The sequence below is a fragment of the Xyrauchen texanus genome, chromosome 19 (assembly GCF_025860055.1).
Source record: "Xyrauchen texanus isolate HMW12.3.18 chromosome 19, RBS_HiC_50CHRs, whole genome shotgun sequence".
NCBI classification, from domain to species: Eukaryota; Metazoa; Chordata; class Actinopteri; order Cypriniformes; family Catostomidae; genus Xyrauchen; species Xyrauchen texanus.
The window spans coordinates 21245210-21533567 of NC_068294.1; the positions used below are offsets into that span (position 1 = coordinate 21245210).

At 39.5% G+C, this 288358-nt stretch overlaps 3 protein-coding genes and 1 non-coding gene across 6 annotated transcripts; 1 reads left to right on the plus strand and 3 right to left on the minus strand.

Annotated features, from left to right (window-relative positions):
• Positions 1 to 7123: 7123 nt before the first annotated feature.
• Positions 7124 to 74588, minus strand: LOC127659894 (ETS-related transcription factor Elf-1-like). 3 transcript variants are annotated; one of them, XM_052149868.1, is made up of 9 exons: positions 74025 to 74588; positions 28091 to 28502; positions 18955 to 19123; positions 17341 to 17448; positions 17006 to 17167; positions 15439 to 15522; positions 14640 to 14832; positions 14224 to 14547; positions 7124 to 9969 (listed from the first exon to the last, which is right to left on the minus strand). In XM_052149868.1, exons 2-9 carry the CDS (start codon positions 28160 to 28162, stop codon positions 9168 to 9170), a joined length of 1914 nt encoding a protein of 637 aa, XP_052005828.1. In that variant the 5' UTR covers positions 28163 to 28502; positions 74025 to 74588; the 3' UTR covers positions 7124 to 9167. The 3 variants fall into 3 exon arrangements, with proteins under 3 accessions (XP_052005828.1, XP_052005829.1, XP_052005827.1); XM_052149869.1 differs by lacking the exon at positions 74025 to 74588 and adding an exon at positions 53475 to 53743 and having other exon boundaries at positions 17341 to 17445; XM_052149867.1 differs by lacking the exon at positions 74025 to 74588 and adding an exon at positions 53475 to 53743.
• A 1585-nt stretch (positions 74589 to 76173) lies between these two features.
• trnae-uuc (transfer RNA glutamic acid (anticodon UUC)) lies at positions 76174 to 76245 on the minus strand. The gene has a single exon. It is a non-coding gene; the product is annotated as a tRNA-Glu (tRNA).
• A 911-nt stretch (positions 76246 to 77156) lies between these two features.
• Positions 77157 to 98182, plus strand: LOC127659896 (transcription initiation factor TFIID subunit 7-like). Its single transcript, XM_052149874.1, has 13 exons — positions 77157 to 77390; positions 77594 to 77627; positions 77890 to 77966; positions 90531 to 90609; positions 90812 to 90945; positions 91159 to 91282; positions 91388 to 91446; positions 91890 to 91962; positions 92380 to 92490; positions 92611 to 92805; positions 96713 to 96825; positions 97282 to 97341; positions 97709 to 98182. The coding sequence occupies exons 2-13, from the start codon at positions 77609 to 77611 to the stop codon at positions 97751 to 97753; spliced, it is 1089 nt and encodes a 362-aa protein (XP_052005834.1). The 5' UTR covers positions 77157 to 77390; positions 77594 to 77608; the 3' UTR covers positions 97754 to 98182.
• Positions 98183 to 117726: 19544 nt separating this feature from the next.
• Positions 117727 to 231725, minus strand: LOC127660003 (dystrophin-related protein 2-like). Its single transcript, XM_052150037.1, has 22 exons — positions 231508 to 231725; positions 210161 to 210329; positions 175057 to 175213; positions 168218 to 168338; positions 167230 to 167498; positions 161340 to 161486; positions 158587 to 158665; positions 157286 to 157346; positions 155255 to 155316; positions 154348 to 154422; positions 151060 to 151261; positions 149820 to 149905; positions 144947 to 145104; positions 141672 to 141838; positions 140550 to 140661; positions 139963 to 140099; positions 138847 to 138912; positions 130893 to 130958; positions 127458 to 127598; positions 123078 to 123315; positions 117993 to 118104; positions 117727 to 117821 (listed from the first exon to the last, which is right to left on the minus strand). Exons 2-22 carry the CDS (start codon positions 210205 to 210207, stop codon positions 117727 to 117729), a joined length of 2598 nt encoding a protein of 865 aa, XP_052005997.1. The 5' UTR covers positions 210208 to 210329; positions 231508 to 231725.
• Between the last annotated feature and the right edge of the window lie 56633 nt (positions 231726 to 288358).

Below are 288358 nucleotides of genomic sequence, written 5' to 3' on the forward strand. Positions count from 1 at the left end.
ATACCAATACACATATAAATTATACAAATTTAAAACAACCCTAACAGTGCATATTTTCATTTGTAAAAACTCTCTATTAATTTGTAAATGCCTCTACTATTTCAGTCGCAAACGTTAAAAGATTGCAGCAGCAACCCTCTTAGACTGAGGGCTCAAATTCATTAAGTCTGAAACAGTGAAAGGAGATGGGATGACTATAGTTTGCACAGGTAGGCATTTGAATTAATTCCGTTTGTTAGCACATCAAAAGTGAATTGTAATTTACCTCCAAGCTGTTTGTTTTTGTTCCCAGGATTTAAGTCGCTCATTCGTATACCTGGAGCAGGTTGCCTGTGTTTAACAGGCAGAAGTTCTGCTCGAAAGCAACACACACGGTGTATAAGAGAGAGCAAATTGCTTGTCAACGGTGGATTACTGAGATGTGTCACTACTGCCATCCGGTGGTTCTGCGTGGACATGACAATAGCACTGTAACCCGCGAAATATACCGGCGTGCTTGCTTGATTTTGACCAATTCTGGCAGTGTAGGGTTAGAAGTTTAATACACGTGGCAGCGTATTGCTTTTAACGTCTATACATCACACAAAAAATATCGATTCTATTTTTTTTAACTAGAGATATTATTAGTATTATTATTATTATTATTATTATTATTTGGTTGCCATGAACATGAACAATAATAATAAGCTTAAAAGTGACATAAAAAGGATTAGGCTATATTAGCAAATATGTGCAGGATGCACTGACGTGCGGTCTGGGTAGGCAAACTAGGCACTGCCTACCCTGCCAAAATTCAAAAATAAAATGTTTATTAAATAATAAACTTGTACTTGTATTTTTACTTTTTATTCTTGTGATTTATATATGCAATATGTGTGTTATTCCAATAGTTTAGACGTTATGATGACAAATGTAGCAGTTACGCATAATCAACTAAAAACAAATGGTAGAATAAGCAGTGCTTTTACGGTCCATTCATTGCAGACGACACGCGGAAAACCCATGTTGCGCATGCGCACTTCGATCCTGTATTCTTTAACATGTAAGGCAAAAAGCACAAATCTGCTGTGCCTTTTGACGTAAATATGTTATGCCCGTAATCATCTCCGTTACGTATCAGACATGGACCAATTAAAATCGAGATATTCCTGGACATTTGCGTAGCTAACGTCATTACACCACAGCTAGCGTACATGCCTAATCCCCGCAAAATTCAAAATCAAAATGACAGCACCGGTCGTAATCACGGAATTAAAAATTTTTTCCAACTTCCAAGCTCGATTTTAATTCCAAATATGAGTTAATTGCAAGAGGGAGGTCTACGCCAGCCTTATATGGACTAGTACAGCAAAAGGGCCCAAAAATTATCCGATCATTTCAAACTGATTGGTATGTAAGAAAAGATTGGCTATGTGGTTGTGCTAACAATCAGCGGCTGTACTGCTATCCCTGCCTGCTTTTTTCAACCAGTCAGACTGTTTGGACTTCAGCGGGATATTGTGATTTGAACAACCTGCCCGCAGCTTTAACCAAGCATGAAAAGTCGTCAGCTCACATCCAGTGTCAAATTACACTGAAAACCTTTGGAAAATCTCGGATCGACCTTGCACTTGACCGAGCAAAGGAAGCTGTATATAACCTACCACAATGAAAAGGTAAAGGATTGTTGTATTGTATCTTCTGTTATAAAGATGAAGATTGCACATAAAAAATAAGCACATAATGTTGTAAAAAATAACTTATGTTCTGTTATATGTTCTGTGTTTTGACTACTGAATTTTGTATAATAATATCTAATGAAGATATATTAACAAAATCGTATATATTATATATAAAACATATATAAAATACATATACATTTCTTGATATGCCGCGCTTGTGTGTAACGTTCACTGTTTACGAGCTTGTGTGTGTGTGTGTGTGTCTGTGATGGAGAGAGAGAGAGAGAGAGAGTGTACACGATATACATCCTGATTTGTACATTTCTTGATATGCCGCGCTTGTGCATAACGTTCACTGTTATTACGTATTATTAGCTTAAACAATAAATCAGGTAATCTGGCTTTCATAACTCAGTGCCTAGCCTCTTTAAGACATCACCGCACGTCACTGGCAGGATGGGAGGTTTGGAACTATTTGTTCTTCCACTCATCTTAACTGAAAGACACAAGCAGACAAGCGTTTGCACAGTCACAAGACTCGTTCAAACAAAAGGGATCAGTGTAGATGTAATAAGAGAAAATCAGAGAAACAGTTCTGGAGTAAATTCACCCTAAAATAAAATTTCTTATAATAATTGTGTGTAATTGGTGTTAATAAGTATTTATTTATTTATTTTTATGGCTGAAACCATGGTTTTATAACAGTAATATTGTAGTAGTAACCATGGTTAATTGTGTGGTAGGCTAACTATGGTTTAACTAAATAATATGGTTTAACTATATTACTGTAGTGAAACCAGGTACATTTTTGTAAGGGTAAACAAAACAGAATTCTAACAATTTTCTGTTTAGGCTCACAAAGGTTAAATAAAAATAAACATAAAAACAATAAACACAAAAACCATAATGACTTGAATTATGACTAAAATTGATATTTTAATATTATTTAATTGATTTAATATAAAGTATCGATATTGGTATTGGTATCGTTATCAAGCAGACAAGGTGTGGTGGTGGCGGCATAGTGTGTTATAGCACAGAACTGGTAAGCATAAGGTTGTCGGTTCAATTCCACAGTCACCACCATTGTGTCCCTGAGCAAGGCACTTCACACCAGGTTGCTCCAGGGGGATTGTCCTGTAATAAGTTCACGTTAGGTTGGTTTGGATAAAAGTGTCTGCCAAATGCATAAATGTAATGTAAATCAACAATATTGGACACTATTGGACAATATTCAATATGGACAATATTGAATATTGAAATTATTGGTATCAAATCGAAAAGAATATAAGTGGTATCGCCCATCTCTAGTAAGCAGCAGTATCCTGGTGTGTGAGTAATCTTAACGCAGCCCATGACTAGAGGCAGATTTCTAATTATCACCATCCCTCAGCCATCCCGCCACTCCTCACTCGAAAGAGGCCATGATGCAATAAACACGTACGCTCTTCAAGCATGTCAAGGGCCTCCAGCTACTTGTCGTCTAGCTTTAAAAATAGAATGTTCCTTAAGCTGATTTTTCCAGCTGTGTTGATGTAAAGATTCTGGAGTGACACTGGTGAAATAAAATAAAATAAAAATGTAACTATGCCAGGGTTATTGATTAGTCATAGATCTTATGATATGCAGGAATGAAACACCGATCACTGCGAGCTCATAAAAATGATTAAAATATGCTACTTCACTCAGGGGTGCAACTACCCATTTTCGAGGATATATAAAATACCAACATGGGATCCCCCTTGAATGTTTTTGCCTTGCGTTTGGGGGTGCATTGCATACATGGGTTTTGCGCCTCTGACTTCATTATTAATAGGTTGTTGACAAGACATGCCAAGCCGTATTCTGCAGTATGACATGCTATACTTCATTTAAAACTATTTTCTAATGCTTCTACAATTATTATAGGCTTATCTGGAGTTTTATGACCTCATATTAACCCTCTTATTGCATTCAAAATCTGCATAAACCTTTTGCATTCATGGGTCAGTTTTGACCCGGTGGAGTTTTAAGCTTATAAAACATTCATAATCCAAAGTTTTAATCAAAACCCATATTGCAGCTCATTGTCTTAGCTGTACATACATGTGAAAAGATAATATTTTTGTCATGGTAACGGAAAAATATAAATGCTATGTATGGTGTCAGTTGTTTTTAATGAAAGAAATTAGAAATTCTTTAACATTTCTAAATATACATTAACCACAGCTAAACCATTGTGACACGTGATTATATATAGTTTTATATTACTTTTCATTTGAATATTTCATTAAATATTGATATCAATTTAATACAAAGTGATATAAATTAATTCTCCCATCAATTGTCTACATAGAATATCAATAAAAACTATATTAAAGCATTGTATCTATTAGTGAATGTCTTTCTGAGGCAATCTACTATATATGCTCGTGTACTCCTAAATGTTGACCAAATTAAGTTTTAACAGGTTTATAATTTCCATTTTTTTCATGTGGCAAATGGACCAAAAATATTGATGACTCATCTTGCGTTCACTTTGTCCAGTAAAGTGCTCTCTAGAATGAAAATATCCCTCCCTTTAATAGGAAGCAGCGAATCATGTTCATGGCTGTGATGTAAACGGGCTATAATAAAGGGCCGAGCCTTTGCCTTTACTGATTTGCCCCACTCAGTTTCTTTCAGTGGAATGCAACAGTCTGGTTCCGGAAGTACAAATCCCATACATTTTTTAAATAGACAGTTAATTGTAACAATAACTTATAAACCTTTCAAGAAAGACCTACCGTGAGCTCTGAGATTATTAATCGATATGCTTCTGTTGAACTATATTGTACCATAAAATAATACTGTAAGTTTCAGAACTCAAAACTTCCTCCTCACTGCAAAAAGAGCATTAGTTGAAACCAAGTTGCCAAAACAACTCTACCTCTTCTTCCTTCACATTGTAATGTCACACTCTGGTAGGCATTTGCATCTGACAGCCTCCACAGTAACAAATCAATGCCTAATTTAAATTGAGTAACTTCCATAGCCCAGTAGCGGTGAACAGTGAGATGGTGTAAAAGTGGGCGCTTACGGTCCACTTTACGGCAGCACCAAAACTGAGCGTTTCTGACAGAGGGTCAGAACGAGGATTGAAATGATCATGTTTTACAAATATATTACTGTTTTTATTTTTTTTTTATTACTAATATCATAAATATCATAAGTCTTAATTGAGATTGTAGTTCATCCCCTCATTAAAGACATTATGTAGACAATCTTGTCTTTGTCTTTTGATTGATTGAAACAAAAAAGTATTTGAAAATCAAAGTTTGTAATGTGATTCACCTAGTTAGTTTGGTTCATTGGTTCAATAAAGAATTGTATAAAATCCCTTTGGGAAAAAACTTCCAGAACCAAGATGGCTGAAAAAGTTTTTGGACACTGTTGTGCTAGAAAATACAACAATATAGGAATGAACACCAAGGTTCTCTATGGCCTCTATTAGTGATATATACAGTAACTTGGTGAACAGGTGTTTTTCCATCATAGCTGTTACTGTATTATTATAAAAATAAAATATATTTAGGGATATTTTTACATGGCTGTAATGTTGTATTGACCAATCAGCATCAAGGACCTAAACTATCCATTTTTACTGCATATAATATACTTTCACAGTTTCTTTTTTCACATGGTGAAACAGTGATTAAAATGGAGAAAATTTTTAAAGAAATAAGCTGTTACTTGACCTAAAATGTCCCTTGTATATATGCGTTAAAGGGACAGTTCACACAAAATTGAAAATTCTCTCATCACTTACTCACGCCCATGTATTCCAGATGTGTATGAATTTCTTTCTTCTGCTGAACACAAACAAAGATTTTTAGAAGAATATCTCAGCTCTGCAGGTCCATACAATGCAAGTGAATGCTGACCAAAATGCTGAAGTTCCAAAAGTACATAAAGGCAGCATAAAAGCAATCCATACATCTCCAGTGGTTAAATACATATGTTCTGAAGTGGATATAAGTGTGGGTGAGAAACAGATCAATATTTAAGTCCTGTTTTACTATCAGTCTCCACTTTCACTAACTTCTTCTTTTGTTTTTGGCTATTCACATTAATTTTGCATATCGACACCTACTGGGCAGGGAGGTGAATTTATAGGGGGGAAACAAGGACATAAATACCCAATCTGTTTCTCACCCACACCTATCATATTGCTTCAGAAGATATATATTTAACCACTAGATTTGTATGAATTAATTTTACTTTCAAAGATTTGGTCAACATTCACTTGCATTGTATGGACTTACAGAGCTGAATATTCTTCTAAAAATCTTTGTTTGTGTTCAGCAGAAGAAAGAAAGTCATACACAACTGGGATGTCATGAGGGTGTCTAAATGAGTACAAGTAGAATTTTCATTTTTGGGTGAACTACACCTTTAACAAGAAATCTTGACGTTGGATCAAAAAGGTTCATATCTATGTTACAACTACCCTTATACCATACATGATATTTATAGAAGTGGGATAAATTCTCTTCCAATTTTCACAGGCCAGCTGTTTTTAATAACCCTTCCTGTTGCCATTTGCTCAGTCCATACATGTGGCTACAGCTGCCTTTAACAGTTCTGGTATTGTGTTGTTGTGGATGTTTTGTTTTTCAGTGTTGCCTGTAGGGTTCAGAATGCTGTGTAATCTGCAGCTGTGTGTGAATAGTAGACTTGGTGGTAAGAGCTCCAGCATGTACCAGCTGCCAGATGGCTCCATCAGCAGACACACACACATCCCTGAATATAAGACCACAGCAAACCTTTCCAACCCCATACCACCGAGTAATCACAAACATAATTTCTATCCTTGCCACAAGTCAGGGCATACACAGACCTGCAGGTGTGAAAACCAGCAGGAAAGTGTTTTGTGTCCTCTCGCAGTCTGTGAGATGATAGCCCAAATCCAGCGTTTAGCTGTTTACAGATCCTTTGCCCACAAGAAAGCTGGAAAAATGGATTGTAAAATCATAAGGGTGGCGGGCACATTAAAAATGCTGATGCTCTTTTTTTCACTCGCTCAAATTAGGGCACTGTTTAGCTTCTCATCCCTGATTGTTCAATTAACTCCTTTTGGCACTTTACTTCCTGTTGTTAACAGATTGCACTCATTCTGCCTTAAACTGAAGTTGCCACAGAACTCTTGAATCTCCAGACGGAGCAGGCAAGCAGAATAGAAGCACATATGGCTGGAAACAGAGCTCCCCGCAGCAGACTTGATTCTCAGCAAGATGTTGTGTGATACCTGCGATTGCATCTGACCTCTGTTAATTCACGTTAACAGGAGAGACGCTTGAGGAGATGCACCAGGAGGTAAACCTGTTTTAAAACAATGGAACAATGATTGCATCAGCCTTGTGGGCTTTGTGATGTTTACACAGTCAGTCTGCGATTTTGAGTTTTAATTTCCATGGCAAAAGGGAACAGATCACAAGTTTCCATTAAGGCAAAATTTGTTTTATTATATTTCGTCTCCTTTGGCTGTCTTTTTTTTTTTTCCATTTTATTTTTTTAAGAAAACAAATCTAATCTACTATAAGAACATTATAAGAACAAAAACAAAGAAAAGCCCCAAAGAAAAGGCAAGATGAAATTAAAGCAAGAGCAATGGCATACCTTTACCCATAATCTAATGATCTATATTCCTGTGGTCAACAATTTCAGACAAAGCAAGTATAAAGACCACATGCTGGCCAGATTGCAGTGCATAGAGCATTTTTCTTACATTATGAACGAGGTCACAGATTGTCTTGACGTAATATTGCATAATACATGGTGTAGCCATGATTGTCAGATAGGCACCATAAAAATTTAGCAGATCTCCTGTATTAGTCAAAATGAATTATAGGCAGAGACCTGCTGCCTAGGATCTGGGATTCAGGGAGTCCACAATTTCAGCCACTTCTAATTTACAACAAATTTAGTTCAGGATCAACACGGCTGCAACATCCACACTGTCTTCTAGTGGAAATACATCTATTATGAAAGTGTGCTCTAGAGTCATTGGATATAAATGAGGTGAGGAAGGAACAGAGGCCGTAGACAGAAGACTACATCAACACTACAAATAAATACATTTAACAAGTCTACCTAGAAGCATCAGACTAAATGTCACAGACAGCACCAGCTGTGCTCGAGAGTCGATGATAAACATTGTCCTGAAAAACAGGTGTGTTAGGGAACGCATCGTTCGAGTGATACACAGTTGATATGGGGTAAAAGTATGTCAACTTAAAAGGCAGAAACCAAAGGACAGCATTTATAACAAGTTTGCTCTATAAAAATGGATTTAAACACATCAGTGTATAAGAACAGCATGATAAAGCTCAGTCTCATGAAACTACTTTTGTATCCCCTTATGAAAAATAGATAGAATATGAAAGATGTGCAGATTACATGGAATGCTTTACATTGAAAAATACAACTTGCAATAACCATACTGGACTTTCTTTGTTATGGGTAAAATTAGCCCTACATACTGCATATTTATTTCCCCGCATTTTTGCATTCGTTTAAAAAAAGCCTTTCTTTTTTTTTTTTTACATTTAGAAATTCAGAAAATAAATAAATTTGTGGCCATAAATTTAATCTCAATTGTGTGTGTGTGCATATATATATATATATATATATATATATATATATATACACACACACACTGTGTTCCATTTCATATTAACAAGAATATAATGGGGAAATACTTTAGCAGATGATTTGGGAATGTGTCACTATACTCTCTAGTCGTTTACTATATACAAACAAAGTCTACCTGAACTGTCTCTTTGGACAGGGAATGCCCAATGTCCATTTCCACAGTGCTTTACATTTGCGTGCGATGGCAAGCTACTAACCTGATCAGCATTATTATATGGGGTGGAGGAGATAATGTCATAATTCACTATCAAAAACAGAGTGAATCATACAATTTTCCCCTTAAAAACATCAGTTCCAAAACAAAGTATTAACCACCTGCAGGCTTTTCATGAGGCACTCTCAGTCTTATTCCAAAAGGCATACTTTTGGGGGTTTGAAGTCCATGGGAATGGAGCTACATCAGAGAGAAACAAATGTTTCTTTATCTTGCAAGTCCCAAGCAACTGTGGTCTTTATTCTAAAATCAATGGTGTGTTGTAGGTTTCATTTTGGCTATCCACCAACTCCTCGTTTGGTCCCTCTGTTGGATAAAGTCTTTGGAGATGAGTTAGCAGAGAAAGAACATCTCAACTGGCACATATGGTGGGAATATCCCTGGTTAGAGAACGGCTGCTCTTCTGCTGGGTTTGGAGTGGGTGACAGAGAGCAAGCCAAAATAACTTTTATAACATTGTGGTCACTATCCCTTAAATGTTCCGATTTAGGCACGATCGCCTTGAGTAAATAACAGTCTTCAGGTCAAAGCCGATTCTAACAATCGAGAGCAATAAAATGCATATCATCTGCTCCACTGAAAATAAATCACGTCTTTGTTTTTCTGCTTTTGCTCATAGTTTAGGTCTCAGCAGGCTCCGCTTTTACCTGTATGAAGTGGGAGGCAGGTATCTGTATGGAGACCGGCAGATCATGCAGGCCTTCAGAGGTCTCCAACAGATCTTTGGCCTCAGGCTCTTGATGCAGGGCCACTTCTCCCCTCACCTCCAGCTCCTCCACAGGGGTAAGACCCTCACTGGGGCTGCTGGCCAGCTGCGAGCACATGTCTGAGTATCCGTTGAGAGTCTGACTTAGCTCTTGACCTGCACTGCTGATGATCACAGTCCTGTAGTTTAACTCCGCCACTCCATCATCCATTTCCTCTTTGCAGTATGAGGCCATGGTGGGGTGGCTGTTGACCAGAGATTGAAAATAGTGGGGGTCAAGGATCTCCTCTTTTACCTGCAGGCTTTGAAGCTCGCTGGGCTTCAGAACAGTGGCGATGACTGTTCCAGGCTGCTGGGCCACTACGGGCTGCCCATTGGCATTGAGGGTCATAAGGCGGGTGATTCCATTAAGAGACCCTGCTTGCTGTGGCGTGGTGCTAATGACCCCTCCGCTGGGCGAGCCCAGAGACACAAGGAGCTGCTGGTGCTGGATGCTGTCAGTTGTCAGAGAGGCAGTCTGGATGGTGAGCACATCTTTACCCCCAGGGCTGGTGGAAGGCACAGTGTGGAGAATGACCCGAGGCGGGGAGGCGTGAGTGGAGGAATCTGCATTGGTCAGGACAGAGGACAGGGGCAGGGTCTGCAGGGTGACTGGACCTCCTCCTTGTACCCCAGATGTGAGGACCATAGGAACAGAGCCTGGCATATTAATAGTCCTGGAAGACAGAGAAACATGGGTTTACCAACCGAAAACACTTCCAATGAAACAAATGGGATGGGCTAGGATAGCTTGCTGAAAATGTAAATATTGTAAATTTTTTATTAAAGCATCCAGTAAACTTTAAAAGTGTAAAAAAACTTTCCTAAGCTCATAGCATATAATGAATATACTGAAGTATTAGCAACATTTTTAGAAATGACTGTTGCTTTATCCAAAATCGCACCTATCCACTATACACCAATCAGCCATAACATTAAAACCATCTGCCTAATATTGTGTAGGTCCACCCCCGTGCGGCCAAAACAGCACCAAGCCACATCTCAGAATAGCATTCTGAGATGCTATTCTTCTCACCATAATTATACAGTGTGGTTACCCAAGTTACCATAAACTTTGTCAGTTCAAACCAGTTTGGCCATTCTGTGTTGTCTTCTCTTCAACAAGGTGTTTTAGTCCACAGAACTGCTGGTCACTGGATGTTTTTTGTTTTTGGCACTATTCTGAATAAATTCTTAGTCAATTCAAAGCAATTACAGAAATTCTAAAACCAGCCCATCTGGCACCAACAATCACCCATGCAAATATCTAATCAACCAATCATGTGGCAGCAGTGCAGTGCATAAAATCATGCAGATATGGGTCAGGAGCTTCAGTTAATATTTATATCAACCATCAGAATGGGGAAAAAATGTGATCTCAGTTATTTGGACCGTGGCATGATTGTCGGTGTCAGACGGGCTGGTTTGAGTATTTCTGTAACTGCTGATCTCCTGGAATTTTCACACACAACAGTCTCTAGAATTTACTTTAAAATATAAATGTATTTAAAAATATAAAACATCCAGTGAGCAGCAGTTCTGCAGATGGAAATGTCTTGTTGGTGAGAGAGGTCAACAAAGAATGGCCAGTCTAGTTTCGAATTGACAAAGTCTACGGTAACTCAGATAACCACTCTGTACAATTGTGGTGAGAGAATAGGATCTCAGAAGGCTATTCGGAAGATGCGGGTTGGTGCTGTTTTGGTGGCACGGGAGGGGGGGTCCTACACAATATTAGGCAGGTGGTTTTAATGTTGTGGCTGATTGGTGTATAGTGTACTATTTCGGGTGTCGACCATTTTGCAGTAGTGTCCGAATTTTTAGTGAACAATTTGTTCACTAATTCTTACTCACAATAAACTCTAATTTGGCGTGTACATTGGATGTAAACTCGACAATGCTTTGTTGCCCATAATCCACCGTGGGGAGGACTAACAAGCCAGGAGAGAGCACGCAAGCGAGCGAGACAACATCTTACAGAATTCCTTCATTCCTGCAATGTTTATTTTATGCTGACTGTATTGAATACATTTGAAAAATATGATGATTAAAATAAAATTATAAAATATAGTGAGCCAAAACCAAATAGATACAGTGCATCTGGAAAGTATTCACAGCGCTTCACTTTTTCCACATTTTGTTATGTTACAGCCTTATTCCAAAATTGATTAAATTCATTATTTTCCTCAAAATTCTACAAACAATACCCCATAATGACAACGTGAAAGAAGTTTGTTCAAAAAAATCACATGTACATAAGTATTCACAGCCTTTGCTCAATACTTTGTTGACGCACCTTTGGCACCAATTACAGCCTCAAGTCTTTTTGTGTATGATGCTACAAGCTTGGCACACCTATTTTTGGATAGTTTCTCCCATTCTTCTTTGCAGGACCTCTCAAGCTCCATCAGGTTGAATGGGGAGCGTCGGTGCACAGCCATTTATAGATCTCTCCAGAGATGTTCAATCGGGTTTAGGTCTGGGCTCTGGCTGGGGCAGTCATGGACATTCACAGAGTTGTCCCGTAGCCACTCCTTTGTTATCTTAGCTGTGTGCTTAGGGTCGTTGTCCTGTTGGAAGATTAACCTTCGCCCCAGTATGAGCTCCAGAGTGCTCTGGAGCAGGTTTTCATCAAGGATGTCTCTGTACGTTGCTGCATTCATCTTTCTCTCGATCCTGACTAATCTCCCAGTTACTGCCGCTGAAAAACATCCGCACAGCATGATGCTGCCACCACCATACTTCACTGTAAGCATGGTATTGGTCAGGTTATGAGAGAATTTTGTTTCTCATAGTCTGAGAGTCCTTCAGGTGCCTTTTGGCAAACTCCAGGCGGGCTGTCATGTGCCTTTTACTGAGGAGTGGCTTCCGTCTGGCCACTCTACCATACAGGCCTATGGTAGAGTGCTGCAGAGATGGTGGTTCTTCTGGAAGGTTCTCCTCTCTCCACAGAGAAATGCTGGAGCGCTGTCAGAGTGACCATCGGGTTCTTGGTCACCTCCCTGACTAAGGCCCTTCTCCCCGATCCGCTCAGTTTGGCCAGGCGGCCAGCTCAAGGAAGAGTCCTGGTGGTTCCAAACTTCTTCCATTTATGGATGATAGAGGCCACTGTGCTCATTGGGACCTTCAATGCGGCAGACATTGTTCTGTACCCTTCCTCAGATCTGTGCCTCGATACAATCCTGTCTCGGAGGTCTACAGACAATTCCTTGGACTTCATGGCTCGGTTTGTGCTCTGACATGCACTTTTAACTGTGGGACCTTATATAGACAGGTGTCTGCCTTTCCAAATCATGTCCAATCAACTGAATTTACCACAGGTGGACTCCAATCAAGTTGTCGAAACATCTCAAGGATGATCAGTGAACACAGGATGCACCTGATCTCAATTTTGAGTGTCATGGCAAAGGCTGTGAATACTTATGTACATTTTTCTTTTTGTCTATGTTTTTTTCTTTTTGTCTATGATTTAAAAAAAAAACTTCTTTCACGTTGTTATTATGGGGTATTGTTTGTAGAATTTTGAGGAAAATAATGAATTTAATCCATTTTGGAATAAGTCTGTAACAACAAAATGTGGAAAAGCGCTGTGAATACTTTCCGGATACACTGTACATTTTAAAATATATATTTTGTTTTATAAAGATGATGTTATGATGAGGAGTTTTATTTTGTCATTAGATTAAATAATTCTTTCTTCACTAAATAATTCACTGGGGTGATATTATTGTAAATCAAGAGAATGCACACAGTGGAAATGATAATTTAGTGGATGATTCAACTATTTGGGTTTCACATATAGGTTATGATAACTTAAGTGCTGCTTTATGGTCGCATGAGGGTGCTATGTTCCCATAGTTTTTCATATTTTCACCCAAAAATGCTTCCCAGGTTGAATCAGAGTTAAAAGATACTAAAACGTAATAAATAAATTCAATAATGTATGCATGAACGTATATAAAACTTACAAACTGAATGAAGATTTATTGTATTAATATAATATCTTCTTTAAGAACATCAAATATTATTATTTGTATTATTATTTATATTATTATTCAATGTAATGTGCATGTAATATAAAAGTACAAATGTAATTAAGTTGTTTCTGGGACAGCTACAACTCTTTCTTCAACGCTCGGTGGATACATCAGCATTCAAATTCACTCACTCATTTCATTCACTCCTTGCTGATATAGAGCACTCATTGCCATTCACTATATAGGAAATATTGAATGAGTGAACGGGTGAATGATTTCAGAAACAGCCTGTGTTTGAGACCGCTTAGATATTGCGTTCCTTGTAGTGTATTATTTTTGTTACAGACAGTGTATTCACAATGCAAGCTATGCAATTTGACTAGTCACTTCATTGTCTGTGTGAATGTAAGTTGTAAAATGATGTTTATGTTGTGGACATAGCAGATTAATCTCATATATATGTATAGGATGTGTAAAATGTAGCTAATTATTTTAATGGTTTGATGGGTTTTAGCTCACCTTTACCTACGTGACCTTTTTTTTAGGTCATGTATACCCAACATACTATGAGTATTATTTAAATCAATTCTTTCTAGATTTTTCTTTGTTATTGTTGACATAATAAAAAAAACACATTCATCTATGTACATTTCCATCAGAAATTCAGTAGACAAGATTAACACTACATGTAAACCATGCTAGCATGAATATGTTTTTTTATTTCAAATAATTTGAAATGGCATGCTTCATTTTTCGCAGTAAAAAAAATAGTAGCAAACTAATCTAAATATCAATGGACTATAAGAATTCCTGACATCCCTGGGAACTACATTTATATGTAGACTGTCTCAACATAATCTTTTTATTTATTAAAACTCAAGTCTATACACCTCCTGTTGGTGTGTGCGGGTGTCATTGTTTGTGCTCCTGTTTGTGCATACACACGTCTCTCACCTTACTGAGTGTGTTGGCGCTGGGACAGCAGCTCCCTGATTTGGCTGAAGAACATGGACAGTCTGAAGCAGATCAGCTTGTTTTCCATTTCTGGTCAGCCCGGGGCTCATCTCTCTCTTTACCGACCTCACCTGCGTGCCTCCAGAGTTTCTCCCTTGTGCGCGTGATGTACTGCGCCCCACGTTCCGTCCGTACCCATGGCTGGGGTCATCCCCTTGACTATCATCCTCATCAATAATGACCAGATCTGAGGGCATTTCCTTAAATTGGTAAACAAGCCTCTGTCCTTCAACCTTGGCAAGTATACCCCTCTGGTAATAGTATCTAATAGAGAAAGAAGTAGGAGGTCAGGAAAAGCAATTCCTCTGGCATGATTGGTCCCTCTGGGTGATAAGCATTTGAAGCCATTAGCTCACCTGAGTGCTCTGCCCATGGTCTCATAGTTCATATCAGGCTTGTTTTTGTGATTGCCCCACAGCTTAGACACAGCCTTGGAGTCCACCAGCTTGAAAATGCCCTTCTCTCTCTGTGTCCACTTGATGTATTTGGGACAGGTGTTTTTGTCTTGCAGCAAGGCCAGGAGGAACTCCCACAGGTAGATAGTGTTACCTGCAACATCAAGTGTCTTTTATAGTCCTCTGTTGACTCATTAAAAGTTTAGACTTCTTAAACACCTTTCATCTTTCACACCCTATACCACAGGTCTTATTTAACAACCGGAATTGGCAGAGGTGCAATTATTGTATTCTTTCTCATAACCTTAATAAATCAATTCTTCTTTTGCAAAAGCCAACGCTGGGCTAGGAATTAATTAGAGGGGCTTGGCAGTAGATTATTCTTGTTTATCGTGTGCTTTGGCCAGAAGTGGTTAAAAACAGCTACCCTGCCAGAAGGGGCTGGAGAGAGAACAGACCGGCATGTCAGGGTGATGTATATGTATGCGACCGGCCTCCTTTCTGAGCTGGGAAGGGGCCGCATGCATAAGGGGCCTTTATCGGGACAGCATCGATGTGCCCTACAGCCCACTATCACTTTTAGTTCCCTCACAAACGCAGCACTTTGAGAGCACCTCATCAATTAAGCAGCCCCAGTCCTGCCTCTCTCCGGCAGCAAAGCCCCGGTAAGAGCAATGCATGGTGCATACGAGAGAGAGAACTGCTACTTTCCAACTTGTTCCCCATTTACTCTCATGCTGCGGTGTGAGCTCATGCTTACCTTTGCCTTCTTTGCTTTTTTTCTTCAACGGGAGAGAGGGATTGGAGATGGGAGAGCAAGGCCGCACTGGTCTAGGTTTACGCACTGCAAAAAGATTCAAAGAAGATTGAAAAATAGTAACAGTCTATTTATTAAATGAATTAACCATTCAATCCACATACACCCCCCCCCCCAAAAAATAGACATCCTAACCAGCTTTGTCTGACTGGGAGACCTTTAAGGGATCGTTCACCCAAAAATGGAAATTCTCTCATCATTTACTCAACATCATGCCATCCACGATGTGCATAACTTTATTTCTTCTAGTGAGCATAACATTTTTTTTTTTTTAGATATCTCAGCTCTGTAGGTGTGGGTGAGAAACAGATCAATATTTAAGTCCTTTTTGCTATAAATTCTCCTCCCTGCCCAGTAGGTGGCGATATGCACAAAGAATGCGAATGGTCAAAAACAAAAGATGAAGAGTGTGAAAGTGGAGACTGATAGTAAAAAAAAAAAAATACTTTTTATTATTATTATTTTATGATATGTATCTGTTTCTCACCCACACCTATCATTAGCACTTCTGAAGATATGGATTTGACCACTGGAGTCATAAAGATTACTTTTATGCTCCATTTATATGATTTTTGGACCTTCAAAGTTCGTTTGTGCTTAGAAAAAGAAAGTCATACACATTTGGGATGGCATTAGGGTGAGGAAATGATTAGTGATTTAAAAATGTAGTGTGAACTATTCCTTTAAGCCCCGTTCACACCACCAACAACACACAGCAACAAAGAGACAGGACCTCATTCATTTTCAATGAATGCAGTGCGATTTCAGACGACACGAGCGACAGTGATCTTTGGCAACAATATGTGGGTGTGGCAAGGGACAGAACAAAGTTGATGTAAGTTTAAATTTATGCAAATGACCACCGACATTCGAGAGCGACTACCAATGGGAGAAAAGGAGAGGAGCTCACGTCATCCATCTCCAGTGAGATACTGGTGTCCAGCACAAAGAAGACAGAGGAGAAGTTATAATGCTGTGAGGGATTTCACTGTTCTATCATTTGTCTATAACCGCATACATGGATGTAATAAAACAATGATGCATGGAAAACCGTGTCAGAAACTATTGGCATTCTGAGTGAGTTTGATTCAGGTACTGATAGATTGTTTGTCCCTTTAATTATATGTAGAAATAATGAAGGTTTATTAAATAGAATGCCGAAAGCACTTGCAGAATGTTCATTTTTAGAGGCAAGAGAACTTCTTCCTTGTCATATTAGAATGATAGCTTAGTTTTACTGGCAGTACATCACATCTGTGATTAGATTTTTTTAAAGCTATGGCCAGTCGTGCAGTTAACTAATAACGTTAGAACGACATATGCAGGAACACCTAATAGCCGCTTCACAGTACAGAGACCAGCGACATCCAGGAACAATGTCGCTGGCACTGTGAAAAGGGATTTAGGCTGTTTTTGTATTCTTTTGTCTCACCTAGTGTTTAGTTTAATTCAGGAAAGCAAGAGATAAAGACTGAGGTGTACACTGCCCTCTTTTGGAGATTTCAAGTACCTTTGGTTTTCCTGGCAGGCTTGGAGGGGTACTTTGAAGGGTTCTCATCCATGGAGGATGTTTCCTCATCCAGATGAACATCCATGCAGCCATTTAAGGGCTGCTCTGGACGCAGGGAAATGTAGGTCAGGTCGGAGTCCAGCATTGTCCCATATGCGTGAACTACAGAGAAGCAGAGGTCAAGAATGAGAGGCTGTTTATAATACTGCTTCCACAAACATTCAGAAAAAACATAAACATGCATGAAAAATAGGACCAGTGTGTGCTTAATGATTTAACATGATGGGAAGGTAAATAAACAGCACCATGTAAACAGACAGTGAATCGTCACATACTCATTCGCTTTTCGTCCAGGATGTTATTTGGAGATTCCATATTCAGCAGGGCTTCTGCCGCCTCAATGGTCTCCATATTGTCCTCTCCACCTGAAACTGAGGTCTCTACTGTGGACAAACACAACAAGCACTTACTAAACACGTTTCTCTGATACTTCAGATATACTTCGCTAATAAAACTTATTTATAGTGTATACGTGTGTTTCTTCAACTTCAGGCACTTTCAGCCTTGTGCATTTCTAGAAAGCAAAATCAGACTTTGACTAGATTTAATTTGTCTAGTCACACTAATGTCCAACAGTGTATGTATGTGCACAAAACGAGGTTTATGTCATTTTTGTCATTTTTCCTGAAAGTCATTAAAATTCCTACCACCGTTTTTGAAATAAAATATCCGACAAATCTTCTTGCAAAGTCTAATTTTATAATACTCACGCGCACACGCACACACACATAGATTTCTTAAATACACAGGATTAAATAATATTTTCACACCCCTTGCAGAATTTGAAAATTACAGCTGACGCCCAATAAAACATATTCTGCTCAAAGTAATATTTAATTGATTTTTCTTTGTTTTCTTCAAAAACATCTCAAAAACGTCTCATATTTCATCTAAAGTGTGCTCTTCATTGACACTTTTGTTAATTGGTTAACACTAACCTTTGCAAGAAATTATTAGAAACAAAATTGTTTGGTAAATCGGAAATGATGCAACAACTGTGGGACAAATGTCATTTATTTTTAAATAGATTGGGTTAAAAATAATTTCAAACACTAAATATTAAAATGTTTTGTTTTTTCACTCTTTGTTTAGACTATCATAGTTTTAAACATGTAATTTTTTTATTTTATTTTATAATGGTTTTAATTATAATAATCATAGTTTAATATTGAACATCTGGGTCTGGGTCTAAAACAACAAAATCTATACTTGGAAAAACTTCTGAAAAGTACCACAAATAAATGATGAAGGCCTGGTAAAAAGTTTCTAAGTTTGTTTTAAGGTAACCTTCATTTAACTAATCTCTTAGATTTAATAAAAATGAACCCGAGACATGTAATTGCCTGAAGTTGCATAAACACCCATATGTGTGTGTTTATTTAAAAAGTGGTGCAGACAGTGTGCAGGGGAAGGACTGGTTGTGACGCCACATAAATAATACTGTTAATGACAATTTTAATAGTGCATCAAGTGGCTTTTATTTACATTAAAAAAAAAAGTGCTCAAATGAACTTTTAATGTATATACTGTATTATTTAATAATATCATCATTAAAACACCAGTGATAATAGGATGATGGCTTGTTGGCCACAGATCCCACAGAAAATTAAGCTTGTTTTAATAAAACAATATTGCAACTCTATGGCAATGGATGTACATAAATAATGGACATGTATTTGTATTGCTTTTTTTGTAATATTAATAACACACATCAAAACATTAAAAACTGAAAGTTTTGCTTGACGATTCCTCTATATTAGATACATCCCAGCCATTAGCTATTTTTTCCCATTTTCAATATGAGTTCATTAAGTGGTGGGGACAAAATCAGCCACGCCGAAAAGTCCCACAGTAAATAGCGGCTATGATTGTGATCGTGTTGCACTTACCAGACAGGCCCACATCTCCCATGATGTTCTCTTCCACCACATCCTGAATGGAGTCCACCATGATGCCATTAGTCACCTCATCAGCCTCCAGTCCAGAGTATACCTGCATGAGGTCAGCGGCGGGCACTTGTTCCACGATCACCGCTGGGAACACTGAAGGGTCATCCAGCTGTTGGGAAACAAACAGAGATAAATGCATCATTGATCTAAATTCAAGCCAATACACTCACAATTGTGCAATGCTTTTAGTAGAAAGACAGTAAAGTGCACCATAATTGCTCTAAAATACATGAATATGCCTCTTCCCCATAGATGACTGACTCTAATCCACAATCGTCCTGGTTACTCATACTCACAACGGCCGCAGCTAATGGTCCATTCATAATGGCTTTAACATTAGCCAGTTTAGTGATTTGTTTGGACTCTACTACGTGTTAGCCTAACAACAAGCCAGAGACAGGCCTATGTGTTATCATGCGATTACATGGTGTAAACACACAGACGTATGATAGTTCCAGGAAGAAATGAATCCACATAACCCTGCTTGCTCTCGTGAGCTCCATGCCAGGAACACCAGTCCAGGCTTCCTCATTTCCACTGTAGCATTCCTAAGTGAGGGTGGAGATCACGGTCACACTGCACAAGGGGGAACAGAGGAAATAGCTGGTACTGGATTCCAAAGCCACAGGAGACTGCTCCTCATCCCCTGCCACAATCAGTTCAACCCTCCTGCCAAAATATACCACTCCTCTGTCTTTCTTCATTTCTCGCTCAGGATGAGTCAGGACTGCTCTTATTCGTTGTTTAAATCATCATTATTAGTCATTTTAGTGTTTGTTGACGTTACATCGTCATGGCAAAGTAGTTGTAAAATTGGTTATAACTTTACACGAAAAGGTTAGAAAGTGATCTTATCATACTAAAATCACATTAAAAAAACATATTGTTTATGTCTTGTAACTATACTTTTGAAACAGTGAGTATTTTAATATTTACAGATTGGCCCCCATTCACTTCCATTGTAAGTGCCAAACTGGAACCCAGATTTCTTTTTTTTTTTTTCTTTTTCTTTTTTCTTTTTTTTTTAAGAAAAGGAGGAGTCAAAATACTTTTTTGTAGTAATCAATATTATGCCACAAATGCTGTCCATTGAGCTTACCTTGTATTGAACCCGGAATATTCCTTTAAGGTTAAAACAAATTAAGATACATAATCAAAAAGCAAAGTATGTTTTGAACCAGAATCTAAAGCGATATTGAGATTTCAATACAATATTTCACTCCAACATTGGAAAAACACCACAAAAAAAGTGTTTTATCCTATTTTTGGACTCACACATTGCATATAATGCATCAATGGGTGCTGAAGTAAACAGATTTTAGTAATAGACCTATATACTGGATCTCTGCATAAAAATATAATAATGATGCTGCCACCTTTCTGAGGTTATTTTTGTTTACCTGTAGTTTTGCTCCAAAATCATAGGCAAAAATTGTCATTCTGAGTCCCCTCTACAAAATAATGGATTACTCAGTAATTACTGACCCATTTTTTTTTAAAGAAAAAAATTTAGCCCAGGACCTTCAATTTGACTCAGAATGTCCCTGTAATAGTTGCTGCCTAAAAACTTGAAATATTAAACCCTCTATAAAAAAAAATATCCCAATTTTATCCCAAAATAGTCACAATTTAAAAATGTCCTGGTATTTACAGGTTTTCTGCAGTAGCAACTGAGTGATTGTTTACAGTGCGTATGTGTGTGTGCGCGCGTGTGTGCGTGTGTGTGCGCGTGTGTGTACATTCAAAACAAGCACTGGTGACCTTTCAACTGACACTTTATGGCTGAGTGTGGACTGCTTAAATTATGCATCCATTCATTGTGATCATGACAAGTGACTGCCTTACATATCAGGATGTATTCTATCCCATTAGAAAATCAATGGGAATTGAAAATGCCTAAAAGTATATGTGTGTTGGTGTGTAATGTAACCACAGGATGGCAGCAGAGTACAGTTGATTATTTTCCAGTTGCGCAACTGTGTCTGAAGACGAGCAAAACTAAAACAACATGATGACGCACAGGTACTTCGATACTTTCATTGTTCCTGGCCAAGAAGAATAACTACAAAGGCGGCAACATTTACCAATATCTGATCAATGTAAAATAGTACTTCTAGATTGCAAGACACATTGAGTCAAAATGTTATTGCAGCCTTTGGCTCTCTAGAGCTCACTCAATTCAAGGCCAGTATAGTACATTCAGTACAGTCAGTGTGACACCAACTCCACACTACTATAAAATAATTCACTGGAAGAATACACAGCAACCATGCATTACAAATGCAACACATGTATTTAGCTATTTAATAGTACTACATCAAACACAATTATTTTGAAGTACTTTAGTAGTGCCTTTATAGTGTGTGGCCATTTTTAGGCATTTAGAGCCATCCTTAAATGTTTGAATGTCACTGCATTAGATAACAAAACCTCAAACCAAATGGCATCTGCACACAAATGATAACATAATTTTTTTCTCGAACTACACTTCAATATTAACTTTTTTCACTTTTCCATTTTTGCAATTACTTTTAATCAACTGGTCTTTAACCGAAGTTAGCACAGGTGTCCTAGCAGAGTAACCACAGGAATAATTCATCACATTAACTATGGATAATTATGACATTTGACAACAAGTATGTGTCTATATACTTTTATTTTTATTTTAGCATACTGTATTGTTGTATTATTTTTTAGACTTACATTTTTCTTGAAAAGTGCTGTCTTTAATTAAAATGAATATTTGGTTTGATATTTTGTTATATAATGCAAATACAGTGCGAGTATGACTACGTTTGATAAACAGATTTGCATCCAAGTGTTCTTGAATACCCATAGAGAGACTCTTTTCTGAAGAACTCTTGCACCAGTCATTGGTGTACTTGGAGAAGTGTATTAACTAGGTGAGACAGACACGGGTGAATCTCACACGCCTTGACTGTTGAGTAAGCAAGAGACAGTTCTGGTCTCTGCATCCATCCAATCCCTCCCTCTTAGTCTCCCACCCTGTGGTACTACAGACATCACATATCACCATTATGCAAAAACCTGTGATCAGTTTACATAGCCTTTCTCATACTGCTTGACAGATCAATGCAAAATAGAAGAACCTGTCTGATCTGAGTCTATAAACAATTGATGCCATTTGTAAGGACCATCAAATTAATGGAATCTGCCATTAGGTCCATTTATTAGGACATAAGCAAAGGGTAAAAAAACCTTAAAAAAAAAAAAAAACTTAATAGCTCTGCGTTAATATATGTTGCATATTTCAATGTCAACACAGCTTTGACAAATACGCATCTCCATGTATGTGAGTAGATGACAGTTGCACATTAGTAGATAGAAAATGTCTCATTCGAAAGAATTGACACTGTCATAAACATGCAACATCCTTTTTTTATTTATCAGCCACATTTCTAAAAGGGAAACATCAGATGAAGATCATGCATTTGCATAGTTGAGTTCCGTGTTCCTACTGTGTGAATAAAGCTGATAGCATACTGCATGTTCCGCTGTTTTGCACTCTCTTTTGCTTTACCTAATAGTTCTCGCAATGCACTATGCTAGACTATCCTACAGATGCAATACAAACAACCCACTTGAAGCGGTGGAGTCCAATTTCCGATTCTTGGGTCAATCTCGAACACTGTGTCCTAACCAGGTGTGAAATTTGTGCAATTTCTCCACAATGATGGCAAAAATGCTGCAAAATGCCACATAATCGCAGCCAATCCAAAAATATTTGATATTTAATATACAGTTCAATCGGAAGTGTGTAATTTTTGTGCAACTAGCGCCACCAAACGGATTCGAAAAATAAACCTAGTTTACAAACAGCTTTCCCGAATATTTGCTATGCAAGATATGACAAAGCCCAGCTCTGGTATCAGTAAGAGATATTGTTATCAGGTTCAATACTGTGCTCACATACTAGTATTTGCACTTATTACCAAATACTCAAGACACCAAAAGACAATACCATGTAGCGTTGATACAACATTTGTTGTATTCACATTGCCACACAAAAAAACCAGGAGCAGAATAAAATGTCAGCAGATTTGAGGCATTTCACATTTAATAACTTATATACAAATTTTCAGAGAAAGACATGACTTAAGTAACTACACTAATTAAGCCAACTGATATGATTCCAATCTTTACTACAGTATCTCATACCTGATACATTGTTATGCTTAAAAATAACTTAAAGGCATAGTTCACCCAAAATGAAAATTCTCTCATCATTTATTCACTCTCATGCCATCCTAGATGTGTTTGACTTTCTTTGTTCTGCTGAACACAAATTAAGATTTTTAGAAAAATATCTCAGCTCTGTAGGTCCATACAATGCAAGTGAATGGTGTCCAGAACTCCAGTGGTTAAATCCATATGTTCAGAATCGATATAATTGTGGGTGAGCAACAGATCAAATTCTTTTTTCAATATAAATCCTCTTCCCTGTCAAGTAGTTATCAATGTGCACAAAGAATATGAATCGCAAAAAACAAAAGAAGAATGTGAAAATGTAAGTGGAGAATTATAGTAAAAAGACCTTCTGGCAACATTCACTTGAAAGGACCAACAAAGCTGAAACATTCTTCTAAAAATCTTTGTTTGAGATCTGCTGAAGAAAGAAAGTCATACACATCTGGGATGGGTGAGTATCATTTTTGGGTGAACTTTCCCTTTAAGGTAGAGAAAATATTGTAATTATTTTGTAAGATGCTTTTGGTCATTAGAAGCTGTAGCGTCCAGTTTTGGATGTCAACAGTTAAACACGCAACACTCATATCATTAGTCTCTCTGTACTATACTTGAATATGGACAGCATTACTAAAAATACAATAATCGGTATGGGCAAGTACGCAAGCAAAAATATCTGTACTCATACTCTGTTTTTAAAAATGGTATTGTGCAACCCTATTTTTTACCAGCAAACATTATCTCAGTACAGTACACTACTGCTATTGAGCACAGTAGCTAAACACAGAAACAGAGGCTTAATACCATTTCACTCCCATTACAAGATGATTTGACTTATGGAGGCAATTATTGACTCTGTGAAATTCAGTGCAGTACGGCTAATCATTACAGTCCAGACAAGCAGCTGGACACATCTCACATCCACAGTGCCCACACACACACTGAGATTCAAACAAATAAATTGGCAGGATTTGTCTTTTTTTACATTCCCCAAAAAAGCAGCTCTATTGTTTGTAGTGGAATTCAAAAAGATATCTGAGACTGTTTGGTAGAGCATTTGTAACCTGCCAGTAGAGTGAGTGGGTTTAGGGAGTTACTGAGATGCAAGTGTTGTTTCAAAACAATAGTCGTTTTCTGGGTGGAATGGGACTCTTCCCCCATGCTGCCTTACAAGTTGGGCAGGTTAGGCCTGAATCTAGCCAGCCATTCTCTTTCAGTCTGTAAGAAAAGAGGCATGGGATACATAGAAGAGCTGACACACTGGATCCATTCACATGACTATACAAACATACACATAGGATGAAGATCAGGATATTGCTATGAACTGAGCTCAGACAGAATGGACGCATGGCAAACATATGAACATCCATGTACACACATGAAAATGAGCACACAATGGCATACGTACAAACATAATTGACGCCAAGTTTAAAAGTGCATTAAAATGCAACTGTTACTCCCAGCTTTGCTTCCAGACTCACTCTTGTAGGAATAAGACACACTGAGTTTAGGCTGACTGGCAATTCCTACATCTCAATCTTTCCATTTGAAACCTTCCAACAGCCCACAATGTCATCTCCCAAACCTCTCTGTGCACTCTTCATTTTCCTCTCCCTTCATGCTAGCAGGGCTGCCTGCCTCCACTCACCCTTCACAAAACCCCTGTCCCTTCTTTTAAACTTGGCCAGTGCAGCTGGAAGGACAAATACAGTAACTAAACAGAAAATCAACACGATTACATGCCTAATAAAATTTTTTGACTAACCAATATATTTAGGATCTGTCATGAAGGAACAATCCACCCTCTGTAGCAGATAAGGCCAAAATATTGCAATTTCAAGATCGTCGGTGGCTGTCAATAGCCCAACTGATCGCATACAATGCAGTCAGTTCATCAATTAACAACCTTGACAATGGATATTGCAAATTTTCTGGTTTCAAATATGCTTTGTATTTGTTTTTTTATTATTATTAATTCATTTAAACATTAATATTATTTTGTGTGTGTACTATATCAAAAGTATTTGGTCCCCTGCTCTTTTTTGTACGTTTGCCCAATGACAAAAAAATTATTAGTCTATAATTTTAATGGTAGGTTAATTTGAACAGTGAGAGACAGAATAACAACAAAAAAATCCAGAAAAACTCATGTCAAAATGTTATAAATTGAAATACATTTTAATGAGGGAAATAAGTATTCAAGCCCCTCTCAATCATAGATTTCTGGCTCCCAGGTATCTTTTTTTTTACAGGTAACGAGCTGAGATTAGGAGCACACTCTTAAAGGGAGTGCTCCTAATCTCAGCTTGTTACCTGTATAAAATACACCTGTTCACAGAAGCAATCAAGCAATCAGATTCCAAACTCTCCACCACTGCCAAGATCAAAGAGCTGTCCAAGGATGTCAGAGACAAGATTGTAGATCTACACAAGGCTGGAATGGGCTACAAGACCGTCGCCAAGCAGCTTGGTGAGAAGGTGGTAACAGTTGGTGTGATTATTCGCAAATGGAAGAAACACATAAGAACTGTCAATCTCCATCGGTCTGGGGCTCCATGCAAGATCTCACCACGTGGAGTTGCAATGATCATGAGAACGGTGAGGAATCAGCCCAGAACTACACGGGAGGATCTTGTCAATGATCTCAAGGCAGCTGGGACCATAGTCACCAAGAAAACAATTGGTAACACACTACGCCCGTGAAGGACTGAAATCCTGCAGCGGCCGCAAGGTCACCCTGCTCAAGAAAGCACATGTACAGGCCCGTCTGAAGTTTCCCAATGAACATCTGAATGATTCAGAGAAGAACTGGGTGAAAGTGTTGTGGTCAGATGAGACCAAAATCGAGCTCTTTGGCATCAACTCAACTCGACGTGTTTGGAGGAGGAGGAATGCTGCCTATGACCCCAAGAACACCATCCCCACCATAAAACATGGAGGTGGAAAAATTATGCTTTGGGGTGTTTTTCTGATAAGGGGACAGGACAACTTCACCGCATCAAAGGGACAATGGACGGGGCCATGTCAAATGAGGATGAGAACCTCCTTCCCTCAGCCAGGGCACTGAAAATGGGTCGTGGATGGGTATTCCAGCATGACAATGAACCAAAACACAAGAAGAAGCACATTAAGGTCCTGGAGTGGCCTAGCCAGTCTCCAGAACTTATTTCCAATAGAAAATCTGTGGAAGTTGCCAAACGACAGCCTCGAAACCTTAATGACTTGGAGAAGATCTGCAAAGAGGAGTGGGACAAAATCCCTCCAGAGATGTGTGCAAACCTGGTGGCCAACTACAAGAAACGTCTGACCTCTGTGATTGCCAACAAGGGTTTTGCCACCAAGTATTAAGTCATGTTTTGCAGAGGGGTCAAATACTTATTTCCCTCAATTCAATTTATAACATTTTTGACATGCGTTTTTCTGGATTTTTTTGTTGTTATTCTGTCTCACTGTTCAAATTAACCTACCAATTAAATTATGGACTGATCATTTGTTTGTCAGGGCAAACATACAAAATCAGCAGGGGATCAAATACTTTTTTCCCTCACTGTATATATACTGTGTATATACACTGGCGACCAAAAATTTGGAATAATGTACAGATTATGCTGTTTCGGAAGGAAATTGGTACTTTAATTCACCAAAGTGGCATTCAACTAATCACAAAGTATAGTCACGACATTACTGATGTAAAAAAGCACCATTACTATTTGAAAAGTAATTTTTGATCAAATCTAGACAGAACACAATTTCCTGCAGCCATCACTGCAACACTTTATCCTTGAGTAATCATGCTAAATTGCTAACTTGGTACAAGAAAATCACTTGCCATTATATCAAAAACAGTTGAAAGCTATTTTGTTAGTTAAATGAAGCATAACATTGTCTATGTTTTTGAGTTGCTACAGTATGCAACAGACTGGCATATCTTAAGGTCAATATTTGGTCAAAATGGCCAAAAAGAAACAGCTTTCTCTAGAAACTCGTCAGTCAATAATAGTTTTGAAGAATGACGGCTATACAATGTTTGAAAATGATTTCATACAATTGTGTACACACTAAGGTCTTCAAAGACAAAGGACAACTGGCTATTACAAGGACAGAAATAGATGTGGAAGGCCAGGTGTACAACTAAACCAGAGGATAAGTACATCATAGTCTCTAGTTTGAGAAATAGATGCTTCACATGTCCTCAGCTGACTTCATTGAATTCTACCCGCTCAACACCAGTTTCATGTACAACAGTAATGAGAAGACTCAGAGGTGCAGGGCTTATGGGAAGAATTGCAAAGAAAAAGCTACTTTTGAAACAGAAAAACAAAAATAAATGGTTAGAGTGGGCAAAGAAACACATTGGACAACAGATAATTGGAAAACAGTGTTATGGATCTTAACCCCATTCAGCTTTTGTGGGATCAGCTAGACTGTAAGGTGCGTGAGAAGTGCCTGACAAGACAGCCACATCTATGGCAAGTGCTACAGGAAGCGTGGGGTGAAATGTCACCTGAGTATCTGGACAAATTGACAGTTAGAATGCCAAGGATCTGCAAAGCTGTCATTGCTGCACATGTAGAATTTTTTGATGAGAACTCTTTGAAGTATTTTAAGATAAAAATAAAAAATCTGATTGTAATAGTAATTTTTCACGTTACTAATGGCCTGCCTATACAGTGTGATCACAGTTGAATGCCATTTTCTTTCCATAAGAGCAAAATCTGCACATTATTCCAAACTTTTGGCTGCCAGTGTACATATATTACATATATCCATTCAGCAACTCTGCTATCTATATCATGGTATTGACATTGGCCATAAATATAAGCATACTGGTTGATCATTAATGAACACAACAAGCTTGATAGTGATGTACCTGATTGATTTCATCCATCCCATTGCTGGCAAACTCAAAGACGAGCTCGCTGGACTGGACCGCAGTGGTCATGGTGCTGTAGGGAGAGGTTAGGACACTGGCTGATGGGCAGAGGGTTCCTACCCCTCTGCACACTACCCGGACTGCTTAACTCCGCACCACACCCCTCGGCACAGGAAGCACTCTGTGGCAGCAACACTGCTGAGGTAATCTACCGTTTCCACAAAATGAGAGGCACTGTTAGGTAAAAACAGTGTTCTCTTTTTGGTCTTGCACACCACTGAAGTTTTTTCCAGCTGAAGTGATGAACAGGGTGGTGGAGAATTCAGAGCAATGTAGACTGCGTGATGGAGGAGGGTTCTTCTAGCTCTGAGACACAGTGCTGCTCCAGGTGTGTCTGGGGCATCTACACCTTTAAGGGGAAAAATAGAGAAACAAAGGCAAAGGAACATTAAGGAACTGTGACTGAGCAAAATGGGCTGTCACATCATCAGAGAGAGAGGGGCTGCGATGGCCGGACAAGACTGAGGCGAGGGGCTAATTTTTTTTACTCTGTGAAGCATTTTCTAATTCAAGGGAAGATAATCGGTTTACCAATCTCATTCTTGGCTCAGTCCGCAAAAAGCTGCCTCACAGTCAGACTCTGAGGAAGTCTGGTTGGGCAAAAAATGCGAGTGGAAAAATGCACTCTGCTTTCCAGCAACTTATTAATCAATGGCACACTCCACCTTCTCTCAATCTAACATCTGTTTAACTTCTGAGATCACAACTATACAACTGTTGCACCAGTCTGCCATAACATGAAATTGTTTACATGCAATTTAAAAGTTCAATTTCAGTCAGACTAAAACAATAATTCATATTTTTAAAATGTCACGTTTACAGCTCCTAAACCCGTATCTGCATTATTGTATGCACTGCACTGTTGCCACATGATTGGCGTATTAGATAACCACATGAATAGGTAGATGTACTGGTGTTCCTAATAAAGTGAAAGTACACATTAATCGGAACACAATTGGCCATGGCATTTTGCATGTGATACGAAAGACAGAGGTGACGTGCAATGTGCATTTAACACTTTTAGAACTCAATTATAACTGCACTTGTAAACTTACTGACAGGTCGGGTTTGAGTTTTCTGTATTCAAAGACTATTCACACTATTCTGCAACTAAATTAAGGAAAATGGCTACAACTTTAAAACGGAGACCTGCATCTGTGCAGGTTTTGGGCTGGCCTACAAGGGCTTGCTTAACTCAGCAAGGCTCAGCCATGTTAAGTGAGTCTTTTCATTTGTGGTGGTGGTAGTGTGAAGGAAGGGGGAGGGGCATGGATCACCACAGGATAAGAGATCACCTAGTCCATCAAAGGGGTACTATAAACAGGGTTGGGTTATCAGTCACATGAGTCAAAGGGCCCAGAACACACCAGAGAGTACCCTCTGCCCAGGCCTGAGGCAGCGAGGAACAGGATGGGCTGGTGTCTGGTTAAAGATTAAATGAGAGAAGAGGAGGTTTGGCCGATTCATAGAAGGGGGGTGTACCATGGCAGTGGAGTGGCCCACGTCCCCTCTGTGGCAGGGTGTGGCTTGTTTGCTTTGAAAAGACAGTGTGTGTGTCAACAAGTGCATTCCATGTTGAATGGTGTTGGGGGGTATAATATGGGACAGCTAAAGAGAATGAGAAAGATAGTCTGACGGTCAAAGTGTGTGGCAAGGAGGTCAAACAAGTGTTCCATTTTGCACTTTATCTCTGGCTCTGCCTAAGGCTTCTGTAGCAGCTAGAGATTAGTCCTTATAATGTCGCCTTGCACACCGTCTTTCCAGGGAGAGAGGAACAGGATGGGGGTATGCCATGACAGAGAAGTCAAGCCTATTATTGTCACTCACCAGATTGGCTCCCCCAGAGCCCTGCCTCCCTCTCCCACAACATCTGGAGCACCCTGCCATGGGTTCCCTTTTTCTGCTTTGGTCATTAAACTCTTTGTACTGATGCAACTCAATTATTCAATGAAACTAAATTTAGTGGTGCTTGCCTATAAAAAGCACAGCCATAAAGCTATGGTGTTCTGGGTGTTATTAAAGGTTTGCTACATTTAAATTTAGGGGGGAATTCACCCGCCTGGTAATAGCACTGTCTATTTGCACAGAGTATCTGTAATGGTTTAGTAATTTGCACTGCCCAATTCTTGCGGGTCAGTTCTAAGTGTTATATAGCGGAGAATGCCTGGACTGTACAGCATCATTCCACTACTGTGATCCAGACACCTGATTCAACTCTTTAACATGCCAAGGGTAAACTGAACTGCATGTATGTCTGGATATATGCCCAGTTATAACATAATTTCTTTATTTTTTATCCAAAGTGAATTAAGGAAAATCACATGCAATTGCAGAAGCCAAATAATATTATTAATATGTGGTTGCTTGACCCCAGCCAAACAGCCCACCCCTAAGCCTCTCTAGATTTGGTTGGGGGGCCTGCCAAATCTTGGGCCCCATTTTTTAAATTGTAATTCTGACTGCTTCAAAAATTAATAGCACACCTCTCCTCAACTAGCCACACATTTTGATGAGCCATTACATAGAAAAGTTTTTTATTTTTATTTTTTTACCCCCCTAACCCTAAATATGAGCAATAATATTAGTGAGCTAAGGGTTTAATCTGCACTAGAGAAGAGTAACCATGATATAGTGATACCCTTGGCAAATGCAGACAACAAAGAGGGTGGGTTGTACCTACCTCAGCCCTGGTCTCTATGGAGTCTAGGAAAGCACTTGCCCATGAAGTCTACATAGCATGAGCAAAGGGTCATAAGTCAACACCATGGCTAAATTGGTGCTCATCCTTCACACTCTGGCTCAAACTGGCCCCACCTCATTTTCAGTTCTTCTTTCTTTTTCTAAAAGCTCTCTGTATGTCAAACTCAAAATAAGGCAACTGCAGCTGTGTATGTCAAAGCTAAAGCTCACAGCTTGATATTCTTTTTGACAATCACACAGAGAGCTCCACTGCCTTGCTCAGGAGTAATGAAGCCATTCACACCAATTGACGCTGATGTGATGAAAATGCAAGCATGATATTGGTTTGATAGGAACATTTACAGAGAAAGATGACCCTTGTGAGGTGAAAAATTGGGCAAATTTGTGATTGCGTGTATCTCACCATTCACCACAAGGATTATCATCATCCCTCATCTGGGATCCCAGCTGTAAATAACAAGTCATTTTATGGTGCACACAGTGAGTGATCTCCACCACCATAACAGCAACATATGAATAACACAAGAGGAAATGACAACAACTGCCTTGTCCCTACACATATACAAACAAATGGGCCAAAGCAGGGACTGAAACAGGCCTGCAACACGTCATCCATTGGGGCCGAGAGGGAGGTGCAGCAGGCATGCGGGAGAGTTACTCAGTACACAAGACTCCAGTAAGCAAACACTCTCCAGGGTGGGGCCCTCATGGAACCATTCCATGGCTGAGGTCTGCCAAACATACATGCTGAGCATGCAAGGTAAAAACTTTGAGGTGTTTCAAAGCACATGAAAATTTTTATGATATCATCATTCATCCAAATTTGTAATTGACTTAATGCAGCAGCTGGTATAGGCCTGGCAAATGGCCAAGTCCGTGTTGTCAAACAAGTAAATATAAAGTAAGAAGCTGCCTGCAATGTTAGATGGAATGATTATGAATAAACACATCTTACCCTATGACCTGGTCGACCCACACGCCCCTGTAATCTCCTCAGTTGAGCTCAGAGTTGACTATGAAAGGAGGATATTTAAGCCAACGGAATGACTAAGGCATGAGTCACTCTAACATTGGTATTTAATGGTGAAATTCAAACATGAATGATTAATTGATATTGTGGAGTAGTTAATTGTTAATGGGCAGATTCATATGGATTTAAGATGCTATATGTTAGCTTCCGTGTTGTGAGGACATCACCAGAACAGACAGAGATGGCTTTGGCGAGGGAGAGGTGTGCTCGCCTTACTCTGTGGGGAGTGACATCATGGCAATAGTGATGTCAATTCCTTGAGAAAAACTGGTACCAAGTGGCTCTAAAAATAGCTTGAGATTCAAGCACTTCTTTTTTTATAAGAGAGAAAGAAGATGGAATGTGTAGTTCTTTTCAGCTCAGTCAGGAAGGAGGACCAGCATTCCTGGCATTTCAGAATATGCTGGTCTCGAGCTTCTCATCAAGAAACACTACACATTCCTGCACCATCCAAAATGGCATTAAAAAAACAACACCTCCAAGTTAAAGATCATCCAGCCAGGGAACTTGTGAGTCATTGTAATGAAGCATTTAAAGCTTTGTTCCCACTTTCTAAGAGGAAGAGAAACATTGAGGGTGGAATCAAGCCAACAGCACCATTTCAATCAATATGGAGGACAAAGCCTCTTTCAACAGGGTCATCTGCTTGACTCAGCCGAACATTAGTGATTTAGCCCAGTTCCTGTGAGGATGTGACACTTCAGCTCATGCGAAGTTCTGTAATGTGCGATAATGAACTTGGGGCCATAAGAGGCTGGATACATTATTGAAACTCTGTGGACTATTATCTATTCTCCTGCAATTGTATAATATGGTCGTAGTGTTTAGAGAGCTCTGACAGAAGCTATTAGCCAGCTTTTTCAGTCAGTAAGTTTACATGCACAGTTATAATCAAGCTACAGCCAGTTTTTGCAATGTTGATCCAGTCTTCCTCTGTGTCCAAGTAAACAAAACACAATGCGCAATCGAATATTTGCAGAAAGGATGTAAAATACGCTGTGTTAAGTATACGTTGCACCACGTGTTACCTATCTTTTAGAGCATGCCTGCGCACAACGCTGAGGCCATTTGCAGTCCGATTAATGTGAACATGAACATGCTACAATCACATTATCAAGATCTGTTTGTCTGACATTGCAAAAAATCAAACTAAGCGCTTTACATGACATTTTACATGGACAAATTGTTTCAGTCCAATTGAAATTGAACTATGAATATAAAAATTTGCTTTGCATGTTAATGTCCTGAGTATAAAAGTGACTAGTAGATCAAAGCAAAAAAGGCAATCTTTTCTTTTCCTTCTTGTATTGAAAAATGTATGTGAAATTAACATCATCACACACCTCAGATGGCCTCAGAAGTAGAGAAGAGTGCAATATACATCAGGGAGAAAGGTCAAGGGCCTGCGAGATGAATGTTTGCTAATTCAACAGAACAAGAGAGATGGCAATTAATGAGGAGAGAATACAAGCAACTCCCACCAACACATCAATCTACAACTTGACAACCGAACAACTTTTGCCACATTAGTCTACATTGCATAGCCTAATGTGTTCTAAGAAATAAAGAAAAGGTGTTCAGAGAAATAAAACCTGTAAATCCAGGTAAGGAAAAAATAAAAACAGGTAGGGGCAACCTTTGTGAAGGAGGGGAGACGATGACAAAAGAGAGGGAGAGAGAGACAAACACGTTGCTTCGAGATCTAACAATGACGTCTACGACAAAACAAAGAACCATCTCTGTCGTACTAAAACGCAATCGAGAGTAAAAAGTCTTCACCTCCTGCTACCTTTGCAGTGGATGAAACAAATTTTATTTAATCTCTCTTGTACATGTCCATTTCACCTTGAGGCGCTAGAAAAGAGGTTCTAAGACAAGGGCCCCACACCCACCTGAGCGATAAGCTGTTATCTCTGTGCCAAACATTAAAGGCTGGGAAGGACAAATCAAGACCAGATGAAAGAGAAATCCCTGCCACTACAAAAATTAGGGTCTAAAGATGCTTGGTTTACACCTGTAAAGGTCTAAACAGTTATATTCTTTTCTAACAGAAGATAGCCTGTTAGAGGAGGTGATAGCAAGTATCCACCCTTATGGAAAAGATATTTATGGTTTGCCAAACAATTTAATGGAAATTCAAATCACATTTAAAAGTCTCTGATACTTTCAGAAAATGTTGGCAAAGTACATTTTGTTCTGTTTACCTGGTACTATTAGTAACAAATGGGTATTTTCCTGCTTTGAGGTAAACGGGCCAATCTACACTATCAAACGAGTTGCCAGTTTTAAGCTATGGAATGAAAAACCCTAAAACTGAACAGATAAATAATTTTTTTTAAAAAAAGAACATCCGCAAACTGACCTGTGAATCTTGCATTGACAGGAAATGCATCACTGTGCAGTGGGTTTCTGCTACTTCCTGACTGTTAAACCACAAACAAGTGAACACTTCTCTCTCACTTTGAGAGTGGAAACTTGTTCCCCTTCCTCTTCTACTCTAGATTTCTCACTTTCTTATGCTTTAAACACATATGACTGCCATATACACCAATTTAGTTGGCAACAACCATCAATGCAGAAAACCTTGTGCTTTTTTCAGTAAATATATATGAATACAAAGCCTTAACACATTTCCTGCTCATCGACACGATTCGAAAATGCCCCTAAATTTACACTGCACCACCCTTTTTCCATCACCCTCAGATCATGCCTCTCTTCAGCAGTTCACTTCTGAGAAGAACAAAAACAAATCTGGTTCTCAGAATACTCATAGCATCTTCAAACACCTTCAAAAAGCTTCACTTATCTCAGATATCATCCCACTATGATTTCAGCACAAGCACAAAGAAAGTATTATCAACTAAAACCATCAAGATCAAACCCTAACAAAATGTCATGCATTTTGAGAAATAATGATGCAAAATAACAATCTAGCCGCTTGTAACAAAAAAATATTTTTAATTATTTTACAGACTAAATTCCAAGCAGTATGATGTCACAGATCGGGGGTTTAGAAAATGACATAGAGGAACAAAACTGTGTTACCCTTACTCACTTCCTCTCTTGCAGATCAAGCTCTCTGACAGGGTACATCTCCTGATACAAAATAGTTAGCTACTTCCTCTATGCTGATTTGGCATCCTCAGGCATTGGAGAGAACTGCAGATCTTTGAAATATAAGCAGATTAGTCATTATGTCTTACCAGGAGAGAGTCAACTCCAACTGATGGACGTCTTAAAAGCCACATGGTTTGTGTGCTCTACAAAATGTTAAAAATGTTCTTCCCCATGATCTGTTTCTACACTGTGGCAACAGGCCGCACACCACTGATAGGAGGCATGTTAGAGTTTAGAAACAAGACAGGAAATTACCACAGGGGCTAAAAAGATAAGTGTCCTCCATCATTGAGAAATAAAGTGGCTAAAGAAGTTCTTGCAATACTTTTACGACAAAAACGTTAAACAATTTGAATTTCAAACCCTAAAACCTGTTTGTTACCACTGAATACAACTGACATAATTTGCTGTTAAACTAAATGACATAAGGATGATATATAACCAAAAATATATTTATAATTTTGATGGGGGACATGATGCCTTGTGGTTAAAAAGACAGGTGGATGGATTAACTGTTAACATCCAAAATGCTAGCTCAATTTTTGGGAGCTTCTGAACTATATCTGCACCTTCTCTCACTGAATATGCAATTTGAAAACCCTTTTAGAAATTTCGGTGTGAAGACAAAATGTTTTGGCTTCCGCACAGAAACAATTCAGAGCATGACAAGACTGGAGAGGCTCAGGGCTTTCATCCCGAGATAGACCTCAAACTCCTCAGCCAAGTGTTAGCCCCACCCCATCAATCATAATCATCTGACCATTTCCAGAACCTGCATAATCAGTGACATATTAAACATTATATGTTGCATAAAAATGTAAGCTTTATTGTTTTGTTCAGCTTATTATTAAGTTGAAGGGGCAAGGGAGCAAACATTCGTAGTTTTATAATTAAAATAAATTATTGCCGCCCTTGACATGGGGCGATATTCCAGCTTTCCTGAGGCTATATTTGACATGCTCTCTTCTATGGACTGTTTGACTCACCCATCCCTGATGTGTTTACACTAATACCAATTCCGACATGTCACAGCATATGTCTGCAGCAGAGGAAAAATGCACCCTGAATACTTCACCCGCACATAAAAAAAAAAAAAAGAAATTCTAGGAACCCTAAACCACAAGGCAGCTAAAAAATGGCCTGCATTCTAGCACTGATAAGAGGGATGTCACCTCAAGGTTCTCGCCTACTGGAAAGCAGTCAAATTCAAAGTCCAGTTTTCAGTTTACCGTAATTTGAAAGAGAAAGCAACTGTAGTGTGGAATACTTGTAGTTCCTCCCTGGTTACTCGAGGCCATGTGAAAAAGGCATACGTGAGAATTAAAACTCTTGTCTGAAGTCACAGATAAACATCTAGGCTAGAAGCAGAGGTTAGAAAGAAACTGACAGTGGCTGTTAAACAGGGAGCATTGCAAACAGATCTGTACACAAACTGCATAAGTTGTCAACATGGCAGATTACACTTTTAAGCACAGCAAGTCAATTAGCCCAAACAGTGTCATTGTTTCAAATGCTTCAAACTGCTCTGACGGTTAAATTTACACATTTGAACAAGCTTCTTCCAAACAGCAGAAGAGTGCAACAGTCGGGTTTCTAAAGAAAAGATTCCATTAATTTAATCCACAGAGATGATATTAACAGATAACTTTTAAACCTATAAAGACAGATCAATACCTTGAGTTCTGAGGTTGTTAATCGATGATGTACACTTACAGTGCATCTGGAAAGTATTCACAGCACTTCACTTTTTCCACATTTTGTTATGTTACAGCCTTATTCCAAAATGGATAAAATTGATTATTTTCCTCAAAATTCTACAAACAATACCCGATAATAACAATGTGAAAGAAGTGTTTGAAATCTTTGAAAATGTATTAAAAATAAAAACGACACCACATGTACACAAGTATTCACAGCCTTTGCCATGACACTCAAAATTTAGCTCAGGTGCATCTTGTTTCCACTGATTATCCTTGAGATGTTTCTACAACTTGATTGGAGTCCACCTGTGATAAATTCAGTTGATTGGACATGATTTGGAAAGGCACACACCTGTCTATATAAGGTCCCACAGTTAACAGTGCATGTCAGAGCACAAACCAAGCCATGAAGTCCAAGGAATTGTCTGTAGACCTCCGAGACAGGATTTTATCGAGGCACTGATCTGGGGAAGGGTACAGAAAAATTTCTGTAGCATTGAAGGTCCCAATGAGCACAGTGGCTTCCATCATCCATAAATGGAAGTTTGGAACCACCAGGACTCTTCCTAGAGCTGGCCACCCGGCCAAACTGAGCGATCGGGGGAGAAGGGCCTTAGAGAGGGAGGTGACCAAGAACTCGATGGTCACTCTGACAGAGCTCCAGCATTTCTCTGTGGTGAGAGGAGAAACTTCCAGAAGAACAACCATCTCTGCAGCACTCCACCAATCAGGCCTGTATGGTAGAGTGGCCAGACGGAAGCCACTCCTCAGTAAAAGGCACATGACAGCCCGTTTCGAGTTTGACAAAAAAGCCTGAAGGACTCTCAGACCACGAGAAACAAAATTCTCTGGTCTGATGAAACAAAGATTGAACTATTTGGCCTAAATGGCAAGCGTCATGTCTGGAGGAAACCTCATCACCTGACCAATACCTTCCCTACAGTGAAGCATGGTGGTGGCAGCATCATGGTGGTGGCAGCATCATGCTGTGGGGAGGTTTTTCAGTGGCAGGAACTAGGAGACTAGTCAGGATCGATGGAAAAAAGAATAAAGAAATGTACAGCGACATCCTTGATGAAAACCTGCTCCAGAGCGCTCTGGACCCTCAGACTGGGGCGAAGGTTCATCTTCCAACAGGACAACGACCCTAAGCCCACAGCCAAGATGACAAAGGAGTGGCTATGGGACAACTCGTGTGAATGTCCCTGAGTGGTCCAGCCAGAGCTCAGACTTGAACCCAATTTGAACATCTCTGGAGAGATCTGAAAATGGCTGTGCACCGACGCTCCCCATCCAACCTGATGGAGCTAGAGAGGTCCTGCAAAGAAGAATGAGAGAAACTGCCCAAAAATAGGTGTGCCAAGCTTGTAGCATCATACACAAAAAGACTTGAGGCTGTAATTGGTGCCAAAGGTGCTTCAACAAAGTATTGAGCAAAGGCTGTGAATACTTATGTACATGTGATTTTTTGAACAAACTTCTTTCACGTTGTCATTATGGGGTATTGTTTGTAGAATTTTTATGAAAATAATGAATTTAATCCATTTTGGAGTAAGGCTGTAACATAACAAAATTTGGAAAAAGTGAAGCACTGTGAATACTTTCCAGATGCAATATATTTGCAAGAGAAATCGTAAAGCGCAGCAAAAGAGCTCCACCATAGACCGGCCACTTCCATGAAGCATTGAGAAAAACATAACCAAATCGGTCTCCCCACAATCTCAAAGTACTTATATTTAGTATATATATATATATATATATATATATATATATGAATATTTTGCTAAAACCTTAAATATATATATATTTTTTTGTAATGTTATCAACAACTTTTAGCATCTTATAATTTAACATTATTTGTAATAGTTTTGATTTCGGATTCACGCCATTCAGTGATGGCTGGTTTGGTTTATGGCTTAGAACTCTTTCATTATGCTTCTCTCTCTCTCTCTCTCTCTCTCTCTCTCTCTCTCTCTCTCTCTCTCTCTCTCTCTCTCTCTCTCTCTCTCTCTCTCTCTCTCTCTCTCTCTCTCTCTCTCTCTCTCTCTCTCTCTCTCTCTCTCTCTCTCTCTCTCTCTCTCTCTCTCTCAAAAATGAATGGGAAAAATACTTGAACCAAGACAGCTGAACCAAGCTGTACTGATATTAATTTAGATAGTTTTGTATAAAGCATGTGTAAGTTGAAAAATTTAAAATTCAGACAATTAAAATTCACACTTAATAGTTGGTATCTAAAATGGTTAAATGTCACTTTTTTGAATGTACCTGAATTAGCAGGTTATTGGAGCAACCCTTGTCTGTCTCTGTATTTAACTTTTCCAATAGATCGCTAATTGATAAAGCGATTACCAGTAGACTCTAATGCTGTGTCCAAACACTCAAAAATGCTGCCTTTGGAGGCTGTATAGGTAGAGTGAAAATAAGGTACTGTTCTGAGACCAGTTTACTTAAAAGTTCCATTCATTCAAAAAATGCTTTCCGTTTTTGAATGGAGCCTCTAAGTAAGTCGCTGTAGGGCTGGCATCCTCATTTAGAATGCATCATAAAATATATTACAACTAACACAACTGGCCTAAAATAACCGACACTCATTACATTTATCATATCTTATGTAATCATTGCCTTTGGCCCTGTAGAACTCTAGGGTCCACGTGCAATATGTGGCTTTGTTCTCATTTTCTAGTCACGTGATGCGGTTTTGAGTATAATGTATTTTTATGGAATAGGGGCTGCAACAAAACTTGTGTCTCTGTAAACAGATTTCATATCACTTTAATGTCACAAAGTTTCTGACCAAGGAAAAAGTGCAAGATGATCTATATTCAGTAATAAGCGCCGTACATTCAAGGGATATTTCACCCAAAAATGAAAATTCTATTATCATTTACTCACCTACATGTTATTCTTTCATCCATGCAACACAAAAGGAGATGTTAGTCGAACTATAGCAACAGTCACAATTCATTTTAATTGTATGGAAAGAAGATGCAATAAAACCAAAGAATGGTGACTGTGACAAACAAACATTCTGCTTGTATCTAATTTTGTGTTCCACGGCGGAAAGTCAGTCATAAAGGTTTGGATAAAGACATAATTTTCATTTTTGGGTTAACTATTCCTTGAAGCACTTAGAATGCCACAAAGCAGAAACCTTTGGGACTTAACCGCAGTAACGAACCCGGAATCTTCATTATCAGAAATTTAAGCAGGATTTACACCTGAAGCTGAGATTTAAGTCCTAACCCAACCAGGTGATTCAAATATTTCTCTCCATATGGTTATGAGTTAGAACATACAAGCCATAGACAACAAGTTGTCAACAAGTTGAAAAGCTCACTATGGCCCTGTCTATTCATTGTGAAGGTGGCTATATATTAACTACCCTGTTGTTATTATAATGTAGGAGGTTGATGAGTCTACAGTACTGTAATTGATATGTTTAGACAGCTTTCAGTTCCAAGCCCCTTAGAGATTGTGTACAGGAGAACCTCTCTTTTCACCGACTATACTGACTGCAGCCAAATTGCATATAATTACTCAAGCCATGATCCATAGTGGCAAACAATGTTGCAAAAGTTACATTTTCAAGTGCTGAATCAGAAAAGCTATGTTATGAAATCTAGCAGGCATGTGTGTAATCAGTGCTGGATGAATCATCAATCATTTTCTTAATTACCTGGAAAGCATTTACTCTCGACACAATGCATATTTACCACTGTAAATCTTTGCTGATGTGAATGTGGTCCCAGGCTTCACCTGTGCAGCTTATAAGCTACTGAGAAAAATACTGCAAAGCAAACACCACCACAATAAAAACATGCCACAATAAAACCCCTCCCCCAATCCTTCCACTCATATCTAATTTTCAATATAAGAAAGAGGAAAGGACAACAGATAAAGAAACTACCTGTAATGACTTTAGAGACTATCAGAAATTAGACACATTTGTTGTCACTGTTGGTTGGTTGTGGAGAATTTATTCAGGTCAGTATCTGAGAGCTAATAGTGGTCTTTGTAGATCTAGCATTTGCTGATGAACAACAGCCAAATAAGTTGTAAAAGAGGGGAATAAAAAAATATTTAATTTTATTTTATATCTGAATTCTACTTAAGCACATTGTGACACTATTCTGAAGTGAAGCGAGAACTACAAACAAACTGCACTCCTCCATATGACTGCCACAACTTTAATCTCAATGAGCCTGTTTACATGCACAGCAATACCCTGATGACTTCCAAAATCAACTTATTGAAAAAAATCGGACAAAGCAAATGTGTTTTGAAATAATAGAGTTACACAGTACTCTGCTTTTGATATCAAGCTGCGAAGAGGCATGTGCACAACACTTATAATGGATAAGCTGTTTAGAACACCGGTAAAGGTATGTACATGCAACTCAAAATCGGGTTAATGAGCAAAAATGTAGATCGGTTTATTCTTAAGTGGTTTGTGACCTTGCACCTATAAAATAAAGCAATTTAATGTGTTTACATGACCACACAGGTTGTCGGTTTTTTAAGAATAAATGGTGTAAGAACGTGCATGTAAACGATCAAGTGCATAGTAAAAATGCGCATCCATCAAATCAGGAGTATCTGATACTATAGAATTTGGGCTTACTGCAAGGTACCATTAACAGAGAACAAGGTGCTAATTTGTGCAGATGCAATAGACTGAATATCTCTTGAGGACTGAGAACACTAATTGAGACTCACAATGAAAATGTAAACAAGGAGTGGATGTTGCTAAGAAACCGGTTGTGAGGTGACCTATAGAATGTTGCAGATATAATGGAAGATTGGTATTTAAGCATGAAAAGTTAGGACAGAAAACAAGATGTGAAGTTGTGTTACATCTATTCTTGGGTTCTCAAAAAAATAAATAAATAAATAAATAAATATATTTTATATATATATATATATATATATATATATATATATATATATATATATATATATATAGTTTTGTTATTATATAGTAATTATAGTTATTTTATCTTCTATATTAATGTCATACAACTTTTGAGACATTTTTCCTTGTCATCCTAGAAGCTGCCATATGATTTGACAGATCATATATTTTATGACATATGGAAGTGACACAAAAGAAAAGTATTGCATAATTTCCAAACATTAGCTTACTGAAATCACATGTCTAATTATGGCTATTAATTAGTGTTGTTAATAGCATGACACAACAAAACAATTCTTGTAATTTCTTTTGTGCCCTTACATTTATTTACACAACCTAAAATTAAGAAGGACCAAAACTTTTGACTGAGGGTATCATCTTACTTTACACCATATTTAATTTTTCTGTGAAAACATACTTTGGTTATTATTTTCAATGTCACACCAAATAATTCTACAGCACTACAAAAAATGATTTTAACAAGAAGACAAACAAAATACTGAGGCCTATCAGTAAAGATATTGGGTTCATCTCTGGCCTGAATTGAAATTTGGCCTAACTAGTTTATGAGTCTACTCATGACAAAACAAAACAAAATTGCAATTATTCACCAAATAATTAATATTTTGTGTCCTCTACAAATGCACAATGTAAACATGCATATACAATGTTAACAATTTAACAATAACAATTAACAAAAATAAGATATAACAAAAGCAAATATGGTTCCTGAGTTGCATAATAGCCCAACATTTTGTAGTGTCCACATTTATAGTCTTCGGTCTTAGTGGGGGACTAGGTTAATGGCTCTATGGCAGAATTATTCACAGAGATGGCTGCCTCTGTGCTCAGTGTAACAAGGTCAAGTAAAACAAGAAAACCCATTTTTATAATACTGAATATTTAAAGAGCAACTACTCTTTTGAGTAATACTGAAAGCACATCTTTCTAGAATTAAGGGCAGTAGACAACACCCTCAGCAGAAAACAAATGTCTGTAGAGTTTCCATGGGTGCTCAACGTTCTGAGAATAAAATTAATCACAGCTAAAAAAGGAGAATACATGAATCACCTTTAAAAACCCCAAACACACACTCAGTATTTGAAGGCTTATTTTAGTCAGCATGCAAATATTATTTGAACAAGTTTAAACTACCCCATAGTGATGTTGATGTAACTACAGAATGTAGTACATTTTCCTTTGGCTGATGTAATATGTTTCATAAAGACTAACTGAGGACGTAGTGTTCTAAAATTGGACACACTTGGACCCATTTAATGTCTACTGAAACTGCACCACCAACTTCCATCAACTTCAGCCATTGTGTTGATTTATGTATAATAATAACTTGCAAACAAAATCGTCACCTCAGGGGAAAGTTGTGCAAATTGGAAATGAGTGTGAAGAAATAAAGGTGTGCATCTACATTCCTATATAAATTATATAGGAATATATTTGGTAAATGTGTTTCCATCGACTTCAGAAAACACAGTTCCTAATTTTACAACAAAAAAAATATTGCATTAAGCCATAAGAAACTAACACATTTTCATTAGCTTGTCTTTTTCAAGCCTGTGACTTGTGGTTTAATGTTTTGTTAAACGCAGCCACCCACAACTTGTTCAAAGTCTGCCTGTGTTCTTCTAAAATTCGAAATACTTGCCTAACTGCTCACCACATGTGCTGCATTTGTTTTTGTTCAATACTCCCCTTTTTCTCATCTCATAAACTGCGAAAACCCATTTGCTTCTGAGTCTTGGTGACCCTTAAAGGGGACCTAATATGCACAATTCACTTTTACGTGGTGTTTGAACATAAATGTGTGTTGGCAGTGTGTGCACACAACCACCCTATAATGATAAAAATCCACCCAGTCCTTTTTTTTATTGAAATCTATTATACATTTAATTCATTTAATTAATCATAAGCACTGTCTCAGAACAAGCCATTTGCAGATTCTGTACAAAGTGACGTCAATTTGTACAGGCCCTGCCCACGACTGTTGGCGGACACTCCCGAGAGACATGTTTTTTTGTGTGTGTGTTGTTTCATTATAGCGCATAGCGAATGTTGTAACAGTATTTGTGTGTGTGTTGCTCATCCATTGTTGCAAAACTACAGAAAAAAACTCTACAAAAAATAAATGCATTTATCAAATAACCATGGTTCATTCTAAAAGCTGTTACTTCTGACGGAGTCTCTCCCTCATCACTGTCTGTCACTGGTTCAAACATATAGGGCTGAACACAACTATTTCATTGTCAGTCAAATTGGGAGCACCGTCCGGCTTATTTGCATTTAAAGACACACACACAAAAACACAAAAAACCCCACACAAAAATTGGCATTTTCAACATGGTATAATAAATTATCTGTAGGGTATTTTGAGCTGAAACTTCAAAGACACATTCTGGGGACACCAAAGTTTTAAATTACATCTTGTGAAAAGGGGCATAAGTGCCCTTTAAGTGCAAGTCTTTCAGAATAAGGCAGTGCTGAGCTGTTACTATGAAGAGCAATGAACTGTCATGGCAATAGGCAGTCACATGTCTGACCTGTATGTTTACAAGGCAAGCTAGAAAATTAGATACGGGAGTTGCCTCTGTGCTGTAGTTATGGGAGGTAATCACTGGTCCTCATGTGGTGTCTCTCTTAAGCCCTTGTTAGTAACATACACACCTGTTTGGCTAAAGCACAATACAGAAAGCAATTTGTTCCTTTGCGGAAAACTGCATTCAGCCAGCATGCTTTTTCAGTCCCAGCAGCACAGAATTGGAACTCTGTTCCTCAGAATATTAGAGAACTCACTACATACACTTTGTTTAAAAAGCACCTAAAAAACTGGTTCATATTACACCAGTCATGTCAACACTAATAAGTATATAGGCTATAATTTCCCTCTACCCGATCGTGCTGTCATCTGTGTCCCTGTTGGGTAACTGTGTTCAACATTATTATATTTAATTTTAATCTAATGTTGAAAATATAGTGAATTTGTACACTGTATTAATTTAAAGGATTTAACGAGTTATATTGTTTTATTGTTTTTATATTTTGTACTTTCCTTGTAATGTTTTAAAGCTGTTTTTCTTTTTAAGGTAGACATTATTAAGATCTGTCCAGGGACAACGGATGAAAAATAGCCTTTTGGCTAATTCTGGTGCATTTGCAGTAATGCTAATTAATGTACACTGTCCCTGTCAAATAAATTAATATATAAAAAAAATAAAAAATAAATAAATTATTAAACCTCCAAGTCTAGGTGTGGGTCAGCATCCAAGAATCTCGTACTCAAGCTCATGGCTTTGTTGAGGATTTTACAAAACTGTTATCAACAACTTCCTCCCTCATTTTGTTATTGCTGGGGATTTCAACATTCATATAGTTAATCTTGAACACAACACTGCCAAAGAAATCAAAACAGTTCTAAACACTTTTGATCTGACGTTTGTGTGTGGGATGGACGATTTCATCCACTATTATTAAGGACGTTGTGCTATCTGACCATTTCTGTATTTTCTTTGAAATATTGATATCTCTTGCCACTGAAATTAGATCTGTCTCTGTCAAGAATAGGTACATTAATGAGAACACTAGTGTGCAATTTATCAAGGTAATATATTTGAAACAGTGTATATCCACACACTGTGTTGAAGATGTCCTCGATAACTTTAACTCAAGTTAAAAATGCTATTGATGGAACTGCTCCTGTAAAGGTCTGGATGATCACTGGCAAGCATAAAGCACCTTGGAAAAACACAATAGCAGCATAAAACATTAAAAGAAAATGCAGGAAAACAGAACGAATGTGGAAGAATACACAACTTGAAGTCCATTATAATATCTATCTTCATGCTTTCAATTTGTAATTAGGCAGACCTTCTTCTCAAACATTATTAACAGCAATATAAACATCGCCCGTACTCTTTTTGCTACTGTAGAGACTAACCCCCCACACACACACACACACACACAGGTCGCCTGTGAAATGCTCTCTGACAGAAAATGCAACGAGTTTGCATCTTATTTCATGAAGAAGATAAATTATATTAGAATGGCAATAATCTCATCCTCACGTTGCACTGAGGTCAGACAACACCCACCACAAAAATTTCAGAAATCAGTCACCATGTCTGATTTTGACGAAATTGATGGCAAAACCCTGGAAGAAAATGTATAGCATCTTAAAACTTCAACCTGCTGTCTTGACACACTCCCCACAACATTTTTCAAAAATGTGTTTAACTGTCTGGAAAAAGATCTGTTAGAAATATAAAATGTGTCTCTCTATTCAGGTACATATCTGAAGTCCCTGAAAACTGCATTTTTTTAAGCCCTTCTTAAAAATAACTCAATGCTGAACAACTACAGACCAATTTCAAATCTTCCTTTCATAGGCAAAATCATTGAAAGGTTTGTATACAATCAGCTGAACAAATTCTTAATCTCGAATGGCTACTTGGACAATTTACAGTCTGGTTTCAGACCACATCATATCACAGAGACGTGCTCATAAAGATCCTTATTGATATTCGGCTAAATATTGATTCAGGCAAAATATCAGTGCTGGTTTTGACTATTGACCACAACATTCTCCTAGACATTGGAAAACTGGGTAGGACTCTCTGGGACGGCTGATTCAGGTCATATCTAGAAGGTAGGGGTTACTACGTGAACATAGGCAACTATGAATCTGAGTGGACATCCATGACGTGTGGAGTCCCACAAGTCTCAATTGTTGCACCGCTCCTGTTCAACCTGTATATGCTCCAACTAGGCCAAATGATGAAAAAGAACCAAATTGCATACCATAGCTATTAGGGTTGTAATAGTTCTCAGTAAAAATCTGAACCATACAATTTGCCACCCACGGTTCGGTAAGCACTGGTACAACAGTAGATAGAATAAGATGTTTTGTATCCAGTCAAGACTTCACCACTACTGACTACTGCAATGGACTCCTAACCGGCCTTCCCAAAAAGACCATTAGACACCAGCAGCTCTCTCAGAATGCTGCTACCAGGATTCTCACCCAAACCAAAAAATCTGAGCATATTACTCCAGTCCTCAGGTCTTTACACTGGCTTCCAGTTATATTCAGAATTGATTTTGAAGTACTATTACTCATTTATAAGTCATTCAATAGCCTAGAACTTAAATACATTTCAGATATGCTTGTTGAATATAAACCTAACAGACCTCTCAGATCATTAGGTTCATGTCAGTTACATACAGAGGGTTCACTCAAAACAAGGTGAGACAGCGTTTACCTATTATGCCACCTGCAGCTGGAGCCAGCTTCCAGAAGAGGTTAGATGTGCCCCACCAGCAGCCACATTTAAATGCAAATTGAAAACACATCTGTTTAGCAGTGCATTTTCTGACTGAGTATTGTGCAAAACGTATTGATTTCTCTGAATCATTCTGCTTTTGTCTTTCTTTCATTAAAATTATTCAATTTTATTATTTAGATTGTATTTTTATATAACCTTTTCTCAATGTGTTTACGATTTTTGGTTATCCTCTGATAATCAGGGAAGGTTAACAACAGTTATGGATGGTGTTAACAATTTAATATTCTTTTTCTTATTATTCATTTTAATAATAAAATAAAATCACATTTATTTTATTATATTTATTATTATTTCATGTTCTTAATTGGGTTTTTTATGTATCTTGTATTTTCTTTAAAATTGCACATGTAAAGCTCTTTGAATTGCCATTGTGTATGAAATGTGCAATATAAATAAACTTGCCTTGCCTTGCCTGGACACTAACACTAAACTGGTATCAACAGTAAATCTTTTGATTGCATGCTGCAAATGCATATGTCATCCATCTTGCTCCGAGTTCGGATTCAGAAAAAGCTGTCTGCACAAATGAGAATGCCAGAAGGCTGAATGATCGCCTCAACTGTATCTGTAGCCGCTTAATACACAAAGGCCATGGTATAGCAGGTTGAAAACAGCTAGAGCCCTTACAAGCAAAGAGGAACCTGCAACTGTATTGACAATTGTAAAGAGTTCTGAAAAGCAAATGGAGTTTGCAATGGACTGTTTCACATGATTGATTTTAATACTGCTTTTGTCATGAGACTCTTGGCTATGTGATGCTTTTGTGACTAATTCAGCAAATACACTCGAAGCAAAACATTAAGCAGTGTGGTTTACATGGGAAGTGGTCTGACATATCATTCATCTGCGAACATCATGTGACATGCAGTTCATGTCTAGTAAGATACAACACTGATAATGAAGTGATTTTAAATTTTGGAATTTGAATTGCTCCCAGAAAGACATTGTACAAAGTTCAATAACCAAAAATATTATAATTATTCAGTAAAACTGTAATATTTCAACCAAGTCTTCAACTTTCAAATAGGAAACCAAAAATTGAACCAAGTTTTTCCTGTCATCAGATCAGATCGGATGTGGATCAGAAATGTGACTGATCCACCATTTCAACTTAAGTACCTTCATATTTTATGAAGCCTTGATTCTTAAAACACAGCATCACCCCCTTATTTTAAGGCTGTAACTGTCAACAGTCTCATGACAACTCAATAATTCATAAAAGATGGAAAAATCATAATCTATAATGAATAGGCTCTTATGAAAAGGTATGACTTTTAGACAAACCAATATGCAAACAGAATTATCAGATTTTAGCTAGCCTCCTATCCAACACTTTATTGTAAAAAGGAAATGTCTGGGAAAAAATTTGGTTACTCATTCCATATAATTATGCAATGCAAATTACTAAATGTATGCAATTAATGCAATAACCTGCTATTCGCTTTCCTCATCTTGTTCCAAACATCAATGTTTATTTTCTTCAGTGGTACATAAAACTTGGGTTGATTTGGGTTAGGGGCAGAATTTTAGATTTTTTTTTATAAAGCTTCTTCAAAACCTCAATTTTTTTCTTCCATGATTCAGTAGTGATTTTCCTTTTAAAATCATGGTTAGGTTTAGGGTTTGGGTAAGTGGTTACAATTATTTAATTCTCTGGTTGGTTTATTTTTCTCTACTGGAGTAAATGTTGTACGGTTTCGAACAATTTTGTCATCTTGTAGCCTACTATTATTATGACTTGTCATGAGACACTGTTAGTAACTTCAAAAAATTAAAGTAAGATAACATAATATACAACCTCAATTCTGAAAAAGTTGGGACAGTATGAAAAATGCTAATAAAAACAAAAATTGGTGATTTGTAAATATTCACAGATTTACATATCTGTCTGCATTCATGGAGTTCTCACAGATGTGTGTGTTACCCATGCCATGGGTACTGACACACCCCTGGCCCATACAGACACTGGCTTTTGTACCTTACACTGATAACAGCTTGGAAGGTTCTTTTCCTATTTGGCCTGGAGAACATGATGGCTGTGTTTTTCAAAAACTATTTGAAATGTGGACACTTCGGACAAAAAAAAAAACACAGTTCCACTGTTCTACTTTCCATCTAAGATGAGACCAAGACCAAAGAAGTCAGCAGTGTTTCTGGACAGTGTTGATGTATGGCTTCTGCTTTACATAGTAAAGTCTTAACTTGCATCTGAGGATGTAGCGGCAAGTGGTGTTGACTGACTAAGGTTTACTAAAGTACTAAATCCCATGTTCATGATATCCATTATGAATGCCTTTTTTTAAGACAGTTATGTCTGTGCATTTTAGAGATCATGTGCATTCAGAAGTGGTTTTCGTTTTGCCATCTGCGCACCGAGATTTGACCAGATTCCTTGAAACTTTTAGCAATATTGTGCACTTTCCTTCCAATTTGTCTTTGGGGAACATTCTCAAATTGCTGGATTATTTGCTTTAGCATCTGTTGGCAAATTGACAAGTCTTGAACAATCCTTGCTCTTGAAGGACTTGGCTGTTTTTGGAGGCTCCATATACAGTATACAGTACTATGGCACAATTGCCTCACCTGATTAACATCTCCCGTTTCACATCGCCTTGTTATTTCAACTTCAAATTGTTAGTAATCTTAAATTGCCCCTGTCTCAACTTTTTTTGAAGCGTGTTGCAATCAACTGATTTGAAATTACTATACATTTTCCAAAAAAACAATGAAATTCACAAGGTAAAATATCATAGAATGTGTAGTTGTGTGCTTTCAATATAGCAAAGAGTGAATATAATTTGCAAATCACTGCTTTTTGTTTTTATTGGGATTTTTCATACTGTCCCAGATTTTTTGGAATTGGGGTTGTACAACATGATTAATTATACCCTTAAGAAACTGGTAAATGTCTTCCACGACTTCCAGGGCAACTAAAAGAACCATTCAGTGGGCAGTTTGAGATAAATAAACTGGAAGTCAAAAACAAAACGGGTGTAGAATGTGGTTAGGAGACATCTTTAGCTACTTCAACCAAATGGCATTTCCAAGTAGAGATTGCAGGCCAGGCTTCCTTATAATGCTGACTTCATACTCTTGGCTAAACTGGCTGACCATTTGTTCTGCTATCATGCTGTATGACAGAAGTTTTAGACAAAAGTACATTGTCTCTGGTTGCTTGTGAGGTCCAAAAACAAGAACCAAGTTGATTCAGAAGAATCTATGATGAAACTGTCTTGATCTGTGATAGGGTATCTTCTGGTATATCTAGTACCTGAGAAATGAGGTATGCCAGTCTGAGCTTGTTTTAGGAATCAGACAGTTTCAACACAGAGAATGTATGTTGCTCAATGGAAATGGGAAGAGCAATATGAAAACGTGATGCAAATCTATTTGAGCAGTCAACAGCATATAGACAAAGGCATGACTGCCTGGACTATTTCAGCAGAACACTGCTGCTTTCAGAAAAATTCAAAGATACCTGAGGGCTATGAGATTGTTCACGTATAAATAGTAATTTTTTGCATACTGTGGGGGCATGGCCACCCATTCTCACTTTTACTGTTGTAACTTATAGGGATAATTAACCGCAAATGTTTATTCTTTTAAAATATTTTTGGTGTTCCAAGGAATAAAGAATGTAATATGGGATTAGAACAGGATGAGGGTGAGGGTGAGTAAATGATGAAAGAATTTAATTTTTTGTGTGAACCATCACTTTAACATCAACTTTAACTTTACTAAATATTTCTTAGCATGTTACGTCATACTGCCAAACAAATTCAATGACAAACTGTACATACTTCTTCCAAAATTATCAGTTTTAGATTATGATCTCTCTCCGCCGGAAGCCATATGACCTAAATTGGTAAAAATAGAAGGGACAAAGCTAAAAATTCTCATCAACACATCCAATTAGCTACCAAACCAGCAGGTTCCTAAAGCTGCAATGTCAACATTCTCATTCTGAAAACTCAATCAAGGCTAGAAGCGTGACAAAGCATTGAAAGAGCTGAAAGACTAACAAACCATGGCCTGCAATATGAGCCTCAGCAACAGCTCTCAAACCATCCATGCCAGTAAGCCAGGTGCACAATACTATGACAAGAGCAGGACAAATATTATTTCCAAGACCCAGCCCTCTTCTGTTCTCCATGCTAGACCAGCTTGAGTAGTTTGGTCCACCCCTCTTGCTCGGCAGGACCTAATGATCCAATTACAGGCAAGGACTTGTTGATGCTGTTTTATGCGAGGAACCAACCTCAGACTTACCTGCCTACCTGCCAACTTTGACAGAAACTCAACCCTAAAGAGAAGCCCCTAACAAAGCAATTCCACAGCAAAAGGAACTGTGCTTGACTACTAGCCAATTCCAGGTGCCTTGGCTCATTTACAATACAAATCAGGGATGGCTGGGTGGGGGGTATAATGGCTTGAGTTGTGCATGTATCTACCTAATGGGGGGTCTGACAAGATAACAAGGCCTTTAAAATCAGATGTTGCCCTTGAACACCTGAGGTCATATGACATTGGGTGGGTCGGGTGAGGAAAAATTACATAGAATAACAAGATGCGTGACCTCTTCCGTATTGCCTTCACATCTGAATATGATCCAACAGTGACAAGAGGTGTTTTATTAACATGACATTATGTAAAGAGTTCAATGGATCTCAAAATGTTAATGTCAAAATCAACTGTTATCTGTTTTGAAAACTCTCAAAACATGCATTCAAGGTACAAACACTGTATTATTTTGTAGTTGTCTCTCCATGACACCTATAACTTCAACCAAGATAAGAATTTGCATAAAACTCTCTCAACATCCCTTTTGACCACAGACCTCATCATAATCATGTACATAAAATTACTGTTGTCTATAAGAACTAAACGACTGGTGTAGGGTTGCACAATATACCAGTAATAATGACATTTTGTGATATACTGGTACTAAAGAAATATCGCAATAACAAAAATGTAAACGGTACAATATCATCTTGTTAATTTCGGTACCATATTAAAGTATCCTGCCATTAGAAAAATGTAATGTAATGTGAGAGTTTAGAGATTAAATCAAAAGACCATTTGAAAATACCGCCACAGCGCCACAGTATGAATAAGAAGCACCTTTCTGTCCTGTCAACTTCTTCACACACAAACACACACACAATTAATGCTTGATTTTCATGCAGTGTGTCCAACTGTATCCATTTGCAGAGCCACAGATCAGTGTGTTTAGAGTATAAATGGCTGTGAACTCTATAATGAACTCTTTCTCCATTGTAGCTCAGAGATTTCAGCACGTGACTTGCGGTAAGCTTGATATAACATATATATATATATATATTTGATTAAACACAATAAATTAAAACATTTAACAAGGAATCCAGAAAAATATAAACAGAAAAGGCATTATTTGTATCTATAAGACTTTATGCAGTTCATTTAGAAAATTAATTTTCTGTGTAATCAAAACTCTGATTTATTTTTTTTGCCTAAGTATCAATACTGAGGTACCAGGGCTGGTATCGTACTAGCAACCCAAGACTGGTGGCACTGCTACTTACTAGTTCAACAAGACTATGGAGAAGACAAAGTATGGTATCAAGCTTAATAGTACGTTGTGAAATTCAAAGCAAATATAGGTATTCTGCTCCTATGTGGAGAATACCATGAAAACATTTGTCTCCTCTGGGTCTCACTGAAATTATGTGGGGTCATAGCACAACAGGATGAGCAACATTCACATCAGATTTAACTGCAGTGATGAGGCCTGATAAGCCAGCCTAAAATCAAATTGAAATCTGCAAGCCCACGCAATGGAATCAATTACATAGTATAACAGCACAAACGTACATGAACAAAGGTCAGAATGGAGCTAAGGTTAGCCTTTTGCATCGTAATTTGTAGGTATATAGACAAAACAGGCAAAGATTTGATTAAGAAAATATATATATTTTCGCACTACAACCTACTCTAACCGTCAAATGGGCTTGGTCAAAAGGCTCGCAAAACACGATTCCCTACCTCAAATCTCGGTACCCATATATGGGCAAAGATTCTTTACAAAACATGTGACTTTAAACATCTATATTCCACATGCTATATAACAAATATCCTACATTAAACTTGTATGACTGGGAAAAGGTCTTTAATTCTGAGAAAATTGCTTGAAATGGTTTCTAACACAGGTCTTGAACAATTTATTAGATCGATGTAGATTGTACAGAATTGATTATTATTTTTACTAAAATTAGACCAAATGCACAGAAATATTCTTTTTTACTTGTATAATCAAATAAAAATACTTTTGCTCTGATCCCAAAAATCTGAAACTATCATTTCAAAACAAATGATACATAAGCATGTATTTTGCATATACCCGTATTTTTTAAATAAACTTGATGAAACATGGTTACAATGTGAAGAATGTAGACGACAGTCATGTGGCGCAAACAGATCTGCAACTACATTCTATTACATAATAAAAATAAATAAATCAATCATCACTAACCTTACAAGTACTTAGGTTTCATGTCAAGCTCCATGCTTTGGCTGAAAAAATATGTCAGATCAGAGTATTAGCAAAAAAGATTTCGATAAAAAATAAATAATCTTAAAAAGAGAACGATTACGCTGACGGGAGTAAAAAAAAAAAAACAATCCAAGGGTGTGTCTACAGCAAACAGAATGGCATTTTCAAGGTGTTGAGCACTGGCCTGCCCTTTGCCTCTCCCACTCGCTTCAATAGTAGATAAAGCGAAAATGAGAACAGAGTGAGGGAGGGCAATGGCTACTGCTTGAAATCTTTAAAAAAGAGAAGTAGTGCAAAGCAAAGCTCTCTCTCACTGTGAGTCATCTCCCCAAGTAACCACTGACAGACAAGCTGTAAAACAGAACTTCAGCCAGGGCCAATCAGCTGCAAGGGCAGACCTTATATGCAAATTGCTTCAGGTGAGCTCAGGCTGTCATTTCAATAGGTTGGGGGAGCTCAGTGGGGGAGGGGAAACCTGAACAAAGTAACAATCGGACTACACCTTGAGCTATGCGAGAGGAGTAACACAAGACTGGGTGAGAGTGTAAAGGTTTTCATCCAAACTTAAAGTAGACATAAAAAGCAGATGTGGGGAGTTCTTTTCAGATGAAATGCTCTTTAAAAACTAAAAGAGATGAAGAGAAAAGGGAAGGAATAAATTCATATCAACTGACCAGATCTCGCTGTAGTTCTTGCTATGAGTGGTGCCAGACCACTTATTTGAGAAGGTGAAACGGGAGTGGCCCTTCAGGCCATAAGACGCCTAAAGCAGGCTTTATGTTTGATATGAGGGATGAATGAGGCCATGCATAATAAAACTGGAAGAGCTGCCCCACCTGGTTGCAAGGTTGAAAAGAACAGTGACAAGGAACATTTCTAATTCAACCCTTACCACAGATTTTTGCGTCACTGCAGTGATCTCAAAAAAAAAAAAAAAAGGGAAAGTACAGAATAGCGTTAAAGCTAATAAAATAATAATAATGTATCCCAGCTTAATATGCAGGGTCAAGTATAAATGAGCCATCCGTACGCTGATTTCACCTAAACAGATGTATCAGCAGATCATCGGTTTCGGATGATAAAAGCAATTATCTGTGCTATAATACATCAGCAAATTGTTTAAAAACTGTCAACCAAAAGGAGGTAGAAAAACACATCAGACAATTAGCCTACAACTTGTGCTGTGCGTAAAAGTAAATGTCTCTTGAGTGGAATTACTTTAAATTGGGTGACAATGATGGCAGAATTCAAATTAGCAAGCTTTGCACTGCAGTAATTTAAAGTGGTGGAAATGCCATATAAAATAATTTGATTACTCACCTTAAAGCTCGACACAGCAAGGAATATGGCAAGTTTGTTAAAGCTGAAGTGGAGGCTGCTTTAGCTAAGAAGGGACAAGCTTCATCATTCAGAAGTCAGTTAATGTGAGTTAAGAACAATCAAAAATTAAGAAATTCAAGCAGTTTAATGTGAGCCAAACAAGAGGCTACTGAAAATGTAGATAATGCTAGCTAATAGTGTGCTTTTTTGTTTCAGTGGCTTGTTCATAACATAACTGACAGAAGTTATTCTGAAACATGGAAAACATTTAGAGAAAGAGAGAATACATTTCCGAATAAATCAAGTTGTGTAAATAATTATCAGTGATTTGAAACGATGTAGCAGAACATCCAAACTATCGTATCAGCAGATGTTGTTCTAAATAATCAGATATTGGTACGCAAATGTTGTACATGCGTATCTAAAAGTGTAACAGAGCCCAAAAAAGCAACACTGGCTCAGTGGTGTAAGTTTGGGACAGGACAGGAAGACAGGGTGAGTTTTGGAATCTGTTCGAAAATGGTGTTTATTTTTGCAATTCGCATTAGGTGAAGCAAGTCGAGCACATAATACACACTTCAGATTTAAGACCCTACTGCTACTTACTCCCGGTGTTTTCCAATATTTCAATGCTAACTTGTCACAGGATTGATGTCTGTGCTCTGCTCTCACGTCACAGTCACATGTCCATGGTGATATGTACTTATCCACTCGGTCCTCCACACCAACTACTGACTTGTGACTTTGATGGACAATTAATGTCAATGTTCCACTAGGTTTCTTGCTTAGCAATAACCCTCACCCTATCTTTGCACATATGGACCATTGTCCTTGTCAAGCATTTTATCTAAGACAATCCAGCTGACTAACAGGAAACCAGGGTCTGTGACATGGCATTGCTAAGTTAAAAAAAGACAAAAACACAGCAGAACAGAGGGTTTTGTCAACACGCCATTTAGGGGAGTAAATACCAGCTGAATGAGACCCTGAATACACTCTAATAAGATGAATAGTGATTTAGTTGACACTTCGCAAACTATAGCCACAGTTATGTTAAGGCTTACTGGTTGCTGCCTACCCCTTTCTCAGAACAACTTAAGTGTACAAATTAACTGTTGTGGAGTGAAAAAGCTGTCAAGATTCTTGGGTAATCTTCAGTCTTGTGGGCATCTTCTCATCTTGCTTAAAAATATGAAGCCACCAGACTGAGTGCATTATGTGTTGCATATACGGTCCTTTAAAGACCAAAAAGGATTCAAGAGAAACAAAAATTAGAAAAAGAAAAAATGCTGTGGCTTGAAAAGCTGGCTATTCTGTTCGATTCATCATACAGACTGTGATGCAAAATGTGTAAACACACAGCGAGCACCTGCCCCACTGTGCCAACAACACATATGACATTAGACAATGATATATAAACCATCCGATGACATCAACACAAGCGGGAAACAGCAAACGAGTTCAGCATGCTCTGCATCAATGTAATAAAATACAAAAAGTGGTTTGTTTGCATATTAAATTTGTGTTCATCCTTCTCTGGAAATTGCAGTGCACCCTAGAAACAGAAGAGAGAGAGTGCAAAACCAACAAATGCAAATTGAACAGGTGAACATATCTTTTTCATAGCTGCTATTTATCTCATTCTCCATTTATGAAAATTGAAGTAGTTGTACTATAGCTATGTTTAAAAACCAGCCTCAAACAAGCCTAGATAGGCAGCTGCCTTCTATGGAAACAACATTCTTGTAATGGAGCCTCATAAGAGACAGATTTGAAATGCTCTACAAAAGAAGCAACTTGATGCATCACACAAATGTCAATACAGATGAAGTGAGAGGAATGTGGAATACATGTAAATGGCTCACACAATTCTTGTGCAAAATAGGCAGTGATTATTTATTTTAACAATATCTTAGGAGGCAGTGTGATTAAGTTACCAAACTTTTGGTAACATTCACCTCTGAAGTGCACTCAATTCTGCCCCTGTAGGCAGCTCACTAGATTTCAGAACAGAGCATACCACGTGAAAGTTTGAGAACTTTCCACTCCAGGCAGATAACCAAACTTTTAACCACTCTGGTGCGAAGAGGTCCACTGAAAATGTCAGACAAAAAAAAAAAAAAACATTTGCAGAATTTGACATTATCACTGTTTAATTCTGAATATATTTTTAAATTGTAAACTTTATACATAAAAATAGTAGCATTTATATTTTAGGATGGGGGGGTCCCTCGCAATGTGCATCTATTTGGGGGTCTTTGGCACCAAAAAGTTTGATCAGGTTATATTTGGGTCAACTGAAACAAAAGTGCACTGTAATGTGTAATCCCTAATGTTGTCATTACATGAAAAATCAAGTTGTCTTAATTAAACATTACTTGAAATGTCAAGTTTTGGACTCATAACTAAATTATCTATGTTCCTTGAACTTATATTTCTTTAAAATCCATATACTTTCAGAGTTAATAACTCAAGCTATTGAGTATGAAATTAAGGCTTGAGGGAATGCCCATAATGCCTTGTGCTAGAGCTGTTTAATTGTTTCCTTGGTCAAAGGGGCATTTGGGGGCTTTTAAATAGTTGTTATTAATAATTAATAGAGGTCTTAGCTCTTTTAGCTTTTAGTATTATTTATGTTGTATATTATTTGTTTTGAGTGTTGTCGATGTGAACATTAGGGTGATCGGTGTCCCCTTTGGTCAAGTTGGAACCTGTTAACACATCTTAGTTCTCCTTCTGCATGTGCAACTGAAGGACAGGAGTCTGAAGAGAAATATGTTTAGTTACTGTTTGACCTAAAGTCAGTTTTAATCTTCTTTATTAAGTCAATGTATGAGATAAAATGAAGTCCATTTAATTAAAATTATTAAGTAGAAACAAAACATTTAAATAGCAAATCTGAGTTAAGTCTACTTGCTTTAACTTAACTTAAATAGGCAAGCTCTACCTAAATGATCGACAAGTTAAGTAAACTTAATTACACAAGTTTTGGAGTGGTCATTTTTCAATTTAACTGAGGGAACGAGTTTACTCAATCAATTGAGTAAAGCCAACTTAATAGGGTTTTCAGTGTACACCAAAAGTCTCATTAAAGTACCAGTGTTTTTAGTAGTGTTTTTTCCGCTCTGCTAACGCTGTTGCCAAAACCCTACAACAAATTCATAATCTACAGAATCCTCATCTAGAGTATACAAAAGGCAAAGTGATGTAAACAAAATTAAATGATTTAAACGTCAACGTCATTCACCAGATGTTTAAGTTCACAACGCTGCCTTGACGTTTGTTTGTTGTCAAAGCGATCAGGAAGGTACTCTTGCAGTATTTCTGCAAGATGCATCAAACTTCCATTACCTGGCTGTCAGTATCAAACTAAATATTAATTGTCATATCATGCAGGGTCTGAATTTAACACCCGCCAAGTGCCAAATGTGGGTAAAGTTTCTATTTGGCGAAATAGGTGAATTATCTTGGCACAATATTTATGATAACATTTACATAAACTGTTAATGTGGATTTCAGAAAAAAACAGTGTAAAATACACTTGTAAAATGCAATGAATAAAAATAATAATAAACATATTGGCCGGTAAGCAATCTGACTGGCTGGTAAAAAAATGTATCTACCAGCCACCTTAGCTAATGGACTAAAAAGTTAGTGTGTTGGCCATAACAGATCAAGGTTTTAAACTGACATGATACATTCATATTCAAACTTATACATAGGTTAGTTGGTGTACAGAAACTTAATTATATTGGCTGTAATTATTTGCATTATGTGATGCAATATTCTTCAAATTATATTATAAATAAATAAACTTGTATGTAATGGCAACAAATAATATCCTTTTCTGTGTCGACTCTTTCTATAGAGTGAGTGTGGAGAGACTTCAATTGCCCTCATAGCAACCAGACCCAGATCACGTGACACTGCTGACAAAGTACAAAGACACACCTTTCCTATACGGCCTAAAAATAAAACCGGTCTACTCGCCTTTACTACAGCTGCATGACTGAGTCCAAGCTAAACACATGCAAACCACAAGTAGGCCCCATTTTCTGCTATGTGTCAGTTTTAAAACGTAGATGGCATACTTTGGCTTTGCCCATGTCAGAACTGGATCATTTTTTATTTCTCTTCAAAACTGACTTCAAATGAATTGCTGACATTCATATATAACTGTGGTCTGACTGTTGTACTCTACAAAAAACAACTGTTGGATATGCAGAAAAAGGGCCAAGTATAGGCAGAGCCTTGAGATAATCGACAAAGACAAAGCACTTCTCAGGGCTGGTCATGTTGTTTGTGAGAATCTGAGGTCAGATGCTGACTGCTTCAAGCAACTTTGAGCACAAAGGAAAGCCTCTGTACCATCCTGGTTAAGAACCATTCTCAAAGAACCTACTAAGAAGGGGCAAGAGAAAAGGGCAGTGGAGCATTCCAATTAAATCCAGACAGATAGCAATAGCAAGATTACTTTCTGAAACTGATATCTGGTGTCACGTAGGAATTATGGTGCTAAATGTGGAAATGAACATGCTTGTATATCCACAAAAACATGTATGCCAAAGGTTTTGGTGGTAAATTAGCCTCACCAACATTTTCACTACGAACATGCCCTTTAAAAGTCCTTGGTGACCAGAGTTCAGTTCATTACGTGCTTCAATTCACTGACAAAGTAAAGGTTAATTGAATGCCACGCCACAATCCTCAAGATTACGGGGTAACAGTAGCACTGAAATCTTTCTAAATAGGAATGTGATGATTAAAATTAGATCTGGTCAAGTTGAGAAATCCTGTCAACTAAGAATGACAAGACATGTTCATGAATAGATACAACATTACTGCCCTCAAACAGAAAATAGTGGATGTGCAGTGGGATTGAGGGAGTTTCAAAGGAAATTCCGTCACTGCACACGGTGCTGAGTCATTCCGTCCATGACCTACTCAATGTGATATCAATGGCTCAGGTAAATAAAGACACACCCACTGAGAAAGCCTCCAACAATTCAGATTAAAATCGCAATTTTAACATATTAATGGTCTACACTACAGCACTACAGATATACGATTTGATATCAAATGTAATTTTGGTCAATTTCTAGTTGTATAATATAGGAAAAATAATTAGGGTAAATAAGCAAGATTTCATATGGCCTACAGCTTAATTGTCACAAAAATAAATAAAAATATTATATTATATCTACACTACTGTTCAAAAGTTTGGGGTCACTTGCCTGAAATTTTTCTCATGATCTTAAAAATCTTTTAATCTGAAGGGTATGCTTAAATGTTTGAAATTAATTTTGTAGACAAAAATACAATTGTGCCAACATAAAAATATAATTACAAAACTTTTTTTGAAATGGATGACTTGGACCGAATAATTAAGAAAAGCAGCCAATGAGTGCCCAACATAGATGGAAACTCCTTCAAAACAGTTTTTTAACTGTCCCAGGGTGATACCTCAAGAAGTTGGTTGAAAAAATATCAAGAGTACATGTACAAAGTGTGACTACTTTGAAGATGCTCAAATATAACATGAATTTCAGAGTCATTTTGTAATTATTGATGGTGTTTTTGCCTGAAGCCACCATTAATGTATGACCCTGTTATTAGGGATGCACTGATCCAATACCTGGATCGGTATTGGCTATGATACTGAAGCTTTTAGATGGATCAGGTATCGGTCCGACAAGCCCAATCCAAATCCGATACTGTGTGTTAGTCATGTTCGTTACTGTCAAGCTCAAACAAATGGCATAAAAGAACCATAAAAACACCATTAAAGTAGTTAATATGACTCGTGCATTTTATTCAAAGCCACTTGAAGATGTGCGATAGCTCTGTGAATCACAAAAGGCTGTATTTATTAAGTAAAAATATACAACAGTTAGATCCGGTCCTCAAATCTGATAGGACGAGAGACGTTCCACGAGCACTGATGGTCTGACACCATTAGCACTCGGACGCTTCATTCTGTGTGTGTATCACTCCACTTGTGTTCGTCATCCTAAACTAAAGAGTAAGAGCAATGCAGATCTGTTAAGAGTTACTGTATAAGTGTCTCTTACATGTATATTTTATTAAAAAAATAAATATATATATAGATATATTACATATGTTAGCCAGCAGGTGGTGGAAAAAGATAATTTTTGTGTGTAATATGAGCCAGTTGGTGACGTGAAACGTTCAAACATACAACAATGAACAACTTCAGCATTACGGCTCATCACAGCTGAGACACAACAGACAGGTTAATTACACAACTATTTTTAATTTATCCAATAACTTGTTAGAAACAGCACAAGTCGTGATACTATTTCTGAAGTTACATTTTTGAATTACTAATGGAAGATTGGACGCATCATTTGCTTTGAACCAGCAACGGCAGATTCTGATCCGTAGCATAAAAAAGTAGTTCCATGCATAAATGCGATTTTATGACTGTACTCAGTTTTTCCTAATTTTTAAAAAATGTACTTGTTCATTGAACTTTGTATATAAGCAATATCACACTCGCAATCATGCTACATGGCCCTAAATCAACACTGCTGTAATTACCTGCTGTAACATTTACCTTGTCTCGTTTTGCCCTTACCTCTTCTTTGCCCATTTTGTCCCTTTTCGTCTTCCGTAAGTTTTACTTTTGTCCCTTGTTTAGCTCCACAGTCCCCTTGTTAGCGTTCATGTTCTCTGTTATTAGTTTCACCCGCACTCGTTCCAATCACTAGATTATTAGTCTCACCTGCACTGTTCGTTTTCCCCTATATATACGCTGCCCTTTCGCTTCACTCTTGTTGGTTATTGTTTATTTACCCCTTCGCTTTGCCAGCTCTAGTTTTTCGCTAGCCCCGCCATATTTCTTCTACTCGCTTGTTTCGTCATTGTGTATTCTGATTCCCCGGCTTCGACCTTACGCTTCCCTTTATTACGCTCCTTTGGATTTGCCCCTTTGTTATATTCTGATCTCCCGGCTTTGACCACACGCTCCCCTTGACTACTCTTCTTTGGATTTGCCCCTTTGTACTTTTGCCGTTCTGCCCAATAAAGCAGTTTTATCCAACATTGTGACTAACTCCTCTTGTGTGCGTCACAAAATAACCAACCTAACAGCGTTTAGTCACAATGGATTCCGCTGAACACCTTCACAGCTCACTAGAGCGGATTTGCACGGCACTTTCTGCCCAAGGATCTACGGTTGGGAGACATGACCAAGCGCTCACGGCCCAGGGGCAGCAGATACAGGAGATACTACATACGGTACGTGCTATTTCTGATTCATTTCACCATGTTCCACCTGTGTCTGTCCCTGAGCCCATTGATGCTCCCAACGCATCCCCGAGCGCCCGTAAGCTTTCAACCCCCCGAGAGGTTTGATGGCTCTTCGGACGCTTGCCAAGGGTTTTTTTATGCAGGGCAGCATTTATAGGATGATAGACCTTGCCCTTAACATTATGGACCCAGCGGCCCAACTTCTGGTTCTGCGTCAGGGGAGTCAACCCTTGGAGGCTTATGTGGTGGACTTTTGTGCCCTGGCCAACCAGGTGAACTTTGATGAGGTGGCTCTGAAAGACATTTTTCAATGTGGGCTGAATGAGCCAACCTCATCGTTCATGCCTGGTGGTCGCTGCTCCCTCGACCTGGCTCAATTTATTGACCTCGCCCTACTGTTCGCTGGTTCCTCATTTACTGTGGGGGAGGCAGACACTGAACCAGAGTTCCACGCCGCGGCCCCGGTCTCGAAGCCTGCCGCGGCCCCAGTCCCGAAGCATGCCACGGCTCTGCCGGGCTCTGCTCCGCCCTCACAGTCTTCCACAGCTCTTCCGGCCGCTGCTCCGCCCTCAGAGTCTTCCACGGCTCTGCCGGCCTCTGCTCCGCCGGCCTCTGCTCCGCCGGCCTCTGCTCCGCCCTCAGAGTCTTCCACGACTCTGCTGGCCTCTGCTCCGCCCTCAGAGTCTTCCACGGCTCTGCCAGCCTCTGCTCGGCCCTCAGAGTCTTCCACAGCTCTGCCAACCTCTGCTCCGCCTCTCGAGCCTCCAAGGGCTCCGCCTCTCAAGTCTCTCGAGTCTCCCAGGGCTCCGCCTCTCAAGCCTCTCGAGCCTCTCAGGGCTCCGTCTCTCGAGTCTTCCAGGGCTCCTCCTCCTCTCGAGCCTCTCAGGGCTCCGTCTCTTGAGTCTTCCAGGGCTCCTCCTCCTCTTGAGCCTCTCAGGGCTCTGTCTCTCGAGTCTTCCAGGGCTCCTCCTTCCTCAAGTCACTCGAGTCTTCCAGGGCTCCGCCTCCAGAGCCTCTCGAGTCTTCCACGGCCTTTCTCCCCAAGCCTCCTATGGCTCCGCCTCCCGAGCCTCCTACGGCTCCCCCTCCAGAGCCTCCTACGGCTCCACCTCCCGAGCCTCCTACGGCTCTGCTCCCAGAGACTCCAGAGCCTCCTAGGGCTCCGCCTCTCGAGCCTCCTACGGCTCCGCCTCTTGGGCCTCCTACGGCTCCGCCTCCTGGGCCTCCTACGGCTCTGCTCCCAGAGACTCCAGAGCCTTCTAGAGCTCCGCCTCCCGAGCCTCCTGCGGCTCCGCCTCCCGAGCCTCCTACGTCTATACCCCCAGAGACTACAGAGCCTGCCAGGACTTCGCCTCAGAAACCTCCCACGGCGCCACCTCCCTTGGCTCCGCCTCCAGAGCCTTCCAGGTCTTCACCCCTAAAGCCTCCTTCGGCTCCACCTCCAGAGCCTTCCAGGCCTCCGCCTCTAGAGCCTCCCACGGCGCCACCATCATTGGCTCCACCTCCTGAGCCTTCCAGGCCCCCGCCTCTAGAGCCTCCTACGGTGCCGCCTCCATCGGCTCCGCCGCCAGGGCCTTCCAGGTCTCCGCCTCTAGAGCCTCCTGCGGCACCACCTCCCTCTGCCCTGTCTCTTGGGCCCCCTATGGCACCACCTCCTGAGCCCCCCGAGCCTTCCTCGGCGCCGCCTCCTCAGTCTCTCAGTGCCCCGCCTGCCGAGTCTCCCACGGCTCCGCCTTCCAGGACTCCGTCTCCCAAGTCCTCCACGGCCCCGCCTTTCACGGCTCCGCCCCTGGAAACCCTTCCTCACTTGGTTCTGCCAGCTGCCCCAGTAACCGTTCCTCTTCCCGGACTTCCTGACCCTCTTCCTGACCTGTGGCCTTTTCCCTGGCCTTCAGACCCTCTTCCTGTCCTGTGGCCTCTTCCCTAGCATCCTGACCCTGTCCGGTGGCCTCCTGACCCTGTCCCGGCCCTGTTGCCTCATCCCTGGCCTCCTGACCCTATTCCTGTCCCGTGGCCACCTCCCAGGTCTCCTAGTCTAGTCCCTGTCCTGTGGTCACCTTCCAGGCCCCCGGACCCAGTCCCTGTCCTACAGTCGCCTTCCAGGCCCCCTGGCCCTGTCTCTGGCCTATGGCTGCCCCCCATATCTCCCGGCCACCCGCCTTTCTGCTATGTTCCCCATGACCTTGCCTTGTACTGCCTAATTGGCCCCGTGGACTGTTTAATTTCCCTTTGTGCCCTCGTGGACCTTCTTATTGCCCCTCGTTGCCCCCTTGGACTGCCTGTCTGCCCCTCGTTGCCCTCTTGGTCTTCCTGCCTACCCTCTGTGCCCCTTGGACTGCCCTCATTTTGTTTTTGGGTTTTTGTGGGTTTTCTGTCCTGGGTTTTTGTTCGTTGGGATCGTCTGGTATCCGATCCCTTGAGGGGGGGGCTCTGTAACATTTACCTTGTCTCGTTTTGCCCTTACCTCTTCTTTGCCCATTTTGTCCCTTTTCGTCTTCTGTAAGTTTTACTTTTGTCCCTTGTTTAGCTCCACAGTCCCCTTGTTAGCGTTCATGTTCTCTGTTATTAGTTTCACCCGCACTCGTTCCAATCACTAGATTATTAGTCTCACCTGCACTGTTCGTTTTCCCCTATATATATATACGCTGCCCTTTCGCTTCACTCTTGTTGGTTATTGTTTAGTTACCCCTTCGCTTTGCCAGCTCTAGTTTTTCGCTAGCCCCCACCTATTTCTTCTACTCGCTTGTTTCGTCATTGTGTATTCTGATTCCCTGGCTTCGACCTTACGCTTCCCTTTATTACGCTCCTTTGGATTTGCCCCTTTGTTATATTCTGATCTCCCGGCTTCGACCACACGCTCCCCTTGACTACTCTTCTCTGGATTTGCCCCTTTGTACTTTTGCCGTTCTGCCCAATAAAGCAGTTTTATCCAACATTGTGACTAACTCGTCTTGTGTGCGTCACACCTGCGGCCTCGTGTCTGTGGCCGAATCACAGCAGAGTTGATTTAGGGCCATATCGCACTCTTGCTTGTGTGATATTGCTTAAATATAAAATGCACACGCAGCTCCAGCGAGTCAGTGAATGGCAGTGCTCCGTTCACACACACTCGTGGCTATTTTTAGCCTGCACAGCAGTGTGCAATATTTGAGCGCAACTCATGAACAACATCTCAGATGTAGCTGCTCAATAGTTTGGTTCACTTATAATATGCAATAAGAATGGCACTGGAGGTGCTTTTTTTAATTATTTTTTTTTTTACCAGATTTTGAATAAGAAGCAAAGTAAACTTGCCTACAAACAGACACTTACAGGATTTCCTGGAGAGTTGAGAATATCATAATAAAAGCATGAGGGTTTAAAAGTTCAAGGTGCACGATTGAGATATATTACTATTTATTACTATTATAATATATTATTATTATTATTATCATTTGTATACAAATTAGAATAATATTTAAGTTGAATGGGTTCCAAAATGTAACTGTGTGAATGAAAAATTAGCTGATATCTTACAACTAATTTGAAAAAAAGAGAGATCTGAATCTATAAAGTCCAGATACATGTTGAAATGTTTTTGCAAAATTGCTTATTTTCTACAGATGACTTATACTAGAATTACTGTTAATTTTGCTGCTACATTCTCCAGTATACTAGTTAATAATAAAGTGTTTCTTAAAAAGGCTATATATTTATATTGAAATAATGTGTAGTTTGAGGTTTGTGTTTCTTTACATATTAAAGAGTATTCCCAATTAGTTCCACACAATAATGTAAAGATATTTTAAACTGATTTTGCAAAAAAACAACACTGGTATCAGATTGGGATCGGTATCAGCCGATACGGAGATTTCCGATATCAGAATCGGAAGAGAAAAAGGTGGTATCGGTGCATCCCTACCCTATCAATGTTTACAATGGGATACAAAGGGTACAAGTTATCACCTATTTCCAGACAGTATACAGGCCTCCTCACAAAACCACAACCAATTAAACATTACACAAAGAGCAAGGCCAACATTCCAGACAGTTCAACTCACACCTAGTATTTTTCTGACAATATTGACCAGAGCTGTGGACAAAAACACAATCAATACACACTTGACACAGTTTAAAATGAATAATTCACCCTAACTTATAATTTATATCAGCCTATGAAACCACTCTCAATGCCTTTCTCGTGGCTAGCTACATTACTGTAAAACAGAACTGAGCAGCTAATAACGGTTGTGGAAGCGGTTTCAGAGCTTAAATTGTGAAACAGCATGTTTTCTCTCCGAGGATGCAGGCACTGGAAAGCATCATGCTAGATGAATACCTAATGTCTCCAACCATTTAAATATTTGATATCCAAGCCTGAGGGAGGAACGGCCAATTGTTCTGAAATTGCCTTTAGATAAAAAACAAATAAATAAAAAGGTATAAAAAAATTTGCTTTTATTCTACTTTACTCTAATTGTGCCTAACGATCGAGCTTTTGAATGACCGTTTCAGTGAACTTTTCACTCAAAGGTTAATGTACAGTGCTAACAGACTCAGACTTTAATGTGCCATGATACTTTACACATTAGACAGCTTTTACTCAAGTGTAGCCTAAATCAGCTGCATGAATTAGTCACATCTGCTGCTTTAATGGACCATCTAAAGCTCAAACACTCAAGAACATTTCCTCAGTATCCCATAACACGTCTTTCCACACACAGAGTTTTAATAAAAACAGAACATTATAATGTACTTCAATGTCTACCGAAACATTGGCTTGGTTACTTTAGTAACTCAAGATAGTCCCGCCCAAATTCACGCCATTGGTTGAGACAATGCTGCGGTGTCGGACCGGTCAGAATGCTCAAACAAGCAGAGTTTGCAGTTTTGAGGGAAATCAACCTATAATTTGCTTACTTATAGTTTTCTTACTTCCATAGGAATACGAGAAAGTATTTTAACTAGGGCTGTCGATTTAACGCGTTAATAACGTGCGATTAATTTGACAAAAAATAACGCAATTATTCGCAATGCTTTCCTGAGAAATGTAAGCTTGTAGTACCACCTGTTTACTCCAGAGGGCACTAAGTGAAATTTCAGCTGTGTGAGCAACGCGCAGTTTATACAGTGAAGAAAACATTAACAACCCTTCAGGGGACACACAACATAAACATGCGTTACGTTCTTGCGTTCAAAACACTTGAAGGAGCGCAAATGCGAACTAAGGGATCTCAAGATGTGTTTAAAGATTGAGTATTAAACTATAATTAACTTGACACAGTGACCTAAACATTTTATTTTTATGACGCAACACACCCGAGATGCGACACAAGCATGTCTGACGCAGGTCGTATGGTCTTTAGCTCATAAATATTTATTTACCAACAAGGTTAAGGCGGTGTCCTTTAAACTGTTACACCATTTTTACCCAGTCAATCTTTACTTAAGAAACATGCTCCCTGAAATAGATGCACTTTGCTCCTTCTGTAATGCTGTAGATGAATCTGCCCCTCACCCTTTTTGTGAATGTGTCCACGCTGTATTTTGGAGAAAATTTTGTTTGTTTGTATGTACCTCTATTTTAACTAGTTTTTCTTTGCTTTATTAAGACGTTTTATTTGGTTTTCACAGTTTTGATAACTTAAGTTAATATTTTCTGATTAATCCGTTTATTTTTCTTGCCAAGTTTTTTATACATAAGTGTAAATTTATGTCTATAAAGCCCCTATTTGCACTTTTTTGTAAAGACTTGAAATATTATTTAAATACTCTTTGTACCTCCAACAACTCCAAAGCATTGAAAACCATTGCACAATGTAATTAATATAATGTCTTGGCATTATTGTAATAATATCTGATGCAGGTGTACATTGACAGGTCCTTAAACAAGCCCTCATAATAAATCTCCAATGGATTGACAGATTCACTTGTGAAATGGATTGCTGTGAACTGTGTGCCAATGATTGGTTTATGTTCAATAATATGGTAGTAACTAGGGTTGGGCGATGTCCCCTAAATTGGCAGCTGACGATGTTGACAGTAAAACATCGCGATGGACGATGATAACGTCGGTGGGGTGGCGCGGGGGGGAGGTTTTTGGGATTATATAATTTCATATAATTTAAAAAAATTATATGACAAATTATAATTTCGTTATTTTACTAACCCAACTAATGACTCGTCGGCGCTTTATCAGTAGGTTGCACGACACGTGAAGCATTTTTATTTTTTTTTTAGCTTTCACTTAAGAAGAGTTGTGCACTGTTTATTTTAATATATATCTTTACATAAATACTATTTTCCACTTAAAAACTATAATTTCGTTATTTTACTCACTGATGAGCAAAAGGTCGAGGCAGAAATGACCATGTACCTGCAGGAAATGGCCATTGATGGGGAAGAGGACCCGCTGACTTGGTGGAAAACGAACGACAAAAGGTTTCCGTTCATGGCAAGATTAGCACGGAAATATCTGTGCATGTGCCACCAGTACTCCATCAGAGCGGGTCTTCAGCACAGCGGGTAGTGTAGTTACTCCAATCCGCAGCTTATTAAAACCAGATAAAGTGAATATGTTGGTATTTCTGGCCAGAAACATCGAAATTTAAACATGGTCTATGGTGAAAGATATTAGACTTCTTTACGCATTTTTCGCCCTCCGTTGCGGAGCTATTCGATTTTGCATATTATTTTTTAAACGTTCATTTGTGTAGTTCATATGACCACTTTACAATATTTCAATAACATAATTTATTTTGTAGCCTGTGCTGAAGTTAATTGTGCTGCTAATTATAAGTGAAATGTTAATGCCGAGTTTCGGTCTGAGTGTTGTTCCGTTTTCTTGTTCTTTATTTGTTGTTCTTCTATGTTTTAATAAATGTGTGTTATTCATATTCACCTTGTTTCTTTCATTTGATTTGACATTATGGATTTATGGCCAAGGAAATTTTTCTTTAAAAGTATTAACCAGACAAAAGTTATTTGACGTTCGCTGGTCTGGGTTTATCTTAAACTGCCGCTTCAGTGTACAAGAGCTATGTGACAATGAGCAAGATTTTCTGAGACACTACAACTACTAATAATTAATTAATAAAGGCTATTTTCTTGTAGCCTACAACATAAAATATTTTAATCTAGATGTACAGTGTAAGACATGTCAAGATCAATATTTGTGCAGCCTGCCTGACACAGTATTTTCACAGACTAAAACGTCACGTCTCTGGCATATACCACAGTATTTAAAATAGCATATATGCATTAGTTATATTCTCAATTTAATTTACAGAGCAATCCCTGCAAAGTTTTTAGGTTAACTATAGAAGAGACTAGGATTAATGAGTCACACTAGCAAGACTCGCAAAAGGGGGCGTGGCATCACAATGGTGGCTCTACATCGTGATGTTGGTCAGCCATCACGATGGACGATGATATCGTCCATTGGCACAACCATAGTAGTAACCAATACATTGTATTCTAAAGCCGCTTTTTGTATTGTCTTATCAATGATTAACTCTTCTGCTTCAAGAATGTAATGCATTGTATAATCAGCAAATATTTGTATATGTGGCAGCAGGGGCGTGGTCAAGTGTCTGCCTGGAGAGAGAGAAAGAGCGGTAAGGGCGCTTACACCTAAGCTAACACCTGTTTCTGATTACAGTGAACATGGGGAGAGCGGCATAAAAGAGCGACATAGCCAGCAGATAGAAAGAGAGTCTGGATCAGAGAGAGTTCACGAGACATTATTTTGTGAAGCTGAAACCGTATGTGTTATAGTGAAGCTGTCATCTAGTGTGAAAGCGCAAATAAAAGTCCACTCACTTGAGTTAAAGGAACCTGTTGTCCGCTGTCATTCGATTTACAATGCAATTAATCACGATTAATTAATCGGGATACCATATAATTAATTTGATTACAAATTTTAATCGATTGACAGCCCTAATTTTAACACTTCAGCTTTAATGTAATACAGTGTCACTTAAATTGAGTACCAATCCACCTCCTTTCACCCACATTTTCACACTCCACAGTTGCCATTAACAACAAGATGTGCCACCTATTAAAAAAAATAAAATAAAACAGTCAAAACAAAGGCAGTCAAAGCTGATCAGTTTGGCCTTGTATTCCGTAGTGCTTTGCTTAGTGAGACTCCCACATATTTGGCTACTGCCATCTAACAAGCAAGGTTATAGAGCTAATTAATTAATCTAATGTCAAGGCAAACAGAATGAGTTTTGCTGCTTGTTCAGTTTACTTAATTCATATGACCAAAAGCAAAACAATTCTTGGACACTTTGACACAACTTGATTTTATTGCGTTCTGTCCATTTAAATTTGTAAAATTGAAGTTTACTTAATCCATTTGAGTTTGGACTGCATGAATACTTCTTGTAGCATTGATGAAACTGGGCAGGGGATTTCCATTTCCCAAGCTTTGCAATGGGACTGAATAGGGAGAACAAATGTTGAAATGAAGTGTTATGTTATGCATATTTTAGCACAATGAAAATATGAGGAGCTTTGTTAGTGCTTGTTGTTCTGTTTTTATGGCATTTTAAAAAGTGTCTATGCAGGAGTTTTGCAGGACCGTAACCACCATAGACATTGAGGAGGACATGGCTGATACTGAATTATTACAAGTGATGTTTGATTCGATTGCTGTTGAGCTCTATAAGCAGTTGCGATTAAACTGACAGTGCAACAGTTTCCCTGTCCTCACACTTGCTCACCTCACATATACTAATGATTAATAAAATAAAATAAAATAAAATTGGGCCAACATAACAAAATGACTAGGTTAAAACCTTAGTAATTTGAGTTTGACAAACCTAATGTAGAGTTAAAACGAATATAATACATTGAATTGACCTAATCCAACTAAATTATGTTTGCTGAATGAAACTGACTTAATGAAAGCCATTAAATTGTATGTTCTCAAATTCGATTAAGTAAGGGTAATGACGTTGTGGCATAATGGTTCGGAAATGCATCAGTATAAAATCAAAGAAACTTGTCTGATACTAGCCTATTATTAGGTGGGATGGTTAGAACTTCTCAACTATAATATATATTGAATCAGAAATTATTAACTGCATGGAGAGTCCCTCAATTCCAATTTGCAGAACTGAAGTAACATGCTTTCATAACAACACGCTATACCCTGAAAACCCTAATATGTTAATTGAACTCATTAGATTGAGTAAACGTGTTCCCTCAATTCCATTGAGTAATGGGGTCTCCCAAAACTTGAGTGAAGAAGTTGAAATTCACTTGGTTTTTAAGTAGAGTGAACTTAACTATTTAAGTTGTGTTAACTACATGCAAGTACACTTAACTCAGATTTGAATTTAAATATTGTTGTTTCTACTGTTGTACATTTTAATTGAATTGATTACATTTTAGATCAAACAGCAGCACAGCTCAAATAAAATGATAACTGATTCTAAGTCAGTTATTAAATAATTATTTACAGAAATGCATATACCGGTATGCACTTCAGCTGAACATGCAAAAAGAAAACTGAGATAGTGTGACCAGGGTCCAACTTGACCAAAGAGATACAGATCACACTAATGGTGGCATTACACCAAACAACTATTTGCGACAAAGCATAAATAATACATCAAAAGAGCTAAAACATCTAATAATTCTTAATATCAATTATTTAAATTCCCCAATCTGTTCCCTCTGACCAAGGAAACATATTTCAAGCAACAAGGGATTGTGAGTATTCCCCAAAGCCTAAATATTATTCTCAGTTTTTTGAGTTATTAACAATTCAAATCTTAAGTCTATGGATTTTTAAGAAAAAAGTTCAATGAACTTAAATACTTGAGTTATGAGTCCCAAACTTGACATTTCAAGTAATACATAAGGCAGCTTGATTTTTTTTCAGTAATGACAACTTTAGTGCTTACAGTGTACACGCCCATAAACAGAAGAACTAAGTGCACACAGTAGTAAAACTTAAATTATTATTAAATTAAATCACTATGAGAGTGAATGAAAGCGAATTAAAGAGAATTATCTTTGAGTGGAAACTAACTAACTAACCAACTAAATAACACCCTGTTTTATATCTATATCATATTATGCATTATGCTTGTAAATGAACACCACCACCTTGTGGAAACCTATAGACTTGACTCAGTTTGGCCCACCCAGTGTATGACACAGAGATATAACATATGGTTTATGAAAGTCATATTAACAGGATTAATGTAGAGGCTTTAAAGATTGATTCAATATACAATCACTCAATGCAATATTTTGCACATGTTGTATTCTGCGTGACAAAGTATGGTATTTGACACAAAAACCAAATGCCATCTTTCTCTAGCACACCCCAGATCTCTTTTCTGATGCCTGTAATCTGTCTGCAAGGAGACTGCTCATGTTGCAGCAAACTCTTGGCTGATGATGCCCTGGCGATGCAGTTCCTGGATACAGAGTTTATAAAGACTGATGTCTTCAAGTGTGGAGACAAATCAATAGTCAGCCCATTAAGTCATAGCTCATGTGATTTTCTACACCATCAGGCCAAGACACAGTGTTGGAGCTTACCAAGCGTAGCTCTTGGGAAACTTTTCTTTACTTTTTCACTTCCTCGTGGCTGCATATTCCAAAGTGGGCACATGGTATTCACCACCATGGCCAAATATTCCAGGGTGCGCACATGGGATGTTCCCTAGACAGGGAACATCCCATGTGCCTCATCTGAGCCATGTGTCTCATCTGAGAGCCCCTTTGTGCCAATCCCGTTCAAAGGTACAAATGGGTCATTTGGCACATATTCTGAGACACACAAGGAGAAAACGGGGGAGTACCAAGGACTTTATTTCTGAAAGAATAGACTTAGAAAGAACGCTACCAACTAAGGGGTATATTTACAGCCTCTCTTGGCAGATAATTAGTTTCAGAAAACTGGAATTTCCAGCTATCTAAAGGCCTCTGGGATGTGCGGAGGGGCATGGAGGGGGTATCAGAACCAGCAGATAACATTTCTGCATGAACTGAGCTGACTACGAACACAAAAATCCCAAAGCAGAACGCATGTACTCCCTGACCCAGCACCTCCCAATGGCCACAATCCTGAGAGCGCTACAGCCAAAAGAGATAGGCTACTTCAATTTGCATGTCCCAAAGGAGTGCTTTGTATTCCCCAAAAATGTAAACATCTGGCAAACATTTAGACAGTTAGACAATAAGGCATCAAGCTACAAAAAAAGGAAAGCAAATAAAAAATGAAAAACAAGTTTACATGGAACAGCAGTTGGATTTAATACTCTGTTGTGAAATTGTACACTATAAAATTGCAGCATATTGTCAAAAGAGGAAATAATGATGCAAATACAACCCAGTTAGGTATAAACATGCATTGCTAGACTAACGAGTGTTTGGACTGAGTGAAAACAACTTTGATACACTGATGTACCACAAGCTCCAACATGAGGACTGGATAATTGATTGTTCACACTCATGTGAAGCCCTTTTACTGTGTCTCTTGTCCAGCAATGACACCCTGAGACAAGGGATTCTCACATTGAACAAGTCATCCTGGTCACATGCCGTCAATCATGCTGGAACAACACAGTGCACAGTAATGGGAGCGGGGCACAACAGAGCAGTGGGTCAAGCTATCCTGGGGGCTATTTGGATTAGAAGCCCAGTCATATGGGCTCAGTAAAAGACAACAGTCATATGTTTTAATCAGGTTGGTTTAGTGGAATGTCAGCAAATCCAAATGACTCAGTGCAACTTATATTCTTATAAAAGATAGGATATGTCTAATACAAAGAGTGCATGCATACTTGTTAAAGTCATCCTGTACTGTGAATCTCACCAAACATTTAAGAAATAACTATTTTAAAGTACGTAAACATGTGCAACCACCAAAACAAGGTACAGCAAGAAATCACACTACACCACAAGTTAGTGTACATACAAACAAACACTTACCTTTTTATCTTATTGTGTCATAATTTACAGACAGAAAGTTCTGCAGTTTAATATTTAACGTGGGCTGAGTGGTGGATACACTAAGACCATTTCAATGAAACAATTCCTTGGCAATCTGGTATCCTTTGAGTCCTCTTGTCCACTTTAGTTTAAGGGATCTTCTTGAATCTACATGACTTCATTCTCTTTGGCGACAGAAAACAATGTGGTGAAAGTTCATTGTTCTGCTCTAAAAGCAACCTTCGTCACTTTCTGTAACATAAGGTTACACTGTTTTCACTGCGTGGGGAATTCCTTGCGCTCACATTTTCCCTCGAAAGTGATTGGCCAAGCGTTCGACTCCATCTAAACTGCGAACGAGCGACGCGACGAAGCAGAACGATCCCATAATAATGAACGACACGGTGTAATGCAAGCATGTGACGCGTCATTCAGGATTGTGGATGGAATCCTGACGTCAGCACCCAGTCGACGAAACAAAATATTTTTACACCACAGCTTACTAGCACACGCTATCGGATATAAAATATTGTATATATTTTTCCACCACGCTGTTTTTGCCCCCGCAGGTGTGTAAGTGAGTGTTCGTTTGTTACTTCAAAAAATGTAGACAACCCCTTAAGGACACTGAGCGTTATGCTGTAATGTAAAATAAATTCAGACCACCCCTTAATGAAATCGACTGACCCGCCCATTATCGGAAATTATGCCTATTTGGGGAATTCAAGGGTACAGAACTAATGTTGTTTGTGGTGAAGGGATTTACTTTTTTTATACAGAACTTGATCACGTATTCTCGGTTTCTTTTGATAAACAACAATGTTTGGATACACCTCCTTTATTTTTCAACATTTCCATGGATGATATAGGCTACACTTTTCCCAGACAAGCTTACTTCTGGCTTCATCATTTATATTATTAGGACTTAAGTGAAATATAAAACTAAATGGTCATAATTATAAAAGGCGAATCAAAGTAGTGAATACCAAGAACTAATTTCACAGTAATTCAATAAATTGATTTTTTTTTTACTGATGAAAATCATTTTAGCTGAGTAGCAGGCAGACTACATAATTGCTTCTCTCTTTCAACCACATTCTATTTTACAGAATGAGCATAACATGAAATGTAACACAACTGTACTTTTATAGTTTTTATTTATTTTTACAACTACTCAGCAGCTATTAGTACTGTCTGTGACACTTTTACTGACACTTTGCATTTATCATAGCCAGTGTTGTGTGTAATTGGATTACAAAGTAATTAGTTACTGTAATAGAATTACATTTAAGCACTAAAAATTAATTTAACACATTACATTTTAAATTCTTGTTATCAGATTACAGTTACTGACTTTCAATGAAAGTAATACATTTTAAGGTCATTACTTGGGTTACAATTATTTATTAAAAAAATATAATGTATTTGTAATGCAATTAAAATGTGAATATTACGTCTGTTTGCGTTGCTGTGACAGCTGAAGGGTGTCCGACAATGAACAAGGAGAAAATAGACATTATTTAGAATTTGTTGAGTAGAAAAATAATGTTTGTGACAAGTGTTTTAGAAAGGAACTGAAAAGTAAAGTAATTAGTAATGTGATTACTTTTCTAATGAAATAATCAGTAAAGTAATCGGATTACATGTTTTAGATAAGTAGTTAGTAATTTGTAGTGGATTACTTTTTTCTAGTAACTTGCCCAACACTGGTCATAGCTTACCTAGGGCAGGATTCACACTGCAATTTATGAAGCACATTCTTAAGAAGTCTTTTCAGCAATACAAAATATGTACTTCAATTAGAAAATTAGAAAGTAGTTGTTTCGTGAATCCAGCCCCTGCTCTTGCCATTTAAAGAGAAATTGAACTTGTTTTCTTTGCATAATTCGAGGTCTGACACCACCATATTTTCTGTTATTTTGACCAGTTTCCATTTTCTGCAAATATGACAATATTTTTATGTGGAATTTGGGGGAAATACTGTCAGTAGGCTACTTTATAGAATAAAACAAAAATATTAGTTTTACTCAAACACATGCCTATAAATAGTACATCCAGAGAAACTGATTATTTTGCAGTTGTCACATTTTCAGAGTTGCCTGAGATCTTTTGGATTTTACCATTATGATTTTATATTAAAAAATAATCTTTCCCATACCGGGAGTCGAACCCGGGCCGCCTGGGTGAAAACCAGGAATCCTAACCGCTAGACCATATGGGAGGCTGTATACACGAGCATTTATTTGGTATAGATTGGTGTATAAATACGCCTGCAACGTATTTCTTTTGTTGGTCCTCTTCCAGCCCATCTAAAATACAACACATAATTACATTTTATGACAAACCACAATGTTTAGACTGTAGTGTATATCGTCACCTTCCTAAAATAATTGCCTAAGTCATTTTTTCACTTTTCTCAGAAAACACAAAACAATGAACCAATAATTGAATATATGATATTTATTGATAATCGTTTCTAGATGTTTGATTACAATAAAGCCTATTCAAATCTTTCATAATTAGATCATGTAATGTGGAAAAAATTAGACAAAAACTAGATGAAATATTGTTTAAAAATACAGAAAAGAGTTAACAGAAAGCCTAATGCTAGCTTGACTTAGCTATTTTTCTTGACTAAAATGCTGACTAAAAAGACTAAATAAAAAGACAAAAACACAATATTTTTATGCATTTATAGTCTATAGTAAACCTCATCACTTACCAGTAGGGGGTGAGCCCTGAATCATGGAAATAACTTCAGAGGTTGAGTAGCTTTTCCATCTTCTTGATGCACCTGCCATCTTAAAAAACTTGTAAAATTGTCTCATTGCCTTTTGACTTAGGCAAAATAAAACGGCCTAAGTCACACACTTGACATAGGCCATTATACTATAGGGGTAGAATTGCATGATCTGTTCAACTGAGGATGTGGGCGATTTTACCAAAGGTAGCCAGCATCATGAGGAGATGACTTATGCAAAAAAATCATTTTTGTCAAAAAATGACTTAGGCAATTATTTTAGGAAGGTGACGATATGCAGAATGTAGACTTTAGCCTGCGTATTCTCAAATGTGTACTTGCTTCTTCTCAACAACAGGTGGCAGTGAAACGCATTCAGTTTCTGAGCCTCCGCACAACAGTTCGAGCAACAGCATTTATCATGTCCCATTTAGGCTATTTCCTCTTTTACAATATAATTGTAATTTACGTATGATAAACGTAATAATTTATGGGATATTTAAAATTCACGTCAGTTTATGTTGTAGATCATTTTTGGAGAAGGAAATGTATTAAACTAGTTAATCTAACGATTTTATATAGAAAAGCTGTCGATCGTTAGCCTATTAGCTGCTCTGTGGTGTTCGGTGAGTATTACATAAACACCTTTTATACGTTTATTGTACTCGTATTTAATCACTTTCGTATACTTATTTTATTTCTACAACATTTTACTTCCACAAGATAGTTGAAATAGCTTTTAGTCTGTCTTACAGTACATCTTCTCAGTGTGTCCTTTGTCGGTATACTGAAAATATCATAATATTTTCCTTTTTCTATTTCCATGCAGAATTAGGAGCCAAAGATGACCTCCAAAACGAAAGGTAATATCTTGTCGGCTACACGTATACCATGGTATTACTATGGTTTCGTGGACATTTACCATGGTACATTATATGCTTTGACATACCTCATAGTACACTGTAGACGGTAATTGTTCAGTACCTTGGTATCAAATGTGCTATGATATAACCATCACTGTACTGTGGTTTAATGACAGTTCGTATCTCCATTACACTCCTATGATCCTAGTGTGCAGAATTTCATGATGTGAAGAACAAAAAAATATTTTTTTCACTGTTTCAGTGGCAAAGTTGGGTTCCAAAAACAAAGAAGATGCTCCTCATGAGCTGGAGAGTCAGTTTATTCTGCGGCTTCCTCAGGTCAGTGCATGTGTCTTCACTCACCTATTTCAATTTCATTCACCTATTGTGGTAAAATTCAATATATATTGTTTTTTAACAATGTACATACTACCAGAACATTTCCACTTGAACCCATTTGAATAATTGATAGTTTAAGTGTGTCGTTTGATTCGAGAGTCCTGAATTCAGCATTTTATGAATGTTTATTGAGTGATACTGTAAAGGGTGTCGCACACCGAACGAGAAGCGCTGCGCCGCGTCGCGCAGCGCCATGTCTTTAAAATTCGAACACATTATTCTCTATGAGTGTACACACGCCGGCGGCGCCATTCGGCGTCTGTCCGCGGCGCCCAGCTACGACTCAGGACCTTGTTCAAAACCCTGCCGCGCCACAGAGCGCCATTTACATAGTTGTATATTAAATTTACATTTATTTGTCTCAAATCGTCGTTAATGTACATACTGACTTCACCCTGTGCTGCAATATACATTTAGTTTAATTCCTAATTTAACAGCTTGAATAAAGTCATATTGGAAAAAATATATAACAAACATAGCCCTTTTAAATCTTTCATTTTCCCCTGTTGTGCCATTTTTCAATATTCTACCATACTAACCATACTCAGTCAAAATTGTGTCTGTTTGGGAAGAATAGGAAAAACAGGGCATTTATACAAAAAAGCCTTCATAGGTTACATAGGTTAAATATACCCAAATGTAATTATGACTGTTGAAAAGTGCATAATTTAGAAGAAAATATTCACTAGTACTGTAAATTATTATAGAAAAACTAATATTAAACTAAAATATAGTACATTCATCATTCACTGAAAGAAAAACGTTGCTTTTGACAGAGAGGAGTAACCCCTAAATAAATAGCACCAGAGGGTGATACGTAACTTGTACGTAACTGCCATTATAACATTATGTTACAAAGAAATAACATATCGTCAGTTACGTATATAATAAAAAAGAATATATCAAATAACTTGTTTGGTTAACGTTTTCACTCGGGTTAGCTAAACGCTAGCTAAATAAATACTATTGTATTATGTAACATAGTTGCCAAGACAACGGATAACGTTACAACAAAATAACAGACTTAACAACGTGATAAGACACTTTTACTTGATTAAGGTTCAAACATCAGCTATTATTCAGTTAACATAAAAAATAAATAATACATCAAGTTAAAACTCACCCATCCTGCAGCTCTTCTAGACTTCTACCAGGAGTTGATTCAAAATTGAGCTTGCGCGAATAGAATGTGCGCGTCCGTTGTGCGATACCTGTGAGTTGTTCTAGACGTGGCGCTGCGCTGCGCTTCTCGTTCGGTGTGCGACCCCCTTAAGTGTTTACAAAAACAACCTAAGCCACGTTTTCATGCAACCAAATAATCAGTTTATAATCCGATTGATAGCTCAATCGGATTGAAAAGTTTTCATATAAACACAAAAATTATCCGATTGAACTGGATCCAAATGGAAATTCCATCCGATTGAAAGGGATGGTGTAGATCTATAATAATCAGTTTAAAAGGAAAATATTAGCCATGTAAACGTTTGAATATGCCTATGCCTACAATCGGATTCTAAAATAGCTTGTGTTCATGCACAGAGCAGTGGTGCATGTTTTCAAGATGATACTCATCGTTGGAACATAATTTATACAAAGTAATGACAAAACACATTATTAAGGGTATGCAGGCTCGCACTGAATACTCTCAGGGCACATATGTTCTTTCATGACATCACATAAAGCAAAAAACTATCATTCTTAATAGGGACATTAAGCAGCAGGTACGGTTATGGCGTTCTGTGTTCCATGGTGTGTATGTGACTTCACTCACTTCCTGATGTCGAAACCATAATTTCAAAAGCATTTCTTCTAAAGCAACTTCTTTGTGACAGTCGATTGTATGTAACAGATTAGGAAAGTAATGTAGAGGCCAGACCAAGATAGATGTGCTTGCGCTTAAACTAATTTCAGGGAACCTCTTACAAACGTTAATTTAAGACAGAAGTCACACTTGTTTTTGATTACATTTAGGTTCTTGAAAAGGCCTGCAGTTAATTATCATTTCTGGAGTTTTTTGCTTTAATAGAAGAGACTGAAACCTGTCATGGACTTGTCAGCCCCTGAAGAGCTGGACATTGAAGCTCAAAAAATGACAGAGAAAAGACTTATCAGCGAAACACACTCCTACGTTTTCAAAGCAAAAAGGGGTGTGAATGTGATTCGTCTCCAAATACACCATCCAAAGCACCCCCTACGAAGAAACACACACAAGGTTACGAAACGGATGACTTAACGTTATGTCAGGTTCAAAAAGCATCATCCAAATTATCAGAGAGTCATCTGATGAGATAAAAATTCAGCAAGCATCAACCTGTTGAAAGAAGCAATGGAAGTGGTGCATTCTGAAATATACAATTTTCAGAAGGAGAACGATGTTCTGAAAATAAAATGAAGCGACTTTGAAGTGGGTTTCTGAATTGGAGGATAGAATAAGCAATCAAGATCGGTACTGTCGCAGATGGACTCTTCATTTGGAGGGGCTGAACGAGATCACTGAGGACAACAATAAGACTCGGGTGATGGAGATCTGCAAAGCTGTTGCCGAGGAAGAACGTAACTTCGTAGCGAGCAATGTGGGTATTGCTCATCGACTTGGCAGACCAAGCTCAGACAACAGCAAGGGAAAGAAACCAACGGCAGTGATAAGATTCACATCCAGTACAGCGCGGAACCTCACATGGAAAGGAGCCCTGGGAAACGGCATTCTCAAGAAAAACAAGATGTACTTCAAAGAAGATCTCAGGACGAAAGATAGAGCTAAACGGTATCTCCTATGGCCTGCGATTGAAAAAGCAAGGAAAGAAGGAAAGAGAGCCTTCTTTGTTTGAATCAAGGCAATCATAGATGATAAAGAGTTTACAACTTAAACCACTGCTCTATTTGACAAGGGTTCTGTGTTTTGGCTCAAATTAAAACAGTATGGCGATGTTAAGTCTGTTTGTTGTAGGCTAATTACTATAAATTGCTATTTAGCTACAGAAACTGTTTACATTTGTTTTGTTTTTTTGTCACCACTGATAATAAGACATTATTATGTGAGGTCACATAATTGCTTTTATGAAGCACTTTGTTAATTCAATTCAGGATAACGGGGGGTCTCAAGATCAGTGACTTATTTGAGATTGATCTCTGAGCATGTTAAAGATTACCCTTTATACACTCAACACTTACATCTTTTTATTTCAGTGTTCACTTAATTGTTCTATTAAGTTTTCTTCAAGTTAATTTTTCTGTCAATGCCAGGGGTATACGAGATATGTTAAAAAAGAAAAGCTTTATTCATGTTTTGCAAAGGAAAAGAAGCAGATTTCTGTTTCATTCAAGAAACTCATGCCTGCAAAGAAGATGTGCTTCTATGGAAGAGTCAGTGGGGTTGCAAGATATTTTTATTTTATTTTTTATTTTTTGGAGCTTCTAATAGATCAGCAGGTGTCACTATTTTAAGGGATCCGTTTTCTGGACAGATATTAAATCATAAAACAGATGATCAAGGTCGGTGGATTATTCTTCTAATTGATATAAAGCAGATTAAATTAATGCTTATAAACATATATGCCACCAACAATAAAAGAACCAATGGGTACATTTTTCAGGACATTGAAGACATTCTAAATTTCCCTCTGTAGAAGTAATTTGGGGTGTGGACTTCAACACAGTGTTTGAAAAATGGCATAGATGGCCCCTTTATGTGGATTTTAGTGGAAATGAACTTATTAATTTATGTTTAAGGTTGAACATTTGGAAATATAAAAATCAGCAAATATTCTCTGAGTAATCGGGAAAAATCCTTGGAATCGCGTATTGATTTTTGGCTTATTTTTTTGAGCTATCAATCGGATTATAAACTGATTATTTGGTTGCATGAAAATGTGGCTTAGGTTGTTTTGTGCAGACTTACAGTATCACTCAATAAACATTCATAAAATGCAGAAATTCAGAACATATGAAAAATTAAGTTGACTTTGTTACTATTAAATCATCAATTTTAACTGATCACAAAGGCATATCTAGTAAGATTAATATGTCAAGTAGTCAATCAAGTTAAGAGTTAACAGAGGTTATTGGAAATTAAATAGTAGTTTTAGACATAATTAATTTTGCAATAAAATTAAGACCATAATTGACAAATAAATTGAAAAAAAAATTGACAGGGGAGTTTTATAAAACCTTTAATGATCTTGCACCCATTTTACTTGCTGTCTTCAAAGAATCGATTGATTTGGGAGAACTTCCTGCATCACTCAAGAGTAACATTAGATAAGTGATACTTAGAAAATTGGAGACCAATCAGTTTGTTAAACAATGATGACAAAATGTATTCTGTAATATTTGCAGAAAGAATAAAATAATTGATGAAGAAAAATCAGGCTTTATGAAATGACGTTATATTGGATAGAATATTAAATACATTTTAGATTTAATTGACTACAAACATTTTATTGCAGATGATGGCTTTATTGACTTTTATAAAGTGTTTGATACTATTGAACATTCTTTTATGTTTATTCTTTTATTTATAATTTTGGCTTTGTTTTGGGGGGGGCCTTAAAACGCTTTATAATGGATGCAATAATTCAGTCCAGTTGTCTCACAGTACCTGTCAGAGATTTGATAAGAGACATGGGATAAGGCAAGGATGCCCTATATCACCTTTTCTTTTTTTATTAGTTACATAAGTGATGGTAACTCATATAAAAAAAATCAAGTTTCAGGGAATCTCAGTGTTAGGCAAAGATATTAAACTTAGCATTTGCAGATGAAACCACAATGTAGAGAAATTAGATGTATAGATTAATTTTCTGAGGTATCTGGATTAAAGATGAATAAGAAGTAGTCCATCTTATTTTCTCTTAAAGACTGTGTTTTGAAAGAAATGAGTGGAATAACAATTAAAGACACTGTTACATATCTTGGTATAGTGGTTTGTAAAGATCTTAATCAAATAAACACATACAAAATGTAAGCCTATTTTTGAGAGAATTAAACACAGATTTAATATGAGGTTGATGAGAGATTTGTCCTTATTTGGCCATTTTTTATTTTCAAAAACAGAAGGAATTTCTAGGTCTGTCTATGTATCAATGTCAATGGAAGTTCCAGAAAATGTGGTCAAGGAATTGTATAAGATTCTATATGATTTCATATGTAGGAAAAAACAACACTACTTAGATAAAAATATATTATAAATAATAATAAGTAATATGGGGGCCTTGAGGTGTTAAATTATACAGACTTAAATACTGTTTTTAAAATAAAATAGATCATTGAATATAACATTAACAAAGATAGTATATGGAATATTTTTCCTAAATTTATATTTAATTCTTTGGGTGGCATTTGTTTTCTTATAAAATATAATTTTTCTATTGAAAATATCCCAACTAAACTCGCAAATGTCCACAAGCGGGCACTGCAGGCTTAGCAGTTAGTCTATAAGCACAACTTCTCACCACATCAGTATTTTGTATGATATAATAAAGATATCTCCATTGTTGTTAATGTATTCACACTTGTTGTGAATTGTATATGTTTGTACGAATTTTGTATAATTATGTATAAACTATTAATTAAAAATGAAAGTAAATGTAAGAACACGTTTTACAAGAGATGATGCAAAGTGAAGTGTAAATAGCTAAACACCCTCCTCAAATGGAAGGGTGGGTCTTTATCCCTCATCCGCTAACTCCGTAATCGTCCACAGATGCAAGGGATAATTCACCCCAGGCATCCATCTCGGCCTCGCTCTTCACCATCTTCGCTCATCCACACCCTGCTCGCCACAGACACGTTTGTGTTAAGTTGTCAGTTAATTGTCACTGAATTTCGAATTGTGAAAAGTCACATCATGTATGATCACCATCGATCATCGTTTTCACTGTTTCATTGCGGTCACGTCCGAGTACTCAAGTACTTGTGTCCATCCCTAATAGATAGCCTATTAATAAAAATACATAGGTTTCAGATGTTGGCTATTTATATCATACAAGAGTAAAACTCCTCTTCTGACAGTTATTTAACGATGCAAACACTCTTCTCTTGCTGTTTTAAATAGCCTGTTTTGTTCTTAAATAATTAAAAGTTTCATTCTGCCATGATTATTTCTTAGTGATTTTTGCTTAGCGTCCCATCCACAGCTGTTGCTTAAAGTCCCTATTATTTTGTTTCCTTATCACATCTGTAAACTCCTTTGAGACAACAAGGACAACTCTCACCCACCAGTCTAAGTACTCTCATCCAGAGAGTAACCTTCTGTTATAGTGGAGGAATGGGTATGAGGCAAATATGGTTAAGTCACACAGGGTTTTAGATGCTGCTTCGAATTCTTCATTTGCAGAGTAGAGTGAGTAACATAAGAAAGCTGTTTACAATTACTTTGGTGCCATTCTCACTTTCTCAGCCTTTCTCCGCTTCTTCAGAATGCAATGACTGACGCTCTTCTCATGCGCAGAAGTTTTGTTTGGAATACATGTAATGCACATGTCAATGAATATTTGTATAAACAATACATTTGGAATCTGTAATCTGATTCAATTTATTCATATTTATGAAAATAAGTGCATGTAAACCTAGCCATAGTGTCACAAATTATTGATAATTCAAATCAAGTCTAACTTTATTGTTGTTCAAGAAATGTGCTAACATGGGTGACAAAATGATTGTCCTCAAATCAATCCTGGTGCTATATTTGCATAAGTCAGTTTAATTGTGCAGATAGACAACACAACATTAACAATGTGTTCACAGCACACACAGAATATTGAAGGACACATTTGCAACAAGTGACAGTTTGAACATTATACACAGAACTGAATATGGTTTGTTACAAGTTAAGCTTAATCAACAGCATTTGTGGTATAATGTTGATTACTACACTACTAAATTTTGACTTGTCCCTTCTTTTCTTTAAAAAAGGCAAAAATCTGGGTTACAGTGAGTCATTACAAAGGAAGTTAATGGGGTCAATCTGTAAACATTAAAATACTCACTGTCTCAAAGTTACAGTGGGTAAGCAACCAGATTAAGCCTTAGTACCGCGGAAAGTACTGCCACTTGAAAACTTTTCACACGTGAGACACGTTCGCAAAATCACCGCTAGCAGGCGCAAAGGGACACTTTTGCCACCATCGTTTAGCAGTGTGGAGAAAGTGAGTGTTATTGTGATTAAATTGTTAATCATATTTGTATTGTATTTTTTTACATTTTGATGTTTAGAATGCAATCTATCAATAATAATTAATGGCAGCATTAAAATTATAGCTTGGTTGGCTCATGCTCTAATGTCATCCTTTTGATTCAATTAAAACTGTTGCTTCATAGGTATTAGCTATTTAATCTTTCTGAAAATCAAAAACAAATATACATTGTGAACATTCATAATTTCATTTGTTAGCCCTAATGAAAAACAAAAAACAATGCATTTAATTAATGCCGTTAACCTGTGTTATAATTGTCCCGGCTAGTCGGAAGTGTTAGACAAAAATTGTCAGACCATCTTATATTAATATATTTATACAGATCAGCCACAACTTTTAAACCACCTGTCTAATATTGTGAAGGTCCCTCTAGTGCCGCCAAAACAGCACCAACACTAGTCTTAGAATAGCATTCTTGAGTTCTGGGTTGGATGACGAATCAGATAATGGGTGTATTTACTCACAAAATGGTGAAAATGGGCAGAGATTTATACTGCTAGAATCACAAATAACAGACATTCCTCTTACAAAATTGTCTCCATTTGCAATACAGAAAGGTGTTTCAGGCTTTGCAGGAACAGTTAAAGATGTAAATAAGTTAAGATCCGGACAAATCTTAGTTGAATGCTCCAAGAAAAGCCATGCTGAAAACATCATGCATACAAATATGTTGGCAAATGTACCGATAAAGGTATTTTATCACCCATCATTGAACAGCAGCAAGGGAGTTATAAACACCAGAGAGTTACACCATATGGACGAGGCTGCAATAGCATCAGAATTAACTCAACAAGGTGTAATGAATGTCAAGAGGATCACAATCAAAAAAGAAGAACAGGTAATTAAGACATACATTACATTATAACCTTTAATAAATCCCAACCTCCGGAGAGGATCCAAATTGGATATGTGAGTGTACTGGTCAATATTTTTTATTCCAAACCCATTGAGATGCTACAACAGTCAAAAATTAAAAAGAAAAGAAATCTGCTGCAACTGTGGAGAAGAAGGACATGAACCATGGTGTTCAAAATGTAGCAACTGTTCAGCTAATCACCCACCCAAAAAAGTATGTCCAATTTGGATAAAGGAAAAAGAAATTCAAAGAATAAAATGTGTTGAAAGCATCAGCTGTGTTGAAGCATAAGAAAAGGTTGAGGAGACCCCATCCATTAACCTGAGGAAAACATATGCTTCTGTGGTGAAACCAACCATGAGCATCACTGACAGCCAGACTGACTTGACCTGGGTGAACAGTGAGAAACCACAAAATGTCAGCAACAGAACTTTTGACCCAATCAAAAAGAAGAATTAAGGAACACAAAGTCAAATAATGACAAGTCAAACCCAAGCCAAGGAAGACGAAAGATCATCAAATGAGCACAACCAGTCCTCGAGAGGGAAATGATACAACAAAATACAAGAAAAGAAAGAAAAATACAAAAACTGAACATTTAAAGAATAACGATTTTGATATGACAGAGATTGCAAAGTTGAAGCTTGTCTCCAAAATGCTATGGTAAAGGGCAGATACTTGTCTTATCTACTTGAAAATGAGGAATCATATAATTCAGTGGAACTGTTGAGGATTTAAGGCAAACTTTTCAGAACTGAAGCAACTAGCAGCTATTTTGAATCCCATTGCCTTCTGCCTCCAGGAAACCTATCAAACAATAGATAGACAACTGACACTGAAAAAGTCTATCATCTATAACACTTTTGGCAAAAATACACAATGTCCATCTGGTGGATCAGCTATATTAGTAAGACATGACAATCTACAGCCACATACCAGTAAATACAAACCTGCAAGCGGTAGCTGTACGTCTAACTCTTCGTAATAGCACAAATATGTGCTCTATTTATATACCCCCTGATGCCTCTGTGACAACACGAACTAAACAAAATGGTAGAACAGTTACCTTCACCATACGTATGAATGTATTAATGGGTGACTTTAATAGCCACAGCACATTCATCACCCACTGATATGCAACAAGACACTTCAAGATGGCAATTGAAAAAAAGCGAATTGGTATAATTTCCAAAAACTTTGTTATGAGAAGTTCAGTATAGACTGGCAAGAATATCAAGATCTGATAAAGCAATTCACTGATATTCTGATTGAAATAGCAGAAAAATCTGTGCCAAAAACATCAACAAAGTCATGATGTCGGAGAAACCCATGGTTCAGTGAAGACTGTAATATGGCTATTGCTGATCGGAAGAAGGCAGAAAGAACCTTTAATAAACATCCAGCAACCAAAAATCTCATCAGATTGAAAATGTATAGAGCACAAGCACAAAGAATTATTAATGAAACAAAGAAGCAGATTTGGAAAAAATACCTATCAAGTTTAACGTCACAGACACCAACAAAGAAAGTATGGGATATGACGAAAAGATGAAAAATAAGGAAGGAGGACTACAAATACAACATATACAAAATCAGGATACATTACTAACATCGAAACAGGATTTTGCTAATAAACTGGCAGAGACATTAAAGAGAAATTCATCACTAGAATACGGCCTTCCCATATTTAAAAATACAAATAAATCTTCGGATAACACCAAACTGTATAATCAGCCTTTTACAAAGGAAGAACTTCTGAAAGCTATTAAAAACTCAATGACACTGCAGTTAGGCCTGATCCAATTCACTATCAGTTCCTGAAACCTCTACCCCAAAATATACTATTGATCCTACTGAATGTACTCAATAGCATTTGGAAATCAGGAAAAATACCAGCTAACTGGAAAGAAGCAACCGTTATACCAATACCTAAACCAGGAAAAGACCAGACTGACCCAAACAGCTATCACCTAATAGCCTTAACCATCTGCCTATGCAAAACCATGGAATGAATGATTAAAAGATCAGTAAATATCAATGTGGATGTAGACGAGGGGAAAGTCTTTTGTTCGAGATGGTTTATTAAAAAAGAACATGTAGTAGCAGTATTTTTTAAGCTTATGATAGTACGTGGAGGTATGGCATTCTAAAAGATTTGTACAATATGGGTTTCAGGGGATGTCTACCCATTTTTATTTCCAATTTGTTATCTAATAGAGTTTTTTGTGTTCGAGTAAGAAACGTGCTATCTGAATTGCATGTACAAGAATCACGAGAGGCCCAAGGAAGTGTACTTTTAGTAACTATTAATTAATCTATTAATTAGCATTACAATTAACAGGATTGTAAATGTTATGGGGCCAAATATATTCTGTAGCCTATATGTAGATGATGTTTGTTATAAAGGCAAAAATATTAACGTAATTCACCGACAAATACAAATGTGTATAAATAAAATGTATGACTGGTCAGTTCAAAATGGATTTACATTTTCTCAATCAAAAACCGTATGTATGCATTTTTGTATTTTGAGATCTATGCACCTCGAGCCAGAACTCTTTTTGGAAAAGGAACCTATAAAAGTCATAAAAGAGATCAAATTCCTTGGACTTTTGATAATAAACTATCCTTCATTCCTCCTATCAAAATGCTGTGGAATAGATGCTTCAAAGCAATGGATATTATAAAAGTACTAGCAAGGATCAAATGGGGTGCAGATTGTGAAGTACTCTTGAGACTATAGGACACTTGTTCGATCAAAAATGGACTATGGGAGTGCAGTGTATGGATCTGCCAGGAAGTCATATATTCAAATGTTGGATTCAGTACATCATAGAGGATTGAGGAGCTCTCTGATCCAAAGCATGTATACAGAAGCAAGATAACATCACTATATAAAAGAAGGCTGAAATTGGCCATTAAATATGCAGTTAAACGAAAAGCTAATGAAAGTAACCCAGCATATCCTTCAGTCTTTCATCCTCAACATTCACACCGGTATGAATCCAGACACATCAGTCCTTTTAGAATTTGCACAAAATCACACTTAGAGGACATTAATCTGGATATCCTAACATTGACACATCTGTCCCTGTACCGCCCTGGAATATTAAAATACCAACTATCATGATGAACCTGGCTCAGTATACTAAAAAGATAAATCATCCAAACGTCTACCAGGAGAAATTCCTGGCCATAAGATGCAGCTTACAATCTCATGTACCAGTGTACACAGACTGATCAAAGTCAGACAGTCATGTATCTGCTGCAGTAGTGATTGGCCCAAAACGTTTTGGCAAGTGTATTCCTTGACAAAGTTCAATTTTCACAGCAGAAGCTTGTGCATTATTACTAGCTTTAGAACAAATAGAAAAGGAACAACCACGTCACTTTCTAATTTGTACACATTCTAAATCCTGCCTGCAAGCACTAGAATCTCTGAAAACAGAACAACCTACAATTATTAGTATAATTGGAAAAGTGGACTCTTTAAAAAAAAAATAAGATTTCAATATTGTCTTTTGTTGGCTACCAGGCCGTATGGGATTGGCTGTCAATGAACAGGCAGATAAAGCGGCTAAGGAAGCACTTCAGTTGGACATGACAGAATGTAATATACCTGCATCTGATGTTAAACCCACGTTGAATCTGTACATTCACAACAAATGGCGAATGGAATGGAATGAATGCATATATAACAAACTATATGAAGTGAACCCAGTACTAAATCAAGGAGTTTATTATTTCCTCTTTGAAAATAGACCAGGTTGTATATACGAGATGTCGAATTGGTCATTCAAGACTCACTCATTCATACCTATTGAAAGGGGAAGAGAAACCGGTTTGTAATCTATGCAAGAATTTCTTGAGAGTAAAACATATTTTGATAGAATGTCCATATCTAAATTATATTAGACAACGCTTTTATTCAGAAAATATATGTATGGACATTTTCAAAAAGGTCTCTCCGGGAAAATTTTTGAATTCCTATCACATACTAAACTGTAAAACACTATATAATTGTTATTACTTCTACTGTTATTATTGTTATATGGATTTTTGTATCTGTCAAACTATTGTTAACATTGTTTATTTGAACACTGTCATCTTTGCCATGAATATAGCCATTGCTGCTGATTTGGCATCAAAAATATAAATAAATATATACATTTTGAATACATTATACACAGAAATCGAGCAACGCAACAAAGTCTCCCATTACAATGACTGCTGTCACTCACTGCAGGTTTACACTGTTTGAGACCTCCATTATAAGCTTCACATGTCTGCTTTTAAACTCTCCAAATATTGGCCCCATTCACTTGTGTGTCTCAATGTAACCTCGATTTCTTTTTTCAGTCAAAATGTTTTTTGTGGTAATCAACATTATTCCACAAATTCTGTTGATTGAGCTTAACTTTAATTTTGTATAATGGAATCATGGTATGATTTTAGGAATACGCCTCTACAGTAAGACGGATCGCCCAGTCTAGCAGCATGAACATGAAAGACAGACTTACTATAGAGTTGCATGGTAAGTGCAGAGAAACGTAAAGTTATGTGAGATGAACAGTCAGTATATCTGTACATTGTACATATTGAATTTCAATTTACACACCCTGAAATTATAAATCACTTATTTGTAAAAATGTTGATGACTTGTTATGTATAATACTATATATGTCATCTGTTTCCATTGCACAAATATCTATTATGTTTTTTTGCCACATTCCTAGCTGATGGTCGCCATGGGATTGTACGTGTGGACCGTGTCCCTTTAGCTTGTAAATTAGTGGATTTACCCTGCATCCTGGAATCGCTAAAAACTGTTGACAAAAAGACCCTCTACAAAACTGCTGATATCTGTCAGGTAAGTTCTCCCAACATTTTATCTAGACAGAGAAAAGAGGCAGTTTGAGTTTCACCCCCACTGAAATGTCTTAAAAAATGTCCAACGTTGCTTTGGACTAAATTGCCTCTTTGCAATCTTAGATTATTTATTGTGTAATGTGGATATGCAGACATTAATATGAGCTTCAGCAAGCCCTCATGGCCAAATCACTATTAATTCTCCTGTTTTAAGATGCTAGTATGCACTTTGGATGGAGACCTCTACCCTCCTCTAGAGGAGCCCACTGGCACTACAGACTCCAAAAGCAAAAAGAAAGACAAGGACAAAGACAAGAAGTTTGTCTGGAACCACGGCAGTAAGTACCTCTCCTGCTGGTAATTGGTTTGGGGCGAATGAGGAGACAGTCTATGCGTAACTGAGTGATTGAACCCATTTAATGTCCAATTACATCTGTCTTCAGTTACTCTCCCGCTGAAGAATACGAGAAAGAGGCGGTTCAGGAAGACAGCGAGGAAGAAGGTAACCTCGTTTCATTTAACTCAAGCATATCCCCCATTCTTCTGCGTTTCTGAAGGATTATACTATCCTTTATAATCCAAAGGTAGAGAAAAAAAATGATCTTCCTGGAAAAGAGAAATAAGTTTATGGTAAAGCCAAGATTTACATATAAATTAAGCATCTCCATCTTCATTTGCCACCAAGGCATGCAAGAAAGCAGTTTGGCTGTTGCACTGATTTAAGTGACAGCGAGTAAGTTAGTGGAAGGATCTTCTCTGACTCTTGAATAACTGTCCTTTAAGTTGCTGCTAGCTACTGATTTGGCTCCCTTTTTTAATCGCTAATGTGTTTTTGGCAAGCAGCCAGCCTCTACTGTTAGTACTATGTGTGCGTTTGGATGCGTGCATGCAGCAAGTACGCTTTTCTTGGGACTGAATTCTAATCTGATTTATCCTGACCTGCAGTACATTGAGTCTCCTGATGTGGAAAAGGAGGTGAAGAGGCTCTTGAGCACAGATGCCGAAGCCGTCAGTGTTCGTATCCTTTTACCACAAATGCTGTCCATTCCATTGTTTTATTTAGTTTGTTTTCTCCTCTTGTGTTTTGTTGCTGCAAATCCTATGTCCAATTTAGATGAAAGTGTCATTGCTATTGTAGAAATCTCCAGACTTCTTTTATGTCATGCCAAGCCTTTCTACCAGGTGGCAGACTTGCTCACAAAATATATTGAGTAATTGGGAAGGAAGTGGATATGAAGCTCAGTATGGCAGTCAGTGAAAGAGGGAAAAAAAGGTGACATGAGTCCCGTACAAATTTGTGGAGCTCATTGCACAGGTATGTAGCAAACAAGAGAATGAGCTGGTTGAAAAACCCAGAGGGATGAAGAGATAAAGGAAATATTGGGTTATGATAAAGGGATTATTATTGGTTTATAAACCTTGACCCAATGGTCAGGATGGGAGGTGATTAATGAGGATGAGTTCAAAGAACCTGACAACAACTTATCCCTGTCGAACCTGGATTCCTCACCTGGAACCTCCGGACACAAGGGTCACGGCTCATCGGGTAAGTGATCCGATCAGAGACCTTCATAAAACACAGATTGCTTTTGAATTTTTCTTACGCTCTCTCTGTCATAAATTCTTAATAATTACCAGCATCAATCCCTTTTCTCTCCAAACTTAGTCCAGCACGATGAGCTTCGAGAGATCTTCAACGACATCAGTAGTAGCAGTGAAGATGAGGACGAGGAGGGAGACCGCCATGACGATGAAGATCTTAACATCATGGACCCTGAAGATGACATGGTCAGGCAGCTCCATGAGAAACTTAATGAGACTGATGGAGGAAGAGACGAGAACGACAGGAACAATCAGATCGGTAGGAAGGCAGTACAGGCGTTGTTATGATCAAATACTGCATGTCATTAGGACTGCAGCTCAAGCCCAATTTAAAATTGCAATTCAGTATCCCAGGGAGACAAGCCACCAGACAAACAACAGCCAACTGAATGCTGAATTTAGGGTCAGATTTCGGTATCGATTGTTTAGTGGAGTTGATGGATGCAGTTGACCTTGGCTTCATCTCTCAAGCCGGCCTCCTGACAGCTCTCTGCCTCTATGCTGGCAGGGTGTCTTCAACGTCACATTGGCATTAGGCTAAAACAGGCAAAAATTAAAAATGCTGCTCAGAATTGTGCCACCACACCTTTTGTTTACACATTCTGGAAAGGGTTAAACCATAGAGTTACCTTATTTCATCAGATGTCTTGTTAATATTGTTTTGATACAACACGGGAACATTATTACTTGTCTTACGAAACAATGTTTTGAAAGGGATAGTTCACCCAAATATTTTCTAACCGTCATGCTATCCCAGTGTATGACTTACTTCTGCTGAACACAGACAAGATTTTTAGATGAATATATGAGGTCTGTTTGGTCCAAACAATGTAAGTGAATGTTGACCAGAACTTTAAAGCTCAAAAAATCACATTAAGGCTACATAAAATAATCCAATATTCCAGTGGTTTAATCAATGTCTTCAGAAGTGATATGATAAGTGTCGGTGAGAAACCGATCAATATTTAAAGCCTCTTTCCCACCTACAGTCCCGGTACTTTTCACTTAGTAACTTTCTTAGAACTACTATGAGGAACGAAACACCCGAGGAGACTTTTCATCTTTTGCATTTGCATTCACAAAACTAACCCCTGTAGTGACATTTTCTATTATCGACCATTTTTCTTCTGACATTTCTGGTACGCATGATTCAACAGCAGCGAAATCAACAACATCGACAGAGGACGCCAGGATCTGAGCTACATTTTTGTTAACTTTGGCTGTATCCGAAAACAAATGCAGCTGCCTTGCTGCCTTACCAGTTTATGGTTTAAACAACAGCATTATTGGATTAAATCAAATCAAATCACTTTATTGTCACACGACCATATGCACAAGTGCAACAGTGGATGAAAGTCTTGTGTGCAGTTCCGAGCAACATAGCAGTCATGACAGTGACGAGACATATACCAATTACAATAAACAACATATTTACACATTTTATATACACAATTTACATATCAAATGTACACATAATTACACAACACAATAATAATATACAATGTACAGTAAACAATACAAACAATATAGAATGCACATACAAAAAAAATAAAAAGTATATAAAAAAATAATAATATACTGTATATATACAGTAGTTGAAATAATAAGATTAATAAAGTGCAGTGCTGATGTATATTGATCGTGAGAGATTAAGTGTTCAAAAGTCTGATTACTTGGGGGAAGAAGCTGTCATGTAGTCAGCTGGTGCGGGTCCTGATGCTGCGATATCGCCTGCCTGATGGTAGCAGTGAGAACAGACCATGACTCGGGTGACTGGAGTCTCGGATGATCCTCCGAGCTTTTTTCACACACCGCCTGTTATATATGTCCTGAAGGGAGGGAAGCTCACCTCCGATGATGTGTCTGGCAGTTCACACAACCCTTTGCAGGGCTTTGCGGTTGTGGGCGGTGCTATTGCCGTACTAGGCGGTGATGCAGCCAGTCAGGATGCTCCCTACAGTACTAGTGTAGAACCGTGTGAGGATGTGGCGGTTCATTCCAAACTTCCTCAGCCGTCTCAGGAAGAAGAGGCGCGTGATGAGCCTTCTTCACAATGGCCTCAGTGTGGACGGACCATGTGAGTTCCTCAGTAATGTGGACACCGAGGAACTTGAAACTGCTGACTCTCTCCACCGGTGCTCCATTAATGGTGATGGGGCTGTGTTCTCTGTCTTTCTTCCTGAAGTCCACTACAAGCTCCTTGGTTTTACTGATGTTGAGGGAGAGGTTGTGCTCCTGACACCAGCGTGTCAGAGTGTGCACCTCCTCTCTGTAGGCTGTTTCATCAGTGATCAGACCTACCACCGTCGTATCATCAGCAAACTCAATGATGGCATTGGAGCTATGTGTTGCCACACAGTCAGGTGTGTGTATAGGGATTAGTGGAACTCTTAAGAAAACTGGTCTCTGAACTGGTCTCTTTAAAAAGCATTTTATTCCATCCTACGTCATTATACAGCCAACAAAGGCAGCATTTTCCCATTTTCAGACTTTGCTATCTTCAGGCACAGTTTGGCACGTGAATGATGCGTGTGGTGCTGCAGCCAGAGTAAGAGGAGAGACACCTCGCTGCCATGCAGTACACACTGAACTCTGTGAACAACATGTTGAAAATGCAATATAAACCTATTTATTAAGTTGTTCTTTTACAGTAAAGGCTTTTATGACACAACATTAATGACTGTAGTGAAATACTCACACATTTACTTAAAGCAGACGTCTTGATGCAAGTTAACCACATAATAACTGGCACGCAATATTTCCCTCATGTACACTTGATTTCATGACTGTTAAGTGTATAATAGAGTTAAATTTCCCACTCTCGATAAACATCTGATTATTTATATTCGTCATCCCAGGAAAAATTCTGTGTAGTAATCCAGAAATCACTTTATTTTCTGAATAGTCACACAGTACAAACAGTACATATGTCTCCTGGTGAAGTCACCCACACACCCACACACATGTGAAATGGGTGATCCTGTTTATATACATTTATTTTATTTCTTTTAAGGAAATTTTAAAATCCTCTGAGTAGCAAGCTAGCGGCTAGTTGTTTACAAATGGCAGCTGTCGACTCTTCTCCTTTCTCAATGCTTTGTGCGTCATAGGTTTTTGGACAATCACAGGCTGCAGCACCTCCCACAGTCTCCCACAGTCCCTATACGCCCCCAAAGTACCTACTCCAGAGTATGAGTTAAAAATCCTCCAAAAATGGCTCAGAGGAACTATAGTTCCTTGGGTGTAAAAGCAACAAAAAGTACTAGTCCCAAGTTAAAGTACCTAAAACATGCTTTAGCCACTGCAGTGAGTAAGGGCCTTATGCCCCAAAAGTACCCACCCCATAGTAGGAGTTAAAAATATCTTAACACAGCTACGAGGAACTATAGTTCCTTAGGTGCAAAAGCGATGAAAAGTACTAGTCCATGGGGGAAAGCTTTAGCCCCTGCAGTGGGAATGGGCCTTAAGTCCTTTTTCAGTATAAATCTCCACTTTCACTTTTGCATTCTTTCACATTTTGAAAGTGAAAGTGGAGATTTATAGTAAAAAAAAAAAGGATTTAAATATTTATCTGTTTCTCAACCGATGCTGTTGGAGCATAAATAATTTTTAATTTGAATATTTATACTTAGTACTGGTACTTTTGACAAGTACATGTACTTTTGTCATCCCTACTGTCTAGGTAGGCAGCTCATTTGGATTTGAGAAATGGCCATATTCTCTTGATAAATAATATTGTATCTGTTGTAAATTAAAGAGAGGTGTTTTAAAATTTAAGTCATGTACTGCATTTCCAAATGCCCGAGAGTATTCTCAGCTTTATTGATCATTGACAGAATGTTCTTAAATGTCTGGCAGTTCTTATCTATTATACACAAATACATTGAATAGGTGTGTGTGTGCTCTCTAAATATGTTTCAGAATTCGTATTCTCTGTCAGTGCAGATTGTAAGAGCTGCTGTTCGGTATTTATGCAGCCTGAAGGGTTGAGCATTAGAGCGTGATGGATTCTCAGATAATTGGGACCTCCGATAAAAGGAGCATTTGCTGATATACTAGCTCTCAAATGAAAAAGAATGCTCAATAGGACATCAGGGTCTATTACTAAACTATGCATGTTAACTAGGGCTCATATGTAGGGCTCACAGACTCTGTTTGATTTGCAGTAATGGAGTACCAAATGCAGATCAACAATCTGAAGGCCAAGCTGCAGGAGACACGTGCCCGCAAAAAGCAACAAGAGAAATTGATCATGGAGGTGGAAAATCAAGCTCTGAGAGTGAGTTTTATTGACCTACAGACACTAAAATGCACTAAAAGGTACAAATGTTCCTGCCCCTGCAAGAGACACTGGCACACTACATCATGTAAACGCCTAACCTTGGCTACATAGACTTGTGCAGTTCAAAAGGCCCAAGAAAGTCTTTTTATGCATAAATATTACATTTCTGCAATCAGCTTTCTTTATATAACTCACAAAAAGCATATAAATTAATTTCTCTGCTAACTGCTCCATTGGGAGGATTTAGGATCTGTACAACAGCATCAGATGTGTGGTTTAATGGTGTCATTTCAACTGGGCTTTGAGCACTGCACTGGCTACATTTGTCCGCTGCCATTACAGTCGCAACGGACAGGCAAAGGTCATGCTCTTCTGAGCTCATTTACTTGATTTGTGTATAAGCAGCCCAGACATTCATAAATGGCTCATATCAGCTCTCTCTTTCCCTTACAGTATCGTTTCCAGACTCTCTTGAATGATATGATCAATCAAGAGGAGCAAGAGATGGAACAGGTTTGTTTACATGCAAACCCAAAGGCCTGCATGAATGTAGCATTCAAAATCATTAACTCTCAATTACTTCCACATAATCTTATTGCTTTTGCTGAATGTAATTTTCATTATTGAATACTGGTGAGTAGAAGAGCTGTTATTGCATTACCTTTTGTTGTTTTTGTTTTTTTATTCACCCCAACCATTGGCCCTTGATCAATAATAATTGTAATTTTCTCCTTCATCTGTTTGTTTACGGCTAAACTGACTAATAATGGCGTAAGGGGAAGAAAGTAACAACGTTGGAGGTGTAGTTGATCATATTTTACTTGGACTTCAATTGTACCCCTACATTTAGTCATCCATCACTGCTATTCTGTTCCTACAGCTGGCCTCCCTGCAAGAGCAGCTGGACTCACTGATCGAGAAGTGATCCTTGACAGTTACCAAGAAGACACAATGCAAAGAACCACCCAGCGATGACTGCTGGATGCATCACCATGTCATAACTGAATTGGAACTTTTAAGAGTTTCCGTAAATTCTAATGGATTCAACGTTTCTGTAATGCCTAATCATGCCTCTTAGGTTTTATATACAGTATGTAATTTTATGTGGGACTACTTTAAACAGTAGCATTTTTGAGTAAACTGCAGTATTTCAAATAAATTGGTAGTTGTAACCTGACATGTCCATGAGATATTTTTAATAAACATCAAGACTTCAGGTTCAAAGTTGTGTAAATTAGCTGATTGGCCCGCCATCGGGCTGATGAGAAAAACAATTATTGTCAAAGTAAACCAACACAAAATATGAAACGTTTGAAATCTTAGAAGCAGTACTTTACAGTGAATCTATGCATTATGGCCTAAACTGAACAAGTGCTTTGAAATAAGCAGACAAATCAGAAGTTTTCCATTTTGATAATGTATGAAAAAATTTGCACTGTACATACAGGGCATCCGGAAAGTATTCACAGAACTTCACTTTTTCCACATTGCGTTATGTTACAGCCTTATTCCAAAATTTATTAAATTCTTTATTTTCCTCAAAATTCTAAAAACAATACCCCATAATGATAACGGGAAAGAAGTTTGTTTGAAAATGAAAAAATCACATGTACATAAGTATTCAGTTGATTGGACATGATTTGGAAAGGCACACACCGGTCTATATAAGATCCCACAGTTAACAGTGCATGTCAGAGCACAAACCAAACCATGAAGTCCAACGAATTGTCTGTAGACCTCCGAAACAGGATTGTATCGAGGCACAGATCTGGGGAAGGCTGCAGAAAAATGTCTGTAGCATTTAAAGTCCCAATGAGCACAGTGGCCTCTATCATCCATAAATGGAAGAAGTTTGAAACCACCAGGACTCTTCCTTGAGCTGGTCGCCTGGCCAAACTGAGCGATCGGGAGAGAAGGGCCTTAGACAGGGAGGTGACCAAGAACCCGATGGTCACTCTGACAGAGCTCCAGCATTTCTCTGTGGAGAGAGGAGAACCTTCCAGAAGAACAACCATCTCTGCAGCACTCCACCAATCAGGCCTATATGGTAGAGTGGCCAGACTGAAGCCACTCCTCAGTAAAAGGCACATGACAGCCTGCCTGGAGTGTGCCAAAAGGCACCTGAAGGACTCTCAGACTATGAGAAACAAAATTATCTGGTGTGATGAAACAAAGATTGAACGTTTTGGCCTGAATGGCAAGCGTCATGTCTGGAGGAAACCATCATCACCTGACCAATACCATCCTTACAGTGAAGCATGGTGGTGGCAGCATCATTCTGTGGGGATGTTTTTCAGCCGCAGGAACTGGGAGACTATTTCAAACAAACTTCTTTCACGTTGTCATTATGGGGTATTGTTTGTAGAATTTTGTGGAAAATAATGAATTTAATCCATTTTGGAATAAGGCTGTAACATAACAAAATTTGGAAAAAGTGAAGCGCTGTGAATACTTTCCAGATGCACTGTATTATCCATTTGTCATATGCTGTTGGAAAGCTCTCAAAGAGTAGAATACAACCAGCCTGTTTGTTTTACTGCGACAAAAATAAAGCGAGTAATGGCTAAGTGTATAGGTGCTGCTCATATGCTGCATTTTTGCTTATAATTTCAGGACACAAACAGAAAACAAAAATCAGATACCATTACTTGGAGGTGGTAGTTATCTTTCAAACAAGCCTCCACACAAGGTAATCAGATGCATAGATCATTAGATAATCCACACAATGTGCATAGTGCACAAAGCATCTGGTATCTTGCAGTCTGGTGAAAACACATTAGCTTTCCTGGATCAAATTATCATGGAACGCTTAAACAATAGATTTGGGTTCAGATTAGCACAAAAAGTCATCCATATTCTGGCAGAGACATGATTGGTGACTGTTACATATGGCCACCAGGAGATGGCACCAAATACATGGCATAGACAATGATGCAGAGTGGTTGAGTCAAATGGCACTCATTCTGTGAAATCTCATTACAAAATTATGTATGATGCTAGTGTTGTAAAAAGTATGGTACCACATCGATACAAAAATTCAGTGTTTCTGTAGTATCTCTATCCGGTACCAGTGTGCAGTATGACTGACAACACGGCTGTTTTAAAATGCTCAGTCTTATTTTGAACACATGCTCTGTTACTCCTTTTACACTGAAATGGACAATTAATCCAAGTGACATGTCCTAGTGTATTAAGTGGCTGCGTACTTTAAATACATCTGGCTGCTCATCCACTAAAAACTAAATTAAGAACCACTCAGCACATGTAAATATCTACTTATATAATTAAATCACAGCATTTGCGCTTTAATCTCAGCTCAGCTTTATTTATATCGCATTTAAAACACAAGTCGTAATAAAAGCACGATTCATAATAAAATCTAGATGCTTAAAATAATAATTATTCATTAAAATATCACAAGCAAAACAGCTGTTGAATAAAAGTGTGTGTGGGGGGTGCAATATGTTGAAAAGTTCTATTTCATTTGTTAAAAGTTTTAAGAATTAATTGATTAGACACCATTTTGATAATGAAATGAAATTAAACTTTAAATATTTTCTGGAAAATAATAATTATTATAAAACTATAATTATTGAATAATTTAAATATCTAAACTGGTGTGTTCAATAGCACGTTATAATATTCGCATATTTTTTGCTGTTCTTCGAGCTTGGTATCGAGAACCATGAAATTTCACTGGTGTCAGTCCCGACTACCTTTTGGTACCGTGACAAAACTACTGCATGCTATGCATACCTTTAGACATTGTTGTGTTTGAGTTCTTCTGTTCAATTATTATATTTCATTTATTTATTTTTTGGAGAGGCTTTAGGACACTTGGAGACGTTTTTGTTCATGCTTGTAATGCTTTAACTTTTGATTGCTTTGTTGTATCAACACAAAATTGCACTCAGTTATAGTTGACATGATTGGGAACGAAACAAAAGCAGTTTTTGGAGCTACCTTATTTACATCCAGAGATATATAATGTCAAATCAGAAAAAGAAAAGTTTTGGCTCAAGTATTTTTGTGATTTTTCAGCAGTTTATTTGGCTGAGAGTCTCAGAATTGAGAATTTACATTGTTAAAAAATTTGAAAAGTGTTCTTAACATGGTTTTTGATTAAACATAATATCACACCAAAAGATATGTCAATTCTCAAATTAATGTAGAAAGTGAAGTGGTGTGTTTAGATGGCAGAGTTTCTGCTGTTCAGTAGTCAAATGTAAAAACATATTCCCATTACTGGAAAAACTAGAACTGGAAAATCATACTAGACACAAGATTATTTTGTCTGGAGTAGTTCCCACTGATTTTTGCTAGCAAACATTTTCTGGGATTAATGAACACTACTGCCTTCTAGAATGATCTTGACTCTCTCCATATTGTGAGTTACGCTCTCTGGTCACTCATCCCTTCACTTCTTACAGGGGATTGGGGTGTAGGATTAGCTGAGGCAGATTAAACTGGCTATCAACCTGGTAATCCAGCTAGCCATCTGTCAGAAAGCAGACAGGCAGCATTGGGTTGCAGGCTGTGATTTGTCTCCCTTAGCCTGCTAATTAACACTGCCAAGGACCAACTCTCAGTCTACAGAACATTACTTTTCACTCTGATTCAATAAAGCGCACATTAGAAACACTCTTTTCTAAAGTGCTCAAAATGGAAGAGACATATCTGCTTAACCATCCTGGAGTGAAAAAGAAGATTCTGCATGGAGGTCAAGGACCATTGCCACATTTTCCAAAAGGAACTAAGGTAAGACAGAAATACAACCCTGGATAATGTGTGGTGTGAGATCCCAGATGAAGTACCTGTTGTGATAAATGCTTTTCAATGGACGTTTGTTTGGATGGGTTAATGTCTAACCATTAGCGTTGATTAGAAATGGTTGTAACTTGATTTTATCAACTATAAAAAGGTTGTATTTGTGACAAACCATTTGGCCCATATAATCGCTTGACAGAAGTTTGGCAACCCATTAGTTTTGACAGAGGCACACCGTATCTGTGCCAGGTGACTCCCCCTGCCTGTCTATCCATATGGCCCTCAGCCTGAAGAGGATGATAAACAATTTCCATGACAATGCCAACATTAATCTCTCCATTTACCAGCTGTGTTCTGCATTTGCTCTGTATGCTCCCATTCCATCAAGGTGCCTCCATCAACATATTTACACAAGACAAAAAATGTCTTACTATAGTCAAGGCGAGGTTTGACCAGAAACATTTTTTTCAAAAGAAATAATCAAATCAAATCAAATCCCTTTATTGTCACTCAACTATATACACAAGTGCAACAGTGGGTGAAAGTCTTGGGTGTGGTTCCAAGCAACATAGCAGTATGACAATTACTATAGACATGTGATTTACACATAACACAATTTACACATTATGTTGCACAACACAATATACACCTAATAATAGGTGTATATGGGAATGTAGAATAAAGCTATTGGTATGGAGAGAAAGACATCCTTGCTTGCTTGACAACACTGTCTTTCTCTCATGCATACAAACAAGCACCCAATAGCGAGTTAGAAGATGTGTATGGAGCACTAAGCAGGAAAAAAAAAATACAAATCTGCTCTCCCCTAATCCTGTTTCAATTATTTTTTCCTCTCTGTCTTCTTTTCCACAAAGCTGGTTTTCCACTTCCAAACCCTGTTGGATAACTTTGAGAGAACAGCGATTGATGACAGTCGCAAAAACAAGCATGCCACAGAAATTTTCGTGGGGAAAATGTTCAAGATGGAGGTGTGGGAGGTGTTATTAACCTCCATGAGGATCGGAGAGGTGGCAGAGTTTTGGTGCGATGCCATTGTAAGTGCAATTCGAAACCTTTGTTGAACCTCCCACTATTTGTCCCCTTTCTACCGGTGTAATCAAACCATCTTAAAATGGATCTTAATTCATCTTCACATAAGGATAAAGGAGAGTGTTCCTGATCGATTATGCTTGACACATTTTCTGTTAAAATGTGCATTTGTTGTTTTAACTCTAACATTTTCCCCAAGCACAGAAGAGCAAAGAAATGATCTATTCTGCAAGTCAAATGAGACAAATGATTCTGGTTGTTGTAGAAATATGATGAATCTTTTTGTACTCAGCACACAGGCCTTTATCCCATGGTCTCTAAAGGGATCCGATTGGCTGCTCAGGGGAAGGACCCTCTGGAGGGCCAAAAACACATGTGTGGGATGGGAAACGTGTTTCACTACCACTCTACCGGCTTCCCAGAGCTTGATGAGATAATGAGGACACCGCAGCCTCTAATCTTCATCATGGAGTTAATCTCGGTGGGTCAAATGTACTCGCACAGAACAACAAGAAAACAAGCAAAAACATGCATGCACCCTTGCACTACTACACACTCGTACACGCATTCCAGTTCTGCTTATCCACCTCCAACAGATTTTTCACTGCTACCCAAACAGAGTTCAACAGAATGTTACACAATCAAGTGCTTCATGGGGGGGGAAGAAAAGCTGCTCCCAATTCTCAGATCATATTTTCCACCCTCATCCAAGCAAGATGAGCATGCTCCTATTCTCTGTGTTTCTCAGGTGGGTGATCCGTTCTCCTACCAGCGTGAGTCCTGGATGATGGAGAAGGATGAGAAGTTAAAAGCCGTACCCTCACTTCATCTCCTGGGCAATGCTCTGGTCAAGCAGGGCCGCTTCCGTGAAGCAGCAGAGAAGTACCAAGAGGCTGTGATTTTGCTGCGTACAGTCCAATCCAAGGTAAAAAAAAAATATTAAAGCAATATTTGTCATAATTTACTCAATATTCCAAACCCATATGACTTTCCTTCTTAAGCAGGACAAAGAAGTAGTCCATTCGACTCCTGAGTCACCTTTATAACGTCACAATAATGTCACATCACGTCAACACAGGCTTTGGTGTGAAACATCCCAAAATCTAAATCAATTTCAATGAATATTTTGATATTTTTTGCATTTTTATGAGTAGTACAAGAAAAGCTTGTTCACAGTGGCTATACATTTGCATTGTTTAATGCTATTCATGCCATTCCAGATAAGAATGACTTTCTTCTGCTGAACAAAGGTTTTTAGTAGAATATTTATTTAGATATACTGTATAATTGATCTATTGATCAATATAATGCCATTGAATGGTGGCCAGAACTTTGAAATTCCAAGAAGCACATTAAGGCAGCTTAAAGTAATCCATAAGACTCCAGTGGTTAAATCCCTATCTTCAGAATTGATATGATAAGTGTGGGTGAGAATCAGATCAATATTCAAGTCCCTTTTTACTATAAATTCTCCTCCCTGCCCATTAGGTGGCGATATGCAACCTAATATGCGATATGCACTTTCACATATGCAAAATTTGCATATGTGAAAGTGGAGATTAATAGTAAAAAAGGACATAAATGCGTATCTGTTTCTCACCCAGACCTATCATATCACTTCTGAAGATGTGGATTTAACCACTCGAGTCACCATTCACTTGCATTATATGGACCATCAGCTGAAATATTCGAAAAAATCTTTGTTTTTGTTCAGCATAAGAAAGTCATACACATGGATGGCATGAGGGTGAGTAAATAATGAGAGCATTTAAATTTTGGGGTGAACAATCCCTTTAACTAAAAAAGACTTTAGAATTGCTTCTCACTAAAAAAATCAAATGCCTTCAGAAGATCTGGAATATGATGTACGCATGGACTAATTTTATGACACTTTTTGGTCCTTTTTTTAGATTTCAAGTGAGGCACGTCCACTGCTATTGAGAACTTGCATTGTTTTTAGCATTAAACAAAGGTTCTCTCATAGCACTCATAAACATGCAACAGACTCCAACATTTCCACTGGAACATGACTTCCATTTTGTGCCGTTTCTCACCAAACCTACTTTCAGAAATCTTAGAATATGACGGACGAGTCGCATGGACTACTTTTATGATTTTGGGTCTTTGTTTAATATTTGAAGTGAGGTCCTATCCACTGTTGTTGTATTGAAAAGACAATTGACCTTTGTGTCTGGCATTTTTAAAGAGTTAATTATGACAGAATAAAATGTTTTGGGTGAACCATTCCATGAAGGTAAACATTTAGTAACCCTTTTTTCATGATATCTACTGTACACACGTTTCATGCGAGCACAGTTTGTGTTCCTTCCTGTGTAGGAGATGCCAGGAGACGAGGACTACATTAATCTAGGCCGGCTTATTATTCCTCTGGTGCTGAACTACTGCCAGTGCATGTTAGAGCTGGAGGAGTATTACGAGGTCATCGAACATACAACAGAGCTCCTGGACAAACACAAAGGTGGGCTTGTTGGTGTACACAAACCTTCTTCTTCTATACCAAAGATTAATGACCAACTAAAAGCTACACATACCACCATCATAGGGTTTAACCCTTGCTTCTAAAGTATCTACGAGTAATCCAACTGCCTACACTTTCATAATTGTACTTGACAGCATGCATAGTAATCTTCGTCCTTGGTGGTTCGAGTTTGTTCAAGCTTGGCTGGCTGCATGAGCATCAGGGACAGGAGTTGGTCTGTGTAAGTCTTCTTGAAGCATATGAAGTGAAAGATGTATCGTCTCGCGCGGTGGCTCCAGAGGCAGTGATGGTAGTTCTCCTAATGAGGCTTATACATATGCAGCCCACAGAGTGACTTCGACCTCCCGCAGTTCCCCTTATCAGGGACACTTTCTCTTGTCACTTTGTCCCCTCTTATTCATTTTGTACTGCTTTGCACCATGTATCACCCACACCTTGTTGTCCCTTTCGGTTTGAATCTTCCATATTTGCTTTCTATACCATTTCTCTTGTGTGTCATCTGGGGAGTGCATCTATTTGAAATTTGCTCTCCGGATCTGCTGTGTTATTGCCAGAGGCTGACATTGGCTGGTGGAAGTCTGTTTAAATGTTGGCAGGAAGAAAAATTTGTGAGGAGCATGATCAAATGACAGAGAAGGAGAGAGCTGTCGATGGGGGATCTAAACAAGGCTCTCGAGGCCACTCGGCAGCTAGGATTAAGTGTGTGTACAAGGATCAGTAATGCCATTTTTTATGATATGAATAGAGCTGATTATTTTGTTGTCCAAAAACCAGAAACATTTTGTATTTTCAAATTTCTACCATGAATGACCAACATGATCACACAGGAAATAGACTTTTCAAAATGTAATTTTCCCTGAAATCAACCAAAACTGCTGAATTACTGACTAACACCAACCCCCATTAGGCATTTTAGAATCAATTTAACTGCGATCACCTTTCCCTCTAGTACTACTGACAGCACTTTCAGACTCCAATTCTGGTCCTGTGGGAACCAGGAAGTAATCACAATTTGGAGGTTGTGGTTAGGTGTAAGGTTGCGTTTTGGGTTTGGATGTATGGTTAATAAAATATGCATTCCTGTTGACTGTATTACTTTAATTACAACTAACTGTTGGCACCACTCTGTTGACATTACATCTGGAAACTAGAGCTCACACGTGCCCATACGTTCAACAACATTTCCAGTTCTGACCACTTGGAGGCAGCAATACGAATTTCATTTAGCACAGACTGATTTCAGCAGCAAAACATTCGACACACTGCTACCGAATTCACAGTGCGATCAGTTTATAATGGCTTGGTGTAATTTATTTTGTAGAAAACAAAAGAGGAGAGTCTTCAAGTAATGTTAACTTGGAAAAATGTAATGAGTAAAATAAGTTTAGACCTTATTTTCGAAAATCAAAAACGTAAAAAAGAAAAACCTATTAGAAGTTCCTGAGGTTACCCATGGAAATTTAGCCTTTTTTATGTTGGTCTTTCATGACAAATTGATGTCATGACTGAACAGCTCTTTACTAGCAATTAATAGCACTTCAAAAGAAAATACATGGATACACACACACACACAGGATACAGCCTCAGCAATTAGCTGTCGCAATTATATCATTTTAATTGCTTTGACATTAACATGAAGAACAACACATTACAATTCTATTGTGCAATATAGATTTTTTGCTCTTTTCCAGACTGCGTCAAGGCCTACTACAAGCGTGCGAAGGCCTATGCAGCTGTGTGGAGCGAGAAGGAGGCCAGGAAAGACTATCTAATGGTAGCTAACCTAGACATGACACTGTCCAAGTTGGTTCACAGAGAACTGAATCTTCTCTCTGAAAGAATGAAGGAGAAATACTGGGAGGATAAAGAAAGGTACTGGAACATTCTAGAAGACAAAAAAAAGAGTGAAAGCAAACAAGAGGAATATGAGAAGGAAAAAGAGGAAAGCAAAGGAGAACATGCTCAGTCCCTTGAATACATCAAAAAAGAAGAAGAGAGAAAGAATCCATCAGCACTGGAGGAAAACCAGCATGACACCAAAAGTGAATCGGAAGAGTCGGCAGCAGAGGCCAATGGCAGGATAACAGCTCTGACCGAGGGCAAGGACTGGCAGCAGATGCTACGGCTAATTATGCTCCTCCAGGATGAGGGCAATTTCTATGTAAAAGAGCATCTCTATGCTGAAGCGACTGCCAAGTTTAAGGAGGCTCTGGAGTATATTGACTATCTCCAAACTAAGGTGAGCTTGTTAACTGAAAAGACAAAACATTTCATGGCTTGTTGTAAGCTGTATGGCTGTAAAATATGCAGTGCTGTCTATGTATTACAGTTATTATTTATGCTTGCTAAAGCAAACATTGCCATTACTATTGCTCTTACTTAGTAAGGGTTAATGTACAATCACAAAATAAACCTCGATAAGGTGGTCAGAACTCTGAGAGGTCTTGCATCACCCTGAATGGGTTTATTTTGCAACAGTGACCGACTGACTGTAGATTATATCGCTTATTGCACAGCTACTTATTAAATGGACATGAAATATTGATTTTAGTTTACATTTTGTATTAGCTTCTAAGGACAGAGCGATACGAGAAGAAAGAATGATGACTCGCAATACATGAAAGCCGAATAATAAGCACAATAACTTAATAACTTAATAACTTGGTCACCTCACCCGCTTGTGCTATGGACATGAACGATACCTCAAATCATGTAACTTGTTGAGGACGGGTGGGCTATTACTTTGCTAATCGTCCAGACTTATGATTTTTGCCTGGAGGACTATATAATGGATGAAAAAATCCCAGAGACTTGCACTTAAGGAAGGAGTCATATCTGGAAACGAGAATATTATAGCTCTTTCTGTTATATCATGGGCTCTTTTGACTTGGACCAGTAAGCTCCCTCCTAGCAACAATATAGTAACATGCTAAAATCCACTCAGAACACCTTAGAAACTGCATAGCAATTCCCTGGCAACCACCCATAAACACTGGCAACTTTTCCACAGGCAAACACCACTCACATTTTTCTCACATTCAGCAGAAACTCAAATTTTTCTGCTGAAAATGTATATACAGTAAAATATCGCATCCCACAAGAGATGTACATTGGTGATACTAAAACTGCTTAGCAAGACTGACAAGGATGCTAAAAAATCCCCCTGGAGATTTAGAAACCAAGTGTTCTCCCAGCCATATCTATATTTCTGTGTGTGTGTTTTTTTGAGGTGGAACATAAAGGAGAAGACTGGGAATCTCTGGAGAAAGTTAGTCTGCCACTCTGTCTAAACCTCAGCCAATGTAAGCTGGAGCTTGGGGAATACCAAGAAGTGGTGGAACTCAATACTAAACTGCAGAAGAAACATAAAGGTGATCTTATACACTCATTTAACGTAGAAATGGACAAAGACACTTTATTTATGCAAGCAGTTGAGGTTAAGGAGCAGCAGCAGATATAGATCGCTCCTCCACCGCCCAGTGCGAGGCGGCCAATAACTCTGTTATTTACATCTATATTAAAAACATAGAGCCTTGAGCTGTCACTTACAATACTACATTCTCTGTCCTCACTTTTAAAATGTTCTGCAATCCAGGAAGCTTAACCAACTGTATCATTCACCATACTGAGTTCTCCCTTGAGAATCTCATTTCAGCTCCCATATGCAAAGAGTGAAAACTGTTGTTTTCTTTTGCCTGAATTATTCATCATGAAGCTGATGTAATGTGGCAAGGCTGGTCTTCACTCTCAGTTTCCCTCTCTCGCTTTTATCTCCGCCGCAGACAATCTGAAGGCTGTGTACCAGCGCGCCCGGGCTCACTCTGCATTATGCAATGAAGATGAGGCTCGCCAAGATTTCACCAGGGTCCTGCAACTGGATCCCGAGTTCAAGCCTATCGTTAAGCAGGAGATTAAGAAAATGGGGGAGAACATTCGAGAAAAATGTGTCAGCGAAAACAAAAACTACTGGATTAGCATGCAGGAGAAGTGGGAGAAGTCACAGGCCAAGAGGGGAAAGATAATGGAGAAGAAAGGTGTTAAATGGGCAGATGAGTGTAAGATGTCAACAGTCAGCAAGGACGAAGGACAATGGGGACAATCAGGCAGCAGTGGCAAAACCGAAGTGAGCTCCAGTGTCGGCACAGGTAATAAAGATGAGAAGACAAACAGCCAGACCACAAATGAGGAGAGCTCTTTGAACCTGAACAAAGCAAAGACAGATAATAAAACTGTAGATAAAGACAGGGATCCAGTCCAAAGCAATGTGCCGGGAGATAGTATAGAGGATACACAAAGATTAGAAACAGATAGCAGGGTCAAAGGAACTCAACTGACCAATGAAACTGCAATAGGAAAAGTGGGCCAATTTGAGACTACCAATAAAAATGAAGAATCTCTTGCAAAGCCAGACAAAAATAAAAGCACTTCAGGGGAAGAAAGACTGGTGGAGCAGAGAGACATGACTGATGATGGTACAAAGTCATCATCTACAAAGCCTGGAAAGTCCACCCAAAAAGTGAAACGTAAACAAAGAAAAAAGAAATAGACTATAAATGAATATCCCCCCCATCCCCCCCATCCCCATTTTGTCCAAAACCTGTGTGACTTGATTTTTTCAGTAAAACCCTAAAGGAAATTGCTGCCAGAGTAAAATTTGCCATTATTTTCAAAAGGGTGTTCACACATGACCTCTAACCTGAAAATTGCAGTACATTTTCTGGAAAAAACTATATATGTGAAAGTGACTATTGTGTTGGCCAAGCGCTCGCATCTTCATACACATACTTGCTCAAAGCATGTTTCTAGCCTTATATTGGAGGGAAATTTTCATTTAATAATGACTTTAATTCCTGTCTGCAACTCACACAAAGATAACGCATGGGACTGACTATATTAATGCTAATTTTCTGGGTTGGAGCTCGACAGCATCTGCCCCATTCACTTTCATTCAGTATAATGGAAAAGAGCACCCAGGACAATATGCTAAACATTTGTGTTTCACTGAAGAAAGTAAGTCATACAGGTTTGTAACGACACATGGGTGGTTAAATGATGGGTGAACTACAGTATTCCTTTAAATCTCCCCAAGACAAGAATCAAGACAAACAAAACATTGTGTATAACAAATACAAATTTATTTCTTTGTACACAATAAGTAGAAAGCAGCCATTAACTCATTCATTTTTAAAATACCTTCATTTCACATTTTGTACAGATTAAAAACATGAAGTAAAGAAAGACTTGTTAATAATTAAAAACAACTGCATTACACATTGATATAAACTTGAGAAAATAACAACACATCACATGGAGACATAAAACAATACATGGAATGATTGTATTCAGGGCACTTGAGCAGAAAAGTACACAAAATGTAATAGAGGCTAGTGATGGTGTCATGGGTTCAGAGGTTAAATTAGTATATGCCCTGTTGTGTAGTTTACTACAAACCAGCCTGCCAAGTCAGATACATGTATCGTAGTTGTGACATGAAGGTCTGCTACTTGCAAACCAAAATAATGAATGTATTTGTTAATGAGGCAGATGGCTAAATATAGCACAGGCAGCCCTTAGCAATGCTGTATCAAATCTACAGAATATTTCCTTCTGTAATATCACACAGCCCACAAACATCAGCTCATTTCTTTGATTCGAAAGTGGAAATAATGGAGTAACTATGATACAAGTTAAAATTATAATATCAATGAGTGTTGTATATCTATGCATGTCAGGTACCTAATGGAGAACTATTACATTATACAATGGCAATGCATATAGAAGACTTTCTATCCAATGTAACAAACAATGCTACATGATTTGCTACTATATTGGAGCTCTGTATTTCATCATATTTCTATAGGCTTTATCAGAAGCTGTAATCAATTTGGGGGTATTTTGAGTTTTGCAATATCTTCAGAGAATCCACATCCTGAATCTGTTCATATTGTTTGGCATAGAATAAATAAAGGCTTGAGGAAAGAAAATAATTTCTATGTGCGTGTTTGTATGCGAGATGGTTTTGTCCTGAAGCTTTTGAATGATAAATGGGTGTCGTTTTGGATAAAACAGCAGATGCTGATCTTAATAAGGAGCAGGGTTGGGAGGGTTACTTTTAATGTAACCCGTTACAGATTACTGAACAATAAATGTAATCAGTAATGTACTTCAATTACAGCAATATGAATGTAATGTAATCAGAATGCTTTTTTATTACTTTTGGATTACCACAAGGTAAAACTTTAAATTATTCCTTGAATGCAAGGAGAACATGTTTGAGTAATATTATGAGTACTGTTGTAGCTGTTTTATATCTAAGGAAAAGAAACATGTACACCGCACCCTACCAAGAAAACAGAAAATGAGCTGTTAATGTAGAACAAGTCAGTATTTTTAAAGAAATCAGGCGAGTTCTCTGTTTGCTACAGAAAAAGGAGATTTCTCATAAAGCAAATATAATCAGAACAGATGCACTGAATTATCTCTTGGTTAACATTAAATCTGACAGGATATACAGTACTGCAAAAGTCTTAAGTCTTAAGATGGTTATTTATGTATTCAGCTTTAGTGTGTCTATAGGAAATATAAATGTTAGACTCCCAAATATTACTTTTGCAAATAGAAAAGATTTACTGGATTAGCATGCAGGAGAAGTGGGAGAAGGCACTGGCCCCCACAGAGCCCCCCACTGAACATCGAGTCAGTTTGAGATGACATGAAGAGATCGAAACAATTGAGACAGCCTAATCAGATTTTCTCCAAGAAACTTGGAAAATCCTGTCTGCCAATAACCAAGAAAAACTGTCCAGGTGTCCATAAGAGAATTGGTGCCGTTTTAAAGGCAAAGGTGGTCACACCAATTATTGATTTAGCTTATATAAAAATAAATGTTTACTGGACTTTGGGCGGCATGGTGGCCTCACAGCAAGAAGGTCCTGGGTTCGAATCCCGGCTCAACTAGGGCCTTTCTGTGTGGAGTTTGCATGTTCCCCCACAAGTCCAAAAACATGCAGGTTAAGTGAATTGGAGACGCTAACTTGCCCTGTATGTATGTGTGTGAGTAAAAGTCCCCCAGCCACCGGGGGTTGAGTCAGAAAGGGCATCTGGCGTAAAACTTGTGCCAAATCAAATATATATGTGGACTATCACGAAGTGGACCCTGAAACTATGTGTAACAAATGCTAAGAAAGAGATGTTTACTGGACTTTGTATGATATTAAGTGATAAATGAAAACTATTTATGCCATTATTTTTGAAGACATTCTCACCATGCAACATTTTTCACAAGTGCCTAAAACTTTTGCACAGTACTTTACCTCGGATTCAAAAATACTGCAAAGTGTAATTCTACCATGTATTGCAGTTAGTGTGTATAGCCAATTGTAATTTGCAGATTGTATTCAATAGGCCGATCACACTTTATCATCATAATCATCTTTATTATTGTCGTAATTAAATGCTGGAGAGTGTCTTTCCTCTGCGTGCTCATGATCCAATCAAACATCACCAGCTAACAGTTTATGGCTGATTTCTATGTTTATGTTTAAGGAGGATTTTAAAGGGGGAGATACATTTGATTCCAAAATGAAATAAAATCTAGTTTTAAAGAATAGATCAAAGCAGATTTAAATATTTAGAGTCTCTTTTCAATGACTTCTTCCTAATTACTATAAGAATAAGAACATGCTACATTTGCCAGAATGTCTCCCTCACCCAGACATTTGAACTGTTCTCAACAATTATTTATCAAAATCAGATAAATTCTTCATTGAACTTTATTTCCTAAGAAATTAAAACACATTTTCAATTAATTTGGTATTTATGTATACAATTTGGCTTTGTTAATAATGATCAAGGATGCAAATTATTTAAATGATGCAGGTTTAAGTACTGTTCACCTGGGGGAGGGGTCATTTTTTCAGCTTCAATATGGAACAGAACAGCATACAGGACATTCTGGCTAATATAGTATAGTTCACATTTGCAACCAAGCAAACCAGAGGATTTTTATGCCGTACCAGCAATGATGCGCAAATCCTGTCAGTATTGGCAGCTATTACTGCTCCCGCCAAATGATGAGGGAAACAGATTTCATTGAGCAATAAGGCTTACTCATTTTAATATGAACTAATTTTAGCTAACCTAGCTAATGTGATTTCTATGTGGCTCATATTACCGTTGGATAATGAGAGCATCTTCACAACTAGAAAGCATAAATTCCACTTAACTTTAATGTTGTTTCGCTTTTCTCTTATAAAGAGCGAACAATGTCAAAATTTCCAAGAAAATAATCCACGTTCTTCCATTGCCATCGCGAGTCATGAGAGAGAACCCAAAGAGAACGTGCATCTAAACCATCTCTCACTCTAAACTAACAGCTGTCTGTATCACTTTATGTCAGGAAAATTCACTATTTCTTTTGTCAGAAATTAAAACTTGTAATCCTGACAGTAATGTTTTTTATGTTTCTGTAATCTGATTACAATGGGGTATTTATGTAACTATAACAGATTACAGTTACCTATTTTTTGTATCATAATTAGCTAACGCCATGACAAGTAATCCGTTTTTACTCCCCACGCCCAATGAGGAGCCTTGCAATTTCTAATTTCTCTTTCTCTCTCTCTTTCTTCATATGCTTAATTGTATCTCGTCCATTATGAAGCCACACCACCTTTCTAAAGACCAGCTTGCTGCGCTGTGTCCTTGGGGACAGTTCCCTAGCAACCGCATCAAAACAAACAGACAGTTCGGCACTGTGATGTAAAATGAGATCAGTGTGTGTGAGAAGGGAAGCCCAGCGATGCAGCAGTGGGATTTAAAGCGAAATCTACAGTGCAACAGGGTCACTTTGTTTTTTGATGAAGAGGGGGAGAACGGGCAACCGCCATCTTCAACGGAGGATAGTAAATAGGATGTGTTTGTTGAAACAAATGCAAAACATCTCCATCTCTCCCAGCAGCAATAATCACATTCCTGTTTTCAAGGGGCTGCGGTGCCACAACCCATCACAGTGAATATTTACACTCTTTTCTCTTCCCTATTTGCAGTCATTCTTTCACGCAGTATCCCTCCCCCACCTCTCTCTCTCTCTCTCTCTCTCTCTATTTCTCTTTTCTAGTCTCTGTCTACACCCTCAGCAACTTCTGTGCTGATATACATCTGACAACCCACAGTAAATCACTTTACAAAAAAAAAAATGGCCTTTTTTCTCGGTGTTTACAAAGAGCGTAACCCATTTGCTGTTCTCCTCCCTCTGCAGAATGTAAAATAATCCTTCCCCACTCTCACTTTCATTTCCTTCACTTAGATTGTGAAAATGTTGAGATTTGGAGAACAGCACATTTGGTAAACAAAATATTGCATCAGGAAGGAGACAATAAGACATGAGATATAAGGCTGGTATTCTTTAGGAAAAGAAAGAAAAAAGCTTGGTCCGTGGGTGCTTTGAAGTTTAAGGCATAAGAGATGTGCTAGGTTTAAAATAAATCCGACTGTGTGACTCCGGTTTAAAAGAACCTCCCGAGCCAGAGAGCAAGAGGCCAAACCTGGTGGGGCCATAGCCTGGGGACAGCTGTAATTTAACTGCAAGTGCTCTTCAAACAAAACATCACTACAAATCTCTTTCGCCATGAGACCTTTCCCTTTGTGTCCAGAGAAATCTGCTCATCTCTGCATCAGATCCTTTGTGTTTGTAAGGCTATGTGTGTGTGCGTGTGTTTGCAGGGTCCAAAAATTAACACTTGCCAAGCACCAAATGAGAATAAAAATGGCTGCCATACATGGCTTAAAACCAAGAGTAAAAATGATACACAGTAAATACTATTTATCTCAAATTGCAAAATAAATAAATAAATAGATTCCTCAACTAAAGCTTAGTTTTTTACTATTCTTATTAGTTTTACTCTCTAAACCCTAAAGTTGTCATTAATAAAAAACATTTAAGTGTCCCTAATTAAACAGTACTTGAAATAACTCAAATATATACTTTCTTTAAACTTTGGCTTTGAGTACTACTAACTCAAAATTATCAAGTACAAAATTGCAGCTGTGTATCCATAAGCATGACAATGGAACTTATGTAGAAAAATAATAAATGTTATTTTTGTATAACATTTGTAACAAGTTAACTGTACTTAAATAATTAATTTCACTTTACTTAAGTCCAATTAGTATGTGAACAGATTGTCAACTGAACTGAATTGGAGGTCAACTCATTCGATTTTACAGTGTAATCTGACCCTTGCTGATGTACTGTAAGTGAAGTGCACAATTCAAATTATGTATAAACCGTCTGCTAAAGAAATCATCTGTCGCGACTCATCCATCTTCTAATAACTTTTACCTCAGTGGAAATTTGCCATCAAAAGATTATCTAGGATACCCAAGATTTGTTTTTCAGAACTACATGTGGCCACAAATATGTGGTATATTCCTTCCATTAAGTCACTAAAACAAAAATATGTGTAACAAATCTCCACTTGCATTTGTGCAATTGTACTCGTGACTCCAAATCTTATCGTTACTGAGATATAGCCCTTGTGACAACTTCCCATGTCTAGCTAGCCCCGGTCTTCCCTATATAATGCTGAGAGAGACACAGATACCTGCGCTGATTGTCACAAATTCAATAAAAAATAAGCCAAATAATTTCAGACAAATCATATTTGTAATAAAAATAATGCCACATGAAACTTCATGGCTGGTAAATGTTCTCAATTCACTCGCCATTACCAGGTTTGGGAAAAAAATAATTTTGGACCACGTGTTTATGTATTTGCACTAATGATGACAAATAAGACAGTGCTATGTTAAAGAGAAAAAGAAAATACGTTAAGGACACCCAGAGAAGAGGAAAAGTCAAGGCAGGAGCAGAATGTTTGTGGGCACTTTGGCATCTTAAACAAATTATAGCCTCTACTGAAGATGTGCCATTCCTACAGTGTAAATAAGCCTGCTGTGTGTCTCGGCAATTCCAAGAAATCTGCTCTATTCTGCTTCACAGAACAAGGGCCACACATGGCCAAGCACGACTTAACATGGGTACATGAGTGTGTTTATATCTGCATGAGTGAGTCACAGAGAAACAGTAAACAATTTTCAAATAAAAAATTTAAAAAAAGAAAAATGGCTGGCACAGGGATACCTAAGGAGAGGAGCACCTTCCCCTCTGCATGGTGTGTCTTGTTTGTGGTTTTCATGCTGTATGGATGAAGCCACACACCTTGCATTACTTTGCGGGTTAGCACAGTGTCTGGATAAGTGCAGGCCTTTGGCACCATGTAAACGTTAGTTTGTTTAGTTGGCACACTTTTTCCGATTGACAAGTGGCCGCAGGCTGAGCAGGGTGGGCCAGGGGGGTGTCTGACCCCCTATCGCCGCATCATCGTTCGTCCATTATTTAGCTAGCCCTGCATACTCAAGACCCTGTCCATGATGAGATAAGCAAAATGACACCTGCAACATTAAAGGAAGGTATTTTGTCATCTAGATCAATAAAAAAAAGAAACATCAAACATCTTAGATCAAAGATGACTTCAAAGTTTTTTCAGATATCTAAGGTTTTCTTAAGGTGAATTTAGTGTTCTCTGTTTACATAACTTACTAAAATAAACACCTTTAAAGGAACAGTTTAGCCCAAAATAAACACTCATTATTTAAGTTTGCTCCAAACACATTTGACTTTATTTAAATGTTGTTTTGTTATTCGAATAAAATGATTGTATTGCTTTAATTTTGATTTATGCTGTATTTGGTCTATTTTCAAGCTTGACAGACCAGAGTATTTATTCACTTACATCATGGCAAATAAGCCCAGTGAAGATTTTATAAATGTGCTTTTGTGTTACACAAAAGAAAGTCAAACGGGTTTGGAACGATATTAGGATAAGTAAATAATAATAATGAGAGAATTTTAATTTTGGTTGAACTTTTCCTTTAATGTTTTCTGGTTCGTGTAACACTTTACAAATCATTTTTTTCAGACCATACCAATCCAAATGTAAAAACGCTTTGAAACTTACATTTTTTTATGGTTATTTAAAGAATGTATAATTAATCTTCCATTTTACTTTTCTAAATTGTGCCTTTAGAAATTATTTTTGGAATAATTGATTCATCACCAATTGTTTATTTAAAACCTTTTTATGTCTTAAAATTTGCGCTGTGGGCTGTACCATTAAAGTTTCCTATGCTTTGTAAATAAACGTAGATAAACTTGGCCGCACGCCAAATTGGCGCACAGTGGGTCGCACAAATGGTTTGTCCACTCTCTTGTCCCCCACCCCACGTGGCAATGGTGGCACATGTGCCTTTGGTTGTCGTCCCCTGGGCAAGCCTTTTAAACTTTTTCTCAACGTACATTTCCTAACCCACACCTCCATGCTAATGGTACAGTCCACAGCGCAAATTGCAAGACATAAAGATTGAAGTTTCTATTTTTGCATTTGGTATGGTCTGAAAAATGAATTGTTAAGCATTACACAGTCCTTTTCGTATAGGCATAACATCACATTATTTCAGAAATAATGAAACTGTCAATAAACCTGCACAATTATAGGCCTCTGAGTTTTGCTTCAGGTTCTTCATGGACCTTGCTCAGACGGGAAGACGTTCCTCAACTGCTCGATTACCTGCTGCAGCTGCAGCACAGTGTCCTGCTCATGGTCAAAATCATCACCTACACAACATTAAATTGTATAATAAACGTGACCTCAGCAAAATGCATCACAGGCTAGCAGACACCTATATATAAGCCTTAAAAAGAAAATAAAAAAGCTGTCTCTATTTTAATCGCAAATGATAGTTTGTTGGCAGGCTCACAGCAAATTAAATTAAGACTAGGTCTCACCTACAGCTTCTATTGTCTCTCTGCTAGGAAGCTCCCCCTGGTGGCCACCTCCTGACACAGGTGAGGACAAGGAGGAAGGAGCTGAGCCATTGGCATCTGAGTCATCTTTTGGCTGGTAGAGATGAGAGAGAGAGAGAGAGAGAGAGAGAGAGAGGACAGTGGACCATGAAAGAGAGAAAGAGATAGCACAAAAATAGAATGAATCCTAGTGAAAATAGTGGCTATGTTAGAAATAGCATACTACATACTATTCTTACTATATCTGCTGCAATATTTTTGTTTACAAAGAATACCTGGATGATCCAACAATGCAATGCACTCACAGTTCCATGATATGTGAGCCGAAAGTGTCATAGAAACACCACAAAATAACGTGGTTGCTTCAGCCTTTTATTTACATATTTTGCAGATGCTTTTATCCTTCTGTTTGTTGGAAGGTTTAGGTTGAATGTTTAGGCAAGGGAAATCGGTTTTGTTTACTTAAACTTGATAGAGCATTAAACCTTGAAAACATTTGTTTATCATTTCCCATTTACTTTGTATGACACTACTGTTTAGGGTTAGGTAAGGGAGGTAGCTTTAGTTGATTTAAACAAGATAAAGCATCAAAATAATATTCCGGGTTCAATACATGTTTTCCTCAATTGACAGCATTTGTGACATAATACTGATTACCACAAAAATGTATTTTGACTTGCACCTTTTCTATCAAAAAAGCAAAAATATGGGTTCCAATGAGGCACATACAATGGAAGTAAATGGGGCTAATCAGTAAACGTTAAAATGCTCACTATTTTAAAAGTATAGCCACAAGATGTAAACAAAATATGTGTTAACATGATTTTACTGTGATAAAGTCTGTGCAAAGTTATGGCCAATTTTACAATTCCGTTGTCATGACGATGTGATGTCAACAAACACATAAACCATAATATGACTGTAAAAATTATAATTATTTCAAATTTACAGCTCAAATAATACATGAATTTTAACAGAATAATTAATAAGTGCTTTTATAAAATCTTCACATTTCTGCCTTAAAACACTCCAAAAATTGGCCCCATTGACTTCCATTGTAAGTGTCTCACTCTAACTTCAATTGTTGCTTTTTTAAAGATAAGGAGGGATGAGTCGAAATCATTTTTGTGTGGTAATCAAAATTATGGCACAAATGCTGTTGATTGAGCTAAACTTCTATTGAACCCAGAATATTCCATTAACCTTAAAAATTAACCTATGTGGGAGAAAATTGAATGACTTCATTGTCACACAGTGGACATGTAATGAACCACATAATTTCAATCCTCAAAAATTTTGCCACGGCCATGTCATTGTCATGAGATCAGGCTAGTTGTTTAATATTACACAGTTTCACAAAGTTTTGTTTTAAATCACAGGCAGTAATAAGTGCATAATGTGCAGTGCTCAGTGAGAAATACGCTATTATTCTATTCTGAAACAGCCAAAAGTTGTTGTTAGCTTCTATGAAGAAAAACAGGCTTCAAATGCTACCAAAACTCAAACTTTGCCGTTTATCAACCAGGGATTCTGCCCCTTTTCCAAACATTACAAAAGGCAGTGTTTTGTCTTGAGGGATGAAATAAACATATAAGAAACCGTTAGATGACTTGCCTCATATTTCACATCTCACAGGCAGGATTGTTGAATTGAGGACGTTTGCATGAATACCTAAATTTATTCCAAGTTAAACTCTTTTATCACTCCACAGATATGTCCACAGTGGTAAGACTGTACTTTCCCAAAGACTTTTAAGGGGTTTCAGTATGAAGTATTCAGAGCTTCCTAATCCCATCGCTTTATTCCTTCCCTGTGACGTGTCTCCCACTTGTTTTTGTCAGTTAAGTGAACTTCTCTCCCCTTTATTCATTTCCCTGTATTTCCTACTAATTCCTTTTGACCTTTAGCTACAGCCACAATGATTTTCCTTTAAATGGCCTGTCAATCATCGCTTTTCAGCACTATTTCTCTGGACGGTCTGCACAACCACCTCTTATCCCTTTTGCTCTGCTCTGCCTGATCTTTTCTGCTCCCTGTCTTTCATCATTGAAAAAGGATTCTCTCTCTGGCCACTCTGCTTTGTCCATCTTTGTCCTTAAGCTTTACGTATGTCAGCTTGAGAAATTACTTATCTTCAAGTTCTTTCCACTCCATCAGTGGTGTTCACCCCCATACATAATCTCTCTCTAACTCTCTTTTCCCCGTCTTTGGAATTTAACAGAAGTTAGTGAGCTTTCTTGTCTTTCTCATCCTCTGTCAGTCTCTTTTCAATTCTCAGTAATGGGTAAATGTAGGGCTGGGCAAAATAACTATACATGCTTTACATATCTTGATATTGATCTTGACACTTTTTAAATGAAAAGTTGTACATGTTATCATAAGTTAATGCAATGAACTAATATTAACTACCAATGCATATGTTTATAAGTTAACATTAACCAAGTTTAATAAATGCTGTAAAAATTATTGTTCATGGTTAGTTCATGATATATCGAATATACAGAAAGCATTAAATGTCAACAAATAGAAACTCATGGTAAAGTGTTGCTACTTTCACGTGCTCAAGTCTTTTTTCTAGTTCCTTGTCTCTTTGTCCCTACCCAACCAGCATTAGTAAGCATCTCTATGTCTCTCATTTACACTTCTAAGTTTGGTGCATCAAGGCAATCTGTAATGCAGTCTATTCTATGCGGTTGCAGCGTCTTCCTACTCTTTGCTTGCAGTTTCAAATACCTTTTCTTCTCTCTCTATCTCCCTCCTGTACTGTTTTTCTGTATTCCGTAAGCCCATCTTTATATATCTCATAGAGGCAGTTTTTTTGAACCTCCCTACATTTTCTCAAACCCATAAACATTTTACACTAAAGTCTCAGCCTCAGAAAGCCCTGATTTACCTGTTCATGTCCCTCCCAGTGCAACAGTAACATATTCATAGAACTCACTACACACCTTTACTTCTTTGTTCAGACTGCTTTAACTTATTCTGGCTCACACTTTAGGACTCACTGTGGGCATATCACTCTTTTTTAAGATATGTACTACAAAGGGGTCCAAAGGTCTGAGACCACTAGTGAATCTAGCAAGTATTTTTCTAGAACAACATTTTTCATTACAAATTATATTATCAGCATAATAGGTTTAATTGAATCATATACAGGAATTTTTATTTGTTGTTATTTGTTATGTTCAGGGTTGGGGAGTAAAGGAATACATGTAACAGGATTTAAAATACAAATTGTATTCCGCTACAGTTACAATTTAAATCATTGGTATTTAGAATACAGTTACATTCTAAATGTATTTTGATTACTGAAGAGATTACTTTGCATTTTATTGTCATTTGTTTCATTTAATATTTAGTCCTTTCAGATTGAAAACATTTATACATATAAATTATGCGATCCAAAGTGCATCTGAACATCTGTGAAACACTTTCAGAGCAGACAGAGAAGTACGTTTGAAGTAAGTTTGGAGCAGAAGAAATAGAAATAAACCTTGTGTAAATTGTCAGCTTTACGCTAAGCTAAAATGCTATTTCTAGCCATTTTACATGCACGTTACCAGACACGATCATATTTTTTTATCAAGAAAATTCATGTTGGATCATAATTTTTTTTTTCTAGTAAGAACTTTGATATTAGGGCAAAAATCATATTCTTGATAATAATTTTTTGATTGTTTTCCTGTAAAAATATCTAAAAATCCTTAACACAAGATCAATTTGATTTATCTTGTTTTAGAAACATCACTGCATAAGATATATATGTTTTTCAGATAATTTATTTTTATTATGTATTTTGTCTTATTGTACTGGCAGAGTGAAAAAAATCTACCAGTGCTGAAGAAGTAATCCAAAGTATTTAGATTACATTACTGATTTGAGTAATCTAATGAAATATGTTACAAATTGCATTTTACAGCATGTAATCTGTAATGGAATACATTTCAAAAGTTACCCTCTCAACCCTGGTTATGTCCACCTATTGCTTGCAGCATGCAACTGAATGAGAATTAGATCTACAAAGTTTGTGCAAAACCTGATGATCCATGTTATTCCTAAATTATATGAGAATGTTCTAAACAGCAGCTTGTGTGCTTCAGTGGAAGCAAAAAACCTGACCTACAAAGAAGTTAAAATGCTCAATGTCACACATTTGCTTACATTTGATTAGTGACCTAGAAATTAGATTTTAGATGAGATTAGATTAGATTCAACATTATTGGCATAGTGCAAAATACAAGTACAGAGCCAATGAATTTAAACAAGTATTTCTTCTTCATATTAAAGGGTTAGTTCACCCCAAAACACAAATTAAGCTTTTTAGTAGAATTTTTCAGCTCTGTAGGTCCATTCAATGCAAGTGTATGTTGATTAAAACTTTGAAGCTCCAAAAAGCATATAAAGGCAGCATAAAATTAATCCATACGACTCCAGTTGTTTAATCAATGTCTTCTGAAGTTATCCAATCTGTTTGGGTGAGAACAGACTAAAATATAACTCCTTTTTCACTGCCATTACAGTCTCTCTGCACAATTGTGATTTCAGGCTCAATTACACCTCCTTCTTGATTGCATGTGCAGAGCACTAGATGGTGCTACAGGAAGTGTACTCAAGCTTGAAATCATGATCGCCAAGGAGACTGCAGATAACAAGATTTATTGCGAAAAGGGAGTTATTTTGGTCTGTTCTCACCCAAAACCGATTGGATCGCTTCATAAGATCTGGATTAAACCGCTGGTATTACTTTTATGCTGCCTTTATGTGCTTTTTGGAGCTTCAAAGGTTTGGTCACCATTCACTTGCACTGAGAGGACCTACAGAGCTGAAATATTCTTCTTAAAGGTTAATTTGTGTTCTGCAGAAGAAATAAAGTCAATAAAGGCATGTAGGTGAGTAAATGATGAGAGAATTTTCATTTTTGGGTGAACTATCCCTTTAAGTCATAACTTTTACTTAAATTAGTTTAAATCTTAAAACTTTTTACTTATAGATTTAAATAAAATTTTTTGATGTGGGCTCAGACTTCTGGACCCCATTGTATATCATAGAGAGTGAATATTATCTTACCTGCAGCAGTAGTTCTCTGAGTCTGTGTAGCTGTGACTCCAGTTGTTTGTTATGGTCCTCCAGAATCTGCATGCGTGTCTCTAGACGGGTCTTGTGCTGGCGAAGGACTCGAGCTTCGGCCAGGAGCTCCTCGTCCTGCTGGCCGGCTGGTGAATCTGGTCCTGATTCCAGCAGGTGGGGGGATGCTGCTGCCTCTTCATGCCTCCACTTCAACCGCCGATACTCGCCCTGCAGCACCCTGCAAGAAACAATAGCATCATCACAGTCAACATCCTCATTTACAACATCACTTGCGTTCTCCGGCAGCAACGTCATCATCAATGACATCCTCATCATTAGGTTCATAATATCCTCTACTTCTGGGCAAAAACTGTTACATTAAGAAGTATTATAATGCACACAGACCCCACCTTACACAAAACATATGATATGATCATATGTTTCTTTACTCCTCAATTTAGCATTACATACACCATATACTTGTCATAAAACATGACAAAACAGTCATAATTAAAAAAAAAAAAGTTTATCATGACAATTTTCACCACACCATATTTTTTTCTGCTACATATTAAAGCAACAATAATTTGCAGCTCTCAGCTACAGGTTTGTTTTTGTCAAGTCAACCTTTATTTATAGAGCACATTTAAAACAACAGAAGTTGGACCCAAAGTGCTTTTCAGATCAAACAAATAAATAAATAATGACAGAGTGACATAAAAACAGATTGATATAAAGTTACATTTACATTTGACATTTATGCATTTGGCAAACGCTTTTATCCAAAGTGACTTACAGTGCCCTTATTACATAGACAATCCCCCCGTAGCAACCTGGAGTTAAGTGCCTTGCTCAAGGACACAATGGTGGTGGCTGTGGGGATCGAACCAGTGACCATCTGATTAACAGTTATGTGCTTTAGCCCACTACGCCACCACCACTCCAAGTTAAATATAAAACATAATAAAATAAATTAAAACTTTTAAATACAGCATCATATTTAGGACCTATCACAGAAAAGGCACGGTCACCCTTAGATCTATAGTAGCAACGAGGAACCCTCAACAGAAGTTGATCAGAAGACCCGAGTGCTCTGGTGAGGGAGTAAGGATGTAGAAGGTCACTGATATATTGGGGCATGAGACCAGATAGTGCCTTGTAGACAAAAATCAGAATTTTAAAATCGACCCTGAATTTCACAGGAAGCCAGTGTAGAGATGCTAAAACCTCTTTCTTGACCCTGTTAAAAGCATAGCTGCCATGTTCTGAACCCGCTGTAAGCAGGATAATGCAGTTTGGGGGAGACCAATGTACAACGAGTTACAATAGTCTATCCTTGATGTAATAAGTGAGTGGATCACAATTTCCAAGTCTTTATGGGAAATAATTTTTTTATTTTAGCAATAGATCTAAGGTGGAAAAAGCTACCCTTTGACAACAGCACTGATCTGCTTATTGAAAAGTAACGAGGAGTCTAAAATCACTCCAAGACTCCTCACATGATCTTGTACATTCGATGACAGAGGACCTAACTGGGCAATCAGGCTAGGTAAGGAGGACATGGAGGAACCTAAAATCAGAACTTCAACTTTGCTTTCATTTAATTGTAAAAATCATGTTTGCCAGCCAATGTTTAATATCTTTGAAGCAATTTAGGGCATTCTCAGATTAACAATTCTTGTCTACACTCACTGCGAAATACAATTGTGAATCGTCAGCATAACAGTGATTCGATATGCTGTACTTCTGAAAAATAGAGCTAAGAGGAAGCATATACAGTGAAAATAACAAGGGTCCTAAAATCGACCTTTGAGGGACACCACACTGTATTTCGATGTAGAAGAAAAATGACCTACATTTACAGAGAACGTCCTTTCGTTTGACCACTGGAGGGCCATACCTTGGATGGCAACAGTACATTCTAGATGATTGAGAAGGATATTATGGTCGATTGTGTCGAACACATCACTGAGATCTAATAAAACTAAGATGACAGGTGAACCTGAATCCATGGAAAGTAAAATATCATAAGTGACCTTCAACAATGCAGATTCAGTGCTGTGCAAGTGTCTGAAACCAGACTGAAATGTATCTAAATTGTTAAATGTATTTAGATAGGAGTAGAGCTGCGAATAAACAACTCTCTCCAAAATCTTGGAAATAAAAGGCAGTTTGGAGATTGGTCTGTAATTGTTGTGTATTGCTGGATCCTTTTTTTTAAACAAAGGATGTATAATTGCATCTTTAAAACTACTTGGAACAACTCCACTTGCTAAGAAGCTATTAATTATAGCAGTTACACAGGAACTGGTAGTTATGAAAATGTATTTAATAGTTTTAAACTCCCCAAACCTTCTATAACATCATACGTATGCGCTCGCAGAACAATCCACATTGAAATGTGCTGCACAAACTTTTAAGATCAGACTGAAATGATCAGGAACTTTCTCTCCTTTTCTCCCCAATTTGGAATACACAATTCCCAATGCTCTCTACGTCCTCATGGTGGCGTAGTGACTTGCCTCAATCCTGGTGGCGCAGCACGAATTCCAATTGCCTCCGCATCTGAGACGGTCAATCCACGCATCTTATCACGTGGCTTGCTGAGTATTCTCTGCGGCATCCATGCACATTATAGCAACAACAAGGAGGTTACCCCATGTGACTCTACCCTCCTTAGCAACCAGGCCAATTTGGTTGCTTATGAGACCTGGTTGAGTCACTCAGCATGCCCTGGATTCAAACCCGCGACTCCAGGGGTGGTGGTCAGCGTCAATACTCGCTGAGCTACCCAGGCCCCATGATCAGGGACTTTGTTAAAAACAAACTTCAACTAAGGTTTGGTTTCTTCAGAGGCAAATGCAGAGCAGCAATATTTTTAATTGTTGTAGCGCTATTGAATTTTGCACTTTAGTGCTCTTTAAGGGAAGAACACATTGGGACAATGTATTCTACCTCTTCTGGATCCCTCTTACACCACATGCATACTTTCTTGTAAGATTCTTGAAAGCATCTACCATAAAATATTAATATATTAAACAATGTGCATATTTGCAGCAGTAGGCACAACTTCAATATGTTACAGAAATACAGGAGACTGGGTTTACTGCTGCCATCAACCAGCTCTTTCTATCCTGATAATGACAGCAAGACACCTTGATTTATTCTGGAGGTTAAGTTTTCTGATACCCTGCAGTCACTAACAATTAATCTTGCTTTATTGAACTATTACTCACCTATAACAAAGCAAGACCACATGAGAGCATGACTTAAAGGTCAGGATTTATGCTCAAGACTCACAGCTATAACAGTATTGTCCTTTGGGATGAAAGGAAATGGCCAGGGTTTTTTGTGTTTCTGATGATGTTTGAACCTGTTAAAGTTCTCAAATACATAGCTCATTCATCTGAAGTGGGTCAAAAGACCACTTCCTGTTTTTGACCTAGAATAACCATCGTAATTATAATAAAAAAAAACAGTTTCCCAGCAAACTATTAGCTCCATCTAAGGAAGTGCAGTCAATCAGAACCAGAAGTCTTTTAATAATACAGACAAATAATTTTACCACTCATTTGTTTCAAACAATTAACATCAATTTAACCAAAAAAAAACTGTAAAAAGCCCATTACTTAGGAACAGTATGGGTACACTGTTTGTAACGTGTTTCTTCTTTACCATTACTGTGCCAGAATGCCATCCAGCCAGCCCCATCCCTTCATCCACATGCCCGCCACATGGGGCCAACACATTTTGGGGCCATTCAGGGACAGACTGGCCACTGGGAGAACCGGGCGGGCCAGTGGGCTGGCCACGAAATGGGCGCAGGTAAGCTGAAAAGAGCCGCCACGTCATGCAGAATGGGCCACAAAATGGTGCTGCGATATGCCGAAGGGGGCAGCGATATGCTGAAAAGGACAGCTTTTGGGCCAGTTGCTATGTAAAATCCCAGGCCGATTTCTCTTCGCAGTCCACCCCTGCTTGCAGCAAACCAGAACACACAAAATCACTCCAAGGCAGAGAATGTTTCTGATTGGGTAGTTTTCTAATTGGCTAAAAACCTTGACACAGCAGTTTACAGAGTTTTGCTGTACAGAGACAGTGATTTCTCAGGACACTTATTTTAGAAGGAAGTACAAACATTTTTTGCATGGTATCACCCCTAAAAAAAACTTGCTTATGGCACCTTTAATACTACAACGAGGAGTGTAAACACTGTGGCTCTGGAAATACACTGGAAATACACACAAATATCAGAAGGCTTTTGCATGCCACCACTGCCATTTAAAAAAAACGATTTAATTCCTTTTGGCGCACCATTTACATGTTTCAGCTACAAGTGTGAGAGTGTGAATGTATGTGTGTCACCGGCTGTGCCCTCACCTGTTCTCATTCTCCAAGCGGTTTAGAGTGCACTGCAGCTCCTCTCTGTCCTGGCAGTCCAGGTGGGCAAGCAGGTGGCCGTGGGACGAGTCTTGCTCGAGGTTGGGGCTGGAGTGACGTAGGAGGTACTGATCTTCATCCCTGAGTCCCCCCCACACAGGAAACAGTGCACACTGAGCACATTAGCAGAGCCACAAAGCAGCACACATACACCAGCGCACCAGGGTGTGACAAAATTCAGTTTTGAGTTGAACTGACAATGCCCAGTGTAATTAATTACTGTAATCTAATTAATTTTAACTCTTAGTGTAATGTGTTACATTTTAAATTCTTGGAATCAGATTACAGTTACTGACTTTCAATGTATTTAATTACTTACTAGTACATTATAGGGTTATAAATCAACTTACAGTGGTTATGAGAGTTTATTTTAATTTCATTAAATTACTCCTTAAAATTAAATTCAACTTTCTGAATCCCCTTGCCACCCCAGTTCAAATTCAGTAACTGAATTGGTATGTAAAAGGTGCACAAAGTAATTATTTTGTTTATGATGCACTGATACATAGCAGCGCAGATTCAGCTTCATATTAGGGAAATACATTTCTGATGTCATTGTAGGATACTATTCACAGTCAGCCATGATTAATACCCCCAATTACAGGGGATTATCCAAATAAAGTGAGTAATATTCAGCTGGTCATGTGATCTCAACATAGCTGCACTTATGAATGTGCGCCCAGCACCATATGTAGAGTAAAGCAGCTTAAGACTGATATTACTAGAGTCTTCAACTGAGTAAACATTTAAAAAATGTTGTATGGTATTATTCAGTTCTTTCTATTTAAAATGGTTGCAATTAGCAAACTTTCAATAAATGCACCTTTAAAGGCATTCACAATTAAACTCTGAATTGCACACAACCCTGAAGCGTACACAGCGCCAAGCAAGCACACAAAGCAGCAGGTACATAAGCCAAACACACAGTACAGCAGGTGCATATCTGCATGGCACACATGCATGCATATTTTACATACAACTCTGGAAAGCATCCTTAAAGTGTGCACAGGCATCATCCATAAAACAAATAGCAGCATGGTTGTTAAACAAGCTGAGAGCATCCAAACACACACACACACACTCTCTGTAATGATGCCATTCTCTGTAAAGTCAAATACAAAAAGCTTAAGAGGCCGTCAGTGAACAAAGGCCTCTTATAGACTGCTGAACTGGAGGATATTTGGTAAGATCCGGTGAAATATAACATTAGACCCTGTCAAATAGCTATAATGAACTACTTACAGTTTCTCTTTAACTGTTTGGAATGGAAAAATAGCTTATTACTAACAGAATATTGTGCAGAATTGAAACAGTAGAAATTATTCCTTGATAAATGTTACAAACAGTTGTACTGTAGTCACGTGTCCTCATTACATGGCATGATTAATTCAGCGAGTAGCATCCAGTTATCGTCTGGAAAATAAAACCAGTTATCTTTAATTCACTATTGAGTTAAACGGTCATAACTTATGGCAAATGTTACATTTAGATTGTTAAAATGTTAAAATCTGAATTACTTTTGGTTAATTCGTTACACTGGAAATAGACACAGTATTTCATACAGTATGCTTTGTTGCAGGGGCGGAGCCAGGATGTTTTCAAAGTGGTGGCCAGGCAGCGGCAAGAGATAAGTCTGTGGTGGCACAGAAATGTTCGGGCAGCAGTTTTATTTCGTCGGACTGGGGGGGGAGGGGGGGGGGGGGTTGAGTGGATACAATGACACCCGGGATGGAGAGGTGCGGCAACATTGGTGTTTGCACATGTTAAGTTTGTACATTTGTACAGAGATGATTTGACATCTAAAGAACTAAATTGTGCCAAAAAATTACTAAAACAGCAATTTGCGAGTGGGGTGGCCAATGGGGTCCATGGTGGCCCTCGCCACCCGCTAACTACAGTTAACTATATCTAAGCTATTTAAAGAATAAACTATTTTTCAAAAATATTAATAAAATGGTTATATGCTTATAGTTACTACAATATTCCTATATTTTATTTCATTAAAATGTTTGTATTGGGTTCAAAAAACATGGTGAAAGCATTAAATTCTACATAAATGTGTACTTAATATACACTAATAAAATTATAAAATTGCCTATTTAAAATAACTGATTCGCAATATAGTGATAAACAGCAGCAATTAACTGAATATTTTGCTTAAAAAAAGAAGGCAAAGTCCCTTTAAGGCTGCGCGGTTCTCAAGTGAATCAGTGAATCATTATTGTGAACTAGTTCATTTACATGAACCATTTGAAAGAACCTACAAACTAAAATGAATCAGAGTTTCGAACACTAAATATAAGGGAAACGTTTATTTTAACTGGTTCATTTACATGAACTGTCCGAAAGAACTGATTCACTTAAAGGAATATTCTTATAGTGAATATTCAAATGACATAATATTGATTCCTACTACAATTTATTTCAACTCATCCCTCCTTTTCTTTAAAAAAAAAAAAAAGCAGTAATCTGGGTTCCAGTTTGGCACTTACAATGGAAGTGAATGGGTCCAATCTGTAAACATTAAAATTTGCACTATTTCAAAAGCATAGTCACAAGACATAAACAATATGCATATAAACATTATTTTAGTGTGATTAAATGTTTTTTGTGTGTAAATGTATATCCAATTTTACAACTTTTAAGTGCTTTAATAAAACTAGAAGCTTAGCATTTCTACCTTTAAACACTCCAAGAATTGGCCTCATTTAATTCCATTTTAAGTGCCTTTTTAAAGAAAAAGAAGAACAAGTTAAAAAAATTTTTTTTTTGTGATAATAAACATTATGCCACAAATGCTTTCGATTGAGCTCAACTTTAATTGAGTATGCCTTTAAATATGCCTTTAAATTATTTGTTTTCAGTGCAACAGGAGAGAGGGGGGGTTTAGGTGAGCTCTGTGCTGCCTTGACTCTCAGCTGTGATGATTTGACCTCTTTAATGAGTTGAGTTATGACCTTATTTCACATATATATGCTCATAATTCATCAGCTTATGCCTTTCCACCGGCTGCAGCTTTTTCAGTGGCATTTCATTATCCCGTCACCTTCCTTCTCACTCTCTCTCTCTCTCTCTCTCTCTCTCTCTCTCTCTCTCTCTCTCTCTCTCTCTCTCTCTCTCTCTCTCCTGTCACCAACCCAGTCTGCTCCATTCATCCCTACTGTTGTGCTCCTTAATCACACAGACTTAATACGATGAAGAGCGGATGCACACATTGTCATGGGTTGTTTTCATTACATTTTAAAATGAATGTGACTGCCCAGCCTCACCAAACATAACGCAAACACACATGGCCATGCACACATACGCACGCCCCTGCACAGGGATTTAGCAACTGTGACAGATCAGAGTATGTGTGGGAGACAGCATACTCACAAACTTTCATCTGGAGAGAGATTGTCAGTGAAAAAGGAGCAGCTCTGGTTTTCCATTTCTGCCAACCTGAAAAGAAAGCGAGAGAGAGAGAGAGAGAGAGGGCATGAAATGAACAATTCATATTACTGAGTATAGGTCACAACATAAAAAAACTGTATAAGGGCAAAGCCACTGTGCTCTGTAATTTGTTGTTGTGACAAGGCTCTTATTCAGGACCAAGGACAGTGACTTCACACATAAACAGCAGAGAGAGAGAATAGCATATGGTCGGCAGGGGAAACGATAAAAGACAGCTGTGACTCATCAAGACGTCTCAGCAACTGCATAGGAGAAGCCTTAGAGCGGTTTCTCCAACACAAATTCACATGTTGTCTTATCTGTGACTTTTCTGATACCGCGCGTGACTAACCTGGGTGGCAAATTGTCATTCGACCTCCGGAGCTGTACCTCCCGGCTTCACCCTCTGTACCTCCCGGCTTCACCCTCTGCTCTCCATTCCCATGAAAAATCCACAGGAGAATCAGTTCCCCTTTCACTTCATTTGTCACATGATCTTTTATGATGTAACCACCTCTCCTGGGTATTTTCGGCAACACTGCTTGCATGTTTTCATTCCCCGCCACAGGTGGCACAATAGAAAGTGAATATATACAGATCTTCAATGCACTTGGCAGCTTAGATGACATAGATATAGCTGATATATCAAGCATGAACAATGGTCTATAATAGTCAAGTGTTCTTGTGCCACCCTAGAAATGACAGAATAGAATTTCTTCAATAAAGTATGAGACAGCGCTATTTTTTTTCTCCCTTTTTCCTCCCCAATTTGGAATGCCCAATTCCCAATGCGCTCTACGTCCTCATGGTGGGGTAGTGACTCGCCTCATTCGGGGTGGCGGAGCACAAATCTCAGTTGGTTCTGCGTCTGAGACCGTCAACCAACGCATCTTATCACGTGGCTTGTTGAGCGCATTACCACGGAGACATAGCGAGTGTGGAGGCTTCACGCTTTTCTCCGCGGCATCCCCACACAACTCAACCACCACCAAAACACTGAAAGTTTGTATTAAGTCTTACACTGAGACACACAGGATCACATGTATCTCAAAGCAACACTGATCTCACCCCGTGTAACTAAAAAAAAACGAATAACCCCTTTTCATAAGATAAAACAACACATTTAACATTTAGCTGAACTCAAAATATAACTAAAATTACTTTTAAATGTTAGTTAATAAACCTCCCAAACAGTCCCCAAAACCTACACACACCTACCTCATTAATTACGCAAACACAACAGCCAATAACAAGTCCCCAAGCAGAAACATCAACAGACATTACAGTTTCCTGGAAAGGACTATAATCCTATGTAGTTTTAACACATGATGTTTATGTAGATAGTTATAACTTACATGATATGACTTGTGTGATAGTTGTAGAATGACCATATGCTGTTTGCCGAATGTTAACAAGCGAATGAACAGTTTTAAATGCTCTGTTGGTTTGAGCTTCTTCTTATTTCAAGAGGGAAATTTGTCTTAAATCAAAGTAAGTCAAGATTGAGCAGACAAGCAGCATTAGACAAAGTAGGTTAATAAACAACTATTGTTTTGTACCCTATTATTGGGGATGAGGAAATTACTTTAACCCTTAACTCTTCAAGTCACACAATATTGAATGCAATATGCTGCATTAAAAATGGAATAAAACACAGGGTATAAAGTACTTCTGTAACACTGTTGAATGCAGACACAAACAACAAAAGACTGTCTGCTTGAGACTTGAATAGATACATAAAAAGGAGCCCGTACACAAGAACATGCAGTTTAACCAATTCAGTGACCCAGTGGTATCATAATCAATGGCTTAACAGACAGCATTTCATTTTGTTGAAATGTATTTTTTATTGTTTGTGTAACTGAAAATAATAACAAGCACATGCCCAGTCTCTCTCTGCGGAAGCAGAGTTAAATCTATTTAGTTTGATTGCGTAACGTTCGAAATGTGTATGGGGCAGTTTTTGACTAATATTAATGTAGAAAAATAACTAATCACTGTGATTTTGACAATCTTGGAAGCTGGTCTGGTATAAAATCTGTGTACAACATACTGTATACTGACTACTTAATGTTGTTCTGATGATGTCACAACCAGCTTGTTTGAGGGCCCACCAAGTAAAAACTGGTTCTGGCGCGTTGATCGTTGTACACCCATGCAAATTTTCATTATAATTTTTTAATTAATACATTTCCAGCATTAGTTAACTCTTGTTATAAGACATCCGAGTTATTTTTCTCTATCCGAGAAGACTTTGTTCTCTGTTAGAATGATAATAGGATGTTGAAATGCAAATGAAATATGCCCTCTTAAAAGTTCTCAGAACAGACATGCCATAATTTAAAATATATAGTATATGTATCAGGAAAATATTTCTAAGTTATATTAGTAATATTTTTTTGTGCTTGAAGAACATTATGACAATTGCTTTTAACACGGTTTAAACAGGTTTTAGATTCTACAACTTGTTTGAACAGTGTTAAAAGCAATTGGCACAAGATGAAAACAAGCATCTAACCAGTGTACTTTCTTAAAGTACATTATATTTGAACTTAATATATACTTCCCCTAATGACATTTGTAAAAGCTATACTACCTCACCACTTCATTAGTAGCAGCCAAAGGTTCTCTGTGTGCATTTGAAGAAAGCATGAAATAAGTGCAATAACATGATGGTACTTTTAATTAGTGAATAGGTATGTTAATGTATTTGTAGTACACTTATCATGAAATAAATATATTTTAAATACAATTTGGTTTATTACTTTTTCACTAGGGGTCTTCTGCTGTTGTAGCCCATCCGCCTCAAGATCCAACGTGTTGCACATTTTGAGATGCTATTGTGCGTACTACAATTGTACAGAGGGTTTAACTGTTGTACAATTGTACAGAGGGAGTTACCGTAGACTTTTTCTGTCAGCTAGAACCAGTCTGATCATTTTCTGTTGACCTCTGTCTTCAACAAGGCATTTTCGTCCACAAAACTGCCACTTACTGGTTGTTTTTTTGCAACATTTTCTATACACTCTAGAGACTGTTGTGTTTGAAAATCCCAGGAGATCAGCAGTTACAAAAATACTCAAACCACCCCATCTGGCACCAACAATCAGGAATTTCAACACAGCTTATCTTGTGTTTTTTAGCACAGCTAGAATGCTGTATTGACCAATCAACAACCAGCTCTGGAACAATTTTTCTGAAAGCGCAAGATCCACAGAACTTTCCACAGGTTTTCTCTATGCCTCCATTAACACTTCTGCTGCACCATCCAGATCGACAAAGGTGTCCACACAACAGGGAGTTCACAATGGTCCCTTTGCTCACTATTAGCAATGCAGGGGTAAAACTTTGCTTTTAGCAATGCTTTGCACATTTCCTGCCTCAGACAACCCTTATGTGAGAGACCAGGGAGATTTCACTGCCTTAGAATGACAGCCTGTGAATTAGCGCCAGTGTAAGAGCCTCTACAGAGACTCTAATTAGGAGTGCTAAGTGCATTCATGCCCAGTTGTTGGGAACAGCTGCCAGAAAATGCTCAAAATTCATCCTAAGGATACAGCAGTGGAGTGAAGAACCTGCATGCAGGATAGCACTGCCTCAGAGAATAGCAGGAAGTCGATACATATTCTCCCTCCAGGTGTCCTTCAGCCAATGACAGCTGTGCTAGCTTTCCTGGTAACCCCTCCGCCTGGCTTTTATGACTCCTAATGGAACCGGTTGAGGCATCAATAAGATGGAAAAAACTTTTCCCATTCAAGTAGATAGGAGCTGTAGTTATCGCTTGTTTCAATAGAAAAAAGCTGCCCGGGAGCATTCCAAAGATGGCCACCGACTTGCCTTGAAAGTAACTGTGGGTTGTGTCTAGAAGGTAACCCCCGGGCGCCAAAAGTAAAAAAAAAAAAAGAGGGCGGGCTTACTCCAGAAGGGGATTGCGCCAACTCCAAAAGGGGGCATCACTTCCACATATGGTTAGGGAAAGGGTTAATTTAGGGGCACCTCATATCTTCGATGGCTGACTGTACTTTGCTTTTTCGGAGCTCTGCCTGCAGCTTCCCGAAAGTCTTGTGAGAGCCGCATTCGATGTTCATATCGATTTTTAATTGTTTTTAATTGGAGTCCTCCAGAAACCCAACACCTTCCCCAACTCCTAAACCTAAATCTAACCTTAACCCTACCACTAAATCTAACCCTAAACCTAACCTTAGTAACAGCGAATGATACTCTTGCAAGACTTGCCTGGCGTGATACCTTCTGGATACAGCCAAAACTTTGATGACAACGGCACTCGAGAATTAAATACGCACTGCGATGTGGTCATGTGACAAATGTAATGCGGTCATTTGATAATGTAGCATACCACTGTTTGAAAATGTCTGAAAAATAGTAGGCAATGTACAGTAATATAGGCAGTACTGCAAGTAGTAAACTAGTATTCCATTCTGAACATAGCCATCAAACCCAGCCCTTTACTGGCAGCCTAAAATATCAGTTGATTTATCCTCACATCCCCTCAATCTAGAGGTCGTCCAATCAGTCCTCTGTATTAGCATATATACGCAAGTATGTGCTCTTTACTGAGCATCTTCCTTCCCTCAGCTATGACATTCTCTTCCTGCGGCATGTCTAGCACCCTTAGAGCAAATATGACATCCAAAACATCTGATGTGAATTTAATTTTCTATTAGAGCTTGAAAGGAGCCTTTACAATGAGGGAAATAATGTGCTACTTCATGTAGCACACTCTCACTCTATCTCGCTTATTTCATGAAGCACTATCAGATAAAACTAAATTAAAGGGATTTTCCATTGGGCTACAAAAAAGATGCTTCATTCTTCTTGGAGAAAAAGAGGCATCTCTATAGATACAAAAGACTTAACCTTACCTATTTAGCCGACACTTAGATCAACGTGTAACATTTAATAACGTATAAGAGCAAGAAAATGAATGGAAAGCTTAAGAGTTTTTTAAAAGCAAATTGAGAACAAAGAATCAAACATGAACATGCAATAGACAGGGGGAATAGAAATGAACTGCACCTGTGCGTATTATCATTATTTGCATATGTTTATATGTCTATGTTGTTTTAGAGTCCGATTCACAAAAGGAATTATGCGTATTAATTTCACTTTTAGTTTTTAAAAACCTGCAACTTTAATACCTTCATGTAATTAATTAACATTCTGTTAGACATCTTATGGTTGATATCAAAATATTTCAATATTTGTCACGCACCTGACAGTTCAAATTAATGCTAATTTATATGTGGCCCACAATGTAAGTACACAAAAATACACAATCAACCTGGATCTAATTACTACTACCATAACTTGAACATATCCACAGACATCACTTTAAATAGCAAATTATGTTAACATTTGTGAATCTCGTTCATTCTATAATGAGCCTGATTTGCATAGAAAGGAGGCGTGACATTGACTTCATTTAAATACAAATCTCACAGTACTATACCAGCACACATTAGCAGTGTTTCTACTATCAGGCCAAATAAGTCCGTGCTAGTGAGTGCCAGGGCCAGTTGCGTTCCTACTGTCATTTCAGGGGCTTCATCGTGCCTCCTTGAGACTTCCTCGGAGCCAAAGGTTGATTTACCCTTGGGCCAAAGAAGGCCAACTGGGTCAAAGGCGGAGTTTCACTGAGTCAGGCTGCTTTCCACCAAGCAAATAGCAAAATAAGCAAAAACCGGCAGCTTCAGTCTACACCAAATTCATTTTGAAGGCTAGCTGTAATCTAGAGTTGTAATCTACCTTGGTTTGAGCTTCCCTCTTGCTTGTGAAATGGGCAGGGTATGTGAAGTTGGATGTTAGGGCAAAGTTGCAGGGTTATTGGCCCAATGGTAGGAATGCAGATCCATTTTGGTCTTGCAGCTCGAGGTCTGAGGCTATTGGCCCAGGCTGACTAGTTGATAGGCCTGGCTTGCTATTTGTGTTTGATTAAGGTGGATTGTGGGTGCATTGCATTTGAATGTTATGCAGGGTTTTGTACTAATATACCGCACATTAAAGTGATGCTAGTCTTTTGGGAATTGGCTCCAGAGAAATTATATCACAAAGGTTCAAAGAGCCTTTGTGAAAAAATGTAGCCTTTTGATTACAAACTTCTCATCTCCACAATACAGTCTGACCTGCAACAAGCTAAAACAATGATCTAAAAAAAAAAAAAAAAATAGTGTTAAAAAAACTCTCCTCCCAGTGTGTTTGAAAATTTCTGACATTTTTGTCTATAATTTAGTCAAGGCTGTTGGCACTCTGTGAGCTGAATATCTCAGAACATTTAACACATTCTGTCAGAGGAAAAACTGACCCCTGTGAAACATTATAACTGGTGAGAGTTGAATAAAAACAAGGAATGTTGTTCTGAGCAGGAACAACTAATGAAGACTGCACTGATTTGTGTTGGGCGAGACCAAAGATGGCAAGAAAGAGAGAAGAAACTGAAGTGATGAATTAAAAAGGAAAAGAATATAGAGAAAAGCAGGTAATGGTGAGAGATCAATATTAGACATTGAAAGGCAGAATCAAGCTTATGATGAAGGAGGCTGACAGATAAAAAGGGCCCAGAAGCAGAGAGAGAGAGGGAGTTCTGGTCTATTTGTAGTACAGATAAGAGCTGCAGCAGGGTGTGAGCTGTGACAGTTGGCAGCACAGTGTGGTAGGGTAGTCAAACGGCTGCTCTGTGTGCTCGTGTGTGTGCTTGTGTGTGTATGTTTGTTAGTTGGCAAGTTAGATGGGGCAGAGGACCATTTTGATGATCTTTTGCTGCAGTAAAACCAAACCTGTCACATTAGGCTGTTAGCTTCACTGAGCACACAACTTAAAGGAAAATTTCACTCCAAAAGCAAAATTCATTCATTATTTGCTTACCCTCATGTCATTCCAAACCTGTATGCTGTTATTTTCCATGGAACACAAATAAAAAAGAATATTCATATAGCCATTTCATTTCAGCTTGGGTGTTTTCAAATAGTTTTATTGTAAATGATGCTGAATGACAATTGTTTGTTGGCTCTTGTAACAAATCGCATTGCAGAAAGTTTGAATATGTGGGAGTGCAGATAGATTTTAAGGCTAGCGAGATGGGGAAGATTTTATGTGAAAAATTTCTGCCTGTAACTCACATAAAGATATTGTATGGCATCAGAAGTCTTGAAATACTGAGTTGGTCAGACTAATTTTGGTGCTTTTTTGTCATTTTTTGGAGCTCAGTAACACTCAGCCCCGATTACTTTCATTTTATGGAAAAGAACATTGTGACAATTCTGCTAAACATCCCTGTTTACGTTCCACAGAAAAAAATAATAAGATTAAATGGGTTTGGCGTGACATGAGGGTAACTAAATGATGAAAGATTGTTTATTTTTGGGTGAGAACAAATGTGTTTTTGTGTTTGTGTGAGGATGACACAAGTCCAAAGAACAGCTGTAGCCTCTATACCAGAAAAAATGCCAAATTTCAAATCCCATGGCTAGAACTGTGTGAATGCATGAATGAGTATTAAATGTCCATGTGCAAGCAAGTGCATGTGTCTATGAGTGTAGGCTTGTGTCATGTGCACTACGTCCAGGCCAGAGCGGAGACTGATCTGTGCTGGCAGCTCTCTTGAGCCCTCAAGACCAGCCTCATGGAGCTTTCATTCTTCTACTGGAAAGCAGCTGACCCCTGTCCACCCCTATGCATGTTATCTCTCCCTCTCTCTCTCTCTTTCTTGCTATCTCGCTCACTTCCTCACGGGCTGTTGTAACGGCCTTGCTGTTTGGAACAGAGTGTCCATTCAAAGAGGATCAATATGCCAATCAGAGCTCAGCGGAGTGAGAAGGGTGGCTGCTGGGAGTGTGTCAGGACAGAAGTGATCACTGTCTGTGCAAAACTGAACTCCTACCTGCTGGCAAAGTGCTCGATCCGGCTGTGTGTGTCTGCGTGAGGCAGCCTGGGAGATGAGCAGGGCCTGTTTAAACACACAAACACATATTTTAGCACAGTAACTTGTTATGGATGAATGCTTATGTATTGCATCCTAAGGATTAATTGCTTTTGAGTCCCTTTGAATAAAAGTGTCTGCTAAATGAATAAATGTAAATGCAAACAACATAGTGGTGAACTAGGTCACGTCCAGTGTTGGAGAGTAACTAAGTTAAGGATAATGTCCAGTCAGCTGGTCATTATTGCAGAACAAATCCTGACAGGGTGATCCTTTTGTATAATTTTTAACCTGCTGACTGCATTATCATTTTATTACAGAGCTACTTACTAAATTAATAAATAAATGGACATGAAATATTGATAATATATTGAAAGTTTAGTTTATTAGCTTACTTGACTGCTTACATCTACTGTATGTAGGAAGCATAAATTGCCAGAATGAGCGGTCGGTTACAGTAAAGTGTTGTCAAGGACAACAGTCATAATTGATAAATATTTCATCACTGAATATCATGACTGACCAATAACAATCCAGTATTCCCAAGAGCTGTGTAGAAATTAAAAGTAGTGAAGCTACTAACCTCACTATATTTTTCAGTAGCATGACACTCAGTGTTGGGTAAATTACTTCTGAAATGTAATCTGGTACTGTTTACAAAATACACACCCCTTTGGGAACCTCTTTTGAAGTCAAGACTGATATGTAATGTAATCTAATTACAAATACTTGATTTTTTGTAATATGAAACATCCAGATTACAGGCAGTCCATTACTATCCAACACTAATCACATTAGCTCAGGTTTTTACAAAATAGTGTATCTTTTCTAGTATCAAGTTAACTTTCCAACAAGTGGCAGTGTATCATCACAAAACGTTACATTACGAGTAGCTTGTAGGTTGGCACGGTTTCAAAGTAGTTTCCCCAACACTTGTCACATTGAGAGTCCCTCCCTCCCCACTGTCACAGACAAATACCATTCTGTTTCCAAATTCTCCACTTATAAACCTTCAAACAGAGCACATGGGCACTAAGGAGTGATTCTCATCAGCAGAGACATGAGGGTAAGACTCACGTCTCAGAGCTCTCCACCTCCAGCACTGATTGGACGGGCAGGTAGCCCCTCTGAGGGTGTTTACTGAAATACTGCTTAGAGCGAAACTTGTTTTTCAATGTCTTAGCAAAGTCTCGCATCTTCTCGCCTGAGGTTGTCTGGAATGATTCAGACAGTACAGGGAGAGAGAGTGACAGAGATAGAGAGAGAGAGAGCGAGAAAGAAAAAGAGCCAGCGGAGAGAAAAACATGAAAGAACATGAACGAATGAGATACAACACATCCCCTCCATAACAATCCTCTGACACATGGTACATCAGTCTTTCCTCAGAACATTAATCTTCCTCCCATCTCAATATACAGTATATTATCTCCAGAAAGCCGGTGCATAATAAAGACCCCCGCCAATAAAACTCATACTGGAGCATGGAATAACCATTTAGCAAGTGGCCTTGTGTTGTATTTCACTGCAGGATTTCAATACAGTTTAATTCATATTTATTTTGTGTAATGCTTTGAACAATAGTGATTGAATTTGAAACATTTGAGCAAGCACAATGTTGCCAGTAGGCAAAGAAAAATTCCCTGCAAGAGAGAAAGAACATGTACCGGGGTGTAATACTCCATGATGGGGTAGTGTAGTTTCTTGCCCTTGGTTGTCCGGCCAGTGAGAAAGCATGTCTGGCAGATGTCCACATTGAACTGTTTCAGACTTCGGTATCTGCAACAGTGATGAGGAAGAAAAACAGTTTATGTCCAAATGTATGTGCTAATTTCGGGACTATGGATATATTAAAAATGAATTGTGGCTTCCCTGCCGGAAAATAAAGAAATAAATATCTTAACATCTTAAAGGAATAGTTGACCCACAATTTTAAGATCTGCCATAAAATACTCAACTTCATGTCATTGCAAATCTGCATTAACTTGCTTAGGCGGAACACAAACGAAGATATTTTAATGGCTATCGCAGGCTGTTTTATCAGCACGATGCCATGGATAGTGCCTCGCTTTAAAGCTTAAAATATATCCAAAAGTATCATAAAAGTAGTCCATGCGACTCCTGCATCATATTCCAAGTCTGAAGGCAAACAATAGGTAAGAAACAATCCACAATATAAGCCATTTTGTACTAAAAGGCTTTATTCACGCTATATTCATTAAAACATCTCTTTTTGTGTTTCACATTAGAAAGAAAGTCATACAGGTTTGAAATGACATTAGGGCGAGTAAATTATGACAACACATTTATTTTGGGGTGAACTAACCCTTTAAAACCCCTATGAAATCAATTTTGTGGCTTTTTGTCAATTTCTGTTAGCTTTGAGACCATCTAAACAAAATGTATTTGCTATATAGTCCATTCAGGTTAATGCATTAAGTTTTTTCTTTTAAGGAAAGAAAGAAAGAAATATTTTTTTCCACTAACCTGCAACATTAATTAAATGTAATGGAATTAAAACAACTTAATGTCAAACGTTAAGTTTTTATATTTGGCAGCCTTAGTTAATTTGCAAACACTAAACACTAAATACTATTAACAGTCCATGTAAACCACACCCTCTGCAGTTCTCCAATACAGTCTTGTTGCCTCAAGATCTTTGATCAGAGAAAAACAGCTGACAGAACACATATTTGGAGCTTTGGATAATTTATTTCTACCGGCTAAGAAACACAGATAAAGTTCAGTGCATTCTTGCGCTGGAAAGTCTCAGCATTGCAGCCACTCACCTGAAACCCTTAATAGGGCACTGCTTACAGATGTAACAGCGGGCCTGATGATTGGCTGTCTCGGCAACAGTGACCCGGTGCAGAACAGGAAGCCACACCACTGACTGAGGCTCTAGACTCATCCACTCTAGGAAGTGAGACACCTCGATGGCTGACTTACCAGGAGCCTAAAGTTAAAGCACAGAACACAAGATACACATGATCAAGAATAATTAAATGAAACAAAATACAATCAATGTAGCACAGAGCTGTTTAACTTCAACAAGTGGGACAAATGGAAATATTATTTGAGGCATGTGGGCCAAACCAGAATATTATACAAACAAAAAGCTACTATCTGCAGATGACAGTACTATGACACAGTATAATATTTATTCACTATATAAAACATCAGTGTTTATGTTTCATTTATGTGTCACAAATTTTTTTTTACCTACTGAAGAAATTCAGGCAAAATACTCAAAATGAATTCATAGCTGAGAGAGAAAATCAGACTAAAAGGCAAGTATGCTATTAGTCATAAAAAACAGTCAGGTTTATAAAGCACTAGGACCCACAAAGGAAGTCTTCACTACTAGGTGTATAATTTTATTTTAGTCATGAAAATCTCAGAAAGATTTAGCATGTTAATTTGGGTATAGCAAATTGATAGGATATTGGTTTTGGCAGACTAAATCTGCTAAGCTGCTGCTGAGCAAGTACTGAGATTTTCTACTGCTAGAAAATACACAGACATACTGAGTTAAACACGTGGACATGCTGCTGCACAATTACACCAAACTAGGCCATTGCCTTACATTGAGCATGTACATGCTGCTGCACAACTAGACACACATACAATCCCCATGAAGCAGATTTAGACAGGTGAAGCTGGGATGGAGGTGGGTGTAGAAAAACATTCTTGCAGCGCAATGCAGTGAAACCAGCTTCCATGCAAAACTGAGCAATTTAAATGTTAGACAAAGAGAGAGACTGAAGTTGGTTGGCTACCCGATAACATGTCAGAGAAACAATCAGCTCTGACCATCACCCTGGTGAGACAAAATTGCGACTCATCAGTAAAGAGCACTTTTTGCCAGTTCTGTCTTGTCTAGCAAATGTGGATTTGTACCCATAGGTGACGTTGTTGCCAGTGATGTCTTGTAAGGACCTGCCTTACAACAGGCCTAGAAGCCCTCAGTCCAGCCACTATCAGCATATTGCTTACAGTCTGTGCACTGATGGAGGGATTGTGCAGTCCTGGTGTAACTCAGGCAGTTGTTGTTCCCGTCCTGTACCTGTCCTGCAGGTGTGATATTTTTTTTTTACAATAACGGAAGCAGTCTGGGAACAGTGTTGGGTCATCTGCATTTAATCAACAATTAGCTGATAAGTCTGTAATGTAATTTACATATTCTTTTTATGTTGGCATTGTTAGCTGGCAACCTCATGCTGTTGTGATTTAATATGTTTCAAATTCATGTTCCAGTAGAATATGTAAATAGTATGAGAGAATGCAACTGATGTGCCTTTAATATGGAATTTATTTGGCTAATAATTCACATTTGTTGGGTTAAATGTCCAAAAAGCAGTAATATTATGGAAACCATTGTGCTAAGCTAAAGGGAAATGTCATTAATAAAAAGACATATGGGCTTGAAACAACATGATGGAGAGTAAATGATGACAAAATTTTCATTTTTGTGTAAACTATCCTTTAAACGCACACACACACGCATGCACACACACACACACACACACACACAAAAACATCTGGAAGGTACAAATCTTCCCAGCACCCTTTTAGGAACAGCAACCTTAAAAGAACTAGTGTGATTTGGGGATGCGTAGCCCCATAAAAAGATACAATCTTAGAGAGGTTGCCCCTTGTTACAGTGACATGGTAGGAATACAGATGACAGTAAATAACCCTAGTAAGATCTGAAAATGTGCTAAATTCTCATTAAATACGCACTGAAGATGCAATAAAGGGTTGATTTCCCCGGGGCGCTCTCTGCAGCTTGGGCAAGGCTTCATAATTAACACGAAAATCTCTACCATGTCCCTTTGGAGTGTGCCCTCTCTTTAGAGAGTGTGTGTGTATTTCTTTAACAGTGTTTGTAGTCTGGGTCTGAGACCAAAGTCTTCAGTGTGGATTTGAATGGAACACTCCACAAGTTTCACTGAACCTACAAAAAAGATATTCCAAACAGTCTACATTACAGCCAAATCCGAGAGCCTCCCCTGAGACTGGTCCATAACTTCAAACAAAGTTCACCAGTCTTTTTATGTACACATATGCTCCAGCATCACACATGCACAGCCCAGCCAATCTGCATCATTCTATGTGTCTGATGTGATTAATGAAGTATTACATTACAGTGATAAATAGTGTAATTGGGAGGTACTGAATGGTACTGACTGGCACAACAGTGGCATTCCTTCCAGTAATAAAAAGCCAGACATGGAACAAATGTGAAAAAAAATTTATTTTAATTTTGTTTCTGAAATCGCACACATGCCACTGAAGGATTTTATTAAGGACTGGCACTGCCAAGAGTAAAGGTTTAAGGCCATTCTACAAGAAACCTATGCCCTACACCAATTTTATAATAAGTGCATCAGTAGAATGAAATGCCAGAAGGTTACACTGCAGAAAGCTGCAGTAGCATTTTCAGAAGCATCAAAAAAGTGATGAAAGTTAAGAAATGTATTATTCTCCTTGCATACTGAGCACTGTAATTATGCATTCTCATCGACAGTGATTTGCAAGTTATTAATTTTCAATAAGCGTTGGCAATTTTCAGCAACATAAGCGACCATTGGAGAGCTCAACTTTATGCTAATGAGCAGTGATGTGATGCTACCATTACCAATGGAAGTGCAGATAGTGACTCGCCACTTGACAAAGTTGGATACAGCAGTTGAGTAGGAACGCCTACTAGCAATAAACAACATAAGAGACACTGCGAATCAAGTGAATTAATCGCTGTGAATGGGGCTTAATGCCTGAAATTGTATGCGAGAATGTGATGTCAAACCCCAAAGAGGAGCACTCAGATGTCAAAAATTAAAGGGGCACCAAAGTTGCTATTGCATATACTCATGTAAATGGGTAGCTGCGCCTCTGATGCTAACATGTCTCTCCAGGTATAATAGACCTCCTTGAATGGCACATACTGTATGTTTAAAGGTAACTCTATTACAAGAACGCATGTTAAGTACACCCTGCTTGCAATGTATCAGGCAAGCATTTTCATACTTGCGTAGAGTATGCTTTGCTGAATCAGTCTTACCATCCGAAAGCAACTGCGGACGCTGGGCTCCACGTTGCTCCCTCCGAATGCTGCCACCTCCCCCAGCTGCCGAGGGATCTGAATGGCCTCATGCAACAGCAGACTGAGATGTTTCTGATCTGTCAGTCCACCTGGACCACACACATGTCGGAAAAGGTCTGCAATGCAAACGCAGAGGAACTGTGCTTGAATATTGCATGAGAAAAGTGGCATTCAGGAAAAGGACCAGTTTGTGTCAGTGTGCAGAAATCTAGAGGTGGTCAAACTGAGAGTGTGTGACTTAAATGCGATCTTCAGGTCATGGACGTGTCTTAGGGGTGTGTGAGACTGGACCACTTGCACCTTGAGATATGTTCCCTGCTGAATAGACCAGCATGCAATTCCCATGTTGGTCTAGGCTTGTTATGCTGGTTAGTGCTGGTTTAGTGCTGGTCTAGCTGGTGAACTAGCAAAGCCATGCATTTCACCAGCTAAACCGAGCAAGCATTTTCCAGTTTTGTATACAATATGAATCAGATGGTTAGTGAAAAGACTTTTGGCAACTAGGGAAATTAATGTCCAAAAGGCTCACATTATTCTAAACATAAACATTACAACCGCTAGAGCTAGAGTAGCTTAGTGTTTGTCATGAATCTAGCGATCACTGAACACAATGATCCTGGCAGGAGTGAGAATTTTCTCTGAAGTACTAGTAAAAATAGCAACAGAGGGAACATGTGCCATCTATATTGGCTGGCACCCATTTACACCCACACGTGAACTATCGTCATGCATAGCATAGTCCATAGGCCTCCTATCTGCACATCCATAGTTATAGCAGATGAGCTCTTTACAATCAAAATCAAAGTTCCTTGTAGGGGTTTGACAGTCCAAAACCTTACATTATAGTAGGAGTAATTTTATAGCACAGTAACATTAAACTATATATAAAGATATAGTTGTTTCTGATGGAAACTGAACCCAAAATGCTATACAGTATGTTACATAACCATGTAGTAAAGACTTAAATGCTTTAAAAATTAAAGGGACCTCATCTCTTTGATTTTACCCTTTGGAACTTCATAGATTAAGTTAATGATAAATCTGGCGTCAGTACTAAAACAGCTGCTTCACATTATAAAAGCCTGAAAGGTTAAAACTAAGCGTTAAAAACAACACTGTGCTATGTTTGAAGCAATGTTTGTGTTTTATTATGGTTGACAGATGGTGTGCTGACAGTAGGATTTCCACCTCTGGCTTTAATCTTTTTCTATGCTGACCTCTGCAGTCCACTGTACCTAATTCTTATTTACAGGGTCCTGCTTGAAACCAACATGATAAATTGCACCCTAAACCACTTTTTCCCAACCTCACAACAGCAGATGGAATTTTAAGACATAACAGAAAATTGAGAAGAAAAGATAATATGACTATTCCTTGCTGCGACTGTGCAATGAAACTGGCTTTTGTTTCTACTTTAGTGTTATTGAAACACAGCTTTTAATAAAAAGAAAAAAGTGAGAGTGGGGGAAAGGGTTGGCTTACACTGGGATAGTAAAACCTCAAATGATCTACACTGTGGGAAACTGCTTAAAAAAAACATATTAAAAGTCCTAATGAAAATCTAAAATTGCAAAAACATTTGAGTGAGACTTAGGTTTAGTGGATAGAAAATATAATTATCTCAATCAATGTAAATTCCAAACCATAATATAAAAACAAACATGTAAGTTTGTTGATGTGGCTTTAGTTAGTGGATTTCCTTTGAGACAAAATATGACAAATCCTCTGTTTGTAAACGTCGAGGGAATTATTCATACACAGAGCATATATACACTGATGAGCCAAAACATTATGACCACTCACAGGTGAAGCGAATAACATTGATCATCTCCTAACAAGGCCACATGTCAATGTCTGGGTAGATTAGATGGTAAGCAAACAATCAGTTCTCATCTCAGTTCTCAGAACGACTTCTACGCTCGGTTTGAAGTGCAGAACGACGTGATGCGAGGAAGACCACCCCTCCTCCCAACGACCAGGTGCTCTGTCTTACCACGGATGATGTGAGGAAAACTCTACGTAGAGTCAACCCATGGAAGGCTGCTGGACCAGACAACATTCCTGGCAGAGTGCTCAGAGGATGTGCAGACCAGCTAGCAGATGTTCTTACCGACATCTTCAACATCTCTCTGAGCAGCGCCGTCGTTCCAACGTGCTACAAGGCCACCACCATCATCCCCATGGCAAAGAAGTCTTCAGTGTCCTGCCTCAACAAATACCGTCCAGTCGCACTTAAACCCATCATCATGAAGTGCTTCGAGAGGCTCGTCATGAGGCACATTAAGACCCAGCTGCCCCCCTCACTAGACCCACTGCAGTTTGCGTATCGTTCAAACCGTTCAACGGACAATGCCATCGCCACAACCCTCCATCTGGCCCTCACCCACCTAGACAATAAGGACTCATACGTTCGAATGCTGTTCATAGATTTCAGCTCAGCATTCAACACAATCATTCCCCAGCACCTGATTGGAAAGCTGAACCTGCTGGGTCTGGACACCTCCCTCTGCAACTGGATCCTGGACTTCCTGACTGGGAGACCTCAGTCAGTCTGGATCGGGATCAGCATCTCCACCACCACCACACTTAGCACTGGGGCCCCCCAGGGCTGTGTGCTCAGTCCACTGCTGTTCACTCTGCTGACTCACGACTGTGCAGCAATGCACAGCTCGAACCAAATCATTAAGTTCGCCGATGACAGGACCGTGGTGGGTCTCATCAGCAAGAACGACCAGTCAGCATACAGAGAGGAGGTGCAGCGGCTGACGAACTGGTGTAGAGCCAACAACCTGTCCCTGAATGTCGACAAAACAAAAGAGATGGTTGTTGACTTTAGGAGAGCACAAGGTGAACACACTCCGCTGAACATCGACGGCTCCTCTGTGGAGATCGTCAAGAGCACCAAATTCCTTGGTGTTCACCTGGCGGAGAACCTCACCTGGTCCCTCAACACCAGCTCTATCACCAAGAAAGCCCAGCAGTGTCTCTACTTTCTTCGAAGGCTGAGGAAAGCACATCTCCCAACCCCCATCCTCACTACATTCTATAGAGGGACTACTGAGAGCATCCTGAGCAGCTGCATCACTGCCTGGTTTGGGACTTGCACCGTTTCGGACTGCAAAGCCCTGCAGAGGATAGTGAGGACAGCTGAGAAGATCATTGGGGTCTCTCTTCCCTCCATCAAAGACATTTACAAAAAACACTGTATCCATAGAAGCAACCATCATTGTGGACGACCCCACACACCCCTCACACAAACTCTTTACCCTCCTGCCGTCTGGCAAGAGGTACCGAAGCATTCGGGCCCTCACGGCCAGACTGTGTAACAGCTTCTTCCCCCAAGCCATCAGACTCCTCAATACTCAGAGACTGGTTTGACACACACACACACACACGTGTCCTGAGTTGCACTTTAATTACTGTCACTTTATAACTGTCTGCTACCCCAATAACTGCTATGTGCATAGAACACTAACTCATAGTATGTTATGTTTACATTTTTAGAAACTGTCATCTTTTTGCACTACTGAGTACTGGTCGGCGCTGCACTGTGTCTATTGTCCTGTTCATTGTCAGAAATTTGTTGTACTGTCCCGTACTTTTTGCACATGTTTGCACGTGCACTTTATATAGGTATATATAGGTATTTTATTTCGTTGTGTAGTCTCATGTGGTCCTGTGTTGGTCCTTTGTTGTTTTTATGTAGCACCATGGTCCTGGAGGAACGTTGTCTTGTTTTGCTGTGTACTGTACTAACTGTATATGGTTGAAACGACAATAAAAACCACTTGACTTGACTTGACTCATAGTCAGCATGTTGAATGCCAGAGAAATGGGCAGGAGTAAAGACCTGAGTGGCTTTGACATGGGCCAAATTTTTATGGCCAGACAACTGGGTCCCGTTAACAGTGTTGAGTATCTACCGACAGTGGTCCGAGGAGGGACAAACCACAAACCGGTGATAAGGTGCTGGGTGCCCAAGGCTCATCAATGCGTTAGGGCAATAAAGGCTATCCCATCTGGTCTGAACTGACAGAAGGTCTACTGTCGCACAAGTCACAAAACATTTTAATGATGGTTAAAGGAGGAAAGCGCCTACAATGGGAATACGAGCGTCGGAATTGGACTTTGGAGCAGTGGAAGAAGTTTGTCTGGTCCGATGAGTCCCACTTTCTTTTACATCATGTGGATGGCCATCTATGTGTGTGCCGTTTACCTGGGGAAGTGATGGCACCAGGATGCACTGTGGGAAGATGACAAGCCGGTGGAGGGAGAGTGATGCTCTGGGCAATGTTCTGCTGGGAAACCCTGAATCTGGCCATTCATGTGTATGTTAATTTGACACGTGCCACTTACCGAAAGATTGTTGCAGACCAGGTATACCCCTTCGTGGTAATGGTGTTAGCATATGGCTGTAGCCTTTTTATGCAGAATAATACACCTTGCCGCACATTGTTCGGGAATGGTATGAGGAACATGACGAAGAGCTCAAGGTGTTGCTCTGGCCTCCAAATTCCCCAGATCTATCCGATTGAGCATCTGTGGGATGTGCTGGAATAACAAGTCAGATGCACGCCGGCTCCACCTCGCAACATACAGGGCTTCAAGGATCTGCTCCTAATGTCTTGGTGCCAGATACCACAGGACACCTTCGGGGGTCTTGTAAAGTACATGCCATGGTGGGTCAGTGCTGTTTTGTCATCATGCAGAGGACCAGCAGCATATTAGGTGGTCAAAATGTTTTGGCTCATTGGTGTACTTTGCAAAACAATTACCGGTACTTTTAGGGATAGGATTCAGGTTAGCTTGTAGAAACTATAGCTTTACTCACATTTATACTTTTCCTGGATGTCTGCGTTGCATAGAATCACCAGGCCCGTCTTGAAGGAGAGCACCCGTATCTTACCACTACGACCACTACAGAGAGGAAACACACCTATCAGTGTCAGAGGAAACTCACATTTAATAACTCATTGAGATTCACCAACATACATATTATTAAATTCAACCTGTTACTCAGCAGAACCCAACCTGCATGGCATCTACAACTGGAAGAGTATCTATCTATCAAAATTGTATTTTCATTGTCTTATGCTTACATGTCAAAAATATTTCACTACCATTGCACCAGATACATACATTATGTAAAAAAAAAAGTAAAAAAAAACTAAAAAAAAAACCTTGAACTTGGCTGGGAAAGTTTGACATGTCTACAAAAGGTCAGAAAGCATTGGAGCTCTGCTGAGATCTGACCAGAAAATCTAAATAGATTACTGCACACCTGTAGAGATCTACAAATATTGCTGAATCCTGATCCAACAATGCCAAACCACATTTTGCTTCACATAACGATATTCTCTATTTGGCTTTGGTGTTTGACTGAGAGCTTGTCATGAACATTCTCATGCACGCTCTTTATTCTTATTCACATCCAGTGTTTGTAGCAAAACAAAAAAGCAATTGCTACCAATTATTTGCAGAGTGAGAGCTCTGATTTACAGTCATTAGCAGCAGGTAGTTAAGAGCACACTAGTCATTTGAGACACATTTCTGAATGATAATAATAAACAAAGAAACAAATAAATCCATCTGTTTTTTTTAATCTTTGTCAGGAATTATGTTTGACATCCTCAATCAAGAGCTTGGCACAGAAGGCGATATTTGTAGTCTAGCAGTGGGGCTTTTAGCTCATTTTGTGATCTGATTGGCTGCCTGCCGGTGTGATTTCCCAGTGCCTTTGTCATGATCTAATTTAATTTACTGTGGAACCCTTAAAACTGAGATTTGTGAGGTATTTTAATCTTAGAATGACAGCATGTGTCACCCTTCCTTACTGAAACAAACTTAAATCAGCCTAACAGAGTTTGCTGGTATTCAGCTGGTTTAGCAGGTTGGTCAGCATGTCTCCCAGCCTGACAAGTGCCCAAAATCCTTTGAAAACAGCAAACCAGCTTGGACTGGTTTAAGACTTTTTTTGTCGGAGTTAACAAATGTGTCAGGATATTGACAGTACGATGTTGGGGTCACAGCTCCCAGGTGAAAGGGGCTGTGGTTGACGTTACGGTCAGTACCTGTCGTAAACGTTGAGTAGCCAGTTGAGACACATGTCGACACAGAGGGGTATGTTGATTAGGACGGACCTCTCCTCCTCTAGTCTCTCGTACAGAGAGGTGAGAGCGTGGATGACCTCCACTACATCCATCACACGTTCTGCGTGCTGCAGTTCCTGTTCTTGAAAGACATCCACTACGCTACTCAACTTTAGCAGGTCCACTGGACACACAAACACAAAATGTACAGGTGGTCATGGTTGGTTGTTTCTTTTTCTTATTGTTGTTGTTGGCTTAAAACACAGATCTAATATTTTGACACAAATCAAGATTTTTCGTGCTCGTTAACTTTCACTAAAGACCTAACCAACAGTATTTATTTTATACCTCACTAAATACCTAACCAGCAGTATGACTGGTGTCATTATTATGTTGGCTTCAACTGTTTAGGCCTGTTCACACCAAGAACGATAACTATAACCATACAGTTTTAAAAATCAATCAAACTCTAAGAGAATAGCGAAGTCCACACCACAACTATAACGATAATGACGCTGGGAAACAATATCATTGGGTTCACCTTCAGAGAAATAATTTTCTAGCTGATGAATGACAAAAACATTGACAGCTTTAAACTTTAAAGGGCTCAAGCCGCAATGTGTATTCATCTTCAAAATAACACATTGATATCACTTTCGATACTTTCAGTATCTGATCGCCACATATTACACACATGAACGAAATGGAAAATCCTGCTCGTGAACCGTCAATATTTCCTCTGCATTCTTCTACAGAATTAATGGAGATGAGATAATGAAAAGCTAATGAAAGCTGATAGCATACAATTACCTCAGGTGTCCAGCACTAAAATAGTTATCGTTATAGTTGTTGGTATGAATGGGCCTTTATTAGAATCCCTAAACCAAGACCAAAATTATCAATTGCAACACTTCAAAGAGCTTTTAAGCTACATCCACTAAACTTTGTTCTGACTGGCTGCCATGTCTTTTCTAACTGATCAGTTTTCCCCAGGCACATTTTTGTAAATCCCAAAAAATTACATAGATTTACAACGACAGAATGTTCAAACAGGCCAAGACTCTGTCAGAGAATATTTGTGATTTCAAACTCCAACTGTTTCTGTAAGGCCTGTATACCCTTTATATTTCAAACTTTTTAAACTTTTTAAAACTAAAAATGTTAAACAAAGCTTTATAATAAATCAATATCAAAGCTTGTTTTTGACAACCATTACATCTAGTTTATTTTATTATTATAATTATGTTAATATTGACTTTGTACTTAAGAACTGGCACTATGACATCCCTACATCACTCACTCACTCACACACACACACACACACACACACACACACACACACACACACACACACACACACACACACACACACAGACGTTGGGTTTTCATGTTTTATGGGGACTTTCCATAGACATAATGGTTTTTATACTGTACAAACTTTATATTCTATCCCCTAACCCTAAACCTAACCCTCACAGAAAATTTTCAGCATTTTTACATTTTCAAAATACAAAATTTAGTATGATTTATAAGCTGTTTTCCTCATGGCGACCGACAATTGTCCCCACAAAGTAAAAAAAAATCAGGTTTTACTATCCTTATGGGGACATTTGGTCCCCACAAAGTGATAAATACATGCTCACACACACACACACTGACCAGATGCATATCCGCTCTTTCAAGCGCTCTCGGGTGTAGATGATGTGTGTTGAGTGTGAACTAACTGGATTTGACTGCTCTAACATAATTTTCTCAGGGCATCTCTAGTGCAGCAGAGAGAGTATAGGGTTAAAGATGTATGCTGATGTCATCCTTAATTGGATAATGAGATAATGAGCTGAAAAATGGAAGGCAAGTGTCTACGGTGCTTTCAGGGTTAGGTGGTCAGTCAGAAACATTAACAGGCCTTTGTAAATGTTCATTTTATATGGCCATACTCAATCACCACAGCCAGGCTCCCAGAACAGCAACATTACTATAGAAGCCGGTTATTAATTCTGCTAATGACATAGACTAGCAGAACAGGAGAGAGAAGAGAGATCAGGGAGGATAGAGAGAGAGGTTTATATTTGAACCAACATACGTCTTAATGTCTATAACTGTAATATATTTTTGAAAATCTATTGTATTTTGATCTATTCTACTGTATTTTATTTTATAATGTATATTGATCTTATGTTTATTAACACAACTTGTACCTTGTTTTTTTTACTTTTCTTTGTTTCTTTGTATGTATGTGTGTGCGTGCGTGCGTGCGTGTGTGTGTGTGTGTGTATTGATGCTTTGGCAATATAGTATGCAAAACAATCATGCCAAAAAAGTACTTTTGAAATTGAATTTGAGTGAAGGAAGTGGGCCTGAGAGAGAGAGAAAATGATTGAGCGATAGATGTTTTTCTGAGAGACGCTAAAAGGCACATGCTGTGCTTAGTAGGTAGTTCACCATGTGCTAATATAGCCTGTACAATTTGTTCTTCATGGATTCACCTACCCACTCTTCCTATGCCCATTGTGTGTACAGACGGCAAAGAGGTTAAATGGAAGATGGGAACTGCCGACATTAGAAAGAGAATTTGGCTATGTTCCAAATAGAATACTACCTTGCTATTTACTGAATACTGCGTAGTATACACTGTACACTGCCAACTATAAATTAAACAATAGGCATTATTCCACAATTTACATTGGAGTCCAGGCATCATCTTGGAAATAAAACCCCATTATTTAGCATTTTCAATAATTGTATCTGATTTTATTTTTGGGGGGCCATCTGAGTCAAGAAAGAGATATAAAAAATAATGGCTCATATTACTTCCGGTTCATCCTTCACAGTGGATATGGAAGGTACAGTTGAGTGCATTACATTGTGAGATATAGTATTCCATGCACTAAGCTCTGTTATTTACTAGTCATTATGGCAAATTTAGTAGTTCATCCTGAGTATTCTACGCATAATGTGCATGGTACGCTTTTTGAACATAACCCTTGTCTGGGCCATGGCAGATAAACTTCCACCCACAGAAGACGTCACTGGGGGAACTGCAGTTAACTCCTCATTTGAAATTCCTAATTACCTCCCCTGAAGAAGCACAATCACACTAATTATTAGGCTTAATTAAGCTGCATGAAAATCACTGGGCTCTAATGAAAAATACAGATCACAGGCGCACAGCAGGGCCGGCACCGTCTACGAATAATCAATGACTTATGCGTTCAGAGAGAAGGAGAGGGAAAGGGCAAACCAGCATGGGGGGACTTGTCCTTAACGTACATCTTAAAGCTTTCTGCATGTGCCGCAGCTTCATGGCCGTTCGGTATGCCGAGAACTTGATGTTGTTCAGATCCGCTGTGAGAAAAGAGCAAGAGAGATGGAAGGAAGCAATATGAAAAAACAATTTGTGAATGAACAGCTGAGACCAGACAAGAGCAAACAGAATAAGAGGAAACACTTGGACTCATTCACTATTAATTGGAAACAAGTGTTGCTGTAACATCTAATTTAACTGGCTTGATTCAAGTCAAACATATTCTTAAACATGTCTGAATCAACCCACATTATTTTAAATCAACAAAACTAATTTTATGGGTTAGATCAGGAAATAGAAATAGAAATAGCTCCTTAAGTTTTTCACATTTTACAGTGCACACAATAAGATCTCGGAGTAAAGGTCTCTGATATTTGTGTATGTTTTCTAGATGGTTCTAAATTATCTTTTAATTATAAAATCTAAGTGCGAACTTATTGATGAATCAAGCACTACAGTAGGTTAATGCAAAAATGTGTGCGGTTATTAAATTCGATCAACTGTGTCACTTTAGTGGGGTTGAGCAGTTTATGGTCATGGTGTTCCATGTGTTTGGACAACCTGCATCACATCAGATTAAAATACACAGCAAATGCTCTTTAATCATTATTAATTAGAAGCTGGCAAAGCAATCATCTGGTTGGCCCAGCTGCCCTTGGGTTAACGAGAGAACTGACTACATCTCTGTGGCGGGATGAAATATTGGGTTGCAATTAAAGGTCGAGGTAAAGTAATAGAGCTCAGTGTGAGTCCTTATTCTAGTTGGTGTAAGTGAGCTTGTGTGTGTCCACAATACGGTTCCCTGGTGAGAAGAAGATAGAGAAGACATACAGTACAGTGAGCCTACAGCTTAATTGTGTTTCATTGCCTCACCCAAAGCTTGGTATAATTCAGTCATCTTTGGATGGTCCCAGCAGGTTGTCTGGGCCTGGTGGCTATAAACAGAGAGAGAGAGAGAGAGAGAGAGAACGAAATAAGAACAGTGCAGGGAAGCCAAAAATAGGATAGAAAAGAGAGAAGTGGGAGAACAGAAGGAACATAAACATTACAGGGATAGTTCACCCTAAAATGTAGTCATCATTTACTCACCCTCATGTGTTCCAAACCCATATCAGTTAACAGTATCACTTAACATTCTGCCTAAAATCTCCTTTTGAAGAATCATACAGGGTTGGAACAACATGAGGGTGAGTAAATGATGACAGGAATTTAATTATTAAAGCACAAGAGCTGTCCTATTTTCATGACATTCAGAGAAAAGCTTGACTATGATATAAAGCTTGACTTTATTAAACAGGAATGTAAGAGAATTTACACAGCCTTGACATGTGTGCTGCATACCATCCTAAATGAAACAACAACAACCACCTGTCCTCATGTCTGACTGCACTCTCAGTGCCAGCAGCAGTGGGGAAGAGCCATTAAATACAGATATCAGATTAATAAATGATCGGAATAAATAAATAAGTGAGGGGGCCTTAAGCAGAAAGTTTGCCAGCTCATTGGTACATGCGCTGGCATTAACATTGATTGGCCAGCGACTTGAACACCTTCTGTTGAATGATGTTCACCCTTTGGCCTGCTCACATGGGCTAGTGATACTAAACATACAGTAGTGGGGAGAAGTGTTGCGGAGAAACAAACTAAAACCAGGTACTTTTTCAACCAAGTAATTTAATAAATAAATACAATTCCATCAACTTAAAAACTTAAGTTGAGTTGCTGCCTTAAAGTTTTAAGTTAAACCAACATGGCTTTACAAATAATTTCAACTCTTTGTTTTACAAAATAGACTAGATGAGTTGAAATGATTGTAAAGCCACACTGAATTTACTTAAAACATTATGGCAATAATTAAACTTACTTTTTTTTTTTTTTAAGTTGAAGTAGATAGATTTTTTTTCAGTGAAATAATCAAACTCAATCTTCTAAATCACCTTCTTTCTTTGTATGTAGCATTGAAAAGGCCAATCCACTTTAATACATTCAGACGGTTCATGTGAACATGTATTTTATACCTTAGGGGCTGTTCCCACAGAATGCATCCTTGCACTAAAAAAAGCTAAAGCAGAATGCAGTAGTCTCGAGATGAGTTTTTAACAGTTGAAAAACGTTTTAACTGAACATGAGGTCTAATAAAAGTGGCGCTCCTGCATGAGATGCTGAAAAAAACAGTGAGACGTGGCTAAAGGGTCAAAGAAACCTGTCTAGTGCAAGTTTATATAGGAAAACAACTGAAAAATAGTGCGGATAGGAACGCATTGGGTTTGAACAGCCCCTTATGGTATATTCTAGTATTTTTGTTTAATCTATCTGTTCAAGTTTAAAGCTGTTACTGTAATTTAAATGGTTCATTCATTCAAAAACCTTCATTGTTTTTGTACCAGATAATGCAGCTCCAATTTAGTTATACATTAATATATAATTATAAAAAATTTAAATTTAAACTAAAATTTGTAATTAGTATTTTATTTAATTTTTAGAGGTTATATATTAACATATAATTATAAAAAATATATATAAAAAAAAATTAATTCATCGGATAGATGAGAAGTTTGCAGCTTTCCAAGCAACAGTTTCACAGTAACAGCCCCAACACTGGTGGGGAGAGTTAGATACTCTCCATTGTGGATGCCAACACCTGCTGTCCATATCCAACATGGACTCTGCTGTGATATCAATGAAACGCAGATCTGTAAATGCAACAGGTTGTGTGACAAAAGGAACACCATGGTTGAAATGTTCCTTTTTTTTTAATCACAGTGCAATGATCTTCTGCACCACGGAGCAGTAATTGAGTTTGCTCTCTATATCTGATAATCTGACATGCCCATCATACAGTTTTACACTGTCTGTCTCTCTGCAGACAATCTTAGACAACTGATGATTTATGGCTGGACTTACTTAATGTAGTATGGCACTTTGTTGGGGGATATGGCACGTTCCCAAGGAATCTGCACAGAGCCTGTAGTGACAGAGAAAAAGAGGGCAATATCAATCAGACAGACAAGTCCAGCATGAAAAGCTATTTTCAAAATCTCAAATGGTACAGCTCAAGGTCCTTCAAGCATACTGCTTGCACACTGAGAAGCTATTAAACAACAACACCTCAAAGGTGTTTTGAATATTAGAAAGCTTTTCTCTGAGTGGAGAGTTGGGACCCTGAGGTCAAAAGCTGCTCTGATCTGATATACAAACGGTAAAAACAGAGAATTAGATAATCACTGAGGCATAGGCGATCTCAATTCTGTGTTTCACCTCGGCCCAAGGAATAGTTTACCCAAAAAATAAAGATGTCATTATTTACTCAACCCAATGTCACTCCAAACCAGTATGACTTTCTTTCTTCTGTGGAACACAAAAGGAGATGTTAGGCAGAATGACAACCATAGTCACCCTTCACTTTAATTAAGATGCAATGAAAGTGAATGGTGACTGAGGTTAGCATTTTTATCTCCTTTTGTGTTCCATAGAAGAAAATAAGTTATACATGTTTGGAACAACATGAGAGTCATTAAATTATGAAATGGTGAACTATCCCATTAAAATTCTATAATCTCTCTCATCCAGTGAAATAAAGAAAATAAAGTGCAACCAAATAAACCAGCATTACTGATCAACTGACAGACAGATGCAATTTGTAAATGGTTTATTAAAAAATTGTCAGTCGAGTAAGAATTGAACCTAACGCAAGAAATTATCCTCTGAGCCACAACACCTCATATTCATATAAAGCTGAAATCCTGGAACTGACCTTGCTCTGAGGTGAACTGACTGTATTATGCATATACTATCCATTAGCTTGCTGTAGAAAGTTGTTGAAAACAGCACTAGTAAGATTCTGTGTCCTCATTTGGCTTTGCATTGTAGCACTGATTTACATTCAGAGAGAGTTAATTCTCTGCAAGAAATAGTTTGGAATACTTCAAAAAGGTGCTAATTTTTTAGCTTTGGTCTTTTTCTCCGACACTTACAATGTTCCACAGCACTGCTCTGCTGTCAGATTGACAGCAAGAGTGAATAAAGGCATGGCCCAACCTGCCCACTCAAAGAACACTGATGTTGGGCAACCAAGCCCACACTGCTGCTGTTACAGCCCTGCCAGCCCCTCTCCACTGTGCTCCATGCTCCCATTTCAGCCTTCGTTCTATTCTCAGCATCACACTCCAGTGGGGGACTGTACAGTTTCAAGTTGCCACGCTTACTGGAAAGGAAGTGCTGTGATCCAGGGCCGAAATCTCTGTGGGCATCCTGTAATTGCCTCAGACGCTCTTCAATGGACCCCTATGTGTGTTCGAGAAGGAGAAAGAGAAAAACAGTGGAAAAGGAGGAGTGAATTTCTTCTCACACTAACTTCTCTGATGTTGTAATGAGGATTAAGTTTTGCTTAAGATGAAGTGTGTACCAGTCTGCTGCCCTCAATCAGCTTTTGAAGAATACAGGTGACAATACAGATGTGTGCTTTTAAATGAACAGAATATAAATGTTCAGAAAAGGCTCTGTGTGGTGACAAGAAGTGATGATTTGCACAAAATAACATAGGACATGTTCTTATGTCTAGGCTATTTTGTAATTGTTGGTCTAAACATGCATTAGAATGGAGTCTTTGACATTTCACAGTTTTTTCAGCATTTCACGTCATGAGCTTTGAGTTTTTAAGATCCAAGTTAAAAGAAGTACAACTTAAAAAACGAAATAACCCACAGACCCTGAGTGTAACATCCGAGATTGTTACCATACCTACCAACCACCAGAGGGAGCCCTCTCCCGAATCCGAACTCTGTGACTTCTTCATTGGTTTCTTCCTGTTTGAACTATATAAATATCATTCTGATTCCACTGTCATGTTGTGAAGTATTGCCAGTTCACCCTGCTTTACCAAGCATTATTCCATTGCTATTGCTGATTGTTTGCATGTTATGACCATTGCCTGTTTTCCTGTATTTACTGCTTTTTGGATACCCCTTTGTTTTGTTTGCCTTGTTGGACTGTCTTTTTGGTTTATTGTATTATACCGCCTGCATAACGACTACCTCAATTTGCCTGGGTTGTTTGCTTGTTCTAATAAACTTCCAGCACACGGCGACTAACACCGTCTCCATGGCCAGTTCATTAAACTGGGGTGTCATGCACCAATTTTGTTTGAGGGGCACCAGTGGCACTTACATCTCTAGGTGAGATAAGATATGAAGGAAAAAAAAAGCTTAAGTTTCGTGGTCAAGTTTTTAACTTTAGGGCTCAGGTGAACCCGTGTTCAAATTCTGACCTAATATAAAATTAGTATATATATATATGGAAAAGAGCAGCTTTGTCATTTATAACTCATTGCGTGTTTGCCGGTAAAAAAAATCATACAAGTTTCTAGTGACATGAGAGTGGGTAGATGATGACAGAATTTTCAGTTTAAAGCAAATGATCTTGGTTAGACTAACCAAATTTAAACATTTGCATTATTGATAGACCGATATATTGGGCAGGTTGATAAATTGACCGATATATCGGGCAGGGATGCGTTTCCCAAAAGCTTTGTAAGCCTAAGTAGAACGTAGAATCCATTGGCGCCAATGGGCTCTCCGATCAACCTAAGCTTGTGATGCTTTTGAAAAATGCAGTCCATGCTGATTAATCGGCCTATATTTGGCCATTTTGCTATTATCAGCATCATCTGATAACCGCGTTCCGTGGCCGATTAACAGAAGTGTTTACTTTCCCTTTCGTCATTTCCAAAATCTAAACTAACAGATCTGTCAATGGACAGTCAACACTTTCTGTTTTCAAGTTTTTTTCTTTTCAAGTTTATGCAAATTTGAGTAAATAAGTGTTTGTTTCACTTTAGAAATTTTGTGTGCATCTGATTTGCTTTTGTTAAATTGTATTATGTTTATCTGCATTTATATCGGCCATCCTGCTCTCTAGATATCGGTATTGACATCGACCATTAAAAAACAATATCCTTTGATGACTAAATTGTATGCATGATATCTACCACAGCATTTTAGACAAATTCTTTTTTTAAACACACTTATAATCATGGCACTTAATTATAAAGAAAATTATTTTGTGAAGTTGCATTCAAAAATCCACTTGGCTTAAAAGTCTGCGGGGGTACGTGGCCTAATTCTGTTTTATGTAAATCATTCAGAACATGTCAAAACACAGACATAAAAAAGGGCAGCAAATCCACTCAAGCATGAAGCGTTTTCTTCCCATCTCTCTCTTTCTATCTGTATCTTCCTCTGTTTCTAAGGCATTTCAAGGACAACCAATCCTGTTGGGTCAGAATAGAAATAAAATGTTGCTCTGTGTAAAGGCCAACATCTGTACTAATTAATGTAATCATCAAATGACAAACTGACATGCTGAATAAATACATAAGGTTAGGCATTACAAGGCAAGGATTAAACACAGCATTTCTCATGCATTACTTTATATACAGCAAAACACAGTCAGGCATGCTCACACACGCACATTTTTCATTGCATTAAGTCACACACAAACTGCAGCACACATGTAATTGAAAGTTGTTTTTCGATTACTTAACTCACACTCCCATACACCAAATATACTGCTCATTCTCGCCCCCCGCCCCCACCCCCCCCCCTCTCTTATGCTCATCTCTCACATAAAACAAACAGATGCAATCGAAACACCCAATTAAATTTTACATCTTCTCATTTTTTTTCTCGCCGGAAAGCCCTTTGTTTTCCCATGAGCATGTAGACAAAAGGCGCTCCCCGTGACCGATGATAATGTAGCCATCACCACTCCCAGCCAGGCACGACTGATGTATTACATTCCATCTCCAAAGCTCCATTTTTCATAGTCTATATGCACAAACTTAGTTGGTTGGTGCTAGCACTGGAAATGATGACCGGTGGACTGTATGGTCTCCATAGGGGTCCATTAGTGATGGTGTACAGGTATGGATGAGATGGGGTTTCTGGCGTGAATTCACTACCTGGAGAAGTTTCCATCTGTTGTTGAGGTGCTCCAGGGCTCTGGCGTTGTCCATGGACAAGTGCACATCAGATATGGCCAACTGGTGAGCCAAGTCATTTATGTGTTTCATTCCTTCCTTTACCTGGGCCAGCTCTTCCTTAAATAGCTACAGAAAGAGAAAAAGACATTCTTGAGACATTGGACAAAACATACCTTAAAACTTTACCTGCCTAAACTTTTTAAAATAGCATTATTTCCACTTTGTTTGAAGCTATGGTCACTGGACTGTTCTTAAAGGGAAAGATCACACAATAATAAAACAATGGTGTCATCTTTTACTAACCCTCTTGTTGTTCCAAACCTGCTCTTCTGATTCTGACACTTTCAGGAAGCACAAATGGATATGTTAGGTAGAATAAAAGCTTTGATCAAAATTCACTTTCACTGAATCCTTTTTCTATTCAATGAAAGTGAATGATATCTGAGACTCTAAGTCCCTAAAATTTTTGCATAACTCCTTTTGTGGTACATGGAATAAAAAAAGTCATTAGGAAAAATATGGTGAGTAAATTATGACAAAATTTTAATTTTTTTAGTGAACAAATTTACCATTTTGTTTGATTTTCTCTTTATTTCTTATTTTATTTATCTTTGTTTTGTTGACCAAAACTCAATACTTCATAATAAAATATATATTTCCATATTTGACCTGCTATGAGTTTAACAAAGTCACATAGGATTTACTGAGTTTTATATTGAGTAATTGTCCATATATTTTCTGTCACAACCATTATATGTGGAGCCACTTTATATTTGGTGTCTTTACTACGTACTTAAGCATTTAATTATAATGAACTTATTATGTAACAACGCAACAGCGTGTTGTTGCATTGTACTTACATTTAAAGTACCTTTATTTAATTGCATCTGAATTTAAACTCTTTACCTTACCCCTAATTCCAAACCTAACCCAACCCCAACCCTTACCCTAAACCCTAACCTTAATCTAAACCTTAACACTAAACCTATACGTACCTCAACCTCAGTAGTAGAAAATGTGAATCTTGTGAGAATTTTGCAGAACAACATGTAGTTACACAATATGTACATTACATTTTATTTATTTTAATTTTAGTACATAGTAGTCAAAGACACCCAATATTAAGAAGCTTGCAACAACAAAGAATTGCTATATTTGGCTGTATTTAACATGTAAGAAAATTGAATTTGTTGTTATTTTGTCAATATTGTAAGATTTTCTGTCTAGATGGAGCCGTAACTCAGTTTGAAAACATCATGTAGTCTCAATTCATTAATTCATTCATTCATTCATTAAAGTGAATGCTAAATGTATCAATATACAACAGTTAGTTCCAGTCCTCGAATCTGATTGGACGAGAGACGTTCCATGAGTACTGAAGGTCTCACACCATCATCACTCCGACGCTTCACTGTGTGTATCACTCCGCTTGTCTTTATGCCATTCTAAACTAAAGTGTAAGTGTAGTGCATGTGTGTTAAGAGCCATCTATCTCTTTACATGTAATTTTTTGACATTACATTTGACATACAACAGCTCTACGTGATCGCTCATATTACTTCTACAGTACTAAAGCTAGGAAATAGCTTTAAATGATTTTAAACTAACAACTTCAGCATTAAGACACAACAGACTGATTAATTACACAAACTCAAGGTGCTTACCTCTTACTGGATTTTCCACATTGGAGAGGACATACTGTTTAAAATGGCAGAAGACATTGCGGTTTCTATAGTGAAAGACTCTTGCGCACCGGCTAGCGTGAAATAGGGAGAAATACCCCTGCTAGGAAGGCTATATTTCCACTGAGAAATCTGATCTTCAGAAAGCTGACAGCATCTCTGCTTGGGAGTGGCAACAGGCGATCACACACGCTCTGTGTCTCTCTCTCTCTCTCTCTCTCGCTCTCTCTCTCTCCCTCTCTTTCCCTCTCTCTCTCACTCACATACACACACATCCATCCTTGTTTATCCAATAACTTGTTAGAAACAACACAAGCCATGATATTATTTCTGAAGTGATATTGGACGCATCATTTGTTTTGAACCAGCAATGGCAGATTCTGATCCGCCAAGTAAGAAAGTAGTTCCATGCACAAATGCGTTTTCATGACCGTACTCAGTTTGTCCTATATTTATTTATTTACTTGTGCATTCAACTGTGGTATATAAGCAAAATAACACAAACAAGAGTGCGATATGGCCCTAAATGAACACTCAGACGCAGGTAATCACAGCAGTGCTGATGTAGGGCCATATCGCACACTTGCTCGTGTGATATTGCTTAAATATTTACTGTATAATAAATATTTCACATTATTTTTGTATCTGATGGTGTGGACCCATGTTGAGTGGGAGGCAAGAAAAAAATTCACATTTATGAGAAAATGGAAGAAGCAAGAGACTGCATCCACCACTAAACACGCTGAACAGATGCATCCAAAATAATTTCTTCCATGAATGCATAATTTATTATTTATTTATTTCAGGTCTATAGCCTGCGGTACTCAAGAACAAGTGAGAGGTCAACTCCAGTGCATTCTGGGACAGCAGGAGCTTTGATCTTATGGCCTGTTCACACTCTTGACATGCAGCCAGGAAAACTAATGAAAAGCTGGAAGCCTGCATGACATGCCATGTGCTTGCCGGTTCTGACAGCAGGAGAAGTATTCATGAACGCTCCACCTCCTGTCAGTTCAGAGTTAGAACATGTCAGTTCACTTAAGTTCTGCATCAGCCTCAGTTCAAATCTGCTTAGCACTCTGCATCAGTGTAGAGTTTTGGGCAGACCTTTTTTTTTGGCAAAACATCTAGATTGAATCTGATTGACAAATATCATGTCTGGCTAAAACTCTAAACAGAACTGTGCCGTTCACAAAAAGGCACAATCTTATTCTATAATTAGAATTACTGTATTATAACAAAGATAGAAAAACAGGAAAAGTATTTACAGACCTAAAGAAATGTGCTTGTATGTGTTTGTGGGACCTCAAAGCCAGAATAGAATATCAGCCTGAGTTCACTGATCCACAGTAAACAGATACCTACTAAACAGTTCTGTATCTATAATAACATTGCTTATCTCCATGGAAACAAGGAAACATGATCTTATCATCAATAAAAAGCCCTCCTGTAGCTCTGTGGGAGTCTAGGGCTGAACAATGTCAATGGTAGATTATAAGGGGACTTGTTAAGGAGATATGGTTTTTGCTCAACTCTTCAAATCAGCACAGCTGATTGCATGATAACATATTCAGATATCTTTTTATGTGTTTCTGTTATGTATCTCTGTTCAATCACAGGTAAATTACTGTGTGTCTAAAAAAAGGGTAAAACTAATAGCAACATACAGCAGACTAAACTGTACTGTATCAGAAATTCATAAAACATATGAAGTGAATATGGTAGACATTCGGAAAGCAATTGGAGGTCCATCAAAGCAAATTTGTGTCCACACAAAAGAAGGGGTCAAATTTGGCTGGGAGAAATTTAAAAGGCACATTTTAACATTGAAAATGGAAAGATAATAAACCCAACAATCCATCTGATTATTCAAATATATTCACATTCAGGAGCAAGTCACATCAGACATTCGTCACAGTACAATTATTTTAAAGGCTGAAAAATCAGTTTCTTAAACCCCGCATGAGAATGAACTGAGAGAAAAGGCTAGGATTTCTACACCATTAAAATACTATGCACTGTGGACATCCCCTTTGGAATTTGGCTGGAAATCTTAGAATAAGAAATTGTGGAGGTGTGAGGTCTACAAACATATCAATTTTGTGAATTCACAAAAAGTATCAAGACTATTCATGCAGAATTCTCTAAAAAATAAATAAAGTCCATGAGAACACATTACATACATTGAATGACACCTTACATACACTCACCTAAAGGATTATTAGGAACACCATACTAATACTGTGTTTGACCCACTTTCACCTTCAGAACTGCCTTAATTCTGGCATTGATTCAACAAGGTGCTGAAAGCATTCTTTAGAAATGTTGGCCCATATTGATAGGATAGCATCTTGCAGTTGATGGAGATTTGTGGGATGCACATCCAGGGCACGAAGCTCTATTGGGTTGAGATCTGGTGATTGTGGGGGCCATTTTAGTACAGTGAACTCATTGTCATGTTCAAGAAACCAATTTGAAATGATTCGAGCTTTGTGACATGGTGCATTATCCTGCTGGAAGTAGCCATCAGAGGATGGGTACATGGTGGCCATAAAGGGATGGACATGGTCAGAAACAATGCTCAGGTAGGCCGTGGCATTTAAACGATGCCCAATTGGCACTAAGGGGCCTAAAGTGTGCCAAGAAAACATCCCCCACACCATTACACCACCACCAGCCTGCACAGTGGTAACAAGGCATGATGGATCCATGTTCTCATTCTGTTTACGCCAAATTCTGACTCTACCATCTGAATGTCTCAACAGAAATCGAGACTCATCAGACCAGGCAACATTTTTCCAGTCTTCAACTGTCCAATTTTGGTGAGCTCTTGCAAACTGTAGCCTCTTTTTCCTATTTGTAGTGGAGATGAGTGGTACCCGGTGGGGTCTTCTGCTGTTGTAGCCCATCCGCCTCAAGGTTGTGCGTGTTGTGGCTTCACAAATGCTTTGCTGCATACCTTGGTTGTAACGAGTGGTTATTTCAGGCAAAGTTGCTCTTCTATCAGCTTGAATCAGTCGGCCCATTCTCCTCTGACCTCTAGCATCAACAAGGCATTTTCAGCCCACAGGACTGCCACATACTGGATGTTTTCCCTTTTCACACCATTCTTTGTAAACCCTAGAAATGGTTGTGCGTGAAAATCCCAGTAACTGAGCAGATTGTGAAATACTCAGACCGGCCCGTCTGGCACCAACAACCATGCCACACTCAAAATTGCTTAAATCACCTTTCTTTCCCATTCTGACATTCAGTTTGGAGTTCAGGAGATTGTCTTGACCAGGACCACACCCCTAAATGCATTGAAGCAACTGCCATGTGATTGGTTGATTAGATAATTGCATTAATGAGAAATTGAACAGGTGTTCCTAATAATCCTTTAGGTGAGTGTATATTAAATTACATTTATGACATAAATACAAAAGAAGCACACCAAACCTGAAACAGAACCTAACACCTTAGCTCCAGTAAATAGTAACTCAAGCATAGTGTCCAGCATATCTTTGTCTATTTATAGTAGCAGTCTCGGCAGACAACCATTCTGCACAAAAGTCAAATCCAGTTTTTCTTTTCCTAAAAATTCCCACCAGTGCTATTCCATTCAGATACAAGTCTTAACACTGCACCACTGCAGCTTTGATGTTGCTTTTACCAAATATAGATCAAACTTAAAGGTGAAGTGTGTAATTTTTTCATTTTAAAATACTTTCACCTATCCCTCTTTAATATGAGTCAACTATAAATAAGCCATTTGTATGTTGATTACCCTGAAAAGTGTAAACATGTGATGCTATAAAAACATTGCGTAATATCAATGTGTCTGACCAATTTCTTTGTATGGAAAAAGACGCAATGAAAGGGAATGGTGATTGAGGCCAAAATTCTGCCCACAATTTCCTTTTGTGTTTTACGGAATAAAGAAAGTCATAGGGGTTTTGTCACAACACGAGGGTGACAGACTTCTCATTTCTGGGTGAATTATCCCTAAACACATACACTACCATTAAAAAATGTGGACTCTTTCTTTCTTTCTTTTTTTCCCAAATAAAACATTTAGTTTGTTAAAAAAAAAAAAAAAAAAGCATTTACGCATAAACCTTTAGAATTTTTAGAAGATAATAAGAAACATAAATTATGTGTGGCCAAACTTTTCACTCGTCATCAAAATGACCCATTTCCCATAGTACCTTAGTAGCGTCTATATGGTCTTGCAGAGAATCAATGAACAGGTCTCCCACAGGCTCCCAGGCGTCCCTCACTCCTTCTGCCTGCTCTTGAGCCGCAGCCATCTGCTCCATGGCGGCCTGGATCTGCAGCAGCCTCTCCAGGGTTCGCTCCATGTGACGGTGTCTGTCCACGCAGCGTGCCGTCAGTTTCTCCCACAGGTCACTGGCAACATTGGCCTGCTTCCACACGGAGCGACTAACATTCATCATTCGCCTCCGAGGAGAAACCTCTGTGATAGAAGAAAGTGAAGAGAGAAGAAGAGAGGAGAGCTGTGAGCTAACCGAGTCAAAACAGCTCTGATCCATACATTTTTTTTTTTTCCATATGACATAGATACGCTCATGATGACATGTGGATGCTGAATTAGGTTGATGGTTTATCAGATAATTATTTTTTTTCATCAAACAATGTAATGTATGTGGACCTGTGCTGGTTTAATGTGTCAAAGTAAACTACATGGCCAAAGAGTGTGGTCACCCATACACCACACCCCTACGTGCATGTTGAACATTTAATTTCACAACCTTAGGTATTTATAGGGAGTTGCTGTTACACTAGAAGGCTGTACACTACAGTATCTGTTGGAACATGACTGTGGTGATTAACTCCCATTCACACACAAAAGCATCAGTGAGGTAATGTAGCCGTAGTTCCAATTTATCCCAACGGTGTTTAATGGGATTCAGGTTTGGGCTTTGTTTAAGTCAGTCGAATTCTTCTAAACCAGACTCAGTAAACCATTTTATTGGTGGCATCCTATGACAGTGCCATATTGAAAAAGTCAATTATCTTTTTGGCACACCCATTCTATTGAAAAATGAGATTGATTTTATCCACTTGTTAGTAATCGGTGTAGCTGAAATGAACAAACCTGTTAATTGAAAGGGGGTGTCCACATACTTTTGGTCATGTAGTGCATCTAAAACGCTTATGTATTAGGGAACAGACCTTTGCCATCAGGCAACGTCTCCTCGGGCTCCTGGAAAGGGTGTTGTGCCAGGAAGGTCTGAGCAGACTCCAACACGGAGTAGATGTATGGCCCTCTGGATTTGACATCCTCCACGAAAGCCTGCAAAGGCAAAGCAGATGTTAAAGAGTCCCTCATGCCGACATGATCAAACATCAAACACAAACAGACTATTACAAGCACCCTCACTGACATACAAAACTAAGTTCAGGCATGAAACTTTGAATGGCGCAAGGTTCTGATAGGTTCTTTAAACATGTCTGTTAGCCAATCAGCTCACTTACTTGTGATATGTCAAGCCAACGGACTAACATGGAGTAAGATAATAGGATTTTGGACGTGGTAGCCAATCAACTTGCTATTCTCTCTTTGCATAACACTTATTTTTTTTCAGTTTGCCGGTTTCACTTCAGCACTCTGCAAGAGTTTTCTCTGAAACCCTCCACCTTCACATGTCTAAATACGCTACATGACGATTGTGTTTATGTCTAATTGAGCAGCAGCATAACACATGCTAACTCCATAAGTCTCCGTACTTGCTCTGCAGCAGCAGTGTAGCAGATCTAGTTTGCCAAGACCAGTATTCTCTCGATATGTCCAGGGGCGAAGATTTCATCAAAATGTTGTGGGGGGACAATAAACATAACAATTCTCAAGAGCAATTTTTGAAGGGGACACCAAGGTTTTTTTTTGTTGTTGCCCCGTTTGCGTTTGTATTATTTTATTCCTTAAACAATTATTTTAAGAATATATCATTATATTATTTACAATACACATATTTTAATGATATTTTAGGGGGGACAACCCTCAGATGGGGGGGTCCTGACTCCCCCGACCCCCCATGATTTCCGCCTATGGATATGTCATTCCCACATTAACTTGCTAAACCAAAAAAAGCCATCAACCCCTGAGATGCTAAGTACCCAAATGACCACTGACTGAACCCATTTTCCAGCTTTACTCGGGTAGGTATTTAAAGATAATTGGTAACACTTTACAATAAGGTTGTTTTCATTAACATTAGTCAATGCAATATCTAACATGAACGAGCGGTGAACAACACATTTACAGTATTTGTTAATAAAAGTGAATGTTTATTTCTACATTTTATATTAAAGTTGTATTTGTTCTCATTTCTTAATGTATTATGAACTAACTAGGGATGAAACGGTTACCGGATTCACGGTAAACCACGATACAATTCCCAGACGGTTAGTGTTATCATGTCACATTTAATTATGATTAAAACCGTCGCTATTATCGTGATTTGTTAAACTCGCTGAAAATGCTGTCCACACACACCCAGCATGAGTCTGACGCATGGGCACAGCAGCATGCAACATTGTTATTGTTGTTTTTTTTGCGTGAAAACATGGCGGAAGGAAATGACAATGCTTGGGAGAATTTCCAACCTTCCAAGAAGACCAAATCAGAAGTGTGGTCATATTTTGGATTTTATAAGAATGTTGAGGGAAAATTAGTAGAAGATGGTAACTCCGTCTGCAGAGCTTGCCAGAGGAACGGGGCAATGGGTCCAATCTGGCGAGTCATCTTCAACCATCCATCACTTTATAGTGCATGCAAGGCAAGTTAACTTTTAGCACAGTGCATGAGTTGGGGAAAAGTATGAGGAAAAGAAAATAGTTGGACATAATTTTTAATTGGGTTGAAATAATTTCTTATCTCACTTGTAAAAATGCAAGCATCCGCAAAGAAAAATTCCTAGAAAGTGCATAGTTTTGAGCCAAGACAAACGAACAAGAAATCAAGACAATAGCCTAGTTTTCATCCGCGCTATTTTGTTATCGAAGTGAAAATGCGTAAAAAAATCTGAAGCTCAGTAAATGCGATCCGAGGTAAAGAGTGTTAGATTTAAACAAATTGAACGTTTAAATAGTTAAATGTTCAAAAGCTTGTTTTCTGAAAGTTAACTCATTGGACAAATATATATGATAGTTTATAGTCTTGAAAAAAGTGTAGAATATTCTGGAGAATGTCATTCAGCCAACAGGGTTTGTGTAAAGAAAAAGAATATATAAAGGTCTAAAAATATATATTTTTTTCATTTGGTAATTTATTTTTTAATTTAATGCTTTTTTTGTTTGGTAATTTCTTTAATTTAATACAGGGAATTTTGCTGACATTTTTTCAAAAGTAAGCTAAACAATATTTTTATGGAATTGAATTATAAGTTAGTGTTCCAAAAAAGCACACTGATGTTTTTCTCCTAGTATTGTGTATTTATTTTTAATTTAAAACATCTTTGTGCTCAGAAATTATATGTTTTTGTATTATGGGCTAATTCCGTGACTGCCATTTATTATTTTGAATGGTGTGGAAATCAACTTTAATTAATAAACGGATGGCTACCGCGATTAAACGAATCACCTACAGTGGCCATTCATTTATTCTCTTGTGCACTTGTCGATGTTCATGATATGAGATATTAGTCTTGACACTCCTGGAAGTGTCATGTTTGCAGTATCGGATCTATATGCCATTAAAACCAATCCATAATCACATACAATAAAGTGGCTTTCAAGGATGTACGTATACTGTCATCATGATTATCACAGGCCAACGATTGTGGCAAATTCTGTTATGTGACACTATATTTTTGCGTTAAATGACAATTTTCTCAAGAAAGGTGTTTCCAAACCAGTTTTTCGTGACATCTGAAGTATCGACAGAGTTTATCCAGTAGAATTAAATGGAAAAATATTAAATCAACATTTGTGAAATTTTTGCGATAATTAGCGTTTCCATCAGCTATGTTTTGATGCACTAAAACTTTTTCCGCAAAAAATCCTTGGATGGAAACGTAGTTAGTAACAAATAACAAACACATGCATCATTAAAGTGATGTACATTCATACCATTAATACAAGGCTTTTCAAATAATTACGGGGACATGAAATAGTGATTTTGAGATGAATGTTTAAAAATTGTACCTGTTCTTTAATTATTTTATAATCCATTCTAGTCTACAAAACAATCGTCCAACACAAATACTGAAGTCGTCCGATTTCATTTTTAATACAATCGATAACTATAACAGAGACGCACGATGGCACCAGTTGTGTTTGTATGAAAGGAGAGAGAGCGTTAAACATGAAAGAAGCCAGAGTTTCAGGATAAGTGACCAGAATCAAGAATGTCAGAGAGCTATGTAATAACGTGTAGTTTAGTCACCCAACCAACATATTTTGATAATTTAAGTTAATAATAATAATAATAAAACCACACCAATAATAATCATTATTATTATTAATATACTTCATTTGATATTCTTTTCTTACTAATTTTATTTGTTGTTTGTTGATTTTCAAATATAAAACCTGTTTAAATGTGTCATTGTTAGATCTGTTTTTGTTCATGTTTTGATTTCATGTCTTTTATTTTGGCATTCTAGTTCCTGTTTCCCTTGTCATGTGATTTCATGTTTCCCTCCATGTTTATGTGTCTTGTTTTCATTGATTTACTGTCTTGTCAGTTTCGACTGAGTCTCAGCCTGTGTTCATGACCACAGAAGTCGTTCCCGAGTCTCAGTCCTCGCCCACGACCACAGAGGTCGCTCCCGAGACTCTGTTGATGTTCACGACCACAGAGGTCGTTTCCAAGTCTCTGCCTATGTTCACGACCGCGGAGGTCATTTCCAAGTCTCTGCCTATGTTCACGACCGCGGAGGTCATTTCCAAGTCTCTGCCCATGTTCACGACCACGAATGTCATTTCCGAGTTTCAGTCCTTGCCCCCGACCACAGAGGTCATTCCAGAGTCTCTGTCTATGCCAGAGTCCGCTCCAGGCCATGTCACAGCCACGCCAGAGTCCGCTACAGGCCATGTCACGGCCATGCCAGAGTCCGCTCCAAGCCATGTCACAACCACGTCTGCTCCAGGCCATGGTTTGCAGCGGTAGACCTGAAGGACGCGTACTTTCACATCTCAATTCTGCCTCGACACCGACCCTTCCTACGGTTCGCGTTCGACGGCCAGGCGTATCAGTCCTCCCCTTCGGCATGTCTCTGTCCCCTCGCGTCTTCACGAAAGTCGCAGAGGCAGCCCATGGACACTCATTCGGCGCTCAAGAGAGACCCCTAGTGTCGCTTCTTCGACACAACGTCTCGTTCCCTCCATCAGGGAACGGAGGTAACATACGTAACATAGACGATACTTTTTTACTTCTAGACAGCAATAAAAACCAATTTGGCTGTTTCTAATGCAGTGATATGCAGCTCAAACCAGGCATAAGCTACTCATGTATCCATCATGGGGAAAATTCCCTACTCCCAGCATCAACCTCCAGTCATTCCACTAATCCCTAATAGTTACTAAGGCGACAACTTCATTCATCCTGCCATTTTAAATCTAAGGGTAATGTTGCCCACTCCTCCTAAAATAATTTATTTGAATGATCCAGCAGTTTAATCCTCTTAAAGCATTTAGAGATTACTGTTTATTATATCTCATACTATATATTAACCACAGGAATTGCCCCATGCTATTTTCCATGCAGGTTGCATGCATACAGATGTTCAGCCCCCAATATGGCAGCACAGTCATATTTCAAATCACCCCAGTAACATTTAGCATGCCCTTAAAATGTAAGTATATAACTAGGTATAGGTGCAGGCCGGAGAGCTCCAAAAGATGGTGGAGTTACACCAAAAGGGGGTTGCGCCAGCTCCAAAAGGTAGCGTCACATTCTACACGTGGTTAGGGTTAGGGGCTCCCTATATCTTTGCTGGTGGTTTGGATCTCTGCCTGCAGCTTTATTCTTGTCCAGCTGTGGCTCCACAGCACCTGTACTTTCATGACAGAAGCGCTAGGGTTACAGTCTATGGGTGGAAGTTGGGGCAGAGTAAGTTTTTGACCAACAGCATTCGAGGATAGTTGTTTACACAACAGAAGTTATCTGTTTGCTTGGTGAAGTTGTTTACTTGCTAACTGTTTTATGTTAATGTTTTGGCTGCTTATATTTGTTGTCATGCTTTAATGAGTCGAACATTCCTTGGGGATATAGTGTTTACCATTCAGATTGCTAAGTGTTAAGTACAGAGGTTTGCCGGTAAAACTGTAGCAAGTTTACAAATATTAATGAGTTTTTCTTTCTTTTAAAGTACCCTATATATAAGGATTCAGAACGACCGGTCACAGCAATGCATACGTTTAAATGATACTGGACATTTTAAAACGGTTCTCCATGAATGTACTGTAAGCTCATTTCAAGCTGTTTGTAAGTGCTGATTTATATTTGTTTCACAGTATTTCACTAATAAACATATTCACTTGTTTCTTTTGTAACACGGAAGTACCTGTAGACTATAGTGAGGTAAACTTCCATAGAGGTTCATGCGGACCTTAGGAAATATACTTTATGCGTACCCACCTGCTCCAACAGCAAACAAAAAGTACACTATTATATTTATTTTATTTTCAAAAAGAGAAGAAAATAGAGAGAGCCAGATTACAACAGATGAGTGAAAGATATTTCTCAGCTGTATTAGAAACCTGATCGAAGCAGTGTCGACTAGCTTTTTTTTAACTGAAGCTTGCAACGCTTTCATTCCACTTCAAAACTTTAATAGTAGCAAAACTTCATACTGAAGAGGTCTGCCTTGGGCTGAGTGAACTAAAATAAAGACTTAAGATCTTATATGTATCAATAATACATTTGTAGAAAAAGCTCCAAGAAATGATTATGTTTTAGTCTTGTGATGTCTTAATTTCCCAAACTAAGTTCAATCTAGAGCAGTGTTATGGCGAGCTTCCATATATGCACAGTTTTTATGCTTAAACACATAAACAAACTATAAAATTCTTTCAACAAACTCGAATATATAAAGACACATTCAAATGAGCACAAAGACAGACAAAAACCAGGGAGAAATCCATTTATGTTCAATAATTTAAATTTCTTAAAACACTAATTGTCTGCAGAGTAGCATATGTTCTCTGCTTTGTCAGAAGCTTTAGGGCTCTGTGGCACATTGTCAATGCAAACATCTTAGATTTTAAAGGTGAATTGAAGGAAAGGAGGACAGTATGCGACTGATAGGATTGAGTGAGTGTGTGTGTGTGTGTGTGTGTGTGTGTCTTCTGGTGCCACTATTCTCTTTGTTCTATTTTTTATCTAGCAGGCCACTTTGTGGGCTTTGAACAGAGGAGGTTTAGATTTCTAATTAACATGTTCCATTAAAGTCTACAATCTACAGGTGGCTTGGCTCAAACCTTTAATGTCATTCTTTCTGAACTCCTGCTGCCATGTGTCAGTCGTAAAGGAACAGTTCACCCAAAAATAATTCTCTCATCATTTATTCACCATCATGCCATTTCAAACTCTATTGACTTTCTTTCTTCTGCAGAACACAAAGATTTTTTGATGGTGATGGATGTGTTTATATCTATATAATACAAGTTATTGGTGCCCAACATTTCCAGCTTCAAAAAGGACATAAAGGCAGCACATTCTATGGACATTCATGAGCGAAGCTTGTTCACACGTACTCACACTTGATCCATGCACGTTCACATGTTCTCGGGAAAATACTAGCTAAAATACTACTTTTATGTCCTTTTTGGAGCTTGAAAATGTTGGACTCCATTGACCTTTTTATGGATAAAAAAAGTTACATATTCTTCAGAAAAGGTTGGTTTGTGTTCCACAGAAGAAAGAAAGCCATATGGTTTGAGATGGCATTATGATTACTAAATGATCAGACAATTATACTTTTTTGGTGAACTATCACTTTAAGTTTTAAAAGAAAGTGTGAGGAGAGACAGCAAGTGAGTTTTTGCATGAATGTGTGTGTTAAGCAAACCTGGTTGAACTCCCGCTGGTTCTGCACTGCTCCGACATCACCACCGATAGGCAGCTGATCGGACAACTCCTCGTCTTTAGCTGTCAGCCATTCAATGATCTCCTGCAGGGACAGCTGGAGCTTCCCGCTGTTGTCTGAAAAGACCTCCAGCCGTACCCTGCCAGCACAGCAAACAACAGCCCACCACAGGGCACGAACACACAGTTAAAGACAGCACACCCCTGAGATCACAGTTCTAAAGACCCTTCATATGAGATTCAGGACACACTCGTACAGTTACCCTGCCACCAAAATTCCTTTTTGATAGTGAAAACAAACAGAATGACAAGAAAGAACAAGAAGTGGGTGGAAAGAGCAATAGGACATGACAGAGGCTGGATTCAAACCTCTGTCTCCCACATTAGGTGAGCTTAAAACCAGCCAAAGCTGGTCTTAGCTGGCCATGCAGGATGGTAAATTGGCCAGTATTAGAGGGGTTTTGGGCACTTTTTGAGCTGGCTTCTCAATAAAACCAGCTGAGCACCAGCTTGGCTGGGCTGAATTACCGCTCAAATCAGCTAAGACCAGCCAACCATCTTAGTATGATTTTACCTCTTTTTTTTAGCAGGGACACAAAAATAGCAAACATTTCAATATAGTATTATAGATGTTTTACCAATGCCAGATTGTTAGGAGGTCTCTTAAAAGAGTAAAATTTTCACAGCTCATATTTTTCCTTGTCTGATGCCTTCCTCATGCAATGGCAGGCTAGTGGGTAGTAAAAGAGCTTGGGACTGGGTGTTCTTTTGATACCATCAGCCAATCAGCATTGTCAGGATGTTATTTGAGCCCCCAGAGTGGTTTGTCACATGGCATTTACAGCTCAAAAATGTGTGCCCAGTACTGAGTGCTCATCAGCATAGATATCAGGATGCAGGTCGCGTACTTCCAGGAGCAACTGCCATTGAGATGAATAGGAATGCTAACGGAAAGCTCTCACCAGCTATTATAGACCTCCTTGACGGCTCCAACTTGCCACCAGTTTTAACCCAGGCATGTCAAGAGAGGACTTATGAATAGTGAAGGCCATAATACAAAAAATACATTACATGATGTCCCCGCATATAATGAAACAGGAAAGCATGTCTCAACTCATTGCCCTGCATTTACTTTATAGAGTAACTCATGGGAAGAAATCTTATTTGTTTGGAGGAATCACATTTTCACAAGGCTATAAATAAAATATAAAGCTAGTCATTTAGCCACCTGCCCACATGGGCTGGAATTGTTTTGGTGTCAGGCGGGTTTTGTCCGCATCACATCTGAGGCTGCACAGAGAGGGAGGATTAGGAGAGAAGCGCCTTTTGTTTCAATTACCTTCAGTGTCCCAGCATGCAGCAGACACTCACAACTATATTATTTCCAGCTAGAAACTCTAGAGCATTGTCAAAACCGAGAGGATAAGAGGGGAAAATAACAGCTGAGAAACAGAGATAAAGGAAAATCGAGAATTATACAGTGAATTGCAACAATACTCAGACACTTAATCAATTCTCTTATTTTACTAAATTACAAATCCTTTAGTAAAATATTGATATTTTAAAGTTCTGATATACCAAATTTATTATATTAAAAGAATAGTTCAATCAAAAATGATGTCCTTGATGACAACAGATGTGTATGACTGTCTTTCATCAGGAGAACACAATTGATGATTTTTAGAAGAAGATAGAGCTCTGTCAAGTCCTTATAATGGAATTACACAGGTGCCAGCACTTTGACTGTCCAAAAGTCATATTTTAACAGCATAAAAGTAATCCATGTGACTCCAGTCGATCAATTAAGCATATTGATACATTTGTGTAATAAATACATAGATCATTAAAACGATAAATAAATCGTTTTTCTTCAGAAGACATTCATTTATTGACTGGAGTTGCATGGATTACTTTATTGCTGCCTAAATGTGACTTTTGGACAGTCAAAGTGCTGGCACCCATGTTCTTCCATTATAAGGACCTGACAGAGCTCTAGCTTCTTCTAAAAATCTTCTGTGTTCTGCTGAAGAAAGACAGTCAAACACATCTGGGAAGGCATGAGGGTAAGTGAATAATGAGAGAATGAGAGAAAGGTGAAATTGTTTAGAATAATTGGAATACAATGCATGCATGAGTATTCAATCCCCACATTGCATTTGGAACAAAAACCAATGCATTCCGAAAAGGCCAGAAACATACTTCACAAGTACGCAAATGCAGACCCGAGCACTTGGCCAACACATTAATGTGTGATCCGTTTCAACATACTAACAGTGGTAACAAACCTCAGTATTCAAAGGGGAGATAGAGTTAACTTTAAAAGTTTGGATCATAAAACTGGATGTGTTATCCAACTTTTTACAGGATGTAGAACTGTTCAATTCATAATGGAAGCCTGTTTTCATTTTCAAAGTCTCCAGTCTTTTCCCTCGCATCAGTGTAGCGAATCAGCTCTATATTCTTCCACCATTAGGTAGCGAATCAGCTCTATGAAATATTAATAATCAATCATAACTTGTTATAATCAATTATGAATATTTGGATCAGTTAATCGGGTTAACTTGATGTAGCTACATTAACATTACAACCAAATACTCGGTTCATCCCGTGAACACTCAATTTTGGTTATTAATTAATTAATTAATAGAAATGTACATTTCTGGGGCAAGGGAAATGTCTTTCTTACTAAGTATTAAGAGCAAGTAGTCAAAATCTATGATTAGTGACTTTAGATATGAGCTTGAGACACAGACAACTTTACATGTGACATGAACAAGACTTTATTAACTAGACTAAACATTTAAACTACTCTAACATACATATACATACATTCATACAGTTTACCCAGGGAAAGAGGGCTGAAGCAGAATACAGGAAGGCAAGAAGTTATAGCATTGTTTGAAGTTCAGCAGATCAACAGCCTGAGCAAACCATCATATTAGTTCTGACACGCCCTTTTTAGAAAGGGGTGAGGATACTTAATGTATCAAATAATGAGACTAAGTTTGATACTTGCATGTCCCATTTGAATTAAACTGTCCTGATGCAATTTGTTGAGGCTCCAGTTGATCTTTGATGATGTTGTCTTGATGAGAGAGAACCAGTGAGAGTCAGAGACAAGGCCGTAGCCTGGCACATGCTTGGGAGTCCTTGGGGCCTTCTAGTTTGGCATCATTCAGCGAGAGAGTGAGAGAGCACAAGGCTCAGAGGGCAAGAGAGGCAGGAAGCCAGAGGAGCATAAGAGAGCGAAGAGACGAGAAGGGCTAAGAGGGGGCTAAGAGGGAGCGAGGAAGTGGGCGCAGCAATTTTATACCCTCAGGAAACAGGTCCCACCTCTCATTGGCTCGACCAATAAGAAGGGTTTGAGTTCTAGGCGGGAATTTGGTTTATTGCTCTTTGTTGTAAAATTGCCCATTGCATGTGCAAGAAAGAAAATAGGAAATATACTTGTAATACTAATATGTTGTTGTTATCGACATATCATGTACACAGTCATTTCAATCTTCAAAATACCAAGTTATAGAGACCAAATATGCCACACATATGATTTTGGTTAACCATAGTATGCAAAGTCTGAAACATTAACCCATTAGTTTGCAAGACAACATAGATCAAGCACATTTAAGGGAAAATGTGAGATGGCACATTAGATACATGTCAATATTTATCACATGGATATATAGAATATATATATAGGATTAACAGGGTTCATTTCTCTTTCTCAGTAAGAGAATGAAGTGAGGGTCAGCACTTCTCTGAATATTCCTTTGGAGGTCGTAAAATTCTCCCTTACTCTGGGCATGAGAGAGTTCCTTTGTCAAAGCTCATTTGCATGTTTATGACAGTAAGAGATTTTGGGCTGAATGACTCAAAAGATAGTAAAACATCGCGTAATATCATTCTACAGAGATCTTATATTCGAATTCAGCTCGGACAAATCGTAAGGTTTAATTTGATACCAAGAAAGGTATATTTGGTACCTTTAAAAGTGGGTTTAACATTCTTACACTCAGGCTTATTAAATATAAAGCCTCTTATTAAATATAATGAGTTCTCCTACACTACTAAACAATTCTACTAATTTTGATCTACACCAAAATACATAGCACACAGGGATTACAACATATTTCACTAAAACTAAGCCCTTTTAGGCTTTATAAGAAAGACACACATTTTTACGTTCAAAAGTCCCCCATTCCTTTCCACACGATAAGCACGTGGTGAGCATGCGGATGTCACATGCGGTTCTCTGTCAATAGTTCATTGTCTCTTTGTCAATACATTTATTGTGCTTGTGGAGACTGGTTGGCGCTATTTCAGTAATTAGGGGAGTTTTTAACAGTAAGTTCTTGTTTGTTCGTGAATCTGTTAAGGCCACTGATCCTCCGCCATACCTTACAGTCCCCCTTTTTCGCCAGGTGGTGTCCCTGTTGGAGACATCATCGGATCGACAATCATCACAATGGCGGATGGCAGGTGAATCATGAGGGTTTTGTAGCAGGTGGTTGTTCCACGGTGGGTGATGTAGACAGTAGCCACATCCAGGTCTCTGCAGCAGGTGCAGAGGCAGCAGGTGCGGAGGCAGCAGGTGCCTTGACAGTGTGTCACCTGTCATTATGAAGTCAGTTCGTTTGAGGCAGGTGCTTGTTTGTGGCTGCAGGGAGTGGTTATGGGCATTGTGTAGTGTGGAGAGAGTTTCAGACTGACCTAGTACTGGTAGCAAAAGGGCAGCAGGTGGCCGATCGCCCTTGGTTCGGCACCCAGTCACCAGGTGTCTGAAGTCTGCAGTGTTACTCTGCTCTGGCAGCAGTGCTGACTTGAGCTTGCCTGAGTGGTGTTGGGCAAGAGTCAGAGGTTTGTTCTTCCCAGTACTCCTCAGGGGAGTTCTGTTCCAGGAGCTCTTTTGCTAGTGCTAGCAGCTCTTGTAACTCAGAAACAGGCGTTTCTAGCTGTCTTTGTGCAGCCTCTGTTTGGCACCTGTTTGAAAGGTGTACAGGAGGATGTTGTTGTAGACTGCTGTGGGACGTCCTGTGGTGTTTGCTGGGTGAGGCCTTGTGTTTGTTAAAGGCCTTCCGTGTCAGGTCACGCAGTTGTTGGATAGGCATTGTGTGGGGGCAGGCCATAATGCCTAAATGGTGACTTACCATAGGATGGAGGTTTCGGAGGAAAAGGCTCTTGAAGCTGGTGTCCTCCTCCATCCCAGGTTTGTTGCGAGCTCCGAGTAAGCTCGTCTGAGTCTGTGGTAGTAAACATAGGGAGATTCATGCCGACCCTGTTTGGTGTCTAGGGCAGCGATCAGTCCATTGTTAGACTCTGAGAATTCCCTTATGATGGCTTGTTTCAGCTGCTGGTAGTTAGACTGGATGTTTTCTGGCTGTCGAGCCAGAAAGCGTCGCAACTCTGGGCTGGACGTGATCCAGATCAGATGGAGTCTATCTTGATGGTTCACACTCATCAAAGACTGCAGGTGAAAGTCAATGTCTCGCAGGTAAGCGTGGACGTCGTGGTCTCCTGCAAGCTCTGGTGTAAATGCAGGGATATGTCTGGCCATTCGGTTGAGGTCTTTGAGTGTCGCTACACGTGTCGCTTCAAGATTCGTCTGAATCAATCCTTTTCCTTCCGCGGCTGCAGAAGCTTTAAGGAAACTGTCCGATGACGTGTTAAGCAGTGGGGTTTGTCTCCCCTTTGTAAATCTGTGCTTGGCTGGGGAGGTTTCTCTGCTGATTGCAAGTGGGGAGTGAGATGTCTCTCCTGCTGTGGTTCCTTTTGCAGCAGGTAAGAGTGTCTCAGTTCTCGTTGGACCATGTCAAGTTCATCTTTGGTGTTGTCCAGCTGCTGAGTCAGCACTTTAACTTCAGCTCTGGACACATTCAGTTGACCTTCACAGGCCATGATTCTGGCATCTTTGTCCAAGAGTTCAGAATTTGCTGTTTTTAACAGTGAATCTTTGTGAAAAAGTACCTTTTCCAGGTGCTCTCTGGCTGTCTTTTCCAACTGCTCTTGTTGTTTAGCAGCTGTCAGAGCCGTTTGAAGTCTGTGGATTACCTCCTGTGACTCCCTTCTGCCAGGGTCCTTGTGTCTGTCCTGAGCCCCCATCTCTAGCTGGTCTATGCGGCTTTTAGCATGTGTCAGCTCCGTTTGGGACTCAGTGATCTGGCGTTGGAGGTTGTTTACCTCCTGTTTCAAACCTGTGAGGTTGTGGGCCAGGACGATAACCTCAGTCAGATATTTGTGCTCATACCTCTGGTTTGAGTCGTCTGTCATTAGTTCTTTTCCCTCGTTTTCCAGTTGCTTTTTGTTCTGTTGCTGAAGGTCATCAGCAGCCATGGATAAAAGGGTGTTCCTCAAAACACCTAGCCAGTCCTTTTGGCCTGCCATCTGGGCAGTTAGGCTGAGCATCTGCAACATTTTGGCACACTTCTGGTGAGAGTAAGGGCAAGAGACTAATGCAAGATCAAACAGAATTTGGAGCTAAAGGCAAAGTGAGACAGCAAGGTGTATAATGTACAGCTAGGTTTTGCTAGGTGTGGTTAACAATTGAAATGTGTTCCTGATTATTACTATCTTAGCTGCAAATAGCAGGGTGCTCAGATTTGTGTGGATCTGAGTGGCTTTGCTAAAAGAGCGTAAGCCTAGATTTAATAAATGACTTAAGATGTTTCTTTGGGTCAAATTATTTATCAGCACTTACTGATAGCATACAACAGGCTTGATCTTTGAACACATGAAGAGGAGAAAGAAAGAGGAAGAAAAGAGCTTTCCAATTAGATTGTGTCTATTAGTGGTGCTCAAAATTATGCCATAGAAATCGTCTAGATTACTAGTGTAGCTGGCTCATAAAATTTAAGCAACTTGTTGCAAATAAACACAAAATCGAGAAGAAAAGTATGTCTAGTTACTTTTGCAGATTTATGGGGAAATAAAACCACACTAGACCAAGAGGGTTAAATGGGAAAATGAATAGCTGACTTCTATTATTAGTAAAAATAATAAAAAGACTTGAAGAAGTGATTAAAATAGCAGAATAACCTTGTATTGGGAATAATCAATAGCACTTATGATTAACAATTAGATTTGTTTGGACATCATTCTATAGTTGGGCACAGCTGTTGCGTGTTCAAGACCACACAATGTGTTTGTCCCTCTATAAAGTTTAGTCAACGTGCCCTTGAAAGTTCCCAATAACTATAAAAATTATTCTCTATCTAAACAGTTTACATGTAATTAAGTTTTTAGATTTAATTAACAAAGTAACTGCAAATTTAGCTGAACAGCGTTCAGTAAGGGATGCACCTGAAAGGTGCAGGTGAAGTTAGATGAGAAGAATTCAAGTTAAGGAAAGAGAAAGTGAAAATTCAGAAACCAGAAATGGGGTTAAAGGAAAATGGTTTAGATCACTTCACTCTGCATGCACACAAGCTGTAGATAAAGGCTTCATGTAAATTATGCTAGCAGCTAACTGTTGAAGCTATTAGTTAGCTTAGCCTAAGCTAAGGGCTGCTAAGTTGGGTTAGCTTAGCCACCTAGGCTGGTTTGTTTACAAAAGTCGACAAGTCGTTGTCATGGGAACCAATGCACTTCAGAGTTTCAGTGAGTGAAACACAGTTTTGATCACCAGGAAGCTAAGCCTTTTAGATGCACACATAAGGTTTAGATGAAGGACATAAATCTAACTATAATTTGTAAGGCCTTTATACTGTGAAAAGGGGAGCATCACCCAAATCTACATTTATATAACACTGTACTGAGATTTCTTCCTCAGAAACAGGTTAAGCAATCAATTCTGGTACAGTTTACATGCCGCTGAGCTGAGATTCCTTCATCAAAACAGACTTACACTTTAATACTGAAATTAGGGTTTCTTCGCTAAAATCATATTACTCGTACACTGATACCTTTTGAAAATATGCTTAAATGTGTTAAGACTCTTTCAATTACAGTATAGATGTCAATTCAAGCCATCACTTTATCCGCATCCAAACAAGCCAGCAACTAGTGAAGCAAATGCCGTTTCGCATGTCATGTCCTATTCTGACCGGAATTATTCAATGCACACTTTTAAGTTGACAGTGGTTAAAGCTCATAACCTTTGTTTAATCATGCCCGCATCATTCTCCACCATTATGTAGCGAATCAGCTCTATATTCTTCCACCATTAGGTAGCGAATCAGCTCTATGAAATATTAATAATCAATCATAACTTGTTATAATCAATTATGAATATTTGGATCAGTTAATCGGGTTAACTTGATGTAGCTACATTAACATTACAACCAAATACTCGGTTCATCCCGTGAACACTCAATTTTGGTTATTAATTAATTAATTAATAGAAATGTACATTTCCGGGGCAAGGGAAATGTCTTTCTTACTAAGTATTAAGAGCAAGTAGTCAAAATCTATGATTAGTGACTTTAGATATGAGCTTGAGACACAGACAACTTTACATGTGACATGAACAAGACTTTATTAACTAGACTAAACATTTAAACTACTCTAACATACATATACATACATTCATACAGTTTACCCAGGGAAAGAGGGCTGAAGCAGAATACAGGAAGGCAAGAAGTTATAGCATTGTTTGAAGTTCAGCAGATCAACAGCCTGAGCAAACCATCATATTAGTTCTGACACGCTTTTTAGAAAGGGGTGAGGATACTTAATGTATCAAATAATGAGACTAAGTTTGATACTTGCATGTCCCATTTGAATTAAACTGTCCTGATGCAATTTGTTGAGGCTCCAGTTGATCTTTGATGATGTTGTCTTGATGAGAGAGAACCAGTGAGAGTCAGAGACAAGGCCGTAGCCTGGCACACGCTTGGGAGTCCTTGGGGCCTTCTAGTTTGGCATCATTCAGCGAGAGAGTGAGAGAGCACAAGGCTCAGAGGGCAAGAGAGGCAGGAAGCCAGAGGAGCATAAGAGAGCGAAGAGACGAGAAGGGCTAAGAGGGGGCTAAGAGGGAGCGAGGAAGTGGGCGCAGCAATTTTATACCCTCAGGAAACAGGTCCCACCTCTCATTAGGGATGTAACGATATTGACGATATCGCGCTATCGCGGTGGTAAACGTGTCTCGATATCGTCGTGGTTGGGTTACAATATTAAAAGGACAGGTGTCCGTCAAAAAGCAAGAGGATTAAACACAGTCCCGCGGAACAAATCATTGTTAACTACATAGACCATGATCCTTTGCGCTGCGTCGTCACAACAACCGTTGTTAAGCCAATAGGATTGCACGCTACACGCTGTCCACACAAGCTCACAGCAAGCCAGCAGGGCCGACAGCGATACTTGTAAGGATGAAAACAACAACCCCGAAGTTGAGATTGTGCCAGCCCCTGCAGCTTTTAAATCAGATGTCTGGAAACATTTTGGTTTCGTCGTGTCAAAAAACGCAAAAGGAGAGGTGGTGGTGGACAGACAATGGACTATTTTGATCTTTCTGATGAAAAACGTGAACATAAGCTAAATGATAGGTCAGTGTTTTTTAAAAGGCTTTTTGACTGACTATTTTATTTAAGTTTAAGTCATGTTCCTAAATACCAGTTTTAAAAGGCTGCTTTTATTTGCGTTACGCATAAACCTGACTTAACTTGATCTTTGTTTGCACTTAAAGGGAATTCCCTATTGTTTACAATTGTTCTAGTTGCTTCTTAACTTGAACATTGCACAGAAGAATCAGTTATGCAACCAAATATTACTATACAGAATATTGATGTTCCTGACTACAACTTGCACTTTAAAAGCACTATGTGATCAGCGTTTTATGTTGTCATGATCCATAAATACAACAATACATTGCCTGTTGACTGGCAAAAGCAGAATAAATGTCAGTATTTTTTCGCTATTATCATCACAAACACTATCGTGAGCTATTTAACAATACCGTGAGCTTTTCCACAATATCGCAATAAATATCGTACCATGAGGTCAATATCGAAATTGTATCGTACCGTGAGATTTTGATATCGTTACATCCCTACCTCTCATTGGCTCGACCAATAAGAAGGGTTTGAGTTCTAGGCGGGAATTTGGTTTATTGCTCTTTGTTGTAAAATTGCCCATTGCATGTGCAAGAAAGAAAATAGGAAATATACTTGTAATACTAATATCTTGTTGTTATCGACATATCATGTACACAGTCATTTCAATCTTCAAAATACCAAGTTATAGAGACCAAATATGCCACACATATGATTTTGGTTAACCATAGTATGCAAAGTCTGAAACATTAACCCATTAGTTTGCAAGACAACATAGATCAAGCACATTTAAGGGAAAATGTGAGATGGCACATTAGATACATGTCAATATTTATCACATGGATATATAGAATATATATATAGGATTAACAGGGTTCATTTCTCTTTCTCAGTAAGAGAATGAAGTGAGGGTCAGCACTTCTCTGAATATTCCTTTGGAGGTCGTAAAATTCTCCCTTACTCTGGGCATGAGAGAGTTCCTTTGTCAAAGCTCATTTGCATGTTTATGACAGTAAGAGATTTTGGGCTGAATGACTCAAAAGATAGTAAAACATCGCGTAATATCATTCTACAGAGATCTTATATTCGAATTCAGCTCGGACAAATCGTAAGGTTTAATTTGATACCAAGAAAGGTATATTTGGTACCTTTAAAAGTGGGTTTAACATTCTTACACTCAGGCTTATTAAATATAAAGCCTCTTATTAAATATAATGAGTTCTCCTACACTACTAAACAATTCTACTAATTTTGATCTACACCAAAATACATAGCACACAGGGATTACAACATATTTCACTAAAACTAAGCCCTTTTAGGCTTTATAAGAAAGACACACATTTTTACGTTCAAAAGTCCCCCCTTCCTTTCCACACGATAAGCACGTGGTGAGCATGCGGATGTCACATGCGGTTCTCTGTCAATAGTTCATTGTCTCTTTGTCAATACATTTATTGTGCTTGTGGAGACTGGTTGGCGCTATTTCAGTAATTAGGGGAGTTTTTAACAGTAAGTTCTTGTTTGTTCGTGAATCTGTTAAGGCCACTGATCCTCCGCCATACCTTACATCAGCGTATATGTTTTTAATGGATAAAGTGATGTTTTTTAACATATTAAATTAGTAAAAATTGCCAAATAACAAATAGCTCCATATTGAGATACTTCACAGAGTCACGATGAGCGTCTTTTGACAGTGCCAACATGAAGTGATGGCTCTAGTATAGTAGATATCATTATGTACTTCAAGTTTTTATGACAGCCTAGTTTCAGTAGGTTTTACACTGTTTCTTATGGAGACCGGAAACTGAAAACAGTCGAGCGGCGATTAGAATCTTCATGGCCCTGCCCAGTGGATGCTCAGGAAATCTTTCGATTATCAAGACAAGTTTCTATAAATTTATTGACTTTAATTTACTAGCTCAGCAATATTCTCTTCAAACTGTTGCTACGACATGACAGTTGTTGACTTGAAAGAAATAAACTCACCGTACAAGCGGCAGTTCACATCAATATCCGCAGTAATAGCCCTTGTGGCAATGTAGAGAATGCAACGCACACTTGCGGTGTGTTTTGAATTGCAATCTGACACCTTTTGGAATGCAACAATGTACTTGCGTAGAGTATGTTTGGACCTAAATGCAATGTTGACCTCAATATGTAATTTTTCTGGTTTCATTTCTTCAAATTCTAGGCAGATTTGCTCCAGGTATTTTAGGTTAGTTGAATGACACTTGCGCACTACAATATGACAAGGCGATTAAAAAAAGTTACATAAAAAAATCTGGTCTTCCTTCTATTTTAACAAGATGCCCAATCCCTGCTGGTAAAAAGAAGTCTCACAGCATGTTGCTACCACCAACATTATTGCATGTATTGTGTTGTTTGAGGTGTGGGCACTGTTAGATTTTAAGAAAAGTACTAAGCCCCAATATAGTCTCATGACAATTCGTATGAGATGATGAAATATAAGATATCATACGACTTGGTTTGAACAGGTACATCTTTTACTCCAAATTAACAAAAATAATGTCAACGCGATACAATACAGGCATCAAATAACTAGCCACTGATCCAAAACTTTATTTAAAAAAAAATATATATATTTTGGTTACTCATTCCATATTAACTTATACAATACAAGTTCCCTATCGAGAGGTCTCTCCTATTGCATAAGTAGCTTACGCTATGGGAAAACTCCGTTTCTCGAGAAATATTGAAGTCTTTATGTAAAACGCATTGCAGCTGCACAGCAGACAGCAATGAGCGAGGCAGCTCGGTCATTGGCTGTGCTGCAGCAACTTGCTCGAACCAATGACGGGGCGACTCTGAACGCGCGACCAATGGGCGCATGCTTCACGCTCACGCGCTCAGAGCCCGCCAAGATGGGCGTGGCTTTTGGCTATATATTAGGCGCCCCATCATGAGAGTTCTTTAGATTTAATCTCCTTCAGCAAAGACCTTCTCTTCGCTGGATCCTCCGGATTGTTGGAGTCTTTCGCCCGCCGTCGAAAAGCCTACAGCAGGACCGCTAAGAGGACGCCGGCGCCTTCAGCCGCCTTCGAAGCCTTCTGCTACGCCCAGCCAGAATATCTCTTTTCTGGGAATAGTGCTAGACTCAGTGCAGATGACAGCGCGCCTCTCATCAGAGTGCGCGCTCTCTATTCGATGCCTTGCAACATCATTCAGAACGGGCGCGCGTGCCCCCGTCAAAGGATTTCAAAGAATGCTCGGTCTCATGGCCTCGGCATCAGCTGTACTCCAGCTAGGATTGTTGCACATGCGTCCTCTCCAGCGCTGGCTCAAGAGCCGTGTCCCCACTCACGCGTGGCGCTCGGGCCACTTTTTGATCAGAGCGAATCACGGCTGTATAAAAGCCCTGACGCCCTGGAAAGCCGTCAACTGGTATCAAACCGGCGTGAGTCTGGGCGTGAATACGCGGAGAAAAATGATCATGACAGATGCCTCCAAAATAAGCTTGGGGGCCCTTTACGAGGGCAGGCCTGTCTCCGGCTTTTGGTCAAACCCGGAAAAGCGCCTACATATAAACTGTCTGGAAATGAAAGCGGTCGCCTTGGCTCTCAGAGCCCTGTTCCGTACCTGAAAAACGAACACGTCCTGGTCCGAACAGACAACATGACGGTAGTTTCGTATATAAATCGCCAGGGTGGACTCAGGTCAAGCTCCCTGCACTCTATGGCAAGGGAGCTCTTCTTATTGTCACAGCACCACCTGCGCTCGCTGAGAGCAGCGCATGTGCCAGGCGCCCTGAACCAGGGAGCGGACATGCTGTCCAGAGACAAGGTTCTCCCAGGAGAATGGTCTCTCCACCCCCTGACGGTTCAGTGGTTATGGAAAACCTTTGGCGAGGCAGAGGTCGACCTCTTCGCCTCCAGGGAAAATGCGCAGTGCCCCCTTTTCTTCTCAAAGAGCACGGACGCGCTCGCCCAAGTCTGGCCGAGCCGCCCCTTGTATGTTTTTCCCCCGATCACGATGCTACCTCAGGTCATCAGTCGGATCAGGGAAGTGAAATGTGCAGTGCTCCTGGGAGCCCCACTCTGGAAAAACCAGACATGGTTTCCAGAACTGATGCAGATGATGCAATCTGCCCCATGGCTGATTCCGTTGAGGCTAGACCTCCTCAGGCAGGCCAACGGGATGATTCTTCATCCCCGCCCCGATCTGTGGGCCCTCCATGCATGGCCCCTCAACGGGTTCCCGAGAACCTCCCCAGTGGAGTTTTGAGAACCATCACTGAGGCGCGACGCCTCTACGAGCGCTTATATGCCCAAAAGTGGAAAGTGTTCAGTGACTGGTGTGATACCAAGAGCTTGAACCCCAAATCGTGCGAGATACCAAGTGTACTCTCCTTTTTTGCAAGAGCTGCTGGAGGCGGGCCGCACACCCTCCATGCTCAAAGTCTATGTGGCTGCCATAGCGGCATCACACAATCCTGATAAAGGACGTTCATTAGGGAAAAACGACCTAATCATTCGTTTCCTAAGAGGCGCTAGGAGGATGAACCCTCCTCGCCCCCCCTCGGTGCCGATCTGGGACCTGGCCACGGTCCTGGAAGCACTCAAGAGTGCCCGTTCGAACCTCTCCGAACCGTGCACCTTAAACAGCTCTCGCTCAAAACTGCGCTCTTGCTGGCTTCGCCTCAGTCAAGAGAGTGGGCGTACCTGCGCACGCTGTCATCAAGCTGCTTGCCTGGAATTTGGACCTAACGACTGCAGAGTTGTCCTTAGGCCAAAGCACAGGTATATTCCTAAAGTGCTCTCCACACCCTTCAGAGTACAGGTGATATCTCTGGCAGCGCTATCATCCCCAGCAAACGAAAGCGACGCTAATTTTCTCTGCCCGGTCAGGGCGCTCAGGGTATATTTGGAACGTTCTGCCCTGTTCAGACAGACGGAACAATTATTCGTATGCTTTGGCGGCCGCACTAAAGGTCTCACAGTTTCAAAGCAAAGAATATCGTGCTGGATAGTGGATGCTATAGCGCTGGCTTATGAAGCCAAGGGACTTCAATGCCCCTTAGGCGTCAGAGCTCACTCTACGAGGAGCATGGCCTCCTTGTGGGCGTGGTCGAGTGGGATACCCATTGAAGATATTTGTGCGGCAGCAGGCTGGGCCTCACCTTCGACATTTATCAGGTTTTATAACCTACAGGTCCCCTCATTGCATTCCAACATTCTATCAGCCTGACTATAGAATGGACTGGAGTATGTATATGCTGAGCATTATCTCCTCCCATATAGGTCCGTCTCTGACTGACTTAAAGGATTTTTTATGCATATCAGTACATAAAAAAACTCAGTACATAAGATATGTGCTTGTGTTTGTACTATGAGCACCCCACCATGGACCACCTTGGAAGGCGCTCTATACTATCCCATTATGTAGCTCGCCGTTGGCCGGCTCGTGGAATAATCACTTTGCTTTAAGGCTCAGGCATCTGCCTCTGGCTTTATAGAGTGAAGTCAGCACACACAGCGTTTTGCATGGTGTTCCCATAGCGTAAGCTACTTACGCAATAGGAGAGACCTCTCGATAGGGAACGACTCGGTTACTAACGTAACCTCGGTTCCCTGAGAGGAGGGAACGAGTATTGCGTAAGCTGCCGTGCTAGTGCTTGGTCAGTTCGCTTCAGTTGATTGAACCTAAAGAACTCTCATGACGGGGCGCCTAATATATAGCCCTAAGCCACGCCCATCTTGGCGGGCTCTGAGCGCGTGAGCGCGAAGCACGCGCCCATTGGTCGCGCCTTCAGAGTCGCCCTGTCATTGGTTCGAGCAAGTTGTTGCAGCACAGCCAATGACCGAGCTGCCTCGCTCATTGCTGTCTGCTGTGCAGCTGCAATGCGTTTTACATAAAGACTTCAATAATTCTCGAGAAACTGAGTTTTCCCATAGCGTAAGCTACTTACGCAATACTCGTTCCCTCCTCTCAGGGAACCGAGGTTACGTTAGTAACCGAGTCGTTACTCTGTCAGAAACCTGTATTACGCTTACCTCGTCTCGTTTCAAACCCTGATGCTTTCTTCTGTGATACTCAAAAGTACTTTTTCTATTAAAATCATGATTTAATTCGGTTTAAAGTCTTGGTAAAGCATTACACTTTATGGTCAAGCCAAGTCAAGTGGTTTTTATTGTCGTTCAACCATATACAGTTAGTGCAGTACACAGCGAAACGAGACAACGTTCCTCCAGGACCATGGTGCTACATAAAACAACATAGGACAAATACAGAACCACATGAGACTACACAGACTAAATAACATACCTATATAAAGTGCACATGCAAACGTGTGCAAAAAGTACGGGACAGTACAATAAATTACTAAAAATGAACAGGACAATAGGCACAGTGAGAGATAGTACACAGTAGTGCAAAACGATGACAGTTTCTAAAAATGCCAAATATAAACATAACATACTATGAGATGAGTGTTCTATGCACATAGAAGTTATTGAGGTAGCAGCCAAGTATAAAGTGACAATAATTAAAGTGCAACTCTAAGGACATGTGTGTGTGTGTGTCAGTCCAGTCTCTGAGTATTGAGGAGTCTGATGGCTTGGGGGAAGAAGCTGTTACACAGTCATTTGTTACCATTTGCCAGACGGCAGGAGGGTGAAGAGTTTGTGTGAGGGGTGTGTGGGATCATCCACAATGCTGGTTGCTTTGTGGATGCAGTGTTTTTTGTAAATGTCTTTGATGGAGGGAAGAGAGACCCCGATGATCTTCTCAGCTGTCCTCACTCTCCTCTGCAGGGCGGAACGGTGCAATTCCCAAACCAGGCAGTGATGCAGCTGCTCAGGATGCTCTCAATAGTCACTCTATAGAATGTAGTGAGGATGGGGGTGGGAGATGTGCTTTCCTCAGCCTTCAAAGAAAGCAGAGATGCTGCTGGGCTTTCTTGGTAATAGAGCTGGTGTTGAGGGACCAGGTGAGGTTCTCCGCCAGGTGAACACCAAGGAATTTGGTGCTTTTGACGTTCTCCACAGAAGAGCCGTCGATGTTCAGTGGAGAGCGGTCACTCTGTGCTCTGCTAAAGTCAAAAACCATCTCTTTTGTTTTGTCCACCTTCAGAGACAGGTTGTCGGCTCTACACCAGTCCGTTAGCCGCTGCACCTCCTCTCTGTATGCTGACTCGTCTTTCTTGCTGATGAGGCCCACTACGGTCCTGTCATTGGCGAACTTAACGATGTGGTTCGAGCTGTGCACTCACACAGTCGTGAGTCAGCAGAGTGAACAACAGTGGACTGAGCACACAGCCCTGGGGGGCCCAGTGCTCAGTGTGGTGGTGGTGGAGATGCTGTTCCCGATCCGGACTGACTGAGGTCTCCCTGCCAGGAAGTCCAGGATGCTGTTGCAGAGGGAGGTGTCCAGGCCCAGCAGGTTCAGCTTTCCAACCAGGTGCTGAGGAATGATTGTGTTGAATGCTGAGCTGAAGTCTATTAACAGCATTCGAATGTATGAGTCCTTTTTATCTAGGTGGGTGAGGCCAGATGGCGGGTGGTGGCGATGACGTCATCTTTTGAATGGTTTGGTTGATTTGAGAAGGGTTAGGTTTAGGTTAAGTTTTGGGTTTTGGGTTAAGGGTTCAACTTTGAACAAATTTTAATAATGTTTATTCAAAACTCTTCAACCCTACACTGTATGTCACTTTGGATAAAAGGGTCTCCTAAGTGACAAATAAAAGGTAAGCAATAATTGTTGGCATTTCTGATTCTTCTCTCACAATTCTCATTCTGGTTCATGCAGATTGTTTTGAGGGGTGACATTTTTTTGTCTGTCTGGGTGGTTTAATGTAGCTTCCACTTACTGATAATTGAACCAACAGTGCCCACATGGGAACACTAATTTGCTTGTTATTTTAATCATTAGTAAGTAGAGGCCAATTGTCAGGAAACTGTGTTCTTGTTAGCACAAACACGTGGCATCTGTGTAAATTTTGAAATTCTGTAAAACAGGGAGTGAATATTTAATTAGGACAGCATTTTCTTATATTTGCTAAGAGCATAAAAAGTCATGTAAAAAAAATGTATCTTGAATTTTAGAGCTTAAAATAAATATAGCGCACATAACAAAATTACAATGTGTGATTTACTGTATATACATCAAATTCTCAGTAAATGAAAAAGCTGTTTTTTATACTTTGTATAATTAGAAAGTGAGATGCAGAGGCTGTAAAAGAGTGAGATAAAGAGAGAGAGAAAAGCCAAACAGAAAACCACCTTCACCTGTCTGGATCTCTATTCTATTGGAGAGGGGTGGTCACGGTGCTCTCTATAATCATGTGTTATTAGACACAATAAAGGTAGCCAGGCAGCAGACATTTCATTAGCGAGCCTGTGTGTTCTATAGATGCCTGAATGCTACTTCATCATACAGACAGAAACGCAAACAAGCACACACACTTCCATCAGTGCGTAGCAGATAAATAATCACACATTCAAACCTGGTGAAAATGCTGCACTACCAGCTGCTAATATCAAAGGGTCACATCACAAGCTGATTTTTGTACTATTCAAAATAAAAGATCAATTGAAACTTTTGTCTGTGTGAGTTTAATGAGTTCATGTAGCATTTCCACTTAGCTCAGCTTCCTTAGAAGTAGATTGGAGGAGTTCTTAAAAAAAGGCCTTTTGTCACACTGCTAGCCTTCAGTTTTAAGTGGCACGCACTGCTTTTGATACTCTATTACAGGTATGTGTGTGCTTCTCTAAGCATGGCAAAGCAAATAGATATTTGTAAGTGGTAGTGTGTTACATGTATTTGTTCAAGCAATGGTACAGTATAAATAGTCAACAAACATTACAATAATGTTAATAGGGCTGTTGTCGCTCTCCACGCCAAGGTCATGGGTTCAATCCCAAGGAAAACACTACTATAGTGTACAGAGGAGCCCAAAAGTCTGAGCACATTGTGAATCTGGAAATATTTTCATTAAAAACCTGAAAAACACTTATTAAAGCTTATGATAAAAATAAAGAATATATTTTTAGGATTCTGCACTATGTACTGTAAGCACATTTATGACACTGAGCATGTTAACTCATTTGTACAAAAACTAAAGGTTCCTTGCTTCAACTGAATCACACAAGATGCGCTTTGAAACATTTTCAAATCATGCTGGGTTAACATAGATCATCAGGTGTTTCATAAAATGTGTTGCGTTTATGCCAGCTTGAGTGCATGCTGTCATTAATGCAAAAGGGGCACGTATACCAAATACTAAGATATTCTTTTTCACTTTTCACTAAAATTGTTATGCTGATCATTTGCAAGTCAATGGGGTACAACACTTGGGGTACAACAAGCTACAAGGCAGAATAGGAGTAGTCCATACAACTCAAGTAATTTAATCCATATCTTCTGAATAGATCCAATTGTGTAACTCCAATGTGTAACTCCTTTTTTATTATAAATCTTGACATCTGCAGTCTTCTATCTGCAATCAACAGTTTTGGACCCCATTGACTTGCATTGTATGGGTAAAAACACATTATATCTCCATAAAAATATTGTTGTAGAAATTTTAATACTCATTGATCAGTAATAGTCATTGCAAAGGAATGCCATTTGGTCTTTTCATTTGTAGAGGGCGATGAGGATAGAAAATGTATGCATGTGCTTATGTCTGAACCGAGACAGTATTTACGACTGAAAAGCTGAACCGAGACACCTCGGGAAAGGCTGCGTGGGGTCCTCTGCCCTCTTCAGGTAAGAGGTCATTTAGTACAGGGGGGTATGTTTGGGCTAGTTAGTAGTAAATCAGGGCTAGTAGCCTAGTCCCTGTATCTAAGGAATGTAGAGGGGGAAGATCTGCTTCTGTTGGAGACCTTGGGGAAAAGAGGTATAAAAAGAGCTCAGCCCTTCCTGATAAGGTCTCACTCATGTCACAGTGTAATTCCTGTGTATTGACTGGGTCCTTCTTGCAAGAATAAATTCTTTGAAAAGACTGTTTGATTCAGAGTGTCTCTTACGCAGTGATAATGGTTGGTTAATAATTTTTTGCCACAACAATATCTTTGTTTGTGTTCCATAGAACAAAGAAAGTCATACGTTTGAGATTGCATAATGGTGAGTAAATAATTGAGAGAATTATACATTTTGAGTGAACTGTTTCTTTAAATACTAATAAAAATAGTAGCATTTCCTCAGATTTCTGGACCCTATTGTATACCAAGTATCCACTTTAATTTACTTTGTATAAAAGCATCTGCCAAATGAATAAGTGTAAATTTAAACAGTCAGAGAAAGAGAGGTACTTTGCACATATATGGGCATGTACTATTACTGTTACTACAACCATTCATGGACGTACGCATAATTTCCTTTCTCCCCTTGTTAGAATCGGCTTCTCTCAGTGAATTGATTCAGTCAGAGTAGTGTATGCATCCAGTGCAGTAAGAACATGGGACACATCTCCCCTTTATGTTCCCCTGGGGTATGATCTGTCCTTTACAGCAAGAGTGTTCCACCCCACACTTGAGGAATTTTGAGCAATGCACACCATCTCTTTGCCACACTCACCATCACAGATACAGACATCCAGCACAGCCCTCTGGATTTCTCCAGCCTCTCTGAATTCTCAGACTTACACCATCGATCATTTCATCTCTCTCTGAAGCTTTTAGGGATGCCTCCAAAAGCCACAAATCAAACAATACTTCAGTCAGACAAGCATCCAAATCCCATGGTCCACTTTACAGAGGAGGAGAAAAAAACAGCACTTTCCTCAAATACTGTATGCTTTGAAATCCCATGACTTTTCTTTTAAGCATTTGAGGCTTAAATTGCAGTTTTTTTTTGCTGTAAGGACAATTAGGTATGTTAGATAAACTAGCATCTAACATAAAATAAATCTAATATGAAAAGTAGTTTTGACTGTAACTTGATAATGTCATAATTTTGACAAAATCTGTTGAATTGTTATCTAAATAAATACAATTACAAATACTAACTACTTTGATTTTTTTTTTAATATATATATTTAGCTCTCCCAAATTTGGTGTGCAACCCTATTATTGCATGATTTTCCCCCATTATATAAAATGTAGCATTCCTTTAAAGCATGACACCCAAGAAGTAGCATCATTTGGACACTTTCTTAAACCTGGTGGGAAAATGTCTAGGTTACTGTTGTAACCTCTGTTCCCTGATGGAGGGAACGAGACTTTGTGTCGAATGAAGCGACACTAGGGGACTTTCTTGAAGGCATCGGTTACCTCTGAAATTGAGAAAAGGCCAATGAGAATTTGGCAGACAGAATTTGCATGTCCCTCCCCCGGACATAAAGGGAGAGAATCATGCATCTGTTCATTCAGGTTTTGCACTGAGGAGCCGAGAATAAGGTTCGGCCATTACAGTGGCTCGGTTCGGCACCGTGGCCGGGGGCGATAAAGCGACGTGCCAAGCATGAGAGCCGCACCTTTTCTATCTCTATGTTTCTCACATAGAGTTAAAGTGGCTGGGGCCATTTTAACGCTATCACACAAATCGGGGAAGGCCTTCTTTTCCAACTCCAATTATGTCAGGGGGAAAAGACCCCACGGAGACCACAACTTGCAAAGGCTGGGGGGAGGTAAAGTGTGACGAAATACGTCACAAGGGTTTTCAGGCCACATGTGGAAATGGCGCATTGGTAGATCCTACCTGCTACGAGGGAGGAGTTGCTACAAACACAGCGACTGGGGGGGCAGCAGGGACTGCCCAAGGGAGATGCGGGCCTGCCAGTAGGGGGACCGTACCGCGGAAAATCCACAAAGGCCTATCCTGTGGAGCACCTATTCCAGTACAGAGTAATTTTAGTACCTGTAGTGGGTCTGGTGGGGGAATTCCTCTGCTGAATTCGCAGACCAGAGGGCTATGGAGGAAGAACATCCAGGAAGCGCGAGTTTAGTAGACTCTCCTGGGTGAAAAAGTGCACGTGATCACCTCAGTGGAGGGGAAAGTGGAACACCCAGTCAGATGTTCTGCATTCCTAAGTTTTATTTGCTCGGACCTGAGAGAACACGGGACGAGACCGACTCAACCCTGAGATTGTAAAATCTCGTAAAGGTATTGGTTTTTCCCAGCCCGCTGCTCTGCAGATGTCTGCTAGGGAGGTGCCATTGGCCAGTCCCATAAGGATACCACACTTCTCCTTAGGAAGCAAACAGGTCTACCTGTGCTTTGCCGAACCGCTCCCAAATCAGCTGGACCGCCTGGGGGGTGGAGCCTCCACTCTCCGTTGAGTATGCCCTGTTGCGAGGGGCCTGTTGTTGAGGTTGCCAGGGATATGAGTCGCTGCTGGCTCCAAAGGAGAAGATGGCGGGTGAGTTGCGACATGTGACGAGAGAGCATGCTGCCTTGCCGATTTATGTACGCTATCGTGGTGGTGCTGTCTGAGCGAATCAAGATGTGCTTGCCCCGAAGTAGTGGGAGTAGCAACTCTAGGCAGTTGATGTGCCAACCCAGCCGGGGCCCCATCCAGGAGCCGGCGGCTGCGTGCCCCATGCACACAGCGCCCCAACCTTTTTGGAGGTGTCTGTGGTGACCAGAACGCATCGGGACACCTGCAGTCCTCAGTCTGTCTAAGGGTTGGATGTCTGGCAGCAGAAAGAGGTGATGAACACAGTATGTGCTGCGGAGCCATGCCCATCTCGGGACTCGAGTCTAAAGCCAGCGCTGAAGCGGTCTTATATGCATCTACCCGAGCGGCGCGTCAGCAGCTGAGGATGTCATATGCCCCAGGAGCATCCGGAACCGCCGCAATGGAACCACAATGCTGTGTGCACTCGCTTTGTGAGGCACGCTGTCATTGAGACGGAGTCTAACTCCATGCTGAGAAAAGAGATCACATGGGAGGGACATGCAAATTCTGTCTGCCAATTTCTCATTGGCCCTTTCTCAAGTTCAGAGGTAACCAAGGCCTTCAAGAAAGTCCCCTAGTGTCGCTTCATTCGACACAACGTCAAAGTGAGTGACAGACAGGGAACAAGAAAAAATCTCAATTCTGTTCTCAATTTTCATAAAATTGTTACAGTATTTTGCCAACATTTGTCAAGCTCGACCATTTCAACTGTTCCCCAAGTTATTTTTAACAAATGTTTTACTTTTATTTATGGGAAATATGTTTATCTCCCAACAAGAAAAGAGAATTTGCCTTAATATAATCTTAATTTAGGCTAAATTTGCAACCCTGTTACCTATTTTGGTATATTATATATTTTCCAAACATTCCTTTTGCCATATAATATATATTATATTTTATATATGTAAAATATAATAGGCCTATATATAATATTCTATTTGCAAAAGGAATATTTGGAAATCTAAAATGTATATTTCCTATTGACACATTAAAACAGAATATATCAAATATCTTAAGAAAATATTTTTGTGAAACATGTAAGACTTCTGCACAGTATATATATATATATATGCAAACCTCATAAAATAAACAGAAAATAAAACAGCTCAGGTTGAAAAAACATTTTCTGAAGGTTAAGCACCATTTGTTTTAAAAAATATATTTTTTAGGAGTTTCAGGCCCTAGGTTGAACCTTTTCATGTGTTTATTAAAAACATATTGGAATCAGGCATTTAGGAGGCAGCAAACAACAATGGCAAGCATAGCAAAAACCAGAGCCTTGTTGCAGGTAGCAAATTTCGGTTAACAAATGGAGATTAATGGGGGGCTTTAAATAGCTTGGGGATGCAGCATTTAAATGGCAAATGCTGGAGGCATCTGGAACAGTTCAGTTGCGGGATGTGGACAGCATGTTAGTGTGTTCTCACGGCTGGCTGTGAATACATTTGTGATGCATTATTGTTCGCGAGTGAGTGTGGCAGCTGTGCAGAGTGGCCTGGCAGTCTTGTAACATTGCTTGTTCGATATGAACCATCAGGCAAGATGGCCATCGTGGGGTGTATTAATCAGTCTTGCTGACCAATGAGGAACTATAATGACACGGTTCACACATGGCATCCCTGCTGAAACAACCAGCTTAGACAGGAGTTTCCATGCTGGCTTATGCTTGTCTAGCTGGTCAATCAGCAAAGCCACCGCTGGTAAGGCTGGATGACCATGACAAGGCTGGACTTTATTGTGAAAGATCCAAAACACAACATATGCAGGTGAACAACTAAGCCAGTCTTTTCAGTCAGGGTGGCCAAAGCAAACCATTTCTTAAAGGTTCTATAATCAATTAGCCATTTTGGATCTTCTGTCAGACGTTTTCCCCCGAAAATTTCATTTTCAGCTTCCTAATGTCATCATTTTCTAAAGTATGCAGTATTAGAGAGCAATATTTTTTAAAGTCTCTGATGTAGGAAAACGATGTTTCAGTGTGGATGAGGTGTGTCAACGTAGCAAAATCAATGCATATTGCAATTGATTCATATAACTGTATTAGTATTGACGTGGCCTTAGATACCCTTTTACCATTGAGATCACTGTAAGCAGAGATGAAGCAGGAGAGCAGCAGTGCATCATCTCAATATCATCAGAGTTGTCAAAAAATAATGGTAAAAAATAGCTCTGCACAACAAAATGACAACCACTTGAAGCTAAATATGTGCTAAACTTGAATGATCTGCTTTAATTACCACGCTCTCTGCTTCCTGCTTCCCATATATAGGCAGCAAAATAACTGACAGGCAGAAAGTGCCTCAATGAGCATGTTTAGATGCAAAAACGTACAAAGATTATGCTTAATAAGCCAAAAATGTGTTAAGTCATGTAAACACCTTAAACTGTTTCTAAATAGTTTAAGCAAAATTATCAGCACAGATAGATTTTTGCCAATCACCCTGATTTTGCTCTGCATGTAAACACCTTTACTGGCTTTCTTACTGTCTTATCCAATGTGCACATGTGTTGTGCACAAGCTTGTTTACATTTTGATATGAGAATTGAAACCTAATGACTTTAAATGTCATGTAAATGCAAGTTTCTTGCATTTTCATTTTTTTTTCTGTAAAGCTGCACTATGTAAGATTTTTTGGTTAAAAATTAACAAATTGTCATTATTGATTGAGTACATAAACATTCAATGTACGAAACAATATCCTTACCTTACACTGGCTCGCTACGGTAAGCTTATAAAAATGACTTGTATTTTGAGCTGCCGGGCTGGATTTGCCACAAAATCCCTGGTTTACGCTTGCGTGATTACATCATGCCCGTTAACAAAGAAATTAATATTACTCGTGTGTTGACCAATCGTGATGTATCTACGTTGTTGGAGGAAGTTACTGTGACATTTACTAATATGTATTCTGAAACTGACTTCTTGTAACAGTTATATGTTCATGTTTAATAAAGTATATTTTATCCCCATCATTATTGAACCCCCGTTTTTAAGTTTTCAGTTTACTGTGTTATTGTGTGCATGGCATTGCCACGTTCATGGATAGATGAACCCAGTCGCAGACTAGAAATTTAACAAAACACTATAATAAACAACTGAATAAACTATTTAAGGGAAAAAGTCAAACAGAAAGCACTGAAACCAAATCTGGGGCAATAACAAGAAAAGAGTGCTAACCTGACCCACAATGAGAAATGACAATGAACCAACAAAGACTAGACCAACATAAGGAGAATATAAGGGGAAGGAAATGAGGAGGGTAACAAGGGAAATCGGTGTGAACAACTGAAATAACAAGGACAGAACATGGACTTAACGAGGTGGAGGAGTGAGGGAATGAGGAGGCGGAGACAGCATAACAAAAAAACAAATAACACACAAAAAACAAGAAGACTAAATTCAGAATCCTACCACACAGGAAGAAATCACGACAAAAGTGGCAGGACCCTGACAGTCATAGACATACTTGTAGTATTACAGTTCAATTGAGGTTGTACAATTTAATATATTAAAAATATAATATAATATATATTCAATGATTTTCCATTGAAATCTTTTCAGCCATATCACAAGTTTCACCTCTTAAATTGTGTGGTAAAAAGTGTAGTACAATACAAACATAAACAGTAGATAAAACACTTGAATAATCATATTAAAATATACTGGTAACTGGTGGTGATTGAGTGATTGAGTCCCCTGTTCTCTGTGTAAAAGTGCTTTGAGTGTAATGTCAGAGAATTAATTTATTCAAAATATATAAATAAGAGTGTTTTTTATCTTCAACAAAGCAAGTAATATTTCAGTTTTAAATGTTTAATTGTATAACATAATATCAACATGAAAATACCATGTTTTGAGCCTGGCTCTGGATATCTACCAGTCATGATCACAGGCGGTGTCCAGATAAGCAATACATGTAAACGCACCCATTATCTTGTGATTAGCTTATTAAAAAACCTTACCACGACTCATGGTCCCAATTTTTTGGGCTGTTTAGGGCTGTCACAGAGACAGGGATGATAATTCAGGACACCTATTTAAAAGATATTTGTCAGTTAATATAGAACTTTTCTGCATGCCATTCCATTTAAAAAAAAAAAAACTGCACCTTTAAGGACAATTCACACCATTTCAGAGCCATCTGTCCAAAAACACTTACATTTCATCCCTTAGTAGACATTTTTATCCACAGTGACAAAGAGAATGATGCAAGTAGTAATGCTTGTACTTCAACGGTCTTCCTCATTTGTACCACTTTAAGTGAAATAAAAACAGATAAAACTAATTAGTAGAAATCTGGCTCTTTGGTCATGTTGTGCGATAATAATAAAAGAGCTTCACGGATCACCGAATAATTACATGCTAAAGATAAGACTGAGGTGCATAATGATTTTCCTTTCTCTTTTATTTGTGTTTCCATTTTAGAAGCGCAGCCCAAGGCTCTGTGCGGCTTTCTCTTTGAGGCCTGTCTTCTCAACAAAATTACTCTCTAAATGTAACGCTAAATAAAAACGAAAGAGGGGTGGAAAATTTGTAACCTACAAGATTCAGACCCTAACATGAAGAGCAGCTACTGGCTGAAAACAGTGATGGCGCCATGGAGGAAATGAGCCTTACAATTCAGCATGGCCTGTCTTGCTTCCTTCATTTACCTACATTTTGTTTATAAGACACAGAAATGCAAACACAGTGGGTTGTTGCACAGGCACTTATGGTATATGCATACAAATACTGCACATGTATTATCAGACAGATGCCATTTATGCCATTATGAATGCATAATCATTCACACATCATTGGAATATTTCATATGAGCACTCCGACAAGACACTACTTTGGATATGCATCCTGCCTAGACACTCATGTATTCATATATTTAGGGTGTGTTCACGCTTGTAGTTCGGTTCTCTTGGTCAGGACCAAAAAAGAAATTGATACATCTTGTCCTGGTTCGCTTAGCATTCACACTGGCATTTTTAACACCGAACATAAAGATACGAAACAAAAGGCAACAGGAAAAAGTCACACAGCTTTTATGACGTATATTTTGCTACGGATCTTACCGAGCATCCAAAACAATGCTGGCTGCTGGGCAAAATGTGCTCGTTGGATATATGTATATATGTTGGTATTTTTACCAGCTGAGAACAAACAAAGTGCTAATAAAATGTGTAAAGGAGTCAAAACAGCATCAGGAATTCCTCCGTAGTACACACAAACGAAGATACGCTGCAAGGACGAATGGCGGCATTTCCGACGCCTATACCCAACTGTAATGGGCAAAATAGCTCCTATTATGAGAAGAACCAGGTAAGCATGAGGTCAGTTTTTGGCAAATTACTTCCTGTTTTTGGTCCGTTTATATGTTTTTGGTCCATGTTGCATTCATATATCAATCGAACAGCACCTGAGTTCATTTGGAAGCAGACCGAGATTCACTATTCAGGCGGTCTCGGCCCGCTTGTTTGGTGCGAACCAAGGTTCGGATGGCAGCATTCACACTTGTTCAAATGAACCGCACTAATGAGCAATCGCACCAGAGTTCAATTTAATCGAACCAAACCTGACAAGTGTGAACTCACCCTTACTCACATCCAATAAAACCCAGCTTAAACACTAATTTATCAGTGCTGCTATCCTGCAAGTGTATACAGAGGGGCAGAACAAGGTCAAGTCTCAGGTGGGAATAAGCAGAGATTTGAGCTTAACAAGGCCTGGCAGAAGAGCACAAGCCTTAGCTACTTCACTGTAAGAGTGAGCAAGAACTGGGTGGTCTACTCTAAGCCAACTTTTCCATTAGCTTCCACTGAGTACAACTTGTGCCAAGTCAGCAACTTGTGCCAAGTCAGGAATGATGAGTGCCTGGCAGCCTCTCGCTGCTAAATTTGACTCCGCCTTCCTACAATTTCCCATTTCTCCAAGGAATAGATCTTTTTGCATGCTGAGCACCCCATGCTGCTTGGTTGTTTATGTGAGTGAGTGATTATTATTCCCTCAAAGAGATTCAGAGAATGGCAGCAGGCGAAAATGCAACTGTATCAGCAGTGCATTGTGTCTACCAAGCAAAAGAGACGGATCTGCTCTTCCTCACGCTGACAAATCAGTCCGCCAGACTAGCTTTATTTGATTTAATACCGACCTACACAGCCGGGTAGACTTTTACTAAATAATGCATGCACTTCTAAATCCCTTTTGACTTGTTCATTTGTTAGGGGGGAAAAGTAGGTTTATTGCAAGCCCTAGCTAAAAACAACAACAACAACAACCACAAAAAAACCTCAACAAATCAGAAACACAACAGCATACATATCCAAAATTCACAGGTAAAATCTCCTTTTTGTGACTCTTCATCTAAGGTCTTTTGTCATGATGCAACTGACGCTGTTTTCTACAGGCTACGAAGACTGAAAATGTGTGTAGTGTTTACAGATGGCTGCAAAAAAGTGGCTCACAATGAGTATAAGAATGTCAGAATAAGGTCTGACCCCAAAATAAGCAAAGCAGACAGAGAAAAGTGTCCACCATTCTGTCTCTACCGTGAGGAAATTATTTTGCTTCCAACACATCTACAAAAACAATATCATTATTTGTAGTTATCCCTGCTGAAACCGACTGATCATCTCATGGAAAAATCTATTTATTTTTGTTTTGTTTTTTGTCTGCTAAAATTGGTCTATGCTTTCAGAATTTCTGAACTGCCAGTGGCCAAAGCTGGAACTACAGTTGTGCGCATGCAGTCCTGAGACCAAAACTGCATTCTTTCACTTACGTCTATGAATGGATGTGACATGAATATCACAGTAGGTTCAGTTTAAAAAAACTAAACATTTGAGTAGTGATTATAGGGCTGCAACTAACATCGCAGCTCTATACTATTTTGACAATCGGCTAATCTAATGATTATTAGAATGATTACTCGACTATTCGGGTCGATAAGATATATAGACTTGCTTTCAGAGAATGTATCTTGAATATAAGTGTATTTTGTATATAAGTGTATTTTTTCACTTAAGAAAAAAATAGATACTCATATTAAAGAGCTATTCTCTGAAAGCAAGTCTTTGTTGCAGTTTGTAATGTGCTAAGACTATCACCTTTTTGTTAACTTTGATCCATCTTTAACTCACAAAAAAAAACCACTCTCTTCTCACCAGAGTTGTGTATTGCTTCAGGATAAGATACACATAGTGACACATACAGTATATTATGACTCAATACATTGTGAGCCATCACATTATAGCTAATCTAGCTGCAAAAAACATGCACGAGGGATAAGCGTCCTCATGCCAGATTGTGCATCAGTTGGATGCAGTTTCAATCTCTCCTCCTTAGATCGGGTCACTTCATGGGACTCATAGAAGCGGTGATGACCGCATTGTGAAATTATTTGAAATTTAATAAAGAATAGATTAAAGATATAACACCGGTAAGTTTCCTTTATAGATGCTCTGACATTTTCAAATTTATTTCCTGATGACAATGCTTCTGTATTTACTTATTTAGTATATAATTATAATCCTCATACTTTATGATCTACATCGTTGTTGATAATGTAGACTAATTGTTTCAGCCCTAAGTGATTACATTAATATACTCCTAACCCTAGTTTAAACCCTAAATCTAACCCTTATCATAACAGTATTGAAACCAATACAACTTTCTTTCATTTTGCAGCTGAAGACTGGAAATGTACTTCAAATCTAGGGCAGTCACCACTTACAATTATGGGAAGTTATTTTCTGCAGATCATTTCATTTCTGTAGTTGGTTCCTTAATAGTCTACAACCAACAAAAGATCTCTGCTGCCTATGCACAGTTTACTATCTATCTTTAATGGTTCAAAACGTTTAGGAACATCTTACTTAAAAAACTAAACAAAAAAAGTAACTCAAATATCTTTCACAGTATATTCAATTTCCTCTCTCTTTAATTAACTACACTTAAACTTCCAATGTACATTTATTGCATGTCAAGTTTGGCATTACAGTATACCCATTAGCCAGAGGTTTTACATTCTAATCTCAGAGCCTCTCTAAACTGAGAGAAAAGAAAGCAATAAGCATGCGGTTAGTACTCAATCAAGGCTTTTGCTGCCTTCTGTTGAAAAGATCGGGACAAGGCTTTGAGGATTGCTGAAAGGTCACCATGCCTCTCCCCTGCCATTTAGTGCTGATCATTAAAAAGAACATAATCAACTGGAATGGCCTTCTTCCTATTACACTTTTACCACTGCAAGCTCTGCCCATATACTCCACATAACCCCCAAATCTGAACTAGGATTATGATACCCTTTCCCTTTGGAATGGTATCCTTTAATGGATAGTTAACCCAAATTGAAAATATCATAATTTCCTCACCCTCATGTTGTTCCATCCCCTGTGAAGAAATTTTGGGAAAATGTTCATGCAATTACAAAGAATGGGGACTTCAAGCTTCAAAGAGGATGCAAAGCACCATAAAAGTAAAATAAAAGTAGTCCATATGACTTGTGTGTTGTATATATAATTACTCTTGAACGGGAGTCTGTATAAAGCCCAGTTCAGAACTCGCAGGTCCAGGATTGTCCACAACCCATTGCCTTTCTTTGGTACGATGAAGTAAGTGCTGTAGAACCCTTACCCCATCTCGGCTGGAGGGACAGGCTCTATCGCTCCCTTGCGAAGAAGTTTGGCAATCTCTGCACACTGATGTGAAGCAGATGCCGCTAAACTGGGGTGGGTGCCTGGCGAACTGAATCGCATAGCCAAGTCGGATGGTCCTGGCCAGCCACCGCGATGGGTTGGGAAGTGCTAGCCATGCGTCCAAGTTCCGGACAAGGGGCACTACAGGGACAATTGCGTCTGACATACCTGGAGGTGGGGCCTCACGTCAGGAAGGAGCAGGTGACGCCACATTGAGGAGATTTGCTTTGTCCCGAGATGGATGCGCTGGTCGGCGTCCCTCATTTTGACCAGATTCAGCCACAGGTGGTGCTCCTAGACCATCAAGGTGGTCATCGCCTGCTCGAGTGCTCATGCCGTGACCTTCACCGCCCGGAGGTGCTCCCGGTCGCCGAGCACAGCACCAGGAGCACATCAGGATCAGGACAACCCACGTGCCAATCATCTAGCCACGAGAGCTCAGGGGAGGGTGGGGGATTCCAGTCAAACCCGCGGCAACCCAGGCAAGCATGCCGGTCAGCTCTGCGTTAGCCTCAGACTGGGCGGGCAGAGCTGAAGTTGGCAGCCCAGTCGAGTCTTCAGCATCCGACATCGCCAGTGTGCTCTCCGATGCAGTGATTGAAGACTCATCCAGCTCGCAGGCCCAAAAACAGACGTCAAGCTGGCCATGAGGCGGGCTGGTCTCATTTCGGAACCGGACGGGAGCAAACGTGCTGGGGAATGGGAGGTCAACTGGGAATTACCCGGCGAGACTGCGCCCATTGAACTCCCCAAATCACCTCCAGAGCCAGCCGGGTTGGCCTCATACCCGTGGGTAGAAGGTGCAGCACGGGGGCAGCTAGAGTGTCTTTCCCACTTCGGAAGACGGAAAGCCGCGACCGCAACGCAACTCGCAATGAGAACATGAACCATCCACAAACGCTGCCTCAGTATGATCGCTGCCCAGACACGTGAGGCAGTGCCCGTGACCATCGGAGGTGGAGAGATAACGACCGCATCCAGGAATCTCACAAAGATGGAAAGGCATCTTTATAAAAACATGTCTTTAAAAAGACGTTCAACGTCAATGTGTGCTCTAATAGAGAAAACATACTTTTTAGCAGGAATATACATTATTCCGCACTCGTCGTGCAGAAGGAGAGAAAGCCACTGGAAATGCACCATATATCCAACAGCATATGCTTCTTAAGAGGTGAATGGAACAGCAGTAGTATTCAGTTCGCTGATAGTACAACCGCTCGACTCAGAAGAAAAAATCTGAATGAGAGTGAGCATTCCTTCTCCTTTTATACCCGTATGTCCAGGGGAGTGGCATGCAAATTCCACTCGCCAATTCTCATTGGCCTTTTATCAAAAGAATAGAGGTGTTTGGGGCTCTCAAGAGCGACCCCTAGTGTCACTACATCGACACAACGTTGAGTGAGTGACACAAGGGGAACTCCAGTCTCCATTCTTTGTAATTGCATGGGGACAACTCATTTTCACCTTTTGTGTCCAATGGAGGAAAGAAGGTCATACAGGTTTGGAGTCAATGATGACAGAATTTTAATTTTTGGGTGAACTATTCCTTTAAACTATTCACCAAAGATTGCTTAATTTTAATTCAACAGATTTAAGTAGTCTCGAATTATTACCAAAATACTCACAGTTCAGATATGTTGATTTTTTATAATCTACCGCAGACAAATAAATGCTTTCTGATTGGATTAAAAGATGTGGGTTATGACTCACACCATCCGCACCCACTCACAGCTGATCCATCAGAGAGGTGAGAAACATCCAGACACGTCTACAATCACACATTCCCAGCATGCCTCTGCCCACCTATATACCCCCTTAGCCACATACCACCCCCCCCCACTGCAGTGTGAGTGGACCCCAATAAAGCCAAACATTCTGATGAGAACAACAAAGAAATGCTCTGTTCTGCACCGCCAGCAAGACTGTTTTTGATTTCTTTCTTTGTCACAGTGCCTGAGAAAGAAAACAAACTGCTAAAATTACAAGTAAATTATTCATGCAGAGTTGCTCTGGAACACAGTCTACAAAATCAAGCAGTGATTCAGCATTAGGCACAAAAAAACAAAGTCAGTTCAGAGGAATCTCTACAAAACTTCTCTAACCTCTTCCATGGAACACAAATGGAAATGTATATGTCTGTGCCAGTCACTCTTCACTTTCATTGCATCTTTTTTCCATACAATGAATGTGAATGATGACTGTGGCAATCTGCCTAACATCTCATTTTGTGTTCCATGGAAGAATGAAAGTAATTTGTGATTGTAACAACATGAGGGTGAGTAAATTATTTTAATATTTACAGTATTCTTAAAGAAATAGTTCACCCAAAAATGAAAAAAACATCTCATCATTTACTCATCCCCATGCCATCCCAGATGTGAATGACTTTCTTTCTTCAGCTGAACACAACCAAATATTTTTAAAGAATATTTCAGCTCTGTTGGTCCTTTCAATGCAAGTGAATGGTGGCCAGAAATATGAAGGTCCAGTAAGTAATCCATAAGACTCCAGGTGTTTAATCTTCAAAAGTGATATTTTACTATAAATCTCCACTTTCACTTTCATTCCCAGATGTGAAATAGTGATGGGAAGTCAGATTCTTTTGTGTGAACTGGTTCTTTCAAATGGTTCGTTTCAATGAACCAGTTTTAAAAAAGTTTTATGTCATCGTGTAATGACGTCATGGTACATAATGATAATACCCCGGTTCATGGAATACTCACTATTTATTGAATACATTCAATAAAGCCATATGTAAGCACATATTGCTGATTATTTTATTCAATTAATTAATATTATAATAATAATAAGGGTGTTTATTGTCATCATTAGCCTAGTTTCCATCAATTTTTCGTGCTATTTTGTTATTGAAAAATTTAAAACACGTAAAACATATTTAGCTAAATTTGCCATCTTCTGCCTGTTTCCATTCAAATGGCCCTTAATCAATAAAAATGGTGTGGTTGATGACATCATACCTAAAAAAATTACTTTGTTGCATAAGATTTGGTTTATCACAAAAGAAATCTACCCTTATGCCGTTTCCATACAGATATGTGTGTTTATCGCTAATTCGCCTCCCAGATGTTGCAAGTTTTTGTAAAATGGGGAGAGTATTGAGACAATGCATCTCTCGACTGAAATGCACCCTCATTCAAGTCCTCGGTTCACGCATGCTCATCAGCTGCTCATTGATCTGTTCTCAGTATTTCGAACCAGAAGAGACGATTCTCAGTTCAATGTACTGTTTACTAGAGAGCTGCTTTTCCCGGATCAGTGTACTGTTGAGAACTGCTGCGACCGGATCATAATCATATGTTGATAAAACTGTAATACAATCAAGTCATAAACATAATTCCAGTATGTATTGTTATATTTTCTGCTGTTCAGCTAAATATATCAGAAACATAAATTTCGCCCACTCCTTAATCACAAGGCAAAGTGTGTCGTACTCCTCTGAAAGAGGCAATACTCAGTTCAGTGTACTGTTCACTCGAGAGCTGCTGCGAGCGACTCATTGACGTAAGAACTGTTGCGACTGAAGCGTTCAGTCCGATTTGTGAACAAGTTGGAGCGGTTCATCGCAAAGAAGAGTTATGAAAAGCAGATATCACCAGTTCCAGGATCATATTACTCCCGGTTACTGGCTCACTGCAAGTCGGAGTGTCAGGCACGTCTAAGAGACAGGTTAAGATAAGAAAATGTGGATCAGTGTTGACTCAAGACGGAAAACTGTGTGAAACGATTCAGTCCGATTTGGTGAACTAGTTCAACTCGTTCACTGAAAAGAACTGGAACGATTTGTTCACAAACTGGACATCACTAATGTGAAATTTAAACTAAACAGGCAACACATGTGACTTTCAGATGTAAAAGTAAAAGTGGAGATTTAGAGCTGAGTTATTCTTCTAAAAACATTTGTTTGTGTTTGGCTGAAGAAAGAAAGTCATACACATCTGGGATGGCATACGATGGAGTAAATGATGAGAGAATTTTTAGTTTTGGGTGAACTATCCCTTTAAGGTATATAAAAAATAAATAAAAACATAATTTAAACCATTTAAAATGTTTGCTATTGCATTTAACAGATGTCAGAGCTGAAAAATCAAGCCATTAGATGCAACATCTGTCTCCCAAAACACAGCCAGCTGAAAATGTCATCCAGCCACCGGAAAGGTGGTGCAATATAATCCTTGAGGGTCTTTTGTAGAGGCTCAAATTTCCATTATATGTGATGGTTGTATGGCCGTATCCTTCCTTCTGGGCCGGATGATGTCGGCATACTGACAAGGCCCTGCTACTGTTGGCCATCCTGGGATGATCCTTTTACCCTGTGCTGCAGGGAAGCTGTCTGAACCAATCAATTAAACATGTCCCCTGAGAAATGTTGGGGTTGAGACTGTAATTAGGGGGCTAAGTATGTAAACAAAAGCTCCATGTATCACAGACATGCAAAACAGCTGTGCACACACAGCCCAATCAATGAATACATTTGTGCTTATATGACTCATGGGAGAATTAAATTGGGTGATCTAAGGGGATGACTGAGAGTGCAGTACCTGATGTTGTGTGACTTGCGTTTGATCTCGTTCCAGCAGAGGTTCATGTTGTTGTCAGGGTGCTTGTTCTTCCGCCCCCTGCACTGGGTAGGCAGCTCCTGCCCCTCAGGATCCACTGGCAACTGGCAGGGTACACAGTGGCATCCCGGCCACGAGGGCCGCCCTGCAGCTACAACACACACATTTCAAGAATTAGAGAACTCTCGTACATTCACAATCAAATAGATATTATCATTATACAAATTATTATAATTAGGGTTTTCGATCGCTAAAAATTATGATGATTAATAAAATTAATTGCAAATAAATGCACATATAAATATTTATTTTGAGAAAAGCCCCTAAAAGAAGATAATTCATTATTAAGACATTATGGATTTCTAGTTAAACACTGAATAGACAATAAAAAAGTTGCTCTAGAGGTCAATATATTGTTTGTTTTATTTCCAAATCAATGAGCATAACCTATCGCTGGCCTACAGTGTACATCAATCCATTTTCATCAAGGTCTACTTAGGGGCTGTAGACCCCGTGGCCTCATGCTAGAACTCACTATTTTGGATTCGCTATACACAACGCATAATAAAAATGAATAAAAACTGACTGAATGCTGTTCACAAGGCTCTAGACTGTCATTTAAAGGGTTACTACCTTCTGCTGCATCTAAATCAAGTTGATTTCCTTGAAGCGCTCTTACAGACAAACAAAAGTGCCTCTGGTAAGGAATCTCTTTAAGTTTTTTCATTGAAACTTCATGAACTCATTAATTCTGAATGCAATGCACACATTTTTGCGAAGGGTCCTAAAACCCCCACACACTGTGACTCCCCATCTAAATCACCAGGTAGCGCCAGCGAGTCTGGGAGTTAGAATGCTTTCTTGACGTTTTTACAACCCAAAGAGCCTCTCCAGAGAAACTCGTGATATCGCCATCTACACACTGAAAATCTATACACACACACGTTCCTACCATTTAAAACCCAGAAATGGCTTATTTTTAAGGAAATATGTTTTATTCCCGTATGCTTGGGTATTTCTGCTGTTATATCAAACTAGTTAAGATTATTTAGTTGTGTAGTTAAACTCTGAGGGCTTATATAAAGAGTCTAAGAGTATATATTCACTTTTAAGTGTACCAAATACAAGTTTCTTGGTATCAAATTAAACCTTACAACTCGCCCTAGCTGAATATATATATATAAGGTTACATTAAAATGTATTCTGCTATGTTTTACCATCTTTTGAGTGATTCAAACCACATCCAGACCCTGTTGTAAATTAGGCAAATGACGAGCCTTGACAAGACAAAGGGAACCATCTCGCGCCAAAACTGAGGGACCTCACTGGGTCATTCCTCCCAAAGGAGGTGTGACCTCCCTACCTTAAAAGTCAGGATCTGGTGTTGAATCGTTCTCTTTTGTCCTCTCTTGTCCTCTTATCCTTACATGTCTCTCTTATCCGTTTGCTCTCTTGCTTTCTTACTCCTTTTTCTCTTCTGAACCTCTTCAAGTTTTCTTCAACTTCTCTTCAAACTCTCGTCAGACATGTCTTTTGTTTTATTTGGCGTTTATCTCAGTCTTTTTCTTGTCTTCGGACAAAGCTCAACACTCTATGTTTTTGAAGCAGTCCGATATCCTCAGAGTGAAAGGACTCTCTCTCAGTTTCAACCATTACTCCTAAGATGCTTTGAACTTCCCGCGAGCGATCCACGCTCGAGAAGCACCAAGAGAAATCCTCCATCTCACGGACGCAACGAGGACATTCACGCACACACGCAGTCTTGTTCAGCGACACAAAGGTCCATTTTGCAAGTATTATTCCATCTAAATTCAAATGCGTTAAAGTGTGTAAGTCCCTTGCTGGCTCTTAAAGTTTAACTGTTGTAACAAGTTTGCTATCCCTGTAATCTCTTTATTTTCCTTACTGTTTTACTTTGTTTGTTCTATGTTAAATGTTTGTTGTTAAATGTGTTCTACGTTTGTTAAGTTTGTGATATATCCTAGTTCCTTGTATTAAACCCAATTATACGCTTGATTGTCTGTGTTTGTTGGTCATAAAGCAAAGCCTCTTTAATGTGCGATCTAAAGCTACGAGCTGATATTATCAAAGTTAACGTGCTTTGATTAAGTGAGCTTATACTAAGAATAAACCTTCTGGAGAATTGATCAAGAGTATCGAGCAAAGTGGTTCGGTGGACGAACTGATTGGTTGCGGTACGGGTTAATTCCATTAAGGTGTTCTGAAAATTAATACAGCCTGTCTGCATATGATGTATATTCCTAATTAATTATAATTCGTTGTGTTTAATTATCTATATATATATCTGAAGCAGGCTTTTGGGCTATATAACCCCTGTTTTGGGGCAATTTAGAATGTATTGTTATCTAGTTCAAACCGTATGATTAATCATTGATTACAATCATTAATATTAATTGTACATTCCCCAAACCTGAACCAAGAAACCCTACACCTGTTTGGATGTAAAGAGTAGCATCTCTAGTTTCGTTTGATATTCCACTTTAAAAAATCTGTTCATTTTTTGCGCGTCAGCGTGCTGATAAACATGATGTCCACATATGTGGAAACTCTTACAGCATTTCATCAAAAGTACAAAAAAAGTTTAATAAACTCTAACACATCTGTTGGTCAGTTTTGCTTCATTTTAATGTAAATTTTGTTATCACTGTACAATACTATTATATTCATTAACAATAGTTAATGCATTCCTATATATTTACTAAGCATTTACACATTGAGAATAAATGGGTTAATTCAAAAACTGAAAAATGTATCTTTTAGAGGCTGTAGGATGAAAAGGTGCATTTCAAACTGAGACTAGTAAAGATAGACAGCACACTGGAGGTTAAGTCATTCACTAAATAGGGAGCCAGGGAGCATCCTATAGCTTTCTATGCAGCTAAGTGCATTCAATCCTAAAATCAGTTTCCGGCTACAGATGACGTTTGGACCACTCAACATGTTTGGCAAACATGGAACAATAATCAGTACATGGTTTTGGTAACATGGTTGGCAGTCATTGGATGATGCAGGACATTACTTTGAATCAGAATTAATTATGCTAATTTCTGATGTAATGTCTGTAACATCTCAAAAACACGAATAACACTCCTGGAAACATAACAAACAATTTTATGAATTTTTTTTGACTTTCTATAGCTTAATATTATTTACAATTTCACAACGTAGTCCCACTGTCTACATATGTTGACATACATTTTTAGGAACATTTGTTTATTAAGCGCTACTAGTTACAAATCAAAAAGGGAAATGGAAAATGCACACAGCAGTAATTCTCAGGTCTCACGGATCAGATGGACATCTTTTGGCTTTTCTGTTGTGTCTCGGTGTGAAAACTCAGTTTCAAGTTAAAATAGTTAAACTTTTAAAAACCTTCTTAGCTGGGTTTCCCAATAATGTTACAACTTGTGCTTTTATGATCATCTGAACCCTTTAAGCTCTGAAGCTGTTTTTAAAGATTTCCTGTTTCAGTGGCATGACCAAAATAAAAGGTTTTTATCTCTACAAAAAAAATAAAGGGGGCACATTTTTTGGTATAATTTTTATTTTTATTGATATATAATATGATAAATTATGAGACTCTCAGCCTAAGAAATTGCTGAAAAATGACCAAAGATTTACTTTTTCTCATTTTTCTGATTTGACATTATATATCTCAGGGTGTAAATAAGGTAGCTATGAAAAACTGTTTTTGTTTTGTTCCTAATCATGGAACATGTACCTGAGTAAAACATAACATAAAACATAAACATAACATAAAACAAACATACTTTATCCTATTGTCCAAAAATGTCTCCAAATGTCCAAAAGCCTCTCCAAACAAATAAAACAACGATCTCTCTCTCGTCACACCACCGTCCGCAATCGGCCTTTGTCCCTCTCGAAGGCTTAATTAGCCTGATAAGCGACCAGGTGTGTATAATCACGACCCAGCCCCGCCCTCCGCACTGTCACATTTCTCCCTCGTTCTCTCAGGCAGGGGAGCCCCCGGCATGATGTACAACCCCCCCCCCCTCTTTCCCTGGGGGAGGGCGTGCCCTAAGCCCCGTCTGCCGGCAGGTCATCCCCGTATACCTGGATGAGGGAGGGGACAAGGGGAGGGAAACAGAAATATTAAAAATGGGGGTGTACTTCCTGTAACAGTGTAGTACCCCCCCAAAAAAACACTGTAAAATTTAAACGAGAGGGAAAAGGCCAACGCGAATCGGCAGTGAGAGAGAGAGGAGAGAGAGAAAAAAAAAACACTTACCAGTTTTCCAAATGCCGTAGCTTGTTCCTCGGCCACTCCTCCACCCTCTAGCGGACGACAGCCGCGCCTCTACGGGCGGATCGGAGGCAATCCTCCAGCCCCTGGCGGACGGAATGCCCGCCACATTCTCGGGGAACATAAAGGGTCTCCCCCGCCCCTGGCAGTAGTTCTCCCGCTCCAGGCGGTCGGCAGCGAGCCCCTCCGCTCGCGGTCGGCGGTCTCAGACCCCGCCGCGTTTCAGCGGCTGGTAGAGGACACCTCCACCCCTGACAGCGGCCCTGACTGCTCCAGGTGGTCGGTTAGGACCCCCTTCTCCACTCGTGGTCGGCGGCCGTTGGGGTGGATGGTAGTCGCGAGAACTCTACTATAGTGTATCCCTCCTCCTTCCCGGGTTACGGCACCAGTGTAAAGCAGTTCAATGGAAAGGAGGACGCGAGAACCGGCCTGGCGATATAAACAATATTATACTTAAACAAAAGACAAACACACACACATGACGGACATGTCCGTAAACAATCTCTCTCTTGTCGCACCACCGTCCGCAATCAGCCTTTATCCTTCTCTGAGGCTTAATTAGCCTGATATGGGACCGGTTGTGTATAATCACCTAGGAGGCTCGGGAGGAGGAGCCCTGGAAGACTCGAGAGACTTGACAGACGGATTTGTCTGTAAATTTCAAAGCACTTGTTCAGTTTTGGTCATAATGCCTACCTGCATTGTAAAGTACAGCTTCTAAGCTTTAAAACTATAATTTTTTTGTGTTGGTCAAGACCAACTATTAATATTTAGTTAATTATTTATTTCTCAGCGGGCCAATCTAGGCTTAAAGGATTTATTAACTTCACTCTTTATTTTATGATGGAGTAACACCTGTTTCCGAAACCAGCATGTGGATTGCTTGTTATAAAGTAGAACTTAAGTGTTTTGTTACAGGAGCTGTCCAGTCTAAAGGTGCTGAAACTTTGTCCAATACGTCCAGGAGTTTGTCATCTTAACATGAAAATAATGCGGAAACACTGACAAACAATATAACCTTGTTGAGGTAACAATTATACAATTATCTATTACTGAATGTATTTTAAATAATGATGGTTTTGGTAAGACAGGGATTCAGATTGAGTATTGATGCTCAACTTTAAAGAGATTAATGAAACTGATGCAAGTAATGCATGTTCTGTGAATGCACGCAATGTGAACCATATTAACGGGCTCTCACGTAGTGTAAAGTTTTGTTTCTTTAACTGGAAACAGAACAGAGGTGCATAGAACAGACTACTCAAAGACCTATCTAAATATTAATCATCTGGCTAGAGTTCTAGGCACTGTGTTCTTGTAGCCTTCCTGCAATTATGCAACAACGAATTTATTACAACAGACAACAGGCTACTGGATAATTTATGAACCAGCTATTTAATTATATACGACCACGACTGCTGCCCCCCGGCTGGCCAGTATTGACCCTCCCTATGGTTCGCCGTTCCACGGCCAGGCTTATCAGTACAAAGTCCTCCCTTTCGGCATGTCCCTGTCCCCTCGCGTCTTCATGAAGGTCACAGAGGCAGCCCTTGCCCCGTTAAGGGAAGTGGTCATTCGCATACTCAATTTCCTCAATGACTGGCTCATCCTAGCCCACTCTCGAGAGTCTCTATGCGCCCACAGGGACCAGGTGCTCAGGCACCTCAGCCGTCTAGGGCTTCAGGTCAACTGGAAACAGAAATTGATGACTTGATGAACCAAGAGGTTGGTTGAGAAAATGTCTGCAAATTCTAGGCAAAGGGTGACTGCTTTGAAGATGCTAAAATATAACACAGTTTTTATTTATTTTGGATCTTGTTTAGTTGCAACATAATTCCCATATTTCCATTTATGTGATTCCATAGTTTTGATGACTTTACTATTATTCAAAAATGTGAAGAAAAAAAATATATAATAAAGAATGAGTGAGTGTTTAAAAACTTTTGACAGGTAGTGTGTCACGAATGTAAGGCAATGAAGGCAGACGAAGGTTGAGGATCCAAATGCAGCTTACTTTATTGTTAACAAAAACACAAAGGAAAACCCTCAGTGGGGAAATAAACATAAATAGAGAACTCGGGCAGGGAACACAGACCAGGGTAACAACATTCACAAACATTCAACGACTGACAGAGACTGAACAAACAGACAGGGTTTAAATACAAAAACATGGGACAAAGGGGCCAATGAACAAACAGAACACAAACTAGATGACAAGGTGATTAACAGAAACCAAAGGCAAATTAACAAGGGCAGGTGAAAACAATGACAGTGAACACGAACGCTAACAAGGAGACTATGGAGTTAAACAAGGGACAAAAGTGAAAAATAAGGAGTGCAAAAGTGACAAAAATGGCAAACAAAAGGGCAACAGTGAAACAAGACAAGGTATACATAACAGAGCCCCCCTCAAAGGATCGGATTCCAGACGATCCTAAAGAAAAAAACCAAGGACAAAAACTCACAAAAAACAAAATGAGGGCACCAGGGGCAGACAGGCAGACCAGGGGGGCACAAGAGCAAGAGGGCAGTCCAAGGGGCACAGAGGGCAGGCAGGAAGTCCAAGGAGGCAACGAGTGGCAGACAGGCAGTCCAGGGGGGCAAAGATAGGCAGACAGGCAGTCCAGGGAGGCCGAGAGGACAGGCAAGCAGTCTATGGGGGCACAAAGGGACAGGTTTAGGGGGCCAGGGAGGTATCGACCGGGCAGGGACAGGTTTAGATGGCCCGGGGGCTGGCCATAAGGCAAGGGCCGGCTCAGGGGGCCTAGGAGGAGGCCACAGGATAGAGGCCGGTTTTGGTGGCCTGGGAGATAGCTGTGAGCCAAGGGCCGGTTCAGGGGACCTGGGACGTGGCCACAGGACAGAGGCCGGTTTTGGTGGCCTGGGAGATGGCCATGGGGCAAGGACCGGTTCAGGAGGTCCGGGAGCTGGCCTCAGGGCAAGGACAGGTGCAGGAGGTCTGGGAGCTGACCTCAGGGCAAGGACGGGCTCAGGTGGCCTGGGAGCTGGCCAAAGGGCAAGGATAGGTTCAGGAGGCCTGGGAGCTGGCCACAGGGCAGGGACAGGTTCAGGAGGCCTGGGAGTTGACCACGGGATGTGGGTAGGCTTGGGGGTCCTGGGTGGTGGCCGCAGAATAGGGGCCGGCTGTGCCGCGTGAGGCGGAGCCAAGGAGGACTTCGGAGGCGGAGCCGTAGAAGACTTGGGAGGCGGCGCCGAAGGAGGCGCAGGCAGGACAGTGGGGGGCTTAGGAGGCAGAGCCGAGGGAGGCCCAGGGGTGGGGCCGAGCCGGGAGAGGCGGGGCTGGGAAGGAACTAGGAGGCGTCGGAGGCGAGGCTGAGGGAGGCTTCGGAGGCGGAGCCGGGAGTGGCTCTTGCGGCGGGGCCATGGGAGGCGGAGCCGTAGGAGGCTCGGGAGGCAGAGCCGCAGGAGGCGGAGCCGTAGGAGGCTCGGGAGGCGGAGCTATGGGAGGCTCGGGAGGCGGAGCCCTGGAAGGCTCGAGAGGCCTGAGGGGCGGGGCCCTGGTAGGCTCGAGAAGCTTGAGGGGTTGAGCCCTAGAAGACTCGAGAGGCTTGGGAGGCGGAGCCCTGGAAGACTCGAGAGACTTGACAGATGGAGCCCTGGGAGGCTCAGGAGGAGGAGCCCTGGAAGACTCGAGAGACCTGAGAGGCGGTGCCCTAGGAGGCTCGGGAGGCGGAGCTCTGGAAAACTCGGGAAGCTCGGAGGACAGAGCTCTAGGAAGCTCGGGAGGCGGAGCTCTGGAAAGCTCGGAAGGCTCGGGAGGCAGAGTACTAGGAAGCTCGGAAGGCGGAGCTCTGGAAAGCTCGGAAGGCAGAGTACTAGGAAGCTCGGAAGGCGGGGCACAGGGAAGCTGGGAAGGCGGAGCTCTGGAAAGCTCGGAAGGCAGAGCACTGGGAAGCTCGAGAGGAGCTGACTCTTGGATGGGCACGACCACTGGCGCTGGCCTTTGGACGGTCATGGCTACTGGCGCTGGCTCTTGGACGGTCATGGCTACTGGCGCTGGCTCAGGGGCGGTCGAGGCTACAGGCGCTGGCTCAGGGGCGGTCGAGGCTACAGGCGCTGGCTCAGGGGCGGTCGAGGCTACAGGCGCTGGCTCAGGGGCGGTCGAGGCTACAGGCGCTGGCTCAGGGGCGGTCGAGACTACAGGCACTGGCTCAGGGGCGGTCGAGGCTACAGGCACTGGCTCACTGACCTCTGAGGCGTCAGGCACTGGCTCACTGACCTCTGAGGCGACAGGCACTGGCTCACTGACCTCTGAGGCGACAGGCTCTGGCTGGGTTACCGTGGTATGCGCCGGCTTGGGTTCGCTGGGCGCTGAGGGCAGAGCCAAGAGGGGTTTAGGGCACGGGGCTGCGGCAGGCGGAGGCTGGAGAGCAGAGACCTTTCCCCTTCTCCTCTTCCTCTGGGCTGATGCGACTGGCGAAGCTGGGACGCTGTTCCTGGTCAGCGTGGCTTCAGGTTCGCTGACGGTGACATGCGTGGGCTCTGGCTCGCAGACCAGGGCAGGCGTGGGCGCAGGCTCGCTCACCGTGACATGCATAGGCTCTGGCTCGCTCACCGTGACATGCGTGGGCTCTGGCTCGCAGACCGGGGCTGGCGTGGGCTCTGGCTCGCAGACCGGGGCTGGCGTGGGCTCTGGCTCGTAGACCGGGGCAGGCGTAACAGGGAGAGCCTGGGACGGCTGAAGAGTCTCCACAGTAGGTGGGGAGGTAGGGTCCTTCCCAGCATGGCCCACGGTGAACGGGGAGCCGCACAACAATAAGGTCAACTCCAGGAAGTCGCGGAGAGTCCAGCCGCGTGATGCCGGCGGCAGCCGCTCCTTCAGCCAGCCACTCAGGTTTTCCCTGAAGAAGACCACAAGGGAGGTGTCCGGGAAGTCCGCAACAGCCGCAAGACCAAGGAAGTCGCGGATGTGGGCCTCAATCAGACGGTCCTCTTGCCTCAGGCAGAGCAGGTGGTATCTGGCACGTAAAACCGCTGGATCCATGGTGGGTCAGTCGTTCTGTCACGAATGTAAGGCAATGAAGGCAGACGAAGGTTGAGGATCCAAATGCAGCTTACTTTATTGTTAACAAAAACACAAAGGAAAACCCTCAGTGGGGAAATAAACATAAATAGAGAACTCGGGCAGGGAACACAGACCAGGGTAACAACATTCACAAACATTCAACGACTGACAGAGACTGAACAAATAGACAGGGTTTAAATACAAAAACATGGGACAAAGGGGCCAATGAACAAACAGAACACAAACTAGATTTCAAGGTGATTAACAGAAACCAAAGGCAAATTAACAAGGGCAGGTGAAAACAATGAGAGAACACGAACGCTAACAAGGAGACTATGGAGTTAAACAAGGGACAAAAGTGAAAACTAAGGAGTGCAAAAGTGACAAAAATGGCAAACAAAAGGGCAACAGTGAACAAGACAAGGTATACATAACATAATGTATATATATATATATATATATATATATATATATATATATATATATATATATATATATATATATATATGTTTAAGTTGCACATAATGGTCTTAAGAGCAGTTAAAATTTCTCTCTAATTTATGAAAGTTTTTATGTACTACTTAGATAACAATGCTTTTGGTAAATACAACACAGAGATTAAGTACTACTTAAGTGCTACTAACGTTCTACTTAGTGCTGTCATGTTTATTCTGTTTTGTTCTTGTTTTCATGTCTTTTATTTTGAAAATCTAGTTCCTGTTGTCATGTCATGTGATTTCAAGTTCCCTCATGTGATCTTGTCATGTGTTTCCCCTGTTCATGTGTCTTGTTTTGTCATTGGCTTAGATTAATAGTCTTGTTTTCTCATTTATAGTTCTGTCTGTTCATTGGTTGTCTTGATAACCATGTTTGTGTATTTAAGCCCTCAAGATTGCCATTGTCTCTTGTGAGGTATTTTAAATGTACCTTTGTTGTTTTGTTCTAGTCTAGTCAAGCCAAGCGAAGCAAAGTTTTAGTCAAGTCATGTTTTGTTTATGGCAAGTCTATAGTCAAGTCAAGTCTAGTCTAGTCTAGTCTAGTCAAGTCATGTTTTGTTTATGGCAAGTCTACAGTCAAGTCAAGTCTATTCTAGTCTTGTCATTGTTGATTATGTTTTGTTTTATTCACGTTTATAGTTAGGGTTCTGGTTATCACGATTTATAATAAACTGCAATTGGGTTCATCACATCATCATCGTCTTTGTCATTACCAGCGTCAGCATCTTTGCAAGTGCTTTGGGAAACCCAGCCTGGTTCTGTTGTGGTTCATATAGCTAATTTGAAAGTAGTTTGGCAAGGCATGTGGGATGAATTAGCAGAATTAACTCACTAAAACATACTTTACATTGAGGTGTTACTTAAAGCTTAAATTGCTCTGATTGTAGGAAAATTCTTTATTACGGAATTAACGAACGAGTCAGGGCATACATTTATTATATTTTTTTCAATTGAACTAAATGAACATGCCCTTATTACAATCAAACACCAATGATCATTCAATTAAAACCTGATAAAATAACAATCAACAAACAAGCAAACAAACAGGCACAGGAACAAACAAATACCCACTTGTACAGATGCACCTCATTTGAACCCTGAAGCACAAGGCACATCAATACAACATCAGTATTGCCTGCAAGCCACATAAGCTGTATTTCTCACAGCCAGAGACACAGTAGCAGCAACACTGCTGTAAGTACCACTGGAATTCAGCACACGTCCAGAGCGAATGGACGGAGACACAAACAGCCCAGTAAAAATCTAATGATTAGGCAGCTTTTCCTGAGTCATGAAACCCTTTGTGTCTTGCTTAGTGCAGCTGCCAGAATGCCTATAGTATGTTCCACTCTTTAACTTCATTAGCCCCTTCATCCCACACACAGAGAAACTTCATCCCTTGTACTCAACCCCTCCTCTGGGACCCTCGCTAACAGACCATGACTGACGTACTGTCACCATAGACACTGTTGCATAATCTCAACTGACATCTGCACAGCGATAAACATATCCGGCTATCCGGGCTCAAGTGGCCATGACGTGAAGCCAAAACAAACAGAGCCTGAGATGTGTCTCGCACTGTAAAAACAGAATGACTTGTTTTCCAGTAAAAACATCCTTAACAAATATATTTACTTAAAGCAAAACTGTGTGAGATAATAAGACTTTTTTTCAGAGAATATCTCATATCTTAATAGCTTCTTTTCTTAGCCATTTGGCAATATTTTTTCTTCTTTTATAAATAAACGGTAAAACTTTTTGTAAGATTTATGCTTAAAACAATAAAAAAAAGACTTTTTATTAAACAAGATCTTTCTAAACTTATTTAATAGATTTTTTATTTTATTTCTCAAAATAAACATATTTTTTAAAAAGTAAACATAATTATAGATATAGCCCCTAAACAAATTATAAAGGGATGGTTCACCCAAAAATGATAATGAGACTTGTTTTCAGAGAATATCTTATTTTAGTTTTCTTACCCCTTTGACATATTGATGTTTTTTGGATTGTTTTATGCATAAACAAGAAAAACATTTACCAAACAAGTTTATTTTATTTTTTACTTATATAATAAAATATTTTTTATTAAATAATGTTTTTATAATTAAATTATAATAAACATATTAATTAAAAACAAAAATGTAACTATTCAATTATTTATTAATTGTTTAATAAATAGGCATGAGACTAGTTTTCAGAGAATATCTTATTTTATAGCTTTATTACCACTTTGGCAAATAGTTTATTAGTATTACTATTCATTCCAAAACCTCACAACATTTTATTATACAATATTTATACATTAAAACAAGAAAAAAAAAAAAGAAAAAAGTGTTTATGTGTAGATGTTGTTTTATTATTTAATAAAATATTTTTATTAAATAATGTTGTACTTTTTAATTATAATAAAACATATTGTAAAGGAAACAACGGTCAGCTGCCCGTAAACGATCTCTCTCTCTCGCACCACCGTCAGCAGTCGGCCTTTATCCCTCTTGGAGGCTTAATTAGCCTGATAAGGGATCGGGTGTGCAGCATCAAGACCTGGCCCCGCCCTCCACCCTGTCACACATATTTATTAAAAAACAACTTAATTATTAATAGTTTATTAACAAAGTTTACTAAATAAACGTAATTATAGATGTCGCCCCTTAAAGCAGAGACTTATATATCTTCCAGGTGGATGCTGCACATTGGTGGTGGTTGAGGAGAGTCCCCTATACTATGTAAAGCAATTTGAGTGCCTAGAAAAGAGCTATATAAATGTAAGGAATTATTATTATTATTATTATTATTATTATCTTATCTTAAAGGTATAGTTCAACCAAAAATGAAACTTAACACAAAGGGAGAAATTGTGAAAAAGTGTTGTTCTCAGTGATGTCATACAATGGCAGTTAATGGTGACCAAAAGTATAATTCTGAAGTGTAATAAATTATTCAATGAGACTCATGATTGTTATGAAAGCATATTATACATTCTGGTGTGAAACAAACAAAAATCGAATGTATTATTTAATAAAAATGCAAGCTTTAGAGCTCTTAGCACAAAAGCAACAGTAGTTACGCTGCACGTGTAAGGCGGCCCGATAATGCATTTTGTTATGCTTCAAAAGGACAGAAAAATAGATGCAGTTCATTGCCCAGCCTTATTTTTATTTTTATTATTCTATGGAGCTGAAGGTACAGTCATACCGTGTCCTACTCAGACACCAAACATCACGCAATAAAAGTTCTCTTTTCTATGTTAATCAGAGTTTTTTGTCCTAAGCAGCTGCGACAAGCAATGGGACACTGTCGATCGCTTGGTTTCTATATTTGGCACCCGGTACCCCATCCGCTTTGAACTGGCACCAGTCCAAATTGCGATGTATGGTGCAAGCACTAGGCGATCGTCTGTGTTACGACTTCTTTCGTGTCCTTGAATAACGTATAACGTGCGAGTAAGGGCAGACGGTGGAGTTTCTGTTGCCCCCCTCAGTTAAGATGGTGCCCTACGCAGACTACATTATTTGCATATAGGGAGTGCTGGTACTGGTAGCTACCTTCAGCCCCATCTCTCAGTTTCATGGAGGACTCCGGTTCAAACAAATAAGTCTGGGCATTGAAATGCATCTATTCTTCCACTGCAAACTCTTCAGATGTGTTTGTAAGTTCTCTTCTCTGGTTTGTGCTCAGCTATGTTATGTTTTCTGTTGTTAATATTGTTGGTGGTCCTGTTGAAGCAAAACAAAACGAGTAACTGAAGGCTGTCATTCTTCCTAACATCTCCTTTTGTGTTCCACAGAAGAAAGAAAGTCATACAGGTTTGGAACGACACAGGATGAGGAAATGATGACGCCTTTAAAATTTTATTTTACTGGAAAGCAAAAAGTTCTTATTAAAAAAAGTTTTTTTTTTTGTAGTGCAGTTTGACATTTTGTTGCCATATTAACCAGGAAAGCGTGCTCCCAGAACAGGAAGAGAATTAATGCCTCCGCACGGCTCTAATTCATCCCCTCCTCAGACGGTTTCTGTTAATTCAGTGTCATTTTCCAATTATTCTTGAATCAGTGCTCTCTCTCTCTCTCTCTCTCTCTCTCTCTCTCTCTCTCTCTCCAACCTCTCGTTCCACCCTCCTCTTGTTCTTCTCTGTGTAATACACTGTCTCTGTGATTAATCCTGGTTGTTTATGGTTCATCAGATTGCTGGATGGGGGCTTCAGATACTGTTAAAACTCCAAATGCGCAGAATACAGTGAGGTAGGACCTGTGCTGGAGAGGTTTATTAAAACTTGATGCAGTGCAGGATCTCTTCCAGGTGGTTATGTGCCATTATAAGTCCCCGCTCACACCCTCGCAAATCACTGATTTGTGTGTTTGACAAAAATTTAGCTGAATCGGCTCAAAACAAATAAAGTAGCGGAAATTCGTTTCTGGCAAGGATTTTACAGAGAGGCTCTTTTCCACCAATCAAAGGCGAGTGGATGGAGCAAGCTAGACTAACCACTGCCAGGAAACTGCCACACTTCTATGTGCCCAGGCAGCATAGGGACTGGCATGCCAACAGTTTTCTTGTGAAAAGACCCCAGTAATATCACACATGTCTCCTTTAGAGTTTCAGATGAGATCTCAATAATGTCAAACTGTGCTCAGATTTGCCAACATTACAAAAGTCAAGATTTCTTTATGTTGTGAAATTCTCATCAGATTCTTCCAAGATAATATGGGGTGCATTTTCCAAAAGCAATGTTAGCCAACTATTGTCGCAAGTTTCATCATTACCAACATAGTTCAACAATTTGGTGTTTCCCGAAACCGAAGTTCCAATGAATATTCACAAACTGCATCAAAAAATTGTGTGGTTGGAGTCTTTAGAAGCATAGTTCCCTGTTAGTTTCCTGTCAAAAAGCTACACTTTAATGCTGCGCTGATTTAGCACTTTGGGAACAAATTTAGGTGTGACCAGCTGTGAATATGTGTGCAACACGTCAATGAAATTGACCAGAATTTATAGCCTCTGCTGGTGACATCATTGGATGAACCTGTAGCAGGGCTATAAATAGATGCGTCACAGGTGCATCGTCAGATCTTTTGTTTTCAGATCATTCTGTGTGATGTGCTTCTTGACTGTCAGAACTTTCATCTTTCCTCTGTTAGGAGTTAGAATTGTTAGGCAGTGCGCAGAAACCTTTCTCTTTTTGTTTACGCTCTATGGCTGAAACGGACATACACCAGTTTTGATTTGTGTGTTTGGGGGAAGCGCATGCTGCTCTTGCATTGGGGTGGTGCAAGTGCGAGCATTGCGATCTGTTTACAGTCAAAATGTTTCGCACTCATCTCGCTTACTTCCAAGAGCCAGTGCCCACCCTTTCATCATGGGGCTCTCGCATAGATCTGGCTGAGGAGCGAGAGACGGGTCTGTCCCTATCGCTCACGCTCTCTCTCTCCCCAGATCCAGCTGATCCTTCTCGTAAGCCTGAAGCATGCTTCGGCGTCTCTTCGGTTCACGAGGAATTACTCGAGATGGTTACTTGGGCTGTGGCCAGGCTACAGTTAGACTGGCCACGCGAACAAGAGACCCCCAAACGCTCCAAACTAGAAGACAGATTTGTGCCTGGTGGCAAAAAAAAAAAAAAAAGGGAAAAAAAGGGAACACTATATCAGTCCCTTCCTTACTTTGGTGACCTCCACTACGAGCTCTCTTGTTCATAGAGGAAACCATATACTGCCTCGTAAAGACTGGGGTGCTGGTTCGTCGCCCTCAGCAGCCCGCAAAGCAAGACCTCAGGGAAGTTATTTCTAACAAGAAAAAACCCAGACGGTTTTGCTCCCAGCTGTGTGGGGGTAGCCCCCCTTGGGACGGGTCACGTGAAACATCCACCTGTACCCGATACCCCACAAAACCACTCCATTGCCGCCGACTCTGGTGTTTCGGGAGTAAGCGGTTTCCAGCTAAATGTTGGGTGTTCCATTGCTTCCTGCCGTAGTCCAGGACACGGAACACTCGACATCCTCTCAACAGAAAGTGTCAGAATCGATACCCATCTCAGAGAACCTGGCAGCATGGAAACTACTGCCAGGTGTTTCTATGTGGCTCCAAAGAACAGAAGAAAAAGGCTAAAGAATTCAATTGGCTGTCCTCCGCATTTCAATGGCCACTACCGTGAAACCGGGACAAGCATGTCTACTGTGGAAAGAACTGCAAAATATCTTGGTCAAAGTGGCCATAGAACATGTTCCCCTTCCAGAGAGAGAGTCAGGTTACTACAGCAGATACTTCCTGGTTCCCAAGAAGGATGGGGGTTGCGATCAATTTTAGAGCTTCGAGGCTTGAATCGCTCAGAGGGCGTTCAAATTCAAGATGCTAACCGTCAAGACGGTCATGTCTCAAATTCAACATCGTAATTGGTTGGTCACGATCAATCTCATGGAAGTGTACTTTCATATAGAAAGTCTGCCACAACACAGGAAGTTCCTGAGGTTCGCTTTCGGGGCGAAGCTTTCCAATATCGGGTTCTTCCATTCGGTCTAGCCTTATCACCCCACACATTCACGGAATGCATGGATGCAGCACTGGCTCCATTGCAAATCCGTGCATCCGCATTCTGAATTACATAGACAACTGGCTGATACTAGCACAATCACAAGAACAGGCATTACAGCACAGGGATATCATCTTAGCTACATTTTCATTTATGCATTTGGTAGACGCTTTTATCCAAAGCAACTTACAGTGCATTTATTACAGGGACAATCCCCCCGGAGCAACCTTGAGTTAAGTGCCTTGCTCAAGGACACAATTGTGGTGGCCATGGGAATCGAACCAGCGACTTTCTGATTAACAGTTATGTGCTTTAGCCCACTACGCCACCACCACTCTGTATTTGTATATCATCTGGTTTCTCTGGGGTTGAGGCTCAACGCAGAGAAAAGTGTCCTCTCTCCCACTCAGAAAACTACCTATCTGGGGATCGTATGGAATTCGATCACAATGCGGGCTCAATTGTCTCCCGCTCGAATCGAGTCCATTCAGAACACCCTGAGAAAAGTTAGGCTAGGACAAGTTTGCACTGTTCGACAGTATCAACGACTACTAGGTCTCATGGCAACTGCGTCCTAGGTGATCCCTTTAGGCCTTTTTGCACATGAGACCATTTCAGTTGTGGCTTAAAGCCAGGGTATTTCAACCAAGGGCCAATCCCCTAGGCTGATAAGGGTTACGTGCCGCGTGCTATGTACCCTTTGTATGTGGTTCAGACCCCGGTTCCTCACTTTGGGTCCCACTCTAGGTGCGTCTTGTCGTCGCAGGTTGCTAACGACAGACACCTCCCTGACGGGCTGGTTAGCGTTCTTAAGTGGTCGTCCAGCTCAAGGGGAATGGGAGGGTCGTCAGCTCTATTGTCACATTAACTGTCTCAAGTTGATGGCTGTATTTCAGGCCCTTAAAATACTTCCTCCAGAGGCTGCCATGTCTTGGTGCGGGTGGACAACACAGCGGTAGTCTCTTACATAAACCATCAAGGAGGTCTACGTTCACGCCAGCTGAACAGACTGGCACGGCAGATTCTCCATTGGGCCCAGACGGGGGAGTGGAAATTCCACCCCGAGGTAGTGGAACAAATCTGGTTGAGATTTTACAGAGCAGAAGTAGACCTGTTCGCCTCCCAAAAGACAGCGCAATGTCCCCGGGTCTGGACGCGATGGTGAATACATGGTGCAGAATGCGCCTGTATGCGTTTCCCCCGGTTTCTCGACCCCCGGGAGTCTTGGCCAGAGTTCGCCAGCAAGGGTCCTGCCTCTTACTGATAGCGCCACGGTGGCCGAACAGGGTATGGTTCTCGAAGATAATGTCTCTCCTAGACGGCTTGCCTTGGACGATTCCGGACAGGAGGGACCTTCTGTCTCAGGCACAGGGGACAATATTTCATCCCCGACCCGAGCTCTGGAAACTTCCTGTTTGGCACCTGAAGGGTACCAACTGAGGGACACTGGGCTTTCACCTGAAGTTATCGAGACAATTCTAAATGCTAGGGCTCCCTCTACTAGAAGAAGTTATGCCAATAAATGGGGTGTCTTTGAAAGATGGTGCAGTTCACATAATGCAGATCCAGTTAACTGCCAGATTACTTCAGTTCTGGACTTTCTGCAGGAAAAATTGTCAGCAGGCACATGCCCTGCCACTCTCAGGTTTTACGTGGCTGCTCTATCAGCTTGCCACGCCTTGATTGATGGGGTGCCATTGGGGAGACATCCTCTGCTTGCTCGCTTCATTCATGGAGCCATGCGACTGAGACCTCCTGCTCCTGCCCTTTGAACCTCTAGAGTCAGCGTCTGAAACATTTCTGACTCTCAAGATGGTTTTGCTTATGGCAATTAATTCTCTAAAAAGAATTGGGGATCTACAGGCTCTGTCTGTCTTGCCAGCCTGCTTAGATTTTGTCCCAGGAATGGCTAAAGCAATTTTGCACCCTCATCCTGACTACCTGCCTAAGGTTCCTTTCTCGACTGTACATCCGGTCACTCTCGAAGCCTTCTGCTCCCCGCCGTTTACAACGCAGGAGAAGGAAAGACTTCACAGACTTTGTCCAGTCAGGTGCCCTTCAGACTTATGTCCACCACACTAGCCAGTGGCGTAAGTCAGGGCAACTATTCGTATGCCATGGGGGCCGCAACAGGGGGGTGGCCGCCACCAAGCAGACTGTCGCATTGGATGGCAGGCTGGTCCTCTCCACACACATTCATAAGATTTGATAGTTTGGAAGTTCATGCCACTCCGGGCTCTTATGTCCTTGAGTCAACATCACAAGCTCATGACTGAGACCTCTCGCGCTCTTGTGAGCACAACTACACAACCGTAAGGGGTCCGGACATCCACAGTGCAGCAGCGTGGGTATTCTCATTCCCAAAGCACTAAATCAGCGCAGCATGAAAGTTGAATGTCTCGGGTTACTTAACTGTAACCCCTGTTCCCTGATAAAAGCGGAATGAGCACTGGGATGCCCCAGGACTGCTCTTCAGACAAAATACCTGACGCATCTATTTATAGCCATGCTACAGGTGCATCCAATGATGTCACCAGCAGAGGCTATAAATTCTGGTCAATTTCATTGATGTGTTGCACACATATTCACAGCTGGTCACACCTAAAGTTGGTCCCAAAGCGCTAAATCAGAGAAGCATCTCGTTCCACTTTTATCAGGAAACAGGGGTTACAGTTAAGTAACCCGAGACGTTTTCTGTGTGGACATCCATTTGCTTTGCTGATGCTTCTACATATTTTATTCCATATGTATTTCATTCTTTCAAGACTTTGATCACATTTACATGCATTTAAGAAAATGACTTATTCCGGGGTTTTGCAGAAAGTGGAATTCTGGAATGTCATGCAAACGTGAATACAGCCATTAAAGGGATTAAAGGCCGTTAAGAGATATTTCTTCAAAACATGCAGATTATGTTGGAGAACACGACTGCTATGTCCATGCTAATGCACGCATAAGTGCCATTTTTGGCTGCATTCCAAACAGGATAAATCAGCCTCCAAATGGCACTTCAAATGGAGAAAAATCATAATTGGTATGGTTTATGAATCAAACTGAATTATCGATATAAATGGCTTAAAACTGATGATTGAAAAATGATTGTTATTTTGGAGCCCTATATCTTTCAGCTCTCCACTGCTCTCACAGAGGAGGGTAAAGACTTTGAAGGGAATAGGGCATAGGGAAGATCACTTCTGAATGGAATGCACCCATTTGAAGAGTATGCATGTGCATATGTGCTTAAGTGCATTAGGGGAATCCCGATGTATGATGTAAAGGGAAACCCATCTATTGTACGGGTTCTATCTATACTGTCTTATTACACTGTGCACACTAATTTAGTGTCTTCAGCAGCTTTCTCACATTAAACATCTTTCTGGTGTACGTTTTAATGAGCTATTATAATTATTTATTTTATATTTATTTTTATAAATTAATTTTTTTGCTCCCCAATTTTGGAATGCCCAATTCCACTACTTACTCAGACCTCGTGGTGGCATGGTTACTCACCTCAATCCAGGTGGCAGAGGACAAGTCTCAGTTGCCTCCACTTCTGAGACCGTCAATCCACGCATCTTATCACATGGCTTTCTGTGCATGACACCGCGGAGCCTCATGCTACTCTCCGTGATCCACGCACAACTTACAATGTGCCCTATTGAGAACAAGAACCACTAATCGCGACCATGAGGAGGTTACCCCATCTAACACTACACTCCCTAGCAAACGGGCCAATTTGGTTGCTAAGGAGACATGGCTGGAGTCACTCAGCACACCCTGAATTCGAACTTCGCGACTCCAGTGGTGGTAGTCAGCATCAATCCTCGCTAAACTACCCAGGCCCCCGTGACCTATTATAATGAAATTTTCCTGGAAGTTATCCTGCCCTGCGCGTAACATCATGAAGGACAGCTCTATTTTGTTGAATCAACATGGTTTAAATGATGGATGTGTGACATAAGTTACTACGATTCCGGGAAACAGTTGTGACAAGCTAGGTCATTTCTATAACGATGCATCCTACTATGGTGTTTAAGTAGTGAGTTGCGTTGTTGTACAGGAAACGCACCCCTGGTCTATGCTATCCACATTTATTTAAAAGAAATAGTTAACAAAACAATTACAATTCTGTCATAATTTACTCACCCTCATTTCATTGTAAGCCTGCATTATTTATTTTCTTATACGGAAAACAAAAGGAGATGGATGTCACAGATTTACAATGGATCGAGCCTCAATGCATAGATATGTATCATAAAATAGTCCTATTTTCAGTGAAAACATTATATTCTAAACATTTAATTGTTCTGTATAATTACTGTCCATCAACAATGTACTTATTTGTTTCTACTTTTATTTCTCTTAAGGAGTTTTACAAGTTGATACTTAAAGTTGCCAGAGCTATGAAATAGCAACTTTTGAGCAGTACAATTTTCCTCTGGGTCCCTGCAGATAAAGCCAGATCTCAAATGCACAAAACCCATATAAAATCTATAGCTTTGGATCTATGTGTGTTCCATGGACATTCCAAGAATCAAAAGTCTTATTTATGTCACTAGTTTTTGTAAACTTGAACTTTCCATTGCATTGCATAAATTAGATTGAGCCAAGAAAGACTTCTGTTGAAAAACATTTTTATGGTATCAATTCCAGTTGGCTCAAAGGCACACAACCTATTCAAACCAAAGGTAGGACATTGTATCATGCTGACCACTGCTAAGCAGTAGAGCTTTTAAATACTTAACCTTGCTGTCAAAGACTGACTTTGACCATTTCGATGTCACTAAAATCAAACAGTCTGCTTGGAGCAGTATCCTATCTTAAATGGCTTCGAAACATGAATGCCAGGTGAACAAAGTCTGGAATGGAGATAGGCAGGCCATGTAACATTTAGAAAGTAGACCTATCTGATTCCTACAACACATGCCTAGTAGATGGACTGTGAGAAATCTGCTCTTTGAACTTTGCAGTCAACAAGACAGTGATCGCTCTTACCTCAGAGTAAAAACCACCCCAGAAGCTCTTCTCCTGACACCAGCATGCGATTGGTGGGACCTTATATATACATAAAGATTCTCTCCTCTTTGCTCCACAGTGGGTGAGTTGGCCTTGCAGAGTCTGTCTGCTGTTTTTGCTTTGGAAGGAGTTCTCAAATGTTGCAGAAGGCCTGCGATCAAAGACACTATTGTCCCTCGCATTCCACGTCACACCAACCTGGCTTGTCCACCCACCAGGCCAGGAAAATGCCATGTACACAATTCAGCAGGCTGCAGCTGGCTGCCCGCCTGTCTAAGTGACACATGGCAACTGGCCACTGTCTGCCTCTGGCCTACCCAGAGTCCCCATGATGTGATGGGTAACCACTAACTCAACATGTCTGTTTATTATCTCCAATACCTGGTTGATAATCAGGGTTGGTGGTGCCTAGCTGGACCAAACATGATTGGATCTAGTCAAGTCTATACAACCTATATTAAACTATATGTTAACCAGGGTGTGAATTACAGGGGGTTGGGGTGTTATAAAAGATAACCATAGGAAGCTTTAATTCTTACTTTGAAGATACATTTCTATAGATTTATTTTATTTAAGTTGTAACCACCACTAAAATTGGTTAACATGTTATATATGAGCATATGTTAAAGTACACAACATAGCCCCCCACTCGCTCTGAATTGTGTCATTTGTATCCTGCCTTTAACGTTTCCATTGACATAAATGCCAGTTTATTGGCTGGTGCATAACCCCCGGAAGTACACAGCCTCCTGCCATCTTTGCTTATGGGCATTCAGTTCTGGACCCAGAGTTTTTGAGCCAATCACTGAGCCTTAAATGTCATATTACTTGTCACACAGGAGCAGCAGAACAATGCCATTGGGACATGATTATTAGCTAATAGCACCACAAGAACATGCACACATCCATGAAGTAAACAATTTGGTTTGCAGCTACTGATATTTAACAGTCACTGTCAAAATACTGTATCTTCTATAATATAATACAATATTTTTGCTATTTACATGTTGCTTGTTAATAAATATAACTACTTTTCAAATTCCCTTAGTCAGGGAAGATGTCATATGGAGTTTTATGCAGCTGAAAACAAGGCAATGAGGTATATACAGTCTGAACCATGGCATGTACTGTATGAAAGTCCTAGATCACATTTAGGACTTTCATATCTTGGAATATTGTACAACTCTGTCAATTGAAAAGGTTTCTGAATGGTGTATTTTAAATGTTTCATCAGCAGAATGATCAACAGTAATCTGCTTAACTTCTCGAGGCCCCAGAATGACTGCTGTGTGCATTTTACGTTTCTCTTTTTGATCTGTAACTAGTAGCACCTAATAAACAAGCAAACATTATTATATATATATATATATATATATATATATATATATATATATATATATATATATATATATATATATATATATATAAAAGTAATATATATATATATATATATATATATTTTTTTTTACTTTTTTTAATTCTAGAGCAAATAGTTTTCCTAAAAAGTATGTTCACATATGTGGAAAGTGAGACAACATTGTGAAATTTTAAATAACACCAAGCTATAGAAAGTCAGATTTTTGTCATCAAATTGTTTATTATGCTTCCAGGAGTGCTTGCTATTCATGTTTTTGAGAGGTTAGACATTACAGCTGATTTTCTGTAAAACTGAATAAACAATTCTTATTCAAAGTAATGTCCAGCATCATCCAATCACTACAAACCATGTGTGGCAGCGGGGGCGTGGTCAAGCACCCGTCCGGGAGAGAAAGCGGTAAGGGCGCTTACACCTGAGCTAGATTGTGTCTAAAACCTGTGTCTAATTTCAGTAAGCCTGGGGAGAGCGGCATAAAAAGGCAGCAGCCACAGAGCCTCGGGGGAGAGTGTGACACGTCAGTCCAGTGATGGCGTGTTCCCTGAAGTTAGATAACTTTGTGTTTACTGTGTTACTGAGAGTTTTGTTATTTGTGAAGCTGTGAGCACAACTGTGTGTCAATTAAAAGCCTTACATCTGTTTTGGAAGCCCTGTTCCCAGTGTCCTCCTTCCCTCCTTAAAGACGAGCTTTACACCATGTTAAACTAAAAAGTTGCATTATAAAATTTTGAATCTGTGTACTGATTATAATTGTCCCATGTCTGTCAAACATGTTGAGTAGTCCAAACATCTGTAGCCTGAAACTAAACTTATGGTTGGATTTTAGGACTGAATGCACTAGAAAGCTATAGGATGCTTCCTTGCTCCCTATTTTATGAATTACATAACCTCCAGTGTGCTGTATGTCTTCACTGGTCTCAGAACAGTTTGAAATGCACCTTATTTTCATCCTAATTTCATATAAAGCCACTGAAAGCAAAAATGTTCAGCTTTTGAATGAACCTATTTATTCTCAATGTGTAAATGCATAGTAAATATACAGGAATGCATTAACTATTGTTAATTAATAGAATTGCATTGCACAGAGATAACAAAACAAATATAACAAAATGTATATTAAAATGAAGTGAAATGACCCACAGATGTGTTATAGGGCTGAAACTATTGTCGACAACGCATTCTGTTTTACAGCCAGCCCGGTTCTCCCGATGGCCAGTCCACCCCTGATTGGCCCCAAAATGCGCCAGATTACCAATTCAGCCCTGATCACATTAAACTCTAATGATGACCCCATTATACGCTGCAACAAAATATTTTGATTTGGCTTGTTTTCCAATATAAATATCCTATAAACTCCTTTAAAACAATGTATATTTTTTCAGCAGCTATAATGCAGAAGAAACAATTGTTATCTGAGAATGTTGAATATAATATTAAAAATAAAAATATTTAAAAATATCTAAAAATCCTTTAAAAAAAGATACATTCACCTGAGAAGCAGCATACAATATATTTAGAGAATAGATCTTGAATAAAGTATATTTTGTCTTTACTGTTCTCTCAGAACTACAACCACACCTACATACAAAATACAATTTTATTTAAGATACATTCTCTAAAAGCAAGTCTTAATATCTTATATGTTGCTTCTCAAGTAAATGTATCTTGTTTTAAGGGATTTTAGATCCATTTAAATGAAAAACAATACAAAAACACTTGATAACAATTGGATTTTCTGAAGTGAATTTCTTTACTGAATTAAACATAATAAAAAGTATTTTCCCCTTTAATTCAGTGAATGTCATTTAGAGTTATTTTTAAAAGATTATTTTTTCCTCTTTTATTTTTTTTTTCTAACATGTTATTTCTACTTTTGATTAAATGGGGTACGAATTTCCATACATGTGGACTTGATGTTTATCAGGATTCTGACGCAGGAAAAATGAACAGATTTTTTAATGCGACCTATCAAACTAAACTAGAGAGGCTCGTCATTACAACCAAACAGGTTTCAATGAAAAAACTTTGAGATTTCTTACCATATGCACTTTTGTTGGCGCTGCATCTGAAGGAGTGCTTCAAGGAAATCGATGTCATATTGTTGTGTCAAGTGACTCGGTGCGGCAGAAGTTAAACAGTATTCAGTTGGTTTTTATTCATTTAAATTATGCTTTGCATGTGAAGTCTAAATACAAGGTCAATGCACGTGGACATGGGGTCGCACTAGATTAAGGTACAACGCTAGTTTTTGAGCCCCTGGTGGCCAGACAGGGTTTCTGCAGGTTTCACAAAGTCAAATTTAAGACTTTTTAAGACCTTTTTAAGACCATTATGAATGAAATTTAAGACCTATATCACGACATAAAAAAAGTACAAAGGAAACGCAGAGTCTCAAAATTACTTGCAAAGAAAATTAATTTATTCAAACTGAACATAGTACTTAAGACAGCTTAGATGCATTTTTGAACTACAGAAAAAAAACAGAAACATCTTGACGTGAGTTTGCGGATGCGTGAGTGTGCACTACATTGATCTCAGCTCTTCTCTCTTGGCCAGAATCTCCTACTCAATATTCTTGAGCTCAGCTGATATTTCCTTGCTGGCCCTCCTCAGAGCATTTGACTTGGTTATTAGCTGAGCCATCTGACTGCCAGCCTTGCCCTCAGCCTCCTCTGCAAATTTGTCTGCATCTCTGAAAAGACATTCAGCAACTGTTTGCATAGTCCTCCTCCTTTTTATGAGTTCCTCCAAGTGACCTTCTGCCACCTTTCTCTTTTGGCCCTGTACAAGGGACTCTTTCTTTTTTCTTTCTGTCTCAAGGTAAAGACGGTACCTGGTCTTGGCTGATGCCACCGAACTCAAGAGTTCTTTTGTCAGGGGGACTTTGGCAACACCCCCGTGTCGAATGACATAGTCACATACCAGCCTCTGTGCTACTAAAGTGTCCTCTTGCATGTTGCAGGTTTCGATCTCTTTATTAACAGAAAAGCCTCTCTCAACAGTGGCCTGTCCATGAGATAAAATCAGGAGCAGGGTTGTGTCATTTTATTTCATATAGCCTATGTAAGACCAGAGCCATATAGAGAGAGAGTTGCGACAACTCCATTGACTCCAATGGAAAGTTTTTTTTACAGCAATGGAGCCTCTCAATAGTTCCCGGAAGTAGCAGCAAACACATGCCGTGCCGTAGAGATGCAGCAGAACAAACCGTTTGCAATGCACTTTTAAAAGGTGAGACGTTTAAAGAATAGTATTATCTTATTCTGTATATTATGAGTACATCTAAATAAAAATAACTTGTAAATTAAAACCTTATAGTTGAGTATTACTCATTAAATTAGGAGATAAGGGATGTTATCGGATAACTAACAGATTAGGCAAGGATTGGAGCTGGATAAAGTTAGTAACAAACACCCTATTAACTGTAAAATCTGTTCTCTTGATTCAGTTTCATCCATCGTTTAAAAAAAAAAAGTAATATCGTAATATATTATTACAATTTAAAATAACTGTTTTCTATTTTAATGTATTTTAAAATGTAATTTACTCCTGTGATGCCAAGCTGAATTTTCAGCCTCATTACTTTTGAACGGCAGTTTATATACGAGTATGATTAAGTTGTTTTAAAGCTGAATATATTGTGTATATGAATAAATACATTATCTAAAGAATTATACATTAGATATATAATATTTATAATACATAAATAATTATATTACTATATATAGAATTGTAAGAATTGTAAACAATAAGCTTCATTTCACTAAATTTTACATTTACGTAACTGCTGCTAATAGTTAATAGTTCATTGACCCATTGTGCGGTGTGAGCTGGAAATCACCTGTCACCAGCCTGTATCTGAAAAGTCATAAATATGACATTAGTTACCATGAGATTAGTGAAAACAATGAACATGAGGTAACATAAATAGGCAACAGAAACCCTAGCCTGAAATAAGTTGAGGCAAATAACGGTAAGCGGTAAACACTAATCCTCAAATATTAGCTGATTTGATCTTTAAAAAACAACATCGCTGTAACAACATACTCATGCGACATACATATGCCGGTGTGTTACATAAATATATAAAATAAATGCATTTATTGACTACTAATTACCAGAAATCGCAGTTTTGTCACTCTACTCACTAAATCACTAACACGTCATGTATTTTTTCATGTATGGGATGGGAAGAATTTCATATATCAATTTCCATAATAACATAATTAAAATTGCATTTCGAATCGCTGTGAATACGGTAAGACATTATAAGCTCAGGTAAACCTCAATCACAATTTATCTTAGCCAAAAACTGTTTTAGTATTAATAACATTAACAGAAAGGTTGGTAGCAAAGAGTACAAAAATATATTAATTTTTTCATTCAAAGGATTGTGTCATGTTACAGCTATTATAAGCAGCACATGCATTAGCCAAATGAACGGTGTTTGCTCTCCTGATCACAACAGAAGTGACGTAGATAGTGACGTGTGCAAAACTGTCCCAATTCTTCTTTTCACAGCTTCGGGCCCTTGCGCACTTACTCCGCTAAGTGCACTTTCAACAAGTGTCCACTTCGAGGAAGACCTTAGGGCGTAGTGTGCATGGGCCTTCCTGTTTTCGGTCGAAGTCCACAGTAATGATTGTCGAGTTCACGCGCGCGATCATTGGTAACTAAGCAATTCAAGAGAACGCGCCCCATTTAAGTCAACAGGGTGCAAATTTTAAAAAGAGGATAACACGGTGTAGGCAACACCGATTTTTGTCGTTTTTCTCTGTACTGACAGCACTCCAAATTTACAAAAAAATGAGCTCAATGTTAAAATTGACCGGAGTTCTCCTTTAATACAACAGAAAATACCACTCTAATCACCCTTTTGCTAATGAAAAATAAATAAATCTATAAACGAAGTCATAACAGCTAAAATAATTTTAGCTCAAATTTATTTATTTGCTAAAATAAAACATTTACTTACTTTCACATGTTTCATTAAGTCCTCGGCAGTTGCATGACCCATGAACTGGGATCCCAGGTATCTTGACTGCACCTGCCCGCCCTCCCAAAAACGTACGTGCATGTCCAGCTGTTTCGTTTTGGTGGTGCGATTAAGACTTTCGTCGAACTCAGCACGAACGGTCCCGTGATTTTGGAAATTAGTTCTCTTTTTATAAAATCCGCTATTCCAAAGCGCGTAATGTAGGACGTTTTATCTTTCCCACATCTGAAGGATTTAGCTATATCAGAGTCCGGAAACATTGTTTGAAACAATTCCCCGATTTCCTCATTCGCACTGTAGGACTGGTGTCTTGTCACCGTGTGGAGAACCCAGAGCACCTCCGCTTTTAGTGTTGGCTCTGATCCAAAAGCAACACAGAGGTCGATTGCAGGAGTTGCGGAGCTACTGTGTGGGCCTAGCCTATAGGCAGTGTAGAAGTAGTGCTGGAGCCGCCAGATACTTGCAAGAACTGGCTGATGGCTGTCGTTTGCTGGAGACCCTTCACAGCAGTTAGATGTTTTTCACTTTTTGAATGAGACTCCAGCGCCCGTACACCCAACGTTCCCAATTTAATAGTTTTCTTGCATAAGAAGCAGTAGGCTTCAAATGCGTTATTTGCAACTGGCTTTAACCAAGCACGAAATTCCGATTTTTCAAGCCAAGTATCGCTAAACTTGCACTTCCCCATAGCTGAATAAAATCCGTTTAACGTCTTTCTGTGGTATCCGAAAGACTCACGCCAATAACACGAAAGCTCAAAGCTGATTGGCTGTTGCATGTTGGTCTATTTTGTAGTCAGCAAATTATATTTGGACTAGCGAAATAAGAAACTACAACACCACGGAATTAAAAAAAAAAAACATTCCAAAGCACTGCGGGAGCATTTAAATGAGATTTACATGGACGTAGGAAAATTAAGACCTGTTTAAAATTATTTAAGACCTAGAACACAATACTTCAGCAAATTTAAGACTTTTTAAGGCCTTAAATTGTGATTTTGAAATTTTAAACTTTTTAGACTTTTTAAGACCCCGCGGAAACTCTGCCAGAATCCGCCTACGCAGATATGCAGATAGACATGCAGTCTGTACAATGTCATGCACTGTATGAATGTCCTAGATCACATTTAATTTTTACAACTCTGTCTACCGAAAAGGTTTCTGAAAGGTGTATTTTAAATCTTTCATTTGCAATAATAATTTTTCTTACTCTACCGTAATTTCCGGACTATTGAGCACACCTGAATATAAGCCGCACCCACTGATTTTTAAATAAAATATTATTTTGAACATAAATAAGCCGCACCTGTCTATAAGCCACAGGTGCCTACCGGTACATTGAAACAAATTAACTTTACTCAGGCTTTAATGAAACACGGCTTGTAACAAAAATAAATAGGCTTTAACGAAACACGGTGTGGCAGCTGGTGTGGTCAAGCGCCTGTCCGGAGAGAAAGCGATAAGGGCTTACACCCGAGCTAAATTATGTGTAACACTGGTGTCTAATTTCAGTAAGCATGGGGAGAGCGGCATAAAAGGCAGCAGCCACAGAGCTGAGAGAGTGACACACGTCAGTCTAGTGTTGGCGCATAGAAGAATTGAGAAACTTTATAAAATTGATTGTAAACATTGCTGTGGCCATTAAAAGCCTTACCTGGAACGTCAAGTGCCCTGCTGAAAACTGTCACACTGGTGCCCGTGTGACAGTTTTCCCAAGAAGGACACGTGAAGCAGGGCACTTGAAATTAGACACCGGTGTTAGACATAATTTAGCGCAGGTGTAAGCGCCCTTACAGCTTTTCTCTCCCGGACGGGTGCTTGACCACGCCCCCGCTGCCACACGCGGCTTGTAATAAAACATTTGCAGTAAACAGTAGCCTACCAAGAAAGTCATTGGTCACTATCTTCCTCGTCCTGCGCACTGAAACCACTGAAGTCATCTCCTTCGGTGTCGGAGTTGAATAGCCTCAGATTTAATTGTCTTTTTGCAATTCCTCACGCTGCTGTTTCCAACGTCTTATCATCGACTCATTAAGACCAAGCTTCCGTGCAGCAGCTTATTTTCCAACAGCCAGATCAATCGCCTTCAACTTGAAAGCAGCATCATATGCGTTTCTCCATGTCTTTGCCATGGTGAGGGTGACAAAATGACTACCGTAATCAGAATGATGGGAAGTTTGAGCGCGCTCGATTTAATCTAAACAGTAAACAAAAAAAGTTGTTTTGACCTTAAACCGTTCGGCAATTTCAATTGGTCTAATGAAAGCTTCACGCCGCCAAAAAACTGAGCACGTCACAGGATGTTTTTTTTATATATATATATATATATATATATATATATATATATATATATATATATAAAATTTGAAAGCGGGAAAAATCCATATATTAGCCGCGTCATTGTATAAGCCGCGAGGTTCAAAGCGTGGGAAAAAAGTTGCGGCTTATAGTCCGGAAATTACGGTAAATTATCTAACAGACTGTATTTCTGTATTTCTTTTCACTATTCATTGTCTCATTTTCAATTCCTTCAAAAATTAAATATGTTGTTACTCTGCTTAAGGTAAAAGGCTAGAATCAGCCAACGCAGACAGAATCTTTAGCAAGGCACTGCAAATTTGATTCCGTTCAACAGAGCACAAAAACAGTTTGCCCTTACCAGACAAGCTATTATCCCCTCAATGACAAACAGTAATTTTCTGTACAAAAACAAAAACCATGCACGCTTATTTATGGAGGCAGTGCCCTTGTTTTCCACCCTGAAGAGCAGTGTTGAAAATTAAACCTCCATTAGCATTAGCAGTCATTATGCCTGGCAATGGTTGCCTTGGTGCAATGACAGGCCATTATTCTAGCACTTCCGTAGTGCCACTCTCGCCTATGAGCATCAGATGAACAATTGATAAGAAAAAATCTTTTATTCATACAAGTGTACGAGAGCGCTTAAGTGCCATAGGTCCAGTAGTCAAACCCCGGCAGACTACTTATCCACACCTCAAACTGATTGGAACCTGCAGTCGCACTCCATACATGGAGCACATGCATTTTCTGGATTGGAAAAAAAGAGGTGATGCCTATGTTTGGGAGGGAGTAAAGAACTCTCACAACACAATCTTCTGAGTCTCGTGTAAAGGTCTACAGGCTAGATAGACACTCCAGTAAAACACCTCTTATATCACTGACTCTCTATCCTAGAGGAGCACCCATAGAGGAAACACTCAGAAAACTAAAGTAGCAAGCTAATGTAGTGTAGCCATCATTATGTGTCATGCCTGTTTTTTCCCTTTACGCTGTGCTTCAGTGTGATTGAAAGATTAGGCTTATTTGCCCATGTGAGAGAACTGAGAATAAATTTGTAAACAAGTATAAAAGGTTAGTGTGCTGTAGAGCTCTTGCAGTTTGCTGAAATGACAAAATGCACTTGACAGCACACAATTCTCTACAATTAAACTTTGCACTTTGACACATATGAAAGGGTGAATAACATTGAGATAATTGGTCCAACAAGTATTTGAGAAGCATATTGCAAAATGATCACATGGGAAATTGACATGTTGCTTGCAAAAGTTCATCTGCCCTCAATATCAAAACCATTTAGCCAAATTACTGAAAAGATCCATCCCCCATCAGACATTTTTGCATCAGTTCAAGAGTGAACACATTGAACTACTGATAGCGTTTTCTGAGCGAAACCTCTGAGACATGGATTTTGATCCCATAGAAACCAGGAAGTAATCGCATTCACAACGGAAATTGCATTTCTGCTCTAAAAAAAAATGTTTACTCCACTCCACTGCCGGCTCGGTTTAGGTTTGGGTGAAGGGGTAGAGTTAATAAAATAAGCATTACTGCTGACTGAATTACAACATTTACAAATAAAAATAAAACTCACTTTTGGTGCCACTCTGTGGACACCCAGAAACTGGAGCTAAGATGTCCCTAGACATTTAACACTTCCAGCTTCAGCCACTGATTAAGATTAAGATTCAACTTTATTGTCATTGTGCAGAGTACAGGTACAGAGCCAATGAAATGCAGTTTTTGGCATATCCCAACTAAGCTGGGGTCAGAGCACAGGGTCAGCCATGAAACAGCACCCCTGGAGCAGATAGGGTCAAGGGCCTTGCACAAGGGTGGCACAAGTGGTATCTTGACAGTGCTGGGGCTTGAACCCCCAACCTTTCGGTCAGTAACCTAGTAACCCAGAGCCTTAACCGCTGAGCTACCACTGACCACTGGGGCAGTGATTCAAACTTTGGTAAGACATAAATGCAATATTTTCAACCTAGTGTTGCTGAATTCACAGTGTTATCAGTCTACATTTTAAAGCTGGTGTGCATAATGTTTTAGATGATAAAATTCCTTCTCGTATCCCAGCTTAATATGCAAAGTCCATTATAAGTAAGCCATTTGTAGGTAGATATCACCTAAACATTGTTGCTCTACCAAAATATACCTCTATTTGTTTGAAAAAATCATCAGCCTGACATAGCAACATTGATTTAACAAATGGTGAAAGTTTGGGGTGGGACAGTCTGTTTGAACAACCAATGGACAATGGACAACCAACAGTGATTATGTTTGCAGTTCTGTTTGATGATGCTGAAGTGGTGCAGAAATTACACACTTCAGCTTTAAAGGGTTAAAGCAAGCCCAACAGACTAAAATTAAAATTTTCAGAGGTGTTCTGAAGGAGCTAAAATGTGTGACTTGCTGTGTGATCCGGTCAGTGATCATGTCAATGGAAATTGCATGTGTAAAATCTTTTGCATACATTACAGACTTGGACTATAGAGGGATGTGGCCAATAGTTTCTCTTTATTTACTTGACAGTAATCCCTCTCTTTGCTGTTTGATAGCTGTGCCCATTCCATTTCCTGCTGAGGAATATCACTTGCCAAATCTATTCAATTGTTTTTTAATTAGATTCATTTGTGCACTCATTTGTCATGTAGTTCATGATTTATGAGTCTCAAGAGGTAGCTAAGCTTTTGCAAATCAAAAAGAAAATATTTAGCAATTAACCTCTATAGGGCTTGGCATCAGTGAAAGCTAGGTATTATTAAAAGCTAGGTGTGAATTCTGAAAAATTGTTGGAATAGGGAGGAACCTTTGAAATGTGTCTGAGCACAGACAGAGCAGTACCAGCAGTGCACAGACAGAGCAGTGCCAGCGCTATAAGAAAAACAGTGTTCGGAATGGCATACTACAACTCTTTCAATTTCTGCATCATACATGGATATGACAGAAGTAATAGTACTATGGGTAATATGACATTTTGAACTCAGCCGTTCTCTCCTGCACTTTTCATGTTAAAACTTCAAAGTGGTGCTATACACTGGCATTTAGCGGTGCGTTCATTCCTTGTCATGAATCATGTGAATGTGGCTTCACAATTACTATAGCAATGTGGATAGCCACAGCCACTGGCCGATTATTATTGAGGAGGATGAGAGTTTAAGAGATGTAATGCACATTGCAATGCATACGCAACACAAGGCTTTGTTTGGAAAATATGAATAAACATTACTGCTACATATTGCTTGATTTTCTAAGAAAGAACGAAATGTTTTTTTACAGGAAAAGAATTACATAAACTGTAAAATACGAAATGTGCGATTAATCACGATTATAAAAAAAATATGTGATAAATCACAATTCAGTATTTTAATAAATGTGCTCAAAAGACTTTGAATTGGCACTAACTGCAAGTGATTGAATCTGTCAAAGTTTTTAAACTCTTATACTGTTTCAGATCAGTTCCACATCTACTTAATGAACAGCACTGTCTGTCGTCCTGCAGAGAGCTGAGATCCAGAGGCCTTTAATAAGGTTAAGAAGGGACGTTAACACATGTAGGATTCAGATTAGATTAGTCTGTGCAGTACAGAACAAGTGACAGTGCAAATATTGCGCCACATATCAGAAAGAACTAGGTCTCTCCTTCATGTAAGACACTGTAAGATAAAAACCAACTACGTAAAAGAGAGGCATTTAAAGGAATCAATTTAAGACTTCAATCAAGAGAGTTCATGTACTATACTGTCCACTGGCTGTAAACTTGTGTTGGAAATAGAACAGTTTACTGAGCAGGGAAGATATTTAGTGTGAGAGGAGGTAAGTGTGATTGATCTGCTGAATTACACAAACACTGTTAAACAAGTTGTCAGATTGGTTTCCCATGCAGTGACAAACGGTCTAACATCCTCTGTAAAGTGTGGAATGAATATGTAAATAGGTTCAATTATGCTGGTTAAGTCTTCAAGCAAAATTCAGAGAATAAGAAGTCTGAAAATGAAACTTCTGCATGGTTTACAGTCATTTACGCAGTCATGAATTCTCAGGGCCTGCAAAGCCCTCTCTGCTGGCCTAACATGCCAAATAAATAAAACATTTTCATCCTTTCATTCTCAATCACATTTTTGCCTATGCATTTTTAATCGCTTTCCACTCTTAATTAATCTACAAACAAATAGAGAAAAACGAAAAGTTTATTCAGTCAGAATTTATTCCTTGATGCTTGCAAGGGAAGTTTGACAACTGTTTCACAAATCACATGCCTGAAGCAGCACATGAGCTCCACCCCCTCAGGTCTTCAGAATTTCCACAGAATCCCTCAACAGTGCAAATGAATGAGCAACTAAAGTATATTGTCAGATTCTTCAGCCAATCAGTTTGATTAATTTGTTCTTGGTTGGTGTGATCTTTAGGATATGTCCCGGTCGATGCCTTCTAGCTGACCTTGAGTGCTGCAATCACGCTTTAAGTGAAGTAATTTGAAAGCGAAGAGGATGAGATTGTCATCACTGCCGCTATCGCCATTGAGAAAGAAATCCTCATGGATTTAAAACACAAGATGTTCAGCATGTGTAAACATGCACTGTGTGAATGTTTAATTTATTATTCAGGATAGAAGGACTGATTTTTACTTGCTTGGTTATAGCAACATCAGGAGTTTTCTAGGTGTAAATTATAATCAAATTATCTGTAATTAGCTACAATAGCAAGTTCTGTGGTTGACGATGAACTAATACATTTTCACATTCATTAGAATTAAAATTTCGTGTCCTGGTGTTTATTATTAATATAACAGATTCATTTATTCATGGATTTTGATTCCAGTGGTGGCTGCATAGGATTTTTTTCCAATTTCCAATAACTCCAGAGCGTTGTAAAGTCCAAAAGTCAACATGATTTGAAAAAGGATAGATGTAATAATTTCCAAAATTCACAACATGTTTTTATCTACCGAAATATTCTGCCTCAATCCATGTTTGTTGGCGTTTAGACTTTCGAAAACATTTTCACTGTGGTGGAAAAAACTTGCTGTAAACAAAGCGAGGCACGAACCTTCCGGGGCAGTCTAGCAGCTAATATATAATATATATAGGCCTATGTATTTGTATAGTCTAGCACTATTATATATTACAAAAAAGATCAGTATTATGTAGGACTATCTGCGTTCAGCTAGGCTCCATTTGATCCATATTATTGTATTTTATTCAATACATTTTTAGGGTGATGACGCCATAAAATATGACGACAGACATTAGAAGCTTCATTCTAAAACCTCAATAGAAGTTTCGAATGTAAATATGACATGACATTTTGGTACAGTCTAGTATGAACGGTCAGAATGACCACTATGGCCATTCTAGTAGTTATAGACTTCCGGTAGTTCTCGTGTTAAATGCAAGTACAAGTCTATTGCTTGATTAGTGTCCTTTGGAAGATCAAAGCGTGTCTCAGCCATGACAGTATTACAAATGTCATAGACAGTAATGTCTTTGTATTGAAGGCCAAGTTTAAAATATATCTCTATAAATTGTCTCAGACCCAAAGTAAAATAAAACCGGATTAAACTTGAAAGGCGGGACATGTTTACTTCCATGCAATCCAGCTAAAATAGAGCTCCTGGCAGGATTTTGAGGGATCTCATTAATTCAGAAAAACAGAACAAAATAATTTTTCATTAAAAAAAATATCTCATAATTCTGAGATAATTAAGTCGTTAATTCACAAAAACAGAGCAAAAACTTTTTTTTCCATGAAAAATTATCTCGTAATTCTGAGATAATTAAGTCGTTAATTCAGAAAAACAGAGCAAAAACTTTTTTTCCATGAAAAATTATCTCGTAATTCTGAGATAATTAAGTCGTTAATTCAGGAAAACAGAGTAGATTTTTTTTTCTCAAGTGAATGCAATACGCTTCCGTAGTTTTCCACCTTACCTTATATTAATGCTTGTTTAACAAACGTCTGTAGAAACAGGTATAAAACATTATAATCTCCTTTGATAATCGTACACCTGAAGCACAAATGCTAGCGCTACAGCATTGTTTATCAGTTTGGTTGCTAACCATGTACCCTGACGAAACAAAATTTATTGCAAGCAACATTTAAATCGCAAATATTATTAGACAGATGTTTCCAGGTATTATAGACCACCTTGGTAGATTCATATGAAAAATTCGGGAGACGTTCATTTCACAAAACATTCATGCTGCAGTTAAAATTAGGCTTGCTTGAGCATTAATTGTCATATCAAGCTCTGGCTTTCATGCATGGACTTGTCAATTAATAAATGTCAATTGGTAGTATTAGTTAGCTGTGACATAATATATGATGCCCAATGGCATAGGCTGTCTTATTCATTGTGAAACTGTGTTTTCTTAATGCCATGAATCACACTGAAGGCCTAGACTTTAAATGCGCGGCCCCCACTGTATTTACGTATACAATTATTGAATAACACTGTACAAATAAGGCACTCGTACAAATTATTAATCGTCATTCTTGATTAATTCACATTAGTTAATGCACTATGAACTAACATGAACTAGCAATGAACAATTATATTTTTATTAACTAACATAAAGAAAGATTAATACATGATGTAAATAATATATAGCTCATTGTTCTCATTGTAATTATAATTAATGCATTAACTAATCTTAACAAATGGAACTGTTACATGTACCTTGTCTTGTTTCACCGTTGCCCCTTTGTTTACCCTTTTTGTCACTTTTGTATTCCTTAGTTTTCACTTTTGTCCCTTGTGTAGCTCCATAGTCTCCCTGTTAGCGTTCGTGTTCTCTGTCATTGCTTTCACCTGTCCTCATTAGTTTGCCATTGGTTTCTGTTTATTCCCTCGTTAGCTTGTTGTAGTTCTGTTTGTTCATTGGCCCCTTTTGTCCTATGTTCACGTATTTATACCTTGGGTTTTGGTTCTGTCCTTGTCGATCGTTGAATGTTTATGGAAGTTGTTTAGCCTGGTTTGTGGTCCCTACCCATGTTCTCTGTTTTATGTTTATTTCCCCATTGAGGGTTTTTCCCGTTCTGTCACGAATGATTAGTGAAGTCAGGAGAAGGCAGACGAGGAGGTGCGGATCCAAATGCAGTTATCTTTATTAGGTTAACAAAACACAAAGGAAAAACCCTCAATACAAGGAATACAAAAGTGACAAAAAGGGTAAACAAAGGGGCAACAGTGAAACAAGACAAGGTACATGTAACAGGAACCTTATTGTAAAGTGTTCCCAGAGAACTTTTATGGTACTTTCATTGTGCTTTTTTGTCCTTTTTTGAGCATTTCTATAAACTTTGAAATAATTAAGTCAATCCATTTTTTATTTTCCATTAACATTGGGTTGATTTTTAGCACAAGCTTTGTGTCTTTCATTTTCAGAGTTACAGCTATCGGCACATCACGCAACGCAAAACGTAAAATCTAGGGCAGATTGCCATTCTAGGGGCTGGTCAAACAGGACATGTTTGTTAACCAGTGCTTGACAAATGTCTTCAATATCTGTTGTGATGTATCTCACAGATTTTTCAGCATCTTTTGTGTTCCATAAAAGAACGAAAATCATAAGGGGCCTAACAACCCTGGAGTCATGAGTTTGAATCCAGGGCGAGCTGAGTGACTCCAGCCAGGTCTCCTTAGCAACCAAACTGACCCGGTTGCTAGGGAGGGAAGAGTCACATGGGGTAACCTCCTCGTGGTCGTGATTAGTGGTTCTCGCTCTCAATGGGGCATGTGGTAAATTGTGTGTGGATCGTGGAGAGTAGCATGAGCTTCCACATGCGGAGTCTCCGCGGTGTCATGCACAACTAGCCACATGATAAGATGTGTGGATTAGCGGTCTCAGAAGCGGATGCAACTGAGAATTGTCCTCCGCCATCCGGATTGAGCACCTACAAAGTAGTGGGAATTGGGCATTCCAAATTGGGAGAAATTTTCATTTTTTGGAAAAACTTTTCCTTTAACAAATAAGCAAATAACACATCAATGAAAAAACAATTAATTTCTTAGGGTTATCTTTATTACAATTGTCAAAAATGTGCCAAGGGGAAAAATGAATCACTTTACTTTTGGTTAAGAAGAACATGGAGTATTCAGAGCTATAGATTGCCACTTCATTTGAATTTTAGTAATTTTATATTTGAACATCTAAACAAGCACCACAAAAACACTGTGCAATCTTGAGAAGTAGCAAGCAGCAAAGTTACCTTTAAAATATAAAAATAAGAGTGCACTTTTAACAGAGCTCTTCTTGTTTCTAGGCGACACACAGATTGTGTTTGTAGATCATACTCTTATTTCAGCCCACATTTTCACTCTCTGCTAATTTCATCAAAGCAAATATCCATGTGGTGTTTAAACCTAATTAACAGAGATTTATACATGGACAATAAATGCACTCCTACTCTGCCTCTGTTTGTGGAAAAATCTGATTAATATACACCACTCAGTTGCTACTCTTAAGACAGAAAGTTAGCATTGTGATGTGATGCTTCATGTTCTATTTTCTATGATGGGTAAAGCCCAGCATGCCACACCACAACAACATACTGTTGTGACCTCACACCTCTGCTAGCTTTTAGATCTAACTTCCCTGAAGTTTAACAGGACACTATACAGCCCTATTCAGCCATTTACATAGACATTTTTTGCATATGCTGCGTTTTGGAATTGTAAGCATGCGCTAGACAGATGTATTTGACCGTAGCAATGTGTCTTGCTGCCAGAATATCGTTTTATGAGCGCAGCATTTTTAAGATGCATTGTAAAGTAAAAAAACAAAGTAAACTTTTAAAAACGTGTCTCAAGACACATGCATTCTGTTCCAATCATTGTGCTGTGATTAGATTTTTTTATATTCCAGAACATATTCTATGCAAATTGTCCCTAATATGTAACAAAGTAAGAAGTTACTATAATCTGTTTACTCAGAATCTAAATTTTTACTTTCTGTAATCAGATTTCAGTTAGCGACTTATTTTAATGTTCCTCATTACTCATTTTACAGATATTTCTAAGAGAATACAATTTAGCATGAAATTCATTTAAAACATGAAATATGTTCATGAAATATGCTTCTATTTGCATTTCTGCAAAAAATTAACAGGCAAGCACCCCTCCATGAGCCCTCATCCCACGCTTATCTTAAGTCTATGAATAAGAGTGATCTATACTCACTAAGCACTTTATTAGGAACACCTGTACACCTACTTATTCATGTGATTATCTAATCAGCCAATTGTGTGGCAGCAAAGCAATGCATTAAGTCATGCAGATACAGGTCAGAACCTTCAGTTAATGTTCACATAAAACATCAGAATGGGAAAAAATTTGATATTAGTGTTTTTGTCAGTGGCATGATTGTTGGTGACAGACGGGCTGGTTTCAGTATTTCTGTAACTGCTGATCTCCTGGGATTTTCACACAAAACAGTCTCAAGAGTTTCCTCAGAATGGTGCAACAAAAAAAAAAACATCCAATGAAAACACTTTGTTAATGAGAGAGGTCAGCAAAGAATGGCCAGATTAGTTTGAGCAGACAGAAAGTCTACGGTAACTCAGATCACCACTCTGTACAATTGTAGTGAGCCGAATAGCATCTCAGAATACACAACACATTGAGCCTTGGGGCAGATGAGCTACAACAGCAGAAGACCACGTCTGACACTTTATTAGGACCATAGAGTTCCTAATTAAGTGCTCAGTGACTGTAGTTTTGTCGTGACGTGTTGCTCGTTTGGAGCGAAAACACAGTGTAAACTGTGTACTAAGCTCTAAAGAACTTTCCACCGCTGTACGCTTGACAAGAAATGTATACAAACATGGAGAGATTAAATCTCTGATACACCCACACACCCACTTTGGTTTGTTTCTAAAAATGTTCAACCCTAAAAATGGCAGTGTTTTTTCAGTAAATAATGAAATTTACTTCCTGTGTTTTTCATAAACTCCCATACCTATGTGCACACACATATTTAAGAAGAAGGTTGCATTTTGAGATTTTTCTTTAGTCAAGTTGCTGACTATTTGTCATGCTGTTTAATTTAGTTATTGCATGCAAATAAAGTACTGTTTTGTTTTTGTGGCTTTGTAGGAGATTTAGAAAGTCACTTAAAAATAATTAGTGATGTGATTACTTTTTCATGAATTAATAACATAACTTCAAGTCAAGCTACTTTGTTCACACACACAAAAGTGTTCATACACCTAAACGCACACACGTCAAAGTCGCAATTGCCACGGTGTATAAGGAGAACTGAACGGATTGGCTCGTTCTCAGGGTTAGGGCTCATTTGAAATCTGGGAATCTCATTAAAAGTGAGAGGAAAAGCTTTTGACAGCCATCTATGTGAAATCTCACCCTCTTCTTCTCATTCATGTGGGCTGCCCTGTCAGCCGTGTCACTTCCTGTTTGCAGAATGAGTCATTGAGATTCTATACGATGGGAGTCAGGTTGACAGCTTGTTGTTAAATAAAAAGCCAGCCATAAATTATTAAATCCCCCAGAATATTTGTATATTCCACCCACGCAAACAGCATTAATAACGATGGCTCAAGCTGGGCTGAAATGCCTCCTAAACTATTTTGAGTTGTTTTCGACCAGGAAGTGGAAAATCAATTATGATCAGATATGACAAGATTCATTTGAGAGTGCAGACAAAGTTATAACCTCAGATTTATGACCTTTTCAGACTAAAACAGCATTACAAAGTTGCTCAACATGCACCACTTACAAATTATGCAATTCCTCGTTCATTTGCAAACACTGAGTCAAATCAACCAAAAATCTGATTAAGATGTTCACATAAACTTCAGACAAACAGCAGCAGACATAAAACACACACACACACACAGTGTGTTTGTATTCATTTGTGAGAAAGAGAAAAAGTTAGAGACAGAGAGAGATGGCAACATCTTTCTCACTTCTGTCACAAAAGCATTTCAAAGTGCCAATCACTTGAGTTGCATGACAAAATAAAAGAGAGCGGACGTGCCTTTGCCTTAACTCAGTGGGGGTTCGATGAATCACCAGATTCGTTTCTGTCCACCAAACTGAACAAGCATTTAACAGGAGCCGAGTTCAGGTCCTCACCCTTATTTTGCTTAAGAGAGCAGCAAGTAAAGTGGTTCTGATGGCTGTAATCCACAATTGGCCTGTACCAAGAACACACCACAATTGCACAGGAGGGGATCCAGCCTAACTTTCTGCTTTAAAATTACAACTGATTTCTTAATTATTTCTGGATTTAATACACTTAATTAAGTGTACAGCATTACAACTCTACTCCTCAACCATAATTATCATAGCGCTAGTGAGCTAATGTATTTTGGTTTCATGAAAATGATGCTGATTTCTTCCTGGTTGTTTTAAGTGCTAAACTTTTGTTTAGGCTGTAAATAAGCACGTGTACTTTAACAATGAAAATGGGTGCTCCTGAAAATTATGGAAAAAAAAGAAAAGAAAAAAAAAGCTAGTACACCTGTTTGCATAACATGTTTAGTGTTCAGCTTCCTGCTTGCTATAAACAACAACAGTGATGTGTGTGTGTGTGTGTGGGGGGGGGTTGTCACTGAAGAAGCATCAGAGCCGCAGTTGCAATGGCAATCTGTCACAGCTGTCAACTTGTGATCGGCTCATCCGAGACTTCTACTTTTGGGTCCTTTTAAGGCTTTAAAGTGAGTAACTCTCAACTGCCATTGTATTGACCATGATATTAATTACATTTTTTACTTTTGCATTCCTCATTAGAAAGATTCATTAGAAAGAGGGTTTGGAATGAAATAAATAAAGACCAAATTTTCATGAGTGAAATGCAGCCACATCATTTAGCATATTTGGGATAATCTTGTCACATCCGTCAGAAATGTTGTGCATGATTGTGTGCTATAAGGGATATATGTACAGCAGGAGATGTATGCACAATAAGAAGCTAAAGCTTGTGACTAAAGCCTGGATTACGCCTTAATGCAGGGGTGTCAAATTCATATTAGGTTGAGCATCACTGTATGAGGGCTGAACATGTGTGTGTATGTATGTATGTATGTATGTATGTATGTATATATATATATATATATATATATATATATATATATATATATATATAATCATGTTTTAAAACTATAAAACCATTTATTACAAGAATTGTCTATCTATGTTATCATTTCAACAACAAGTGTAATGACTGAGTTATGTTTTTAATCAATTTTGTATACAAAACCATTCTTGTTTCATTTTGTCATGACAGAGAGCAAAGACTTGCAGTTTAGTAAGTGAATCAGACATAATTCAGCTGCTGTTTCATTTAGTTCATTCAGTGAATGATTTGTCAGACTGATTCAAACCAATAACTCGAGAGTCAACAACTTTGGTGTCATTGGACACAAAATTAAAAGGAGGCACCATTAAAAAAAATTGTTTGCCGATACCAATATAGGCTTATTTAAAACATCCTCTGCTTATACCGATAGTTTAGTGGCACTGCTTTTTTATGCTACCTTGTTTCAAATCATTGATAATTTAGACTTAGAGTAACTGCCCTCAGTTATAAACACAACATTAAAAGAAACAGTAAATATGAACTCACATTAAATTAGTAATATTTCTTAAGTTTTTTTCATTGAATGATGAAGGTGTCACTGAAACAGCCTCCAATTTAGTCATATTCCTTACTGTGTCTAGCTTAACATTGAGCAATTAAATTAGTTGTATTAAAAGTACCAATTTGTTAATTCCCCTCAAGAGACATTTTCTTTCACACACTGTAGGAATTGTAAGTTATTTATCCGACGCATATTTCCGCCCCCTTTTGGTTGACAAGAAATAAATGGCCCTGATTATCGACAATTTTTACAGAATCGCCCGATGTCCGATAGCATAAATAATTACTGGTCAAAAAATATACATAAAAAATATAAAAATTACATTCATGAATATGTATGTCCTGGCACACAAAATACAGGCCATTGAACTAGAATTGATCTCGAGAAAGGCCATCAACATCATAAATGGTCAGACATAAATGATGGACAAAAATAATCAATTATACTCTATCAAAACTAATACAAAATCTTCATATACTGTTCTTGGCAAAGGCCAGAGAAGGTGGGTGCTGCTGTAGGCCATGTGAACTTATTCTAAGGAATGGTGGCCTTTTGAATACACAGCGTGGGCAGAAACAAATGAGAGCGACTGGCTTGCATGACATTTTAGCACAGCAAGTCAATTCACATCCTTTTCTGTGCGGTTGTAAAAAAAAAAAGAAATATGACTTTTATTACATTGCATGCCTGTCATATAAACAATAGCATCATTTCTGAGACAGACAGAGGGCTATGTTATTTTTCATGGTGGACTGCAATGACAATGTAGAGTCATGATAAGGTAGTGATATTGTGGATCTCAGAATGGCATTGTGAGACAGCACTTTCACAAGTTTATTAACTGAAAGGATTGCATATGAGAGCAGTCGCAGAAAGAAATGAGAATAAATATAATTATCTTGACCGAAATGGTAGCTTAGAATAAAAAAATGTTACTAGCATCAAATGTTAAACATATATAAATATACACACTGATAAATGAACAAGCTGCTAGCGAGTTACACATTCAGCTTGAATACATAAAATTATTCTCACAAAGGACTAACTGAAAGGACGTATAGCTTCTTTCTGACATGGAATATGGCACACTGTTTATCACAGTGGGTTATGATATGGACTACTCAGTTCTTGAATTCAGTTCCCCACAGCGTGCGCTGAAATCTATATAATTCAAGAGCAAATCCGAGGTAATTAATGCTATGTCTCGTTCTCTGCAGCACATCTACTATATGTGCAACTTCATTGCTGCCTCCTCTGGGTTCTTCATTCACATGTCTCTCTCCTTCAGCAGACTGATTTAATGAAACTGACCAAATCTTGACATACACACGCACACACACATTTCTGTATATCAAATTTTTTGTATCCACTTATTTCAAATGCATGTGTCTGCTGACAGAGAGAGATAAAAAAGACAAACAGCACATTTCAAAACACTTCAAATGTAACTCGACATATTCCCTTCAGCACATTTGATTGAACACGAAATGTCTGAATTACAAATGGACAGTAATGTGTGTATCGCTGAGTGTGTTAGGATTTACATTCCATATGGGATTGCTTTAAAAGAAAAACAGATCCAAGATATTTAAAAACAACCAGTGAAAATTGGGCTCAAGACAGTTTGAGATGCTCATGACATGAAAACAGGATACAGAATTACACAAGCATAAAGAAAGCATGGTAAGAAAACTTTTGTGGCCTGAGGTTAAATACAAGATTACTGAAATGCAAGAACTGAAGGATGGAAAATAAATCAAAACTGAAAGAAACATTCTCATCCTTATATCTTCCACTGAAACATAAAAGACAGAAAAAGAGAGAGAGAGAAACGACTCGGTTACTAATGTAACCTCGGTTCCCTGAGAGAGGGAATGACTATTGCGTAAGTAGCTTACGCTATGGGAAAACTCAGTTTCTCGAGAAATACTGAAGTCTTTATGTAAAACGCATTGCAGCTGCACAGCAGACAGTGATGAGCGAAGCAGCTCGGTCATTGGCTGTGCTGCGGCAACTGCTCGAACCAATGACGGGGCGATTTAGAACGCGCCACCAATGGGGCGCGCCCGCTTCAGCGCTCATAGCCTGCTGAAATTAGCATATGAGGGCTATATAATGAGCATCCCGTCATTCCGGTTCTTTAGGTTCAATCGACTGAATCGACTGACCAAGCACAGGCACGGCAGCTTACGCAATAGTCGTTCCCTCTCTCAGGGAACCGAGGTTACATTAGTAACCGAGTCATTCCCTTATCGAGAGGTCTCTCCTATTGCGTAAGTAGCTTACGCTATGGGAACCCCATGTAAAACGCTGTGCGTGCTGACTTCGCTGTATAAAGCCAGAGGCGGGTGCCTGAGCCTTAAAGCAAAGTGATGTTCCACGAGCCGGCCAGAGGCGAGCTATTTAGTGGGGTATGACAGGGCGCCCTTACCTACAAGGTGGGGTGCTCCTTGTACAAACACAAACACATATCTTATGTACTGAGTTTTTGTGTACTGGTACGCATAATAAACCCTCTAAGCCGGTCAGAGACGGACCTTATAAGGGAGGAGATAATGCCCAGCATGTACATACTCCAGTTCATTCCACAGTCAGACTGATAGAATGTTGGAATGTAGTGAGGGGACCTGTAGGTTATAAAACCTGATAAATGTCGAGGCGAGGCCCAGCCTGCCGCCGCACAAATATCTTCAATGGGTATCCCACTCGACCATGCCCACGAGGAGGCCATGCTCCTCGTAGAGTGAGCTCTGACGCCTAAGGGGCATTGAAGGCCCTTGGCTTCATAAGCTAGCGCTATAGCATCCACTATCCAGCGCGATATTCGTTGCTTTGAGACAGCGAGACCCTTAGTTCGGCCGCCAAAGCATACGAATAATTGTTCCGTCTGTCTGAACAGGGCAGAACGTTCCAAATATACTCTGAGCGCCCTGACCGGGCAGAGTAAATTTGCGTCGCCTTCGTCTGCTGAAGACGATAGCGCTGCCAGAGATATCACCTGTGCTCTGAAGGGTGTAGAGAGCACCTTAGGAATGTACCCGTGCTTTGGCCTAAGGACAACTCTGCAGTCCTTAGGTCCAAATTCCAGGCAAGCAGCGCTTGATGACAGCGCGTGCAGGTCGCCCACTCTTTTAACTGAAGCGAGTGCCAGCAAGAGCGTGGTTTTGAGCGAGAGCTGCTTGAGGTGCACGGTTCGGAGAGGTTCGAACGGGGCACCTTTGAGTGCGTCCAGGACCGTGGCCAGGTCCCAGATCGGCACCGAAGGTGGGCGAGGAGGGTTCATCCTCCTAGCGCCTCTTAGGAAACGAACGATCAGATCGTCTTTTCCTAATGAATGTCCTTTATCAGGATTGTGTGACGCCGCTATGGCAGCCACATAGACTTTGAGCGTGGAGGGTGTGCGGCCCGCCTCCAGCAGCTCCTGCAAAAAGGCGAGTACACTCGGTATCTCGCACGTTTTGGGGTTCAAGCTCTTGATATCACACCAGTCACTGAACACTTTCCACTTTTGGGCATACAAGCGCATCGTAGAGGGGGCTCGTGCCTCAGCAATGGTTTTCAGAACTCCACTGGGGAGGTTCTCGGGAACCCGTTGAGGGGCCATGCATGGAGGGCCCACAGATCGGGGCGAGGATGAAGAATCATCCCGCTGGCCTGTCCGAGGAGGTCTTGCCTCAGCGGAATCGGCCATGGGGCAGATTGCATCATCTGTACCAGCTCTGGAAACCATGTCTGGTTTTTCCAGAGTGGGGCTACCAGGAGCACTGCACATTTCACCTCCCTGATCCGACTGATGACCTGAGGCAGCATCGTGATGGGGGTAAAAGCATACAAGGGGCGGCTCGGCCAGATTTGGGCGAGCGCGTCCGTGCTTTTAGAGAAGAAGAGAGGGCAGTGCGCGTTTTCCTTGGAGGCGAAGAGGTCGACCTCTGCCTCGCCAAAGGTTCGCCGTAACCACTGAACCGTCCGAGGGTGGAGAGACCATTCTCCTGGGAGAACTTTGTCTCTGGATAGCATGTCCGCTCCTTGGTTCAGGACACCTGGCACGTGCGCTGCTCTTAGCGAGCGCAGGTGGTGTTGTGACCATAGGATGAGCTCCCTGGCCATAGAGTCCACCTTGGCGATTTATATACAAAACTACCGTCATGTTGTCCGTTCGGACCAGGACGTGTTCGTTTTGCAGGTACGGAAGCAGGGCTCTGAGAGCCAAGGCGACCGCTTTCATTTCCAGACAGTTTATGTGTAGGCGCTTTTCCGGGTTTGACCAAAAACCGGAAACAGGCCTGCCCTCGTAAAGGGCCCCCCATCCTATTCTGGAGGCATCTGTCGTGATCATTTTTCTCCGCGTATTCACGCCCAGACTCACGCCGGTTTGATACCATTTTATGGCTTTCCAGGGCATCAGGGCTTTTATACAGCCGTGATTCGCTCTGATCAAAAAGTGGCCTGAGCGCCACGCGTGAGTGGGGACGCGGCTCTTGAGCCAGCGCTGGAGAGGACGCATGTGCAACAATCCTAGCTGGAGTACAGCTGATGCCGAGGCCATGAGGCCGAGCATTCTCTGAAATCGTTTGACGGGGGCGTGCGTGCCCGTTCTGAACGATGTTGCAAGGCATCGAATAGAGAGTGCACGCTCTGATGAGAGGCGCGCTGTCATCTGCACTGAGTCTAACACTATTCCCAGAAAAGAAATATTCTGGCTGGGGGATAGCACGCTCTTTGCAAAATTTATTCTCAGACCCAGGCATTGTAAATGGCTGATAGTCCAAGATCTGTGTGTCATTAACTGAACCTCTGATTGTGCTATGATTAGCCAATCGTCGAGGTAATTCAGTATCCGCACTCCCCGCTGTCTCAGGGGGGAAAGTGCTGCATCCATACATTTCGTGAATGTACGGGGGGCCAATGATAGGCCGAATGGTAGTACTGTGTACTGGTATGACTGTCCCTCGAAAGCGAATCTCAGAAAAGGCCTGTGATGAAAGGATGTGAAAGTAAGCGTCTTTCAAATCCACTGATAGAAACCAATCCCCGGGGCGAACTTGCGCGAGGATATGTTTGGTTGTTAACATTCTGAACGAGCGAATCATTAACGCTTTGTTCAGATGTCTGAGATCCAGGATGGGGCGAAGGCCACCGTCCTTTTTCGGGACGAGAAAATAGCGGCTGTAGAAACCCGCCTCGCTCAAAGAGGGAGGAACAGTTTCTATAGCGCCCTTCTCTATCAGTTTGAGCACCTCGGTGCGTAGAACATGTGACACATCTTTCCTCACTTTCGTCTCGACCACCGCTGAAAAGCGGGGTGGTCTGCCAGCGAATTGAAGTGAGTATCCGTGTTTTATTATGTTCAAAACCCATTTCGGCATGTCGGAGATTTTTTCCCAGGCTTCTGCTCGCACAGATATGGGCTGAATGCCGGCTGGGGGTGTGTCGCAGTGACGTATGGGCCCCGCCGGCAAATCGCTTTGTGCTAACACAGAATCTACGGCTCTCAGAGGCGCAGGTGCGCGCTGAGCAGCTGTATTGAGTGCCGAGTGCAGAGGTGCGTGTGAGAGTACAGGCACATGCGCTATTTCCGAAATGCTGACAGCATGAGTGCTTGAAACTGTATGAACAGTGTTTTGAAGTGGGGGTGCATTCATCATTATGGGCACGCGCGCCATGTTCATAAAGCTTTCCGCATTTAGCGGGGAGTTTCTTAGCTCGCGCATTTACATCTGTGATGTTTGCGGCATAGCTGTTTGAAACTGTGTGGGTAGCTGTGTGTAGGGGTGCGTGCAATACAGCAGGCACACGCGCTACACTTATAGCACTTCCCGTTTTCACTGGGGAAGTGTTTATAACTGTGGGAACAGTGCTTGTGTGTAGCGGTGCATACATGACAATAGGCACACGATCTACATGTTTGAGACATCCAGCCTGAGCTGGGGAGGTGTTTGGACAGTATTGATATGTGGGAATGCGCACTTTAGTGTGGACATGTGAACCCCTAGTGACACAGGCAGAAAATGACTCTTTTGGTGATTTCTGTGTGTCGCCGTAAAAACGGCGTTTGATTGCAGGTGAGCGAGTTTTATGACTGGCCCATTGACTGCTGTATAGACATTTCCAGCCGCCTGTAAGGGGACTGGGTAATGTTTTGAATGTTTGAGAGGAAGCAGTCTGGCATCTGCGAGACACGTACTTCCTCTTTTTCTTCCTGCTGCTAGGAAGACTTACGAGGCTCCGTATTCAGGGTGATTCTGGGTCGAGGGCCTCGTTGCTCCTGCGGCTTTCTTCGGCCAGCGGAACGCGAGCGGAACGCGAGCGGCGTCGAGCGTCCTTCTCCGGTCTGCTCTTCGACTGGGAGACGGGTGGCTCTGCCCTGGCTCGCTACTGCTGCTGGGGCGGTTTTTGAGATGAGCTGGAGCGCTTAGGCAGGAAGTGATGCATAGCTTGCGAATCTTTCCGCGCCGCAGTGAAGCGCTCCCTGAAATCTCTCACCATAGGTCCGAACAGGCCGCTCGGAGTGACGGGTGCGTCAAGGAAGGGTGCTTTATCCGCGTCCTTCATCTCCGTTAGCGTTAGCCACAGATGGTGCTCAAGGACGATCAATTTAGCCATGGCCCGGCCAATGGATTGGGCGGTGGCCTTTGTGGCTCGCAGAGCTACGTCCGTAGCACTGCGCAGGTCCTTAAAAGCATCAGGTTCAGGTCCAGACTCGTCCATAGAGCGGAGAAGTTTGGCTTGAAACACTTGTAGAACCGCCATCGAATGCAGCGCTGACGCAGCTTGACCGGCGGCGGCGTATGCGCGACCGGTGAGAGCTGATGTGGTTCTGCACGGCTTCGATGGGTGAGAAGCTCTGGCCTTCCATCCAGCGATGGAGGGTGGGCATAGATGGTTGGCCACAGTCTCTTCTAGGGGCGGAGTTGCCTCGTAGCTTCTTTCTCTCACGCCGTCCACTGAGGAGAGCGTAGAAGAGAAATAAGGCTTTAGGCGAGCCGAGTGCGGTGTCGCATTCAGGGCATCCGCCCTGAATGAGTGCAGCTTCTGCATGGTCCAGACCCAGGCAGCGAGTGCAGAGGACGTGCCGATCTCCGTCGTGAAGAGGGCCTCTGCACGAGGCGCAGGCTGAAGAATTTGAAACAACGCCTTGGAAAATTACTCTTTTAATTCTAAAAAGCGTTGCGGGGGCGAACGCTTGCAGAAGAAAAAGGATATGCGATGCGCGCCGGATGGCGTAGCAGAAGGCTTCGAAGGCGGCTGAAAGTGCCGGCGTCCTCTCAGCAGTCCCGCTGTAAGCGTGTCAACGGCGGCGAAAGACTCCAACAATCCGGAGGATCCAGCGAAGAGAAGGTCTCCGCTGAAGGAGATTAAATCTAAAGAACCGGAATGACGGGATGCTCATTATATAGCCCTCATTTGCTAATTTCAGCAGGCTATGAGCGCGCGAAAGCGGGGTTCTAAATCGCCCTGTCATTGGTTCGAGCAGTTGCCGCAGCACAGCCAATGACCGAGCTGCTTCGCTCATCACTGTCTGCTGTGCAGCTGCAATGCGTTTTACATAAAGACTTCAATATTTCTCGAGAAACTGAGTTTTCCCATAGCGTAAGCTACTTACGCAATAGGAGAGACCTCTCGATAAGGGAACTAGCAGTAGTACCCCAAAAAAGCAACAGTGTGATGTATTGTGACTGCACTGTTGGAAACTTTAATTACCCACTGTAACCTTTGTGTCAATAAGATACATCTAATTTAGCATTGAACAAAGCTACATTCTATGTTCTCTTGTTAAATGAAAAAGACAAAGTAATTTAAATATGAGAATTGGTGGAATGAGAGACAGACATGCAAAAAAAAAAAAAAAGCTTTCCCAGCCTGAAGGCACCATACATGTTGCTTCTCCTGAGCAGTGGGTAAGTCGGGCTGGCTTTGATGATCACAGCAATGCCAGAACAGTCTATGTGTGCCACATCAGCTACAATGAAGGAGAAGACACAAGCACTCTCTCTCTCTCTCTCTCTCTCTCTCACACTACATATTTTATTCTGTCCCTCCACCATCAGGTCCCTCAACAGGGCAGAACTGGCATATCTTCTTTTGTTGCAACTCACAGTAGCTGTGTTTGAAAGCTAAAAAATGCTGCCTTTGCAGGTCATATTCAGAGGTAGGAAAGCATCAGGGCACATCCGTATCTAATGTTTCTGTAACATGCTGTCTACTAAGATGACTTAATCTGGTCTATTTTTAAAGGCAGAATAAATGTATCCTTCTCTGCCCATGATATTCCACAATCATGTGTGTGCAGTGCAGCTATTAAATAAATGTGTACCTTTATTATGCTGCCTCATATGATACTGATAAGAAAGCATTGCGTGTATCTTCCCCTGGAAGGCAATCCCAGAATGCAATGTAAATGGTTTGGTGAAATAATAAATCCAAGATGGTGAAAGAAGCTACATTTTTACTATAGTTTGCTTATAATACATTCAATATTAAAAAAGTAACAATAAGAAATAGTTAAAAATGATAGAAAACTGACTATTTTACCCAAATTGTGTGTGTGCTATGTATATTTATGCTCATTAGAGTATCACATTGAGTTGAGTCTCCCATGTGCTGTGCGTGTGAGCGCTATTTGCATTGCTGCCTATGAAGAGCATTCCAAATTGCTCACAATGAGGCTTTACTTCAGTTAGGATGCTGCCATAGAAGGCATGTAGGGTGGAGGCAGTGAGGCAGCACACTAGGTTTTGGAACAGAACATTCTGCCTTCAAAGACTGTATATGGAGGTGCCTTTTAAACTGTTCTGAGACCAGTTTCCTTAAGAGTTCCGTTCATTCAAGAATGCTGTAGGTTGAACCATTAACTGAATAGGTAGCAACATCTGCCTAAGCTTTAGGTTGCAGCCATAGTTTACCAAAAAATAACCATTGTGGTCATTAAATTTGCTCGGTCATCTCTAAAGCGTACCTGAATCTATTTAATACATAACTTGAAATTAGTTTCCTTACAAGGTACCTTCATACAAAAATGCAGCCTGTTAAGTCATTGACTGACTGGGAAGCTAGACAGCACAGCAGCTGCCTTCGGTTTAAGACACAACCATTGTATTGCATGGTCAGCCTGACAACCCGGCTGTAATTCTACAATGGCCAATCCCAGTGGGACAGTGCTTAACTGTAATCAGCCACATCAACCCCCACAAGAAGAGCAGCCATCTTAAGAGTTGACATGAGCTAAGAATGCCATGCTGTGTCCCAATACTAACTGTCTTACATCACACGACAAGTATGTATTTCTCTGGACATGTGAAAGTATATACTTTTGAGGGTGAATGGAAGACAGTATGCCAATATTGGAACATACAGTACAACCATTTAATAAAATTGCATTGACTACACAGATCCCCTTGTCATGTACTGTTTACATGTTAAAACAATTATTATTCTTCAACTGTTAAGTTCCTATATTTAAAACCTACTGTGGCAGCTCTGACCTCACATTCCATGGCACATATCTTTATATGAAAAAGTTGAAGAACTGTCACAAACTCTTTTTTTATTACACAAGGGGTTGTAGGCATTAGTCCAAATGGCATGCTCATGCACTTCGAAAATCCCCTGGAAATAGTATACTATCCAGGCACCTTTGACATAATATGTTCAACATATTATGATTTGGGACACACCAATTCTAATCTTGCATATTATTTCGGATGGATAGTGTACAGGATGCGACGCACTTTATTCCTTAGTTTTTACAGGCCCCCTTTAAATTGTATACTGTGGTTCCCACAATTACTGCAGGAAGGGTTGGGATGATTGCAGGGGAGCTGCATATGATAACAAAGCAGCAGGACTCGTACATTGATGTTTGCCAAGGTATTGCACTTCTCCCTACTCCAATCTCCTGATGAGTCTCCTAGTGCTTTATGATTCAATATACCTATCACACTATGTCGAGATTCCTGCGAAACCAGTGCAGTAGAATGAAAGACTGATTCCTCAAGGGTAAACACATTTGTTTCTCTTTCATTGGGCCTGAGGCGTACCTGTCTAAAAGAACACAGTTTACACTAACAGCTCTATTTTAACTAACTCCTTGGTAGTAGTGACCAGAATTGGGCTATAGCTTTGAGTCACCTTGCTGGATGTTACTCTTCCGTTCTCCAGAGTTTGTGCGTCTCGGGTGGGCATGGTTGATGGTGACCGGTCACGTCATGCTGCCTGACACCACAATGGAAGCCATCACACAGCAGCATGAAGGGAATTATTTATGGCTAAGAGGAGGGTGGCAAAAACTGGAGCTCGCCCTCTGGGTGCAGTGTGACAGCCCATTAAATCACCCTTCTACTGCAGCCTTATTCTAGCTTTAGTGCCACTGAACTCAGAAACTCTGCCTGCTACGCCATCCACAGTAGAGTGAATTACTCCCCCTTGAGTAAATACCATGATGAATACATTCATTAGGGAGCTTTATTCATGGTAAAACCCCTCCAATGCCAGGCATAGCCCCCTCGCAAATAACATGTGAGGGCCCACATTTCAGCCAAGCCTGTCAATGCGAATAGATTGCGAGGTAAAAAAATAATCATGAGACTGTATTAATTTGTTTGTTCAATTTGTGAAAGCCACATAAGTTTTTTAACCAAAGGCTTCCACCCATCAACAAGCTGAGGCTATAAATTTTTTTGGTTTGCACTGGTGAACAGGTGGAGCTCTGCGTAATTTATATACCAGTATTCAGGTGTGGGACATTATCCCTCATGGGGGACACAACATTTTGTAGCCTTCCATCTGCTGACAGAGTGAAAGTGGGAAATGGTGAGGATATTTACCTAATATTACCACACTTGATAAATCTACATGCAATTTTTCATAGCTGTTCCACAAACGTGGCTCCCCCGCTCAATCACTTGTATTATACCATCTCAAGCAAAGCTGCTGCCGCATGCTGGGCTCTTATTTATGAGTCTTTGAGCTAATAATGTGCATAACGTACGTCACATTAGAGAGGCCACTCTCCAATAGAGTACCACTCAGCCTTTGATTCATCTCTGCTTTAGCATGGGCTATTTATTGCTGCTCCTAGATTCCAGCAAGCAGCTTTGTGACAAGAAATTATTTCAGGATTCTGCAAACATCTTAGTTATTTGATTAATTAGTGTGACTAAGGGCTTACTTACACTTAGTCACTTCATGCGTCTTGTTCAAATGGATTGCTAGCTGATTGAGTATGCAAATTCCATTTAATAAAAATATGAATCTGATCTATTATTTCTATGTTATATGCAAATATAACTTTACTTCTGTGATGATGCTGATGCCAAGCAGCAAAATTTTGCTCTTGAAAGTTTAATAGAGTTTTATGTTGAACACTCTCTTTGTCCCATATGGCAATTCATGTTAGGTTTCAGGGTTGTTCCATCCATGTGCCTAATTCATTAAGCTTGCTCACGTGGATCGGATAGCTCTCAAACTTCTGGGAAGTTTGTGAAGTGTAAAGTTTACATATGCGGTCTAACCAGATGCAATTTCACTTTGCAGTGTTATATCTTGTATATGTCTCAAACCACCTTCTGAGGGGGTTTGAGTGACCGGATTGCTTTTCATCTCGAATGCGTCTTGGAGGGCATTTACATTTTGTCTTTCCATGATCGGACAGCTCCACGTTTTGTGGGATAATCTGATACATCTACACCAGCCAGGCTGTATTTTTCAGCTCACTGTACTCTGGCTCTTAAAGGACTCTTAAAATACTTCACCCACTTAAGCCAACTTTGAGTGTCTTTTGAATATACAGCATTACCAGAAACAAATCAGCAAAAAATAATTAAGGGCTTCAACCGAGCAAATAATTACAATGATTGATTCAGATGAAAGCACACTGACACTTCAGACTAACAAATGAAACACAAGGATGCTGAGGAACAAGTTAATGAAGACAAGGTGCTCAGCTAAAAACGAATAAAAAGATAAATGGCCTCACATGGACAGACCACATTTATCAGCTCCAAACCCCAAGCAGGGATCTGTGCTCAGCCAAAATAAGAATGGGTTTGTGCCCGGCTTCAGCATTTTGTGGAGAGGATTAATTCTATCGTAATTAAGGCTGGTTTGGTGGTGGCTTCTCTTGAAGCATGCAGTGGCAGCGCTTCCTCTTCCTGAGTGGGATGAATTAGCCTGAGGCTCAGATGCTTAGGCTGCAGAGAGATTCTACAACCCTTAGCCGTGATCAACCACTGCAAAACCCAGTATGGTGCGTGCAAACATCTGATTCTAGCATGCACTGTATCATGAGAACAGTATGAATCATCTTATTATAGTATGGTTTGTTTCATCTATTAATGTACCATTAATGCTGAATCTCTAGCTTGAACAAAAATATGGCAGATGCTATATGCATCCCAGTGTAAATTGTGGTGTACACTATTTGCATTTTGTTTAGATCATAACATAAATGCTATTATTATAATACTTATACAGTATTAAATAAGCCCTCAAGGACCTTGTATGTTGTGGTGTAGAACTATTTTGACCATATTTTCATGGTCTTGTTCTTGTCATGGACTTGTGAGCAGTTTGACTCTGTTTTGGCTCAAACTCGAACAACTATGGACTCGGATTTAACCCACTGTCCAGTTTCAAGTCCCTTTTAAAAAAATATACAGCGAAAGCTTCGACTTATCGCACAAACATTTTTGACTGACAATATCAGAGATCTTGACGTTTGTCCCGCAAACCGTTTGTCCGTCTGTTGAGTAGAATCAGAACTAGTGATTTAGAATGATTGTAAATCTGATCTTTTTAAGATGTTTAGCAGATGTTAGATAGACATCTCAGAGACATACGTGTGCAATCAGGGTTTGTTGCACTGTGTTGGTCTGAACAGACCCTAGACTTTTAGAACACATACTGGAAGACATTTTTTAAATATTTTTCTCAATGTCATCAGAATTTAATAATTTATGGGGGAAAGAAAAGAATGGTTTCTGTATGTACCCCAAGATGAAATCTTGCAGGTAGAAGTAAGCAGAAATGCTTATTTGACTTACAGTGAATGAAATATAATAGTGTGATTGAGGAAATTGTTAACAAATTTAATTTAAATGTTTATATTCACATTCTGTGTATACATTGTCATATTTAATACATAATTGTTTGGTTTTTAGGCCCATTTTAGTTATAGTACAGTAATACTGTATTTTGAAAGAAAATAATTTTCGTCAAGATCATGAAAAAGGTTTTCTCTCTAGATCGAGCGGCACAGTCACACATGCATCTTTCCTACCCCAATAACAGAACAAGTAACGGAAGTTTGGGCTGTTTCTATGCATGATGCATAAACAGTGGTGTAAGAAAGTTGTTCTAAACACAAAAGTGTTTAGGGATGTAAAACCTGAAAATGGTTTATTCTAATGTTTTAAGTCACTGAAAAAAACAATAGTCACAGCGATATCTTACCTTTCCTTGAACCGTTATCTCGGCCATTTTTGAATGTGTGCGAAACTTCAGTGGTGTAAGTGTCATGTGAACACTGAGAAACAGGTCAACACAATGCTAAACTCCGACATAGGTTTGCAGGTGGAAAGTGGAAGTGGAAAGAGAGTGTGGCAGGGGGAGGGCGGGGCCGGGTCTAGATCCTACACACCCGGTCCTGTATTAGGCCAGTGTAAAGAGATCAATGGAAAGGAGGAGGCGAGAACCGGCTATACAATATAAATAATAGTTTTAATGATAAACTTAAAAGACAAACACACACATGACGGACATGTCCGTAAACTATCTCTCCCTCCCGCACGATCCTCTGCAGTCAACCTTTATCCCTCTCGGGGAGGCTTGATTAGCCTATTATGGGGCCGGGTGTGTAGGATCACGACCCGGCCCCGCCCTCCGCCCTGCCACAGAGAGCTTGCATGCTCATGGTTGCCATAATGCACAACTAAAGCATTACACTGGCAGAATATTTCCAAACTGTGCAAGTGTAAAATTCTGTTGGGGGATTGCCTCTCTTGATATCTGGCAACACCAAATATGTCCAAATCTAACCCTGATCGGCAAATTGACGTTATTTAGAGTAGAGAATTCTCTATCAAACGTAGAGAATTAAAATAGTGTATTTGCATGATTAGTTGCATGTAATATACAAGTGGCTTAATACATGATACAATTGATCTAAAGGGGATTTCTTTCAACAAAGGTGATGGCATCCCCCAGCACCCTCCCCTCCCACCTCAAATCGAGCCCTGATTATATTGTAGTGTTAAGGTGTAACACTCTGTGGGCAAATATGCCATGGTAGCGGAAGTGAAGCAAGTGAAACGAGCAAAAAACAAACGGCCAAGCAGCCTCATTTTAATGCTGCACTTCATAATCTGTTAGGGTAAAGTTAAAAAGAAACTCGCAGCTATAATGATATCTTGTCCGTTGCAAATATTCAGTGTAGCTGTGTACGAAGCCCTTACAGAGGTCACTGTCAAACCAAACAACTTCCTATTGGTCAATACAGCGAATTTGGATGTCAAAGTTCACCAAACTTAAACTCCATGCAAAGTCCACGAGAGGAAATCCTTTGCCTCCTGTTTGCTGCCCACTAAATTAGGCCTAACAAAGTTAAATGTGACCGCACCTTTAGAGGTTTGAAAATGTCCACAGAGCTGTGAATTATGATGTTCCAAAGGCACACGGCACCTGAATAATGTGACAGTAAAGAGGACTTAAAGTTAACAGCCTATAATGGAAAAACAAGTTGTCACTGTACCAGAGCAGTTTTCAATGAAGTAGCTCCATTTGTAAAGGCTGTTTTCCTCTGCTTTAAAACCTCTCAGACTTGTTGATAAAGGGTCAAAGACCTTTGAAAGCCAAATTAGGTCTGCATCAGCTGCAGAATCATCAGGACTGCCAGAGTGGAAAATTGAGTAAAGAGACCTAGTTATGGAAGCATGAAATTATATTCAAACACTCCATTGCTTGACAGACACAAATGCAAGTCTCCTTGTCATTACATTATAATTAGGCTAAATCCTGATTAGGAATCATACCATCATTCTAATCAGATTTGACCGGTAAATATTAACTCCTAAGTCTTGATTTTTTTTTACTATGGGAATGCACATCTGGATATTAGAAAGGATAAAATGCTAATTAACTTGTAAATTTACAATAAGAAAAGGAGAAAAATTCCAGGCAAGAAATGGGGCAAGCATCTGTTTCCAACCAAGAAAATGTCATGTCCCGTTAATCATATCTGAATTCTTGCCCACTGACATGCATTTAATTGCACACAAGCGCATAAAGCCTGACTTTAGCTTGATTTCACCCCGAAAAACAGAGACACACTTGCAGCACTATATTCTTTAGCAAATTGCTCAGTGGGTGTCCATGGAAGATTTGTACAGATAGCAGAACAAATACACCTTAACCATCAACAAACCAAAACATTCAGCCCTTGAATGCAAAACCGCACAGGAAGCACAAATTCATCTGTCAACAGAGTTCCTACTATTCATCTTATTGTAAACAAAAAAGAGAGACAAGCATGGTAAAGGGAAAGGGCAAGCGGAGACACAGAGAGAGAGGGAGAGAGAGAGAACTTGCTCACTGGCTCCCGGATGCACTGTCGCCAGTCCTCAACCGATCCTCCGCCCTCTGGCGGACACCAGCACGCTCCTCCCACAGGGGAAGGCAGCAAGTCCTCTGGCCCCATGAGGATGGAACTCTCCTCTACAGAGCTCCACAGGTCTTGAATCTTATGGCGACACCTCAAAATACATTCTAGGAGATAAACCAACTGACCTGGCTCCAGTGTTGCTCTGCAATCCACTCATGTACCTCTCCTGCCACAGGATCAGAAATGGGGAGTCATTGGGGAGCCGCGGCTCCTGACCAAACATCAGGAAATGCAGCGACTAACCAGGTCGATACTTAACCTCAAAAGTGAAGGAAGCAAGCTGTGCTGCCCAGCATTGCTCAGTGGCCCCCAAGTTAGCTGAGGTCAGATGGCTGAGGGGGTTGTTGTCATTAAACACCACACATTTATTGCCCAACAGGTTCCCCCTAAATATTTCGCCGATTGCCCACTTTAAAGGCAAAAATTCCAATTTCATGGAACTATAGTTTTACATATTGCGCTCTGTGGGCCTAAGGCCATGGCTCGCATAAGCAACAGGTCTCACCTTACCACCCTGATCCTGTGAGAGGACTGCAACCAACCCACTCAGGCTAAAATCTACCTCCAGGATGAAGGGAAGGGAGAAGTCAGCATAGGCATGCACAGGGGCTGTGGTAAGCTTACCTTTCAATCCCTCAAAGCCTCTCTGACATTGGGCAGTACAGATACTAGCAAATCTCTGCTCCACTTGCTTCCAGGACTTCACACTCCCAAACTCTGCAACCTACCCAATGTAGAGTGGCAGCCAACTTGGCAAATCCCTCCACAAAACGGCGGTAATAACTGCTGAAGCCCAGGAGGAGCACAGTTCTGACTCACCAGTAGGCTGTGGCCACTGGGCCACCACCTCAATTTTCTTTGGGTCTGTGGAAACACCGTCGGCTGAAATCACATGCCCCAGATATGCCACTTCAGAATGAAAGAAAGTGCTCTTACATAATTTTAAGACCTTTGCGCTGTAACCTGTTCAGAACAAGTTCCAAGTGCTCCAGATGTTGTGCCACCAGAGACAAAAATTACTATATCGTCGAGGTACAGTAATAATGTCTGGGACTGTTGATCACCAAATAACCACTGCATTAGGCACTGGAACGTACTAGGCACATTACAAAGGCCAAAGGGCAAGCGATTCCATTCAAACAAGCTGAACGCATACAGAAAGCGGTCTTAGGCCTATCTTGCTCCCTGACAGGGACCTGGTTATAACCACTGGCTAAATCCATAGTGAAAAACCAACGGGCCCCTGACAGTGAGTCTAATGACTCCTCAATGCAAGGGAGGTGAAACGCATCCTTCCTCATTTTAGTATTAAATTGGCGGTAGTCTACGCATATGCGCACATGGTAATTAAAAAAGAGAAGGCCCATGCTGTCCAAAGAGTTCCTGGTAGCACCGGTTGAGAATATTAACTCCCAAAACTCCCGATACCTGGGAACACAAACCACCAGGAATGTCTATTACAACAAGCACCCCACATTTTGGCACTAACCTGCCACAGAGTTCAACATCCAACTCCACATATCCAATGTAGGGGATGTCCAACCCATTGGAAGCGCGGAGTTGCATCCATTGGCACGACCGAATGCGATCCTGACCCCATGGCTCAAAATTTTGCAAGAAACAACTCTCTGTTATAGTAGATACCATGGCGCCAGTATCTATAAGGCAGGTCACCTGAACCCCACTAATACAAACTATCAAATGAGGGCACGATGACATCAAGGATGGTACCATACTAGAACTCTGAAATATACTCGAGCCGCCAGTCACCCCAACCGAGCTGTGGCTCTGCAGCCCAGTGGGTGCTAGTTTTCCGACGAATGCTGTGCAAAAGGCTGTTCACTCCCAGCTTCAGAAGAAGCCATACGGGAAGATGGTGGGTGAGGGGGAACACGTTCACCCAACACACTCTTTGACATCACCATCAAATTACAGAACCAGCATGAGAAAGATGATTACGTGGATATGGAGAAAGACTACGAGCCCGAGGGGCTTAATTACAATCAGCAACCGCCTGTAGCTGGGCAAAACGTTTAGAGAGTTGATCCAATTGGCCTTGCTGTTCTTTCAACAGGACAAGTATTTAACGATAGTCCCCCATGTACCCCATACTGAAGTACGGGAGCTAGAAGAGCTGATTGGCTTTGACGCCGAACACCCCTGGCATCTTCTCCCTCTCCCATCTGATGGCTTCACTACGAATCTCCAGCAAACTGGACAAGGGCAAACAATGCCCTAATTGTTTCAACTCTCTATGCAAAGAGTTATCTGCCACATGTTCGACAAATTGATCAGGCAAAAGGGTTTCGGAATTCGGCAAAGCATACAGTAACTGTTGTTTAACATGCTCCCAAAGGCCCATCAGAGCAAGGGAAAATTCTAATAGGATCTCCCCCTCACGTTGCTTACACAAGCAAAATGCCTCTTGTAAAGCCACATATGTCTGAGAACTCCCATATAGCTCTCTCAATGCCACAATAATTTTAATGGGATCCCCCCTTTAACTACTAGGGTGATAACAAATCTCCTCTCTTGACTCCCCCTCCAAATGGTCAAACATGAGAAATGCTTGATCAGCAACAGAAAGATGGCGCACCTGCATACACGCCTGTACCTTCTCAACACATTTGTCAATGCTGATACCAGTCCTGCCACTAAACTTTGGACATCACCGATCACAGGGTACAAACACGAACATTTCAGGCAGGGTGGCACTAGTATCCATGGGTGGGGACACAGTTACAGGAGCCTCTGCAACACTAGAAGGGGCATCATTTAACACAGACGAGGCTGATACACGTTCTTGATGCAATGTCTCATTGTCAGTCCTTAACTGTGCTATTAACTCTCTTAACTCTTGCAACTCCCCCTCCATAGCTACAAACAGAGGCACTACTGTTTGTACCACTTGTAGAGGGAAACACCAAAAGAGTAAGACTTACCCACAACTGACATACGCTGCTGCCTTGCCTTTAGAAATAAAAACAACAAAATTACAAAACACCAAACATACAATAAATAAAGCACCCTCTCAATACTCTCCCCACATCTCTACACAAAATGCAATAGGGTCTAAAACAAACTCAACAAAACAAAAAATAAACTCACCCAGAATATGGCAATCCTGCCGACTGTGCCAAAGTGTGGAGAGGCTGTCAGGTACAGGGCAATAACAAGGAAAATACATAAAGGGAACGAATGAGAACCCATTAAATGACACGCTATAGTCGACTACGCCACCCAGAGTACACCAGGAAATAACAACCCTCAATAGGGTCACACAGGTTCGTTAGCCAAAGGTAGGGTGAGCACTGAGACATGAGGAAGAGAGTATACAGAGAGGATCAATTTATTACAGCATACAAAATCCCTGCATTGAAACAGTTTCAACAGTCTCAGCATACACGTCACAAAAGACTGGTACCACACATCACATATACAAAACCACAGTTTACCGGTCACATAAACAAAGTTCAAAAGGAGATGGAAGGCTAGACATGACCCCCCAAATTTCCACCCCACACTTAATACCCACAGCACAACACACACCTATAAAATTAAATACTAATATATTACACAGCACTCTGTGGAGACACACCAAAGGATGACAGCAGCCAACCCCTCCCACTCTAAACCTTCCCAGCTCCTATGAATACACAAAAAATACAAAAGAGAACAAGTCACATACATAAATGATTATCCGGCGCTACAAGCTCCAAGCACTCAGTGGTTTAAACAAAGGAAAACAATCTCAAACAAATTGCATAAATGTAATTAAACAATTACGGTAAATGTAATCAATTTCGACAAGTGCAAAGAAAGTAATTACATATAATTAACACATTACCCACTGCAAAGAAAAATAACACAACTATGAAGTAACACTATCCTGAAGGCAACAAATACACTACAATTACCATCACGTAAACAACGTGCGAATTTCACCCAGCTACTACACATACCTTCATTCACAACGCAGGATATCCGCAATGGGTGGTACCAACAATGATGCATCCCAAGCAACTGAACCCCTCCCTTTTTTTATATTCACTAACTGATAATTTCACAGTTTTAGCATGACACTGGCCAATAAGCAAATGGGTCTACCTCACCCTGCTTCAGTTGGTTCCAGAGTGACAGCAATTATAAACAGTTCATTAGCAAGTGTTGTTTCAAGCTGTCTTAAACATGCTATTGTACATACTCTGCTAAAAAATAACATTCTTTATATCCAGCAGTTCACAATAATTATAGACCAATCTCAAAACTGCCTTTCATTTCCAAGATTTTATAGAGAGTTGTCTACACACAGTTCTACTCCTACCTAAATATGTTCAGCATCTTTGATAAATTTCAATCAGGCTTCAGATCTCTACACAGTACCGAATCTGCACTGTTGAAGGTAACTAATGATATTTTCCTTTCCTTGGATTCTGGCTCACATGAGGTTTTAGTTTTGTTGCATCTCAGCGCCACGTTTGACACTATTGATCATGATTTTCTTTTAGATATACTGTGGTGTATGTTTGGCATTCAGGGCATGGCCCTGCAGTGGTTTGCCTCTTATTTTCTAATCTATTAACTTAGAAATCTTCTTCTACACATCGGCTCCTCTATTATGTGGGGTCCCTCAAGGGTCGATTCTAGGACCCTTACTATTCTTTGTGTACATGTGCCCACTGGTCTCAATTTTTCAGAGATATGGCATGTCTTATCATTGCTATGCTGACGACACTCAGTTTTATTTTCCAGCATGCTTGGACAAAAATCATCAACAGAGAATGCCCTAAATTGCTTCGCTGATATTAAGTGCTAGCTGGCAGACAATTTCTTACAGTAAAATGAGAGCAAAACTGAAGTCCTGATTCTCAGCCCCTCCAAGTCCTCTTTACCTGGACTGGTCGACAAGCTAGGTCCGCTGTTGTTAAATGTTCAAGATCATGAAAGTAGCCTTGGGGTGATCTTGGACTCATCGCTACATTTAAATAGACAGATCAGTGTTGTTGTTAAGAGCAGCTTTTTCCGTCTGAGATCAATTGCAAAAGTAAAACACTTTCTCTCTAAATCAGATCTAGAAATTGTGATTCACTCACTAATATCATCAAGGTTAGATTACTACAACTCATTGTATACCGGACTGCCTCAAACTGCTTTGTCCCATTTGCAGTTGGGCTAGAATGCGGCCACTAGTCTCCTTACAGGTTCTAGAAAGTATGACCACATTACTCCAGTATTAGCATCCCTACACAAGCTCCCCATAAAATGGAGGATAGATTTTAAAATTCTGCTCTATGTATATAAAGCTCTATCTGGTCTCGTACCTCAATATCTCTGTGACCTTCTTGTCCCTTACTTTCCTACTAGAGCACTTAGCTCAGCTGACCAACTTCTGCTGAAAGTTCCTCGTTGTCACTACAAATAGAAGGGCGATTGTGTATTTGCTATTGTAGGCCCCAAACTCTGGAAAAAGCTTCTGCTTCATATCATGACAGCTCCAACGCTCTGCCTTATTAAATCTGCTTTAAAAACACATTTATACTCATTTACTTTTGAATATTTTTTTACTATTTATATAGATTTTAGGCTCAGGTATTTATAAGTATTTATATAAGGGTACATTATGCATATTATGTTATGACTGAGATGTGTATTGTAAAGCACTTTGGGTCAACTCCTGTTCTTATAAATGTGCTCTATAAATAAAGGTTGAGTTGAGTAGTAGTAGTAGTATAACAGTGAATATTATATTTCTGTCATAATTTCTTCATTTAAATTGAGCTTTTGCTTTGGCTGAGCTTTGTTTCTGTGTTGTTATGTCAAAGGAGCTCTCACATAAGACACCAGTTTCCCAGTCCGTAAAAAACAGTCGTTACATGACACAAAGTGATTATTAAACCACAAAAGGCAGCTATTTAATTTAATAAATATGAACTCAGTGACTCGTAGGTAGTGCAACGTACTACAAAGTGAATTTGCACTTGGTTCACCAGTCACCTGCTACAAACAGAGCACTCGATGCTTAAAAGTTATCAGCACAACACTGTCTCCACACATTCACAAGTGCTCACATATTTGCAGCGCACCACTCATACAAACTATATATTTATATAATTAAATTGCAACTTTTCTGTAAAATAATCTCACTAGGAAATAATGTGATTTTAATTTGTGCACTGAATGTTTACATAATGACATTCAAACGTCAGATCGTACTTGTTTTTGGTATATAAGCATTTTCACGAGTGCGATTCCGATACCAGTATCGGCATAGGGACATCCCTAGACACAGCTCTACTTCCAGAGACAGGCTTGCCTCAACAGCTATAGCCAAATACAACCCACTCCTAAAACTTTAAAGAAACATGTGGAAACTCACACAAACACACACATTTGCTTTTGTATCATGGTGAGGACTTTCCATTGAATATTGTTTTTATACAGAACTAATGATATTTCATGTCCCCTAACCTACCCCTTAACCTAACCCTTACTGAAAATACTGTTGTTTTCTGATGATTTCAATGATAGGGGGCATTAGGGAGCATTTTGTCTCCACAATGTAGTCAAAACCTGACCCCATAACATACTGAGTAAATTGTTACTCAAATTTTCTCGAAGCATACTATGCTACACTACTATATACTGACCCGAATCACACCCTTAACTTAGCCCTGAATGAAAACGTTTCAGTATTTTTTAATTGATTTAATCTTATTTATACATTTTTCAAGTGAGGACATCCCCAAAATGTCCCCAAAGAGAGGTTTTGTCAGATTTAGTCCACTTTCAGAGACAGTTTTGTTCCTAAATTATAGCCAATTATGTATACATACTGTATACATATGTAAACCCCTAGAACATGCCAAGTACAATTGAGCACGATTCAGTCCCCTCCTGTGTGAACACCCTGAGCTCAAACCCACATTTTCCACAAAAAACAATCACAAAAAACCCATCCCATCATTTTAGGATCTTCAGTCAATCTCCCTCTTTCTGCCCTATTGTACAGCATCACAGTCTCCTGCAGTGCAGATGTTTGTAAGCCTCCTCAGATTAAGCCCATGATAAGGGAGGATTTTCTGGCAGATAGAGAGTGATTGACACAGCTCACGCAAGGTCAGCTCACCTAAATGAGAGCTCACAGAGACGTGTGTATGCTGTCTATGATAAAAAAGACTGTGCTTTAATGTGTGTTAGTGTATGTATGTGGGTGCCTATGCAAACATGGTTGAATGTGTGGGTGTTCCAGCAATCTCTTCATAAGCAATAATGCACACTTTTAACTTACCATTATTCTCTACATTGAAGAAAATAACTTTCTTTTCACATATCCACCTGATTCAGACCCGCCTCTTTTCAGCGCTACGCTCTTCCGAATTTTGTCATCTAACTTCCTGTTTGCATTGAAGCTACTGAGAAGAGTCAATCAAAATAGACACGTGGGAGCACAGAAAGTATTTTTCATCAAGAGTTGATGTTGTGTGTCTACACCACCCCTTCATTACGTGAGGTGTTTTTTCTGTCACATTTTTAGTTCAACACAATACTGTAAAGATATTCTAAACTGATTAAAAAAACAACACTGGTATCGGATCAGTATTGGCAGACACTGAGATTTCCGATATTGGATCGGAAGAGAAAAAGTGGTATCGGTGCATCCCTAATATTCCTATGGCTTTTTATAATGGGTTTTTTCAACTTATGAGTACAATAAGGTCTGTGGTAAACATTAATTGATGATATATGGACGTTTTGTTCTACAACATAAATTACACACTTTTATATCTCAAACAACAATTTAGAAATTAACCAAAAAAAAATTTTGCAATTAAATATGACTTCAAAATTCACATTTGAGGTATGAATAATTTATGTAGGTAATTTATACTGTAGAACAAAACATCCATATATCATCAAGTAATGTTTATCACAGACCTTATTGTACTCATAAATTGAAAAATCCATTATAAAAACCCATTGGAAAATCCAGTGGGAACCCATGGTGAATTCTCTTCCAGGTTTTTGGACTACAACTTGACCAATAGGAAGTTGCATGGTTTGGAAGTGGCCTCTGTGTAGGCATTGCTTCATACATAGCTACACTGAATAGTCAAGGAACTGAATTAACAGGAAACTTTTAGTGGTGAGTTTCACAAGTGAAGGATAAACAAGAGACTGCATCGCAAGTATTTTTTTTCACTTCACATCCCTCCACACCTTCTTCGCCTCTGCACGTTAAGCTCGGATATAAGAACACATTTAAACATCAAATCAAATCACATAAAGCAGCTTAAAAAAAATGTAGTGTAGTAAGTTACTTTTATGATAACTATACCGATAGTGGAGTCCACATCACTACTATAACGATAACGACACAGAGGAACAATTTAATTAGGATAATTTACAGAACGAGATTTTTTTTTAGCAGGTGAACAATAAAAACACTGACAGCCATTTAAAATTCATTAAACTTTAAAGGACTCGAGCTGCAACATGTACTTATCTTCAAAATAACACATTGATAGGATCGCCACATCACACATACGAAATTGAAGATCCTGCTCAAGAACCGACAATGTTTCTTCTGCATTCTTCTTCAGTATTAACGGAGATGAGATTATGAAAAGCTAACGCAAGCTGGTAGAATAAAATTACCTCAGATATCCAGCGCTAATGTAAACAACATTTCTTGTATCCTTTGAAGTTGTATCCATCTGTTTTTCAATTGGTTTCTTTGCAAAACGTACAGCAGGAGCAGGTCATCTACATCCATTTTCTTGGCTGTAAACATAACTGCAGCACATGTTTAGACTAAGCATTACATTGTAGGTGTGAATTCTAATCTAGTTATCATTATATTTGTCGCTGTAGTTATTATTTTTGGTGTGACGCAATGGGCCTTAACACAATAATGAAACACATTACACTCAAGTTTTCCATAGACAAAGCAAAGTGAGGAAAATAGCCAAAAGTAAAAAAGGAGACAGTCCATTTGAACTGGTCTTTAGAAACCATCAAGTCTTGTCAAGCACAAAGCCAGTCTCTTGAGGCTCTCGATATTAGGCTTAGTAAAGTGAATGCTTAAAAGACACCAAAGGCTATTGGCTTATTCACAAAGGTCTCTTATCCCCAGAAGCATCCTTTGTAACCTCATATGTAAACCATACATATAGCCAAGCTGGAACCTCTAAAATGAGTCGTATTCCTTTCAAGAGCAAAAACAAAAACAACAACAAACAAAACACCTCCCTGCAGATTTAAGCAGATCTTCACTTACATACTACTTTGGAGAAATGACCTCATTCTGGAAAGCCTAGGAACTGGTGATGAACAGTAGTTTAGAATTTTCTGATCTCACCTTGTCTCCCTCCTCAACTCTGTCTGAAATAAGATGCAATTTGCACTTGAAATTAATTACCCAGCTGTGAGGACGTGATTGACGTGGCGACAGGATCCTGGTGTCTGAGGCAGTGTGGAGAAGGAGGGGGGAACACGTCCTCCAGAAGCACGGCCAGCAGAGTAGAGCGTTGATGAGAGGAAGTCCTGGTAATTTGCGTATCCTGGGACCTACAGGAAGAAAGGGACCATATCGTCACCCTACTGACAGAGAGATGTTATAGACTAAAGCAAACAATCAAACATCTGCTCATTGCTTTTTCCTTGAATCAATTGTTGGATCTAGACCGAATGCCAATGCAATGACCCAAAAAGGGTCCTACACTTACACTACAGCCACAGCAGCCTGGAAAACTGAGCTCTCCCTCCTCTATGATGCTTGGCAGGAAGTTGTGGGCCCAGGCCTCCTGGTTGCGCTCTTCTGGCTAATCAGAGGAGGTTCTCTTATCTGGGGACAGCATGCTCAGTCCACACAAGTCCAACAGTCAGCCAAGCTCACACATGGGCGATGGCGGGAAAGTGGGGCAGACGAAGAGCGAATGCCAATGAGTGTCGCCAGCCAAGCCGAAATTTCATTACTTCCTGGACGTGCTCTCGAACCACAAACAGCTCCAAGCTTGGCCTAAACTCTGCCACCTGGGCTGTTATGAAAGCATAAACTTTAAACTCTACAGTCTCTACATCACCTGACCTTTACGGGTGTTGATTGGTGCAAATCCTATTTTGATGGTAGAAAAGGCAACCGGGTTGCCGAATGGTCAATGGAACGGGGCAATGCACAGAGTACATGGCTGAGCAAAAAAAATTATACGTTCAAAACTGAGCCATAAAAGTTTAATTTACTGCCAGAAGGTAGGCAGGTAGTTACTACACAAGACAAAGAGATGGCTGTGGTAACACCAAGCTCTGTTTTAGTGAGCCAATATGTGCAATGCCTCTAAAAATTAGCGCAGGAACTAGCAGCAATTCCTGAAGGCTTTCTGCTTCATCTCTTCTGGTTAACAAGAAACAAGAAGCCATTCATTTTAACATCCACCAAGAAACAATTCTATGAACTGATTTCTGTGTTAATGCCAATATAGCATTGAATCATGCCTCTTTATTGTGATCTATGTATTAGGGTTGTGCCGATGGACGATATCATCGTCCATCGTGATGGCTGACCAACATCACGATGTAGAGCCACCATCGTGATGCCACGCCCCCTTTTGCGAGTCTTGCTAGTGTGACTCACTAATCCTAGTCTCTTCTATAGTTAACCTAAAAACTTTGCAGGGATTGCTCTGTAAATTAAATTGAGAATATAACTAATGCATATATGCTATTTTAAATACTGTGGTATATGCCAGAGACGTGACGTGTTAGTCTGTGAAAATACTGTGTCAGGCAGGCTGCACAAATATTGATCTTGACATTGTTAGCTTCTTGTCTTTTTTTTACATGTCTTACACTGTACATCTAGATTAAAATATTTTATGTTGTAGGCTACAAGAAAATAGCCTTTATTAATTAATTATTAGTAGTTGTAGTGTCCCAGAAAATCTTGCTCATTGTCACATAGCTCTTGTACACTGAAGCGGCAGTTTAAGATAAACCCAGACCAGCGAACGTCAAATAACTTTTGTCTGGTTAATACTTTTAAAGAAAAATTTCCTTGGCCATAAATCCATAATGTCAAATCAAATGAAAGAAACAAGGTGAATATGAATAACACACATTTATTAAAACATAGAAGAACAACAAATAAAGAACAAGAAAACGGAACAACACTCAGACCGAAACTCGGCATTAACATTTCACTTATAATTAGCAGCACAATTAACTTCAGCACAGGCTACAAAATAAATTATGTTATTGAAATATTGTAAAGTGGTCATATGAACTACACAAATGAACGTTTAAAAAATAATATGCAAAATCGATGCTCCGCAACGGATGACGAAAAATGCGTAAAGAAGTCTAATATCTTTCACCATAGACCATGTTTAAATTTCGATGTTTCTGGCCAGAAATACCAACATATTCACTTTATCTGGTTTTAATAAGCTGCGGATTGGAGTAACTACACTACCCGCTGTGCTGAAGACCCGCTCTGATGGAGTACTGGTAGCACATATGCACAGATATTTCCGTGCTAATCTTGCCATGAACGGAAACCATTTGTCGTTCGTTTTCCACCAAGTCAGCGGGTCCTCTTCCCCATCAATGGCCATTTCCTGCAGGTACATTGTCATTTCTGCCTCGACCTTTTGCTCATCAGTGAGTAAAATAACGAAATTATAGTTTTTAAGTGGAAAATAGTATTTATGTAAAGAGATATATTAAAATAAATAGTGCACAACTCTTCTTAAGTGAAAGCTAAAAAAAAAAAAATGCTTCACGTGTCGTGCAACCTACTGATAAAGCGCCGACGAGTCATTAATTGGGTTAGTAAAATAACGAAATTATAATTTTTCATATAATTTTTGAAAATTATATGAAATTATATACCCCCCAACGATATCATCGTCCATCGCGATGTTTTAATGTCAACATCGTCAACTGCCAATTTAGGGGACATCGCCCAACCCTACTATGTATATGGTGGTACAGTATGTGTGGGATTATATTCCTTACATTCAACACAAAGCCACAAACGGCACAAAAAAAAGAGATAAAATGTCTTGAGGACTCAAACATGTCCTGTTCGCCTCAGTTCTCCATCTCTGATCCATCCCTGAGCATTCAGCCAGCTGAAATGAGAGCATTTTAAAACCCAGCTGCACATTCTCACCAACAGAAAATCTCAAGTGGCCTGGAAGTGAGGCATGGAAAAATAAATGGATGGAAGACTGAAAGATAGAGAGAGCTTAAGAGAGAGTAAGATTGACAACATGTTATAGTTACAACAGTGAAAAACTCTGTTGGCTGTGTATCGGCCTACACCAAACTGTGCCACAAAGGACCAACAGCGTTTAGTCATGAAGTGCACAAACAGAGTGCTTGTCACTTTAAGTAGGGCACCATTCTGAAGTGCATTTACCACACAACCTTATCCATCATTCACAATGCTGGCTCCTCTGTCTTTCCTCTGTGCCCTGATAATGAACCTTTTTGTCACTAGGAATTGGGAGCGTTCATTCAAATAAACTTCAAAATGGCTTCAGGACCATGAAATGGTTTGTGATGGTGGGCCAAATCAAATCAAGTAAGATTTATTTATGGTGAAGATTGTCACAAAACTGTTTTAGAGGGAATTAGACCTAAACTAATGTTAGCAATGTGAAAACGGCTAGAAAAAGCTTTGTGTCTTTTATTTTCAGGCTATTTCAGGCATCAGAACATCAGTCGACGACAGTGGGTCACCTTTCAAAGCAGGACAGCCTCTGCAGTCAAACTATCCCCCTCAATACTGCCATGCAATTGCAGACAATCCACAATACTTTGTGTTTACACCAGTGGTCCAAGTTCTGATATAAAATATAAAAAACATGGCTTAAATAACCGTATATATACTGCGCATTGACATACACTCACATCATCAGTACACAAATACAGTATATTCACAGGTGTTTTAATGAGACAGTTTTACAAATGGCATAACCATAGACAGAATGATACTTAAAGGAATATTTCAGATTCAATACAAATTAAGCTCAAATGACTGCATTTGAGATATAATATTGATTACAACAAAATTGTATTTCGACTTGCTCCTCCTTTTCTTAAAAAAAAGAAAAGTAGCAATGAGTCAAAAATATTTTTGTAGTAATCAACATTATGCCACAAATTCTGTCAATTGAGATTAACTGGTATTGCACCCGGAACGCTCCTTTAATACCTATCATATAAAAGCCTGAAACTAATGACCTATTAACAGTAAGGCATTATATTGAATTTGCCACACTCAAACACACCTCCACACTTTGTCTTTTAAAAGCTTTCTCAATAACCACAGATGTCTTTATGTCCTCCTCCACTTCATACACGCTACACCAGTGTATTATTCATGCTTTGCAGTCAGAGATGGAGCTTAATCAGAGGGGGTTAAGCTAGCAGAGTCCTCAGTTGCAGAGCCAGAGGTGTGACCCGCCCAACATTTCTCCCACAGATTTACGCAGAGCTCCACTGTACCCAGCAGGCTACGCTACACAGTACGTACAAAGAGAAAAAAACATGAAAAGCTTGGCGGAGCTGGGTAATGAAAGCACTAGCTTTATCATCTCAGATTTGCTCAACCATTACATGCTCTGATGTCTCCAAAATAGTATTAGAGAAGATAATGTTATGATAAGCCACCATTTCAATGCAGTTTGCAGTATTGCCAGTTGGAGCATGGCAAAGGACAATAGTCAATCTGATCATGCTGATTTCACTGTTTGAAGGCTATGAAACTTTATTGCACATGTTTATGGGCTCAATCATATTTATGATACCACAATGTATTATTAAAATGTAGATGTTCCATCTCTGAATCCAATTAACCTAAACATGGACATAAACATTAAAATTAATATGTAATCACATTACATAAGATAAAATGTATAGCCACAAAATGTGTTAACATGATATAAGTGTGATCAATCTTAAAACAGCAAGTTGCAATCAAATAAGACACCTTTTCTCCCTGTTCAATTTCACATGCATCAAATCTGATTTGAATATTCAAGACTTGGTGTACAGCTACACCATATGCATATCTGTGCCATTTACTGTTTGTACATTCCGAGTCAAAATTTTATTACATCAACTGCAAGTACTCCACAAACTTTTCAGAGTTTCCCCTATTAAGTACAGGTACATCACAGAACAGTACTTTTGTTAAGTCTCTCCAAAGCAATGGCCCATCAACTGAGTTCCTGTAGAAAAACAGCTTTTATCAGTTTCGGCTCCTCTGTGAATATGTGCAGTTATGGTCTTTGAGCAGTGAGGCTGATGGCCGCTACTTTCCACATCTAAAACCATGCCGCCAATAAATATGGGGAGAGTGATGCACTTCAGTGTGTATACAGCCTATTATCAGGCCAGTAATCACACTTTCTTTTTCCCTAATGGAGTTTCGGTCGACTCTCATGCATGTAGGTGGAAATACATCATGCTAACATTCTGGGTAATATTGATCTAGGACTAGTCAATACTGCCTTTCAGGAGACAACAAACCTACCAACACATGCAGGAAACTGATATGTTTGTTAAAGGGCAAACTCTAGGAGGGAGGCAACAGCCAAATCCTTCCATAAAAAATTTAACAAAACTATAGCCCAAACCGTAAGGTGATCGATAAAGTGTGTGTGTGTGTGTGTGTGTGTGGTATACAAGGACATTTTTTTAGGTTACAAACTGGTAATTACAAGGTTATTATGCTATAAATGTGGTTTATTAGAACATTTCTGGTGTCCCCATTATTGAACATATAGTTCATAAAGTATAAAAATCATTATGTCTATGGAGAGTCCTCGTAATGATAGCCACACCAATATGTGTGGGTGTGTGTGTGAAACTGTGCTCAGCCAGAACTCATATCAACAGGACAGGTCTCCAGTAAAAATCAAGCGATTGTTTTTTATAATCAAAATGATTGTATTATCCAGTTTATTAGATCTAATTATTGTTAATTCATGTTCACTATAAGCAAATTGATCTCACAGGCTCCAGGAATAATACTTTGTTGGACTCAAAGCCTTGAATGAACTGTATAGAACTGCCGTAAAGAATCCATAAATCATCAGTGTTTAGATAATGTGTTTTGCTGGGAAGGAAGTTAAGGGTTCAGTTGATTTGTCTCATCCATCTGGAGGCTTTGGACCATTTGACAGCACACTTGGCCGAGCTACTTTCATGAGCAGATGTCTTAAAATGCCAAAGCTGGAGTCATTCATTCACTTAGTGATAAACTAGCTGTACATACAGTTTAATTAAGAGGTAAGGTAAGACCAAAACTACTTCAATCAGGGCATTTAATTTAAGACATTTCAACAATATAAAATGATATGAGAGAAAAAGGGACTGACTATATGAAAAACATTTCAGATCCTAAACCACCTGAGAAACTAAACCATTTATTCTTTTCAAAACTGATTAAGGGATCATTCTCAGAAAATGGTTTCACCTGTGCCTGAAAAATGAATTGTCAATTTCAGATGTCATTTGAAAAGGTGACTGTTCAAACTTGCAAGAAATCATATTTTCCCACCTCAGACCTAAAGTACCATGGCCTTAACCTCCATAAATAAAGACACGCACTTTTCAACGGCTGATTAATAAACTGTTACCCTCAATGCTATAATATGTAGTTACAGATAAAACCTTTAAAAATTATTTATATACAGTACATATTTAAAATGTGTGAGAATTACATTTTTTCCAAAAAAAGTATTGACTGTTGTAATCATAGTACCACAAGAACTTACAAAATGTATATCAAAGTTTTTTACTGGCATGGTGTACAGTACAGTACTAAGAACCATGGTGTGGTAACTTGTTAAATATGTATTTAAATTCATAGGTCACTGTGGGGGGGTGGGGGGGGGGTGGGTACAGCTAGGGGAGAATGAACACAATCAGCCAGGAGAGGGATAAGTTGGAGCCGGAGCTGCAGTTCAAGAGAGAGATGCACAAAGCCTGTCTGTGTGTGTGTGTGTGTGTGTGTGTGTTTGTGTGTTTGTGTTTATGTTTATACATAGCTGGCTGAAAAGCAGTGCCTGTTTTTGTTTTGTTTTACACTGAAAAGTGTTTATTAAATATATTAAATTGTTCATCCGGTCCCCGCTTCCTCCTTTCCACATTGAGAAAATCTGAGATTTGCCAGTCTCATTAATGTTGCTTTCATTAGACTACAATGAAAATTGTTAATACTTTATATTTACTCTACTTATTAAACTAATACATACATAATACACAATAAACTGTTAAGAATTGCATAGCTCATATGAGTGAAGTAATGTTCACATTAACACTTTATGTTGTAATACCATATATAGCCTACATAAGAATGAATGATTATTCGTTTATGTGTACTATAATGTGCTTTTCTGTGTATAGTGAAATTGTTTCCCTACATAGACATTTAAATTTAAAGGATTTGATATCATATTACGAGAAAAAGGCACCACCGACAGCAGTAAAAGGCACCAAAAAAAATACCTTTGATATAATTACGGGACACATTTGTCCAGCATCTGCGAAGACCACAAAAACTAGTACGGGTGCAATAACATGCAATATTTTCACAAAGACAAAGGACAACTGGCTTAGTTGCCAGATTTACAACTAAACAAGAGGATAATACATCAGAGACTCTAGTTTGAGAAATAGATGCTTCACATGTCCTCAGCTGACATCTTCATTGAATTCTACCCGCTTAAAACCAGTTTCATGTACAAAAGTAAAGAGGAGACTCAGGGGTCCAGTCCTTATGGAAAAAGTCTCTTTTTAAACTTTCTAAATTAAAAGGTTAAAGTGGATAAAGAAACACAGACATTGGACAACAGATAATTGGAAGAGACCAAATAACCCCACTGAGATTTTGTGGGATCAGCTAGACTGTAAGGTGCGTGAGAAGTGCCCGACAAGACAGCCACATCTATGGCAAGTGCTACAGGAAGCATGAGGTGAAATGTCAACTGAGTATCTGGACAAACTGACAGCTAGAATGCCATGGATCTGCAAAGCTGTCATTGCTGCACATGTAGGATTTTTTGATGAGAATTATTTGAAGTAGTTTAAAAAGTTCTGAAAAATAAAATCTAATTGTAATAGTAATTTCTCATGTTATTATTGGCTTCACTATACATTGTGATCAGTTGAATGCCACATTGGTAAATAAAAGTACCGTAATTTCCGGACTATAAGCCGCAACTTTTTTCCCACGCCTTGAACCTCGCGGCTTATACAATGACGCGGCTAATATATGGATTTTTCCCGCTTTCAAATTTTATAAAAAAAAAAAAAAAAAAAAAAAAACATTCTGTGACGTGCTCAGTTTTTTTGGCGGCGTGAAGCTTTCATTAGACCAATGAAATTGCCGAACGGGTTAAGGTCAAAACAACTTTTTTTGTTTACAGTTTAGATTAAATCGAGCGTGCTCAAACTTCCCATCATTCTGATTAGGCCTACGGTAGTCATTTTGTCACCCTCACCATGGCAAAGACATGGAGAAACGCATATGATGCTGCTTTCAAGTTGAAGGCGATTGATCTGGCTGTTGAAAAGGAAATAGAGCTGCTGCACGGGAGCTTGGTCTTAATGAGTCGACGATAAGACGTTGGAAACAGCAGCGTGAGGAATTGACTCAGTGCAAAAAGACAACTAAATCTGAGGCTATACTCCGACACCGAAGGAGATGACTTCAGTGGTTTCAGTGCACAGGACGAGGAAGATAGTGACCAATGACTTGGTAGGCTACTGTTTACTGCAAATGTTTTATTACAAGCCGTGTGTGGCAGCGGGGTCGTGGTCAAGCGCCCGTCCGGGAGAGAAAAGCTGTAAGGGCGCTTACACCTGCGCTAAATTATGTCTAACACCGGTGTCTAATTTCATGTGCCCTGCTTCACGTGTCCTTCTTGGGAAAACTGTCACACGGGCACCAGTGTGACAGTTTTCAGCAGGGCACTTGACGTTCCAGGTAAGGCTTTTAATGGCCACAGCAATGTTTAATCAATTTTATAAAGTTTCTCAATTCTTCTATGCGCCAACACTAGACTGACGTGTGTCACTCTCTCAGCTCTGTGGCTGCTGCCTTTTTATGCCGCTCTCCCCATGCTTACTGAAATTAGACACCGGTGTTAGACATAATTTAGCTCAGGTGTACGCGCCCTTACCGCTTTTCTCTCCCGGACGGGCGCTTGACTACGCCCCCGCTGCCACACCGTGTTTCGTTAAAGCCTGAGTAAAGTTCATTTGTTTCAATGTACCGGTAGGCATCTGCGGCTTATAGACAGGTGCGGCTTATTTATGTTCAAAATAATATTTTATTTAAAAATCAGTGGGTGCGGCTTATATTCAGGTGCGCTCAATAGTCCGGAAATTACGGTAACAATTTCTTTCCATAAGATCAAAATCTGTTCATTAATCATGATTATGTGTGATTCCGCACACCCAGCCCCTAATCAGGCTACTCAAGCTAAGGGCCAATTGGAGACTGCAGTGGGACAGAGAGAGAGATTTACTGACAGCTGTCCAACAGGTGTGTGTGCGTGTGCGTGTGTTTGTCTTTTTGGTTGAGTTTTATATTAAACTATTATTTGTATTACATTGTCAAGCCAGTTCTCGCCTCCTCCTTTCAATTAATCCCTTTAGAGATTGGTTAGCAAATATCCAATCACATCTGAAATGAATGTTCTGATTGGTGGATCAGCTTAGTCAGACTCTCTGTATTGCCTGTGCCATCAGTTACACTCCCACCTACCACTGTTCCTTGCACATTTAGAGAGAATCTCTGTAAACTTTTTAAAAGAAAATAAAAAAAACATAATTCACTCAACGGTGCTGCAGCATCGAGTTAGTAGACTGAAAAAGTTCCGGGTACGTATCATCACATACACAAAATCCTAAGAAAGATTAACATATGGCATATGCCCTAGACTACACTACTGTCTTTAATCAAACTTTACAGGAGGATAAATATATTGATCAAACACTGCTTGCAAGGCAAATAAAGGATGAGTGATGAGCTATATCTGTACCTGCAAAAAACAAAATGTATCAAATATTCCAGAGAACACAAACTCACAGTCACTCAACGCCACTAATAACAGCCGCAACAAGCATTCATTAAAACGTATCGGTTTCCTAACGTAACCTCGGTTCTCTCTAGATGAGGGAACGAGTATTGCGTAAGCTAGCTTACGCTACGGGAAAGATTCATCTTTTCTGAGATATTGAAGCCAAAAAATTATCCTTAATTTTTGTATCCATTGTCAACACAGTGCGGCAGCTGCAGACCTTGAGCGGGCTAGCTAGCGAGCTCATAGGTTGCTCTGCGGCAACTGCTGCAGCCTATAGACGAGCTTGGGCGAACTCGCATCCAATGAGAGGCGTCCGCGCGCTCACTGCATCAAAGCACGCCAAAATGGGCGTGACTTGAGTGCATATAAGCGTAGTTCGTAGGCTGGAACCCTGGTTTTCATTGACTGAAGCGAAAAGTCGCTCGTGGCGCGAGCACGGCCGGCTACGCAATACTCGTTCCCTCATCTAGAGAGAACCGAGGTTACGTTAGGTAACTGGTACGTTCTCTTACGAGAGGTTCTCTCGTACTGCGTAAGCTAGCTTACGCTATGGGAACCCATTGTCAACGCCGTGCGCGCCAAGCATCCACTGTATGAGCCCCAGGGAATTAAGGGGGGACCCAGGGGAGCCCTTATGAGTGGGGAAATAATATTTGGCCGGCAAGAATGCGGGTCATTGATTGTGTAATTCATAAGCACATAGTGGGAAGGGAACGACAGAGCGGCGGTGCCGGTCTGTGTGGAATGTGTCCCATCAGTGCAGCTCACCAGGGGAGCTGTAGCGTATTAAACCGCTAGTAG

What these genes read in the sequence shown, in the direction of transcription:
- LOC127659894 (XM_052149868.1), bottom strand. Translation starts at nt 28,162, where the DNA reads ATGACCACTGCGGTCCAGTCCAGCGAGCTCGTCTTTGAGTTTGCCAGC. An exon ending in GGATGGATGAAATCAATCAG is followed by an intron (nt 19,124 to 28,090) that starts GTACATCACTAT and finishes GTTTCCCAACAG; the next exon opens with CTGGATGACCCTTCAGTGTT. An exon ending in GGGAGATGTGGGCCTGTCTG is followed by an intron (nt 17,449 to 18,954) that starts GTAAGTGCAACA and finishes GTTTGTCCACAG; the next exon opens with TAGAGACCTCAGTTTCAGGT.
- LOC127659896 (XM_052149874.1), top strand. An exon ending in TGCCGAAGCCGTCAGTGTTC is followed by an intron (nt 91,963 to 92,379) that starts GTATCCTTTTAC and finishes CCCAATGGTCAG; the next exon opens with GATGGGAGGTGATTAATGAG. An exon ending in AGGAGCAAGAGATGGAACAG is followed by an intron (nt 97,342 to 97,708) that starts GTTTGTTTACAT and finishes CTGTTCCTACAG; the next exon opens with CTGGCCTCCCTGCAAGAGCA.
- LOC127660003 (XM_052150037.1), bottom strand. Translation starts at nt 210,207, where the DNA reads ATGAACCTCTGCTGGAACGAGATCAAACGCAAGTCACACAACATCAG. An exon ending in ACCATATAGACGCTACTAAG is followed by an intron (nt 161,487 to 167,229) that starts GTACTATGGGAA and finishes CTCTTTCTGTAG; the next exon opens with CTATTTAAGGAAGAGCTGGC. An exon ending in CATGCAGAAAGCTTTAAGAT is followed by an intron (nt 151,262 to 154,347) that starts GTACGTTAAGGA and finishes TTGTGTGTCCAG; the next exon opens with TGGACCTGCTAAAGTTGAGT.